General features: G+C 39.5%; 1 protein-coding gene, 3 long non-coding RNA genes and 1 other non-coding gene across 15 annotated transcripts; 2 read left to right on the top strand and 3 right to left on the bottom strand.

Moving 5' to 3' along the window:
* Nucleotides 1–39,497: 39,497 nt before the first annotated feature.
* Nucleotides 39,498–89,603, bottom strand: LOC124971998 (uncharacterized). Of its 2 annotated transcripts, XR_007106422.1 has the most exons (6): nucleotides 89,446–89,603; nucleotides 52,958–53,360; nucleotides 46,111–46,268; nucleotides 44,358–45,054; nucleotides 42,089–42,220; nucleotides 39,498–41,686 (listed from the first exon to the last, which is right to left on the bottom strand). It is a non-coding gene; the product is annotated as an uncharacterized LOC124971998 (long non-coding RNA). The 2 variants fall into 2 exon arrangements; XR_007106423.1 differs by lacking the exon at nucleotides 44,358–45,054.
* Trnap-ugg (transfer RNA proline (anticodon UGG)) lies at nucleotides 52,588–52,661 on the bottom strand. Its single transcript has one exon. It is a non-coding gene; the product is annotated as a tRNA-Pro (tRNA).
* A 15,849-nt stretch (nucleotides 89,604–105,452) lies between the features above and the next one.
* Nucleotides 105,453–118,187, bottom strand: Nr2f2 (nuclear receptor subfamily 2 group F member 2). 3 transcript variants are annotated; one of them, XM_047534618.1, is made up of 3 exons: nucleotides 117,505–118,187; nucleotides 109,216–109,743; nucleotides 105,453–106,477 (listed from the first exon to the last, which is right to left on the bottom strand). In XM_047534618.1, exons 1-3 carry the CDS (start codon nucleotides 117,545–117,547, stop codon nucleotides 106,203–106,205), a joined length of 846 nt encoding a protein of 281 aa, XP_047390574.1. In that variant the 5' UTR covers nucleotides 117,548–118,187; the 3' UTR covers nucleotides 105,453–106,202. The 3 variants fall into 3 exon arrangements, with proteins under 3 accessions (XP_047390574.1, XP_047390567.1, XP_047390582.1); XM_047534611.1 differs by lacking the exon at nucleotides 117,505–118,187 and adding an exon at nucleotides 111,283–113,201; XM_047534626.1 differs by lacking the exon at nucleotides 117,505–118,187 and adding an exon at nucleotides 111,209–111,308.
* Nucleotides 116,766–138,063, top strand: LOC124971008 (uncharacterized). Its single transcript, XR_007106267.1, has 3 exons — nucleotides 116,766–116,898; nucleotides 126,411–126,491; nucleotides 137,921–138,063. It is a non-coding gene; the product is annotated as an uncharacterized LOC124971008 (long non-coding RNA).
* A 2,285-nt stretch (nucleotides 138,064–140,348) lies between these two features.
* Nucleotides 140,349–219,842, top strand: LOC124971000 (uncharacterized). Of its 8 annotated transcripts, XR_007106263.1 has the most exons (14): nucleotides 140,349–140,415; nucleotides 154,412–154,517; nucleotides 154,636–154,726; nucleotides 156,976–157,101; nucleotides 159,961–160,094; nucleotides 163,187–163,295; nucleotides 165,174–165,305; nucleotides 204,602–204,701; nucleotides 212,410–212,535; nucleotides 212,886–213,074; nucleotides 214,593–214,667; nucleotides 215,097–215,213; nucleotides 215,434–215,655; nucleotides 218,555–219,842. It is a non-coding gene; the product is annotated as an uncharacterized LOC124971000 (long non-coding RNA). The 8 variants fall into 8 exon arrangements; XR_007106264.1 differs by having other exon boundaries at nucleotides 212,920–213,074; nucleotides 214,521–215,213; XR_007106256.1 differs by lacking the exon at nucleotides 214,593–214,667.
* Nucleotides 219,843–288,358: the final 68,516 nt, after the last annotated feature.

Genomic DNA, 288,358 nt, shown 5'->3' with positions numbered 1-288,358 from the left:
AGCAGAAAGCATCCCTCAGAGAAATGAGTCTGGGCTTTGAACTAGAGGTAGGTCTGAGTTATCTCGGGCACATCCCTTAAACTCTCTTAATCTTCATATTGCATTTAGTAGAGATATTATCACTGTCGTGAGACTATTGACAGATTATTGAGATGATAGATTTAAAACTGGAGGCTTAGTAAATGATTGTATTTCCATGGTACTCGTCTGTGTGAATAGAGACGTGCCTGTGTTGTGATTAATCCAAGGAAGGTGTCTAGGCTTCATAAAATAGAGTGAGAGTTGAGAAACAGTTTCTGGAAGTTTATTAACACATGAAACCCTTCGTTAAATCTACACTAGGTAATATTAACTTTTAATTAATTAAAAACCTGACTGTGTATTTATAAGGCCTCACAGTTTGATTAATGGAAATAGATTAGAAGGCGATGTTTTGTCATACTAAAGGTGCATTCGATTGCACAATCAGAGAGAGAGCAAATGACATGGGACACCATCTAAACAAAAATCAGCAGCTACTAATGAGGCTTGTTAGTGATGCTAATCTATGTAAATGTTATTAATTGAGAACATCTATCTTTTATCTCCAACATTTGGTAATCAGGCAATTAAAAAACAATGACATTCCCGGTGGTTGTTCTTCCTGTTTTTTTTTTTTTTTTTTTTTTTTTTTTTTTTTTTTTTTTTTTTTTAAGTGATCAAAGAGTTTAAAATAAGGAAAAAGAAAGTCCCTTATCAAGAGGTAGGCCTTGCCTTGGGCTACTAGGCCTCATTAAAGGCAGAAAATCTCTGTTGATCACCAATTAACCTGATTTGTAGGAACTCTGATAAAGACCTTGAACAACAGGAGTTTTCTTACTTGGGTAAATGACACAGTTTGTTGACAAAAATAAAAGCAACTTATGGGAAAAAAAAGAAAGAAAAGAAGACTGTAAAGGATTCTTCGGAAATGAAAAGTCAGTCCTACAAACAGGGCATGAGCTCTAGGAGAGAGGAAGTTGTGCCCCTCTTGTGGCCTAATGCCCACAGCAAGGAGACCAGTCGCACCTTAAGTCAGGTGGAAACAACCAAAATATGCCTTTCTGGTCATCTTGTCAAATTGCCTGACTTGGGAGCTGATTGTTCAGTTTTCAAAATAGTTAATTTTCCAATCTAACTTAGTTTTAAATTACAGTGAACAACTTAAATTTTTCTATACGTGAAGGTATAGTTAATAGTATAAATAGCATTTAAGACAGCAATCGAAAGAGTCATTGTCATGTACTATAGAGCATGTACATTGCTGAGCACTTGACAATGCATTATTCCTATTCATCTTCATAATAACCCCATGGCATGCATAGCATTCCAGAGGTAGATAGATGAATGTTTTTCTCAGCTTTTACGCTGCTGTGACTAAAAGACCCATCCAGCAAAAATGTAGAGGAGGAAAAGTTTATTTTGGGGGCTCAAGGTAAGGCAAAACATCATGGTGGAAGAGTATGGCAGAGGGAAGCAGCTCACATGGTGATCAGGAAGCACAGAGAGAGACTCCACTCTCCAGACACAAAATATGTACCCCATAGCCACACCCCCAATGAACCACTTCCTCCAGCCACACCCCACCTGCCTCCAGTTACCACTCAGTTAAACCCACCAGGGATTAATTCACTCATTAGGTTAAGGCTATAACCCAAACATTTCTCCTTCAAACCTTCTTGCATTGTCTTACATGTGACCTTTCAGGGAACACCACATCTAAACCATAAAAATAAGTGATAGATAGATAGATACATTATAAATAAATGATAGATAGATACTTCTGTATTTGGCACCTCACTCAAAAGGTTAATAATTCACCAAATACACTTTTAAACTGCTTATTTAAGCAGCTCTTACCTGGTTCTTCCTTTCTCTTTTTTCAAGTTCTTCAAGGTCTTTAAGAAATATGTAACTATATAAAGTAAAATTCCGCTAATGAACTGTGAATTTTTCAGTTGGGTGGTCAACATACAATGTAAATTCTCATCAAAAGTGTCAGTCTTCCAAAGACTCTGGGTAAAGCAGCCAAAGCATGGGGCAGCAATTTCAAATGTAGGCTATATAAATCTCTAAGAGATAAAAAATGATGGCGAAGTCATCGGTATGGTTTTATAGGTAAATATGTGAGAAGAAGGTATTTTTGGCTCCTTTTTCTTCCCCTCATGTGTCTCAGCTAGGGACATCTCCATCCTACAAAGTGGTTCTAAGTAGCCCAACATGGGTCAAACATCAAGCAGCACAAGCAATACCCTCTCTAGTCTTGAAAGTGACACATTAGCTTATTACCACCCACTGAAGAAACATCGTAAAAAGGAACATTTCATTAGGACACCCAGAATCTCTATTTGCACCCCATCTTACATTAATTCTTATTGCATTACAGCTGTTGGTGGTTGTTAACTTCAAATCAGTATAAATTTGAATATATTGCCATTTTCAAATATCATTTTTAAAATATGAAATTTCCATGAATTAAAAATATATAAAATACCTGGTATAGAATATTGGTTTTTTTTTTTTTTGCATTTGATGGCCAAGGATAAAAATCATAAGAATGAAAATGAATGAAAGACAAAAGTAGCTTCTTTGCAAACTGGACTCTATGAAATCAACTCTGATTTTATTTCTATAACTTGATGATTTAAACAAAAGATTTAAGTGCAAGATTGATTTCCTAAAGTCTTAGTAACTTTAGTTACTTAGTACACTGCAATGTCTGTGTAGGGCCAGGATACAGAGAAAAAGTCTCTTGTCTCTTAATTAGGAACTTTGTCTGGGAGCAGAGGTTCATGGGAACTGAACCTATGGCCTTGTGCAAGTTTGACAAGTACTCTACTATTGAGCTACATCCCCCATCCCATGAATTTGTTTATCTGACCTGACACATTCTGAATGCTGGATATAATTCATTACAGAGTATTTCTGAAGATTATAAAGTGATGACTTGTAAACTTTGGTGTACAAAAAAATCCCCTAGGAACTTGCTAAAACTTAATTAATCTAATGTGAGTCCCCTGAATTTTAATAGACATCTCCTTACACACACACATACATACCCCTAGGCATAGCCCCCACCAGTGATTCTGTTACATGTAATCCAAAACAGTAAGAAAGCTTTTGGTTTTGGTTTCAGTTTGTAAAATATATATGTGTGTGTGTGTGTGTGTGTGTGTGTGTGTGTGTGTGTGTGTATACACATACATTCATATATATTGATTGTTTAGTATGTGTAATGGAAGATTTTTGGAGGCTACTTTTATCTATGGGACAATTAGAAAATTAACTTAAAATGGGAGATTTGGTTACCCATTAAAAATTGCATTCAGAAGCTAGAAAAATTCATCTCAGGAGATCTGAATTCATGTTAAATAACAGTTTGGTTCTTGCATTCCTTCTGACAAATTTTTCAAAGGAATTAATCACATTAGCCCCAAATCTAGGGTATTGGATTCTATTTCCATTTTAAGGACTTACTGAGAGATTCTAAGAAGCATGCAAAAAGAATGGGAAGACAGTTGATTTATTGATTAATGATTCAGGGGAACCACCAAGTGACCAAGATAGTGTGCAAAGAATACAAATGACATCCTTTTTGTTTTGTTTTAACCTTCTTCTATTTGGTCAACTCCATGTGGGTTATGTGAGAAGGGTCCCCTGGCAACTGCTCAGTGATTCTGGTTTCCCTCAAGGTCAGCAATACCTGGTGGCAGGAGTCAGTCGAGGTTGGTGGGAAGATCTCACACTGGGATGACGGAAAGGGTGTGTGGAGTCACCATAATCAAGAAAGTGTTCTCTGATAGGCTGAAGCAAGCAGAGCTTAGAAGAAGAGAGAGAGAGGGAATAACAAGTGTTGTTCGGTGAAGATGATTCTGACAGCCACAAAGGGAACAGGAAGGGGAGAGATTAAAAGTGACATAAAAAGGGATTGCCTGGCTAAAGGTCTTGAAACCAATAGGTAATAATTTGAATATGACCCAGAAGCTAATGGGAAGTCATTTGAGGGTCTTGAGAAAGGGAGAATGGAAACAACAGGCATAAAAGGTTATCTAGCTGCAGAAGATTGGGCCAAACCGAGAGATGAGAGGCCAAGGACTAAAGAAGGCTGGTGAGGAACCCCAGATCACAGGGATGGCCTACAGCAGATGGGGACTTGGTGATACAACAAGGAAGCAGAACCAGGCAGGTTAAGTGGCTTGTCCAGGGCCCCGTTGCTAGCTGTGTGGTTTGTTTATTGGTATTTTGTATATATTTATTTTATATCCTATCTTATTCTTATCATAAGCATTAATGCATAGTTTGCATGTTGTGTATATCTACTCCAAAATGTTTTACCAAAGAGGCCATAAGTCAAAGTTCAATCAAATCAAAATTTCCAGAGGCAGACGTCAGGCTTCAATATGTTTTTAAAACTGCTCAAATAATGCTAGTGAGCTGCGAGGGTTGAAAACATTTTTCAAACCCTAGCAGAGAGAACATAAGCTTTCTTGTCCCAGAGATGCTCAGCGCCAATGACAAGATTAGAGGCAGTTTCCTTCTAGCTGAAGCCAAGCAGCACAAGCACCAGGCAGTCTTCCTTTCCTGCTGAAAAAAAGAATAAGTACCCATTTTTAGTAACAGCACTTCTTCTAGAAAGTAAATTCAATCCAACAAGAAGTGTGTCATCTTTCTATAAAAAATTTTGTGAAACAGTCACTAGCATCAACTACAGTTTTAAAAAATCAGCACAACTGTCTAATGCCTGAGTCCACAACATTAATGTGCAATGCCAGACATTAGGAATGGTACTTTAAAAAAAAAATCTAACATTCTAGACAAATATGAGATGTTTGAACAAACTGCTAGCTGATCAGCTGATGCCGAATTGCCAACAATTCATGAAAATATTCTCAAACTAGAACTTATAAGGAAGAGAATTTTCAATTTTATTTAACCTGAGAACCGAATGCTTTATACACCACATAAGAGCAAGGAAAAGTTACTAATCTGTTGCCTGTATTTTAACAGGAAGGTGCCCCCCACCTTCCACCCCACCCCAAATTCATCAGGTCAACCCTGTTGAATTGAAAGCCAAAGGCTTTTTGTTCAGGGAAATGCAATATTTTTACCTGAATATGGTCCCATTCTTTCCAAAAGAAGTGTGGATACCTGGCTGAGAATAAAGTTGTGTGATTTATGAGGTAGAATCTTGGCTAATTAGAAATTTAACCAGAGCTGCCACCTGCTCAGGTCTCATTCCCAAGTTTGTGCTCCCCATACCACCTACCCCTGTCTACCTTCCAGTCCATGTTCCCCACTAGATGTTATGGTTGGAGAAAGGAAGGAAATTGGGAGAAAATCAGAGATGGCAAGATTTCAGAATAGTGTGGAAAAAAAAAATAAAAGACAGGTGGCCTGGGATGTGGAGGTTGCAAATTTACCTAACGCCACCACATAATTTTAAGAAAAAGTCAATGATCTGGATGCTTTGCATACTTGACACAAAACATTTGGTCACCTGGCTCATCTGGGTGACTGAGTTCTTTCTTTTTCATCTGAAATATTTGGCATTGCTTGGACACCACCAGGTATTAGTCATGGAGAGTGTGGCTAAGAAGATATCTAGAAAGAGGAAAGAGACATCCAGTGTCAGAATCTAATTAATATTACTAACATGGTAGAAAAGTTTAAATCCAAATAGGGGACCATCAGATTCAATGGAGAACAATAGAAAATATGCCACAAAGAACCCTAAAGGAGGAACAGAAGTAATCATGCCCACATGAAAGAGGGGCATGAATTAAAGCTACAGCAGCAGACCAGAGAACATGCCTCGCAATATGGCAAGATTGCTGTAGTTTGTATTAAGACGTCTTAATTATATGATTGATGTGGGCTTCAAAAGAAAATTCAGAAGCCACAGTGGCTCTGAGGCGTTGAGTGTTATCGAAAGGATAAAGACAGCTTCCCCAGAAGAAAACCACTCCAAGAGGAAACCTGGGAGGTTTGCATGGCAGAACTAATCAATAATGTCTTGGTTTTATCTATATTAAGTTTAATAAAATTTGATGACATCCATAATTGAAGATCACACACACAATTATGACAACATCAAAGGTATTCTGGAGCACATATTCAGACTGGGAAGTAAAGCAAATCAGAGTCTAAGTGTGTACAACACTGTACCCCATGAGAACATGGAGAACCCTAAGGATTCAGAGAGTGCCTTCCCCTCCTGTGTCTGCGAAAAGCTGGGCAAGTCCTCATCAGTGGTAACCAAGCGCCCTATCCTCTGGTCTCCCACCTTTCTCATCTTGGGATTTTAAAACAATTGGTAAAGAATCATGTTTCCAAAGTCTGTCCCAAAGTCTGCCAAACTGACAAAAATCTATAATGAACCAGTTTTCCTTTGGTCTTATTCCAAAGGAAACCAGATCATTTCCAAGGAGACTCAGCAAAAAAGAAAGGGAGAACCTGGTAAAATTTCTACCTAGTCCTTTGCAGAAAAGGGGATGAGGGCTTCCTTGTCAAATTTCACATGTGGTTCTGCAGAACAAAAGAAGAAAATGAGACCTGCAATTACCTCAGCCTTAAGGGCTCAGTGCAAATCGCTTTAATCCCCCGGACTTTGTACCACTGTCATATTTTATTTTCTTTTCAACAGGTGTACAAATTGTTTGGACTGGAGCTGAAAAATAGCAATTCAGACCCTCTGGGCTGAGCACAAGCAGAGTCTTTCATCTGCTTAACTGCTGTTGGTCATCTGGAATTTTCTTCAAGAAAAAGGAATTATTTGATTCACTGTGATTTTTTTTAATCAGATTGGCAGCAGAAAAATTATTATGACTGCCCTCACAAAAGTGATCCAATAGGTGAGCATTCCCTGATTTTATATCAGAAAGGGAAAGCAACTGTTGTTAGCTTTAATTCAGTTCTAACAATTCAGCTGAAGAAAGTAATTAACTTCACAACAGTCTTTTAGTGCCATTTTGTACTTGAGAAGCTCTTATAAGCAGGATGACTTATGTGCTAAGTAACACTGCACATTCTGGAAGTTGGGTTGTTTCGTTTTGTTCTCTGCTTTACTTTTAAAGAGTAAGAAAGTATTACTTCATGTACATATAAGACTGCATGACTAATGTGATCCTACAATATATACAATCAGAAAAATGAGAAATGAGAAATTATATTCCATTTATGTATGATTTAGCGAAGTGCATAAATGCATTCTACTATCATGTATAACTGATTACAACAAATTTTTAAAAATTAAAAAAAAACACACATTTTTAAAACATAGGAAGGAGCCCAGAAGAGGATCAGGGAGGAGAGGGGAGGAAAAGGAGAGGTATGGGTGATGAAATTGACCAATGCCTATTTTGTACAGGTACAAATATGTCACAATGAATCTTACTGTTATTTACCATTATAATGCATTATTAAAAATATTCTTAAAGGTAACAAGTTGCAGAACCCTCAAAAGTAAGATAACAAACTAAGAAATAACTATGCTTCTAAAAATAATCATTTTCCTAAAACTTTAAAAAATTTTTAGCTCATAAATTAATGCAGAGGAGAATTTTTGGGGCAAAAATAAAGAAATTTTTTTTTCCAAGAAATTTTTTTCTTTTATTTAGAAGACCAGGACTCCAGAGTAGGAGTCCTGCTCCTACTCCTCAAAGCTGCATTGTTTTTGTCATACAGCACAACCTTTAATTAAAGAAATCAAGACATCATCATAACCCAAACACTCTCCCCTGGCATTTTATACAGCTATTTAATAGAAATTTCCTGAGATTATTTAGGCACAACGGACCCTCTCCCAGTTCCACAGGGGTAAAAACACTGGCTCAGTTCAGGTCCTCAAAAAAATAGAAACCAAGATGGGACTCGCCACACAAGAGATTTGACCAATTGTAAAGTCTAGGTCTACTTTGGCAGAAGTAGTTCAGATCCTGAAAAGATGGCTACCAACTGAATTGTCACTTCACTGAGAAGAATTCAGCTCACTTTCCAGGGAAGAAGTCGTGTGCACATTGCATTTCCTTGCTGTGTCTGGGGACGCTATATGTTGAACTCACTGGAGCCTCCATCCCCAGTGAAGAGCAATATTATTAGCTCTGATTGACCAGGTCTGACGGTAAGAGAGTGAGAGTTAGTGCTACATGAATTACAGAGTGTGTATCAAGATGAAAATAAAAGCTGCAATGTGCAGACAGGAGGGGTGAAGGGTCCATTGAAAATCAGAGAGATTAGCAACTCATCACATTATTTGTGGGTTATCAGGAGACAGAGGTAATGAAAGTGAGACCTATATCCTTGATCAATAAGAGTTTGACTGCATTTTGAGTTCATTTTCCCCTGCCGAGAGAGAGACAGCAGGCTTACTATTGATCACCGTGTTAATCCATAACCAGACTGGGCCTTAGCCTGGTGGAGCAGGCAGGAAAAATAAGATAATAAGCAGGAACTCTTGATCTTTTATTATGGTGTGCTGGATAAAGAGAGTGTGGGGTTCAAGGTGGAATACTTTATAGTTAACCCTTACATTCCCTCTTAATTTGGAATGCATGAGAATTGCAGTCCACCTTAGTCTGACTTCTTTTTGACCTTATTTTGTCTGCTTCCTAACTAAAGGGTATCAAGAACCCTTTTTAAATACTGGAGGCAGATAGTAAATTGGTCAAGGGAAATTCACAATGATAGTAGCCAAAAGCAAAGGAAAAACCCCCTCCAAATTTTACTTGTGAAAGTCAAAGGAGATTAAGCACTAATTATATCTGGTTTTGTGTTTTGTCATGATATTGTAGAGTCACTGAATCTCAGACTCTTTACATACATGAGTTGTCAATATTGTCACTCTATTGTTTCAATAGTGAGCACTACTGTTTAGTTTGCAGTTACACAAATTAGAAAAATAGAAAAAGATATTTGGAGTTCTGTTGCAATGACTCTGTGGTCACATCAGTCTTTGGGATTACTGAAGCAGGCATTACTGCTGATCTTGGACCATCTTTCTTTTCTTTCAAAACCTCTGAAGTTACTATTTGTGTAAGTCAGCTTTTTGTCACTGTGACCAAAATACCTGACCTAAACAACTTAGAGGAAGAAAAGTTTATTTTGGTTCATGGGTTCAGAGGTTGCCCATGGTTGACTGACTCCATTGCTCTGGGCCCAGGATGAGGCAGAACATCATGGCAGAAGGTGTGATGAAGAAAAGCTGCTCAGCTCATGGCAGCCAGGAGGCAGAGAGATGGGGAAGGGGCTGAAGGGAAAATGGACCCTTCCTGGGCATGCTTCCAGTGATCCAGATCTTCCGGCCACAACCTACCTGCCTGCAATTACCACTCGGTTAATCCATTCAAAGTAGGATGGACTGATTAGCTTATAGTTCTCACAATCCAATCATTTACCTCTGAACATTGCTGCATCAACACAGGTGCTTTAAGGGGACACCTCACATCCAAACAAAAATACAACATTGCTCTAACCTAAGCTCCAACTATAATTTAGATATTTTCTGATCATCATCCTTATGCATAAAATTCTGCCTCTTTCTCTGTAACTGAACACTTATAGTACTTTTTGCTGAAATTTAGATTAATCCAACCCCAATCGAATGAATCCATATGATGCCCTTATGGAAAATGTAACCACTCGGGGCAAATACGGCCAAAAAAGCAACCAGACAGGCATTCAGCCTTCTCTCCTCTCCACTCTCGCAGATACCACTGTGCCCCCACCCTAAACAGTGCCCTTGATGTCTGTACAAATACAAAGAGAGCAGGTTAACACTTTGAATTTACAGGTTGGTTGTACGTGACAGACACAGTTTAATTTTCACTATATGTCCTTGTCCCAGCTCAACTGTTTCTCATTTGGATGGTTCTGTGCTTTTCCAACTGAGTTTCCATCTTTTTCTTCAGGATGCTCATCCTTCCACCCAACATGCATCCATTAGTAAATGGCAACTTCTGTTGCCCTAGAGTTAGGTGTTTCAGAACAAAAGGAGAAAGGATTTTGTGTAAAAGTGAGTGTGTCTATATGTGAGAAAGTGCAGAAATACCATCTGAAGTATTCTGCTTTGAAAATGTAATACTTAAGTTACTCTCATTGGAAGAATTGGAGGATCCATATGGAAGGGTTGGGAATACACCTTAGTGATAGAACACCTGCCTGGCATGCATGAAGCCCTGAATTCTAACCCCAGCCCTGGAAAAAATAAATATGTATATATATATAAGGAAAAGACAGACTTAAATATAAACTATTTTAATTAAATGTTTTAAGTGATCCATATAAACACAGAAAGTGTACATATTTATGGGTTACCATGGAATGTTTTTATCTATGTATAAATTGGGTTAAACAATCTCATCAAACATTTATCAAGAAAGCATTCGAAATTCCTTTCCTCTAGTGTTTTGAGATTATACTACATAAGTACTCTCTGTAGGTACCCTACTACACAATAACACACTAGAACTTCTTACTCCTGACTGCAACTTAATACCCATTGATCACCCCAGTTTGTCATTAAATGATAATTTTTAATATAAAATACTTTATAGTGAAATGCCTTATGATTATTTAGTACTTTATCATTGCATAACCAGGGAAGTTAAACAACCTGAACAAGTTCATGTGATTACTACGTGGGGAAACTGGGCCCCAACCCAAAGTTTCTGAAGCTGGAAATAATCAGTTTTGTTCATGAGAATGAGGCTTTAAAAAGGCTGAAATGGGATAGACTCATTCTCAGAAATAGATAACTCTGACTTTGAACCACCATGCCCCAGGCAGAGGAAAATTAAGTAAGAACCTCTAACTTGGGTAAGACATTCAAAGTTCTCATAACTTCCGTATCCAGCCTGAGTGGGCTTGTCTGTATTCACTTACATTTTGCATGAAGCGAAGATTGGTGAGGAAAGAGGACTTCTCTCTATTTTACAATGACACAGTCAGTCTTTAGATACCTGGAATCTCAAGAATCAAGTCAGTCAAGTTATGCAGTATCATTTGGTGATGCTGAGATAGAACAAATGATTGTAGAGTCAATTTGGCATAACAAATGCTGTCACATGAGCTGGGTTGGCTCAGAACTAGTCATGAGGCCTTGGGTAACTTCTCTAAGCATTCATGATCCACATGATCATTTATACTTTTCAGTTGTCTCCTGCAGAAAATGATCACAGCCGCCCTATCAATGCTGTGCATAACTTGGGTACTGATTCTTGTTCTTGGCAACACAGTATTCAAATAGAAGACTGCCACCAAAAGAAGAAAATGAAGTTCATTATCTGGTTCAATGGGAAGTTTCTATGCTATCTTGCATTTAGGTGACTCTTAAGAAATCAAGAGTAATTTAGGTAGATATCAGGAAAAAAATGTTTACAAAAGTGGAGGAAAACTTGTAATGACTTTAAGAAAATGTTCATTTCCAATTTAATAAAACTCAGGATCTTATTTAAAATGAAAAAAATGTTTAAAGATTTCTATGGTTTGAATGTTGGTGTCCCTCCAAATTCATGTTGAAAATTCCCAATGCAATAGAATTAAGATGTTCATCCTTTGGGGAAGAGATTAAGTCATAAGGGTTCTCTCCTTATGAATGGGATTAGTGCCCTTACAAAAGAGCTTCAGATCACTGTCTGGCCCTTTTCTCCATCTGCTATGTGAACATACAGCATTGAATACCTCTGGAGAACCAGCAACAAGGCACCATCTTGGAGCAGCAAGTAAGCCCTCTCAAGACCTCCAACACCTTGAGAACTGAGAGAAATAAATTTTTATTGTTTATAAGTTACCTAGTCTGTGATATGTTGTTATAGCAGCAAGAACAGAGTAAGATTGATTTAGAAAGTGAGAGAAGGAAATCCTCTCCTAAACAACATTTTCTTGATTATGAAAAGAGATTCCTCATGGAAAAATATGACAAACATGAAAACATATAAAGAACAAAATATTCATAAAGCATCGTTGACATGTTGTAGCATAAACTCAGTTTTTGTCCTATGCTCCTATACATACGGAGATTCCTAACAAAATTGGAAACATATTCTAAGTATTATTTAAGTTGATTTTTTTCATTTGAGGTGTATGATGTGTATGACACGTATGATTATCTCTCCAAAAACTATCTCTCCTTTTCCAAACATGGAAAAGGGACCTTTTGAAATGTAGTCTCTTCTTCCTTACATTAAATTCAAAAATCTATTTTCCCTACTTATAGGAGTGCATGTTAATGGGTCAAATTCTATAAGACATAGAAGATTAATTTTCACATAGCATCATTCAGTAATTACAGCATTTTTTAAAGTATCACAGAAATTATAATTTCCAAGTTTTGCTTTCATCTGGAAATGAAGTGATTTGGGAAATAAGAAATAACACTGTAAGTCCTTATGCTAGAAATATTTTCCTATGGCCAATGAAGTGATTGGTACTGTAAGCTATACCTCAGGGTCTCATAAGACTCTCTTATCCACCCCATGTAAATATACAGGAATGTACATAAATATATAAAATAATTCTTTCAATCAACTTTCTGGCTTCTCTTTTTAACTTGGATTTTTTTTCAGGAGATAAAAGTACCTGATTTCCAGTGCCTAATTTTTCTTGTTGTTCTTCCTATACCTGTCCAAAAAAGAGTCTAAAGATTGATAAAAATGTTGAATCTCACATTTTTCCTGGCACACTGTTCACCTGTTGAAGGCACTCTTCTCCACAAGATTCCACCATGCTATAATAAAAAGAGGCTTTAGTCCACTGAGGTGGTTAGCAAATGTGTACTTTCAAAAGCAACATGGGAATCCTAAGGTATTTTTCAGGTTTAAATCAATGAATGTATCTCCATGTGACTTGATAATTTTCTCTCTATAGTCCAGAATAACTTGAATGCAGGCAGAAGTCTGTGTAAGAGGTTACAAGAAAGCAGGTAAGGCTCTTGCCATGAATTTTCTCCCTTGGAAATATTATTACCAATCACTGTGCTAGGCATTTTAAACTGATTCTTTCTAATCCTTTAAACAACTCTTCATTGTAGGCAATATTACCTCCATTCAGTGGATAAGAAAACAAAATCGAAGAACCTGGAAAATCTAATTAAAATACATGTCATCCAAGGAGCAGAACAATTTGCTGTCTATTCTTTTACTGAGAATGCTCGAATAGCACCCAAAGATAAGAAAGTCTCTTGCTTAGGGTGACAGGAGAGAGAATGGCAGTCTGGAAAGGATACTTTCTGGTCTTCATGGACAATTTTCACTTAATTGTACTCAAGAATAGAGGTGCAGTGGAAGTCTTCCATCTCCACTGGTAGATGCCTTGGCATTCAAGTACTAGCTAGTACCTCGGCATTTCACGGCAGTTTAATTGGATATTCTCTATCCACTCTTTCTGCTACCCCCCAAATTCTGGAAACTCTAAACCATTCCACAAATATATTTGTCACCAAAAGTACTCTTAGTTCTCTGTCTCTGTGACAAAATACCTGAGTGAACCAACTTAAAGGAAGAAAGATATTCTGTCTCATGGTTTCAGAGGTTTCAGTCAATGATCCCTTGACATTTTTGCCCTTGGGCCTGTGAGGAGATAGCACATTACGGTGGAGAAAAACCTTTTCACCACATGGTGGCCAGAAACACACAGAGAGGAAGGGCCTGGTGTCCCAATATCTCCTCCAAGGGCACACCCCTGCTGACCGCATTTCCTCCTGATAGCCCAACCTCCCAAAGGTTCTGCCCCCTCCGGAGAGTGACAAAACCCTGTAACCAAACCCTTAGCTTATGGGCCTTTGGAGGACATTCCACATCCAAATGATAACAAAGTCTGATGATCACTTTAACTACTAGGAGAACCACATGAAGTCTATGCCACATGATATTCCAAACACTGAAATACCTTTGGAGAAGGCACCATTATACCTCAGCTCATAAGGGCAGTGTTGTTGAGTCTGACATTCATTATTCAGTAGAGGAGTTGGTATTATTTCTGAGGTCATATTTTTTGTTACAGAATTCCCAATTCTCATTTTACTTGGTTCCAAAATCCAGTACAGCAACTCAATTCCATTGATTTTGCAAATTTATACACCATGTTCACAGGAGAGAAAGCAAGCAAGAAAGGACTCTTCTATTGTTCAAATGCATGACACAATCCAAAAGATACACTCCAGGGCTATGAAAGTATAATTCTGTTATTCATTAAAAGTTTTATACTACTGATTTTAGAGATTCAAGAATTCCTCTGAGTTCTGTAAATAAGAAAGTAGAAAAGGGGAAATAGAACATAAACTGAGAAGTTTATATACTCTTCAAATGCTTTTGTTTTTCTACTAACAAAACACTATTTGAAAATGTTTTGAACATGAAATAGTTTATTGTTCAATATTGTGGTTGAACAATAAACTATTTATAATTATAGTACAATAAAAACTTAACATTGGGAAAATGAAAAGTCATCCTAGACTCTTAAACAACATGAGCACACATATCTTTCACTCACTTTCCTAACCCAGCTTACACGATGATCAGAAAACAGAGAAAGAGAGAGAGAGAGAGAGAGAGAGAGAGAGAGAGAGAGAGAGAAAGACTAAGCTCAGCTCATAAACTATATATCCCAAAGGCATGCCCCTAGGGACCCAGCTCCTCCAGTCACACATGGTAAGAGAGGATTTTTGTTTTTCTCATTCAGGAGCCTATCAGGACCAGGAGAATGGTAAGACATTTGGAGCTGGAAGACTGGTAACTAAAATAGCAGATCCCAAAAGACTAATCATAAACCAAGCATGGGGGAAGCTATGAACCAATATGTGTTACATGAAAGACATTGTTTTCAGCAGCTTTTACGCTGCTATGACCAAAAGACCTAACAAGAACAATTAGAGGAGAAAAAGTTCACTTGGGGGCTCATGGGTTCAGAGGTCTCAGTCCATAGATAGCCAGTACCATTCTTCTGGGGTCCAGGTGAGGCTGAATAACATGGTGGAAGAGTGTGGTGAAGGAAAGCAGCTTACACGATGATCAGAAAACAGAGAGAGAGAGAGAAAGACTAAGCTCAGCTCATAAACTATATATCCCAAAGGCATGCCCCCAGGGACCCAGCTCCTCCAGTCACACCCTACCTACCTTTCAGTTATCACTCAGTTAATTCTTATCAGGGGATTAATTCACTGATTGGGTTAAGGCTTTCACAACCCACTCATTTCACCTCTAAGCCTTCTTGCATTGCCTCTCACAACAACTTTTAGGGGACACCTAATAAATAAATCATGGCATGATCCAAGAGTACCAGGTTGTAAAGGGGATGGAGGACAGGACACTAAAATAAGGAAAATTGTTTTAAAACTTTATGATTTAGTCTAATTTCTAGATCTTCTCCCTAGTTCACATACATAGACAAGAAACATTCCAACTTCTCCCTAGAAAGAAAGGACTGGAAGGGTCACAGCCATATCAGTTATCTAGTTTATGGGAAGAAGAAAGAAAACTCAGAGGATGAAGGTCCAAGGTTTTAAGGTCCAAGCATGGAAGCAGCATATATTACCTCTGGTCCCACTCATTATTCACATGGGCATATCTATTTGCAAAAGATCCTTGGAAAATTGAGTTTCCTGCTATGTGTGTGGGCAGCCATATACAAAACTTGCTTGTCATAAAAGGGGAGATGAATTTTGATCACATTTTGAGACCAATACCAGAAACAATAAATTGTTACAGTGAATTTGAGAATATTACATCAATTAAAGAGACTAGTTGCGCCTTAGATATACAATTCCACAGCAGAGTCTAGTGTGAACACAGAGGGTGTCACAGCAAACTAAGCCCCCCTAATCCCCAGTTATCCACGAAATGCCACCTTGGAAAGGAAAAAAAAGGAAAGGAAAATTCAAAAGACTGTGTATTGTCCCAATAGAGAGAAAATTTCCCATAGTTTAAAACAGGCAAGTCTATAATACAATAAAGCAGAGGTTGACAGTTCAAGTTCCCCCTCCCCCAAACTTACCACCACCCCTGCCCTCTTATGAAGACATCGGATCAGATATCAGGAAATAGAAGGGTTGCATTTCCTGTGCACAGCTATGGTGAGTATGTATCAAAATCAATCTCCATTTGTGACCATTTAGTATGCTTCCAATTTACTACTGTTTTAAACAATACTAGGAAGAATATCCGTGTGCTCATGCATCTGTGTGTCTGTGTATGTGTTTCAGTGCACTGGTCAGATTTTTTTCCTGTGGTTAACATCCCACTAATGACACCTCTATACTAAAGGGAACGTGCTTTGTAAGGTCTAGGATGTTCCTTCCTGATCTCCTCCAGAAGAGCTACACTGATTTATAATTCTACTACTATGAACTAGAGAACCAAAACCTTCACAGTCCCAGTATTAGAAAGCTCTTCCACATTTTCTAGAATTTTCTTATGCTAAAGTTGTCCAGAAAATAAGTTTTATTTCTGTTACTTATCAAACACATGGAATAGGGTCTAAAGTAAGCAAATGAGTGGGGAATTGTTTAGATCAATAATAAGTAACAATTCATTTCTAATCATTTAATAAGAAATTCTCTTAGCTGCCATAGAGGAAATACAAAACTGAAACCCAGAAACACTATACTTAACCACTTACGGCTGCAGATAGCTCTGTGACATTGACATTTCACTCAGCCTCTCTGGGCTTCAAGTTCTTTGTCCTTACAAAACAGAAGATAGCATTAAATTTATTAAGTGCTTTTGCCATAAGGTATCAGAAACCTTAATGTGTTTTATTAATTTTCATTTGACCAAATATACTATCCTAAAGATTGAGCCATGCATGATTGAAAAACAAAAAAACTCAGAGAATAAAAGTTTCATTTTCTTCTTGTCCACTAAATAATCTTGACTAAAATCCACATTATAATCATGCCCCCATGGAAGATAGCCAACGCTGGCCTTAAAATTCAGATGGATGACTGTAGCTAATGTAAAATTTTCAGCATCATTTCACTTTAATTCAAACTTCAAAATTCAACAAAACATTTATTGTGCCAGGAGCTATTCCATGTGGAGCATATAAAACAGTGGACCCTGTCCCTAAAGAAGCGACAGCATGTTTAAATCATTTTCTCACAGTAGGTTTTCAGTACAGACCAACAGTTTCTACTTAAAATAATGGGCACATATACTAAGACCACCAAATGCTAAAATTAAATTACGAATTTTCCAGTCCCTCTGGAAATCAAGATTCACTTTAGGAGGGATACTTGCACTGTTTTTTAACCATTTAATATATTTTGTTTACTATTATAAATCAAACTGATTTTAAGGATTTAATATGGGTGTGGTGTGTATAAAATGTACAAAACGTCCTATTATAACACTATACCAATTTTAGTATAGGTCTTGTTAAAATTAACTATTTATACATTTTTAATGCTTGAGTCAGATTTTCAAAATTAATAGAAATATGATTGACATCAGAACAGCAACATGTTATAAAATATAATTACTTAATTCTTAAAACAAACTCCCTATAATTAACTAATACATTTCATAATAAGCAATATGTATTAAGTTATAGTCCCTGCACTTAGTCATTTAATCATAAAGTAAAGCATATTTTCATTTAAACAAATGAAATAATATGAAATATTATTAATTCAATATGTGGTTGGAACTAAGAATAAATATTACGGATAAAAATTATCTATTTCCACAATCTGTGTAATTAGGAAACAGGGTTTATGATGAAAATGCGTAATTATTACATAGAGCTGTTGTGGTTTGGTTCCTTAGTTTGAATGCTGGCTCTGCCACTTCTAGCTATGATGTGCAACTTAACCTCTCCAAGTTAATTCCTTCAATGGTAAAATAAGGATAATAGCAGCCATTTCATCAGGTTATTGTAAGAATTAAATATGATAACACTCCCATAAGCTTTGACACCTGGAAAATCCTAAGTACAATTGGTTACCCAGGCCAATTTGCAAATGGATCATTTGATATTAAATTAAAATTCTGTGATATCCTTTAACCAATCTAGTTCATCTCTGATTGGTAAGGAAATATAATAACAAAAGCAGGAGTATTGTTATTTTGGTAAAAGTCTTAGAGTCCGATCTTCAGCTAATTACCCCTTTCTGTCCAAAAGGATCAGGATATGGTTTTTCAAAGTTTCTGTCAATCCCACTTGGCAACTACTTCAGCAAATTGGTTCTGATATCTGTGAGCTCACACTTCCAAATGAGGAACTTTTATAGATGAGTCCTTTGAGAGGAGACAAAAAGACCAAAATTACTCTGGCTAATATAAAGTAAAGAAATCTGTTAGCAGAACATTAAGAATATAGGATGGTTTCAGGAAGCTGGAGAATGTGACTTGCGACCCTTGCACCCCAGCTCTCTGGGGTGGCCATGGATACATGAGGACACCTCAATATAGAATCACTTGATCAGAGTCACCCTCTGGGTAGGATGGAGTCTCACCCCTCGCTCCATCTGTTTGCAAGACTTAGGACATGTGCCCACACCTCTCTGCACAGGGGCAGAGAAAAGAAATTTCCCCGTTGGACCAATATGTTCTGAAGGACACATCTGATACCAGTCTGAGAACACTGCACAGATGGGTGCTTTGAGAAGTGGGAACAGATTCTGAAGAATCTCAGAAGATGGGTTTGTCACAGTCAAATCCAAGTGCTATAGTTTAGATCTTCAGTATGACCCAAAGGCCCATGAATTGGAAGTTTGGTCCCAACCCATGGTGCTATTGGGAGGCAGTGGAATCTTTAAGATGTGGGACCTACTGGGAAGTCTTTAGGTCTCTGGAGGTGTGTTCTTGAAAGGGATGGAGGGACCCTGGTCCCTATCTCTCCCTCTTTCACTTCTTGCCACACAGTGAGCAATTTTATTCTACTGCCATGGTATACTATCTCTCCCAAAGCAAAAATCAACCAATCACAGACTGAACCTCAAAGACTATGAGACAAATTAAGTTTTTTCTCTTTATAAGGTGATTCTCTCAAGTATTTATTTAGTCAGGGAAATTGACTAACACTCCATGAAATTTCATGAAGCTTAAATGTAATTTCACTAATGTCACTGGAGAAAGTACCAAAGTAAGTTCCCCCTCGGAGATCTTCAGCAATCACAATACTTCCAAGGATTCACATTAGAGGAGGGTACCAAAATTCAGAAGATGATTATAAACTAATAGAATTATGGTAATTTTTTAGAATTAAATAATACCATGTCATTGAAGTGGTATTATTTATGAAACACAGCATACCCTGGAATGTAAAATGGTACTTCTCATACTTTACATGTCTTTAGGAAAAGTAGACATATTTACTTACATGCAATCAAATTACAGATAAGACATTCTTTTCCTCAACCCATGTTCCCCTCTCTACTAGCTCTCTTCCCTTTTAACCATATACCATTTTAATTATAGCAAAAGTATTTTAAGTCATTCAAAGAATGCATACCCTTAGTGGTATGCTAAATACACACACACACACATATATACACATGTCTATATTATAAAAGTATTTATAAAGTGTTCCCTTCCAGGTTTAATTGTCAATGTTCAGGGTGTTGCAAAGAGGAGAGCCTAAGAATAGAAAATTCATTCTAATGAGGTTTGTCTCTGGAGCAGCAATCAAGTAATGTTCTGATATTAGTATTAGGACTAGTTTGGTTGCATCTGTTAAATTTACAGTGCTTAACTTTTCAATGCCAAGACTGTCAAATTTCCAGGAAATGTTTTATTCACTCAGTGTCCTTTGTCTGAAAAATGAAGCTATCACTGAAATATTTCCAAGGAAATCCCAATAGAGATCTTTATAGACAGAGAGGTAATTGCATAGATGGAATGAATTGACTCTAAGACTTTGTACATGTAGAAAGGCAAATAATAGTCCAATGATACTGAAGTCAACAGATCTAGGGGCTGAAAGGTAAAAGCTACAGAGTAACTGTTATGATTAACAGTAAAAGTAAAAAAAAAGTCAAGAAATTTTAGGAGAGGAAAACCACTTAAGTTATATCCTTTCAAGAAAGATCCAAAACTATGTATTTACTAAATGTTAGAGTCTACATGATACTAAAATGCTTTAAACAGAGAAAAAGAAGACTATACTTTTTCTTAATCATATATTTTGATATGCAAGATTTTTTAAATTTTGAAGTATAATTATTTTTATAGTTGATTTTTTAAACTCTTTATGTTCTGTCAGAGAAATCTTTGCATGTTCTATGTTCTTAAAGATGCTGTCCTTTTGGCTCTGGCAATGTATAAATTTTGCTTTTATTTTAGACCCATGATCTATTGGAATTGAGATTTGTATATGGGGTAACCTGCATGCCACATTTTTATTTGACTACCCAATAACCATTTATGGAAAAAAAAATAGCTCCTTTGGGTCACTGAATTAATTTGGGCCCCTGAATTGTTTTGGTGCCCTTGTTGAAAACTGATCATATATGTGTGGGTCTATTTCTACATTCTATTTGTTTCATAGGTTCATCTGTCTAGTCTTACCATGTCTAATCATTCTATTTTATTTCTCTGTATTTTCATAAACATTTTAGACTCGACATGTCAATTTTCTTTTAAAAAATTAGGTAGACCTACTATATCAGCCCTAAACTGTCTAATCCTAGACTTTCCCATGAGGGAGAAATGAAATGTTTCTTGGTTAAGCTACTTCCATTTTGAATCTCTTTTACTGAACACCAAACATAATCGTAACTGATACCAGCTCTGATTAGCTCTAATGGACCAATTGTCGAGTCGTGGATGACTGCCATGGCCAGGTAAGCATGAGAAAGCAGCTCCACTGGAGCTACAGAACTGACTGTGGGGAGAAGCTGCCTCCCCAGGAAAATCAGGGCACTAGAGGTCAAAAATGTTAAAAGGATGCTGGTAAGTACATACACACATACCTACCACCTCACCAACCTAACCCCCAAACCAACCAGAATGGAGGCTTTGCTTGCCTTCTTTTGTGTTGAATGCTGTTTTGAAAAAAAAAAAACAAAAAAACAAAAAATACTCGTTTGGTTTAAAATGTGCTTCTAGCTATCTACATACTCACACTCTGAAATACAAGCAATGGCACCTGAAGCAAAATATACGAAAGGGACAGAACCACACCATGACCCCAGAAATCTCAGAGGATGAAATGCTGAAAAGTTCAGGAAGCAACTCAGCTCTCAGAGAAGCCAATCTTTTGAGCATGAACTGTTACACCTGCCAAATAAGGGGGCCTCAAAAGGTACTTTGCTTTTTTGCTTGTTTTTTATTGTATTTCTACTAGTCAAACAACAAGGTCAAACAAAAAGGGGAAGGAACATATTTTCTGATTAAGGGTACAAGATTGGGAACTATTGGAAACAACCTTTGCTTAAAAAAGCAAAGGTTGGGCCTGGCGTGGTGAAACATGCCTGTAATCCTACAGGCTCAGGAGTCTGAGGCAGAAGGATCACAAGTTCAAGGCCAGACTCAGCAAAAAATGAGGTGCTGAGTGACTCAGTGAGACTCTGTCTCTAAATACAATACAAATAGGGTTGGGGGGCTCAGTGGTCAAGTGCCCCTGAGTACCCGGGGAACATGCAAAAGGAAAAAAAAAAAAAAAAAAGCGAAGATTTGTGGAATGGCCTATGCCAAATGATTTCTGAAAAACCAAGTGAAGTTATGAAACATGAATGTGACAGATCTGCAAAGCTAAACCCAGGCCAATCTCCCTATTAATGCCTGATGACTCTGCATGAGCGTTATAATTGGAATGTGATGTTGTGAGATGACTCAAGTGATCCAGTTGGCAGAAGAATTAAATTCCTTGGAAATGCCTTCCATCCTGGGCTGAACTCTCTGCTCCAAACTGGTTGGCTAATCTTCACAGTGTGCAGCTACAGAATGAGTAAGTGAATCAGCTCCATCCTGTGAGTCTCACAGCCTCTCTGGAAGCTGCTTGGCTACATCTCAGAAGGATGCTTGGCGCTGGTGTTCTGAGGATTACAATTACCCCTGTTTCTCATTTACCCATCTCTGATTCCATCACATCACAGTCTGATTAATGCTTTCCCCGTGCTAGAGCCAGAAAAGATCTTAGAGATGGATGGGACACCAACCCTTGTTTTCAGATAAGAAAACTGTGTAGTAGGCTGGCTGGACATTTTTAAAGTGGAAGATAATTTCCTTACTCTTGAGCAAGAAAACTTCTTGTTTTCTTGTTTTGTATTTGTCTTCTTTCCTTCCCAGGAATCCTTGCCCCTTCTACCCCATTAGTGGGATGAAACCCAGGGTCTTACGCAATGCTAAATATATGCTCTACCACTGAGCTACATTTCCAGCCACCCAAGCCTCTTTTTGTTTCTCCTGCTGAAATCATCTATCTTCATGCCCTTTTTATGTTGCAACCAGAAGAATGTATTGACTCTAAACAAATGAAATTGGAAGACCAACTGGAAGAACTTTGAGTTTTAAAGTATATGAAGAATGATGATCTTACATTGACTTAGAGCAATTAATCTAAAGCATTATCATCAACTGATGGTACTATTTTAATTTAGAACCTGTTCGTAGTGCTATGTCAGAGAGTACTTGATGGAATTAAACAAACGAGAACACTGACTTCAGATTTACAATACCATGTAGGTCACTTAGGTCAATAGCAATGTGTATCCCTAGTTGTCACCCCTGTGCTCTCTCCACCCTTCAGAAGCAGGTAGATCTGTGAGCTCCATGGTAACCATCTCAGATAGTCACAACCCCAAGGGGTTACCTGGACTAGGAGACCAGGTCAGGACTCATTTGGGAAATGAGGCAGCTTCGTCTACTTTTGCTACCTCTCTGCCTTTACCTGGCACGTATCAACAATGTAACACAGTGCTCTTATAGCCTGCCCTTTCTTTACAAATTGAGTCAAGTTTCTAAAAAACAGTAGAATAGGGGTTTATCAAATACCATTCTGTATTCAATCTTCCTTTCCTCCCTGTTTATTTTTTAATTTTATTTACACCTAATTTATTTTATTCAACAATATAATTTTCATGTTTATCACTCAATCTGAATCCTTATGGAGCTAGGTATGGTGTATATTGTGTTATATTTTATTAACTAATAGAATTAATGTGTGTGCATATAAATTAGGAGGTAACCCAGAAAGAACATAAGCTTTGGAATCAAACCATCCTGCTTTCAATCTGTTCTTCTACTCAGTTCCCATGAGATCTAGGATGAGATATTTCACCTCTCAGAGGTTCAGTTTCTTCACCTGTTTTTGGAATGAGAATGTGTCTACCTAGGACAAGGTTGTCATCACCTGGGACCAAGTAATCACCTGTAATGTATCATTAGCTATATTTATTTATGAAACAGATTATCTGCAAAGAATTTAGGGATGATTCTATCTTCTCAATCAGACTGAGCATTTTCTTCCAAGTCAACAAGGCTGAATTCCACAATATCAACACTTCGCTGCTTCCCTAATGCAGCTTTTTTCTAATGAAAAAATACAAACTGTATTCATCCCTAAAGTGTCATACTGATTCAGGGAGGAAAAGAAAGGAAGAGCAGGAGGAGGAGGAAGAAGAGGGAGAGGAGGAGATACCCCCTGAATGTATTCTTAGGTGGATACCTAGAATTATCGAGTCAACAAGAGCAGTGCAGTGATGAACTCCCTACTTGCATGTTCACCAGTCAATGGTGGTCCCAGCATTAACTGGGAACTTGTAAAAAGTACAAATCAGCATCTCCTGCTGTGTAGCCCAGAAGTCTATGATTCAAAACTCTCCAGGTGATTCTATGCACACACAAGTTTGAGAAGCAATGCTGAGAGTATTAATGCCAGAAGATGCCATTAGCCATTATTAGTCATTTTATTCAAGCAATGACCACCGGCTAGATCTAGGCTCTGATATTAGTCATTTGGAATTATAAAATGGCTTTTTATTTTTTGGTTCTGGGAATTGAAACCAGGGGCATTTTACCACTTAGCTACATCCCCAGCATTTTTATATTTTAATTTGAGATGGGGTCTCCCTGAGGGCCTTGCTAAATTGCTGAAGCTGACCTTGATGTTGTGATCCTCCTGCCTCAGCCTCCTGAGTCACTGAGATTACAGACATGTACCACCATACCTGGCATGAAGTGCTTTTTTAAATGACTGCTTTCACATTTTGAAAAAATTAAATTTCTAGATTATCCTGCAAAACCAAAGACTATGGCAAAACTAAACTTCTTCCACAGGGCCACATTTAAATGGAAATAAAAAGCAGTGTCCTTTTTAGAACAGTCCTGTACTCTCCAGTTTGCCATGGTCCCTGCCAGTACCAATTACACCACACCTGTTCCATTACCCATGTTTAGTCCCTGTCAGACTGCTGTGGACATTTGATTTGGTCACTCCTGATCTACTCCAACTCTTCCACCCCTATTCAGAAAAGTAAACTTAGGATCCAAGAGTTTAAACAAATTTAGCCAGCAAATTAGGAATGGAAAAATATATTATATAATTGGTAGCTATTATTACAATATCATTTGAAAAAGGGAGAACTAATTTGGACCAGGATGCCTGTTTTGTGATACTTCCTACACTATAGTTGTTTTTTTCCCCCCCATCACTGTCCTCAATGTTTATTTTCATCCTCTCCTATCAATCAGAATGTTATTTGAAAAAGAGAGACAGTGTGATTTGCTGAGTTTCACAGGGGACAATCAAACACAAACAAATAATTTTGCTTTCACTGTGACTAGATCTCATCTTGGTATTCCACAGCCAAGGTGTCTCATTTCTAACAAATACCAGAAATTATACTTGTAAATGGCATGCTTGTGTTTGTGAAAGAAGACATTTCTCAGGTGCTTGTAATACAGATATTTAAAGTTTTCCAGGTGGTTCCATTTTATGCAACCGGGTTTGGAAAACAGTTATTTGCACAACTATGGTATAATCTAATTATCCATTCTCTGCCACCCTCACAAATGATATGATCATCTCTTTCAATGTTTTCAAACTGATTGAATTATAAGAAAGTTCTTCCTCATATTGAGTGGAGATCTACTACTGACAATACCTGTCTTCCTCTATTTCCCTTTGAAAGCCTTTTAGGACATTCTATAAATCCTCACTCAGTTGTCTCTCAACTGTTCTTTAAATGACTTGATTTACAAACTGCAATCCATTACAGTCATCATCCTCAGGATATAATAATGAGATTTGTCCTATATGGAAGCTACATTCTGAGTCAAGCACAGAACTAAGAACTTTGTATCACTTCTTTTGTATCTTCAACAAGACTGAGAAGTGGATTCTATTGTTTTATTAATTAATTGGGACTGAGGTAGTCACACTAGTAAAAGCTATAGTGGCCAAATCTGGGCACAACATTTTTTAAAAGTAGAAGTCTCTGGACTAGACCACTTAATTTCCAGGAGTAAAGTTAAGAAACACTATTTATGTATGATTCATCAAAATGCATCTACTGTCATGTATAACTAATTAGAACAAATTTAAAAAGAGAAAAAAAAGTTAGGAAACAAATCTTTTCTTAATTTGCTTAAGACCCAACCTTATATCTGGTTTCTTTTCTCTTCTTTTTTGGTACATTGTAATCAGACATAACAGTGGGACCAACCTCATATCACACTGGCTGAAAAATGAATCTTAAAAGGTGCAAGAAATAACCTGTCAAAGGTCAATGCTTCGTCCATCATATGCACCCACTGTAAATGTGGGGTGTTGGTAGGTTAGCTTGTCAGGTTACTAAACATAAGCAAGAGCTCTAACAGAACATGGAACAACAGCTGAGAATTCACTTGTGAGGAGTCTTTGAGAGGGGTTGGGTGACAGAGCTCATGAGTTTGAACTATGAAAATGTGGGCTGTATATAGAAATATGAGAGAAAGAGAAGGGGGATATCCTGGATTGTTGGTTGGGCTGGGTTGGGTTTTTAGTGGCACACAATAATTGTACACATTTATGGAGTAGAGTGTGCTTTATCAGTAGTTGTATTCAATATGCATGGTTTGATGTGGTTTTTACTAGTTGCTCTTCTCTCTCCTCCCTGTATTACTCATTCATATTCCATTTCCAGATAATAATAAAAATTTAATTTAGAAAGGAATTTTGACCTCTAATGCCAATGCATATCTCCAAAAATAAAGGATAAGAACTTCAAGGTTGGGTTGGGTTGTGGCTCAGTGGTATAGTGCTTGCCTAGCATGTTTGAGGCATTGTATTCGGTCTCCAGCAGCACATAGAAAACTAAATAAACAAAATAATGGTATTGTGTCCATATATAACTAATGGTACCCAGGAATGGGACATATTAGGAAAACTTTTGCATCCCCCCTATGAAGTGGAACATATCTTTATTGATACAGTTATATAGAGAGAAATATAATTATATAATATATAATATAATTATTTTTTTATTTCTAGAGATCCAAGTGATTAAATCTATCCATACATAGTCATATAGATATATAATAGAGTTTCTGCAAAGACCTGAAGATTTTTTTCAAGGTACTGCACCTTTTAGTACAATAATTTTACTTTAAATACATTCATAAGATATGACTTTAACACTCTTTAAGAGAACTTAACCAAGTGTGTTAAACATTTACACTATATGGTAGGTACTGTCTGTGTCAACGTCTATCAAAGTGCTAGTCATTTTACATAATGCTCAAAAGAAAATTGTCTGAAGTTCTAATTTATGTTTTTATGTTTAAATGACTGATGCTAATTGATTTCTTTTTCATTAAAAGGTAGTCTCACTAACAAAACAAAGTCAGCTTGTAATCACTTGATATAGTTCATGTTTTGCTACCCTACCAATATTAAATTAATTCATCTTCTAATAAAAATAATTCCTAATGTTGAGAAAATATGGATAAGTAGAGAGAAGCTTTATTAAGATCATCAGTATTAAAAACTAAATCCTTTTTTCTCATTAAAGAAGATACAGTCAATTTAATTAATGCACATTAATCCCTAGTTGACATTAAATTCATCTAAAAATCTACACTCATAGATTATTAACACCAAGGCATAAGAAATGTTTTAAATGATTAATATATAGAAGAAACATTTCTAGAGATTCAAGTGATTATATCCTTAAGAAATCTATAGATGAACTAATCATTGGGGATCATTTCTTTAGTTTATTGAATACTTTTAATTTAGAAAAAACTTAGAAAAGTATCTTTTCTAGGAAACAAATTAGAAAATTTTACTAAAATTTTGATTTATAGTTGATATTTCCTTTTAATTAACTTGAAGCATAAAGTCTTAAAGTTGAGCACCGTATTATCTTTAAACTTATTGAAATTCTTATTTTGAAAGAAGGCTGTAATTTGTGAAAATTTCTGATTTTTTATTTTTTTTACTTTTCCTAGAAAAGGGAACTTTTTATAAAGCAATGTATAGTTTGCCCCCAGAATTTTTTAAATCATTCTAGACTGTAAAGTGGTTTCATTTTAAAATATGTTTATGCATGAACTTATTTTAATTGGAATTTTAGAACATACTCACCTCAAACTATAAGTATATGCCAGGAGGCATGTATTTTTATTCTGCTTTACCAATCTGTTTTCACGCTATAGGTCACTCTACAAAACATATCATCATGTATTTTCACACTAATTTCAAGTTGTATTTTCATTCCAATAAGTGCAGATCAGCCTTGTAAAAGTTTAACTTCAATTCATGAGCTCATTTAGAGGAGTCTCATATCTTCCACCGGGGCCACAGGAGCCAAGCAAAACAACTGTCTTTCCAATGTACACAAGCCTAAAGAACTTACCTTTCATATTAATAACAACAAGAAATAAACTTGCATTTTTTTCTGCTATTAAATTTAATGATAAGCTCTAGAGCTAATTAATTTAATAGACTACAAAATACCAATTTTCTTTATTTACCTTTTTTTGTCTTGATAAACATTAGTGTGCTTGAATGGACACCTCTATTTTCCTTGGAGTTTTAAAACTTCCTTTCATGTGTGTGAAAAATGGCTAAATATGTCAGGGTTTATCAAACAGAGCCTTGCTTTTTTGGCTGGTCCTTTTCGCCTTATCTAACAAACACATTACCCTCTCCATCAAAATATGGCAGAACAAACACTGCAGTGAGCCTGCACACATAACCAGAGCTACCTTTATACAGTCTCAAGACTCTTTAAACTCAGCCAGAAAGCTGATTAGGTCCCAGATCTTTGGGCATTATCTTATTTTTGATAGTTGTGCTATGAAAAGGCAATAAAGAAAAATCTGTCTAATAGAAAGGCAAGTTAAAGTGTCTGCTTACTTTGGGGCTGTACTTAAAAGGAAGGGGGAAGAAAAGAACTGTGTAAACTAGTTTAACTACTTGCTAAATCTCAAAAGGAGCAATGTTTTTAAAAGAATTTCTATGTGAGTTAAAGGAAAACGGTGATATTTCCTTAAATCTCAGCAATTCACATTCAGGAAATAACAGGTCACAGTGGTTTACCTACCTTTCTGGGGATAGTCTAAATCTTTGTTCAGTACCTTTTAGACAACTTTGAAACTCTTATTGCCCAGAATAAGAGAAAGTCAAAGATTCATTTGAGGTCTATAGAGCAATTGTGGAAAGTCGTAATTGGAAGGGTTTGTATATTTCTAGCAAGTTACTTTTACTCTCATCTAAAAGAGTAAATTAAGGAAAAAGTGAGACAATGTCTAACCCTGAAACTGAGTTTAAACATCTAAAAGCCATTTTTTCATATCAAATAGAGCAACAACCAATGACATTTAAGAGGAAATATCTTATCAGCTATGTAAGTCCATGCCTGGTTTACAGGATCTTAACCTCACAAAGTCCAATTTCTCAGGACTTCACCTGTTTTTGGTGTATATGCAGAGTGGAAACAAACTCTAATGACACTGAGCACACTGAAAAGAGAAATAAGTACGATAGGGAACACTGTCAAGAGAAGGGGGTGTGGTTCAAAGTTCAAGGTTAATGGTAACACATGTCAGAAAATACAAGCTCCTCTCTGGTTTTGTTTGCATCAGTTAGTAGGAGGAGGGACATAAAATGAATGAAATTATGTCACTTGCAGGAAAATGGATGGAACTGGAAAAACATCATATTAAGCAAAATAAGTCAGACTCAGAAACTCGAGGGTTAGATGTTTTCTCTCAGCATATAGAAACTAAAGAGAAAAGGAGGGTATAGGAAAGGGGATCTTATGAAAACAGAGGGGAGACCAATAGGGCAAGGAAGAAGATTGAGGGAGGGAGAAGGGAAGGGCAAGAGGAAGTACTGAAGAATTAGGCTGATTAAATTATGATATGTACATATGCAAATATGCCAAAATGAAACCCACTAGTCTATGTAATTATTATGCACCAATAAATTTTTCAAGAAATGAAAACTATTCTGTGATCTAACTGTAACAAAAACAAGTCTATGTTGGATGGTCCCAAGAAAATGAGAGGGTACTGTTAGCCACCTTTCAAACACCAGTTTCACTTCAGTTCAGATCTCAAGTCACTGTTGAAAGTGTTAGGAGACCAGCTCAAAAACAATAAGAAAGATATTCCATAGTCAAGGTAACAGTGTTATCATTTTTAATTGAAACTGATTTTCTCTTAATTCCTAAACTCAACAGATGGATAGGGGAAAAAATCAAATCCCAAATAGTTTTATTATTTCAATCAATTCATTTCACATCAAGATTGTAAATTTTTAGTAAGCATTATGACATATCATTAGGATATATCCCTATTAAAATTAAAATTAAAATTAAGTAACCTGATAAAGTATAGTGTGTGGCTCATATAAAATGCATATCCCAAAAGGATGCTTTTAAGAAATGATGTGGGCTGGGGAGATAGCTCAGTTGGTAGAGTGCTTGCCTTGCAAGCACAAGGCCCTGGGTTCAATCCCCAGCACCACAAAAAAAAAAAAAGAAAGAAATGATGTATACCTGCATCCTTGAACATACAGTAGCAAGTGACACAGCTGTTTGAATTGAGGAGGGGATGTCTTGGTAGAGTTAGCCTGTGATTTGGTGTACAAACATTCTGGTAGCATTCCTGTCAATTCCTGGAGCTACATTTTAGTTCTGTGTTTACATATAAGGCTGCTTAGTGTAGCTGGGACTTGAGGACAAAAGAAGGACAGTGATCCAGTGATTGATTACTTTGCCCCTTGAGAAACTTCAGCACAGTGCAAATTTTCAAGTTTTGGAGTCCAGTCACAACATTGTAGGTGACCATGACAAAAACACTGTTTTTCAACAGTGATATTAATAAGACATTAGTGCAAATTATGCCTATAAATAATAGCTGGTGAATGACTGAAAATTATCGAGTGCCAGGCTCTGCTTTAGAAGTTTCACATCAGTTAGCTCACATAATCCTTACAGTAACCTCTGATGGATGTACTATTATTATTTCACTAGATGAAGAAACTCGGGGACAGAGAAATTAAGCAGCTTGCCCAGGGCTGCACAGCTAGGAAGTAGCCACACTTCAAAGAAGTTAATTTGTATGTGCACATATGTATGAGCATGCTTTAAATATTTTCAAAGTATCCCCTTGAAAATAAATAGGACCCCATTCCATTTATTTGACTCCCTAGGAAACACATGAAATTATTTCCTTCATTATTATAGACAATGTACCTAGTATTCTATTAAAGAAACCTGGTAGTGGATGGTTTTAGATTTATTCCCAATTCAAAGCAATGATTTCTAAAACATTTTAGAAAATGATTACAAATGGATTCACATGGTTTCTCAGAAGTTCTTTAGCTTATGTGGTTAAAATGTGCAGAATTTGTTTGCCATGAACAAATTGTTCTATCTTTCACCTTGTTTGGTCTGTCTTTATGCTCCTGGCTGCCATGAGGTCATGGGTAAATATGTCCTTTGCCAGCCTGCCCTTTCTCTTTTTCTCTGGACACTGTGTCTGTACTTACTTCCTTTAATAGCTGTTTTTTCAGCAAAAAGATGCATCTCCTGGAGTTTTGCAAATATTCTTCTTTTTCTCATTGAACATCATCTAAAGATAAATAGCAACATCTAGGGATAAAAAGAGTTGCTGAACATGATATTATCAGCAAAGAAGGAATGCCATTGGGATCTCCCATACCTGCCCCAAATATAAGACAATAAAAGAAAGACTTCAGTACTTTTGCAAATAAGGGACATTAATAAGGACTATACTAAGTGGAATGAGGAAAGTGTATCACACTTGACTGATATCTTTATCATCATTTAAAGGTACATAATCAAATCAAAAGTAACACTTTGGGGAATAATACACAGAATGAGAAAGAAAATTTTAATGTTCAATGTTGTCATTATCTGCCATCACTAGGTATATTAAAAAAAAATAATAACTTTTCCCCAAATATTAACCAAAGAATTGAAGGAGGAAAACTGTTTTAGACATATTGACTCACGTGGGCAATTATGCACTAAACCTTTTTAAATGCTATGAAGTCTCACCCTTGACTGCAGCATTTTATACCCATGCAAGTAACCAATTTGGTATGATCTTCCTATCTAACTTAAAACAACAGAGTAAAACTTTGATGGGCAAAGAGATTCATACTGGTGCTAAGATGGCCTTTTCAGGTTTCAGGGATCTTTAAAAGACAAAAACAAAAACACCAAGCACAATAAACAGCATTTCTTTCCAAGGAAATCAGCATATGTTTAGAATTTGCTTTTGTACACATGTCACACACACACACACACACACACACACACACACACACACTTACCAGCCAGAATAAGAGTAATCCAAGAAAATACACAGAAAAATGTGTCCCACTTTTATCATGACAAAAACAATCATTGAATAAATGCACATTAGTTAGTATATACATACACATGCACACACACACACCCATGCACACACACACATATGTTCTATTGGTGTTAGGAAAAAAGATTGTCAAAAAACCTCCTTCTGAGCTGGAGCTACAGCCCAGTGGTAGACTCATTGCCTCACATGCCTGAAGCTCCATGTTTGATCCTAGCACCATAAAAAGAAAAAAAAAAAAAAAAAAAAAAGAAAGAAAGAAAAGGAAAAAAAAGGAAAGAAGGAAGGAAGAGAGAGGTGGGGTGGGGAGAAAAGAGAAACTTTTTTAAGAAATATAATATAAAATAATTATTGACTGGCAAGGTACTAGGTAATGCTATTTTCAGGTCGCAACTTTTACAATCACTGGGGTGTGCCCAGACGGTTGAGATTATTTACTTGAAAATACATAAATATTGTGAATGTTTACTCTGCACACTAAAGAGTTTGTCACCTGTAAAAATAAAAATCATTCTTCACCCTAGAAGGTAAGTAGTGGAAACAAAAATTCAGTTTGCTACCTAAAGACTTTTTGAACTAAGTCCACAAAACACTCAGAAGAATATCACAAAAGAGTAGTATTTTGTCTGCCTTTCTACTGCTTCCACACCTCAAGCCTGTTACTGACAGTGGATGATAGAAGCCCACATTTTTTTACATTGTCGTCAACATTTCTCCACTTCCATGCCACCCCCCAACTAAGAAAATGTTGATTCAGTCACAGATTAAAAATGAATCATCTGATCACTTTGCTGGAAATTAGGGTGAATAAAGTTTTACATGCCCTGTAATCATTAATTATAAAAACTGAACACTTTCCAGAGGCATTTAAACTATTTGGGGGTTGCAGGTAGAGAAACGTTTGTTGGCGCTAGTTATTCATTGAAATCTCTTACAGGATTTTTTTTTTTTTTTAACCTAGTCTGTGATGCAGAACCCGCTGTGCTAAATTATGAACCAAAGGCTTTGGGGTGGGAACAATCAATCAAAATACCTGGGGTAGTGTGTAATGTGCATGCTCTTGTCAGCATGAACAGGCTGCCCCTGAACACAGTCCCCCAGCAGGTTAAATAAATATGATACTATAGACAAACCGACAGGATCACACGGCTGCATCAATCAGCTGTTGATAAAATACAATCTTCCTTTAATACACGCTGAGAAAGTTATTTAACACTTACAAAACCTATATCCATTTCTTGTCCTTTTTCCCCCCTTAGTCTTCTAGGAAAGTGTAACTCTTTTAAAGGGCAAGGTGAAGAAGTTGCAACATCCTGGGGGGAAAGAAGTGGATTTAATGGCGCCAAAGAAAGAGTGAGGCACAACTATTAAACTGGTGGGTGTACAAATGAAAGCGGTTAGGGGTGAAGGAACTGGCCAGACCGTCGGAGAGAATGCAAATCACACCTAAACATTTCAACGGATCTGGAAAACGTGAATACCTTGTTGAAACAATTCCTGCCGCGAAACCCCTGGTGCATTTCAATTCCGTTTTTATTTCAGTTTATTTCGGCTCTGCTGTTTGCGTGCAGTGTAGCAAATGAGGGAACTACTGTACTCTGGATTAATTTGGAGGAAAAAAAATAACTGGGCAGGAAATAATTTAAAGGGGAGCTCCCTGTGATTTAAGAGAAAAGTGACCCGGTGGAGTTAGTGGTTAAATGAAAATGGTAGATGACTTCACACCAGTGAAACTTCGGTAGAGACTTGCCCTGATGTTAGCGTCTGTGTGCCCTGTGACTTAAGGAAAGCTCTTCTCCATGATTAAAAACTCCACTCTCCCCACTTGCAAACAGGCAAAAAAATGAAAGGGGTTGGTGCCGGGATCATCTTGAGTGCGGGCCCAGGCTGAGAACTTATTTAAGTCGATTTTGACTTTAACTTCCGTTCGCGGCAGGCGTCTCCAACTCGCTCACCTTGCTCACCCAGGGCTCCCCGCCTCTGCCACACGCGGACCTGCGACACCCAGCGCCCTGACCAGGTGGGGAGCGGCCGAACGCCAGGGAGGACCTGGGACGTCCAGAATGGGAAAGCCCCCAAATGTTGACAGCCTATCTCTTAACAAGTGAAGATTAGCGTCCCATCTAAAACTAAGTTCTCATAAGTGCCGTCAGTACAACATAAATACTGGGAGTGAGGAAAGGCGTCGCCTGCCACTCAAATACCGATCTTTCCCAGCCTGTTGAAATAACTCGTCAGGGCAGCTCGAAGTGTTGACGGCCACGTTTGTCAGCGCGTCTTGCCTCCCAGGACCTTCCTTGGCGGCGACCTAGGCTCAGAACTCACCCAGTCTGGGCGCCCGGGCCCCAGTTAGCCCTGCTCCTCCCAGAGTCTACTGCGTACCCTCCCCTCGGGGGTCCCAGAAGATTCACTCCAGGGAAGAGGCTGAGCTGGCGGTCCCAGGGCCTAGGTTCCGAATGTCTACAGATCACTACAAATAAGCTGTCCCCGCGTCTCAAGCTTTCCCGGGAGGCCGGTGCCTGCGGGGGCAGTTTGCAACCCAGCACAGCACCGGGGCGGGGGGAAGGAAGGTGGTGGCAGCTGGCGCCAAATCTCTGTCCAGACTGCCCGCAGTCCCCTCCCACATGCCCTACCCAACACTATGCCCAATTCTGAGGCGGATCCTTTGGGCAGAAGGTGGGGAGGGATCGAGGTGAGGGTGGGAGGTTAGAATCTGACTTTCCTAATAACGCTTTCAAGCCCAGAAATTCGCCTAGGGTTGATTGACACACGCGTTTAGGGTTCTCCCCTCCTCCACCCCGGTACGACCCACCCCCCCCTACTGTAGCGGGGGTCCAGGCTACGGAGACTTGGGGAGGCACTTGGAACCCTTGGAACCTTTATGGAGACTTTGCCCTTTCAAGAGCTCTTTACCTGAAACTGACACCCGCAAGCACTCTCCGGGGGCCTGTTGGGCAGATGGAGTGGCAGGGCCAGGCGGGGCCTGTTGGCGAGACACGGGGACATTTGTCATGGGTGACCCGGCGCCTCGGCTTCAGAGCCCACGCCGGTGCGGGGAGGCCCGTGCTAATGTAATAAAGCAAGAGCGACAAGAGGAAAGGCCTCTCTCGCCCCGGGGCCGCCACATGCTCACTCCGTTTTACTGTCAGGGCTGGTCGAGGCTGTGGCTTCATTTCATATTCCATTAATATTTACAGCAGCTATTGAATTTCCCATTACAAAGTTCACCATACACACTGCTAATATGAAATTTTAATAGTATTGTGCACATTATGAAAAGTCCCACCATTAAAAGGGGAGGAGGGAGGATCCTAGGGAGAAGTTGCCCTGGGAAGTTACTTGCCACTGAACATTTGAAAGGCCCCTAAGTCGAAAAATGTATTCATTTGCAACTATTATCATAAAGATGTGAAACAGTGGGCATTTTATCAATATTGAAATCAAAACAGAGGGAAGAAATGGAGTGGTTAAAAGGAGGCTTGCTAAATGAGTTTTTAAAGTTGTGTATGTGATGCCTTCCCCTCACAGAAAATGTTTCTATTCCTCTACTTCGCTGATGTGAGGAGTAAGGATCCAGAAGGGGGAAAAAAATCCAGGTTATATTGGGTTCTGGCTGCCAACAGTTATGGGTGGAGGCTTCTGGAACTACAAGAGGGCAGGCAGGCATGTGGCAAAGGAGAAAGCCCCTTCTCTCTGGCCAGTGGTTCCCTCCAGTCAGCTCTCCACTCACTTCCAGCATCATACCCCAAAAGTTCCCTAAGCTGAAAACGTAAAGGTGACCTCAAGGGAATGAACTTGATCAAGAACTATGAAAATCACCTATTCTCTTTCTCTCTCTCTCTCTCTCTCTCTCTCTCTCTCTCTCTCTCTCTCTCTGATTTTCAAATTTTCAGAATTGGCACATTATGGGTCAAGCGGTTTGCCTAGGGGAAAGGTTATCCTGGGGAATGTGGTTCCTATTTTGTGTGATGTACAACCCAATAGAGAAGTACAGATGCTAACCTGGAGCAAGAAGAGAAAGGAGAGAGAGAGAGAGAAAGAATTTGGCCTGGACATTTGGAAGTACTCCTGCCCAAAGCCCAGCCCCAAAAGTGCTCCAGAAGGTGACAAGCTCAGTAGCATGGGGTAGGGCCATTCTGAGAGATTGGATCTGGTTTCTCTCATCAAACCTCTCAAGGCTACTTTGTGGAGCCCAGGGGTTAGATGTATGGTGCTTCCAGCTCCAGTTCCAAGCTCACCTTCCAACATTAATGCACAGCCTAGAACCTGTAGGCAAAATGTAACTTCATTTCATATTGAAATGCACTCCCATCTTCTTGTCCTGTCTGAGGATGATCAGAGACCCTTCCACAGCAGGTGCCCAAGTGCCATCAGCTCAACGAAGTGTGTTTGGCCTTCCCATTTTAACTATGAGAACATGCAGTTTCATGGGAGAATCAGTGTTCCCAGGCTTCTCTGTTTTTGCACTTAACCTTGTCCTACAGTGGGTAGATAAGATACTTTATTTCGTTTGGGGAACAGGATATATTGTGATTTGTGTAGTCTGCACCAAGCTTCCTTACCCCTTCCCACCCGCCCTCACACCATCCCCTCCTCACACTCTTCAGGGTGTAAATTAATGACGGTACTTCGAGCACCACTGCGGTATCTTAATAAGCTTCTACTTCCGCAATGAGAGGGCAATTTCTGAATCTTTAGGTTACTTTTCAGCTAAAGGAAAATGACAGTGCCAGAAGGTAAAGATGGGTGACATTTCCACAGGAAGATCTGGTGTTGATTTTTTCCCCTGAGTTTTAAAAATTATTACTATTATTACTCCCCCCCCCATTTTCTTTGTGTGGTATTTTTTTTTTCGTTAAAGCTCCTAAATGTGTCATGCTTTGTCACATCCTCTGTGTGTGTTTTTAGAGAACATTTGAATAAAAGGCTCGATGCCAGGTATTGGTGACACAGGGGGTGGAATTTTCAGCCGTTCCACAAAGAGTTGGCCGCCTCTATTTGCATAAGGTCAGAGTAGTGCTTCTGATAGAACTTTACCAGCATCTCTGTCTCTTAGCAACACTCTTGCACTCTTGGTCTCTGCATTAAATTGACTGGTCCCTTCCTTTTCTTCCTTTCATTGGGAGGCTTACAATAAAATGTCACCCTTCCAACCTGTGCCTGTCACCCAGTAGGTCATCTGTATCTCCCCCTCCTCCCTCCCCTTCCTCTCTCCACCTCCTCCCCTTTCTCTCCAGCTCCAATTAGACGATGAGATTATTCACTTGGTGGATTCCCAAAACTGTTTCATTTTATGGTGTTAATTAATATTAATACCATTTCTCCCTTTGTTATTAATAAAAAGCCCTCGTAAACAGAGGCAAGATAAGGAGCAAATTGCCAGCACCTGCCAAACAATGGGCCTAGAGAGGGGAAATAAGGCGAGTGGAGATAGAGGGGGCAGGGTTTAGGTCAGTCTCTCCACCCATTTAGTTGCTGTGGGGTTGAGCACAGCATGGAAGCCCTCGAAGTGCTTAGAATATGCCAGGCAGCCCTCTTGGCTCTGGGATGGGAACTGGTGACAGGATCCAGATGCTGATAGGTAGTGTTAATGGAGGGTCACGTTTGGACAATAGTATCCATCACTTGCCTCCTGGCTCTTCTGTCAGATGGAGTCATTTCTGACTACTCCATCACTCAGATTTAGGATAGATTCAATTATTACCTTCACCTTGGCAACAGGATATACAAATCTGCACCCAAGGGACTAAACAATAATAATAGTTCTTACTACTATTTTATTGTGCCTTTCTTTCTTGTTCATTTTAAAAGAAGAAACCCCTAAGCTTTCAATGCATTCCTTCCTATTTTATTCCATCAACAGCTGCCCAGTTACTCAACCCCCTCAAACACACTGGATAATGGCTGCTTAATTAGCACCAAAAACTTTTGTCTAAATGTCTGAATGATTATTGCTGATTTTCATAATCTCATCAGTTGTGCAAATTAAATCATCTTTGGATATTCTCTAAAATTTTGCAAGAGTCTAACTTAAGAAGTGTCTGTGGGCTTGCTTTCAGAGTATACATAGAATGTTTCTGCCCTTTTGAGAAGTGTTTGCAACTGAGCAAAAGCAGGAGTTGTATCAAAAAGGAAAGGGGGTAGGAGAAGAATCCTTTATATGATTCTTGTTAATAAAGTCAAGAAATAATTTAAGTCATAATAAAGAAATTTAAAGTCCTAACCAGTTCTGCCTGAAAGAAGTGGGAATAAGGGGTAGTAATGAATGTGATTTTAATCTGTTTCTTCTTTCTTCTTGGACAGAGAAACTGACTCCGTTCTTGAAGGAGTGGTTCGTTAAACATATTACTCAGTCCCTAGAGTGTCACAGACTGTAAGGTAAAGAACCCTGATTTTCCCTGATATTTTTCACGAACTCTGTGTTCTCCTCTTTTCTTCCTAGCTTACACACCCTGTAATTCTTGCAATGTATTGTCAGATGAATTTGCAGGTAATGGGGTCTGAGAAAAGCAACCAGGGTTAAAAGTCAACTAGCTCCTCTTTAATAATTCACGTGTCATATTTCTTCCACTATGTCAAGTTTGCTAAAGAAGATGGACAGGGGCTGACAGGCAGCCACTTGAGTTTATTATTCCAAGCTTCAGAGTGGAGGAAAACCGTAAAAAGGGATGCCCCCTACTCTTCTCCCAAAGGGGCTAGAGCAGCCCACACCTTCCTCAGAATGCCTAGTTCCCTCTGTCTTGCATTGTCTTCCAGCCCATCTCCAAGCTATCTAGAAAATTTGCAGATTGGGGTGCAAAAAAGAAAAATTTCTAGGGACTTTACCTATTTTCATTTGCCCCTCCTTACAAATTTGTCTACTTTCCCCTCTACTCATTATCTTTCTTCTTATACACTTCCAAGTGGCGATTCTGTTCATATTTTTGGTCACAATACAGAACACTTCAGCCAGAGCAATTTCACTTAGAGGAGATGGTTCTTATTTTAACTTTCTTGTAGATGACCTTTCTTCTTTGTGCAACTGTTTTTCAATGGTACAGCTGTTGACAGTTTCGCATATATTCAACATAAATCTCTCTAGTCTTTCTTTTTTGGAAGGGTGTGGGGGAATGTTTGAGACGTGTGATTTTATTTTAATTTTTTTTCAATAATTTGCTGTTTCTGGAAAGAGATGGAGACACCGTGTAGACAGGATAAAACCTTTTAAAAAATCAAGGAAATTTTAAGCATATTTGAGTTTGATTCTCGAGTATAAATTGATATATTGCCAGATTCCAGAGAGGTAGAGAGAAGAAAAAGAAAAATAGAGTTTTACCTGTTAAGACTTTGTGCAAATGCAGAAATGAGTATTATTCTTTAACTGGTTAACATTTTTCTATTGCTTGTGTCACCACCCCTCAGATTTTTAAGGCTCCCAGTTTACACCCACCAAGCCCAGGGAGTAATTTCGTTTACAAATTCATTCTCCAACTCTTTCCAAGAGCAAATTGTTAAAGGATGGTTTTCTGTCATGAAGGTTAATTTTTCCATGTGCTACTTACTTAATGAAAAATAATCTATAGTTCAGCAAACTTTTTTCCTAATTAGTGGCAAGTAGAGAGTTGTTTGAAGAACATCTACTTTGCATTTTTTAAATTCTGGAATATTTTAAGCAAAAAACACACACATACAAATAAGTTGATCTTTTAAGAAACTGTTTTTATCTTCAAGGTACAGTTCTCACTAATAGCACATCACGACAGATAAAAAAGCATCTCCCATCCCATTCATTTTGTAACTTCAATGCTATAGATTTCTTTTTTTCTCTTTTCTGGGAATCTTTTCCACTCACTTAGTTTTAAGGCTTTTTAATTTTAAGTTTTTGAAGCAGTTGCTCTGCATACAACGAGTACTCAGCGCATGTTTTTCAGACTAAGTTGTTGTAATACGAACTTTTTCAACTTCCGTCACAAATTTGAGATGGAGGTCTGTTTATAGTTCTGACTTAAACTGTTGTGAGAAGATGTAACTAAGAGTTCCAGAAGGAGAACAAATGATTATGGTTTATAAAGATCAGGTACACTGACAGGAGGAGAACAAATACTTGAGAAAAATTATAATTTAAAATTAGGTCAGGTTGAGAAAACAAAGTAGTGGCACCAGTTGGTTAAGATGAGGAGGGGAGGGCATAAAGTGTGTCCAAGATTCTCACTTCAAGAAATAGCCTATTTGAAACCGGTGTTTTAAATGTTTTGAATTTAACTCATTTACACCAGCACATAGAGCTTGAGCAACTTTTTAAATACCTGTGTGAACCCAGCCCTCCCTCAGTGAATGAGAAACCAGTTATAGACAACAAGACTGCTCACATTTTATTTGCATAGATTTTTTTAAGGGAACTGGGAGAAGAATCTGGAGTTTATTTTTCAGCATTTGCAAAGTGCTGGCAGAAAAGTTTACAGTGTCTGGCTTGGATTGAGCTAAAAACTTTCAAGAAAACGAAGTTTGTAGGGAGGCCTGCTTGGGCAACTGTTTTCTCATGTTTGGTGTTATGGGAATGGTCAATAAACATATCCCACCTTTTACAATAAAAAGTTGCTCCACATTCTTTCCACTAGCATTTCTCCAGATAACTGTCCTCTCCAACTAAGCTGGTATCCTCTGGCCAACCCAATAACACAAGTTCCACTTCTGGTTGGGATGCTGATTTTGTGTTCTGTACAGTATCCTCCACCCCACTCTGTTAAGGGCAGGACAAGGTTCTGCAGATCTGGGCATTCCGGTACCCAGAGCTGTTCTGTACTGGTGATAGGTGATGAAAAGCATTTGAAAAATGACCAGAGGAAAAGGAGGACATATTCCCCACCTAAAATCAGCTGGTCAGTGCCACAGCTAAGACTGTAGTGCTAACTTAGCAGACCATGCAAAAAGAACCTTACTAAAATATGTTTCCGTAGTAATTTCATTTTCTCCTGTCTTAAGTAGATGAGAGGGAACCCCAGAGGAAAAGAAGCAAAACTATTCGTCTATTGGAAGTCTGTATGGGGCAGGACGTTGAGTGGAGTACACTATGTACGCTGAAATCCTTACAGAGGACCTCAAAGAAACAGAGCCTGGGAGATACAAGTGTAGATTTCCTGCCGACTTATAACCTAGAACACAATGTAGCAAATTTGAGCAGACGCGTGGGCCAGAATTTTCTGGGATGATCAGTTGCAGTAGTGGCTTCTGAAGAGGCGGAGGGGTCCTCCAGAGTTAGCTGCAGGCCGCCCTCAGATGATGGGCACAGCTCCCAGCCCCGCGGCCCTCTCCCTCCGGCCGCGCGCGACGCTGCGCGGCTCCCACCCGGCCCCAGTCCGCAGATTGTATCTCGAGTCCTGCTAACACCTATCATTTGAAGCCATCTTCGGTCTGTCTTCCAAACATCTCGAGCATTTTTTATTCCACTCGCCGCTCCTTCTTATTGAGTTCTCCGTGTCTCTCTGCAACTTGTCATAACCTGTAATAAAATGCCCTTTCTGTCGGGAGTTAAAGTCCAGAGGGCAGCGGTTCTATTTTCAACTGACAGCGGAGAAAAGGAGCCGCAGCGGCCTCTCTTTTGTCTGCCTCGGGTTTAACTCCTGCGGGGCCGACTGGGGAGATCGTGTCCTGCGCGGGTCACCTCAATCCGCACGCTCCGAAGTCGCAGGTGCCGGGAGCCCACCACCCCAAAATCGCCCGCAGCAGAGCCGCAATCGCTGCTCCCAGGGCCCCGCCGGGATCGCTGCCAGGGGAGCTGCGGCTGTAGGAGAAAGTTCTGGGTCTCTGAAGCTGCAAACACACGTGCTGCTAAAGCGCGGTCCTCAAAATGAGAGAAGCCCGTTCGAAATTTACTTTTGGCGGCGAGTGTGCGGGCGGGGTGGGGTGGAGACTGAGCAGGGGAAGGTCTTGACCAAGAACAGAACCAGGTGGGGAAAAGGGTCACTTAGGTCAACACCCGGGAGCATTTTGCAGGGTTAGTTATTAAACTGTTTCAAACTATTTCCTTAATTAGTCAAACCCATCCTGTAATTCTTTCCATAAGCCTGAAATCACACCAGGAAGATTTATTTGCTATTTTCTGTCCAACACATTTACTACTGATGCTAATGATGCTCTCATCTCACTTAGGTGGGGAGGGAGAAACTGTTGGGTTAGGTACCCCCAGAAAGGAGCCATGAGTTGGGTGGGGTGTCCCGCAAGTCTTCTGGACCAGGTGTCCTCCTAAGCTTGACCTCTGGCTTCACATCCCCCTCCCCCGTTAATATTTAGAAGAAGGACCCCCCTACACACCTCCACTTTCTTCTTACCTGATCACCCCCACTCAGACAAGTCACTTTAGAATGCCCTAAGTTTGTAGATGGGTGACAGCGAATCTCCCATTTTTTCACGTGTTTTTCACGTGTTGTGACAGAAAGGAAGAGTCATGGTTGTGATGTTACCTGATGGAGAAGAAGAATTAGGAAGACAGGTTAGGGAGGGCAGGAGCAGGGAAAGGAGAAACACTGTCCATGCCTTCCAGCATCCTTTTATGTCCTTCAGGTTTGTTTTAGAAAGGAGGTGGGGCAGCCCCTTGTGGAGTAGCTGTCAAGATGTCTGCTCCCTGACCCTTAAGTCTCCAAATCTAAACCCAGAACTCTTCTTCCTGGTTCCCAAAATGCAAAAGGGGGCTATGAGATTGTTCTCATCCAGCTATGGAAACAGAAGCAGCCTATCCTTTCCTTACTCCCTGACCTGCCACTCTGCCTTCTCAGGAGTGGACCCAGGAGATGAATATTGTCTTTGGACAGAGTTCCTGATTCCTTCCTCCTGAGCCTTCACCCACCATTGCTCGTTTCTCTCAATTCACACACTCTGCTAATTTCTTTCTGCACTGAGAAGCTAGTGAAAACTTAATACTTTGAAAACCTAAGCCACATTCTATTCTCTAAAGGAAACCTGAAGAAATTGCCCAGATGAACTCTGCAGATGATTTCCTTCTGCGTGGTGGGAAAACACTGTCATAAACTGTGATAAGAAAGGGAAAGTAGAAAGAGGCAACTTGAGAGTAGGGCTTATTTGATATTCTTCTGCACAGAAGGATGCTGTGTTCAGGTATTTTTTAAAGGCATTTATGTCTTCTGCATCAAAAAAAAAAAAAAACTCTAGTGGGATGCTGTTGGGAAATATTTAATATCTAGGAAAACTTATGGAACAGAGGCTTTTTTATCCCCCAAAGGAAAAAAACAAGGAGGAAATTAGAAGAAATATAGACAAATAAACTTGCATTGTTCATTGCTGCCCTATTTCTCTTTTTGCTTTATTTTTCAAGGTTGATCAGTGGGTCTGAAGCAAGGTTGTTGATGTGAAAAAAAGGTGTTTGCCATCAGTTCTTTGGGTACTGCTGACTTTATGAAGGTGATTATTTCTGTTCCCTTTAATCTCTGAAAAAGGCCAGAGTCTTTTTCCCCTGTGAGTCCTACTTTCGTAGAAACCATGTTCATTTAAAAAACTGGTCAGAAATAGTCAGGACATATTTGAGGCTACTGATGATGATAGTCTCATTCTCCCCAGTTGGCTCACAGATTCTATTCAAAATGAAGCTATTTGGAGACATGTAAAAGCCAGTAAATTTCCTGGTGCACAAAAGAAAATGGTGCATTATGCCCACTGCCTATTTCCACTCAAAAGTGAATAATGCCCCAGTTACCACCAGGCCTGACTTGATTTATCTTGGTTAATAGGATTAACATGTCAGCCTCTCTCAAGAATTTCCAAATGCATATCCGGAGTGTCACTGACTCTCTGGTGTCTTTTTTCCTCTCTGATGGGCATAATGACGCACCTACAAGCAGAGGGCCTTTGTCCAGTGGGAGCAGGCAGATTATCTGTCTCCAGTGAAATAAGGCGTGTTGCAGCCACCTTTGCCAAGATTCAAAGCCAGAACCCAGTCACTATAAAATAATCGTGTCACTACCTCACCAGTACACTGTCCATGTTTCATTTATATTTTGACTGTAATTGAATGGTTGAAAAGCAAAAATGTAGACAAATTCCAGCTGTATTGAGATCTGTTTCTTCCTCCACTACCTCGGCCCATCATTAGATACTTTCCCTCTCTGCGCAGGAGGTCAGAGTGTATAAATATAAATTGCATTTTGCATTACTTCTAGATGAGTGAAGCTGTCAAAGCAATAATATGAGCTTTCAGTTCCACATTCTACCACTTCTTTCCCATTTTTTGGCCAGGAGGTCATGTGCAAATTGAACGTGACAACCCAGAAGACATGTCCAACAGACTCGTATTGTTACTCAGCTCAGCTGCCTGGCTCATAACAACATTAAACCCACATTAGTCCCCAGCCTCCGCCAGGCAGGAGCTCCTAAACACAGACCCAGGCTTCTCAGAAAGTTCACTTCAATGATAGCATTTCATCTGGAAGTAGTAGGCAGCACTGACCTAGAATATTTTTCACCCAAGATTCATGAGGATATCATATCATAAAGACCAGGGCAGTATATGAAAAGACAAAGAACAAGGAACAAGACGAGGTGTCAAAGAGTCTTCTAAAACACACACATGCTAGGTAGGGTACTTACTTCTGTGTGAAATTGTGCACATTTTCCAGAATCTAACAGTGGTTGGAAATAATTTTCATTGTTTTTCCAACAATGAAGATATCATTCAGGAAGCCACCTGAAAATATGGGTTGACCTTCTTCTCTTACTAGCACGTTCTTCATAGCATTGTTTTGGAATTCCAATTGCATAACAAAAACAAAGCTTAGCAGCTTATTATCACCATCATTGAATTGTGACCTTCATCAAACTACATTGTGGTGAAAAGATCAGAAACTTTCATCAATTTTAAGGAAGCCGAATGGCTTGGAGGAGTGGTAATTGTCCGTGTGACCATTCATGTCTTGCCCAGATTGCAGTTAACAGAGACCTGTTGTTCGCTGACAGGGTGTTTGATGGTTTCTAGGAATTGAATGGCTGTTTTCATTCCTGTTCCAAATGGACAGGTGTCTACATCAGAATTGGCAACCTGGTTGGCAGACTCAGAGTAGCCAACCAGCAAATTGTTTATGGAGAGTAAACTCGCCTCCCTCCCATGATGACTGTGCACAAGTGTGAGGGCTGGCAGTGGGGAGAGAGGAGGAATGAAGATGCTGGAGGCACAGAGATTGATACAGGTCCATGAAGCATAAAGGGACTGGAGCCCTTTGGTTCCAAATGGTGCCATATGCAACTCCGCCTCTCCTGGAGCTCATCTTGTGTTTAACCACCTTGTGTTCTAAGTGCACAAATAAAAGTCCATGAAAGTTACTTAATCCTCGTTAAGATGTTCATACCAATCTTAACAAATAAAATTAATTGAGTCAAAAGCTTTTACATTTTGTTAAATTAGCAATATTTCCATATATCTTTACTTTCTCAAAAAATGTGTCCTAATTTTCATCCCCTTGAGTGATCTGAATGAGCTTAAATAGTGAATGTGAAGAAGTGGCAACTACAGGGATCACACCTAGGAATACCTAATTCAAAGTAGGAAGTATACCTCTTGTCCTCAGTGGCTAATGTCACATTTTAACACATAACACCTAAGAGTGACCATCAGATATATAAAAGTTTTGATGTCTCCTTTCACTTTTATATATAATCTTTGCAATTCAATTATTCATGCTGATTTTTACTTCCTGGATGTCATTATGAATGAATGTATATACATATGCTTAAGAAAAAAATAACTGTTTTAAAAGGATCTGATGTCCTTTTATTGTCTAACCTTTGCTTTCATAAGGATTAAAGATGTTTTAAGTTTCGAAAAAATGATAATAATAATGACAATGAGATTTAAGCAGTCACTGCTATGAACATTGGAACAGTTTACACTTAATTTTGGACAAATTTATTTGGATGTCTCTAGTTGTTAAGAATTTTTAGGTGATGTGCATGTTTGAACATATCACAATGAATTCCACCTTTATGTTTAGCTATAATGCCCCCAATTTAAATAAATAAATACATTTTTTAAATAGTCAAAAAGGGTAAAGAATGTTTAGTCTTCCAAAGTTTTAAATTTTCAAGTTTCCAGTCACAGGAAATCTTATCTTTTCTTTGTCTTTCTTGTCTCATCTTAATAAAATAATTTGTGCACACCTGACACTTTTTAGTTTACTTTTACTCCACTCCATTGCTCCATTACCAGAAATTGTAACAATGAAGATCAGAGGCTTTAGAGCCAAACTAACTGTTACACCTCTGCATGATGCATTTAGACCTTGGAGAGATAATTTAACTCTAGACCTCAGTTTCTTCATCTGTGGGATGGAATATTAATAGACCTTACTTTAAAGACTTGTTTGAGGATTCTTGAAATAGCATACTCTCCATGTTCCAGGAACTGGTTACCTTCTCAATCAGAGTTAAGAACCATTAATGCTGCTGCTGCTGCTGATGACAATGATGATGATGGTGTAACTTCTGTGTTACTGTCTTCATCTTCATCTGTTAAACAGAAAAACAATACCCAATGGGTTGTAGAAAATGTTGAAGTTAGGAAAAGTGTATAAAGCATTTGGCATAGTAGCTGAACCAGGAAAGCCTTCAGTAAATGGGAAGTGGGTTTGTAGAAAGTAGTATGGTATTCACTTTGGGAAGGAAATTTATTCTTCAAAGTGTCCCATGTGGTAGTTCTTCATGTTTGGATCTAGAGGTTTAGTTGATAGAGGATAGCATGATTGAAGCCAAAGTTGAAAATGATGCCCAGTTAGCTTCCTTAGTACTGAGATCACAACTCATTCCTCACCTGATCATGAATTCATACCACTGTGTGTTGGTGAGAAATCTTAAGAAAAGCGAGTGGGGGTGAGTAGATCAAATTCACCACTACCCTTGAAGAAAATACATGAAATAGAATTCAATATTTGCATTACACTGGTTAAAAGATGTGCCATGGAATCCTAAGAAGATACTTGGAAGTGTACTGTATTAGAAGTAGGGAGTTGGAGTATATCATTTATTCCTGACATTAATTTTCTTCTAGAAATAGGATCAAAACTTTCTGGAGTCTGCATTTAAGGGTATACCGTGGCACAATTTAAAGATTCATCCTGAAGGATTCCTGAAACCAGGAATCTCCCACCTGCAGAGAGATCTATGCAGCTATGAAAGCTTACTCTGCCTGGGAAGGGACCAACCGTCAAGTTTCCCTGGGAACTTTATATTGAGCCAATAAGTCAATTTTACTGAGGTCTTTAGGGGTTATCCATATAATCTAAATAAAATTTTAAGTTGAGAATTGAGTGGTAAATTGCCTTGTGTATCAGAATTCATGGTTATAATCTTCTATAGTTTAGATAAGTGCACTTCAAAGGCCTGTATGCTAAAGACTTGCTTACTAATCTGTGGTGCTATAAGAAGGTGGTGGAACCTTTAAGAAGTGGAACCTAATGGAAGGAAATTATGTCACTGGGGACACATCCTTGAAGACTGTATTAGGATCCCAGTCCCCTTCCTGCCCCCCTCCTTCCTGGTTATCATGAGGTATATAGGACTCCTCCACAACACTCTCACCATGATATGCTGCCTCTTCACAGCCCCTAAGTAACAGGGCAAAGTGACCGTGAACTGAAATCTCTGAAACCATGAGCCAAAATAAATCTTTCCTCTTTTTAAGTTGATTTTCTTGGGTATTCATTTTAGCAGCAAAAAGCTAACTAATATATAAACTCCATCTTGGGAAAGAAAAAAAGACCTTGGGTAACACACTACGATTCTTGCCCTGGCTGATTCTTTGATTCTGTATTTTAAAAATCAAACATTTGGGCTGGGGATATAACTCAGTTGGTAGAGTGCCTGCCTCACATGCACAAGGCCCTGGGTTCAATCTCCAGCACCAAAAAAAAAAAAAAAAAAAAAAAAAAATCAAACATTCATTAACTGATTAAATAGAAAAACAAGTTGATCAGATAGCTCCCTATTGCTTCAAATTTAGTGCATGTGTGTTTCAACTGAATCAACACTGCCCAGTAATACTTAAAATCTCTAAAGTCTTCCATTCTGCTAGAAAGCCAAAAGAAATTGAGTTTGCTCCATTCTTTCTAAACCTAACTATCTCATTCTGTAAGAGTAAATTGAATTATGTGAAAATTAAAATCTAGGCAAAGAGAAGAAACTGCTCTACCCAGTCACCATTGAAGAGCCACACAGCCAAGTGCTTGGCATTTGCCTGTCATCTGCTTTTCTGACCATAGGGAGCAACCCAAATGACAGGCACACAGATGGATGCCTTGTATGATTAATGGTGTCTACCAGCCCTGGTGGTGAGGATGCGGAAGTGGTGACAGATATGGGCTAGACCCTTTTTGGCTTAGTGTTCCTTCCAAGGTTTGAAGTGGAAAAGAATCAGAGAAAAATCCAGTCCCATTCTTTGCTAGAAAATCTGAACTTATCCTTTTTTCTTTTTTGAGACTTCCTTGCCAAGACCAAACCTTTAACAGGAAGCCATACAAGCCTCCTAAGTGGCCCATCAAAATTACATTTGCTCTCTCTCCCTCCCTCCTCCTCTTCCTTTCTTTCTTTGTTCTTTCCTCTCTCCCTTTCTTTGTAATTTTATGGGTCCTTAAGTTCTTTTTTCCCCTTCTACCAACATTGTCTCTCCTTGATGACCTCAGAATACAAACTGGACCACCAGAATGAGCACTCTGCAGAGTCTCTGAGGACAGCAAATTAAAATACATGATGCTGAGAAGGGCAGAGCAGGCAGCAGGGAGACCTGTAAGAAACCCAACTCTTTGAGTATGTCTGGCCTCTTCCTAACCAAGGGAGTCATTCTCGAGCATGGTGCTCTTAGTGTGTCAAGGACATGGGAGACCAAGATTTCATCATTAAAAATGGGTCAAACATGAGATCATAGCCTCAGGATCATATCCAAAGTTGACCTTTCTTTCTTTTTTGACTTCTTGTTTTGTTTTGGTGCTGGGAATGGAACCCAATGTCTCACAACAACTGAACAAGTGTTCCACTATTGAGCTACAACCCCACACTGATGGCTTCTAAATTTTTAATCAATTTTGCTATGTAATATAGATATTTAAATGTGTTTTTAAGTTAATTTGTTTCTAATAGGTAGTAGAAACATGTGAAACAGAAAGAAGTAAAAAAACATTCTTCTCATACTAACTCCTAGGAGCCCTTCCCACCTAAGTTCACCCTTTTTAGAAAATTTGTTAGGGCTAGGGATACAGCTTAGTGGTAGAACATATATTTAGCATGTGCAAAGTATAAGAGTTCAATCCTCACTACAGTAATAAATAATTTTAAAATTAATTCATATTTTCTGAGCAGTTTTAGGTTGATAGAAAATTTGAGTGGAAATTACAAGGTTCCCATCTAGTTCCTCACTAGTTTTTCCTACTATGAACATTTTACACTACCCATGATATACTTGTTACAATATTGATACATTATTATTAATGAAAGTGTATAGTTCACATTAACATTTTGACTATGGTATAATGATATATATCCACCACTACACATAGACAGTTCTTCTACCTTGCTAAAAATTCTCTGTGCTCTCCCATTTATTTATTCTTGTCTCCTTCAAAACAATGGAAAATATTGTCTTTTTGCTGTCCCCATAGTTCTGCCTTTTTGAAAATGTCATCACTGGAATACAGTAAGTAGTATTTTTAGAGTAACTTCTTTCACTTAGCAGTATGTGTTTAAAACTCTTTTTATTTGTGAATAATACTGTATTGTCTCAACATACTATGATTTGTTTATCAATTCACCCACTGAAGAATGTCTTGATTACTTCCAAGTTTGGGAAGTTCAGAATAAAATTACTAAAAACATTCACATACAGGTTTTTTGTGGACATAAGTTTTCACCTCATTCAACCAGAGAGCATAATTGCTGGATCATACAGCTAGAGTATGTTTAGTTTTATTTTTGAAACTGCCAAACTGTCTTCCTACCCCTTTTTTGTGGTTTTAATGAACGTATTAGCACAATAGGTACTTAACAAAGTTGGAGACCCAAGCCTGCCAATGGCTCCTGGTGAACAACAAGATAATAGCAACATCCATCTGGAAAACCACGAGGTCACTTAAGAGGTTTAGACCTGATCAGGCTGCAGGGGTTCTTTCCTAGCCTTGCAGTTGACTTGCTTTGTGACCTCTGGCAAATTATTCAACCTCTCTATGCTTTAGTTTCCTTAACTACAATTAAGTTTGGTAATATCCAGACATGAGAGTTCCAAGAATTAACTGATGTATCCCACGCACATCTTGACAGAACTCTTGGTACAAGTAAGTCCTTGACAAATGTTAGCCATTTTTATATCTTATTGCACAAACTAGCATCTTTTTCCACAATTCCTAAATTCTTTAGGAATGAATTGGTATTACAGTGCATTCAGAAGCACTAAAGACAATAATAATTTTATACACTATGAAATCTGTTGAGAAAAAAAATGCCTATCAGCTAAAATAAGAGTAAAGGAGAACTAGGAAAGAAACCTTACAAAATAGAATTGCTTCCTTCTCTGAGGTCTTGGTCCATGAAATAAAGTTCCTCCCTCTACTTTCAACCCTGGCCCTGGGTTCTTATTAATGCCTTGCTGGCTCACAATCCTCTGGAGTAAGTCCTGAATTATGAAATACCCTCTCTCTGGTGGCCTGCCAAAGCCTGCTCCGCAAGCACCCAGGCTAACTGGCATCCTCACATGTGAGCAGACTCCTCACCCGAGGGCCTGACTAATGCTTATGTTTTGTCCTTTTCTCAGACAACTCCACAGGCAGGTGGGAGGAGGGTCATATTGAGCAATTCATGTATTAATATTTTTTAAATTTCCTTGGGCAGTTCTTACAAGATGACATAATGATATGTGCTAACAATGAAAAAGAAATGCACTGTAGCTAAACCTTCTTTGTTTTGGGTTTATTTTGGAAATGAATAAACAACAACAAAATTCTCTCCTGTGAATTCTTAATTAATGATCTATGGCTCCCCACAACAACAACATACCAGTGGGGATGGAAACACTTGAGTATTTCTAACAGCTGATTTGCCTTCGTGATATCAGATAACGAGTTTTCCTGTTTTAACTACATGTGCAGGGTTTAAGTGTCATGAGGTCAGAGCATATGGAATTTTTGTTAAACTAAGAGTAAACAATGAAACCCAATAAGTTATGCAGGGCAGATGGCTTCAAGGCAGGCACTCACTAATATGAGTTGTACCCACATTAATAAAGCATGACACTAAAGGCATATTTAGATCAAAATATTTCTAAATAACTGGAAATCTAAGATATGCAGGTTGGGGATGTAACTCAGTGGTAGAATGTTTGCCTAGCATTTGTAAGATCCTGGTCTGATGCCTAGCACCACCAAAATATTTAAAAATTTTAAAAATAGCTGGGTACTGTAGTGCATGTCTGTATTCCCAGCAATTTGGGAGACTGAGGCAGAAGGTTTGCAAGTTTGAGCAAACTAGTGAGACTCTATCTTAAATAAAAAATAAAAAGAACTTGGGATATAGTTCAGTCATAAAGTATCCCTGGGTTTGATCCCCAGCACCAAAATAATAATAATAATAATAATAGTAATAGTAATAATAATAATAATTTTAAAATATTGCTGCAGAGATTGGAATCCTGCCTGGAAATTACAGACAAGTTAGGTTTGAAATTTTGAACCAGAGGGAATGTGTTTCTGCTGTATTCTCCCAAATGGATGGCTAAAGCCAAGTTTTAGGCAGAGGGCAGGGGATCAGAGTGAGCAGTCTGTCTTATGTATCCCCTTCACAATATCCACAGTAGTTCCTGATATAGCTTAGTAGAGAGTTATGTGGGAAAATAATAGGAAGAACAAAAAAGACAAGGAAAGAATGGATCCAAATATCTTCCACTCTAAATTTGCTTTGCATGCTCTGGGGCCCAGGGAAGTCTCTCTGCTTTTTTATAACTTTTTGTGCTATACTGTCCAGCCTCGTGAATGTAATGATTAAAAGCACAGAATCCAAAATCAGATATTTAATTTGGAGTTCTGGCTCTATAACTCTGAGAAGTTCTTTCCTAAACTTCAGTTTCTTAAGTTTAAAATAGAAATAATGATAAAAACATATCTCCTTGACCTACTATAAAGTTTACATAAAATAATAGTGCTTAGCACAGTCCCTGATACACAGTGGCTTCTCAGTCTAGTTCTTTATTGCATTATTCTTGTCATCATTGCTATTCTGAGTGGACTACTCCCATAATGGAATATTTTTCTATCTGAAATGGGAAAGGGTTAATAGTAGGGTTCAGGCATAGACACTGGAGGTGGGTATTTCAGCATCCTTTGATGACACCAGCTGTGCTGGGTCAGCCATTTAATTCAGTTCTGAGGAACTTCTCTGCAGGAGACTCAGTGGTGAGTTCTGGGGATTGTGTAAGAATAGAGGGGAGCACGATGTTACCCCTGCCTGACAAGCACCTTCCCTGCACAGGAAGATTCCACAAACATAGCTGTCCAGTTAGAATTGCTATCACAGAAAGTGCCTTCAAATTAAATATCCCCTCAAAATAAAAATTGGCCTTTTTAATCTGAATGAACACATATATTATTTGAACCTTTGACCTCTTCAATACATAGTAGTTTAATAATTTCAGTTTAAAAATTTTAAAAATATTATCTGAAAGCTACTTTAAAATATGTCTAAGTGGAAGTGTTTTTGTCCTACATACACCTTGAAGAAGACTACTCCAAATATGTAAGCCTCAAGGATGAGACATGACTGAATATTGTTTGTCCCTCTCTTTTTTTTTTTTTTTTTGGGGTGCTGGGGTTCGAACCCAGGGCCTTGTGCTTCCAAGGCAAGCACTCTACCGACTGAGCTATCTCCCCAGCTGTTTGTCCCTCTCCATCCAAAATATTTGTGAACCACCACATAGACATGATTGACATGACTATTTAATAACCTGGCATATCCTCTTCAACATTTTTCTTTCTTTCATTTCTTCCTGCCTTCCTTCCTTCCTCTTTCCTTCCTTCCTTCCTTCCTTCCTTCCTTCCTTCCTTCCTTCCTTCCTTCCTTTCTTCCTTCCTTCCTTCCTTCCTTCCCTCCTTCCTTCCTTTCTTTCTTTTTTGTTAATAAAAAGGTGTTGAAGGTTTAGGGATATAACCCAGAGGTAGAATACTTACCTAGCATATGTGAGGACCTGGAATTGATGCACAGCACCACAAAACAAATTAAAAAGCATTAAGGTAAAAAATTGGGGGATAGTCTGTGACTACAGTGACTTCCCCAACCAAGCTTCAGAATATATTCCTACATTTACAAAAGAGAATCCATATCTTCAATGTCTTTATTATAGAGGCTCAGCAGAGAGGCTCAATTAAAATAGACAAATCTATAGTTAAATGTTCTAAATCAGAAAGTTGAATGAATTCAACAAGATTTAGACAGATTTGAGAGATGGGTGTGGGCCCAAAGTGCTTTCTTTGGACAGTCAGGCACAGCTATGCCCAGTTCTGCAGAGTCCTTTTCCAGCAAATTTTCTTTTTTCCTTCTTGAAGCCAAATGTCCTGTGGTCTGCTTTCAACCCTGGAAATATAGTGAAGGATGAGTGGGAGCATCAAAGCTTTTATTTCCAAGTACAATATGAGCCATACAATTATCTTTCTGCACCAATGGGATATGTACAGAGGGAAAATAACCCCAACCTTTAATTTCCTCTCATTGTTAACAGTGACTGTTCCCCTTGGTGGGAAATCCAAAACTGCCTGATTTTTATGATTTTTATGGATTTAACTACAAAAGAAAACAGAAAGAAAGAAAGAAAGAAAGAAAGAAAGAAAGAAAGAAAGAAAGAAAGAAAGAAAGGAGAAAGCTAGTTTAATTTGACAACTAGTATTAAAGGAATTAAGTACCTGAAAAGGTATTTTCAGTGGTATCTCTAAGTTAATATTCAATGCTGAGAAAAGGACCCTTAAAGAGAAATCTCTGTGCACCTATGGTAAGACTTTTTGCCAATTTACAAACACAGTAGCCTCCATGGCACCCAGCTAACCTTCCTGGAATGACTATGTCATTAATTCAGATCCCTGATTAGGAAAGAGGAGATAGGGATGCCCATATTTCATATATTCTTTTTTTTGTTGTTTGTGTGTTTTGTTTTTTGGGTTTTTTTTTTTTTTTTGCTGGTGGAAAATAATGAACAATTATTTGTTTTAAAGAAACATTTTAAATACACAAAGCGTTACTTTTTAAAAATTATTTATTAATTTTTTATTTTTTACAGACTGCATTTTGACTCATTGTACACAAGTGGGGTACATGATTTTGTCTCTATGGTTGTACACGATGTAGAGTCATACCATTCGTGTAATCAAAATGTACCTTGTACATGCTAGACAAGTACTAAACCACTGAGCTATACCTCCAGCCCACCCAAAGTGCAAACTATTCCCATTAGTTTTATTTTTAAAGGAAAAAAAAATGAATATTCCAAGTCATGGTGACCTTGCAAGAGGGATTTCTACCTAGATCAATGCCTCCAGCACTAGTGGACTTCTTTCAGCTCCTCCTCTACGAGATCCTAATTTCCCTGGTCCATTTACAAGCATCCTTTTTGTGTGAGTTTCAATATCATCTCTCCCCCTCAACTAAGATGAGTGCTCCCTATCTGTGCTCTCAGGTTCCTCTAGGATGATTCCTGGTACAATTGATTTTCATCTGCCTGACCCTGCAATGTGAGTTTAAGACCAGGTTTGCCTTTGTCATTGCATCTGGTGCCTAGCCCGAGACATATATATGGTAGGTGCTTAGTAATATTTGATGAAAATAGAAGAGAAGGCAGAGAGGAAAGGAGAGAAGAAGGCAGAATACAGAAAGTGAAGAGAAAAGGAGGGGAAGAGAGAAGGTAGTGAGTAAGGGCAGAAAGAGAGATCACTGTGGAGCCACGGCTTATTTGTCTCAACCCTGCTCATGGCCTCACCTTTCTTCTTCTTTCCTCCTTCCCCATTTTTCTCCTCTTCACAGAAACTTCAAAATTAAAATGAAATTAAAACCATCCCTACTTCAGTATATACTTTCAATTTGATCTGCCTTTCTTTAAATTTTGGTTTGTTGTTTGGTGTGTACGTGCAGGTGTGTGTTGTGTGTGTGTGATTCTTCACCCTCACTCCACAAATTCAAATATATTTCAAACCCCAATTTACTCAACAAACATGAAATACCAGGTCTCTCTCATACATATCTCAATAAATAAATGGCAAAATGTTTTATTAAAGTACAATTTTTTATTTGTTTTGAAAATCTTACAAAAGTTTTTTGTAAGTCATCAAATAAGTTAACCTAAACACTGACATTGTAAAACTAACAAAAATAAGACACTAGAAATGAGATTATTTGGGTGTAAAACAAGAGGAGGCACATTTGGGGAAAATCTAAGGAAAATGTGATCTCTGGATTATTATTATTTTATTTTTGTTTAATTAACAACTAATGCTTGATTTAATAAAATGAATATATATTCTGCTTACTTTTTTAAAAAGAGTTTTATTCCCCTCCCCACGGAATGTAGAAATCAGAGCAAAGACATGCCAAAGCTCTTTTAGGGCTTTTGTTATTAGATAAAAACTATCCTAAGTAGGGGTGGAGCATGACAGCATGACCACTAGGCATGTACAAAGTCCTGGGTTTGATCCCCAGCAGCAACAACAACAACACACACACACACACACACACATACACACACAAAAATAAAATCCTAAGGTATGTAATACTGTAAAAGGGTAATATTGCACCGTATATAAGGAAGAACTAGATTAAAAATCTTTCAAAGGAAATTTTTATTGTATTAAATGAATTTCCCATTTTGGTACAGAGAAATCAAAAAGATAAAAAAGTAAGAGAAAGCTTAATACAATATAGCATTATGGGGAGATATAAGGTCATTTAGATTATTATATTCATCATTCACTTCCTCACCTTAAGAAATTTAGTGCAGGGATGGCTGAGTTCCAGAGTAGGAAAAAAAGTGAGTCCCATCTAGATTTGTTCATAATGGGAGATTTCAAAAGTTAGAATTACTAACTCTAGGCTGCAAAATAAGAGAGATTTACTTAGACATTAAAGATAGGTACTAGGCAGTAAAACTGATAGATCCTTATTCCATTGTCCCATAAGAGGCTGGGCCACTCAGAGAAGTTAATGCTAAGGAAATTTAAAGCAAGTTATAGGAAATACTTCTTCACCTGCTAGAATTCATGCTGAGGAATTTGCTGCCACAGGCAGTCATAAAATCAATCACTGAGTTGGATTTTTCCAAGGGGCAGGATAATGTATGACCCACTCTTCTGACTAGTTGGGGAGGAGAGAGGCAATCAATTCGAATGCGTCTAGGAGATCACAATTGATTACAAGTGGGGTCAGCAAAAGGATGTCCCCCACACTTGATCAGGATAATTAAAAAGTGTTTGGCGGTGCTCACAGGTCCAAGAAGGACAGTGAAAATAGGCTATGAAGATAAAATGACTTGATCCAATGTAACAAATTTTCATTTGATAGGAACAAAATATTAAACAACACAAAAAGTCAATACAAGGAACAAACATATGATGCACCTTAAATACTTTTATAGGGAGAAATTCTCCTTTTCAATATGAATACAACACAATGTTTTTTGTTTTTATTCTAATTCTCTGATCAGTATTCTTGGAGTATGTCTGACAATTCTGAAAACAGTTAACATGCATGGCAGCTTTTCTCCTAAAGGAGAGTAGAGTTAGTTGAAAAGGTGTGAGTACATTGCAAACATTAATAAAGCAGTGTTAAGTTTGAGGTTGTCATGTTGAATGTCAGTAATAAAGTCCTTTGATACAGTCATCACAGTTTAAATTATTTTAAGCTATTATCTCCCCCCACCTCTTTAATTTTTCTTTCTTTCTTGAAAATGTGATGTAGTTTCCAAGACCACTTTATGCTACTTCAGATACATCAAAAGCAATATTACATCTTTGGCACTCTAATTTATGAACTTCTGAAACAGAGACCAAAAAAATAAAAAATAAAAAAGGGGGCAAGTCAGACACAGTTACAGCCTGCATTTTTATTTGGGGACAGAAGAATGTCACATGATTTACTAAAAACAGAAGTTTTACTTTAAAAACTTATAGGACAAAATTAAATCCCAAGTAAGTCATGATAAAACCTTGTCTTTGAATTAAAAAAAAAAACTACATCTTACTAAAAAGGTAAAGAAAATGCACTGTTGTCACCTCTGAAGAAAAAGAAATATTACTAACTTTAAGAGACATTAACCTAATTTCATTATCCATGTTAAGAGAAAGTAAAAGTAAACATATAAATTGTCTGAATGCTCCTTTGTGGCTAATCACCAAAACTTGCAACAGTCATTGTAACTTTGGAGCTTAACAACGTCTTTATTTTAAAATGCAAGTTTTATTTAAACATTACCCTGTCCTTCCCCTAAAAAATAAATAAGTTGATGCCTTAAGTCTAATGTCAAGGGGTCTTCTAGAGTTGACGCTGAGAGCTCTGTAAGGCTTTGCACAATCAACTCATACCTGCTACAAACTGAGGTGGACATGCAACTTCTGGAGCCAGTCCTAGCTCTGCCCCTCATCAGCTGGGTTTCCCTGATGAACTCATCTCACTTCTTGTAAAGGAAGTTGTGAGTGTATTGCAAATATCAATATAGCAGTGTTAATTTTTGAGGTTGTCTCATTGAGTATCAGTAATAAAGTCCTTTGGTAAAGTTGTCACGATTTAAATTCAGACATTTTAAAGCTATTTTCTTATTGCCTATACGGTGTGATGGGTTCAAGTTTAAATCAACATAAAATAAGTTTAAAAACAACAACACTGTGCCTGGAGCATCATTAGTGCTCAGTCATTGCTTTTTTTTTTTTTTTACCTTCAGTCTCCAGAAAACCTTGGTGTTAGTGAGTACACTTGTGCCCCAGAAGGAGATCACTTCTGCTTTCACGGATTTGAGGGCAGGATTGGGGAAAGTTTTCATTGTTACACTTTCTCCTTATTCTGGCCCCTACCCTTTCTTCAGTCTCTTTCTTACAGGATTTCTCTCTGACCTCTGCACTCCACTAAGTCAGCTAACCATGCTCCCCGAAGCAGAATTTTCATCTCCTCTTCCTTAGACCTCAAATAATTGCCTCTTCCCTTCTCCCACCAAACCCTGACTTAGCTAAACTCACACTGATGGGTTGGTCCTTGGCTTAGATGTGACCATCTCTTAGAAGAACTAACAAAGTCTGAGTTAGGTGCTCCTTGTACGGAGCCCCACTGTACTTTCATCACCCTCTTTTATTGTTGACCTGCCTGTATCCACCAGTAGACTGCAAGCTATGTATGGCAAAAATTTGGTCTTGCTCTTTCAAAGAGCTCAATTCCTGATTCACTCACTTTTCAATGTCATGAATAGATTAAAAAACAACCACCACCACCAAAATCACCAAGAAAGGCTGCTCCTGCTCAAAACAGGCCTTTTGTTTTCATTCACACTTACTCTACAAAACCACCTCCTAATCAGGGTCCGCCCAACTGAAAGTGATGTTTTCCTATTATATTTAAAGCCAGTGTTACAGAAGAACTTGTTTTTGGAATTGTGGGAAAGCAACTAGTTAATCTTTCATGAAGCTAATACTGGGAAAAGCTATAATATGTTATAAATTGGGGAAAGTTGAAAACAAAAAAAAAGGGGGGGGAAATAATTTCCTTGGGCTTATTTAGCCTACAATGGAAGATTCAGATGAATTATGTGGTTTTTCTTTTTACATAAGTCTAAATTTAATTGTTCAAATTGTAGAATTTACACATATCTAGGAATATGCAAAATGGTCTTAATCTTACAATCATGTCAGTACACATAGCATGTACTTGGTTTGGTGGTGGATGGTCAGAATGGGGGTAAAAAGTAATTGGGAAGCCAGCATAGTGAGTTAAACAGCAGATTGAGGCAATTTGCCCTCCCATTTTACTCAAGCTCAAAAGATACAGTTCGTAGAGGCAGAAACATGTTATGATCCATATGAATGATTCGCCTCTTCATTTCTCTTTGGAAATGCAGGTTGAATTGGCGTTTGGAGATATCTGATGACAACAATAACAATAACTGGCATATTTAAGCAAGAGCAAGATTCAGAGCCCCTGCTAAGGGCTGTCCAGGCATTATTTCATTAAATCATTACAAGAACCCTATGAGGTGTGGAATTATTTAACAAGACAGAAGAGTAATACTTGAGGCTAAGTGATTAAGAAATTTGCTCAGGGTCACACAACTAACAATCAGCAGAGCTAGGCTTCAAGCCCTTGGTCATTCGATTCCAGAGTTTTTCCTGTTAGCTTCTAGCTAACACTGCTGCCCTCATCCAAACTCAGATAATGAGATGTAGTGAGAAAAACCCGAGGTCTAGATCTGAAGCTTGGCATTAATTACTGCTCATATCAGCTTGAGCAGGTCACCCCCATCTCTCCAGTTCTCTATTTCATCATCTATGCTATGAGAATAATAATATTATTCTATGCCCTTCCTGTCTTCCAAAGCTCCCGTGATAATCAAGTGAGATAGTTGACATGTAAGAAGTTAGGAAACAGGAATGTGCTACACAAATATCAGCTGATAAAGTTTATTTAAAAACAGTACCTTTGTGAAATTATATGAATTTGGTTGTTATTTAGGGAGCATTTTATGTGTGACAGTTGAAAATTAGTTCTATCCAAGCCAGATAACATACATAGTTTTAAATGACATTTTGCCCACATAAACAAATGGGTGTGGTTGGAGGAGGAAGTGACTGTTCCTTAACCATGCATTCCAGGCTTGAGGAAATAATAATTGACACCTACAGAAAAATAAGACATGAAGATAAGGCTTTCATTCTGAACATACTTGTGCTTATAACCATCACTGCTTGCAGATTAGGCAAAGATGAGTAATAAGGATTTCCTGGGAATTAAAAAGTGGCTTTCTTGAAAGGTGTGGTGAGGCATGCCTCTAATCCCAGTAGTTTTGGAGGTTGAAGCAAGAAGATCACGAGTTCAAAGTCAGCCTTAGCAACTTAATAAGACCCTGTCTCAAAATAAAACAAGGGAAAAAAAGGGTAGGGATGTGACTCAGTGGTTAAGTGCCCCTGAGTTCAATCCCCAGTATAAAAAAAAAATTAATACATAAAAAATAAAAGACTGGTTTTCTCTGAAGAGTAGGCCAGAATCTTCATATTTACTTATTTAGAGAGGACTGATCACTTACGAGATTATAAAATTTTGTTTTAGCTGGATGCACACCTGTAATCCCAGTGGCTCTGGAGGCTGAGGCAGGAGGATCACAAGTTCAAAGCCAGTCTCAGGAACAGTGAGGCACTAAGCAAATCAGAGAGATCCTGTCTCTAAATAAGATACAAAATAGGGCTTGGGATGTGACTCAGTGGTTGAGTACCCCTGAGTTCAATCCCCAGTACCCACAAAAATAAATAAATAGGTAAATAAAATAAAATTTTGTTTTATAGCCTACATATCTCCTCCTAAACTACTTTTCTATTAAGAATAAAATATGCAAAAGATATTATCTACTTCTATTACATGTGCAAGTCTCCGGGGAAATGTAATATTAAACAGAAGGTAACTTGAACAAATTAGAACTATCAGATTTTTCTACCTGTCCTTGCTTTTAGTAAAATATAACATTGTTGACTAAAATACTTTCTTTTTTCTCCTGCATTTATTTTGTTCCTGAGCATATAGTTGAATACTAGAATATATACATGAAATAGAATACATCCATTACCCCTCAGAATAATGCCTTAATTTTCTTTGAAGAAACATTCTCTTTTTTGATACTCGGTCTTTAAGAATTAAATGGGGCTAATTCTATTCATTGCCTGCAGTAGTTTGCAGGTGACATAAGTCTGGCCTCAAAATGACAAATGGTTTTTTCAGGTTTAGGCATGTCACCCAAACAAGAACTGTGGAAGATCATCCTGGCCTGTTGGTGCATTATAGGGAAAGAAACTAAACAAGTAAGATATGTGTTATGGTTTGGATGTGAGATTTCCCTCAAAAGTTCACATGTGAGACAATGCAGGAACGTTCAGAGAAGAAATGATTGGGTTGTAAGAGTCTTAACCCAATCAGTGAATTAATCCCTGGTGGGATTAATTAAAGTGGTAGGGTGTAGCTGGAGGAGATTGGAATTGGGGTGTGGCTTTGGGTTATATAATTTTTATTTGGAGACTGGAGTCTCTCTCTTTCTGCTTCCTGATGATGTAAGCTGCTTCCCTCTGCCAAGCTTTTCCCTCATGATGTTCTTCCTCACCTTGAGCCCTGAGGAATGGAGCCGACCTTCTATGAACTAAGATCTCTGAAACTGTGAGCCTTCAAATAAATCTTTCTTCCTCTATAATTGTGCTGGTCAACAGCGTTAAACAGTAAAACAATAGTTTCCTAATGGCTTCATTTGAACACTTATCTCTTCCTCTGGTTCTTTCCATTATGTTAGCTAATACATCCTCTTTTTAATTTTTTTTTATTTTTTTTATTCATTATACACAAATGGGGTGCAATTTTCATTTCTCTGGTTGTACATGAAGTAGAGTCACACTGTTTGTGTAATCATACATGTACATAGGATAATGATATTTGTCTCATTCTATTATCTTTCCTTCCCTCCACCCCCACCCCACCCCTCATTTCCCTTGACACAATCCATCCTTCCTCCATTCTTCCCTTACCGCCTCCCCCCATTATGTATCATCATCCACTTATCATAGAAATCATTTGACATTTGTTGTTTTGGGATTGACTTATTTCACTTAGCATGATATTCTCCAACTCCATTCATTTAACTGCAAATGCCATAATTTTATTCTTCTTTATGACTCAATAATATTCCATTATACCAATCTCTAGTGAGCTTCTGTGAAGTTTAAACTGAAGTCAAGTTTAGTAATCCAAGGAGATTTGGTTGTTGTGCAAAGTTTCTATGTATTACATATGTTATCTGTCAGAGCTACTGCAGCTTTTGGAGAATAGGAAATAGAAAACCTAAAGAGCTGAATTTACTCCTTTTCGTTTTCCTTCTCTGTTCATTATCCAAGAAATGTTAAGTACTAGTAACAGCAAATATACATAGAGTGACTGTAATCTTATAGCTACTCTTCTAATCCCACATTTTTGGTAAAAATTATTAATACCAGGTAAGGACATCAATAGGACAGAATTTTTGTAGTGTTTCAGAAGATATCCCAACACAGGAGATAAAAGTTGAGCCTCAATATAATGCCTTCCAGATGTCAACATGTATTGTTATCAACATAAGAATCTACAAAAATCTGGGTACTGTGACTCATACCTTTAATCCCAGCAATTCAGGAAGATTGCAAGTTCTAGGCCAGTCTCAGCAATATAGCAATACTCTCAGCAACTTAGCAAGACCCTGTCTTAAAATATAAAATAAAAAGAGCTTGGGATGAATCCCCAATTTAAAAAAAAAAAAATCTAAAAACAAGTATCTTAGATTAGGACTAAAATTATGCTCCTTATCCTGCCACTAAAAACCTGTTGAAGCTTGAAGAAAGCCATAAATTATTCCTTTCCCATAGAAAATCTGCAATCCCAGGAAAGAGGGAAGAACAAATGATTGGTTTGTGCTCTAACATTGTTGTTCAAAATCAAGTTTGAATTTTAATTCCAATGTCATCCCTTAACTGACTTTGTGAGCATGGGTATTTCATAACATTGCCCTGTGTGTCCATCAAATTGTCAGTGAACAATAAATCTGCTTATTTTACCTAAATTATGTATGGAGCAAATGAGAAAATAGTTTGGAAAAGTATTGAGAAGTTCAAGTTTGTAGGTATATGCAAGATATTGTTATTAGTAGTAGTAGTAGAAGTGTCAAAAATTCACATTTGTCTGATTAAGAGAGAAGACTTCCCTCTTCATTATATCAGAGGAAATCACATGACCTGAAAATCACAGTGAGGTCATAATTCCCAATTTATGCTTAATGCTTTATGCCACACATTCTATAGCTATGCAACATTTTTGTGTCATCAATTCCCATATAGGAAAGAGCAAAGGAAATAATAACTGGCATCAAAAAAGCTGTGTTCTAGACCTAACTCTGCCACTAGCTTACTTTATGACCTAGAACACCAATTTCCTTTAGCCCTCAGTTTTCTTATCTGCAAAATGAAGGGATTAAATTATGTAATGTGGTGGCCATCCCTGGCACTCAGCTATACCTAGCTCTCCTCTCCCTTCTAGGCACACAGAAGACTATATATTCAAATCACACATATTTATTCTTGACCAGGTAACTAATTCCAGACAAAAGGATATAAACAGAAAAGACATGTATCACTTCTGGATATTTCTTTGCCCAAGGGAGATTCTCAGTGTTCTTTTTCACAGCTGGAACCACAGAGGACACTGCTAATATAAGATGGTCCATATTTTTACTAATAATGGAGGGAGTTACTACAGTGGATGAAAGTAGAAGAATATGGCAGTGAGGAAGGTAAATTTATAGAAGGAAAGAAAGAAAGAAGTGCAGTTTGACTCATGCAGCTTCAAATATGGTTAAGGTCCCTGTTGAAGCAGCTCAGTAATGAACAAGAAAATCACTTCTTCATTTGACCATTTCTCTAGAAAACTCTCCAGTGTTTTGGCTGAATCATTTCTACAATGGCCCAAGTAGCTCAAACCTTAGAAGTGCAGCTGAGAGACACATAGAGATACATAGTTTCTTTCAAGGCAAAAGGAGTCTGAAATGGCATCTTAAGAGAGAGCAATCAATAAGCAGAGGCACAGATGGAAAGACCAGTGGATCATGAACATTCAGCAACTTCTCAGGAGAACAGCCCTAATGAGTGTCATTGTTTACATGTTACACTTATTACCCCTCACCATTCTTTTCATGGGGAAGATGGGAAGTCTAAGAACATTCTAATCATCTTCTTGTCTCTAGATTTGCAGAAAATCCCACCATCCTGCACATGATTAAAGGAGAGGTGCGTGTGAGCAGGAGAGAGGTCTAACTGTGGTATGCATGAAAGCTCATCATAAAAAAGGAGCTAATATGGAGATTCTTCACAAAACTTGGAATGGAACCACCATTTGACCCAGCTATCCCACTCTTTGGTTTATGCCTAAAGGACTTTTTAAAATCAGCATACTACAGTGACGTGGCCATATCAATGTTTATTGCGGCTTAATTCACAATAGTTGAACTATGGAACCAACCTAGGTGCCCTTCAACAGATGAATAGATAAAGAAAATGTGGTACATATACACAATGGAATATTACTCAGTCTTAAAGAAGGATGAAATTATGGCATTTGCCAGTAAATGGATGGAGTTGGAGAATATCATGCTAGGCAAAATAAGCCAATCCCAAAAACCAAAGGCCAAATGCTTTCTCTGATATGTGGATGCTAATTCAAAATAGTGGCAGGTTGGGGGTGGGGGTGCCAGTAGGGAAGAACAAAGTTACTTTAGATTACATAGAGGAGAGTGATGGGAGGGGTGGGGACACGGGGATAGGAAGGATAATAGAATGAAACATATTATTACCTTATGTATGTATATGACTGCATGAATGATGTGATTCTACAACATATACGATCAGAAAAAGGAGAAATTTTACCCCATTTATGTATGATATATCAAAGTATATAACATGCACTCTGCTGTCACGTATAACTAAAACAAAAAAAGTTTTTAAAAAACGAGTTAACAACTGTTAAAGTGTTTACTGCATGCTAACCAATAACCTGAACCTTTTACATACCTGTCCTTATTTAAAATCTCTAGATTTATATTTATTTGCTTAATGTACAGATGGAGAAAATGAGGCTCAAAAGGATTAAATGAATGTTTTAATGTTTAAGGTTGGTAAATGGAAGAGGTTGGACTTTAACACAGATTACCTGACCCCAAAATCCAACTTCAAACACACTGCACATCACAGAAAGTATGAACGAGCTACACTTGTCCCAAATTGTTCCTGTGACTATTGAATACCTTGAGTTATTTATACACCTTAGGTCAATGATTGGTCTCATTCTCACCTTTGAATATCTTCAGTATGTCAATAATAATAGTGACTTCTCTCTTCTCATTTATACTTTATCTTTCTTGGTTATCTGCATCTATCTAACCCAATATATGGATTTTCCCCTTTATAGGCAAAGAGTCCTGCAGAGATTCAATAGATATTTTGTAAAAGCTTGGCAGATGCTCAACTGAAAAGAATGAGAGGTACACTGACAAGTAGCACCAGCAATAAGTGTTTGTTGAATGATTGAACTTTTAATAATTAAAGAGATCTATCCCATAAAACTCTTCTACTTTAAAAGAGGCTACTTGAATAGAGAAAGGTATGGAAGAACATAAATCAAACTTTTCATTTGTGCATCTTAATTCATGAATTCAACAAATATTTATTAAGTGCCTTTTGTAGTCAATACTGGACACTGTATTAGTTCCTCCAAAGTGTTGTACTGGTAATCTATTGCTGTATAAAAAAAAAAAAAAAAAACAGAAAAAAAAAAAAAGTAACCAAAAAATGGCACATTAAAACAAGGGACATTTATTATGTCAGTTTCTGAAAGTCAAAAATGTGAAAACAACTATCCTGGGTGGTTTCAGTTATGGTCTGTCATGAAGTTGCAGAAAGATGTTGGGTGGAGCTGAAATCGTCTTAAGACTTGACCAGGGCTAAGGGTTCCAGCACGCAGGTCACTGTCACAGTTGGTAGGCCTCCCTCATCCCCTCACTGGACTTCAGGTTCTGGTCATATGGGCCTTCCTATAAAACTTCCAGAGTCCATGATTCAAGTGAGAGAGGCCCAAAAGCATGCCCCAAGTCAGAGGACACAAGTATCATGTGTTCTTTTACTCCAAAGTATCACAGTGTCACCTCCAAGAATTTGACTTCACTTCTTGAGGAGAGGACTATTAAAACTTCTTGAATATTGTTTAAAAAGTATGAAAGGGGATGATTAGAAAGAATAATTGTTAAGTTTTCCTTCATCTACATTTTTATATTCTGACTTATTACTATTGACACATGTTATTCTGTTACTTAATTTTCTATTAATAGATAATATATATATATATATAGTCATATGCTGGGAATAAGAAGACAGACAGATGAACTGGAATCAGAGGTAATCCTCTTCCTTTCTCAGCCTTCTCATGAGACAGTAAGAAGACATTAATCTTCCATGAAGATATTTGTTATCTTTAGATAATAACAAATATTTCCAGTCACATGCCAAGGTATTGCATAAACAAAAAGTTCTAGTCAGACTGGGTACCTTGTAGCTCAGAGAGTGGAAGAAACTTGAGATGACACAGAAACTTAAGGTCATCAGGGAACTTAGAAACTGACACACAAATGTGTTTCCCAATGAATTGTAATGTTCCAATTTATTAACTTTTAATGGTCTGACTGTATTTTGACCTGTCGAACTGTTTAGTAGATTCAAATTTTCACCATTGTCCTTCACATCATATAATGAATTCTGAAGCAGAATTTCCATCTGTCAGTTTAGAGAATGCAGCATCTCATCTCTGCATTGAAATCAAGTTCCCCTCACCTTTCAACAGCCCAAGTACCACTTCATCATCAGCAATGTGGAAAGCCACAAATCAATTAAACTTACCTTGCATTTATGAGTACCCATGAATTGCACTTACAATGGTTTTACAAAAAGGGATGGCAGTGCAGGGTCCTCAACAAAGACATGCAAGTCAGGTAATAGCACATTTGGGGTTGTGATACTTTTCCTCTTTGTCCTGTCTATGACTTATGCAGAGTTCTTCATTTCCCACCCCCCTCAGGCTCACTGCCACATCAACATCACTATATTCCTTGTTGCTTTATTTAAATCTAAGAAGAAAACCACATGCAGGTTTCTGAAGAGCTGCATGTGGCTAAGACAGCCTCAGGTTGGAATGCAGCCCTGTAATCCCCTCACAGGGGTGGAGAGGGAACAACTCCAGAGAGGGTTCCAAATGCACACCAATGCCCCTTCAAGCTAAATTTTGCATTTCGTTTTCTACTTTAAAATCTCTATTGGCTGCACATCTGAGAAGGCTTAAGAACATAATTTATTCCATATAAGGTTTCCAGTAATTTATGCTCACTAAATTGGCAACATAGGAAGAATTTTTTTCATTGACTACCATAGAAGATTATTAAAGGCCATCTTGCACCAGTAAAGACTACTCAAGAAGTCCCACTGTATACATGAGGAAATTTCCTAGCATCCTGGGTTAAAAAAAAAAGTTCATCTTTTGAATTTGTACATTTATAGTATCAGTTTTTAGATAATTGTCCCTGCACACAAAATCCTTCTCTAGATAGTCTAACTCAGAGATAGACTTCATCTTTTTCGGTCCCTCTCTCCCAAACTAAGTAAATACAAGGAAATCTTATTTCTATAACTCATTTTACTTCTGTATTTTTTCCCAATTTCAGATTTATGCCAAGATAATACCTGACTGCCCTGCAATGCTTGCTTTCTTGACAGGTAAATATTAACTATTTGTTTTCGGCTTTAGCTTTCTCACCAAGAGACAGAATTAGAACCAGTCCCTTCAGTGTTTTGTCTTTGGCTATAAAAGACAGGATATATGCACAAGGCCAAAACTATGGTTACAAAGTAGAAACTGTGTTCCATTATTTAGATAGAAAGTCTGAAACATCTAGATATTTATAGTTTCTACTCAATTATTAATCAATTTTTCATTTTCTTCCCAGTTTGTTTTTGCATCCAGTAAATGTAATCATGGGTTCAATCATATTGTTTGTAATTATTCCATAATGAAATCATAGATCTTCCTTCCTTATTATTTTTTAAGAATGTTTGTACTGAAAATATTAATCTTATACATTTGTTATGATAACTATTTATATATTTCTAGGTTTAACCATTTGTGAATGAACATAATTCCCTGAGGTGGTAGAGGGAATTATATTGGCTTCTGTATTCAGTCACTTTTTGTCACTACAACAAATACCTGAGATAATCGACATATAAAAGGGAAGTTTATGTTAGCTAACAATTTTGGAGGCTCCAGTTCATGATCAGTTGACCCTGTTGCTTTGGGCCTGGATGGAGGCAGCAAGCACATCAAGGCAGGAATGCATGGGAGAGCAAAACCTCAAGATAGGGAAGCAAAAGGGAGCCAGAGGGGGCTGAGGGTTAACACTCCACTTCAAGGGCACACCCTGAATGACCTAAAGGCACACCCTGAATGACCTAAAGACTAGGCCCTATCTCTTAAAGGGGTCAGCACAAGAAAGAGTAGCTAAAACATTAAGGTATAATTCTGCAGGAGCTTATCATGTTTTTATTTCATTTAGTCCCGTAACATGTGGGTGTTTGGGGGACATTCAAGATACAAACTGTAGAAGGGTCACATCAGAATCACTAAGGTTGGTCTACATTTTATAGTCTACACAGTACCAGCAAAATGTCAAAAAGTGGGCAGTTGACCTAAAGCTGGATTTTCTTTTTCATTTGTGTCATCCAGTCCCATCTGAATCTCTTGTAAATGGGCTCTTTGGAATCACATTATAATATTGATAACAACAATTTGATTCTCTCCTTATCAGTGGAGGCCCACAGTCTTCAAAATTTGCCTGTCTTTGAGTCTTGTGTTGGTGGTTAGATATTTAACCAGTAACTCAACTGCCTGGATTCCAAGACACAGGCTGGTGTTTCCAACATGATTATCAGGGCTAACATGGCCTTTTCAACTCAAAGCAAACAAAAGCTATAAACTTCTTTACTGAAAATTCTGAATGCTCCCTAAAGCTGTGAACACTGGTAAACATGTTCAAAAAATGTATTCTATTTCACCTTTGAAGTCCTTGCAATATGAATTCTTAAAAGAGAATTCACAAGAGAGATAAGGTGGTAGGAGGAATTTTTTTAAAGGAAGAATATATTTAGAAAAGAAGAATGAGAAGAAGGCTTGCTACTAAGCCAGTGGGAATTTGAAATTTCTCCAAGCCAGGGAGCCAGTAGAGTAGCTAAAACATAAGGTATAATTCAGGGGGAGCTGATCATGTTTTGATTTCATTTAATGCTTTTCTTCCTGCTTGTTTCCAAGATCTAATTGGTGCCTATGTTGGAAAATGTTAACACAAAGCAGCATTATAACAAGGGCATCACAACATCTGAGGTGAACCCCTCCTCCTGTATGACTCTCACCCTCTCCCTGGGAAAGTGATTGTAAGACCCTAGCTTTTAAGAGTCCAGGTTATTACTATTACCCAAGACATTCAACAATTGTATGAAACCATGGGCCAAAGAAGATATTATCTTCATAATGCACCCTTTAGTCCAACTAAGAAAGTATCTTGGCAAATGCTCAGGCTGTACCTAAATGACTAATATACAAAACAACAAAAAATCGCTGGGCATGGTGGTACATGCCTGTAATCCTAGCAGCTCAGGGGGCTGGAACAGAAGGATCACAAGTTCAATGCCAGTCTCAGCAATTAAGCGAGGCTATAAGCAACATGGTGAGACCCTGTCTCAAAATAAAATATAAAAAGGGGCTGGGGATGTGACTCAGTGGTTAAGCACCCCTGGGTTTATTCCCTGGTACAAAAAACAAAATGTAGGCACAAAGTTAAGTTTTAGCCCTGCAAGATTTTATCATGGCTCTGAATGATTGAAAGGCCAAAATAGTTTGTTGAGCCATGCTGAGGAGACAAGAAGTGACTAAGCAAAAAAACTAGCAGTATTGACTTGAAGCCTATTAGATAGTGTTTTTCACAGTTGGCACTTTTGAACTTCTTGGAAGTGACTGTCTAAAGTCTGCAATGAGCCCACAGTTTAATAACTTGTGTTTGGGTTCTTTGTACCAGGTAGGTCCCACCATAAATAAGAACTATTTGACAATGACTACACAATCATAATTAAAAACCCCAAAAGATATTTAGATGCTCTAACAATTATTAATACAAATTTAAAATCTGTATCTTTTATTATAACTATTAACACATATTAATTATACAAATTAATGGGTTTCACTGTGGTATTTTCATTATACGCATAAAACCTGTATTCTTAAACTTGCATCATTCATTCATTCATTCGAAATGCACGGAGCTTTAATTATGAGCCTGGCACAGGGCCAGAGGCTGGGAACATAAGTGAATCTGTCAGAGTCCCAGCCTCTGAGGATCTTCCAGCCCTGAGGGAGAGACAGACCCATAGAGAACTAACCAAAACAGTGTGTTTCATCTGTTCTGGTAGAGGCACAAGCACTGAAGAGGAAGCCAAAGGTACAGATACTTTTTGGCACATGTGCATAGTTAACAATTCATTCTGGCATGAGTACTTTTTGGCCACTGTTCTCCATGTACTAATCTCTTCTGATAGTTCCACAATCTTCTCTACTTTTCTGTGTGTGTCTCTACCTCAAACCTTCTGGTAAATTCTCAGAACATGATGAGCTGAATTTATCCACCTTAGAAGGAAGTATAAATATGACTAAAAAATACCAACTCCACCTTCTTGGAAACCATTACAAAACCACTTTTCTCCCCAACCTCCAACCCCTGAAAATGAAAGGGAGGAAAAGACACACTCTAATGAAGAACTGTGTGGGACTCTACAACTTCTATACACAAACCCTAGCAATCCAGTGAACAATGACCTTGATTGTCTCCCAGAGGAAAAAAGGACATAGTCTGACCTCCTCTACCTTTGCTCTGTGCTTCCCACCAAATTCCTCTTTCTCTCTCTCTCTCTCCTTCACCCTGTTCCTGACCTTTTTCTGCCTACCTCTACTCCACAACTTCTGAGTCCCAAAACAGAATCACCTCTTCTATGAAGTTTTTCCCAGCAGTTTTTCATGGCAGAAGGAACCATTCTCTCTTTCCAAAGAGTTTCCAAAGCTCTTGGTATCAGGGATCAGAGAGTATTATATTGCCATGTTTTCTTACCTCTCCCTCACTAACCTAAAAACCTTTCAAGGGCAGAGATTATGACATTAATCTTTGTATTCACAGGTGCCTTGTACTATGCTGGATACCTCCTACCATTCAATAAGTACATGTGAAATAAATGCACAAATGAGAATTTTCCATGGGAAACAAGAAAGTAATTGTTCTTACTCTCCTATAAGATTTCTGCATTCTCCTTGTTACACACTCAGACCCACAATTCCAATCACATCCCCACTCCTCCAAATACCCATGACTCATTTGCCAGGTGGAGAAACTCTAAATTTAGAATAGGCCTAAAGTATAATCAGGTAGCCACTCTTGACCTTGACTTTTAATATTCCTGTAGGACAGGCTGGTCTAGGCTGACCATATTCAGCAAAACGTGTAATACACATGGGTGGGCTCCACCCCACAAGTTAAAGATTTAAATACTATCTCTCATTTTGTTGTTTTGAATCAAATAAAATAATGACTAGGTACACTGATTTTTCTCTCACTATGGCCTTAGAAATGCTAGCTTAGCTTCATGGAGAGATAACTTTAGCTTGTATCCAGTCAAAATATTTAATCCTGAATCACAGTTTACTTTGCTGTAGATTCTCCATTGTGTTTGGTTGAACATGTACTTTCAGTTTGCTGACAGTGATCCCACTGACCAGTCAAAGAGTACAAGCAGAGAAAGGTGGAGCTGTCCTAATGTGGTGAACCAAGATGCAAAATCTTGGCCTGAATCAATGGGCCCTGGTAGAACCAGCCTGAGCTAGATTCTCAGAGGTTGACGTCCTAGCATGTGTTTATCAAGGATTCTTTCCCAGCATGGTTTGTATGTGCAATTGCACCCTGCCCATGAAGAATAGTCAAAGACCTCTCTCACAGAGGAGAAAATGACCCCAAGCAGGTGGCAAAAGCAGGAAATAATCCCAGGCACCCTGAGACTGGGGACACAGTCTGAGGCTCCAGAGGCTGAAGCAGGAGAATTGTGCATTCACAGCCAGTCTCAGCAACAGTAAAGCACTAAGCAATTCAGACCCTGTCTCTAAATAAAATATAAAATAGGGCTAGGGATGTAGCTCAGTGGTCGAATGCCCTGAGTTCAATCCCTGGTACCTCCCCCAAAAAAATAATTAAATAAACTCAGGCACCCTTCCAAATATTTGTGCAGACCCACACTGTGGTTGTGGTTATAGCCAAGGTAAGACAAACATTTGAATCTCCTAAGAAAGTGGCAATTTTGGAGACAAATTTACAAAAATGGGAAATTGATATAATTCGACTGGGAGTGGAAGTACAGCTATCTTTATGTTCCTCACCCTTCCAGTCACGTATCTCCACACACACACACACACACACAATATATATATATTATATATAAATATATGTATAATATATGTATATGCATATATATGTATAATATATATATATGTATTATATATATGTATATTTTAAACAAGGAATGTCTTTGTACATAGTCTTCCAAAAGTCTAACAAAAATGGCACATTTTGTGATAGTGATTTTATGATTTGTGTGGTCAGAGGACATTGGTTTAAACCTTGCCTCTGCCACAGACCAGCTGTATTTGACCTCAGGCTTCACTGCCTGCATCAATAAAATGGAAATAATACTATTAATTATGACATGTACTATTGCAAGAGTTAAGTTAAAATGACAATTACATGAAGTAGGAACATACCTGAATCACATTGCTAAGAGGTTGTTCAGATAAAAGACAATGAGTTATAGTATGTGTCTTAATCTTAGAAATGATGAGATAAAGATGAAATTATTCTAATCTCCACTTTCTTCCTATTGCTTTTCCTGGGTGTACACAACCCCCACAGGCTATCTATGTTCATTATTTGATTTATATCTATTGAAGGAGGGTTTTTTTTTAAGTTCACAAGTATGGACCTGCATAGGTTAAGAAACCATGAAAAAGTTGAAAAAAATATAAACAAAGAAAGTGAAAGAAAAAATTTAGGTGAAACATTCCTCACGTCAATTTGGTGGACTAATTAATGGTTTTCTGTCATTGCTACTTACATATCTGCATATTCTGTTGCAGCTACCTTCAAATTATTATCTGCATTCATAGCTTAAAAAAAAAGTCAGTTTAAAATTCTTTAACTCCTCCTTGAAACTACTGTGAAAGAAAGTGAATATAGATTAAAAGGGAAAATTGGGAAGATTCCCTCTCTGTCATTTGTTCCTCCATTAATACTTGCAGAGAAGCCCCTCTGATAACATAAATGAACAGCTCTGTGTCCCAACCTGAGAACATTTTTCTGGGGGCCCCATGCAGAGATTGGGATTAGTTAGGACAAGGGAAATTCAAGTGTCTGTCTCCATAACTGGGAGCATGTTGGGGTGCTTGAAATGTGACCATTTGTTTTGATGTTGCAAATTGAACTGTTTACTGTCCCCTAATCTGCATCCATCTCCCAGGAATAATACACTCCAGAGTTGCCCCATATTGTAAGTCCTTTCCTTTCTTTTTTCTTCTTCTCCTCTTACAAATACAAGGGCTCTCTTACTAGGTTCTCAAAAAGGAATAATTATCTTGCATTTTTTTTTTTTTTTTTTTTTTAGCAAAGATACAGAGCACAATAAGCACCCCTAGTTCATCTCTAAAATATGGAAAGAACAGGGTCACACTGACCCAGCTCTGAAAGCAGCAGGCTGTGCCACGGAAGGGGATTCCTTGCCCTCCTGCCCGCTGCCTCTGAGCGGAGCAGTCAAGACGCTGGAGACAGCCAGGAATCCCCTGGCTAGCTCCCTACAGGCTAGGAAAGCTCCCGAGGGTTAGAAAAGCTAACCGATTTCTCTCCTGAGTCTAGTCTGGGACTGGAGCTGGCTGCCAAAGGAGGCAGCCTGATTTCTTCTAGGCCTGGCTCGTTCCTAGGTGTTAGGCTTGGGGGATTTCTTCGCCTCCCTGAGCTGTTTACCCAGCAGCAAAAAGGAGACAAGAGTAGTACTTATGTTGTACGGTGTTGTGAGGCTGTAAAGAGATAACGCAGGTATGAGGCCCCTGGCTGCGTGCAGGTCTCTTGGCTCATGTCTGTTTTCCTTGTTTCTGTTTTTCTCTATTTCTTCTTCAAAAGAATGTTTGTACATTGACAATCGACTTTGTTAACGAAGGTTAATACGTGGCGAAAATCGCCGCAGAGCCGAATCTAGAAATGAAAAGTCACAAATGCAAGGGCTCAGATTCCGTTTGGAATCCTGGGGGCCGGGGAAGGGTCGCAAAACAGAGCGGTTCAGTGAGGCGAGACCAGAGCTGGCAAACTCAAGTCCAGCCTTGGCTGCGGTTTCGGGTGCGGGAGATGTGGGGGAGGGGGGCGTGTGACAGATTAACAAGACTCGCCACTGTCTTGCTGTTGACCCCGGACGCAGAGAATGAGGCTTTGCACTGGACTCCTTCACTAGCTCTGAATTCCATTCTACCTCGGGTGCCTCCTTGCACTCGCTAAGATATCAAGAGAGGCAAGCACGGGCCTGTCCCGTCTGGGGATGCCGAGGTGCAAATAGAAGTTTCTGGGGTTCCCCGCAGAGAAAATTGGGTCCAGATGCTTTTGAGAGGGACCTACTTTTCTCCGGTCCTCAGCAGAACCTTGAAGCAATCTACGCCCACCACCGCTTTTTGTCAAGACTGACCGGGTTTCCCCAGTACTGCAGTTATTGTGGTCTTCTCCAACTCCACCTCCAATTGGTTCTCTGCCACAGGAAGCTTCTGGGGACTAGGAGGGAATCCTTCCCCACTCATTTCCCGCGCACTTAAGAAAGAAATCAAACTTTATTCGCAAAAATCGTAGATGTAGGAGACTGCGGGAGAATGCAGCAGGACTCACTCGCGTCGTCAGATGTCTCCAAGATAAACGGGCTTTTCGTTTCTAAGACTTTACACCTAGTAAGCACCGAAGGAAGCCGAAGTTCTCCCAGGAAAAGAGAAGTTCAAATGGAGTCACGTTGGAGTGTTGTGGGTGCCAAAAACCACCTCCCTGCCTAATTCCTATTCTTCTTTTCATCCGCTCCCGTGGGATACACACACACACACACACCACACACACACACACATGTTTGGTGAACTCCAAGTGACAGTCATAAAGTTTCCGGACCTGACAGCGAAAGACCAAACCTCACACTGGTTTCTTTCTCCCCAAAACGTCTTGCTTCTCCCCTGTTCTGCCCTTGGGTATCAGTCCCAAACTACTTTCCAGCCACCTTTTTTCCTGCCGCACCTCTGGGGGTCGTTAGTGAGGTGAAAGTCTCAAGTTCTCTCGTTAATCTGCGGGAGCAACTGAAAATGCCCAAGACAGTGTGTATCCACCAAGCTCAGACAGCTCTTCACGGCCAGGGGTAGTGAAGCTCACTAGCCTCAACTAATTACTTTTCCTTGGAGTCTCTTTAAATTAGCTAAAGGAACCCGATTTGGGGAAGTTAGGTGGAGCGATCACCCCTTCCTTAGACACCCGGACACTTCTTTTAATGTACTGAGCTTCTGGTGACTGTGCCAGAGACAGCGCTGACAGCCGGGAGATCGTGACTGTCCTGAAGATCATCTGAGTCTATGGTTTGCTCTCTACATCTAGAAAACTCTGGAAACTTCACAAGAGGGACCAATAAGGAATAAGAAAAGGCATAGAAAAGGCAAGGCGTCAAACTATGGGGCCCTCTGGGAGATAACAGAGACCCGAGGAAGGGTGCAAAAGTTGAACAAGCATTGGAGAGGCCCTTGATGAAGACCAGAAGTTGTGACTGGGAAACTGAGGCGGTATATCCTATTGGCTTCCATGTTCTTCCTCCGCCGGCAAAATGGAAACCCCAGTCTGCGGAGGTGGATACGGAGTAGTGTGGTGAGCGGTGAGCGCGCGCGTGAAGTCATCTCAGCAGTGCGCCCCAACCTCTGTTCCTGAAGTTTTAGGGCAGGAATTTTTCTCATTTCCTTAGGCGAATACATTTCCTAAGGGGCGCCAAGGCTGGCGAAAGGAGGCGGATAGGGTGGCGCTGTACAACCACGACGGCAGGAGCAACTCCAGAAATAAAATGGAAAAGCGAAGGCAAAGGCACTGGCGGCCAGGATTTACTTCCTGGCAAAATGTTGATTTACCCTATCTCTGCAATTCCAGGCCCTACCCCATCTCTCATTCAGGTTCATTCACTTGGTGTTCTGACTCCTATGAGGTTGCCAGCATCCCCAGAGTATCAGCAAAACCAGGGACATTCACTGCCCAGCATGAATTCACCTGGGACCAGGTTTCTCGGGCTCCACCCGGGGCCTACCGAGCCGTGTGCCTATCCCCTTGGGGCAGCTCTGCCTGGTGGAGGCCGGTGACGCCAGGAGGAGCACAAGCAAGCACAACTTTTCTGAAACGAACGCATTGCTGTCCCCCTGAAAGGTGTTATAACAGCAATTCAATTACAGTAAATGGCGCGCAACGTCTTCGCAGCTGGAAAGTCGGTAACTAGCTGGAAGAACCGATGTAAAGGAATCCGGCTAGACTCGCATTACTTTTATTTTCCTCTCTTCTTCTGATTCCTTTTCTGTTTTTTCTTCTCTCTGTATTAATTGTAGGTGGACTACGGGTTAATTAACTACAAAGAGCTTAGTCTATCTAGACAGAAACACACTGAGAAATTGGCAAAAGATCCTAAAAATTGCACATGGCGCCAAAAAGATCGCCCGAAGTTTCTCACGTTCCCTTCCTTGCCTCCAAGGAACAGAGGCAAAGTTGTGCTAGGTGGTCATCTGGCTGTGCTCATGGCCAACTGCCCATTTCTGCACTTAAGATTTTGGAGCCTCGTATCAGGAGATGGTGCCCACTAGATCCCACGTGGCCTGGTCTGCAGGCATCCAGGGAAAGATCATATGTTTCTGACATTCTTCCACTCTGAGGTCATTGGAAGTACCTGACACATTTGACGCTGGAGTCCTGACTCATACATGTCATGCTAAACTTTAAATAGCTTCCACAAAATTAACATCAACAAAAAACTAAGCAAGGTAGGAGGAGAGGAGCTGCTTACTTTTCAGAGCACTTGATAGGTTAAAATCGACAGGGAGGACTGAAGAAGTGGAGATCCGCTCCCGCTTTGGTAATCATTTAAATAAAGGTAAAATTAACATTCGTTCCTTTGAAGTTAAAGTGATGATGGCTTGAAAGGGGATTTTATTTAGTGGGTGTCATATCAAAAGAAGTAGAAGAAAGGCGTTGCCTCGCCTGGAGTTTTTCACTTCATGATATTTTTTAATACATAATTTTAGAAAAGGCCAAATGGCCAGACGGTGTCCTAGCATGTTTTCGCCTCTCTGCAGGACAGACCACTTTCTAAGGTGGCAGGAGGTTTCCAAACGCTGGAAACGTTCAATTTTCTGCTATGGGGATAATGGAGCTGGAAGATGCTTTGGGAGTTTCCTTTCTTATCTGGCATTCAACTAGGCCCCTGGATGTTTTTGGTGGTTGACCCCGGCAGAGGGCAGCGGTTGGGATGGGGCCTGGCCCAGACTGCTCAGCCTCCAGCCGGGCTAGTTCCCCACCTGAGCTCAAAGTAATCCCGGCTACCGGTTGCGCCCTGCCCCCGCAGCCAGCTTGTTGAGAGGCGGTGAGCAGATACTACAGGAGTGTTCTCCGGGTTTCCTGATTTCCGACCACCATACAAAAGAGTGAGGAAGCCAGGTTGGAATTTGGCCCCTGATAGGAAGGGAGCATGCTGCTTTGTTAAGCGCGCTCTCTGCCTCAAACGCACGGAGGGAGCTCTAGCTCTTGCCCGACCCGAGGCGTTTGGGTTCTTTTCAGCTTTGTTTGCTTTAAAATCTAGAAATTTAGAGGTGCCCGTTTCATCCCAAGCTCTGAGAAAACCCTGACCTCCTGTTTGCAATCCTTCGCTGAATCCTGTCCGTCCCCGCCCCCCGCGTGCCTGCCCCTAGAAAGGAGAGACGAGAGAAATGTAGCTCGCTCGTATGTCGTCCTAGGGCTGACCACGGTTAGGAGAGGAAAACCTGTAACTATCACCGGAGGTCTCCTGCAGCCTGAGATGTAGGGTTGCTGCCCTTTTCCCCGCCCCTGGAGTTCCTTGTTAAGAATTTGAGCGGACATCCTTCCAAGTTGCGTAGGTCTCACCTCCCTGGCCCGAGAAAACTCCTGTTTTATGGGCAAAGTATGCAACCCTCAAAACCGTTTCATGAGGTGGGTTTTGTTGTTGTTGTTGTTGTTTGTTTTAATTAAGGCTCCTGCCAGCTCTGCATTCTGCAAAGGGAATTACCCTTAGACCTCCTTCATTTCATCAGAGGATACTTGACTCTCTCTAGCCTGAGATCTGGTGCACTCGGCCAGCCCACTGTAAAGTGGACCTCAGCGCAAAGCAAGCTGGCGGTTCGGTCTCCCCGCTGGGGTTAGGTCGCTTCTCAGTCTCAGAGGCGACACAGTCCCCATTGGCCAAAGAGCCTCACTATCTTTACACACTCACTTGCTTTTACGCGCCAGTGCTTTTTCTCTCCCAGCGCTTGTCCTGGACGCCAGGTCCGGCCCCATCATATTCACTGCATAAAACCTCGCTTTTAAAGCGCAGTTGGGGTCTCCTCCTTCTTAGACTACTAAGAAAGAGCAAGATTGAGAACCCTGTAGGTGGCCCTTCTACAAAGTCTCCCTTCATTTGTTTCTCTACTCGAGTATTTTAAAGTTATACCGTGGATTGCTCTCTATTCCTTTACTGTGGATATGGAAGAAAAAAAAAAAAAAATTGGAGAAACTCAATCAAAGGGCAGCTACAGCCCTGAAACCATCTAAACCCTGTCTCCAAAACTTCCAGGGGGAGATGTTCCCTGGTTAGAATTGGTAACTTGGTTGTCCAAGAAGGTTCTGGATGTGGGAATTGAGGGGCACTCACACTCTACTTTTCTCCTCCACTACTATTCATCAAAACCTGGGCACCAGGGGCTCAGTTCTCTTCTGCCTAGCAGCAGTATCTGGGGCCTGTCCAACCTGCCAGGTTGCCTATGGTTTGCCTCTGCACCCCAAGCTGGGGGTGGTCTCAGAGCCTGCCCAGGGTAGAAGAAACCAGTCAATAAAGATTTGGACTTAGAAAATTAGTCCAACCAATTCTTATACTTTTTTTTAAATTTCTGCCCACCTGTGAAGCAATGCACATTAATAATGAGTTAAGTCAATTAAAAAGGAGAAAATTTTTGTACAGGCCTTCTCTTCGTCCTCTGTGAGGTTCCTCTTAGAGATCTCTGAATATATCCACTTAAGGGAAATCCTTAGGAATTCTACTTCTGCTAATTTTGGCTTTAGAGCTAATGAAACTAAATTATAATTCAGATTATTTCCAAAAATATCTTATTCCTTTGTTTAAAATAGCAAAAATATAAAACTGGAAGAGTGATGCTAAATTAGTTCTTTCCTCCTGCTCTTCCTAAAGTTTGTTGAACCAAATGCAATTAATTTTAAATGAGTATTGATTTAGCATATTTGCCATTACTTCTGGGTGTTCCCAAGATTGTCTGTTTTATCCCCCTGGCTGTCAAGCCAGCTTCTTTGCATCTTCTCAGTCTGGCTCATTTCAGAGTTCCTTAGTTTGATCTATTCTCACAGAAACCCTCTCCTAAGGTCCTTTAATTCTCCCCCATGGTTCAATCAAAGAACTTATTTTTCTGTCTTTTGTTTGAACCAGAAAGTGGTGACTTGTTGGACAAGGGGATCAAAATTTAAGTGAGAATTTACTCCCCTGGAATAAGTCAGGTTTAGGGATTAAAGAGGTCATGTGCTCAACATATGTTCATGTAACCATTTTTATACATCTAAATATGCATACAGTTGACAGTAGCAAGAAATTGGGATGAATTTTCAATGTAATACTAAATTATAAGCTGAATGAAAAATCATCTTAAACTGGATAAATGAAGAAGAGAGCCAAACCTAACTGTCTAGGAATAGATTAATAACTATGAAATCAAAAAACTCTTTGAGCTTCCTATACTTGCTAGAAATGAATTGTCTCCTCCCCCCCCCCCTGCCTTTTTTTTGGGGGGTGGATAAGATCCTAAATTCCTTTTGACTGAAAGGAAGTTATAAGACAAGATGCAATTTTCTCTTTCTTTTCTGAAAACTCTGTCATCCAAAGGATCACAGCCATGTCAGGGTATCCGTCTTAGAGAGAAAGAGAGAGAGAGAGAGAGAGAGAGAGAGAGAGAGAGAGAGAGAAAGGGAGGGAGAGAGAGGAGAGAGAGAGGAGACAGAGAACATTAGTGAGAGAAGACCTGCAGCCTGTGGCCATCTTTGCATCAAAATTTTCCAGACCTCTATTTTTGATTGTGATCCCACTGATCTGAGTTTGAAATGCGAGCGCAGTGAAGCCCCTAAGCCTTCAATCGTGTGAAATTTTCAAAAGATCTCTAGAAGCAATCTCAGGCTGCCTGACCCCTGACAGGCACCGATCTCTTTATTCCTCTCTCTGCCAGCACTTCATTTGTTGGAATATCTTTCAGATTTGCACCTCCGGATGACAAACCCGAGTGTTTATTATGTGTACATGAATCGGAAATCTTCAAGTCCGCACAAAAGCACCATCTTAAACATAATATTTAATTTCCCAGTCTAAGTGCCTGCTTCTTTATTTGCTTTTCATTAGCTTAAATATTTTTTCCAGGTCTCCCCTGTGTCACTTTGATATTTAGATGATTCTCTCTTTTAATCATCATTTCCCCCTTGAAAAATCCCCTGTTGCCATCGTCTGCGGGGCTGGCACAGCAACGTCACTGCGCTGCGGTCAGTGAGGACTCATAACCCAACACATAGCAACTCAGTCTGTGGGGGGCATGTCTCCGGGAGTGGTGGGGACCAGTGGGGTGCCAGAAAACACTCGCTTTTTAGCTAGCGGCCAGTGCTGAGTGCGGACCAGTGACGACCCTCCTATCTCATTCCACCTTTTTCCTCCAGGCATTTTAAATTCTTTTTATTATTTGTTAAAAACAAAACCAAATCTCAGGTGTCTTTGCGAAGGTGCTTCTGTAGCTTTAGCTGCTCGGAGTATGCTCCTCCCACCGCTGTCGTCTCTGAGCGTGAGCGTCGGGTTTAGCCTTTCCACCCAAATCAGTTCCTTACTCCTCCCTGTCCCAGGATTCCTGGGAACTTGAGGGCACTAGAGGGAAAGGGAATGGGGGCATTTCTTGAGAGAGGGCCCCTTCATTAAAATTCCCTCTACTAAGTAATTCTTTCAAGACATTAAAGCATTGCCCAAGTCTTTCCAAACTCAGCCCCTCACAGGGGACTTTAGCGCCCAATGGGACACCCAGGTGGACTGAGTTCAGACAGAGACATCCTACTCCTCCCCTGAAAATCCCAGAGGTGAATTGTTATTCTCAGGCACAGTCCCAGGTCGGGAGGTGGTACACTGAAGCCTGAACCCCACCCCCACAGTGTTTGGTAGGGCTGTGTTGCTATGATTAACTTATTAAACCCCCTCGTAATTATTTTAATTTGACTGGAAAAATACTTTAGGTGGCGTTGGGATGTGTTTGTATTTATCCCCCCCCCCCATAAAACCTGTGTTAAAACAAATGTTACTTTTCTCTCTCTGTACATAGACCCTCCCTTTTTGAAATAGACCGCAGGGACTGCCATTAGATCGAATGGCAAGTCTTTATGGAAAGTGTTTTGCATAATTACATACCAAAGCCAGAACAGTCACCTCCACATTTTATGGGTCACAAACCATCAACAATTGCCACATTATTGTCCACGAAACCTTAGTCCCTTCATTGATGGAGCGGACTCCACTGCCTAGTCTAGAACGGGAGAGGATGGAAATTTCTTCTAATAAGAACCCGAGAAGATTATGTCCCCACTGACAACGTGTTTACATATAGTTATAAAGTTCAGAGGACCGACAGCGAGAGGAAAGGAAATCGGACTAGGCCTGATTAAGCGCGTTCATCGGTCTAATATAGATAGTGCATCAAAAGGAGCTGGCTGAATACCTCTCCCCTTTTCAGATTCGACCCCTTTTCTACCTTTGTGATGCAGTAATTAAGATATTCTTATTTAGACAGACAGCTCCTCTGGTAACTGAATAATATTAGCTCCTTTGATGTCAAACTTTTGACAGTTATCACACCAGCACCGGGCAATTTAGCACAAATACCCTCCTTAAAAAGAGAGAGAGAGAGAGAGAGAGAGAGAGAGAGAGAGAGAGAGAGAGAGAGAGAGAGAGAGAGAGAGAGAGAGAAAACCCCATCGGCTTTGAAGAAATCTAATAAGTGTGATCCTTATCACCAAATGATCTAAATTGCCGCCGACAGGCCGCCCAGCTATAAATTACATTCGGCTGTACATAATGAAGCCAAATTTGAGTTTTAGTTCATTGAGGCAATACTGGTGGAAAATAGGGTGGAAACCCCAGAATTGTAGTTTCCCCATTCTGGACCCCAGCGTAGCTACCCAGAGCGGGAGAAAACACCCACAATCTGCGTGGTCAGGGCAGGGATCTGGCAGAGGTGGGGACAGTGAGGGCAGAATCCATCGCCTTTGCCCTAGCTCGGGGGAATAGAGCAGGACCGGCCACCTATTCCCGGGATGAGATGTCGTCGCTGTTGCTTTCCGAGCTTGGTCGCCAAATTTGGGATTTGCCAGATGGCAGGATTATCTTCGCGTCTGTTATATTATGTGTTTGTGATGGGTGGGGTGGGAGAATAGAGAGCAAAGACAAGGAAGTCCAGAGAGCTCTAGTTCCTTTAAAATGCACGCATGTTCATTCTTTGCCCACTGCCGGGCTGTCGCCGCCTGGACCCTCACCAGAGCCTTTGGCATCTCGGAGCGGCTTCGCGGCAGGCAGTAGGCGGAGTCCCAGCCACCCCTGCCCCTTGGTGCCAGCCCCCTGCCAGTATCTTTAGACCTGAGGCCCAGTGCCCAGATGCGAGAAGCTACAACGGGGGTAGGGGGAAGGGTGAGAGAGCTTCTCCCAGGGGTAGGAGAGTTGGAACGGAAGGGGGCCAAGAGGGCGAGTTAGGAGGGATGGGACTGTGACGGTGACACCTGGAAGGCATTGTGCTTGCGAACGACACCTGTCAATCTTAGCTCTGAGGTCCAGGGGCCAGGGGCCGGGAGGCCGCGGGTCTCCGCGGTGATGTCATCTCAGAGTCTCTTCCTGGAGGGTGGGAAGGGGTGGGAGGGGTACAGAGCCCACAGGCTAAGAGAAGGGTGGGGGAGGAAAAGAGAAAATAAACAGAAGTCGCTCTCGCTCGCAGCATCCTTTGCTAGCAATTTTCATGGAAATCAATAATCCAACTTTAATGTTATTTCTAAGTTGATTGACCGCCTTGCCTTTTCACTGAGGGAGGAGGGATAGGGTTATAGCATCCCATCTCACACCCCACACTATCATTAGGGAATTCCTGTTATCCCAAAGCCCTGCGGTGACCACCGTTCTTCCAGACCCAACTCCTCTCTTTTTTTAGCGGTTATTTCAAGCACAGACTCTAGGTTTAAGGAGGAAAACACTTGGGGATGAGTTTTGAAAGTCTTCCGATATTGCAAGGGGAAAGGGGGAGTTAATTAATGCTGGGCTTGCTCAACTAGTGGGAGAGCTGGCCTCCGCGTGGGTGGGCGGGCCGGGTCGAGCGTGGGGATACGCGCAGTGCGGGAGGCGTGTGATCTAGACGACCCTGCTAGGAGGCCAGGGCTGGGAGGAGGTGAACTGCAGTGGCTTGGGCGGTTGTTGCTAAAGTGCCCCAAGGAGTCTCCGGATGGTCCTAGGGAAATTCTGATCTCCCACCTACTGAGCCCCCACCCCCACCCCACCGTGCGCTGTGGAGCTCTCATTCTTTTCGGCCCGAGCTAATTAGCAGCCTGCCAGCGGCCTGATTTATGGAAACGCTCGGGCGGGCGGAGACGCGCAGCTAGCTGAGACCCGGCTGCCTCGGGGCGGAGTGGAGGAGGAGTCTCCACTGGCCACCTCCGAAGAGTTTCCCTCCTCCCGGCAAGAAAATGGAAGTTGCTGGTCTACCACCACCACACTGGCCGATTCAGATCCTCGGCTGCTTCAGCTGGCGCGCGGGGTATCCCAGCTGCTGTCGGGGAGGGCAGGGGTCAGTGCCAAGCGGTAGCCTATTGTCCACCGCTAAGACCCACAGGTTCCTGCTCCTGTTGACCCCGAAGACGGGCCAAGCTCGGACAGAGTTGGAGCCTCAAATTCCCGGGGCTGGGCTTCTCCCTTCCGGCACCCAGATGCCCAAAGAAGGGAACTCGGACCTGAAGTGGTGTGCTGCCATAGGTCTGTTAGCAGACCCCCTGGCTCCCGGGAGGCATCACAGGCTAGGGTGCAGCCAAACGGAATCAAAAGCTCAGCATGCCAGGGAGAAGTGGGCTAACGTCTCCGGAAAGGGCGTGGTCCTCTCCACTTTTTTCCCCTGGGTCTCATCCTCTAAGGGATCCTCTATGTCCGAGCTTTCAGCCGTCTGGGAAATTTGGGCTAGGGGAGTGTGGGCCAGCTCTTCAGTCACCCTGCATTTACCCAAGGACAGCTATGGGTCGCCAAGGGAGAGGGGGTAGAGGAGTACCCCTTTTCCCAGTTAACCCCAGAAGGGAGGATGGAGAGGGAAGAGGAGAGGACTCTGCAGACGCTGCTCAGCAAAACCTGTTGCTGGTACTCAAGCTGCCTCGTTCCACTCGGGGAGAATGTTGTTAGCCAGCGTTTCTCCAAGACGCAAGAGAGGCACATGAGATGAACATCAGGGGAAGTGTTAAGACTAGCAGACACAGAAGGACATAACTGGGAGTGTAATGGATGGGTGGGTGGGATAGAAGTCATTGGAAACCGGACTTTTCCCCACCACAAACCTTACTATGACTGAAATAGTTATGGACAACAGCAGACCTGGAAATAAGCTTACCTATTATACCTATTTTAAGCAGTGGCAAACCCCTGAGATATCCAGGAATATGCGTAAAGTTTACTATAAAACAACACATCAGACAGCCTTTTTCAAAAGTGATTTTTTTGGTTCCCTGTCTGGGACAGATGCAGAATCTAGACCCTTCTCCAAGACCTGCATATACCTGCCCAATTTCCCTGCAGCCACCGACACCCCCCCCCCCCAAGCCTTCCTTGCAGAGTTTTCTCCTGGAAGATGGAAGTCATTCAATGTCACCTAAAACCCCATACCCACTCCCAGAACCTGGAGAAATTTGGTCTTCTCCCCACTCCCATCCCTAGCAATACTGCTACCACCAAGTCCAAAGAGTTAGTAAGATAATTCAGGGAGTCATGCAGGCACTGACCCTTCATCAAGGACTGCAGAGTTGGACTGAGCTCCCAGCTATTATAGTGTGAGTTCGGTCTCAATTCCCAGCTGTGATTAGGGTTGAGGTCACCTGCCCAGACACACTGCAGTGGCCCCAACCAGTGGCTGACATCTAAACAGACATGGAAGCACACACACCAAAATGTCACCTTTTGGTAGCCGAGTCCCAGGCCTACTGGTCACTGGAGGACCATGCTCTAGAGATTCAAGCCACCCCAGTGGTGCTGTTAGGCCAATTCAAAGGCCAGTGGTCCACACAGCAGCAAATGCTGGCAGTTAGGTGCCAAAATAACATTCTTTATTCATCTTTTTCAAAGCTGATTTATAGCAATCGACAGGTTAAAGTCTCATCTGAGTTCATTACTTTTAAAAGCTGTCTATTTCACAACTGTCACTTTTCACCACTTAGTTCAAATAAATACTTGAAGAAATGAATAGAAAGAGACTTTTAGATCATATTTATACTTATTGGTCACCACATTAATATTCCTAATGACCTGACCCTCTGAGTTTCTGTAGTCTCCTATATTGGGCTGAAAATTCCTCCAGTTAGGCTATAAAACTTCCGGGAAGGTGAGGTGGCCGGAAATATTGGTTAAAAGACCTGCAGCTGTCTACAAACCTGAGACCTAAGACCTGTGTGGGTCAAGCAAAACTTCCGTGCAACTGGAAGGGCCCATACTTTATACCCAAGGCCACTGGGAGGGGGACAGCTCAGGGATCTGGGGATTCTTATGGAACAGATACTGAAAGCAGGATCCCAAAGTAACAACCCAACCACCTGCATTGCTGCTGTTTTGACAAGCCTTGCTGCAAAACCACGAGGAAATTAAGGATGATGGAAATAATGTTCATTACAACTATTACTATTATCATTACTATTATTATTTCTATCTTTGTTTCAAAAATGGATTTAAAGGATCCCCACAACCACAGATTAGTAGTGCAAAGTGAGAGGCATTTCCTCCAGGTCATCTTTGATTTAGAGGCTGTGAGACAGACACCAGGAAAGGCAGAAGTTATGTAGAAACAAAATCCCATGGTTTGGAGTCCATTCAATAAATCAAAGTAGTTTCGTCGTCAATTTTACTGCCATTTACTCAATGCTGACTTTTCTAAGACTGAGAATTCTCTCTCTCTCTCTCTCTCTCTCTCTCTCTCTCTCTCTCTCTCTCACACACACACACACACACACACACAACCGACTTTCACAAATGAAAGGGAGAATAGAAAAAAATAACGAAAGAAAAGAGAAAAGGAAGGAAAATTACAGAAAAGGAAAGAAAAAGGAAGGAAAAGGAAATGCAAGAAAACAAAGGGAAAGGAGAACAGGCAGGAGAGCTGCTTATTTTGGGAGACAGACATCGTGCGCACAAGATTTTCTTCCTTTATTTTCCATTTAAAAAAAAGAAAAGAAAAGAAAACAAAAAAATTTTGAAGTTCCCTGAGTCAGACTGGATGGGTGATGCGCGACATTATCCTCGTGTTTCAGATCGGCATCCCGGGGTTGGGCGGAGGCTGACTCCGGCCCTTAGGGGCCGCAGCCATAGTCGCAAACGCAGCCGCTGCGGTGCTGTCGGCGGAGCTTGGGTACTAACGGATGATCGAACTTTACAGATTCCTCCAGAGCAGCGGCGCCCAGAGGATGCCGCGTCCTCTGTCCCGCCGTGTTCCCCTCTGCCATCAGCCTCTCTCGGTAGTAACCTCGGGTCTTCTACTCTGAGGGCCTCTCGGCCTAAGCGGGACCGAGTACTCCCGATCTCTACCACGAGGTTTCAGAACCCCTGCGTTAAAAGTTGCTCGGTGGCGGCCGCTTTACTGCGGGGAAATTGCAGAGTCGCTCGGCAGAGGAAACCCGAGCGCGCTGCAGTACCCTGGAGCGCCACCTCGCTTCGGAAACTGGAATTACGTGGTCAAGCCTTCCTAACCTCCTTCAGACCAACTTGAACGTCACTCAGACTTTTTCCGTAATTAAAACCCTAAGAGAATCCAAAATCCACAGGTCTTCTATCCACTGGTTAAAAACCATTATCTGTGAGCGATATGCATATAGTGACTGCATTGGAATGAAAGAAAATAACCGAAGAAAAAATATACAAATACAATCTCATCAAATCCAAGGTGGTCACCCAAACAGTGAAGCTGCTTTCGTAGAAAGAAAAAATAAGCGATACGTGTTCTCTAGGAGGCCACCAGTTCGACTGTCGTGTATGGAGTCATTTAGTTGTGGCCAATGCAAATATTTCCCATGAGACAAGTGCCTATGAAGTCATCGTCTCCCAATTATGATTTCCACGGAAATCCATTCATTCATTCTGGTGAGTCGGGCATCAGAGGAGCTTTGCTATACCAGTCGCCAGCCCATTGAAATCTTATTTTTCTCACTTTTGTACTTTGCTTATAGAATAACCACAAAATGCAGTCCTCAATATGTCCACCTATCAGTCAGTGAAAGTAGCAATGGCAAGAATTACAAATTACACAGCATTTCTCCTCAAGATGACACTGGACATTTGGCTCTATTTTTCCCCTTAGTAACTTAAGATGTTTGCCCCACTCTTAAACTCTTCCACAGGATTATAAAATACAGAAATTTTAATTTACTTACATGGTTTCATAAGTCTTTGTTTCAATTTACTTTCAAAAGTGTACCATCCCAGAGATAGGGGTAATAATAAAAATACATTTCACATACCAAATACAGTTTTTAAAGCAGAGCATCTCTATTATGATCCAGTGAGAACTGATGGAGGTTCTTTGTTTTGGAAAAGTACAGAAACTTATCTGTTAAAATATTGATTACAAGTTTAATATATTTTTAAAAGGAGCTTAAGGGACTCTATACATAAAATGCTAACTACACTGGAAAATATGGTATGGAGGTAGTGTGTATGTATTGTTGCACAAGTCCCTTATTTCCCTGCTTGAGCAAACTTAAGGTGGAGACACTTTCTTGAGACTTTACACCCTGAGTTGGCAGGGTATGCCCGCAAGGGCAAGGCAGGGGATGGAGCGAGTGCCCTTTATCCCTGTAACCAGCCAGCGCTCCTCATTGCAGATTAGAGGGCTCTCAGAGCTCCCGCTCAGAAATTACAGTGCTGCAACCAGGAAAATAGCCAGGTTAGCTTTCTGGCTGGCTTGTCCCTTTTCCATCAAGCCAGGAAAGATTCCTGAGAGACCACACAAGAGAGGCCCCAATTTCCTAGCAGGACTTGAAGGCACATCCCTCATGCCAGCGCACTGAGAAAAGGGTGACCAGAGCCCTGAAAGTTCTGCAGCTTTCTGGGAGAGTGTGCTAACTTGGGGGAAACTAACTGTTGAGAGATCTGGGAGCGAAGAGACAATTCCAGAGAGGATCCAGAGGCCCACTGAGGGATGAGAGTGAAGGGAAGGGATAAAAGCATTGGAGAGGAGATTGTAGAAAATGATATGCTTGAATCTACATGCTCACAGTTTGGAGAAGAGTTTTCTAAACTGAAAGATGTTTAACTCCCCCTCCCCCACTCTCATTTTTCTTTTACCTCTTCCTTTTTTCACATTCAGGTCTTCTGTGCTGCCTCCCCCACCCCCCAGATTGAATAACGCCTGGAGATGAAAAATGATTTTTATTGCTATTACACTTCCTACCACAAGATGCAGTGCAAGACGGCAGAGTTTGTATTACAACTATGTCACAATGTTTCACTGATGCAAAACATGTAGCCAGAGGGTGTTGCTAATGACTCCTGGATTAGAGTGAGATTGAGACCCGGAGAAGGAGAAAGAAAGAATGGGAGACAGAGGAAGGGAGGAGAGAGAATTTCATTAGAGGACGAGGAAATCGTCACATAATTGGATCTTATATTCTAATCAAGATATATCCAGATTTCAAGGTTCTCTCCATGATTGAGAGTAACCTAGAGAGAAACCATTATCCTTTTAAACACTAAAAAGGTTTGTTTTTTTTTTTTTTTTTTTTTTTTGCATGTTAATAACTAATAATTATGTTTACAACCAGTTAAGTGAGGAACTCGCCTTTGGAAAGAAGCAAACTTTGGAAAACGCTTAATATTAGGTTAAAGGCTTTTCCAGGAGCCAAGGCCTTTTGGAGGCAGGTGGGGGACGGGTAATCACCAAAGGGTGTACCGAGTGCAGGGTGGCCAGCAGAAGCTCAAAGCTAGCGCCCACAGAAGTGCACACAAATGTACCAATGCCTGTGGTTACTTGGTGGGGGCCCAGGGGGCCCCATAGGGACCGCGGTGGAGCCCCGAAGCGTAGCCAGACGCGAGGTTCGGACTCTGCCCGATTTGGGCGAAAATGCCCCTCCGGGCTCGGAACTCCCCAGTGCCCTCCCCAGGGACCAGCTACTCAGGGAAGAGTGAGGTTTTGCGGTTCCTACCGTGACCTAGGCGGGTCCCACCGCCCTGCAGTCCGCTTCTGCACCCCGGGACACAACGAAGAGGGCATTCCCTCGGGGCTGCGGCCCTTTGAACCCGGCGAGCCCTTGGCTCCCTCCCGGTCGCGCGGAGCTCGCTCGGGGCCCGGCCGCAGAGCCGAGTGCGGGTGGCGGGTGGGGTTGAAGGGGACTGGGGGAGGGGGAGGAGTGGAGGGGCGGGGGCGGGAGCCCGGCGTTAAGCCTGGAAGCCTGGCTGTTTACCCAAACGATTTTCCTTTCAGGTCCGAGACGCCAATGAGACAAGATCAAACTCCCCTCCTAACAGTGTGTGCGTGTGTGTATGTGTGTGTGTGAATGTGTCCTCTTCCAAAAGCAGGGCTTTGTGAATGCGGGCACCAGGCGCCGCCTGGGAGGGACCAGAGGCCGACCCGGGCACCAGCGCCTCCTCCCGGGGCCTGGGAGAAGCCAGGCGGAGGGCGCGGGGTCTGAGCGCATTGAGAAAAGGAGCCCCAGGCGCTCAATGGTCTGGACACAGAAGCAAACCACAGGGACACAGGCTGCGAAGAGCTAAGGGCCGCGTCCCCAAAGACCGAGTTGAGGAGACACATGATCGTGTGTGGGAGGGGGAGAATAATATGAATCGCATCCTTCTTCCAGGCTTTTAATTTCCGATCCTTCCAAAGCTTAAATCTAGCTCCTTGGGCCACTGATTTCTTCCTGACTCCCTCGCTCCAGATCTATTAACTGCAAATTAGGCCAGCGTTTTGGCGATTACGGTACAATGCAGGCTGTGCTGTTAGACCTGCGTCAGGGTTCTTCGCACCGCAAAATGGTTAGAAATAAAGAGGGGATGGATAGTCTTTATTAACTAGATATTTGTCGTTTTTAAACGGGCTCAGACCCAAGAATATCCGTCAGATTGAAGGAGAGTAGTGGAGAGAGAAGTGGAGAGTGGGGTCAAGTCTGAGCAGCACAAAGCAGGTGACTGTCGTCCTGGCAGTGGCTCCTGTAGCTGCTCCAAGGGCTGAAATGTCGTTTACAAAATAATAACAACATTACTACTAGTATTATTGATAATAAAAGAATCGGAAAGTAGAGTTAAATTTATTTACTACGGCCAAAAAATCTGGTTATATTGCTGCTATAACTATATTTGCTATCTCCCTCAACCTCCCACCCAGGCCAATTAAAGGCTTACCTAAAGAAATGCTCATGGAAGGAAAGAGGGTCATTCCAATGCTTCTGACTCAGTCTCTATTGCTCCTCCTGCCTCAGCCTGCTCTTGAGTGTCCCCATCTTTCCTGAACATAAATATATCTCACTGAAGGATTCCTCCCTTAAAAAAAAAAAAAAAAAAAAAAAAAAAAAAAAAAAAAAAAAAGACTGATGGACCATCATCCCTCTTCCCAGGCTTTTCTTTATAAAGCCTGGGAAGCCTTCTTTTTAAAAGGTCCCTCATCTGATGCTGACCTGGACAGGGCACATTACAGATCTCTGAGTCTTCTGCTCTGGTGGTCCAGGTCTGGACAAACACCTGAGGGAGGAACTGTAGAGGCTGAGGTTTTCTCCCATCATGTCAAGGATGGAGCACTGTTGGATCAAGGGCTCAGAGGGGGAAGAGGCAGCTGATGGGCCCCTGGTACTAGTTTGAGGGCTGTTCCAGGATCTTAGTTAGGCAATGGTTGGTCTGGGACAGATGATCCCGGGGTTGGGGAGGGCACTCTTAGAGGAAAAAGATGTGCCTAATAATGGTAAAAACAACAGCTAATGTTTATTGAGTGCTTACTACATGCCAGTCACTGTGTCCATATTCCTCAGAGTATCCAAACCTAAGGACAAACAATTGTGGCCAAAGCCTGGGTGACCAGACGAGGGTAAGCAAGCAGCCAGGTAAGTGGAGTTGCATGGCTGGAGGTCAAGGTTTCTGCTCCTCAGTGCACTCCAGGGCCCAGGGCAGTAGGGTGGTGTAGTCATCCATCAGCCATGCAGAAAGGACCTCCCCACTTGACCTCGGTGCCTCCTGACAGCCTCTGGCCTGGAAAAGGGAAGCCAACGAGTTCTATTCATGTTCGTTCTTCTTCGCGCTGGAATCCTGAGAAGAAAGTGGATTGGGCCGTGAGGGCCGCGGAGGCCAGGCCTCGGCAGGTGCGGAGCCTCCTGCTTGACTAGCAGAGGTCAGGACCACAGGCAGACCCAGGGCTCAGCGTCCTACTCCTCCTCCCGCCCAGGTCGCGGCGACACGGTTTCAAAGAGGTTCGCCTCCCTCGGGTGCCAGGGGGCGCTTGTCTGACTCCGGCCCCTCACTAGCCATGGACGGAACCTCAGGCGTTCGGCGCCTGGTGCGAGTCTAGGGCACCGGCAAGACGCGGCCCAGACCCCCTATGGCCGCACTCAGGCCGCACTCGATGCCCCACCCTGTCGGGTATTCCAGCCTCCATTCCCAAGCGGATAGAACGGGAGTTTTGCTCTGTTCTCTGCCTGACTTTCCCATTCCCCTAAATCAGGGGTCTGAGACTCTGTGGTAACTGAGTGCGGTGCCCGGCGAGAGTGGGAAAAGCAGGTGCTGCGCCCCGAAGAAAAAGGCCTCCGCTCTGGGGATCCTTCGGGCCTAGCCGCTGCTCCTTTCGCACTCTCCTCCTCCTATGCAGAAGAGACACCAGTAGGTGGAAGCTTAGATATAGGGAGGCTGAAGCAGCGAACTTTTATTGATCGCCGAAAATAGGGCATAGGCACGACCGGGTTCCAGAAATATACAATCGGGCCCCCAGCACTCTTCTCCAGAATCCAGCCATCCATCCGCCCATAAAGGGACACATTGTTTCTGAGTTTATTCTTTCTCATCTTATTGCAAATCACCTGGCAGTTAGGAAACGCTGACCCCTGATACCGACCTGCAGACGTTCCTCCTTTCCTTAAAAACGTCCCTGTCTTTCCTTCTTCTCCCTAGACCCCAGGGAGAATTCACTGGTTTTAACATTAAAAAAAGAAAAAGAAAAAAAAAAACAAAACTTTAAACTCTCTCTAGGTGTGAAATGCAGTAGAAACTTGCGGAGGCTCTCAGCTTCCTACACTCACTCCAGCTGCACCTGGAAAGTCAGTTCTGCGAAGAAATGGTCTTTTTCTGCAGTCTAAGATTTACCTATCACAAGTAACAACAGTGGTGGGAGAAATAACCCCAGCTTGAGAATATTGATAGATGATAGTAGCGATATTCACAATCGATCCTTTAATAGGCAGACGTCATAAATCATGTTCAACGTCCTGGCAGCACAGTACTTCACTTAATAATATAATTAAGATGAAAACTCCAGGGATATTGGAGGCAGCGGGTATTGATAGCTTCAAAAATTGCATTCTGGATATGATGGTGGAAAGCGGCAGGAATACCCCCTTCCCAAAAGATGAGGTCTTCCTGATGTCTCTTTCTAACCCTTTTGGCCCTGCTCTCCCCCACCACACACACCTTTTTTTCCTCACAAGTAATACTGACTTTGGATGAGTAGGTCAGCTTCCTCTCCCCACCCCAAAATAGAGGTTAAAAAGAAACAGGATTTGAGTATGATATGTTTCTTGGACTTGGGACTCCTTTAAAATCTTATCCCTTCAGTCATGAATATGGAGTTTTAAAAAATGTTCATTAGCCCTAACAAATGTTTGTTCTTTCAGTACACTTAGACTGCTCAATTAAGTTTTCAAAATTACATATAAATCACCGAACACAGGAAGCTGTGCCAGTCCCCTGTAACCCTGGAACTGGGAACAGCCCGAGTTGGTCTCCCACTTCCCTGTCAAAGTCATGAACCTCAGGATAGAAACCAAAATTTCACTTGAAGAGTAAAACCGGGGAACAGGATTCCATTCAGGGTGAGAGCCTGCTCTTGGTATCTGGAGTAGAGCTGATTGTAAGTGCAACTGAAATTATTTCAAAGACTGGAATATTAATCAAATTAATCAGAGCTGACAAATGAGAAATATCTGAAAGTCAGTGGTAATTTACAACTTTGTTATTAGTTAAGAATTGTCTGCCTTGTAACAGTAATTAATAATGCTTAGAGAGGAACCATTTGGAAATCCCCCTCCTATTCTTTTCATTTTCCTCTGTCTCTTAAGGAAGGAAAGAGAGAAAGGAAGCAAATGAGTGATCAGTAGAAACAGGAAAAAGAGTTGTTTGTAGAGAGAACAAAACGAGAAAATATAAAAGAAAGGGGAAAAAAGATTAACCCCATGGAAGGCCACAAGGAAATAAAGAAATGCAGGAGGAGGGGTAGTAAATCAGAAAATGAATTCTGTAACCATACGCCATGAGCAAGCTGGCTAAAGGTTGAATTTCAAATGGCCCAGAAACCCCATCAAAATGAACAGTGCTACTAAAATATCTCAAGAGTAGCTCAGCTCTGAATCCAGGCAGAGCTCAGGGCATTGTCTGTTTTGTTGTTGTTAACAATGTATTTCTTTAGAGCCCAGGAGCAGACGTGTGCAGGCTCTTTCCCAAATTCCATCCCTGGAGACCAGACTGGCTTTCATGTTTCTGGTGTCAACTCCCTTGGTTATAGACAATCCCCCAACCACACACCCGTCTTACATTGATTATTAGATTGTTTCAGCCCCACCTAAACTGCATACCAAAATAATGACTTGTTGAAAAGCTATAAATCATTTCAGCATCTAAGTTTGGAAAACAATTTCATTCAAATGGCTTGCTGTGGAAAAAACAACAACAACAACAACAAAACTCCCAACATTCTGCTTGCTGAACTACTTCACAGAACTTTTATCAGATGAGAAAAAATTTCAGGTTGTTTAAAAAAAATAAGATGAAGGAGGGGGCAAAAACTAACTTTGGTAAACTTTATCTGGTCATTATTATAAGCCCCAGTTTTGTCTCATGGAGCCCAGACTGGGTTGACAAAAGGTAGCTAGAGATTGAGATTTATTGGTCTCTAAATGAAAAGATTCATTTGATATAAGAGGTTAACTCAAAGTTCCTACACCGTGACTAGCTTTGGTAAATGCCTCTATGGAGTCAGCACAAAAGCAATTTCAAAGAAATCTTTAAAATGTGCAGATATAGACACACAAACACACTTGCTCACTTAAGCTACAAATGAAATTCTCCTTTATCATTTCTTTGGTCACTACAAACCTCCAGCATCTTTCTGGGTGGCTGGGATTTTATGTTCCCTATCCCTCAGACTTTTCCATTTTGTACCTTGGCTTTTACTGCCTCCATTGAAAGAACAGGGCTAAGAGGAAGCAAGCAAAAAGGGAGAAGTGAACAAATTCAGATAAAGCAGAATACATTTGTAAATGAAGCACATGAAAGGGGAGAAAGAGATATGGATGGGAGAAAGGGCTCTAAAATAAAAATAAGCAAATTGGTAAGAAATTGATGAAATGGTTTTCAGTGATGAGAGCCTCTGGATCCAATAGGAATCTGACAGAATGGAAGGTTTTGATGAGGGGATGGGAGTGTGTAGGGGGTGGGGGAGAATATGCCAGGGACAGTGAGAGGGGCGTTGGGAGAAAACAACAGCCAGGACCAGAGATCCTGTGCAAGGAGCAGACCATGGAGATGCTAATGAGGGAAAATTAACCTTCGGGTTGGGTCTGTGACACCGGCTCTCCACTGAATGTCTGACCCAGGGGCTGCCAGCAGCTTCCCTCTGCACCAGAGAAATGAGATAATCGCCTTGAAACCCACTAGCCTTGATACAAACAAGCTCCAAACCACGGTTGTGGTGTGTAGACAGCAGATCCTTCCAAAGAAAAGAGAAACGAAAAGCAACCAGAGCCACAAACAGGTACAGAGAAAACCTGTACATTTTGGGACTTTTGTTCTAACCCAGAGACAGACTCCAACTGGCACATTAAAGGGAGGGAGGTGCAGGACCTGGGAAATAAGAAATATCTTCATCTCTCCTGCTCCAGTCTGTCACCAAAGGCTAGGATAACTGGGATTTGGTGAGGCCACACAAGGGATAAATGGATTTTATCTCCAGGAACATGGCCACAGGGCCAGAAGAATATTGCTTAGCTATAGAAAATAGAGTGGGTATGTGGAGTGGGGTGGAGCAGAGACCAGAAGAGGACACGCAAAAACACTAGCAAAAAATACATTCAAAGGGAAATTCTTTAAAGTGGTTCCCTGTACAACACACACACACACACACACACACACACACACACACACACATTAATAAACAAGCAAGCCAACAATCAAACACACATCAAAAACACATTTGCCATTCTTGTCCTACGGAAAGGGGGTTTGGAATGATTGTAGGGTTCTGGTAAGGACCCATCTCTGTCAGCATTTTGACGGAAACCTTCAAGTCCCGGATGCAGAAAGGACCGGGAAGCTGCGAAGCAGGAGAGGGCTCTCTGTAGAAAGCTAAGGGGTCGTGTTTCCAAGTAGAGACATCAGCAAACCGCAATCTTAGTGACAATGACAGCACAAAATTATGTTTAATGTTGGAAGAAGGAAAGGGGAAATATAAAATTAGCGCAGAGAAAATGTTTCCCAGACCTTCCTCACAATTAGGGCAGCAGCATATGGATAGGCACAACTGCGGGGGTCCATGAAGGGGAGGCTGTGACTGACCCCGGGCACCACACTGGGTGAGGAAAAGGCCCCTCCCTCCCCAGGAGCCCTCTCTCTCCTGGAGGAACAGGAAAGCTTCTTGAGGAAAATTAATGGTACTCAAACCAATCACTTTACTTGGTTAGGCTCCTTTTTGGGAGAAAGGTTGTTCTAGTCTTCCCAGCCTGGTGGAGATGACAGTTCAACCACCGACCTGCTTAGTCCCAAAGCCACAGGGCTTTTTAATTAGTGATGAGGCTGACCGAGTCTGGCTGACAGAGAAGAAAATGGGGGTTGGGGTGTTTGAAAGAGCAGACCCAAACCCCTCCTCTCTTCTTTCAAGAGCCTCGGGAGCTGTAGGCAGAAGATGCTGAGGGGAAATAAGAATAAATTAGCTGCCCCTCTTTGGAACTTGCTATCAGTCCTTCCTCCTCAGTCACACAGTTGGGCAGCACCCGACAGCCTTCCCAAGAGGTACTCAGGTATTGATATGCTCACTTCAGTACCAGACCTGGGCCAAAGGCATGCAAACAGTGGTCAGTCAAGGGTACTGACCCAGAGAGGGTCAGGGAGGTGGGAATAGTAGAATTTTCAATTTTCTCTGGTGGAAGAAGCAATTTTTGTTCAATTTGGGAGATTATTCCCTAAACTGCTTATTTATAAACAGAGGAGGGTGGGGGAAGGGAAGGATTGCCTTTTTGTTGTGGTTATAAAGAATATAATTTTGCCTTTTTCTGGAAATCACTATTATGGTTTCTCCTCATAGTGTCAAGCAAGGGGATGGGGGATAGAGTGGTGAATGAAAATTCATTTTAATGAATTTAATACAAAATTTAAAATAAATTTATTTAAAAAACCAAATCAGGTATGTAAAAGTGGATGAGAAACTGCAGTAAAAGAGAAAGAAAAAAATCCGATATTTAAAGGCGAGTTTGTAGAGAAGAATCAGGGAGGGAAAACTGGGGGTGGGAGACAACTGCCATTAGCTACGTGGAGGCTACACAACCTTAGAAAAAAATGGGGGGAACAGTTATACCCAGGGGTTGTAGTTTTACTCTTTGATTTTAGCAACAAGTATCAAAAGATCTAAACTAATTGATTGCCAAGTTCCTTGGCCCTTCTCCAAAGAGCAATATAGATTTAATTGTATGTTGCTTAAAACTCCATTTCTCCAACAGTGTGAAGCATGTAATAAAAGTCATAAACCGTATCGGAGATTTTCCCCCACAAGCATAAATACTCAACTGACACTTGGAAATCTTAGCTAATACTCCTAATGGGTTAAAAAAAAAAAAAAAAAGGCATGAGAGGGGTAGCCACATAATAAAATCTAAACTGTTAATCCATTTTAACTCATTCAAAAGAACCTGTGGTTGCGGGTGGGTGTTTTGCAGAGGAGGGGTCGTGGTGAGAAGACCCCACATCAGACACCTGACTTGTTCAAATGCGGTCCATCTAAACCACATTTCCCTTAAGGAAAGAAATTCTGTCCTTCAAAAAGACACCAGAAATGCCTCCACCAGAGAGAACGGATCTGAAAGTTGCAGTCGAATTGCCTGGCTAAGCTCTCTCCGGCCAAGAGACTGCGAAACAACTCCGCGGCCGTCACTCTCTGCCCGCCTCAACCCAGCTTCCCCCAGGGAGAGAGGGGGCTGGAGACGCGGCAAGAGCACTACTAAGCAGCACCGCGAAATACGTCCTCTGCCCCTCCCAGTCAGCTCCCTCCCCCCAACACACACATTGTCCTCGGTTATCCCTGACCACCAGCGGCTGTTCGCCTTTCCAAAATCAGCCGCGGCACCCCCTCCGCCAAAGAAATCGCCGAGAAGGGAAGAGTCCTCGCCACGCCTGTGATTTGGTCCGGGATCAACCGCTACAGCCAAGTTCGCGGTCGCCATCAAGCTGGCGGTTGCGCGCGTCGCGGGCCGTGCCCTGTCGTGGCCACGCCGGCCGGCTGCAGGCGGAGATCTGTAAAAATCCACGTGAGCTGCCCCCTCCTCCTTCTGCCCGCGGCCCCTGACATTGCAGCATTGAAGCCGGCCCGGAGGTCCCCGAGGTCTCTGAGTGTGACAGTACTCAACATAGCGGGTAGATGGCACAATTTTCTAACATTTAGAGAGAGGAACCCACGCTGGGAGCAATAAGTCCATTTAAAAGCCCTTTATTTAAGAGGAACAAAGATAACTGACAAGCGAAGTACAGAGACATCTCAATGAAATTTTCAAAGAAGAAAGAGAAATCAGAGGCCAAAGCAAATGCGAACTGGGCTTGATGGAACAGGCCAGCACTTTACTCCTCCTCGGGGGAAAAAAAAAAAAAGAGAGAGAGAGAGAGAAAGATAAGACAAAAAGAAAGGGATGGTGGTCAATGGGTTGTGCGTGTTAACGATCACAGTCCAAAACTAAATTCTGAAAAATCCACAGCCAGAGTAACTTTAAAATGACCGGGTGGGCTCGGGCAGGGGTAGTTGGGGGAGAAGCCAACTCAGTTGGGTGGGAAAAGATTTGAAAGTTTTGCTCCCATCTTGGAGGTTGCTCCCCAATCTTTGATAAAAGCCGCCTCTGCTTTGGCTTGGTGAAATGCAGGGAACAGAGAAGGATGGGCACGCAAGGCCCCGACTCTAGGCACACCCAGGTTCTCGGAGGTAAAGGAAATAAGACGCCCCTGTCCTAGAGGTGTCTTCCTTAGAATAATGCGCAGTGCTGGCCGCAGCCTATTGGGGAATCCAGGCCTTAAGATTTGGTAAAAGCCAGGACTTAAATGTCCGCTTGAAGACTCACTAACAATCAATAACTCTTCAAAAACAAGAAGGGCGTGATGCCCACCAGTTATGTATCCGGGTAAAGCCACGGCAGTCTATACTGAACCATGTCTCTGGCACCACAACCACCGGCTCCCTAACTCCAAACCAAATGGTAGGTCCCTCACACCCTCCGGAGTGATAAAAATCACAGGCCGAGAGAAGGAGGCAAAGGTTGGGGGAGAGGCCAAGAGATGGAGGAGACCTCCCCTTTGGTCCTCCCGGCCAGGTCAGTCGTTGGCCCAACTTCGGAAAGGGGCGCGGAGGCTAGCGCCTGCAGGAGGTCAAATGATTGTATTTGGGTGGGTGCTCGCCGACATATTTGCTTAGTAAACCTCCCTCGCTGTGCTGAAGGCGAATCCCCGTTGATAAATCCATCATTACCGTTCGGATTCAGGGAGGCAGCCGCGCCACTAAATTCATCTTACATTTGTAGCGCTTTAATAGACATTTATTAAATGCTTTTAGAGAGAGGCATGGGGCGCGTGATTACATCCTAGTTATAGACAGAACATAAAGACCCACGTTAACACCCATTTGTAGGAAGGAAAGAAGAGATGGGGAGGAGGCGGTAAGGCAGAGGGATGAAACAAGGAAAGATAGGGCGGGCTGGGGCACACAGCCTGGGCGTTATTAGCAAGCGCTGCCTGGTGGGAGCAAGGCGAGAGCCGCGGGAAGTCTCAGGCTATGGAGAAAAGTACCCGTTCCCCTCTCAGTTCTAGGGTTTATCTTCCTTTGCCCACCTCAACTCCAGCGGGGGAGGGGGCTTGTATTCTTTCTGCGAAAGTACAAGGCACGCTGGCACTGCCTCCACTGTCCCTTTCTGTCCCAATCCCTACTTCTCCTTTACTTCAGGTCTTTCCAACTGAGAATTTTTGGAGACAACTAGGGAAAAAAACAGAAGGGAGCCCCCGCACTTCCTTCGAGATCCCAAGAAAGCATCATCTCCACCGCACTCTACAAATGGATAGCTACAGAGCTAGGCCAGGCGTTCTGCAGCATAAGGTACAAGCTCAGGCCATGGGGCAGAGAAGCCCCGCTGGCTCTGAAGGGTCATTGGCCTGGCAAGCTCTGCCAGAAGATCCATCTTCTGCGTGGCGCAAGGGCAGAACCAGGTCATCTTTCCTACTATCTGCCTTGGGAACTTTCCCTGGACTTGTCTGTGCCCCTGCATCTCATGCTTTGGAAGCTAGGCCTGAGGGCTCACTGGGCCTCCAAAGAGCATACCGCCTTCCTGAGAGTCCCAAGGGCCTCACCTACAGGCCCAATCCCTTCCTGGCTCTGCCAGCTCGGTGCGTCCTCTCCGCTCGCCCTATCTCCCTATCTCCCCTGGTACTCAGCCACCCACCCGGGCCCGGACAGAGGCCGGCTGGACTCCGGGCCCTAGCTGGCTCTTGGTAAGGAACACTTCCGCTATCTCAAAGTTGCCATAAGAAAATAAATACAAGTGACATTGTACTGGGCCAAAGCTCATTAGTTCGTTGTCCAGGCCTAATAAAGGAACAGAAGCGCAAATTATAGAGTTCAGCTTCAACACACGCTCTGTCACCCGAGATCAGCGTACCGCGAGCCTGATTCCAATTGCTCCGAACTTGCTGCGCAGTTCGCCCCCACCCCTCCTCGCAAGCAGGAGGTTGGTTGGAAAAATATAGTTCCAAAGGGGGCAATGATCAAGCTTTTCCTCTCGGAAGCCTGCGCCACCTCATTTCCCATCAGTAATCCCAATAAAATTAACGTAGTGGCTGCAATTGAAAAGAGGAGGGCCCGCGACACTCCTGAAATAACACACTCTCCCCCAGCAAAAGGTAAAAAGCAAAACGGCCCTTTGTTCAGCTAATTAACGAAGGCCCAACTCCGAAAGCAGATGTGTTTGCTTAGCTAATCACAAGCATGTTTCTTTCAAGGAACGTCATTTCAAGGGGGCCACTGGGGGTATTGAAGAGGGGGAACACCACCCCCTTAGGCCCTATCTGCCTGGGGGTCTCTGGCCCCAGTCTAAGATCCAGAGGCTAAACTAAGCAGCTCTTCTCTCACACCTTTCTTCCTATCGTCCCTACCCTACAGGCCCAACAGGGAGGAACCTCGGCCCTAGCCTGAAGGCCAGACCTGCAAGACGCCAAGGAGAGAGAGAGAGAGAGAGAGAGAGAGAGAGAGAGAGAGAGAGAGAGAGAGAGAGAGAGAAAGTTTTAATGACACAGATGCCATATGAAATGAGGCAGTTTTACAATTCACTTGGAATAGGACGCTAACTTATTACAAGTGTGTTATCAGAAGGACGATAAGATTTATAACTCCACGAATCAGCTTTGCACCTTAATGACAATGGATGTTAAGGAGAGGAAATCTCTTCCCTATTAGAGATGAGTCTCTTCCTCGATTTCGGGCATTTACAGATGCATCCAGGAGGACATATACCAAGCCCTTTGTGTCACCGTATCAAGGATTCTCCCTTTCCTTTTTGATCAGGTCTCCTTGTTGGGTGAGCATCTCGACCATTTTTTAATGTGAGCATGGCAGAGTAAAAAGAGGAGGCAAAGGAGATAGAATAGGAGGTGGAGATGGAGGTGGGGCGATGAACGGTTCTCAATCCTCCAGTTAATGCAGCAAAACTATTTCCCCATCTTTCTTTACTATACAAAAGATAGCTTTCCCCTAAACCAACACAGTAAGCAAACTTTAAAAAACTGGGGTCCTATTACAAACCAACGCCCAGCACTAACTGCTTTAAAATTACTGCATAATTAGATTTAGTTGAATTTCACCATTAATTAGGCAGCCGCACTGCAGGGAGCCTTTGAAATCTGAGAAAATGGGAAAAAATCATCTGAAGCACGTTTTTTAAACCCAACTTCAATAAATCTTGACGAGGCCTGGAATTCAGAGAGTACCTCGCTCCCCTCCCAGGCGGCTGAGAGATAGGGTCCTTTCAGACCCGGGTAGGGCTGGAATTGATCGTAAGGGGCAATTCCCTCTTTGGCCGAGAGCGGGGCTCGGTCCCAATCTACTACCTCTGAAGAGGTCCTTGGAAGACTGTCTCTGGGAGGTCAGGTCCTGTCCCACTGACGCCTTTGAACGCTCACAAACCTATTTGAGAAAGAGGATTCTCCGCTACAGACGCGCCCCTGCCAGAGGCGCAGTCCATGCGGGCTCATGAATTTCTTGGGCCTGAGACCACCCTCCCGGAACCAGCCTCTGATTCCTGTAGGCTATCACTCTCCAGTTAAACCTCCTCCTGGAAAGCTACCTTCCCTATAACTTTGACATGCAAGCAGCAAGTTCTGCCCACGTCCGGCGGGGTTCGCAGCCCACCCCCGCCCCCTAGCTGGGCTCCGGCCCGCGCAAACCCAGGCGCAGACCTTGCATTAATGAGCGCGAGAACTGACGGAGGTCTGTAAATACTGGCTTCTCCCCCTCCCCCTATACCATTCAAATATTTAAGATCATTTGTAGATACAGAGTTTATTTTTCTAGTTTGGTTCTTGAAGAAAGAGGAGACATGAAATCAAATCTCCTGAATAGAAGGCATGGGGGAGGCAAAAAAGAGAGGGAGGGTTCTCCTTTACCAATATTTTCCCTAGGAATTCTGTTGCTTTAATTACAGAATAATCGAGGACCTCACTCGCTTGCCAGCAAGACTTTAAAAGAGGATTTTCTGCCTGCAGAAGGAATGGCCTTTACCGCCCCCCCCCCCCTTTTTTTTTCTTTCTTTTTGGTAACCAATGTGTTTTCTATTACCCGGCCCTGCCGTGCCTGGCAGCCCGGCGCTCGCGGTGCAATGGGAGACGCCATGTTGGCTCAGCTCATAGGACCAAGTCAAAAGCGAGCTTCAAGGCAGAGTTTCACACGCTCCAGCTCTCCCTGACCGCCCCCCGCCCCCGCCCCCTGCCTGTCGCCGCTTAATGCACATCCCAGGAGTGCAGCTCCGCGCGCCCGGCACCCCGGACTTTCCCCGGGCGCTGACGGAATTCTGCCGCACGTAAGTGGGGGCGGGGGCGGGGGCTGGGGGGCCGGCACTTTCCCGCAGCTGCTGCCAACTCCAGGCCCCCGGCCCTGCAGCCGGCCGGATGCTAACCCAGCCGTCTCTGCGGAACCAGCCCCGGACGTTGCTCGCTAACTTTCAACCCCAGTCCCTGGCGACCCACGGAAGGCGAATCGTGAAAGGCCAAGGCAGGGCGACCGCGAGCCGAGCGAACAGGCTAGAATGCCCCCCTGCTCAGTCTTTCCCCAGGTTTGTTTGAAAGTGGCAACAAGCAGCGATCGCCCCTCTCTCTCCTCGGACTATTGTTGCATTTCGCGTCTAACTGGGTTCTCTCACACCCCCGAGCGCCAAGAGGAGGAGGGGGAGCGGGATTGGAGAAAGAAATAAAGCGAGCTCAGATCAGATGAAGGAAGGGAAAAAAAAAAAAAAAAAAAAAAAAACCAGCAAGGAAAAAGAGACACTTAAAGGGAAAGAGTCGCCATGTTTAGCAGCTTTTTTTTTTTTAAGATCTCGTCAATTTCACACAGAACGCACTCGCTGGGTCCCAGCCCTCGTCTTTTGTCCAATTCAGTCGCAGCAAAGATCTTTTGTTCTAACTCAGCGTGAAAAGAAAAACTTTCTTTAAATGCAATAAACTTAAACCGAACTCAAGACTCTAAACAGATCCTCCTCCAGCCACTCTAAACATATACAAGGGGTTTTGTTTTAACCGGTTGAAAAATTTTGAGTCCTGTTTTTCTGCCTCGCAGACTCCAAGCTTATTGCTGAAACTTAATTTCAACATCTAGAACACATGCTTAAAGCATAATAAAACAGGGACTGTCTTTTGCTTTGAAAATCATAAATTATAATTTAATGCCAATAATAATTTACAACAAATGGCTGTTTACAATAAACTAACACAAAACAAACAAGGAAAAGGGCCTGCGTTTTACTTATTAAAGAAACTTCACACACTCACAGGGATAGCACTTGCAAGAGGAGAAAATAAACAACAACCGACAAAACCTCCATCTAAAAGTCAGAGATACTGTGCCTTAAGAACATACTCATATTTATATATGTATATATCTACAGAAAGAAGCTGAGGGTCTGATGGAGAAATCTGCTCAAATGCACAAATCAGACAGATTTTTCTGGTCTGCATGTATTGACTAGAACTGAGTATTAAAGTTTAATAGACTTTACAAAATGATCTCTTTTCTTTAACCTCCTTTACCAGTCCCCAACCCCAATTTTAAAATTAAACCACAACATGGTAAAGGATATTGAAGGAGGGCATTTGGAAAGTCTCAATAAGAACAAATTGCAAGCTCCCAGCACTAAGCTTTTTCCAAACCAGGAAAAGAGAAAGGGGGAGGGGGGGCTGAAACAAATAGTTACTACTTCCAAATCAGTACACCCTGTAAAGTTTTCTTCCTTCTTTCTTTCTCTTCTTTTTCTTAATTTGACTTCTAAGGACAAAGGATTCCAAGAGCAGTACAGATTTGTGTCTACACAATCTGAAATGTCCAAATGTCGATATGTACATAACCCACTGGAAAAGATTCCCTTGACCTGTGGTCATGCTCTCACAGACTGAAGGTAAAGGGGGAGGGGAGAGGCAGCCCAACTGCAAGTTATCATATATACATTAAAAACAGACCCTTCAGTACTATAAGCTATACCACTGAATTTGAAATCCTCTCAACAACCACACTAGATGAGAACCACAGAATATTTTTTAAAAATCACACCTACTTAAGGAAAAACTCATTGCAAACAACTGTCCTATTTACAATGCTGTGATTAGGTTGCTTGAACGATCTTTTGCATAACTGTCAGAAATGTACAAAAGAGTATTTTTTTCTGATCATAAAATAGATACTGATCTCAAGATTTCTAATACTTTTCACAATACCTTCCCTAAGCAGGCACTTAAGTGTGACAAATATAAGGGCCTTTTTTTTTTTTTCCTGGAAAATCCATTTTTAATTAAAAGGAGGATTAGGTGAATGAAGGTGGCTTACTATATCAGTGTGGCACTTCCTAAACCATAGATAAACCATTAACTTTAGCTCCCCCCCAACACCCAAATTAAACAGGCAAATACACTAGTCCACCTTTGAATAAACTGAGGGGAGTAAATAAATGGAGCCCCCCAGCCGGCTCAGCAAAAGCTCACAGGGGCTCTGCTCGATGGAAAGACAGTGAGTGGGGACAGCCAAACAGGTTTCAGATATCAAATAATATTTTAATTTCTGAATACTTTCAATTTTCCTTGGAATATAACACACAAAGACTCGACCAAACAGTTCAGTTATTATAACTTTTACAGTATACAGAAATGTTGCACTTAAAAAAAACCTTCAGTTTTTTTAAAACACAAACTGTAAACTCTAAGATACTGAATCAATCACGTTACCTATAAGTGCCAACAGTGTTATTTTGTCATGCTGATTTCAATGGTATTTTTTAAAAAGGGAAAATATCAACAATTATAATACAAAGGGCTTGCAAATATACAAACAGATATAGGTTTTTCATAACAATTCAAGAACTAAGCGGGGACCCAATTCAAATTACAAAAGTTCACTTTTTATTCAAAACCTCAGTACGTGTCTTGGACACATTCCTTGGCTGCCAATAAATTCCACAGTTCATTCTCTTTCTTAAAATATTCTTAAAAAGCTAGGTTTGTCTTGGTGTCTTTTTTTTTGGGGGGGGGTAGGGGAAGTTAAGTGTTGTATGTGGTTCCTCCAGTTCTCTAATTAGAGTGCTCAACTTCACCTAAAATTTTTGGTCACCACTTGTAAGTGCGTTTCCATCATCTTTAAGTTGCCTTTTAAAGTTTTATGTCTTCCTATGATATTTTCATGGACTCAGTTTTAATTCTTGCAGAACATATATTTTAATGATACACAGTTTTTAAGAAGCCAAGATTATATCAAAACTTATTATAGAACCACAGAATAAACTGGTTTGGAACCAGAAAAGTACAAAAAAGAACAGCTAGAGGTACATAGACACAGGACAATTAATAATTTGGAAAAAAAAAAAGACTTACTTTCTCCATTCTGCTAATTTTCTCCCAATCTCCTTAAATGCACTTTTAGCAATATTTTTCAAAATTTTACCAAAAAAAGAAAAAGACTAATTTCCTTTTTATACAAAAATGATAAGTAGCAAGTTGTTCTGACCAACACAGGAGTTTTTTAATGCATTCTGTAAAAGTTCATTTGACAGTCTTTTTTTTTTTTTTTGAAATTCACAGTCCATTAAATTCTTCCCCTCTCTTCTTTTAGCAAACTTGTAACATCCTTTTATATCCTTTCTTAACAGAAGGAAATTTTAAGCAAACAAACCAGTCTTTTGCCTTTTCTTTCACTGTTTCACTCCCCCTTCTTATTTGATTTATTTATTTATTGAATTGCCATATACGGCCAGTTAAAACTGCTGCCGGACAGTAACATATCCCGGATGAGGGTTTCGATGGGGGTTTTACCTACCAAACGGACGAAAAACAATTGCTCTATGACTGAGGAGGAGACCGTGCGGAGGGAAGGGAGGCGAAGCAAAAGCTTTCCGAATCGCGTTGGCTGGTTGGGGTACTGGCTCCTAACATATTCTTCCAAAGCACACTGGGACTTTTCCTGCAAGCTTTCCACATGGGCTACATCAGAGAGACCACAGGCATCTGGAAGAAAGTTTAAAAAAAAGAAGAAGAAGAAGAAGAAAAAGAAGAAGAATTCAGTCATCAGATGAAGAGGTTTGAAATGGGTCACATGAGGTGTGTGTACAGTGTTCTGTCAAGCTGCCCCTACAGGAGTTGGAGCAAATGCCTATACACTGAAAACTGGGGAGGTGGGGGAATATATATGTATGTATGTGTGTGTGTGGGGGGAGAAAGCATGAGATGGTCTCAAAGTGTTTGCTTTAAAATAAAACACACTTCAGTGTGCTATATAGTCTTTCACTGCCTCAGACCTCAGGCTGGGTCACTGGGAGGCCCAAGTAAAACATATTGGGTATGTGTGGCCCCAGTCAGTACACAGACAAACAGACAAAACCAAAACTGCCAGCACTCCTCCCCCTCGTCCTCTGTAAATAATAGTTTGGCTTATAATTATATAGTGGGGGGGGGGCAACAACCCGGCCCAGCCTCAAGTAATGGCGGCCACGACCCAGCCTCAGATTCTCCCCAAAGAGGGCGACTCATTTTTCTCCAGTCTTTGAAACTGATTTAAGTGGCCCTTTAAAACTGATCTTGTCAGTTTAGCCTATTGAAGGGCAGCCATGCAAACTGTGATCTCTCTGTTCATTTGAGCTGTTTCTTTTCCCCCCTTTTCTTCTCTCTCCTTTTTTCCCCCACCCCCCTTTATTTTTTAAAAATCCAGGTCCCTCCAAGAAGCACCCCCTCCCTGTTATCTTCAGGAAAACACTTTTCTTTTTCTGATACGTGAAAATACAATAAGTGCCTTTGAAATGAGAGGCTTCTTGGTGAAGGCAGTTCAGGTTGTGACCTGACCTTTTGGGGCTCCCCAGACAAGACTGGGGTTAACACATGCATATTGTGAATCATTAAAACAGATATTGGAAAACAGCCGCCACCACCTCCACCACTAGAACCAGAACATATGCAACCTCTTCAAATATGTGTCTAGGACTCTGTATGTCCACAGAATGCCTAGGTGTCTGTGGTCAGGAATTAAAAGCTGTTTGCCTAGGACTCCTTCTCTCTGCATCACATCAGTACTGTGTGTCTCCCTCTGAATCAGATAACAGGAACCTTTATCTCTTTGTGAGGCAATTTGCATTCTCCACACAGGCCTCCACATTTTGCAAATAGTAATAAATTAAACTGTTACGACAGTATCAGGCATTTCTTCCCCTGAAAGACCAAGGGTAAGGCGAAGAACTAACAATGGTACCAAGAAATTAACAACCACTCCCACCTTCTGAGAACATGGGATGGGTGTCAGGGTGTAGGAAATGGGTGAAGGTGGCCCTGGGATTGGGGACTATCCTGCCTGGTCATTTGCATCAGGTAAATGTTCTAGATCTGACAGGCTCCTGAGAAAAATTAATCCAGATCCTAGCCTCTGTATTCAGCTCTTCCCTGCCCAGATGCTGCCCTCTAATTGAACAACTAAGGACTTCCAAAGGCAGGATTTGGGGTGGCTGTGGGGGAGACTTTATGTGAAAGACAGCAATGTATAAAAGACAGTTGAGACTGGAGAACTTTCAATAGATTCTGCTAATGACTTAGTTCCCCAGACTTTCAAACAATAAGGATCTCCTTTTTGTTTGCCACATAAACTGCACATCTTTTCTAGTTCCCAAATTACAAGCTTAAAAAACTGTAGTGGGTGATGAAGTTCCAAGCCCTGCAACGTCCAGGTTTCCTTATTCTTAGTTGGGAACCCCTTTCCCCTCTCATTCATGACAAAGGGATCAGCTGACAACTTAGTACAAGAATGTGAAGGGAGGGGGTAATTTCCACCCACCTGGGTATGGTGAACTCAGCCTGGAGGCAGCCAAAAGGCTCAGGTGTGGCCCGAAATGGAAAGCCAGACACTTTCAAAAATCATTTGGCCTCAAGAGTTAATTAATATCAGATCTATTACTCACACAGGTTAAACTACATGCAAACTAATTAGATTTCATAATGCAGTCAATGATGGTTTTATATCATCAGTAACATTCATATCCAGCTCAAGTTGGCATATACTTGGGGTTGTTTGAAATTGCCTTAAGTGTTTGCTTGGACTGGGGAAACAAGTGGCCAGATACTTCAACCCCCTGCAGACTTTATGGAGTTATGATGGTCCCTTTCCTTCTCTTACCCCTTACTGACAGCTCTTTCATCTTCTCCTGGCAGCCTGCATTATTTTAATGAAAATGATTTTTGAAAATTGCTGCCCTCAGGTTGAATTTGCCTGAAACTCAAACTCCTACTGAGTTAGCAGGCAAACTTTTCCCCTGCAGGGGAAAACTTTCCCCTGCAGGATGATGCCATCTCTGCTCCAGTGCCCAGGGGCATCTCCTAGAGGTCCAGCTAGGGTGCTAGAGAAAGCCAGGGGCTTAAGGAGATTCCTTGAGGGTGAAACAGCCCAGAAGGCCTAGCTCAGGGAGGAAAGGGAGGGAGTGCATTCTAGTTTGGTCACCGCAGGAGGGGAATAGGCCTGAGAGGGTACCCTGTAGCCCATTTGGGGACACTATCTGAGGAATCCTGTGTGCAACCCAACCTTCTCCCCTGGCCAAACCAGGCCTTGTGATGCCCCAAAGTTACACAAAGTTCCCACTTCAAGTTGCAGTCCACAGTTTGGTCTTTCAAGGGGGGAGGGTGTGCCTGCCCTGGTAACTCCCAACTTCTCTAGGCCCTAATTCTGCACTGGAACTTTCTAGGCATGAGAGGACAGGGCTCCTTCCTACCTGAGGTGAACAGGACTATGGCCTTGAGGCAGCTGTACTCGGCGGAATCAACATGCAGCGCCTTGAGCTTCTCCACTTGCTCTTGGAAGATCCGTATGTGGTCCATAAAGGCGACCACCCGGTCGGCGGACATGGGCGAAGCGTGGAGGCCAGCAGCGGCCAGAAGTGGGGCTACGTGGAGGGGCATGGAGCACTGCGCTGCATTCAACACGAACAGCTCGCTCCAGGTGAGGCGAAGCAGGGCCACCTGGTCCGTGATCTGCAGGTCAGGGAAGAAGGGGATGTTCCGGGCCCACTCGACGGCGCTGAAGAGCATCCGAGCGGCCAGTTCGCAAATGTTCTCGATGCCCATGATGTTGTTAGGTTGCATGCACTGGCTGCCGAAGCGCGACGTGGGATAGGGTTCGGCGCGCAGCAGCAGAGAAATATATCCGGACAGGTAGGAGTGGCAGTTGAGGGGGTCCCCGTTGGTCAGTGCGAACTGCCCGTGGGTCGGCTGGGTGGGCGGCATCCTGCCCCTCTGCACCGCTGCGGGGAGGAAAGGAGACACTCCGCAGTTAATTACCAGCCTGGGTACCCTGGCAGGATCTGCCCCAACCCAACCCCCAAGTACCCCAGACCCCTAGTAGCGCAAGAACCAGGAAGGCCTCCCATAATCCTGGGAGTCGCCGGGGCTCCCAGCAACAGTCCTCTCAAATCATCACCCAGGCAAGTCCTGAAGGTCAGAGCTTCACACTTGCATCCGAGGCCCGCTCGGGCTGATCTGCCTAGCACCCGGAATTGGTCACTTTGCCTGGGGTCCCTGGCGCTGTGGGCGGGATGTAGCATTCTGGGGGCATCTTTCTTCTTTACTGCTAAACAGCTGATATTTCTTATTGATTGGAGGAGAGGGAGCGGGAGGGGCGAGTCTAGGGGGAGGGTGAGACGCTTTTGCAAAAGGCACAAGGGTTTTTACCCCAGACGGCCTGTTGCCACCTCGGATCCACTCTCCCCAAACCTTGCAGCCCCAGTCCCAGCCCCAGCCCCAGCCCGGCGGGGAAACCCGGTAACAGACAAGCAATGTGTGGAGGTCTGGCGTTCGTCTAATCAGTATACTCCAGAAAGAGACCGAGGGAGAGGGCGGAGAGAGAGGCCGACTAAGGCAAGAGGAAGCCGGGGAGAGTCAGGGAGCTGGCTGCGGGCGCCGGCGGAACCCAGGCAGGGCCCGTGAGGGCCTGGGAAAGGCGGCGAGGCTCGGGCTCGGGCTGTTATCTGACTCCGGACCGGGAGAGTCGCTCTCGCAGAAACACAAAGAAACCCCGGCGCTGGCTCGTCCCAACCCAGAGCCCGCGCCCCGCACGGAGCGCGCCATTGGCAGAGCACTGCTCGCGGCGCTTGGCGAATTTTATATCACAAAGACCCAACTCGCGCAGAGCGAAAGCAGCCGCCTAAGGTCCCTCGACCACCCCTTCCTACTCCCTACAGCGTTCTCCGCATTTCAAAAGTGAAAGGAAAAAAAGAAAATAGCTATATCCTTTTTTTTTTCTTTTAGCAGAATGTTAATTCACGGAGGGTCACATGAGCGCTGCCCGGGCAGCAGCGTTAATACGGCGAAGTGCATAAAATTGCCATTTGTAATTTGAACCTCCTGTACAAAAGTACAATCTCAGGTTTTTTTTTTTTTTTTGAGAGGGTGGGGGCTAGGGAGAGGGGTGGGGAGGAGGGACATATGTTGAACATGCAGGAAAACAAGGGGACTCAGATAGAGGGAAAGAGGGAGAGATCAGGCTTTAAAACAACAAACAACACTCCATCCCTTTTAGAAGGGTGAACTCGAATGAACTCTCAATCAATGCATAGGAAATGAAAACAGCGCGAAGAGAAAGAAGGAAATCAGTCTGCCAAAGCATGCGGATTTAGGGGTCTGGGTTCCAGTGCAGAACTCGCTTCTAGTATATAAAACCCCTTTCGACTGCAATACGAAGAGAAGAGCTTGGGGCTTCTGTGTCCTTACCCAGAGCAGACTAGTCAAACGCACCCAAGGCCCCGGGACCCCGGGTGAAGGAGGGAGAAATGAGAGGCCGATACCTTCCCGTCTCATGCCCACTTTGAGGCACTTTTTGAGGCGGCAGTACTGGCACTGGTTGCGGTGGTGCTGGTCGATGGGACAGTTCCGGTTGGCGCGGCACGTGTAGCTCAGGTTCCTCCGCACGCTGCGCTTGAAGAAGCTCTTGCAGCCCTCGCACGTGAACTGGCCGTAGTGCTTGCCGCTCGACTTGTCCCCGCACACCACGCACTCAATGTGCTGCTGCTGTTGCTGTTTGTCGCCGCCCGGGCCACCAGGGCCGCCCTGGCCCCCAGCCGCTGTCTGAGCCGGTGTACTGGCCGGGCCCCCTTGGCCAGGCGTCTGTGGCGTGTGCGGGGCGCCAGGCGGCGGGCCGGGCACGGGCGGCGCCTGCGAGGCCTGGCTGCCCTGGGAGCCGGGCACCTCGTCCTGGGGGTCGCGCCACGTGCTGACTACCATTGCCATATCTATGGGGGCCGAGTCCGGACTTCCTGCTCCCCTGGCTGCGGGCGGCGGCGGGGCGGCGGCGGCTCCCGGGTCTCGGGCTCCGGCGCGCCGCCTTTTGTGTGTGCGAGGGTGCGAGAGGGCGCGGGAGGGCGCCCCGGGTGGCTCAGGGCTAGTTGATTGAGGTTGGTTAGTTTTTCCTTTTTTGTTTTTGCTTTTGCAAAGTTTTGTCGATTGCTTGTCTGGCCCGGTGTGTTTGTTTTGTTTGTTTCCCTCGGCTCAGCTTTGTTGGTTTCGGGGGTTTCCGTCGGGAGGGGAGGGGAAGGGGACAGGGGAGAGCGAGTGGGAGCAGAACGTGGAGAGAGAGGGAGGGGAGGGAGAGCTGCAAGTCGATTGTCTGGCTTCAAGACAGAAGTAGGAGGCAAAAAAAAAAAAAAAAAAAATCTCTCCAAAGATCTCGCTCTCTCTCACTCTCTCCCTCCCTCTCTCGTTCACTCTCTCGCTCTCAGATCTGGTGTGCAGCCGAGGAGTTGGAGGAGGAGGAGGAGGAGAAGGAGGAGGAGGAGGAGGAGGAGGAGGAGGAGGAGGAGGAAAAGGAGGAGGAGGAGGAGGAGAGGCGACTGTCCGGGGGCCAAGTCCAGGGCAGCCCACAGTCAGCCATTCAGGAAAGCCATCGAAATCTGGAGGACTAGGAGAGCGGAGGCGCCGGGTGCGGGCGCGCCCAGGGAGCCAGGCAGGCCGGGGCGGAGGCCGGCGGCCCGCTGAGTGGCCAGAGCACTGCCCGGGTCCGGGGGAATCAGCATGAAAGTGGTCCGCGTCGGGCGCTGAGCGGCGTCGTCCTGGCGCTGGGCCGCCGCGGCCGCCTGCCCTGGGCGTCCGGCGCGCGCCTCGCTTGCTCCGGTGGCCGCTGCTCGCAGTCGCTTGGTGGAGGCCGCTCTCCGCTCCCTGAGGGCCGCCCGGGCCGCTGCCGCCGCCGGAGCCGCCGCCGAAGCCTCCGGGTCGGGCCCGGAGCCGCCGCGTCTAGCGCCGCCGCCGCCGGTGAAGTCGCTGCTGCCGCTGCTGCCGCCGCCGGAGCCGCTGCTGCTGCTGCTGCTGCTGCTGCCGCCGCCGCCTCACACACATAGGGAAAGAGTCAACTCGCCGGCGGCAGGGGAGAAATGATAAAAGAGAGAAAGGAGGGCAGATCACCACCTAGAAGCACATCCTTCGTGCGCAGAGGGGGGAGAAAAAGACGGAGAGAAAGAATGAAAGAGGGGAAAAAAGGCAGTACGGCAACCGGAGAAAGGAGGCAACTCGGGGAGAGGAGGAGGAGGAGAAGAAAACACACGCGCGCACGCACACACACACCGCGGAGAGAAAAGAACAGAGAATCAAAGTGATCAAATATGCTAAAAAGGGGGGCGCGGGAGGGAATGCGATTTATAGGCGCCGGGGCTGGCAGAAGTGGCTTCTCCGCGATCAGCTCACTGAGCTCTCTATATAGTGAACTTTGACACGACTGCTGCAACTTAGCGCACGTTGCCATGGCGACGGCGCGCCTTATAAGGCAGCAGCTGGGGTTGGCCTGGCCAGGCGCGCGCGCGCCGCCCCCTTGCCGTCATTGGCCGGAGCGCAGCGGCCCCGCCATGGCGGCCGTGGGCGCAGCCCGGTCCTAGCGCGAGCGGCGTCGCGATCGCTGCGCTAGGCGCGCGGGCGATGAAGGGGGGCGGGGACCGGGTGGCCGCGCCGCCCCTGCAGCCGAGCGGGGGATGGGACCGCGCCGGCCCTGGGAGCTCGGCCCCCGCTCTCCCCGCACCTCGCACCCTAGGTTTCCGCCCCGGCGAGGAGACGAGCGCGGCGCGCACACACAACGCCTCTTAAAGGCTCCGCGAGAGGCTTTGGATGGAATCGAGGACTTGCCTCTATCAACTTGGCGATGCCACGAAATCCGCCGCTTGCGCACTGCTCGGAACTCCTTGCGCATCTTGGTGCCCACAATGCCAAAGAAAAGGGAAAAGTTCCCGGGTTTCATTGCAGAGGGGAAGGGTGTGGAAGTGGAAAGGTGCCACAAACTGAGCTTGCAGTCATATTCCAAACGAAATATTTTGCCAAATCCGGGTGATGGTAACCCCTTCTCTTAATCAACTCTGGTCGTTTGCTAGGTTTAGTAGCTCATTTTTGTTTGTTGGGGGGGGGGGGCATTCAATGTCCGTCTTTTCTTTGTAGGGTTAACATTTCATGGGTTTGTGGCCTGACATTTTAATTGCTCAAATAAAGCATCTCTGATGCTAAGAAGCAGAAGTAGACTTCATCTCATTGTCATAACGCAACTAAAATAAATTTTCCTCAACTTTATTTTTTCTCGTTGATTTTAGCTAACTCACAAGCCAACATCCTGCCACACGCCCAGGCTTGGTAAGAGGGAAAAGACCATTCTGCCCGCTGATGGACAGGCAGAGGCATCCGCTCAACCTTCCCTGTGCACACCCTCTCTACACACATGTAAGCGCACATGTATCAGATGCACATTTGTCAATGTACACAGACAAAGACTTCCGCGACTATGCTTCTAGGTTATAGAACAGTTGAGTACGGACTTCATTGTTCTTCAAGTTCCTTTTAGTCATTCTTAAGGTCATTAAAACACACCCAGAAATTCTGCCCCAAATTGGAAATACCAGTAGAACTCACAAGAACCACACACAAGCCTTATTCTACTTCAAGAGAATCACTGCCAAAGAGAACAACTTCATAGCTTATGCCATCCTACCCAATGTTGCTAAAATAATTGACACGTTGTGTCTTTGAATTCCAGGGTGTTTGGTTTTAAACATCATATATGTAGAATCACCACCTCAGACCACATACTCACTCCATTGCTGTTTGAATATGACCAGTCAGTGAATTGTGATTAGTTCATATTTATACAAGAGAATTGTATTTCCATCAGAGACACTTTGCACAAAGAAAAACTGGAAACCTGTAAGCCAAACGGGTTTAGGAACAATTACAATATTTTACACAAAAGATGCTAAGCTCCAGGGGGAAAATGAATGCCATAAGAGAAAACTGATGACTTACGAAAAGCACCCTTGATAGCTCAAAAAACCGAGAGATAAAATATTTTTAAAAATAAACCATACATGTAATTGACATATCTAGACTGCACTTTGTGTCAGTTTCTTTTATACATATTGACAAAATTCGAGGCAAGGACTAAGTGCAGATGTGAACAGAAAGGGACTGCTTTTCAGGGAATGAAAATTTCTCTTTAATCTACAACCTTGAAAACCTTTAGCTTTGTCTTTCTTCGCTGAAATCACATATTTCACTAAAGTTTCAGGTGCTGGCATTAATTAAATATTTAAGAAATAACAACTTATAATGGTCACTGAACTATCATAAATGTGGTATGTAAAAGACTGCCACAGAGTAAAACCAGGCTCAGAATATCAGGCTGATTAGAGACACAATATAACTTTCTCCTAAAGAGCATAAGAAAGATGGAAAAGAAATTATTTCAGAGGGAAAGGTTTGGGGATTTCTTTCCCTTTTCAACTTCTATGATTTGAGGAATTGCCTAATGCTCTAAGTGTCAGAAGTTTAGGGGGCAAGCTTAGCCTTACATACAGTGGAGCTGGGGTTGAGATGGGAAAGCTAATGTCTATTCCCATCTCAATTTAATAGAAGGTAAAAATAATTGATTATAGGGAAATTTTAATCTTGTCTCTTGAGTATGGACACTTCCATAGCAAGATCAGTTTTTACACACATGAAATGGTGATTTCGAGGAGGAAGAGCTTCATTTAGAGATTTTTTTGGGGGGAATTTAGAGACTCTGATGGCCTTATATTAAAAATGAAGAATTTCCCAACTATCTCTCCTACAGAATTGGAGCCTGTTACACATATGAACACAGGGTTACCATGAAGTCAAAGGAGTTTCACTGTATATTTAAGACTCATTTAGTTATGGAAATGCTGTTTAGAAGGGGGGAAATTGTATGAATTGTAGTTAATTTCATTGCATGGAAGAAGACATAGCCAGCTAAGGGGAAAAGGGATGTGGAAATTTTAAAATGCCTTCTTCAGAGATGCTCATTTGCTTGAACTCTAAGATCAAGAAGTTCTCAGATTAAAAGATAAATATCAATATATTATTATTGTATTTTTAAAATCCAGAGTAGTCTTTTATTGCAAATGTAAATTTATTTTAATGAGAGGAATGGCAAGCTTTAATTTGACTGGTGAAAGTTGGAAAAACATTTGTCTTAATCTGAAAAAAAAAAAAACAAAAAACAAAACCCAAACATCCAGGAATATGATTTTCTTGTAGAAAATGACCGGATGGTCTGTAATTCTTTACAGATTAAATCACAATATGAATACAGACCCCAGCACATGTGGAGTTTAACTCTGAACTCAGTAGAAACCAGTTCCGTCCACCAGGATTCATTGAATTTCTCCTTTCCCTCAATCTAGTCCGTGTGTGTTTTTCTCTTCCACCACACTGGAGCTCCATGAATAGGGAAAGGGGCTTCCATTGTGTCCCTCTGAACTTCCAAGTCAATGCAATTTTTAACCACTGGCTTGTGGTACTTTGAAAATCACCAGGGGCTGTCAGAGTTGGGTCCTCTGAAAAATTTACAGTGCTAAATCAGAGCATATGCTGGGAGGGAAAAAAATTGCTTAAGATTGGAGCAAGTACAGTATCTGTCTGCCCCCTAGTGTAAGAGTCCTCTCTGCCTAAAATTCAACTTTAAAAGAAAAGGAGCTCTTAAAGGGAAACGACTTGGGGCTCACGTAGGCATAGGAGAATGAAACTTCTGTACATTTTAATCTGAATAATTCTTCAGGATTTAAAATTAATTGGTTCTGGCTTGGTTGGACTGTACTCGGATCTCGCCGCCTCTGCATTTCCCGAGTCACTGGTGAAGAGGTGATGATTTTTTTTTTTTTTTTAAACTGGGTTTATGTGCGTCCCCCTCACCCCCTCCTCTCTTTTTTTTTTTTTTTTTTTTTTTTTTTTTTTTTTTTTTCTTTCTCTGTCTCTGTCGTCTCTCTCGCTGGCTTTTTAAAAATGAGGAACCATTCCCCGAACGTTTTGGACAGAGCACAGAATTGCTTCTTAAGTCAGCCCAGCGCGGTTGCAATAGACAGCAAAAAGGTAAACGTTTGCCTGAAATCCGCACGCCAGCTCCACCACCCCGCCCGATGGTGAGTACCCTTCTCCTTGCGATTCTCCTCCTAGCTTAACCGAGCGCTCTCCTTCCCGAACCGCGGCCGAGGGCCACCGGCAGGGCTTTCCATCCTCCCTCCCTGCCTGCCTGGCTGTCAGTAGCACAAGGTTGCAAAATGAAGCGCAGAAGCAAATCGAACAGTAAATTCTGATACTTAGTGCGAGCCTAGCAGCTCCTTTGATAGAAAACCGAGTCGTCTGCTGTTTGGAAAACCAGGCTCCTAGGACTGGTTTTCAGTTTGCTCTATAGAAGGAAATGAGTTTGAGAAGATAGGAGGAGATGGAAGGCACCGCAGTCTTTATGCTTTGGTATAGTCATATTTTGGCAGCTTTGCAATTGTATTTTCCCCCTCTCCCCCTTCCATCACTTCTTCTACCACACACATGTAATAAAATATGGCAATGCACTGAATTGACTCTGTTCCCCCTTCCCCAAACCCCTTTAACCACAGTCCTAGGCATTTCACACACATTAGCAAACGATTTTCTGAAAAGCCCCAAGTCATCCCCAACCCCACACAGCACAAGGAGAAAAGTGAGAAAGGAGAGAAAGAGGAAAAAAAAAATACTGTAAGTAAACATACCAAAACCATATTTGCCTTGTTCAAGGTCCCAAACCGCTTGCATCTTCCTTCTAAACTGGAATAACTCTCCTTTAGTTTGGCGGGTGAAATAAACGCTTTGTTGGCCCCCTGAAAAGATGTGTCTTTGATAATTAAAGAGAATCTCCTCCTCGGTGTTTATCTAAGCGATTGTGCAAACTGATAAAAAGTAGGCACTAGCCTGCAGGGAAAAAGAGGAAAGGTGAAGGGAGAGATCTTCCACCTCAAGGAAGTGCTTCCCCATGTATTAGGCGCCCTCAGCCTTGGAAAACCCTGCACACTAACTTTAGAGAGACAAGGTTTCAGGGAGCTTTGTACATAACTGCTGAGGAATGCAAGCCTCGCCTTTAAGAAAAAAAACCCCAAACCGTAGGTAGGAGATGTCTGGAGTGATCCTTGTCTCTCATCTCATTCCTTAGAAGGAAGAGTGCGTTGTTACACCTTGTTTGGGGCTGGAAAGACGAGACTTTAAAAACACCCGTCCAATTGAAAAAAATCTCCCAACTTAATGAGTTTAGTCGGAGGCTGGAGCAAACGGTTCAGTCTTAGCAGAAAACCGCCAACAACTATAGGCGATATTGCAAAGCAAGACGACCGGAGGCACAGCCAAATTCCACTGTTTGGGGTCGAGAGGGATGGAGGCTAATCCTAAAGCAAGTTGGGAAAAAAATAGAGGTGGGAGAGGAGGGGGAAAAAGCAGCAGCCTCGGAGACTGGCAGGCAGGCTTCTCACCCTGGATCAAAGATAGAACTTGAAACAGGAGGGCAACATTTTCCTAGGAATCTGCTGGAATCCTCATTTTCTACTTTTAACTCAAGTCCCCCCAAGTGATTTTTCCCTCTCCCCTGTGGATCAGTGCCTCCCTCCCCTTTCTGGTGCCCATTCTAGAACTTTCCTGAAGAGGAAATTATTTCTTTTGGGGGGAGGGGTTCCCCATTTCATGCCTTCATATAATGAATGCTTAATTCACCCCTCCCTTTATCACTCCCCAAGATGAATAAAGGAAGTAGGAATACAATAACTAGCAAAAATTTAGGATAAACTAGACTGCCTCTTGCAGTTTAATACAGTTTTAACTAATGGATTTTTTTTGTTTTGTTTTGTTTTAAGAGAAGAATAATGGGGAAACACAGATATTTTATTTTAGGAAACTGTTATGGTAAGATGTATGTCAGACTTGACAAATGGAACTAACGCTCTTGGGCTGCTTCTTGTCCTTGTCTTAAACAGGAATTAAGTTAAACACAGTGCTGAATGTTAATTACATGTTTACTGGCTAATGAAAATTACAAATGGTTTTGCCACCTCAAACAATGATGAAAACTCTGAAGACACTGTAATTATATACTTTGAGGGAAATAACTCAGAATATTGATCATAAGAAGTGTAAATCTTTTTAAAACTATTCATTAATACCATAAATATGGGCTACAGAAGTTTTTCCTTGCGGTTTGTCTCATCAGTTATACTGAGTGGATGGATGGTGAAGCTCCTCTGGGGAGGTGGTGAACTCATTCTCTTACTAGAAGGAGGCCACTTGTGTAACTCAGGGGTGCCCCCTCCCTTTCGTCCTGCCCCCTTCAACCCTAGCTGAAGGTCGAAGGATCGTTGAACCTGGAAGCCCGGCCCAGGGCAGGTGAAGTGATCACAGTCGGGCCTCTTTCCTACACTACTCTTTTCTCCTCTTCTCCCCCCTTCTTTTTTTTTTTTTTTTTTTTGCCAGGTCTGATCGATGGCTGCCTTCCCCAGCCTGGGTGCCTGTGGGATAATCTGGCATTCCAGTTTCCTAATGGAGGACCAATTAGACTGGGCACTCACTGCAACCTAGAGATGCAGCCCTGACAACTTAAGTTCCTCCTTCAGATGTGGCTAGGGCAGGTCATTGCAAATGAAGAAAAAGGAAAAAAATTGGGGATGGAGGTGGCTATTGGGTATGGTGGGTCATGCGACTGAAGCAGAACTGGTTTCCTTGGGTTTAGGAGTAATATTTTTTGTTGTCGTTTTCTTTTAACTTTGGCCAGAGTTGTAGCACTGGTAGCCACCCTAGTCTTGGCCAGGGGGGAGGTCAAAGGTGAGGGCTGTGCTAACCCTAAAAGCCTGGCCTGGCTGGTCAGAAGGCCAAGTCGGTAGTGGAATCAAGATTGTTAGCCTGACTGACTCTTCAGATGGGGTATCTGTGAAACCAGCATGCAGGGACACAGCACTGAGTCCAGATTTAAAGTGAAATATTGAAGAATTTTTAAAAAGTGCCCTAGGCTTGTGGAACTGGAGTCCTCTTTTCCCCGGAGAATTCCCAAGGCGCTGGTCTTTGTCTTAGAAGGAATGGAGTTTCTGAATGGTGTGAAAGGGACAGAGAGGGTCGCTTCAAATCGATTTTACTTGTCCTTTCTGTCTTTTCGGATCAACGCCCTTCAATGGACACAGAGGTGCTCTTTCAACCAAAAACTTGTGCTACATTTTCTGCCTGTATTGGTGCTAAATACAATAAGCATTGGGCAGATTTTTTTCCTTGCTCTCCAAAGCAGGAAAGCACCCTAATTAAATTGTTTTATATAGACAGTCAAGACGGACCAATTAAGTATGCATTAGTATGAAGATATAGTCTACAGATAAGGCGGTTTAGAAAACCATGTGTAGGACAAAGACGAGGGCACCAGTGCCTGGGAGGGGTGTGTGGACACAGCAAGGTCGAGCACCTTCCTTTTGGGCCTCAGGGGAGTTGCAAAGGTCCAGGTTCCAGGTGAGCGGGCAGGCCGGCTAACAGGTGGGCACCAGCGTTAGAGACTTTCAGGCCCGTGCCTCCAGCCCAAGAATTGTGGAGCCCGAGGGGTTGGTCTTCTTCACCCACTACTTGGGCAAGGTAGTAGTTCGAGGTGGAAGTGGCCGGTCTCCATGGACACGGTGAGACCTTGGCGGTGCTCCACTCCAGGTCGGGCCCATTTTCTGGTGTCCTAGGTCCAGGGTGTGGCTTTGGAATAATGAACAAGGCCAAGGGAACACTGACACTGACACTGCCATAGTCGTGTAGCCAAGATCGGGGCAAGAGGTACCCTCCCAATATCTCCAAGCTGAGAGCTTCTTCGCTTCTAAGGAAAGAGGATTATCTCGGAGAGGAAAAGTAAAGTTCCCATCCGACGCCACCCGGCTCGAGGGGCGTCGAGGACCAGACTATGGAGTGGATGAAAGGCCGCTAAAGGATAGCGAAGAAAGGGACTCCTGTTCAGAAAATGTTGCTCTGGGTTTCTCCACATGCTCTCCGCTCTCGGAGGTGTGGGCGGGCCGAGAGCATCTTACCCAAAGGAGCCGACCCTCGTACCAGAGGCTGGGCCTCCCTGCTTCGCAGGGCAGAACTGTGATAGGTGGTCTCCGAACCTCGGGGGCGCGAGCGCAGCGCATTGCTTCAAGAAAGGTCCGCGGGGCTCACAGCGCCCTTGGTAGCCGGAAGAGAAGGGAGGGGGCGAGAATTAGAGTCTGGGGAAGTGGCTGAATGTCAAAAGTAAAAAGGTTGAAAAGCCAATTTTCCAGGCGCGCTTTGGCCCCCCCTGTGCGGGTTGCATAGGCCGTAAATCAGCGGCCGGTAGCGAGGGCGGGAGGAGCCCCATCCGCGGGCTTGGTGCTGCCCCGCCCGGACCGTGCACACCTCCCGGTGGGCCCGGAATCGATCCAAAGCCTAGCTGAGGATGTCACCGCACTAAATATTTACTGATCACACACAAATAGCCGGGGCTCGAACGATTTTCCTCTGTGAGGAGAGCGCGGAGAGAAGGGTAAATCATTTTATTAGTGTGGATAAAGCCCAGAGCACACTCCGGGCTGGAGTGTTTTAAGATGTGTCTTCAACGGGATGAAAAGAGTTAGGGAAATCGATACGGAGTGATTAGAAGCCCCCGGGGTGACGAAGGGGGACGAGGCTTTCAGGGATTTGGCGGGGCTGGGAGCGGGGTTGCAAGTCTCCAGGGGGGCGGTCCGACCACCGCCAGGGAGTTCCTGGGCTCAGGCCTCGGTCCTTCTCTCGACGGGAGATGCGAGGGCGCAGCAAGCGACAGGAACCTGCAGCCACCGGGCTTCGAGGGGCAGGCACCGTGGGAGGGCTGCTGGGCCGCCGCGGGGTCGAGTGCTTGGGAGCCTCGGACTCCACGCCGCCAGTGGCTGTGGCCAGGTGGAAGCAAGCGAGGCAGGGACGCGGGCACAATTCGCCACACGCAGTGTCTCCATGCAGCTTCAGGTTGCAAAGGTGTAGCCTAAAAGAGTTGCTTTCTCCCCCTGGCATTTTGGGGACTCCCCCCGGCTGCGACCTGAGACTTCCCGAACTTTCTCTTTGATAAATCTCTGCCCCTTTGGTATTTCTAAAGAGGGTTCAGTGGCTCAGCCCCTAAAACTGCTTTTCCACCCACCCACCCGGAGTTCCCGCTGGATGGCGGAACCCGCTGGGGACTGCAGAGCGAGTGGATTTCAGGTTCGTTGGCCATGGGCAGGTGGGACGAAGTCTGAGGCCGGGGAAGAAATCAGGAGGCAGGGTGACATACATCATGAAGCCCCAGGACGGCTCCTTTCTCTCTTGAGCAGGAAACCAGCTTTTGAGGGTACAAGGCCACACCCCAGTGGATGGGAATCAATCTTGGACACCGACGCTGGGTTCAGCTAGCCAAAGTGGCGGGTGTGTAAAGACTTACAGAACTTGCTAGAGTTCGCAAGGCTTTGGCGGTGGGGCCGAGATTTGCTGGGAAGGAGAGAAAAACCTTCCTTCCCAAACTCAAGCAGCAGAGTCCTGGCGCGAAAATGACTTTTCACTTCTTGAAGTGCGAGTCTTTCTCGCTACTGTGAACAAATCTTGAGGTTCGAGAAACAGCTGCAAATAATCAAGAAGGCACTAATTTCTGGGGGAAAGAAGGGGCGGAAGGCGGGGAAAGAGAAGAATCATTTTCGTTTCTTCTTTTCCCGCTCTTAATCTTTTCTCCAAAATCCACCCTTCCTGAAGAAACTGATAGCTACCTGTATGTGTGTACGTGTGAATGTATTGAGAAACGTTCATTCCCCACCCCATTGCTTTATTTTCTTGGCAGCTTGAAGGAGTCAGTTCAGACTGCCCTGCTTGGCTCTTCGGTGCAACAGGAAATAGAGCTGCAGATCCAATTAACCGTTTTCCAGAAAGGATGTGTGTGTGTGTGTGTGTGTGTGTGTGTGTGTGTGTGAATCTTAATGGATTGGAGTGTTGTGTTCAGGTGTGAGACGCTTAGTGCCTCGAATTCCTTCCTCAGTAATCCTCTGATTTCTGTGTTGGAAGCTCGCAAGTACCGCTGACCTGGAGTGGTGTCAGAAGCCGGGTCTCCATTAACCCTTGTTGGTCTTGGCGGGAGCGAAGGTTAACTACACTAAGCAACCAAAAGGGGTTGTAGAAAAAGGAAGCAAGTAAGTTAGTAAGGGAAGGAGGAAGGGAGAAAAATAAGGAATGATGGACGGAGGGAAAGAAGGAAGGATAAATACACATGTTACAATGATTTCAGAGCCCTAGTACTTCTCTGGTCCTACCCCACCTCCACCCTTCTAAGCCAACGGAGTTCCCACTCAAAAGAGACAACAGTCTCATCCATCAACACAGTACATTCCATGAAAATGAACTTCAGGGAGTAAGAAAATAGAATGTAGTGAAAATTTTCTTCTACTTAACTGAGTATCCAGTTCACTTTACAATTCGACTAATAAGTATATAACTGATTATTGTGTGAGGGAATTTAAAAAACAAAAACCCCCAAACCCCAACATGCAGTTTACTTTCTTTCATCAAAGTAAAAGCTAATTCATAATCTTGTCAGTAGCCAAATTAGAGTCATAAAATCTAGATGAGATTAGAAATATGCATTCTGCTGACTTCAAACCTGGTGGCATTTTAATGGGTTGTAATATGATAGTCATGTGCATGAGGTGTGTACACTTAAGTGTATATATATTCTTGTGGTATTAGAAGTTACTTGATGGATTAAAGGTTCATATACTCAAATACTAGATAGAGGCTGTCACTGGTGTACATTCTGGATGTCTGGCAGAAGGCAGTGCAAGAGTTTTGAATGAGCTCCTTGGAATCACTATTGTTGAAACAGAAGGTGAAGGAACTTAGTAATGGTAAAACTATTGTGGCTTGCAAAGTCATAGAAAGACACTTAAAAAGCAAAAACATCAGATTTACAGTTTGGTAGATTTGGCAGGGTGTTTAAACAAAAGTTGAGCATCTTTTACCTAACATATTGATTTTTAAAATCAGGTGTATGCTATTCTTTTTTTTTTTAACTTTTCAATGGATTGAAGAACTAAAGGAGAATAGGTTAGAGATGGTGGCATGTGGGGGGGCTTTGCCCAGTTAAGCACATCTGATATGGGTTATACATACTTTTAATATTAATGTTAATATTATATTCTAAGATAAATCTTGCTGAGAAAGTTCAGAAGACATTTAAAGCCATGTGGACATCAGTGTGTATTTAAAAGTGGGCAAAGTAAGGAACAATGATCTGATTCTATATTTTTCACTTTCTCAAGAGTCTAGTAATGAAATATTTAAAATGACAGTTAATTTTTGGCATGTCAAAAAAAAAAAAGCATTAGTCAAATGGTATCAAGTGCCAGTCACTTAAATGTGAAGGTGTTAGGCGCATATCCAGATAAATTAATATTGTTAATTAGCTGCATCAGTGTTCTTCAAGAAAATACAAGCAGAACAACAAATGGGGATTTATTTGATTGACTTTCCTTTAACCACAAACTCAAGGTGAATTTCAAAAGGAGAAATATGATTTAAGGAGTAATTTCTATTCAGTTGAGTTTTAGGTTTCTTTTAAAATAAAAAAGCCAGTTTCAATATAAAGCATATAACTTGAAAATAAGTAGATGACCAGAGACAGACACACATATCATAGGTACCACCACTTAATAAAGAAACATTATGCATGAATTTATAATCTCATTTCTCTTCTTAGAAAGGTTGATTTCTTGAAATGCTAAAAGTACATCTTAAAAATAAAGAACCGTGCAAAATTAAGTGGAAGTTGTTTAACATCATGTTCAGTTTCTTGACCATAGGAAATATTAACTTGAGAGTTTACAAAGTGTATTGTTTGAAGAAAATTTACATTATACTTTTAATTTTGAATATAGGGTATTATCTATTATAATTTATTATAAATTAATCAATCTTTTTCAAGAGTTTTCTGTGTACCCAACTATTGCAAATTGATTGAGATGATGCCACTTTAAGTAGTTAAAGCAAAACTGAAATCATTAAAGGAGGGTAATATTGACTTCAGTGACAAATGTCACATAGGGTATTTCTTGACAGGATCCCAGGACATCACATCTCAAAGAGAAGTTAAAATATTAAGGAACCCTATTTCTTTGCAGAATGTATGTTAATAACTTATTTACTTATTGCCAGTGATATGTTGCAGTTTTCCATTTTGCATACACTTTGTTGCCACGTGACTAACCAATTAAAAGTATTGTGAAATATAAAGCAGTAAGGGGTTTTAAAAAGTAGTTTTTCTTCCTGACCTCCTGAATGATGAAGACTTAACTAATTTACACATTGATTTTCTTTCTTGTGATTTTGGTTAATTTAATGACTCTTAAAGTCATGTACGATGTTGCAGAAGTCTGCGTTGTATATACATTGAAAATAACTTTGAAGGCATCAGATCTGTTTAAGGAAGTGCAATTGAATGTTCAGTTACTGAAGAGATACTATTTCAATCCCAGGTTCTATTAAAAACAAACATCTAAACCTGTTCTTCTTTCCTAACAAGTCTTAAATTTGCAACTGGCATGACTTTAGATGAATAGTTAATATAAGAGCCTTTAACTCTCCTTTCCTATTTGCCCTGGAAATGTCTTTAATTCGTTTTCTAAGCTTATGTACTTTAAAAAGTATTAGTCAGTGTACGAGAATTATCCGCCCCCTTTTAAAAGCCAGTGAATAAAAATTCTAATTATAGAAAAGAGGTGTGATGTTTATTCTGAAGTTTCAGTAACATACAAAGTTTTCTTAGTAAATTAGAAAACAACTATCCCAGACAAATTAAAATAGGGCAGCTGTTAGGTATGGTTTTTTATTCATATCCTTCTGCCCTGTTGCCATTGGTACTAAAGTATTTGAATTTGTCTTAATACACTGTCTATTTTTAACAGCGAATTTTTGAAATATACCAAAAAAATCCAAATTGTATTGCCTGTATAGCTGAATACATTATTAAATTGAAAAGTAATATTTACTTTTGTGTTCAAATTTGTGTGTCCAGGCAATAATGAGGTGATTTTGTGCAAAGTGAATCACCCTTAACAAACAAAAACAAAACCATTGCTTCTATTAGTTAAAGAGAAAAAAAGTTCTCTGGATTAGTATGTTGAAGAAATAGGCACATTGTTTTTGCACTTGAACTCTGGATAAGGTTTTATTACATCTCTGCTATCTACCAAGATGGAACACTTCTTTATATATATATAATTTTTGAATTTTTAAATCAAGTCCTATCAACACATGATTGTAGGTTTTTTGAAGTAAAGGGAGATTTGAAAAATAAACCTTCAAAATAAAAGACAGAGATAAGTGGCAGGGCATGATGACTTACCTTAGATTTAGAGATGTTACAAAAGTCATCTTTTTAAAATAACAATGTCATGCTTTTTCTTCAAGTACAAAATGAGATGATAATGGGAGGGGGAAAAAAAAAAACCTTCCCTCTCACTCTTTCCCACTCAAACAACACAAGCAAAACAAAATAAAACCCAACTCCCAATTCCCCAGAAGAAGCCCCTTACCACTTTGGAAAAGTTTCTGTTTAAGTGTGGGTCCTGACAAGGCTCCCAGTTGGTCAAATTTTTTTTTTTTTTTTACTCAACAGGCAATGGATAGACTGTAGTTAGCAGCCAAGAGAAAGAGGCCTGACATTGGGAGCTCAACTCCAGAGACCTGCCACTTAGAGGTAAATTTGGGAAAGCAACTGTTGAATGTTAACCTTTCTTTTCTGAAGAGGGTTTGCAGAGACAGGACACTGAGAGCTGATATAGTCAATTTTTTCCTTTCTGAGGCATTTCTAACTTTTATGATTTCCCCCCACTCCTTTTACTATCTGTCTTTGTGCCTCCAGGGCCAGTGAAAGAGCAGGGCAGATTCTAGATTGCTTTCAGAGTTTGCCTTCTCTGATGATGGATTACCATGTCAATTTAAACGGCATAGGATTAATTTGTTTCAATGATTTCTCTTTAGGCTGAATGCCAGCCGTTTTTCTATCTCTCCCCTTGCTCTTCAGAACACAACAACAACCAAAAAAAAAAAAAAAAAAAAAAAAAAAAGGCTGCTTTCCATATTCTAAGTTGAGAGAGGAAGAGTAATAGAAATAAACACATTAGGTGTAACGTTGCAACAGAGTTATAGGTTTGAGTGTTTTTATCTGTGCCTAAGAAGCTGAAACATACAGCCAGTCACATTAAAATGAAATTGGACTCAACATTTATTCAATAAATACTTGTGTTGTAGATAATCCAGTGCTGACTGCTTTTGACATATAAGAACTTAATTTGTCTTGGATAACAAGTTATTAATATGGTACATTTAAACTTGCTACCTACAATAAGGTTATTGAGATCTGTAAAAAACCCAAATGATCATTGTGAAAAATAGTTTGGGTGAGGGAGGAAGTATTTTTTAAGACTGCACAGCTTTATCTCATATATATATCATCCACACACACTATCATCACACAGAGGCACAAGTGCATGTATGGGGTTGGCCCCCACTCCAGATCACATATGACAAAAAATTCAGTGATGCAGATGTATCTAACCTTCCTAAAACGAAAATGTGTCACAGAGTTTTCTCTTTTGAATTATTTCTGATATGCACAGGAAAAGTGCTGTTCTACTATTATGCATGTTCTACTGTTATGCTGAATCTACTTTCTTTACAAGACCAACCCCATTTTGAGGTTGAAAATAGCACCAAAATGCAGGGAGGTGCAATCTGAAATCAAACACCCCCCCATATTTTTCACCTAAAGTTGCAGCCAGCCAGTTCATGTTGCTGATAGAATAAAGGCAATTTACGTGAAATAATTTATCTCTAAAGTAATTGCTTTATTTTCTTCTTTAAAGGGAGGTCATCCAGTGAATACCAAAAGATAGAAGAGGGATTTCATCCTATGGACCAAATATGATGGGAAAAAGCAGTTATTTGAACACTGGGCTTCTTTTTTACCACCCTCTTCTAATTGCTTCTCTCTGCTCCAACATTCTCCTACACTAAAATTAAGCATTATAGTTCAGAATAACAAATTGCATTTGTATTATGAATACAAATAGATTTTGTACCTTTCCCCTCTTTCTTAGTCCTCTCAATGCATAGGCAGGCTTTATTTGTGTAATTTTACTTTCTAAGAACATACACAATGAGAAGCCAATCAATGACTGTCAGAACCCAAATCTATGCAATTTTAATTTGTGAAAAAGTTGTTGGTTACTAACCTTAGAGAGATTATGCATCTCTAAGAAACCAAATCTTTGAGAGCTCTCCCTGGGAAATGATGTTACACATGAGCAGAAAATCCAGGCAAGAAAGGCTAATTGAATGAAGAGAGAGAATTAGGTTAAAAAATAGAGTACAATCTAGTATCACATTTTCACTAGTGTAACTTGAAATGAAGGTGTCTTCAAGTCACCAGTGATGCCAGAGTGTTTAGATGTTGGCCACAGATGGGAACACCTATTGAAATGTGTCTGAAGAAGATTAATAGGGCTTGTCACTGTTGGGAAAGCACTGCTTTGCTGTAAATTTCTACCAGCACAAGATGAATTACCGATGAATGCTCACTTATCAACCCCATCACTATCGTTCGACACTAAATCAAATTGAGAAGTTATCTGCAATCAGAAAATTTCTTTTTAAAATAGACATACACCTTTAGGCCCCAACTCTTTAATAATCCCATGCACAAAACAATTCCCCATCCCACAATACTTTTTTAGCTTAATTGGAATTATTCTCAATAATGAATATAGCATTAAGTTCATAAATGGACAGCTGAGCAAAAAGCAGTTTGGCAGTATTTTAACCAGAGTATGAAGATTTCTTGGGGGTCATCATTTAATACTTCATAAAACATGTTCTTTTACTTTTAGATTTTTCTTTCCCTTATTGGGAAGGCAAAATAAGAAAAAAGTGGGGGTGCCATTTAAAATCCTGAAACCTAATAGCTGGTTCGATGTTCTCTGTTAAAATTATAAGAATAGCAAGTTTTATATAGAGAACAGTAGAATAGGATTAAATAAATGACAGTGACAATGAAGAACATGCACTTTAAAAAAAATGTTATAAGCGAGTGTCAGGGATTGACACCAGCACCTCCAGTATAGTAGGCATGCAGTCTGTGACTGAACTTGATCTCAACCCCTTTTGTACCTCATTTTTAAATTGACTTACTTAAGAAGCAAAGCACAGTCATCTCTTTTTATTTTCTGCTAACCAACTGTAAGCATCCAACCCAGGGATAATCACATTTTAATAAAATCATCAACTCTTACATTTTTAAGTGCTCTGCTTCTTTAAAAAGTGTCTCATGCCAGACTCATTTGATTTCTATTGAAGTCCCATTCAAGTAGATATTCTTAATTCCTATGTTGCTGCTGAGTAAACTGAGGCTCAGAGTTATTTGAAGTCAGAAAACTAACAGAAGCACAATTTGAAACTATGTCTTCTGAGTTCCTTTTAGGATTTTTTTTGCTCCAAGTCATTATGTAAATATAATTATGAATATGAAGAAGGAAATGATGAAGATGATGCTTACTGCAGCTAACACTTAGTATATGTCAGAATTATGGTCAGCATTTACATATTGTTTTATTTCATCTCTATACCAATTATTTTAGATAGATAATGCTATTATTTCTTTCATCTAAGGGAAAAAAAATGAAAACAAAACAAAATGATGCTTACAGAGATTGAGGACTTACCTAAAATTCTTATTGCTAGGAAGTTGGGATGTGTTATTTAAATCCAGGAAGTCTGAATGCAAAGGCACTGCTCTATCCTATGTTCCTGTCTTCAATTTGAAGGAACATTGAACTATACTGGATGATCGCAAGAAGTCTCACTTATTTTTCAGAATATAAATATTTCTCAGATTCTGAGGCAGTGTGTTATCACCCTCACTGGACCCTGATTCGGAAATAAAGAGAGCTGAGTTTATTCTTTCTTTTTAAATTAATTAATTAATTAATTAATTAATTGTCATTGTTGCAGTGCTGTGTGTGGAGCCCAAGTCCTTAGGCATACTACTCAAGGGCTCCGCCACTGAACTACAACCTAGTCCTGCGACCTGGCTTTAAATTCTGGCTTAGTTCCTGAGTAGGTGATCTCACCCTCATTGGTGGTCTTTCCCCTCATCACTAAATTGGGGTGATTGGACCTTATGAATCTTTGTACATTGTTTTTGGGTACTTCTCTCCCTCATGATCTCTAAGAGGAAAGAAAGGAAGAACAGAAAGGAATAACTATCTCTGAAGTGTTTGGAGACATTGACATTCAGATCTTGGAGAGAGTGTGCCTCCCATTCCTCAGAGACCAGCGCTGAGGACCTCAGCATTAAAATAAGTCTCTTATTTTCTTTCTCTTGCCTCCAGAGAGCACTGAATACAGTCACCCCTTCATATCAGATGGAGATCAGTTCCAGGACCCCTATTAAATATCTATCAGAGGATGCTCAAGTCCATTATATACAAAGGTGTCATATTTATATATAACCTAGTATATCCTCCTGTTTACTTTAAATTATCTCTAGACTACTCAATGTACTTAATACTATGTAAATAACTGTTGAACTTTATTGTCTAGAGAACAATTACAATGGAAAAAGTTTGTTTGTGTCAGTATGAACACAATTTTTTTTTTCCCTCATTGATACAGAAGCTGACTGTACCTGAAACAATGGAGGTTCTCTAAAAAATCATACAGTTTAAGACTTGATTTTCCAAATAAAAGCAAGAAGATAAACCTGAGGTCTGTGGAGGTTAGGGGACTTACTCAGGGTCATCCAACTAATTGGTGATACAATTGAAATTTAATGCTATTCTCTTGGTCCCCAAAAGAGGAATTCCCACCCCTGCAAAGCAAAAACAAAAACAAAAAACCCTCTCCTCTACATATACTCCTTGTTCAGCAAAAACATACTTTCCATCAGCTGGTCATGTCCCTGTTATAACTATTTCTCTATTTTATGATGTGATTCTTTGTGTGGGTTATTATTAGCTATAATATGAAATTTTTCTGTCTCACAATCATTTTTCATAAAACCTATTAAGCTAACCAGCCAAACAGTGGAAACTGCAATGAAGAATCACACTATAATAAGAATATTCTGTAATCTCCATTAGGTCACAATAATACTCCAATCTGTATTTATTACAATCCTCCTCTGATACTTCCATAACCCAAATTACTAGATTTATATTCTCTAATGGTTCCCCAGTGGGAAAAACTGTTTTTTATCTTCCTTTTCCTGTCCCAAATCATCCTTCCAGATACATTGCCCGCTTTGGGAACCCCCGTCTGTGTTTAATCAGAAGTTGCAAGACAAAATGTGCATTATTAAGAAATATAAATATTTTCAGAAGCAATCAAAGGGATGAAAGATTGATTCAGCATGTAGATTGAACCTAATTTGAAGCAGCTTTGTTCTAATGAGAGCTACTGGGACACAAAGTTAGGAGCTGTCATGGCCACCAGTTGGAATTTTCAATACTTTGGAATAACCTGTCAAGATTCCTTTGGCTAGATATGCTGAAACTTTTTAGTCTCTGGCCTAATCCGCCTTCCTTGCCATGCTTAGGGACTTGTAATAGTCAGCTTTGAGAAATTATGACTAATTCCTTCTCTTTGGAGTTTAGATCATCAAGTACCTCCCTTTTCACAACTCGGAACTTGGCTTAGCATTAACTTTCATAAGAACATTTTGGCCTGGAGGCATCTGTATTACAATTTCTTTCTTGGCTTAATAAAAGGTATCACATTATCTACCTGGTCAATCTCTATTGGCTTTCAAAATAGAGACATGGAAAAACCTAATAAGCCTCATTAGTATATCTGCTTTAAAAACAACAGGCTGCCTCATTTAGCATATTGCTTTGAAATGTCCCAGCAGAGCTGGGTGGTCATTGCTTGAATACAGGTATTGCTAATTTGGGATCTTTGTTAGTCTGGTAGCTCTGGAAAAAAAAAAAAAAAAAGCCTAATGTGTAGGTGGAATTTTAATACACAAAGGATTAAACCCTGATTGTTGTATTTTGTTTTTGTTTTCTTTCTGTCTTTCCTTTAATCCCACTTTTTGTCCGCATGGCCATGTGTGAGAGATGGCTTGATTTTCTTGATATGGTTCACCCATCCACAGCTGGAATTCCAAAGAGGACTGAAAATGTCTTTAAAATCAACACAACTCAGGGAGCCTGAGAGAACAAGTTTTCCTTTGTTGTATGGTATAGTATTATTTGCTGTAGGTTTTTTGATATACATTCTAAATTAGGCCTGCAAAGGCATGCTTCATCTTTAATTCATCACTCTCAGCTGAAAGAGATTAGCAATGTCTAGCACGCACCCCTCGTATGGTGCTGACCTCATCAAGTATGGCCTGAAATTAATTAGCCTCATTCATTCCAAATGGAAAAGGATAATGGAGCAGCATTTTAGAGATGACCATCACAAATTGTATGCAGCATATTTAAAAGGCCCCTATTTTCAAACCATGTAGATTAAAATTCTTTCCAGGGCTTACAATATGCCTGAGTTATCAAGGACCCAGACCAGAGCCCAGTCAGGTTTCATGCATGTGTGTATGCTTGCGTGCATATGCATGCAGAGTTGTATGTGTTGCATGAGTATCAGGGGCTGGGTATAGATATGTCCATTATTTAGCTGGCTGGTTTTCTAGGATGATACCTGGAATATTTGACCAACAAAAATCTGTTGTTTGATATTGTTTTAAATGATTCTGTAGTGGAATACATTAAGGGGACTTTTTTATTTTTTGCAGTTAAATGGAAAATGCCAGCACAAACTTTGCTGTTTTTCAGTAATATGCTATTCAGTCACTAATTTAGAAACAGAAAAGCTTCTTAAAGAAATACTCAACTTTCTATTTTGAGTTATTTTTGAAACTTTTTATGCCTTTTCCCCATTCCCTACTGTTTGATCATAAGTTAGATTACAGAATCCCTTAAATTTACCATCTTGCTAAGATTGCTGGTTTTTCTCTTTTGGGAATTGCGTAAGGGAGGTCAAAATTTTGAATATCAAAACTGCTTTCTTTTCGAGCCAACAAAATCTTGACTGGGGTTCTTTGGGATTCTCAAAGATGTTGTAAAGTTTATTTTTATGAGCAGCAGTTTGGGGACTACAAATGGAAGAAGAAAAAAAAAACATGACTTTTTTTGTGTGTGTTTGCAGCTTTTAATTTTTTTCATCAGTATGAAAAGTGCCCAATGAATGAAAAGGTATCAATAATATTTGGGGGGAATTTTATATTGTGCACATTTTTCTTTTTTCTTTTTCAGTAATGGGGATTGAACTCATGGGCATTTGAGCTCTGAGTTACTAAAAGGGGCTAAGGATGCCTTTTTATTTATGTAATTTTATTTTAAGACAGGATCTCACTGATTTTGCACAGGCTGGTCTTGAACTTGTAATCCTCCTGTCTCAGACTCTCAAGTGGCTGGGTTTACAGAAGTGGGCCACCACACGTGGCTTATAGGTACTTTTCTTAAGAAAAAAATCTCAGAATAACTTTGTTTCATTAAATTAAAAGTGGATATTCCGAGTAATTTAACTGCAAAGCTTTCATTTAACTTTTGAAGGGAAAAATGCATTTTAGGCAAATAATCTTTTCAGAGCTCATTTATATAAGTTTCATAAATGTTATTTATGATTATTTTATCTTATAATAACATAGAAACTGCTAGTAAATTTCTCATATATCTGCAAACATTAATATTTAGAAATTTCTCTAAGCTCACTTTTGCCTGATCGTCTCATCCCAGAAGGCCCTTTTATCTAATGGGCAGTTATCAGTTATATGTACAAGATCATCAATCATGAACTGTGAACCTATCATTTTGATATAAAAGATTCATCCTTAAATCTTCCCAAACCTCTAGCATATAATTTGAGGAAACTAGGTAGCTTAGGACTTCTGACTTCTGGGGGATAAAATGCAAAACTGGGGAAAGCTTATATTATGTACATTGGATTTTAAAGTCACAGTTTAACTGAGACTTTAAAGTACATGTCACCAAAGACATGATATTCTTCTAATAATAAATATGAAATTATATTTATTATTGAGACAAAGGAATACAGGCATTCTATAATACTGCAATTTGTTTAGAGACTGAACAGCCTGTCTCAATTTTTACTTAATATTTCTTGTCAACTGAAGTAAAAATAGCAGAAAAACTGTAAATATAAGGATTAAGTTGTATAAAATTTGAGTTCATTCACATGAAAAACTTAGAGTAAAACTCAGATGAACTTACCCAATTTCATTTGGTATCCACCTGAAGCTATAAATCTTTGGTTGGCATTTGAAAGTAGAAAAGGTTCACTAAAATTCAAACCAGGTTTTCCTAAAACCTAAACTACACTCACTAACTTTGGGATAAACTATAGTTCCATTTTAGGTTCATAATAAAACATTAATCCTATTTTAGCTAATGATGAATGGATGATGGGTTAGGGGAGAGGGTACTAGAAGATATTTTTTAGAATTGTTTTGTAATATTTTATTTCATATTTCCTGTCATATTCTGTAGTAGGGAAGAACAGTACAATGAAACATTTTCAGTGATGTGTGTGGAAAGATGACAACATACAAGAGACTCAGAGTGGGGAAACTGACAGTCTTTGAATTGCCAAATATGCATTATTTCTTTTAAAGAAGAACATGATGAAGCATGATGAACTAATATTTATAAGGTGTTTAGTATTCTTGGGCACTCTTCTAAGTGCTTTACATGTATTTACTTAGTTTCCTATAGCAGTACCAGGCAAACACTATTATTTCTATTCTGCGGATGAGGAACACCAAGCAGAGGTAAATTGCATAACTTGCCCAAAGTTACACTGCTTGTAGAGTGATTTGACTCCCAGGACAACTGGTTTTGGAGTCTCCACCCTTATGTCCACTGTTACATTGCTTCTCAAGGGAAAATAACAGTTACTGTGTTCTTTGGAAAATGAACTGCTACAAACTATGAATGGGAGGGATGTCTTCCCTTTTTTGATTTTTGAGGGCAGTGGTAAACTTATGGGGGAAAGCCAATCTTCTTATCTTAGAAGTAGGAAGGGAGTTGGTTTCCCAAACCTCCACTTAGAAAACTACATTATAAGTAAAATGCCTTAGTGTGTAAGACAGAGAGAAACTAAGTGAAATTTAAAGAAAATACAGAAATGACAGGGTGAGAAATTGACTTGGAAGGAAAGACTGAAAGAACTAAATAGATAGAATTTGGCTAAGCAGTAGTTACTAGAGAACTAGACTGCATGCTAGAAATATTTAGAAGAAAAATGAGGGCCTACATATGTCAGTAGGGAGGTTAGAAAGAAGCAAAAAAGAAAAGTCTAAGAGCAAATTAAATTTGAAGAGTCTGTAATTGTCTTGAGAGACCCACAAAAAAAGTCATATTTTATTTGAATAGTGAAAAGCCATATCCAGAAATTTTATGGGAAAAGAAAATTTCATTCCCTGTCTTGTGTAGGTTGAAGCAGAAATATGTTAAAAATATGTTTTAGGACTGTGGGTGTAGTTCAGTGGTAGAGTATTCAACTAGAGTGCATGAGGCCTTGGGTTTCATCCCCAGTACCATTAAAAAAAAAAAAGGGTTTAAAACTGCTTTGCATAGATGGGCATGGTTTGGATGTGCCTGTAATTCCAGTAACTCGGGAGACTGAGACAGGAAAATAGCAAGTTCATGGCCAGCCTCAGCAACTTAGCAAGGCCCTAAGCAACTTAGTGAGACCGGTCCCAAAAGAAAATAAAAGAAAGAGAGCTGGGGTTGTGGCTCAGTGGTCAGTCCCTCTGGGTTCAATCCCTAGTACCAAAAAAAAAAAACAAAACAAAAACAAAAAGAAAAACTTTGCATAATAATACATGGAATGCCCCCATATTCTTTATGTTTATTATCTCATTTAATCCTCATGATACATTTGTAAGGCATATATATTATTATCTCTACCTTACAGATATGGAAACAAGAATCAGAGAGAGTATATTACCTGCCCAGGATTAGAAAGTCAGAATCCCTCGAAGTCCTCCCCAAGCCTGTTCTCCTCCCAGAACAGCACTCTGTTCACTCCCACACAACATCCCCACAATTGTGCTCAGAAGGTGATGTTGCAAAACATCATCTGGTTTTAGTCCAAATTCATTATGATGCATTACCTTGAAGGAATGTACTGATAAGAACACATTATGCTAGAACGAGACATAGCCCTGCTTCTGAAATCTGGTTGACATCCTCTCGGAGGTGACCCAGTCTGCTCAGCTTGTTCAGAAACTGCATGTTGATTAAACACATGGCAGTTGGCTTGGATGTGGGACCAAATGAGAGATGGATACACATAAGAAAATGAAGAGGAACTCTCAAAGGAGGCCTTGAGCGTCCTGTGTCTACAGGCCCCCAAATGAAATCACCTGGCTGTTTATAGGAATCCTAGTGCTGATGAAAAGACTGAATTAACACTGCAAACTGTTCCCTGCCAATAAAGAAAAGTTCCAGATTCTTTAAAAAGTATGTAAAGCATCGATCTGTAAAGTGGCAACAGCATTTGGGACCAATTACCCAGATTAGGAGGCAACAATGGTCTGTTTACACTTTGTAGCCCAGAGCCCTTTGGCTGTGGTCCACAAGCTGGGGATTGTAAATTACAGGAATTTCAGCCCAACATTGACTTCTCTTTTGACCTGTGTGTCTGAGTACAGAGAAAAGCAGGTGAAAAAGTCCTGTTGTGACTTGCCTGAGAAATGTCAATGAATAGGGAACTGAACATTGTCTTTCAGGTAAAACACTTAACACATAGACCCTCTGTAAAGGAGGCCTGGGTTTTATCACTCAGAGGAGTCTGGCTGACTACAAAATGTGTCAGGAATAGTTTTTCAGGTTGCTGTTTCTCAAAAATGATTTTTGCAAGGGAAATTAGGAAATGAAGGCTGCCTGTCATCTTTTGCTTACGTACCATGCCCCTTCAATTTAACTCCCTTTTCCAACACATTGTGTTTTTGTCAGTAACAAATGGTAATGACATTATTATCACGTGATCTGTTTTGGTGAGAATGAGTAACTTAGGTGTGGTAAATACAGATATTGTGAGCAAAAAGGGGCATCTAGAGCATTTGGACAGAACTCACAAGTTTGAATTGTTTGAAACCGAGATAAAGATTTCTCCCTCTACTTAGGAGGAACAGCCTTCATTTTTCATAACTCTGGTAATTCTAGAACTTTTTGAAAGTACTCCTCTTTCTTTAACGTAATCCTGATGTGAATGAAGGCTTTGACCTTGCAGGAGTTGGGGGGCAGGGGTGAATATCCACAGAGATCAAGAAGCAAGAAGAAATGGGAAAAGTAGTCATTCTTGAAGAGTAAGTTGCCAAATGCAGCAGTGTGGAAAAGACAGGTTATCATTTTACCTGTGGCCATAATGGCATGTGTTCAGAGTTTAAAAATTCAGCCACACCAAATACCACCATTAGACCATCAAATTGGAAATAACAACAGTCAGGGACTGAATTCTTGCTTTTCAAGTTTTGTCACTTGGACAGTCATTTAGATGAGAACAGGATCGAGGCTGTGATAGTGTAGTAACGTGGGAATCTCAGAGCAGGAAAGCATTTCAGTTTTCAGCAAATCATCCTGGATGTACTTAGTCTTCTAAGGCAACTCCTAGATGATGCCATTCCAGATCCTTCATGTCAACATATCTTACTGGTAAAAACTGGTCAGAAAGCCAACTGTGTTCAACTTTGGATTTTTCTGACTCCAGTTCATCTGAAAATTTTATCATTTTCTGCAATGTCAGAGCTTCCTGACATTTACAATTAAGTCACAAATTAACTTAGAAATGATAGTAAGCTCTCAGCTAAATGATATAGTGGCCACAGGGGACCAGACCAATTTTCTAGAATAAGGTTAGGACTGAGTTGCTCTGTAACAATACTAAGGTTGGTTAGCAGAAGCAGTCATTCAAAGATGAGCAGGAATTTAGGTGTGAGAGGACAGACATTGTCTCAGGGACTGGCTGGGTACTTGGCACTCTGACATTTCTTCACCTAATAAAACAGAGATAATCCATTTACATTTTTTTATTTTTAAATTCAAGGCTCCATTATGAAATCAAGAAGACATGGAATTCTACCTCTGGAAGGAGATTTGAGCATTGATCCAACTTCTTGCTGAACTGGGGGCTCTGGAGATGGACAGATGACTGTAGATGAAGACTGAGAAATTTCAGGAGTTGCATATTTAAGGCAGGTAACATGTGTGACTATCTGGGCAAAACCCACCAGTTTGCTCAGGGTCATCTAGAGAAATGGAGGGGAAGGGTTCAGTCTCCCCAAGCTGCTGGTGTAGGAGAGCTTTGTTTACAGATAGCTTTGTTCCTCAAATGGAAGCCAAAATCCACATCTCTGGAATATCAATCCATCAGATCAAATTCTATTCTTAGAGGCCATACAATTGAATCTTGTCCCTTTATCTTGTGATAGACCTCCAAATACTCAGTCATACTCCTCAATCCACTGCTACTGTTTTACTGGTGAGATTTCCAGTTCCCCATATAACTCAGCAAGTTTTGCTTTCCTGAGTTAGCCTTGGCTTTCCAGAATCTTTTAAGAACCCTCTTGAAATAAATAAAATACACAGAAGTTCTGTGAGCAGCATGGACAGTATCTGTTTGCTACGTCCTGTTATTGGTCTTAAAGAGAGTCCTCCATCAGTGAAGAGTTCTGTACCCCGGAGTCAGACCTCAATCATCTGGGGCTTTTACAGTGGATTTAATGCATTTAAGAATGTCTCATGTTTATCCCCATTAAATTTCATTTTGCTTTGGCTTTTGGTAGCTTTTAGAATCTCTCTCATGTTTTGTTGTTTTACAAATTGGCCAGCTTTTTTGAAAGTAGTTTTTCACAATTGTTGAACTAAATTTTGCAGATGTTGGGTTTCTAGAGTTTCTGGGATCTTCCATGTCACCAGTGTTATGTTGAAAATAGTTGCATATTTATTTCTTCAATCAGCTCATAAGTAATGGTTAATGGAGGGGTCTCTGGAATGGGATTTGCTTGGGTTTAAATGCTGCACTTGACAATGTACAAGTTACATGACCTAGAACTTGTTTATTTATCTGTGCCTCAGTTTCTTCATCTGTAAAATGAAGATAATGTAATTACTACATGTAATTGTTTTAGTGGCTAAATGATGTAACATTTTTGTGGGGTGGGCGAGTACCAGTGATTGAACCCAGAGGCACATAACCACTGAGCCACAACCCCAGACCCTTTTATTTTTTTGTTTTGAGACAGGGTTTCACTAGGTTGCTGAGGCAGAGTTTGAACTTCTGATCCTCCTGCCTCAGCCTCCTGAGCTGCTGGGATTACAGGTGTGCACCACCATGCCTGAATGATTTAATATTTTTAAAGCACTTAAACTATTTTCTGGCATATGGCATGCATTATTTACTACAGAGATTAAATAAATTGAGGCAAGATTCTTAAGGGAGGGGACAATGTTGTTCATATTTGTATCTCTAGAGAGATACAGGGGCATTTGGTGCTAATATAATGAGAATATAGGTGGATGAGCTTCAACAGTGTTCTAAACACTGAATGTAAGCAGACAATATAATTAATACTATAGTTTCTAATGCTGATAGATTTTCAATATTATTATAACAGTGAAATCTTGAAGCCAGGCTCATGCCTGTTATCCCAGGAGTTCAGGAGGCTGAGGCAGGAAGATCTCAAGTGGAGGTCAGCCTAGGCAACTTAGTGAGACCCTGTATCAAAATTTAAAAACAGGGCTGGGGACATAGCTCAGTAGTAGAGCACCCCTGAATTTAATCCCCAGTACTGAAAAACAAAAAAAGAGAGAGAAATCAACCATAAAAAGAAGTCGTGTAGATTCAACGTCTTTCTGGTGGTTATTTTCCTGCTAACCTTTCTGTGTACAATAACATCCATAGTATCTTTATTGAGGCAACTCTACCATGCCTTCATTTAGCAGGGAAGACCAGAAAAATCATACACCCAAGTCCAATCTAAACTCGGAAGGGGAGAATCATGTTGATTAGTTCGTATTTTTTCCAGGCTGAGAGGAGATGACATGTATTTTTATCATGAAAAGGAGCTGTTCAGGAATGCTAGTGTTTCTTAGATATTAATTTCATGTAAAACTTTTGTAGATCTCCAGGTCAGAGGCAGACTCATTCAATAATATATGCTAAGAAGGAGATATTTTAAAACTTCATCCATTATGTGGAATAGGAGCCATGAAGCTGCTGACGTCAGAGTGGGTCTTGATTTATGTGCATAGCAACCTAAAGGCTCCCCTTGGTTCAGCTTCAGTGTGTCAAATCAAGTTCTCATCAGGTTGAAAATTTAAATCTTTCAGAGATACCTTTCTGCAGGCAAACTCTTTGAACCCCAGTCCATGCTAATTTAAACATGTTGAGTATTTTCTTCCTTCTGAATTAGTACAGTCACAAGCTCGAAGAATAAAATTCAACACTATTTTCTCCTTTGTGTGTGTTCAATAGGTACCCCAAGCAATTACCTACTGTGAGATGTGGGAGGAACCATTCTACAGGAGCATGGGCCACTGGTAACATGATATGTGGTTGTTGTGTGTGTAATGTGCTAATACTTTTGACAGCAACCATCTGAAAGGGGTGTAGCAAGTCATTTGAAATTTGTACACAGACTGCCCTATCCATTACACATTGCCCATATCATACCAATAATCTCCCAAGGCAGAGATGCTGTTACACTCATTGGGCCACAGGCTGCCGTGTGGATATGCACACAACTCCCACTGACTGTGCCACCGTGACACTTCAATGGGAGTTGTCAGCAGCATAAATTTAGCCCTGTACAGTCGCAACCACAGCGGGCTCAGCTAAACAGAGACCTGGCTGTGTGTTAAAAAGACTAAGAAAGAACAAAAAAGCTGCCAGTTTTCATAAGAAATCTTATCCCCAGAGGATTAAGAACTGTAGCCTGATACTCACCACACTCTTTATCCTTGTCCCACAACCTGCGGATCCCAGACTGGGACTTGGAAGCAGCGAACAGAGTGGGCATTAAAAAGAAAGATCTGCTACGGGGCATCAAACTGTGCTTTGCATACAACCTTATTATGTGAGGGGGAAAATTCCCCATAGAGGATCTTTAGAACATTTATTTATCAAAATTTAAAGGAACACCTTGGAACTGAACCCTTTTTTGAATATAGAAAATTTAAAACACATAAAACAGGGGCACAGAGGTGCTCAGCTTTTCAAAGTCACTCATCTATTCAATTTGAATCCCACAGTGTTATGGGTGTTCTAATATATAATACATGTGTTGTCATACTAACACAATCACGGTTATGATAGACCTTTTTTAGTGTTTTTCAGCATGTTTTCTAATGTAACTCTTTGGAGGTCCTTTTTGGGCCACTGGAACATCCCCAAATAATATCTTCTAAGTGACCATATGTCACTAACCTCAATCCCTGGTTGCAGTAAACCTCAGGAGTTAATCCTTTGTACTCTGGGTCCCAGTCCTTGCTGTTATAAACAGTGAATTCCATTTATTCATAATCAGTGGCCGTAGTAGTTTTGCAAGCAGAACCTGGGTTTGAATCTCTACTTTGTGCTACGATAACTGTGTGTCTTGGGAGTGTTGTGTAACATCTGTAAACCCTGTTGTCCCCATCAGTATCTTGAAGTTGACAAAAACTTCTTCATAGTGATGTTGTGAGGACAACATCAGAAGCAAATTGTAGAAGCATTTAGCATAACATGTACACTCCAACAAATGACTGCATGCCACTCCTACGATGTGTGGTACTTAGTAGGCACTCAATAAAAGCTTCCTTATTTTTTTTTCCCTACCATTAACTAGCAAGTTAATGCTCATGCAAACCTATGTATGTAAAGAAAAACACTGCTCTTAAGAGTAACTTAATGAAATATTATCTCCTCATGAATAAGAGATGACCACACATTTAATAGAACACATTTAAAGCTATACTCTTCCTTTGATTTTTGGTAGAGAACAAATAGGAATTATCTATTCAAAAGGAAAAAGACAAAGTAAAGAGTAAGCAGGGAACCAGATTAGTTATATTCAATCAGGTCTGATTAATGGCTATTCCCAGTGGCCATTTTAGCTGAGTTTAGAATCCCTGCCTTTCTGACTGTTGTGGGCAGTGGTTTTGGTGTCCATGAAGAAATCGAATGTGGGACTGGGGATGTAGCTCAATGGTGCAGCACTTGCCCTAGCATGTGTGAGACTCTAACTTCCATACCCACAACCAAAAGAAAAAATAAAGTTGAATGTAAAATTAATTCAAAGTTCACATAGACTTTCTCTCTCAGTTTGGCAAAGACCAAAAGTTAGGTGCAATTCTTTAAATGCTATGAAACTAGCAAATTTCATGATGATGAATTTACATATACATAATTATCTTAATTCAGACTTGTAATTTCATTATTTTTTTTCAACAGTGCACAATATGAGGACCCCAGTTTGAAGTCAGATTAATCATGAATTAAAAAATTGCATTACTACAAAAGATTTCCACTCATTCTAAAAAAGGTAGTCTAGGTCACATTCAAAAACTAATGTGTTCTTGAATATGAAAGTGTAATAGATTAATTTGAAAGGTATGAATAATTCAACATGCAATCATGTGTTACTTTTTACATATTTTCCCACATTAAAATGTTGCTTTATCATTGTTAAGTAAATGCCCATTGGTACATATAACTGAGTTACATATTTGGAACTCAAGTTTGGAGATCCAATGTGTGGTTTTTTTTTTTTTTTTTTTTTTTTAGAAGACTGAACTAAAGTTTAATAAAATTGAAAGAGCACATGTAGTTTGTGTGTGTGTGTATGTATATATGTTTGCCAGGAGTGGACTATTTTCAGGTCACAAAGTAATCTTCCTTGGTTTGAAGTTGCAGTTAAAAAATGTTGGAAGTAAAAAAATGACAACAATAAAAAATTGAACAGAATTCGTACAAAATGCAGGGACTTTGAAGATTGCATCTGAGCATTTGGTGATGGCAATGTAACCACTTCTGTATGTGTAATAAAATAAACAATAGAACAAGGCTTACTCCAAATACAACTTCAGGTGGTAAATCAAGTTCTAAATGGAAAATAAAATTGATGTACATATATCAAATTATATGTGTATCCAGGTAACTCTTATACATGTATGCAGGTATAAGACTCTGCATGTGATGAACTCTTTAAGTTCTTTTTGTTTTATCAAAGATAATATAAAAATAGTAAAATTCAAATCTGCCTTCTGCCTTCTAACCTCATGTCTTTCTGTGTAGACCTGGCCTCTCATGTTCTGCTAAATTTGTGGTTAGTGAATCTTGTCTAATCTAACTAAAATTCTTTTTAAAAACAAGGTACCCCCCTGCCCATCCACATTTTGCCTCAATTTTGCTTATCCCTCCAGTCTCCCATGCCTGTCAGATCATAGCATTGCCTCAGCTGCATCGAATTGATTTAGGACACTAAACATTTCCTCAAAAATTAAATTCCCCATGAAAACTTAGCAGGACCAATAATGGCATCAAAAAAGAGTTATGGGAAAAGTGCCAGAAGTTGTGTTAAAATGAAGGTTGATTCCTTTATATCAGGGAGGAGGGGAAAAGGGTCAGACAGAGAAGTGAAAGGAAAAGCAGGGCAGGAGGAGAGGCATGAAGGAGAGGAGGGACCGAAATTAGAACAAGAGGCTATGTTTATTAATAACCTTACTGACCCACAGGCCCCTGACACAAAATACATTAAGGATTCTTGGGACACTGTGGTCTGTCACTCACAGGAGGAGCAAATAAAATGGTGTTGGAAGCTGCAAACTTTCCGAGAACAGATGAAAAAGGAGAGGGGAAAAAAAAATGCCAGAATAAGGTGAAGGTTTAGACTCACAAGCTGAAGAGGTCTGGTGGCCTGGGCTCTCCTTTCGTCCCTTATAGCATCCTTTCCAGGCAGTTTGTCTTCCATTGACACACTTTTAACAAACTAGGATTTAAAAGCACAAGAGAATATTTTTATTTTCTTGGTTGTGAAAGGATATACATCCATGGCAGAACATAAGGAAATTATGGAAAAACATGATGAAGTGAATAGAAATTGCCTCTGAGCCTTACTGGTGGAGTGTAATTGTTGCTAATACTTTGAAACACATTTTAAAATCTTTTTCCTCTACTTTTTTTAAATACGCATATATTTGTTTGTTTGAAAAGGAGGAGTAGGTTTCTGATGTGTGGTCCACTGTTTTGAAAACTACTTTTCCCATTTGACAAGACAGAATTGATGATTTGCTCAAATTCTTAAAACTAATCTAAAACATGATTTTTATGTCACCAGTGATTCATTTAACCTCTTGTTAGATCACTATGTCTTTTGTAAAACCTTTGTGTGCATTTTGATTTCCTCTGGCTAAAATTATAAGTGAAAATCCTGGATCAAAACCTTTTTAATTTATCAATTTATTTATTTTTGGATACCTTTTGTAGGGTTGCCCTCCCAAGTATTGATGCCAATTTACATTGCTATTTGCACTGAATGAGAATGCTGATTTCAGGAAATATTAACTTTTTCCAAAATAAGGAATGAACCTTAGTGGCCTATTGACTGTGATTTTTTTTTTTTTTTTTTTTTTTTGGTTATTTGTGACATTCCCTTCACATTTTCTATTGGTCTTGTTTTGTGTATATGTAGTGTGTGTGCTTGTTTTTACTTTTATTTACTTAAGTTTGCCTCATGGTTCTATGGGGGTATTACCTGTTTTTCCACTAAATTATAAAAGTTTTCTTTATCTTAATTTTATTAACCCTTTCGCCATGATATGCTGCAAACATTTTATGTTTCATCATTTGTCATTTGGTTTTTAGTTGTTAATGCATTAAAATATGTTTATGAATTTAAGTACAAGATATTTTCTTTTATTCTTCCTACCTTTGCTTTTATGTTTAAAAAGTCTTTGCATATACCTGCATGAGATCAGTATTACAACCTATATTTTCTACTAGTGTTTTTGTGGCTCCTTTTAGTTTTAAAAGTATTTAAATCTCTCATTTCTCTGGAATTCTTTTTAGTCCATGTGCTAAAAATCTATTTAATGAAATCTCTTTTTATTGTATATTTGTATGTTATTGGATCCTTTTCGAGTTTTTATGTTTTACTTCATTATCTTTTTGTCTTCATCTCTTTTCCCCAAGTCCTTCTTTATAATTATAATTTAAGGAAATGTTTTCATAATCAGTAATGCAAGTTTTTCCTCATTCACATTAGTTATCTGGGTTATGTATCCCTGATTGTTATTTAAAAAGTCATCAAATTCCAAAACATTCATTAATGGGTGGAGATTTGAGGTCTTTTAATATTGAGTTTTCTCATGTAGAAATAAACTATTGCTTCTCATTTAATTTTTTGTATGACCTTCTGTAAAGTTAGTTTCTTCAGGTGATTTCTCACTATAGTCTTCATTTTATTCTGTGCTATTGGGTGTGCAATTTTCCTGTTACACTCTATGACAGTTTACTGACCAATTTATTTATACATTTTTGTTTCCTATTTGCTATTTGACTGATTTCCTATTCAAACAATTTTGACACTTTGGTTATTATTTTTACTTATAAATTTATGCATTCTTTTCAGTGGTAGGTATCAAACTCAGGGCTTTGCTCATGCTAAGTAAGTGCACTGCCACTGAGCAATTTGATTCTAGATATAGGCAGATAAGATTTGATTTTAGATACAGGCAGATAAGATTATTATTTGCAAATAATGATCTTTCTAGCCCCTTGCCAAAATTATATAATTTCTTTTTTTCTGTCTTATTGCAAAAGATGAGAACTTCCAAATCACTTAAGATATTCATCATTAGGAATGCTTCCTACATTTCAGTATTAAGTATGAAGGTCTGAATACATTGTATTTTTGATGAGCTCTGACTTTCATACATGTTTCTAGATTTAACTTTCAGCCTCCTTTCCTGAATTTCTTTTTCTTTTTTTTTTTGCTGAGCCTGTTGTGTGTCTCTCCCATCCTTCTGCCAAATCCTGAATAAGTCTTACTGTCATTTACTCAAGAGTGTTCACTCTGCGCAGACATCCCCTGCTTATACCCACTGATTCTTCTTTTGAAGTCTAAACACCCTTTGTTTACCGATAGTAGAACTCTCCTTTAATTCTCAAACATGTTAAAAACATGAACTGTTCTTGTTTTATTTTAATAAATCATATACAACTCATCAGACTATTTTCTGCCAACTTAAAAGTTAGTGTCTTGCCTAAGATTTTTTATTTTCCCATTTTAAGGAAATGCTAAAGTATTTTCTCACATAAAAATTATCATTTCATTTGAATTTGCTGACTTTTTGCCAGTGAGAAGTAAAAATAACCTGGGATTTTGCATATGCCTTGCAAAAAGGATTGGTTCCTTGGGTTAAAACAATTTGTGAAAAGAGACCGAAGGGAAAAATTAGCAACAGTTAGCAATAGTGCTGGGGTTGTGTAAGAGATATAGATTGATGAGTACTTTTGGGATAGGCCAGGCCTAATAAGGGTAAATCCTTGGAGATGTCATTGTATCACCCTGACACTCCATGTCTTCACCTCTAAATTGCAAGATAATGCAAAAATTAGAGACAACTTCTATAAAACATTTAATTAGACATCTATCACATTTAAGTCACCTGGTAGGTTCTACGTATGGGAAACTATTGAATCTATTTGGTTTGAAGGTAGGTGTATGTGCCATGCTTTAGATAACAAATGGAAAGCAAAGATACTCTCTATCATGACTTTCTACATAGAGCTAATCCCAAGCATACTCAAAAAGTTGCAGATTTAGTCAACAGCATGTGCTTTACTTGGGGTGTGGTTAAAGGGCTCCCAACTTCTGCCCAAGAGTGGGAACTCTGTCTTCTTTTCTCTCCTCTGGTGTGGTCTTGTTCTTGACTGCCCAGTTTCCTTGGACCCTGCCTCCTGTCCCATGCTAAATGGAGCAAGCCATGTTAAGGTTGAGATTATGTCTTCCTCTGAGGGAGACATTTGATAATGCAATAAATTGAATTGTTGTAGCCATGTGTGCCTGCATTTAAGAAACTTATAGCACTCCTTAGTTTTTCCAACTTGTTAGCCTAGGAAGCACTCCTATTACTACCAAACTTCAGTGTTAAGGAATCAGAATGAGAATTTTCTTCTATCATTCCAAAAAGGAAGATAGAGATCTGTATTTTTTTTTAATGTGGTGGGAGGTATCTGCTTTATTATTGTTTAAAATCAATTATCCTTTACTTCATATTTTTTTCCTGTTGTTTATTTTATCTGTCCTGCTTTCCCAGAGGGGTAGAATTAAGGCCCCCATTTGGTTTTTATTAGCGTAATCAGTTAATAGCTGTTCTATAATGCTTTACTTATTGTGTTAATTTTCTGTAGTTATGTCCAGAGGCAGCTTCCTGAAAGACCACATTAAAAAAAATAAAATAAAAGACCTAACTTACTTCTTTAATGGATTCAGTTACCATTTATAGTTTCAGCTAAGATTTTTGAATGCTATTGATCTATAAAGTCATGCTATTGATCTATAAAGTCATATATATGAACTATAACTAGTATTTTAAAATTCATCTGTGGTGAGTCTAAACATTTCATTAGCATCATGATGTGCTAATCCTAGTGTCTCAGGTAACTTTAGTTTATTACACCAATTCTTTGGATTTGCCCTGAGTATGTCAGGGTTGTTAGTGTGTGCTAGCATCATGTATTCTATCCTAGTCACTTCAGTTTTTCTATATGTTTAAATTCTGAGAACTGGGGACCATTGTCCACCATGTTGGGGATTTTAATGGAAATGTATCCTATGTGGACATTGGTATTCAAAGGACTAGTTCTCAAATTAAAATGGAGCTTCCAAACAGACCGTAGCGACAAAGTAACCTATGGATAACAAAGGAGATATTTGTGATAAATGTGATAGATGAGGCCAACAAGTTAGGTTGCATTCTGAATTTGATAAATGTACTAGAATGAAAAGAACTTGACTCTTAGGTCCACATCATGAGTTCTAGACCTTCCTCTAACATGAACTGACTTTCTGGGTCTCCATTTCCTCTTCAGCAAAATGAAGAATTGAGATGAAAGTTGTTAAGTTCTTCTCAGCCTTTGCTCTCTCTGAGATGTTCAGTCTGTGATTGCTTTGTGTAATGACTCACTGAGGGAGGAGCATTAGCAGGCATTGGATCAGGATTAGAATGGGTCTCATTCATGGAGTCTCTGGAGATGAGCATGGCACTTGATACAAAGTGGGACCTGTCAACACTGTATAGGTTGAGCATACCTTATTTGAAATGCTTAGGATGAGAATTGTTTTGGATTTCAGTTTTGTAATATTCGCATACACATAATGAAATATTTTGGGAGTGGGATCCAAATCTAAACATAAAGTTCATTTGTTTCATATGCACATTAGGCACATTATCATATACACATTATGCACATAGCCCGAAAGTAATCTTATGCAATATATTTAGTACATCTGCATTTAACTGTGACTTGTCACTTGAGGTGTGGAATTTTCTCCTTACTGCATCATGTCATTGTTCAAAAAATTATGGATTTGGGAGCAATTCAGATTTGATATTTTCAGATTAGGCATCTTAACCTGCAATAAATTGGTGTTGATGATGAAGCATAAGTAAAATTCCAGTTTGAGAACAATTATTCATAACAGCTATGAGAAAAAGTAGAGGCCTAGACCACAAATTGTTGGGACCAGCTGTGTGGTCCTGGGAAAATTACTGCACTTCTCTCAATATTTTTTCCTTCCCTCATCACTGAATGGTCCAGGGAAGACTCCCCAAGAAGCTTCTTACTAAGAAAAGTCAATGACCCTGTAAGAATTTCTGGCCATGTAAAGCAAATAAAAAGGTTCAGATGTTCTACCATCTCCAGTGCCCAGAGCAGGTAGAGCAAGTTATCAGTGATTTAATGCTCACTAGGAAGAAGTTCACAAGGTTATATGGGGATGGGCTGAAAAGAGGACAGGGGAACTGTATGCTAAAGTTTGGGGATTTTATGCAAAGAAGGAAATGAGTTCTCCTGAATTGCCTGTTATTAAGGAACAGAATGAATTAAATGCTGGTTTAAGCCAATTCAATGCTGAGCTCTAAGGTTCACCATCTGCTCTGGCTCTTTCCATATCCTACCCACAGTGATGACGTTCGACATCTTTCCCTTCAGGTAATGCCATCAGAGGAGATAATGGGTGGCAAAAGCATATTTGAAAGGAAAAGAGAAAGAGTTCACATACAATTCAATGGAAATATTTGAAGTCATTTCAAGGAGGAATCTGAGAATTAATTACAAAGTTTGAAAAGAAAGACTTTTAACTTTGATCTGGTTTTCTTCTGTAAAGCACTTTGGTACATAATTCTTGAAGTGCTAAGCCACAAATTCAATGTCTGGACCTGACTGCTTTCATTTGTGTCTTGGGGCTTCTCCTCCTCCAAAAAGAAAGTTAAAAATTTAGGATGATTTTTTTTCCAGAGAAATTAATGCATACATCATTAGTTGGTCAGCTCCCATAAAAATTACAGCAGCATAGAATAGCTCAGATTAAGTGCTAGATTTAAATCATGCAAAGGCCCACTTAATATCAGTACCTAATTAAGAAATCTGTAACATTGGTAGAGAAAAACACTATCAAGGTGTGACTGGAATTTTTCCTTTCAGTTGCTATTGGGGATTTTAATGGGAATGTATCCTACATGGACTTCAATAGTTATAGGACTAGTTCTCAAATTAAAATGGAGCTTCAAATCTGAGCATGGGGACAAACTAATTTACCTGAAAGGTAATAAAGGAAATTCTTACCTAAAAATAAATGTTATAGAGTGCCTCAATCTTAGATTACATTTCCCCTTAATTTTTTAAACCTGAAATTTTTCATGGTTCATATGTATGAACCTTGCTCCTTGAAGGTAGATGATGGCCATTATTCTTTCTTTTGCATGTCAGTGCCTAGGTTCCCACTAAATGTTTGTGAAATAGCAGAATATAAATATTTTGTTAGTTTTTAAGAGTTATTGCTAAGCATGGTGCTCTGTCATGACACATTTTCTCTCCAATAAGTAGATGGATGGGTCGCTTGTGCACCAATTAGGAAGCACTGCAAAATCAGGTTATAGGCTAAATTTGGTCAATGCTTGTTCATCCTTTAAAAATTGAGAAACTTCATTTCAATATAAATTTCTGGATTCCTTTGAAATTTCTGAAGTTGTGGCACAGTTTGATTCATGGTTCCCATTGGTAACAATTGACTGGGATCCAAGAGTTGCTATTCCCATTAAACAGGGCTCCTTTTCTGTCAGTCACCATTAATAAATGTGATTGGTTCCATGTTGGGTTGCATGTTGAAGTAGATGAATGGACTGAATCCCCTGCATAAGACTGCAGGCTGACTTCACTTTTTTATTTTCTAACTTTGTCTGTGGGATAGGCCCTGCTATAGTTTGTACCTGGGGTGTCCCCAAAGGTCCACTTGTTAAAGGATTTGTTGTCAACCTGTGGTGCTATTGGGAGGTGCTGGAACCTTTAAGAGGTGGGACCTAATGGAAGGAAGTTAGGTCATTGGGGGCATGCATCAAAGGTGATATTGAAACCCCCATCCTTTCTTTCTCTTTCCTTTGCTTCCCAGTCACCATGAACAATCCTCCTTCATGTGTTGCCACCATGATGTATGATGCTGGACCCAAAGCAACAGGACCAAGTGACCATGGACCAAAACCTTTGAAACCATGAGCCAAAATAAATCTTTCCTCCTTAAAAGCTGATTTTCTTAGCTATTTTGTGACACTAATGCAAAACTGAGTAACATAGGTCCTCAAGATTGGGTTACAGCATTTGGTATGCATTTCTACTGCTGTTGGATTTGAATGAGTTAAAGATCTAAGGGTGAGCTTAATTGTTTTCTCCAAGACTCACAAAAAAAGAAGGCAAGACTGCAAGTACTGGGCTTGGCGTGAATCTAGTGTGCATATTCCTAGTACTTCAATGTGGCTCCAGTGGGAATTGAGCAGGATCCAAGCACTAAATAACCCTAATGATATCGGGTAGGAGCTCATCAGGGAGCTGTTCAAGAGTTTGTCAGAGCATATTAAAATACAATACATTCACATAATCAGAAAAGGTTCATCAGTCCATCTGTCTATACATTCCTTTCTGATATTAAATTTATCCAGGGACTTTTGAAAATTACATCATCTACCCATACCCTCTTCTTTAGTGAATAAAAATCTGGACAGAATGGAAAGAAAATCAGAATAATGCACGTTGGTGTAAGTCCTGTAATTGAAATCATTATTGCTTAAAACACTGTTGCTTTAATCAGCTCTATCATAAATCAATGCTTTGCAACTAGTGAAGGTTTAAAATAAAGTGCTGTTAAACAAATTGGGCCTCTTAAAAGGCATGATGCAATTGGAGAGCCTCTGAAAATGAATAAAAAAGTGCTTTCTGAATGGATATGCTGGTTCTAGCATTTTATCTTCCACTTAATTTAAAAAAATATATTACCTGGTCCTTTCTTAGAAATTACATATTGGAGGTCTATAATGGCCAACACTTTAACCCATTAAAAAAAATTTACTCCCAGGAACAGTTAATATTTGACGTTTAATTGCTTTTTCTTGTTGGAGGAAAAAAATATGTTTCTTTCCTTCCTTTCTCAATTGACTTTCCAAAAATCACCTTCTGGGTTATAAAGATGAAGAAGAGTAATTGATTTCAAAAACTCAACGTACGTGGGTATGCATACACGTGTGTGTGTATGTAAATAATATCTCCAAAGTAGCAGGAGCTGCTTCTTCTCTCCCAGCAATTCTGCAATGTGGATGTTATGATTGCCATTTGATAGACCAGGTGACAGAGGTCTAAAGAGGTTACAGAGGAAGTCAGGGTCAAGAGTTTATTCCTTCACCAGGTTGTGTGCTTCTGGGTGTGCTTCACACCCAGGCATGGAGATGTTAATGAAACCATGACAGAACTTCATGTCCGTCATTCCCATCCTCAGGCAGCTAACTCTTTCAGCCTGTTTAGCCATTCCCAGATTCTGGGATTTAGCCTGTAATGTTATTCTATCTACAAATGTTGATGGGCAACTATGATTTGAGCCTTTAATGTGAGTCCTTTATTTAATGGAACTAGAAGAAGCAGTGGAACCATTCTTTATCTGTCATATTGACTTTGAAGAGATTTCTCTTCAGAGTTGTGTATGGATGACCAAGGAGGTTAGTCATCTTCACATTGGAACAATGCCTATATAGACTTCAGACAAAATTTCTGACTTCTTTTAAGAGAAAAAGGAGGTCAGCTGGAAATTGGTGTGGAAACAATGAGGAAAACCATTTGTTTGGTTGCCTGAAGTTAGAAAATTTCCATTTCAAGATTGTTGGCCTCTTCCCTTTCTAATGCAGCAAATTCACTATCAAAGGTCAAAGTGTTCTCTTGTTTTCTTTTTTTTTCCCTCTTCCCACAAAACCAGGTAGTATTTAGTCTCTTGAAAAGCTGTACAAACCAACTGCTCCTCTACAGATTATCCCTTTCAGAGCTCAGGTGATATGCCTCATTGGGTTACACCTCCCCAGACTTGTGGTCAGATGAGGCTGTGTCATTCTGCATTATTCTGTTTTGCGGGAAACTATTTATATGTTGGCTCCACCAGGTCCCATTTCCCCTGGGAATGGTTTTGCATGTACCATCTTCACAGTGGTCATTGAAGTTGAATCACTTGTCTTCATGGGACCAATGGACATCTGGCAGAAAACCAGAAAGTCGATCTTCCCCTCTGTGATTTCACTCAACTGGAAAACAAGTTTGCAACTGTGGAATAACATGTTTCTGAGATGTGGAGTGCAAATACTCCAAGAAAACTCTTGAAACTGACTGAATAGGGAATGGAAATATGCATTATTCACAAAATCCACCCCCCCGCCGAGTTCTAGAAAGAAAAAAGCTTAAATATGCCTTTTAAACATTTTTACCTTTTCTTTCTTTCATCCCTTTTTTCATTCCTTTTTGTCTTTTCCACTTCTTAAAATTTATGATTTAATAATAATTCTCATTTTTTTACCAAGGAGTGGTGAAATGGACACACTTATACTACCGTGATAGGATATATTGGGAAAAGTCTTTTGGAAACTATTCATAGTGCGCATCAATAGAGTCATGCAACATTCATGAGAACTGTAATGGTTCAGATGAGGTGTCCCCAAGAAGCTTATGTATAAGACAATGCAAAAAAGTTTAGAGATGAAATGATGAGTCATGAGAGCTTTAACCTAATCAGTGCATTAATCCATTAATACGGATCAACTGGGCAGTAACTTTAGGTGGATGGGAAGTAGCTAGAGGAGGTGGATCATCACCCAAAGTGTGACTTTCGGGTTTACATTTTGTCCCTGGTTTACATTTGTCTCTCTGCTTCTTGGTGCCATATGTTGATCTTCTTTCCTCCACTGTACTCTTCTGCCATGATATTCTGCCTAATGTTGGGCCCAGAGCTATGAAGTCAGCTGTCTATGGACTGAAACCTCTAAAACCACAAGCACAAATGAACTTTTTCTCCTATAATTGTTCTCACTGTGTCTTTTGATCACAGTGACAAAAAGATGGCTAAAACAAGAATGATTATAAGGAAACAGGAAGTGTACCTCTGATACTTAAACATTCATAATCAAAATGTGCATCATCATAATAATAGATAACATTTGCTTCCTTAACATGTAACAGGCTCTGAGTCAATGCTTTTAGGCATTGTCTCTAGGTTTAATCTGTACATGGGTTTTATCTTGTAAATATTATTATACTTCCATTTTACAGATGACAAAAGAGGCATGGGAGGATTAATTGGTTTATCTGAAGTCACATTGCTAGTGTGAGACATCAACCTCATCCTGCCTATATGGTTTTAACACTTAAAATAACTTGGAATTCCTTATAATATGTGGTTAATTTGAAGGGAAAAACATTAATAACAAAAAATTCAAGCTATACTCTATAAAAACCACATGAAAAAGTAAACAGGAAATCTTAGACCAAAAGGAAATAGGCTAATTTGTAAAAGCTTGTCTGTAACCAGGTAATAAAATGATTGGTAGCTATCTGAAGTAAATTAAATATTTCAAATCTTTCCTCTGGATGAGAATTCTACACTATATGAATGATCTTTAGCTAAGAGAATCTAATTGCTATTTTGCCAATTTAGAAAAGACCCAAAGAACAAATCTTACATGTAGGCCCAAATGACTGTGAGAGGATTTCATCTAGATTCATTGGGGAATTTCCTTTTGGAATAAGACCTAGACCAATGTTTCTTAACTTATTTTGTATGAAAATGTATCTGAAAATATTAATGGAATATGTGGTCTCTTTTTCAGTCCAGAAAAACATCTATATTAACATCTATATTATCCATCTTGCTGGATATATGTTGACTTTTATTCAAGGATCTTAGAAATTTTTTAGATTGATTGCTGGCTTGAGGGATTAAATTAAAATTTCCCTTTCTGTCTTGACTTGCAGACTGTTTTTTATAACAGCTTGGTGCATGTCCTTTTTTCTAATAATTCAAGCATGAACACACTTTCTTAGGAATGTTGTCAATATCTGGATGACTAACGATCATAAAGTAAGTAACTATAATGAATAATTTAGTTCAACATTTTCATTAATATGATACCATGTTATCATAGAACTTGTATCCAGATACTTGTCTAAAAACTGCCTTTTTTTGTTTTCCTTGTTAGGGTTAAAAAAAATGTATGGCATACATTACCAAGAATAAAAGGTCGCAACTGGCAGTATAATTGACCGTGTGACAGAGAGAAGATGAGCAAGGTAAGTAGACAGAATTATGAATACCAGTTTTCTTACCACTCCTATAAAGTTATATTTTTGTTAAACACATATTTATTAAATGCACAAGCATAAGGCAGAAAGTTAGATGGGCTCAAAAAATGAGTGAATGATGCTTTGGTATGATATGCTGGGATTTGGCAGTGCTCAGGCAGCCTCCAAGCACCATTGGCTGTGCTACTACTAAGATTATAGCAGGAGCATGATTTCATTCCATGAAATATTTTCATCAACTAGAAAAAGGGAATTATATTTAACATTTCTAAAATTGAAGATTTCTTAGGTCCTATTCAAGACCTGCAAGAGGGAGTGAGAAATATCATGTTTAGAGGTCACTGGGCCATCTACCCTAGGAACTTCCGTTTGGCAATGGTCTCTGCCTATGTTACAGAAGACAGCAAAAATATAAACTATCATGCATCTGACCAATTATGCAATGCTCCATCAACAGGGGGAAATTCCTTCCTCACTTCAGCTGGTGAACAGTTATGCCCTGGAGCCCAGGACGGACATGCCTTGTAACTTTTTAACCTAGTTAGTGTAACTGCCAGTATTATTCCCATTCATATAAATGTCTAATCCTTTTTTGAATCTTGCTAGACTATTTGCCTCAATAATATCCTGCGGCACTGAATTCCACAGGTAGATTATACGCTGCTTTAAAAAGTATTTCCTTTTCTTCATTTTAAATTTGTTGCCTTTTAACGTCACAAAATGACCCTTGCTCTTGTGTTAAGTGGCAGGAGATAAAGGCATTTCAAATTAAGCTTTAATTCTCCCAAGCATTCTCTTTGCTGTTATTAAAATCCTATCTTCCATAGAAATTTTCTATTGTAGCACTTGTAGTCTTGATTAAATGAGATTTTTTGAGTTAGTTTTTTCACTACTTTGGATACATTGGGCATGCCAGAAAAGAACCCTCCTTAATATTCAATGTCATTTATTGGACAAATATTTACTGAGCACCTACTTTTGAAGGAATTGTTTTAATTTTGGAGAGATGGCCTTAAGTAAGACTGGGTTCTAATTCAGAAGGACCTAATTTTCTAGAGGAGACAAGCAGTAAAATATTGAATAAATATTTGAATTGCCTGGTTTCAGATGGGATTAAGTACTATCAGCCCTCCACATTCATTGGTTTTGCATTCTCAGGATCAACCAAAACTTATTTCTTGTCATTACTATCTAAATAATACAATATAATAACTATTTATATAGCATTTACATTGTATTGGATTTTCTAAGTGATCTGGAGGTGATTTAAAGTATCTGGGAGGAAGAGGTGTATAGCTTAGAAGCATTTTACATAAGGGACTTGCACATACTCAGATTTTGATTTCCATAGGGTTCCTGGAACCAATCCCCCATGGATACTAAAGGAAAACTATACTGTGGGAAAATTTTAAAAGTTCCTGGGAAAGGATGTCAGAGGTCACTTTAGTTTACACCATCAGGAAGTGACTTTCTGAAAAAGGGACAGTTGAGACTGGTCACCGATAAGTCATCCCTCTGAAATATCTATGAAGGTGAGCAATGCTCAGTAGTAGTTGAGGCTCAATCATTTGTTGAGTGCCTGAATGAGTTGAGATTGAGAAGAAAAGTTTCAGAAACCATTCAGGTAGTGACTCAACAGGTCCAGGAGTAATGTATTTTGTACTCCTGTTGTAACTACAAAGATTATCAGAGTAGAAAAAGCAAGAGATTTAGTTAGTGAGACTCACACGTTTCAAGATCTGATCATGTTCCCCAGTAACCAGCTGTTTGACCTTGGACCAATCACCTAATTGCTCTCATGCAAAGTATTCTTCTTTATAAAAATGGGAGAGCAACTTCTTTTCCTCATGGGAATTGGGGAGGGTAATATTATGTGGAAGTTCTTTATAAGCTGCCAAATGGTGTGGAGATGTTGGTTCATCTTGCAGGAATCAGGTGTTTTCAGCACTCTGTACTTTGGTCTCTCATTCTTTCTTTTCTTCCTTATTTTTTGAATGTCCGATTACATACCAGCCTCTGCTCAAAGTCCACCAGTGGCATCCATAGTACTTAGCTTTCTGCCCCAGAGGTGGATTAAGCAGGGTAGATTTATCTTGCCCCATTCCTAAGGACTTTAAAATGGAATCAGATGGAGAAGTTGCTTGTTGATACCATGAACTGGATATGGATTTAAAATAATGATTGCTTTTGTTTTTACTTTTGTGTGTTTTTGTTTATTGCTTTGTCTTCTGGGCCAGATCAACCAAACTTCTCTGTATAAAGACAGAGTCCCAGCCTGAAGTTCAGAGAATCTTCCCAAAAATTCAGTACTGGTTGACATGATCTGATTCCCTGAGTTCAACTTCCCTCTATGCTCTAGCATGGTAGGTATATACCATTTTCTCACATTGCCTCTTGAAGTTATTCCTTTTAATTGCCCCTTACTTTTTTTTTTTTTTTTTCTGTTTAGGCAATTTAAAATAGAGGCATGTGCAGCTCTGCATAATAATGTGTTATAAAGGCATTTCAAGGAATAAATTATTAGGATTGTTTACATGCATGGTTCAAATTTACTGGCAAATTGCTTAGGTCTTGGTTTTATGATGTAGCTGCCAGTTAGGCTCCTTCTGAGTAAGGCTCTGAAATAGGAGAAGTTGCCCTTTGCTGTCCCTCACCAGTACTTCCTCTGCCTTGTTCCTGCCCTTTCAACACCTCCCTTCTTTCCCACCCCCAAATAACTCTGTGGAGCTGTCAGGCTTTTTGCACCTTAATGTGAAGACACTTTGTGGGTCCTCCCCAGACCTGTGCCCAACAAAGATGAGGTGTGCAAAGGAATAAATCTTCAATGGTATAATTTTAGATGCTGTGGTAACTGGGAAGGGCAGCTATTTTTGGCTGTGGGGCTTTCTCCTTGACCTGAGATGATACCGCTTTGCCTGCTGCAGCGTGGTCAGCCAACCCTGCTTGTGGTCCCTTTAGTGATTTGTCTACCATTCCTGGGGGTGGCTTATTTCTTTCTCCACTGAGCATTTCTCTGCTCATTTAGAGTTCTGTGTGCAAGCGAATGCATCTATTGATGTGTGCCCATTTTGGCTTGTCACTGTCTGATGACACTCCAAGGTAGTGGTCCAACATCCCTGGGAGCAAATAGAGGGAACTGATTCCCTCCCACAGAGGAAGCAGACTCCCTTCCACATAGGAGGTGGAGAAAAATTGCTGGTCCAGTTTCTGTGTATCCCTCAGCCTCCATGCTTTACCAGCTGCTCAGTGACGGTTGTATGAGTCACTACTTCTCTGAGCCAGGCAGGTCTCCAGGCCACAGCGTCAGAACCTTCCCACCTAGTCTGCCTCACTGAAAGTTGTGTGTTCACAGTGGCTCTTCTGACCACCCTGCTTGTTCTCTTCCCACTCAAGCTCCTGATGCAGCTGCTGTCTGCAGATCCCCTGTACTGCCTGGAAAGGGAATTTAGCACTGCTGCAGGACATGGGTGGAACTATGAGAAGATTTGAAGGGGGCCAAAACTAACAGTGCTTCCAGATGAGGGTGATATTAGAGCCAAGATCATCACTGGGGCAGGGTATCTTGTTCTTAGTTTTACAACCTAAAAAGTACACAGAAGATTCGAGGATCATTTGGGAAGGAGGGGGAAAAAAAAAACCAGGAAAATGGAACCAGTTTGGAAAAAAAAATAAAGACTTGAGTTTCTTTATGCCCAAATACAGAAAACAGAGGATTTTTTTTTTTTTTTTTTTTTTTTTTTTTTTTTTGGTGTGGAAAGAGAACAGGATCTCTGGATGATAGTTTTCTTCTCCATTTCCCATAGCTAACAATTCTAGATTTGGAGAGAGAGAGAGAGAGAGAGAGAGGGGGGGGGGGGGAGGGGGAGGGAGAGAGAGAGAGAGAGAGAGAGAGATTATGAGAAAGAAAGGGAATGAGACTGTAAGGAAAGTATGACCAAGGAACAGAAAATAGGGGAGGGTATGATTAAAAGGGAGAAAATGATGGAGATAATGTTGCCTTTCCATATCTGCTACAGAAATAAATTTAGTAGAAATTTATTTGGAACCAACCATGTCTGGTTCACTTATCTTTCTGCACAACAGATCACCCTGAAATTTATTAACTGAAAACTACAGCAATCTTTCTATCATTATCTGTACTGGTTCGGAGCGTTGACTGGGATCAACTGGGTGACTCTCACACAGTCTATGGAGTCTGATGGTGGTTGAGGCTGGAGCCATCTCTTAAGACTTCCTCCCTTGTGTGTCCTGTGGTTGATGCTGTTCTTTGCTGTGACCTCAGGTGGACAGCTGCAGGAATCATTGCACATGGTCTGAGCTTCCTCATAGCATCTCATACTTGCTCTTCTTACATGACTGCTCAGGGGTCTAAAGATGAGTGTTCCAAGAAAACAAGGTACAAGCTGAATCTTCCTTTTCACTCATATCTTCTACTGATCCCCAGTCACTGAGGTCAGCTCAGGCTCCAGGGTTGGGCACCAGTCTCTGGATTTAAAGAGTGTTAAAGAATTTGTGAATGTGACTTAAAACTGCTAAAATGTCCAATCACAGTGTCAGCTGCTTCCAACATCCAACTTCCAGGCCTTTCCATCTATTCGTAGCTATAAAATTTTACCAAAGATTCAGTGGAAGGTAATGAAATATCCATTTGCCAGGGGAGTGAGGTGATAGAAGTGTGCTTACCAAGCAGGGGTCAAGATGAACACTGTGTGCTCAGAGATCATAGGCAGAGTACATGTAAGAAGACTGGTTATCACTGGAGAGCACTGAAGGCCAGCAGGATGCAGTGACACGGTGGCCAACATCTTCTAACTCTGAAATGGGTTTGCCAGTTTTATTCAAGTCCATACATTTGTTCTCCATAACTTACATGCACTTTTCTCTTCTGCCTCACTTGGCTCCTACCAATTGCTCTTTCTTTTGACTGCAGTATTCTACTATGGTCCAAAAGCTCTTCTCCATCCTTCATGCCCCTGGGTCATGACTTTATCCTTTGGGGCATAAAGTCTCATCTCCTTCTCTGCTTATTTGCTGCTCCATTACCATCTTTCAGGTCACTGAACTTCTCTCTGCTTTTCTTGTCCGTTCCTCAGTTGGTTGCTTGAAACATGCCTTTTTATTTTGTTTTCTTCTTTTATGGCCACTGTCTCCTGCCTTTTAAATCATATCCTGTATTTGATGAGTCTTGCCTTTCTTCCCAACTCTGATCTGTCTTATCCTAGGAGCCTGTTGTGCAGCACAGAATGACAAGACATCAGGTCCTGCTGCACAGAATGTCTGGCACCTCTACCAGATACACATAGCCATCTTCCTGGGGTTGTGGAGAGGGGGCTTGCTCTAGGCCAAGGACTTTCAGGTGAGATTTGCTGTACCACTTCTCACCTTGCTTTGGTAAGCATTTTTTACATTCCATCATCACTAAAAATACTTTTCTCTTCATCTAGGCTTTTAGTCTCCAAATACCACCCACTGTGGAATTCACTTTTTAATCCTCATATAGGCTGGGTTTCTTTTCTTCTCCTAGTATAAAAGTGATAGGTATCCACTACAATAAATTTAGAATCCATAGAGAAGTAAAAATTAAACAAACATTATAGATAGAAAGATTGTTAATACCTTGATGTGGGGTCTTCTTTCCTCCCCTCCCTCATTACATTTATGCTTTTTATTTTTTTGGTACTGGGCATTGAACCCAGGGGTGCTTTATCACTGAGCTACATCCTCATCCCTTTTTATTTTTTATTTTGAGACAGGGTCTCACTAAATTGCTGAGTGTCTTGCTAAATTGCTGAAGCTGGGCTCTAACTTGTGATCCTCCTGCCTCAGACACCTGAGTCGCTGGGATTAAAGGCAAGCACCACTGCACCTGGTTGTATTTATGGTCTTTTAAAGACAAAAAATAGCATCCATTCAGATGGTCAGTACTTTCCTCCAAGCAAGTTGCTGCTTGTAGAACCAGTTCTACAGTGCTCTATTTCCTGGCACCAGCTGATTGGAATAGGGCTGGACATCTGGCCCCCAATGGACTGGTATCTGCTCTTTCCTTGAGAGTAAATCAGATGGCACCTGGGACTAGAGCTCTATCACATGGAGATGGGATTAGTATTTATACCTAGAAACCAAAAGCTTAACTGGAGAGGATTGTTTGTAAAAGATAAGTAGAGGAGACAGAAGCAGAGGTGGAGAGGGCAGAGTTACAGGGGAAGAGACTCCTTACATGCTGGTATCATTCCTGCAGTGACTGGTGTGGGATGCCTTGTTCCTCGATTCATATCTGTCTTCAATGGAACTTTGAGATTTCCAACTAACAATGCCTGTGCAAGATGAACTATTTGTCTAAATCTGCTTTTCTCACTGAATAACATATCATAATTTTTCTATATGTCATATATTCTCCCAGATTAGAATTTTGATGGGTGCATAGTGATTACTGTCAATATCCTGATATTTATGGGAGAATGCATTTAAGGGGTGAAAATTGAACTCTGTTAAATAGTACCAGATTCAAATGCCTTCCCTGGTCCTTGTTTGCTGTATGATTTGGACAAATCAAACACCCTATGACTTAGTTTCTTTGTCCATAAAATAGTATATAATGAATCTTAAAGTTCCAGCACATTATCTGTCACAAAATAAGGGTTCAGTAATGCCACCTGTCATTACTAATAATCATAAACCTGTTCTTTATTATTGCTCATATAACAACCCCACTAATATCTATGTGATTTAAATAGAACTGCAGTGAACATCCATACAGCTGAATATTTGTGTATGATTATTCCTTGAGCTAAATGCCTACAAGTTAAAATACTGGATCAAAGACTGTGAACATTAAAAAAAGGTTTAAAACAAGTTTTGTAATGCTATCTTTGATCTCTTCTAAATTTTCCACCATACCATCTTTTAGTATCTTCTTCGACACAGATTTGAAGACAATATTTTTCCTTTTGTGTCCCAGATGTAGTTTGTGCTCACCTTCCAACAAAATTTAAACACTGTCACATCTGACCTTTGAGTTGGGACTCATTCAAATTAGACCAGTTAGCAATTCACTTACATGCCAGGTGCAGATTTAGTTTGTGTATAGACAAGTCTTATAGATTAGGTTTACATTTTGAGAACTGACTCTTGTATTGAGGGCTTTGCAGTCATACCAGAAAGAGTACCGAATGGTTCTGAGGAAGTCAGATATTGACTAAGACTTACAATAGTATGACATTTTTTTCCTCCCTAGAAATTGGGACATCTGGAATATGAGCATTTTATTGTTTGACCTGCCAGGAATGACCTTCCACCTGTGGACCCTATCCTGGCTTCAAGTCTTGGAAAAATATATCATTATGGAATTTCATAAGATTTGTCTTTGAGCCACTTACAGTGCTGGGCACTTTGGGAAGAAAAAGATAATCCAACAGAGTCCTTTCCTCAAAGAGTGTACTGGGAAAATAGATATGTACATAATTATATAGCAAAGAAAAATTTGCTAGAATGCAAGTATGCACCTGTAAGAAAATTTCAGAATTAATGATTTCAAGAGCTGAGGTCTGCACAGTTAGCCATTTGGTCCCTGGGGATTTTGTTTTATTTGGTCCAAAGTTATAGATTTAATTTTTTAAAACATTTTCAACAATGAACCACTGGCAATTTTTAGGTAAAAATTCAAAATTCTGTCTTACCATTGAAAAATGGAAGATTTGGCAATACTGAGTCCTCATTGTGCCCTAGCAATAGTGAAGAAAGGCTGACCTTTTAACCAAGGAATAAGATTTCCTTTTTTTGCCACAGTCCCTACCTCTGCCTACTGTCTGGTGCTGCACTACTTCCCTTCTTTGTGCTGTTTGTGTTCCATGACTTAGAGAAAGGAGGCTCTTGTTTTTCACAGAGTATCAGAGAAAGCTCAGAAAAATTGGGTAGAGGGGAGACCTGCAGGGTGAGCAGGGATTTTCTGTGTTTATAGATGGGCAGTGAAGCACATAAGGCTGATAGAAAAGCATGTGCAGAGGTGTGGGACTTGAGCACAGAATGTCCTCTTGGACAGTGGCACCCACACAGGATGGCAAAAGTGTTTGGTATTTGAGGGAAGGAGTTTACAGAGAGAATTGGAGAAGTATATGTGAGTCCCAGCTCATGAGTAGCATGGCATGCCAAAATGAAATTTGGCCAGTAAGAACTAGATTGAATGATGGATAGGATGACAGCTAAAATAGTTTCTAACAGTGTCCTGCATCCATTCTGGGGCCATGCAAATCATGCTGTGTGCAGGACCTCACTAAATCCTCAGTCTAAGAACATGAGACATGTACTGTCACTGATGAGAAAGTTCAGGTAGGGGGAGATGGATTAAGTGACTTTCCCAAGGTCACAACCAGCAAATGATGAAGCTGGAAGTGGACCCCCAGCCTCATTACAGAATTTGCAACTTCATTGTTAGTGTGCTCTGTTTCTCAGATGGATCAGTGCTACAGAATGGTACTCTGGCAGAAAAGTTGGGGCTACATTGGAAATGAGTGCAGGAGGCTGAGAGAGCTGAACTGTTGGAGGTCACCGCCATGGTCACGTAAGAGAGCCAACAGTCCTCCACCAAGGAGGCCTTAGTACTAGCACTGAGGAGGGGTGAATGTGGGGAACATTGAGCATGGGATCCTCCTTTTTGGAGCCTGCCAGCCATGGAATTTTTTCTTCCTCCTTTGAATTCTCAGAGCTCCCTGTCTTTTCCCCAGGTCTTGCTTGTGCTGTTTGTGTCTTATCACATCTAGTATATTTTGAGTTCCTTAAGGGCAGGAGGAATTATTCTTTATTTGCCTTAATATATATTTTTTGCATTGCTGAGCACAATGCCTTGGTAAATGAATGAATTCCAAAATTATCTTTTTCAGATCATTTCTCCTTATGTATGCATTTTTTGAAGTTAGTGGCAACTTAAATACTCTGTCGTTTAAGATAGAATAATTTCCTTACACAATCTACTTGAAACTATTTGAAAATACAAGGAAAAGAAAGACTGAGAAGTTGTTATAAACAGCAAACCCTTTAAGAGTCAATGTCACATTTATTGCTATAAAATATTTTTCTCTCTCTGTTCGACATCTGGTTCCCATTACATACAGTATTGGGTACTTGAGTTCACCAGCCATTTTGCATACCAAACAGCACACACAGAAAATCTCCACCGACATCCACCAGTACACATTTACACCATGTAATTTTTACTTTACATTTACAGACAACCCTTCTGTAACCAACTTAATGCTTACCAATACATTTTTGAAGTTATGTTTTCATATTTACCTTAAGGACCAAATTGCCTACATCTGAGAAGCAAAGAACTACAAAACCCTGAAGCCTTTGCTTTCTGTCATTGTATGGCCCAACTATCTATAATCTAGCACTGAAGTCAATGAAACATCTCAATCTTAAGTCTATATTTCCTAGTTACATTGACCCAGAAATGAGAAACACAATATGGAATGTTTGCTAATGAGTCATGAATTTCATTATAATTGCTTCCACATTCAGGATAGCTCCCTTAAACCATCTAATCTTGACATATCCTGCCTCAATCCCATGTGTTGTAAATGATTTTGTTTTATTTCTTAGGTTACTGTTAAGGGCTTATTTTCTGGTTCATTTCTTTTTCTTAAAGAAAACCACACACTTGTGTGAACCCGTACACGCACTCAGACACTGTGCACACACAGGCCACTGTGGCTTTTGCCTCAATCTGTAGTTTTTAAAAATAAAATAATTATGAAACAAAAAAAGCTCTCATCATTTGGTTTGGAAGCAAAAATAAACACTGTGAAGAGAGTCGAAATATGGTCTAGTTTAAAGTCCTCATTCAGGTCTGTGAGAATTAAAGCCAGAATTGAGCAATGGCCCAGCAAACAGCAATCTGTCCCCTCCATGGACTTCAGAATCCATAATGGAATAGACAGACACAACCAGCATTCAGTACAGTAATAATGGAAAATTAAATACGACTTTTAAAAACTGCTCACATTATAAAGTGATCTATTAGCGTTATACGACTTCAGCACTTAAAGTGACTGATTCTAATTGCAAGATTTGGCCCACAGCAAGCATTAAAGAGCTGCAAGATCTTGAAGGCATTTTATCTCTTTTGGGATATTTTAAAGTGGGTTTTCTTTGGAGTCAAGCTTTATTTCTGCTGCACAAAAGATTGTGCAGGTGAAATCTCTCAGTTCAGATAGAACCAGAGGTTAATTATAACTTTTCCTCTTTGATTCCAAACTGTTTGTCCAACATCCAAACTGTTTTACTAAAGCATTCCTGCATGCATTTCCCCTGCCTCCCCATCTTTTTCACCGTGGGGGATTGAACCCCAGTCCTCGCACATGATAGGAAATCAGTCTATCACTGAGCTACAACCCCAGCTCTTCCTGTTTCTTTACTAAGTGATGCTCTGTCTTTACAGCTCATGGGTGTTGCCCTGAAGAAGTAAGGATGGATGCCCTTCCCTAGGGAGCATTTCCACTAAACAGAGAGGCACCCTTCTCCTGCACCTGTTACCACACTGTATCCTTCAGAACATCTTCTGGACACACCGGTGGGTCTCTAAGATAAAGCTGCCATGCCATAGCTTGGGCTGAACTTGTTTTACATAGGTTATCACACCACTAGGGAATCCTGAGCACATAAACATCTCAGATGTACCTACTACAGAGTTTTCATGTTCCAGAAAAAGAAGGAACTGGAGGCATGTCATACATCTTTGAATTTGACTTTGTTTATATTTACAGTTTTTTAAATTGTTTTCATCCTATTGACTATAGGAAGTTTATTAACTGGATGGTAGTTTAAATTGTAGCTCTTTATGTAAGAGAGTTCTTGTTGAATGTACATGGGCTCAAGCAGTTTTTACCTTGTTCTATACATATATGATATCTTGCTGTTGGTTTTTAGATCTCTCAGATAGTAGAAAAAAACTCATTGACTATGCTTTTTTTTGGTGTGATAATCCACGCTGTTATTCATGTAACCAACAGTGAAATCTTGGACATGTAATTTAAAATCTCCAGTAACACTTGTGGAGTGTGAACCTCGACTCTATTTTATTTTAATTTTTTATTTTTTGTGGTATTGAGGATCAAACCCAGGGCCTTATGCATTCTAGGCAAGTACTCTACCACTGAGTTACAGTCCTAGCCCATTTATTTATTTAAATAACTATTTATTTAAAACATCTCTTTATAAAATTGGCATTATTTTCAAAAGTACAACTCTAGGTTAAAAAAGAAGTTTGAAGGCATTCTGACTTCTTATAATATTTTGCTAACAGATCCCTGTAGCTTGTAGTTGCTTTCTTCCAAAGTGTAGAATTTGTAGAACAGCAGAAATGCTTGTTATTGACCAGCTAGGAAAAGAGAAGAAGAGATCATAGCTCTTGGTACATTGTTTATGGAAACAAGATTTGCCCATATGTTTGAATCAGGCAACTATAATGCATTATCTATCTATCTATCTATCAATCTATCTATCTACCTACTTACCTACCTATCATCTATCTATCTTTTACTCAATGCTGGAGATTGAACCAAGGGCCTCATGCATACTGGGCAAGCACTCTACCACTGAATTATATCCCCAGCCCTCTCCCACCAAACTTAATTTAATCATTTATTTATTTATTTTTGGTACCAGGTATTGAACCCATAGGTGCTGAACCACTAAGTCACATCTCTAGCACCTTTTTATATTTTATTTTGAGATGGGGGTCTTGCTAAGTTGCTTAGGGCCTCACTAAGTGGCTGAGGCTGGCTGTGAATTTGGGATCCTCCTGACTCAGCCTCCTAAGCCACTGAGGTTATAAGCATGTGCCATCATGCCTGGCTCCCACCATATTTTAGATGCCAACTCAGCCAGACAAAAGCAGTGTCTAGAATTAGGGTACATACCATTCCTATATGCAGTGTAATATGTGATTATATCATGTAATCATTATCATCTTTCTTAGATGTTCTAGGAGTATATATAAATAAAAACATAAATATAAAAATAAAAATGTGTTTGCTTAAAAAAATTACAATGTTTACTTTTAAAATAGTTTAAGACTCAGAAGAAGTTGTAAAAATAATTTGGAGAGTTCTCTTTGTTTTTGCTATCTAGTTTCCCTTGAAGATGGCATCTCACTTAATCATAGTACATTGTCAATGGTGGAAAATTGATTCAATACTGATGATTCAGTGAGACATCTTACTCAAATTTCAGTTTTTACATGCACTCTTTTCTAGGTGTGTAGTAACAGGTAGAAATGCATAAAATACCAGCAATTCTTTAATTTTGAGGTGCTGGACAGAGCTTTGCACATGTTAGGTAAGAACTGTCCCACTGAACTACATCCCCATCCCTGGTATAGCAGTCTTAAAGGAGTATCCTTCAACAATGAATTTTGATAGTATGCAAGATTCTTAGATGATGTGGTTTTATGCATCTTGTGGTTGACTAATGAGGAGGTAGAGCTGGTTGCATTAATGAAGTTCCTTTATACTTAATTGCTTTCTCTTTCCATTAATGAACTAATAAACTAATCAACCCTATATCAAGTGCCAACTGTGAGTCAACCCCTTTCATAAACTCAAGATACAAATGTGGAAACATGGACTCTGCTCTCAAAGAACTCATAGGAGGAGATTGAAAAAAGTTCACAATTACAATAGAACGTTGCATGCAATAGCACAAATGAAACAAGCCAACACCGTAAGCACCTAAATGTGCTCAGCACTGTACCAGGCATTAGGGGCAAAGTGGTGAATGAGAAGTGTGCTTTTTTTGTCTTGTGGAGTTCACTGTAAAGTGGAGGAGGCAAGCAATGACAACAGCACACTGACAGGGGGCTATGGTTCTGAGCGGGTGGGTCCTAATCAGATCAAGGGGTTTAGGAAAGTGACTCAACATGGTCAAGGTCAGCATCTCAAGATGTCAAGATCTAAAGATGCCATCTTTGTACCAAGTTCTCATTCCACTTCATAAGACCCTATGTAGGATCTTCTAGCACCTGCATTTTAGCAGGTGGCTTCCTATCACAAGAGCAGTCATTTGATCTGATTCGAAGACCCTTGATATCATACCTGGTAGCAGATCTTTCCCACTAGATGCTGGCAGACTTGGTGTTAGGCTCACAGAGGCCATGAGATGGAGAGGGAGTCTGCTTTCCATCAGTAAAGGAGATATGGTTCCCTTGAGTGTGGTATGCATATGTAGAGTACACCCAGGGTGTCATATTCCCTTGATTGTGGTTGGTAGCTGGTGATGGAGAAACTGCTGTATGTTTCTAGCCTAACAAATTGAGGATCTTTATACAAAACAGGATAACACCATTATTCTGTAGGTTTCTGAGATCTGATCTCATGTCTTTCCTGCTTTGAACTTTCAGTTGCTTTGCATTGGATTTAAAGTGGTTTCCAAAATTCCTACCTAAGGGTACAGACTACAAGGCCCCACCTGGTATGGCCTTGAACACTTATGTCCTTACCTCAGTTTCTTCACCTTCCATTCTATCATCAATTCCTGGTGGCTCTGTCATGCTGGCCTGTTTAAGTTTGCTTTAGCTTGCCAAACTATTTCCAGAAATACTTCACCCTTTCTCAATACCTTCATCTATAACCTCATTTGTCAGGGTTCTATTTCAAGATTTTCTGCATCGAATCACTTGCATATATCATCTCCACTATGTATCCTACTTTATCCTTAGTTATACTTTGTGCACCTATTAGAATATGCTGTTTTATATTCACTCATGTGATCATAGAATATTCATTTCCCCTATTAAACTGTAAGTTCCACGAGGGCAGGGATGATGTCTATTTTATGATTATCTTCTCAAGACTCAATAAGTATTAGCTGAATAAATTATTGAATGAATAGCAATGACATATACCCTTATTTTTTTTTCTCTGTAAGTGTAGATAATGCTACATTTGAGATTTAGAAGCATTTATATGCTGTATTGGGCTCATTCTTTTAGACTCATTTCTGGGGTTTTCTCTTTCTCAAGTTCAGACAGTCGTAGTTTCTTATGAGAAGTCATGGTTTATATGATTTTGTCTATTCCAGTGGCTTCTGTTTTGTATGTACGATTTGTTGTAGTTTTCACTTCAAGACCGCTCCAACAGGAGCAAACCATGAGTTTGGTGACCACCTCTGCCTGAAATGGTGGCCATTTCAAAGAGTATCCCAAAGCTTCTTTGCTAAGAGTTCTGAGCCTATTTTTTTTTTCCCCACACACAGTGGTATAGAGCTTGGGAGGCACCAGGGCAGACAGATCTGTACCTGCTGGAGAGAGTCTATATCTGTTGCATTCGAGATCCAAATTTGGTCTTCACTGGCTTCAAAGAGAGAGAGGCCATTACTAGGATGAAGGAGGCTCATTGTGGAGATAAATATCCCTATATTTGGAACAGGGAGAAGCGAATAAAAGTCAGGAACATGTCTGAAGAGAAGTGCTTTTGTGCTGCATCTACATTGGTGCTGAGGGTTGAGTGAGATAGAATATGTAGCATGAGGTGAGGCTGGGGCTGAGGAAGTGACATGAGCAAAGACCTGTAGATTTTTTGCTGAAAATACTCAACCAAATCTCTGGACATAAAAACTCATGTCTCTTAGGATATTCAATTCATGAACTATGAATAGAGTGGCCATCTCCTGGTCCCTCAAATTCGAATAATCTAGATAATGACTTCATGGCTGGGATGTACTCAGTCTATATTGTAATATGACAGATTTTCTACCTTATTTAGGTAGGTAAGTAAAGATACAGTGTGAATACCATGACTTTCTTACTATGTGTTTGTGTGTGAGTGTGTGTGTGTGTGTGTGTGTGTGTGTGTTTGTATTTAAATCATTTTGTTAATCTTTCCCAGATATAAATGAAGATCACAAGACTTATTTATGTGTGGAGCCATGAGATTCTGAAGAGCTCCTACGGGTGGTGGGTGTGCAGTCAGGGAAGAGGCAGCACCACATGCCATAGAGGGCTCAGCCTTTGAAAGCAAGGTCCTGGGCACAAGGTTCAGCTCTGCATTGTGTGTGACTTTGTGTAACTCATATAGCCTCTCCAACCCTCAGTTTCTCTCCACTCACTTTGGGGTAATAATAAAATTGGTTAGCTCATTGATCTGATAGGATTATTCACCTAAGGTAATTTATATGAAAGAAATTCAAGCATCATGAAAAGGGGGCATTAAAATTATAGAATCAATATACTCTTTAAGGATTTTATTTTTAATTGTCACCTAATAAGTATATATTCATAGTGCACCATGTGACATTTTGAAACATGAATACATTATGTAATGATCAAATCAGGGTTATTAATTTATCTATCACCTCAAGCATTTATTATTTCTTCAAGGTGAGAACATTCAAAATCCTTTTCTCTAGTCATTTTGAAATACACAAAGTATGATTGTTATTTATTGTCATTCTATAGAAGACTAGAACTTATTCCTTACTGTTAACTGTACCTTTTTGCCCACTGGCTAATTTCTTCCTATACCTCCTTCCCTAGCTTCTGGAAACCATTATACTACTCTCTACTGTTTTTTTTTTTTTTTTTCACCCCTAGCACAGGGAATTGAACCTAGTGTCTCACGTGCGATAGGGAAATACTCTAACAAGAAGCAACAACCCAAACCGTTTCTTTAAATTTTATTTTGAAATAGGTTCTTGCTAAGTTGTCTAAGATGGCCTTGAACGTTCCAACTTCCTTCCTCAGTCTCCTGAGAAGCCAGGACTATAGGCATCTGACCCTATAGCCAACTACTCTCTACTTTCATGACATCAATTTTTTAGGCATCATGTAGAAAAAGAACACTTTGAAAAAATGTGACACATGATGTAAATTGAGTGGAAAAGACCTTCTCAGGGTCTGGGGAGATAGGTAGAGTGTCAGGGTCTGGGGAGATAGGTAGAGTGCTTCCCTGGGTTCAGTCCCCAGTACTGCAAAAAAAAAAAAAAAAAAAAAAAAAGACCTTCTCAGTTTAATGTCATTTACAAGTTTACAATGCCATATTTCTACTATGACAATAGAGTGAGACATTAAAAATTTCTAAGAGCAATGACAACTTACTTTACTTATTATGTTGCAGGTTTATACTATAGAAGGTAGTTTAAAGCTATAGAGTTTAAAACCATGCCTCCAAGGTGAATATTGATAGAAAGTTTGAATTTTGGTAAGGAAGGTATAAACTATTTTCTGGTAGTTCTTTTTGGATTATATTTGTAAATTAGTTAGCATTAGAATCTCTTCCCAGAATATAGTAACAAACTTGCCTTAAAATATTTTATTTAATGTGACAATACCTTGAGTACCTGTGGGAAATGAGGGCTCATTTACATATAACCAAAGACTCTTAAAAATTAATATGAAGGGCTGGGGATATAGCTAAGTTGGTAGAGTGCTTGCCTTGCATGCACAAGGCCCTGGGTTCAACCACCAGTACCACAAAAAAACAAAGCAACAACAAAAAAACCCCAAATTAATATGAAAATATGACAAATCGAAAAGTGTACATGATCTGGGTGCAGTGATGTATACCTGCAATCCCAGTGACTCCAAAGGCTACGGCAGCAAATTCGAGGCCAGCCTTGGCAACTTGGGGAGAGCTTATCTGAAAATAAAATACAAGAAAAAACTGAGGTGTGACTCAGTGATGGAGTGCCCCTGGGTTCAATACCCAGTACCTGAAAAAATGTGCATCAAAGTCAGTATTAAAAATTTTAAGATCTTTTTGCATAAAAACAATTTTCTAAAAACTCAAATAGGATTTTTTCAGATAACACAAATTTAGAAAGCATTTGGTGGGTAAAACAAACTGGATTATTGATGACAGACAGGGAATTGAAATGTGGAATCAAAATAGTAATTAACATCTTCATAAGTAACCCATCATAAACCAATTTAGTCCAAGTTAGATTTTTATTAATAATTTTTTCCTTCTTTTTCTATTTTTTTCTACCTTGTCATTTGGGGCACATTTTTTTTCTCTAATTTCAAAATACTCATGAACAAAAAGGAAACAAATATTTAGGTATTACATATGAAGAACACAGATGGCTTTGGTAATGTATCAACTATAAGATTTGAAATCATTGTCTCTCTGGTCAAAACTTCAGTCAGTAGATACATATAGGATTCTAAAGAACATTTTCTTGCCATGAGAAACATGAGATCAAGTTCTTTGAGGTGGGAGGAATGATCTACTAAAAGATGAACAAATAACCATTGTGCAGGAAAAGATTCATCCACCCAAAGGGGAGGTTGAGTAGGTAATCCACAAACTAACTGGGGAGATGAAATACACAACATAGCTTGCTGGGCACAAAGTCAAGGCAGGACACTTTTCCAAAGAGCCCTGGTGCCCAAATGCTGGCAATTGTACTTTGTACCTCATCCATTCAGAGCAGCCCTCTTGACCAGACACCTCTTGAATATCAGAGTACGGCTCTTACCACTACCTGGGAAATTCATTTCCCTCTTCTTGAGTAGAGTCTTTTGCATGAAGGTTAGCCCACAGTTGGGGTTGCTTAACTCAAACTCAGAAAGCACATACTGCATCTTTAAGAAATAGTTTACTTGTGAATCAGTAAACGTACTAGACAAAGCAGCTATTACTTATGCATTCCTGCATACCCGGCAAGGTGAGAATAATAGAATAAACATCATATACTTCATTATGATATCGGTTTACACTTCCAGGGTACACAAAAAGAGGCCATTTCATCAAGCTAATTGCCTGAAAGTAAAAGAGAGAGAACTTTAGCTATTAGTCTATTATGGGGCTTTTTTCTTAATCACAAATAGGGGCCGTGTGTCCCTGGGGGGATGTGTATTCTAATTTACAATTGAACTACAGATCAGAGCAATCAATCTTGGGCAGCACTTTTACAGTGTAATTGCTGCAACATAACAAATAAAAAAAAAAAAAGAAAAGAAAAGAGGAAGAAGAAGAAGGCCTAAACTGAGCTTCAGCTTGAGGTAGAGATATTTCCAGGCACTAGCTCAGGGTGGGAGGGAGAGAAGAACCACCGCGGACATGAATATGCAATGAGGGCTCATTAGCGGCCTAGTGTTGCCATGACGAATGGCATTATCCCCGGCCTGGTGCTGCCTAAACATGAATTTTATAACGACCCATTTATCATGACTTGTCATGGGCTTCTGTACTGTGCTTTCTTCCAGCTCACACACCTTTCCCTATTATGGTGGTAGAAATCTTTCCTTTTATTATTATTGTTTCCTTTTGTATTGATTTCTGGCTCTTTGAAGCAAGTGTTCAAATAGGAGCAACATGCTAATGAGTGATTTGTGACTTTCAAAGTTGAAGAACTGAAACTTGATTATTCATTCCACCTTCATTATAGGCATATCATGGGGGGAGGTGGAGTTAGGCTAAACTTTGAGAAGAGTTTCCCCATGGTGAGCTTTGAACTGTAGCATTTTTACACTACAATTTTAAAAAAAATTGTAATGAACTAAATTATCTTCCCTTGGTTTGTTTATTCCCCTTTTCTAGACTTCACAAATCTTTCAATAACTTCAATGTACAACTCAAAAAGTTTTGATGTCTTTTCCAAAAATCTTAGAACTGTTACAAAAAAGTTTAAGATTACAATATCCAAAAGATTTTTAGTGGTTAGCATTTTCTAAGCACATGGGTTGATTTCTCACTTAGAAACCTTGTTATATTGTGGGGAGGAGGGTTGCCCAAAAGTTTGGTCTTTGGTGACACCTTACCCATAGTCAAAAAACTGAAGGCAGTCTCCCATGACAGATACCATGAGGCCTGTAGGGCTGCCACACAACTACTATTTGCAAAGCAAGAGTCTCTGCCATTGACCAGGAGGGAAGGAGTCCAGGAAAGTCAAGTCCACCAGTCAGTCAAGAATAGGGTCTTAGATTGGCAGAAGCACTCTATTGCAATCAGAGGAAAATCTGGGGCTTGATGATTATTCTATTTCCTTACAATAAAAAGAGCAGTACTAAAACTGGTTCTTGGATTCAAATAGGCAAAGCACTGAAGCACAAGTAAGTTAGAATCTGGTATTGTTTTGCCTCACCAGGGATAAGTCATTCCTTCATATAATTTATAAACAGTAAATAGCTTTCCAAGTCTCTTCAGTGTGGCTATCTCTCTTGTGAGCCCTTGGATTCCTAACAAGGACACTTTTACATAGAGATACTATTTTGTAACAATGTTTTATAAAATTAATGATAAAATGTTTTGTATATTAATAATAATTTTATTTTTATAAAGCATTTTGATTGTGCAGAGTTCTTTCATCAGATCCTTAGGTTATTATTTCCTTTTTTTCTTTATCCACTCCTAGGGATCAAACCCAGGGCTGTGTGAATGCTATCTAAGAGCTCTACCACTAAGCTACACCCCAGGCCCTATGTACATTTTAAAGAAGAGTAAATGGAGGCTCAGAGGTAAAGTGATTGGCTTAAGGCACACAGAAAATGAAAGTGCTGGGGCTCACCATTAAGCCTCTAGATCCCTAGGTCTGTACTTTAATGTACCCAAAGTCACAAAGCAGAAATTGTTCTTAAAATTTCAAGTTTAGTCATCTCTCAGGATCCATAGGGTCTTGATTCCAGAACCCCTAAGGATATCAAAATTTGTGGATGCCCAAGTCACTTGTATAAAAGAGTGTAGGATTTTCATATACCTACATATTTCCTCCTGTATACCTTAAATCATCTCACTGGGTATGGTGGCACACATCTATAATCCCAGTCACTTGGGTGACTGAGGCAGGAGGATCACCAGTTGACCAGCCTCAGCAACTTAGGGAGACCCTGTCTCAAAGCAAAAAAATGCAAAGGGCTGGGAATGTGGCTCAATGGTTAAGAACATAAAAATGCAGATATGAACCCTGGGTTCGATCCTCCCCACCCCCCAAAAAAAATCTCTGGAAGACTTATAATACCTAATACAATGTAAATATTAGGTAAATAATTGTTATACTGTATTGTTTAGAGAATAATAACAAGAAAAAGTCTGTACATGTTCTGTACATACACATTTTTTCCTGAATACTTTTGATCCATGGTTGATTGAATCTGCAGATGCAGAGCCCACGGATATGAAGGAACAACTGTAGTCTATTTTAGGATTTAGTAATGAGTGAATAGGTTGGGAAAGAAGCCTACTGAAAAGATGGTTGTCATTTACCCCTGAGAGCCTGTGACTCTGACGTGGCTTACTAGAATTGAAATTAGCACATGCATGTCAATTAAAAGTAAGTTGCCGATTCCTGTCATTTAAGTTGAAATTTTCCTTCATCATTTAAAAACGCAGATATGAAATGTTTTGATAAAGACTTGCGTACAGTTCTGGGTAGTATTCTTGTATTATAAGACTCTTTGGCATTACTTAAGTTCCTGAAGAATATATATCCTTGTTTTCTCTGTGAATGAATTAAATAGGATTTTTAGAAATGATTCTGTGAAGAAAGAGTTCAGATATTGGCAAATGACATTTTAAAACACTGTGATGACTGAACAGATAAAGGCTGTGTCTATATGACACCAAACATCTGGATGAAAAAGGAAAAATAGTAGTAAAAAACCTCAATGTTTTGTTTACTTGACACTTACACATCTGGAACTTTAAAAACATCTGGATTTTAACTCGTCCTCCCCTGCCCCGCCCCAGGTTTCATCTGGGTGTACAGAAAGTTGAGAAAGGAAACTCAGCATCATTATTAGAGAATTAGATAAAATTATTGCATTCAATTAATCTGAAAACACTAATTATTCTATTTAACATAATATATAATGAACAGAATTCCCCACCAGGCAAGTAGATAAAAAAAGATGCAATTAGATGATTTAAGAAAAAAAAAACTTGACTTAAAGCATATGTAAATCTTGGTCATAGTTTATGGACATTCATTTCTTTGAGCAAAAATCTGTTTTAAGTCTTCAGACAACCATCTTCTCTTTTCAGGAATAGTTTCTCCATGTATTATGAGGCTCTGTGTTTTGACAATAGTAAAATTTAGTAAACACTTAGTAACATATGAGTTACATCTAGTAATAGACATTTCCTTTGCCAAATGAGTTATCCGAACTGATAAAATCAGTGTAAACCCACTCTTGGCAGCCTTCTGACATGCCCAGGAATGAACCCCAAAGAGAAATCAAGAGAAACTGAACTTCAAAGACTTTGAGCAGTGAAAAGCACCTTATGTGATTGACATTGTGTGTGTGTGTGTGTGTGTGTGTGTGTGTGTGAGAGAGAGAGAGAGAGATCTCATCTAAAAAGTTATCATAATTATTGAACATTTCCTCTGTAGCCTATTCTCAATCCAATCAGTTATAATGAAAATAGTCTGCTTGCTTTTTATAGTCTCAAGTTTTCAAAATGATTAGTGCTTCCTTGAGATATCCCATTAATTGGACACACAACCCAGATGAAAAGGCTGAAGCCCAAGAGTATATGAAAAAACATAAGGTTGTTGCAATTTAAGTGCCTTCAAAAGATCTAATTTGATTTTTAAAAGCAATTCTGCAGATGTGAAAATTAAAGGCACGCAGAAACAAGATATAGTTTAATGACTGTGTAGGTTAAGAAACATTTAGAGGTTTTAGTAGCCTTACACCAAAAAAAAATTTTTTTTATTTAGCTGTTAGCTTGAAATGATTGGGTCCACAACACAATAGAAATTGCTGGATTTTATGGGCCACTATTTCCTTTATCAAATGCCCCATTCTCCCGCAACGTGTTTCTGAAGCAAGTTGGCATTTCTGTCTGCAGATTTTCAATCCCAGTGCCCGTCAATCAGATTTCAAATTCTAATAAAGTAAGTCTCTCCACTGGCTTGTCTTAGCTGTTTCATCTTTGAGCCCATCCCCCACGGCCCCCTCACAAATTGTACATTTATTCCCACTTAAAAAAAAGAGAAAATTTTTAAAAAGCCCTTTCCATTGGCTCTAATGACATATTCAGTCATTAATGAGTTAATAAAAATCTCAAAATCATCTGGGCTAGATAAGGAGGAAGAAAGAAAAGTATTGTACTATAATGACAGGCTTTCGGCTGCCCTCTGAGATGTCATGGGTCAGTCATGTTAAGAATGTGTGTGTCCAATCATCTGCTGATTTTTATCAGCAAGCCCTCCAGCAGGAGCCGACAAGAGCCAGTTTGGGAGTCACAATGAATAAACAATGGCTTTTTGGATTGTTGGGGGCTGTGTAATAGAGTGAGGGGTTTATATATACTAAAACATGATGACATTAGCAATCAATATACCAATTACTGGACAAGTTATTGCATGAGGCATTCACGTGCCTTCAGCCATCTAGCAGGGAAAGTCCTGGTGCGTAGAGGCAGACGGGTCTAAGATCTGAGGTCCTGATCTAAAAGCCAAGCCCAGTTTCTCTGGCTGAAGGACTTTAGACCTGGATGATCTGAATCACTTGAGGAATTTATTAAAAACACAGGTTCCTCTCCTTCCTGGTGATTCCATCTCAGGAGTCTGGGAGCAGGGCTTCTGGGGCTTGGTGATTTTAATAAAGGCTCCAGGTAATGTTGATCAGGCAGGTGGGGGAAGTGCTATACAATTGTGATTGACAGCCCAGTAGCCTCAGTATCAGTTGGGAGCTTGTGAGAAATGCAAATGCTCAGGCCCTTCCCGAACCTGTGTGAAGCAATCTGCAGGTGGTTCTGATGCACTTTGCAGTTTGACATTCAGGGTTGTAGAGTTTGACACTCAAGATTCTCACCATCTTTCTGACCCTTCATGGATAATTTGTTACTCTGGCTAGTTAGCAGGCTAAAGTTTGCAAATGATGTATTTAAATAATTAAATTAGGATAGATCCAAGATTATCTTCATAATCTTGTCATTTTCATTCATTTGTACACTGCTGGGTTTTCTTGAATGATCTTAATTACAAAAATGGAAAAATAAACATAGACTTTGTCTATTCTTTAAAACAGAAAAGAAGGGTAGATTTGAAAGTAATTTTTAAAGAAAAAAGAGGAATCCATAAGAAAAATCAAGCATTTATTTTGTGTGTGACTAATATTTGTCTGGGCATTCAATGCCATTTGAGAAGCCCATGGGCCTCCATATAGATGAGTAAGGTCAACTGTTTTTATTTTAAATTAGTCGTCTGCTCTAATCAGGAAAAGAGAATGACATGGTCCTCGGTTGACATAGCAGGAGAAGGCACACAGCATCAACTTCCTTGTAGCAGGGCTAGGGACTTCTTTTATTTTGGCCAAGAATCTTCCTGAAGGGGAGTTTGCTAATCTTTCACAAGAGGTGGACTAGTTTGCCAAATAAGCCCTATTTAAGTCCACATTTCACAGAGTATGTTTCAAAGAACAACCGGATGATTCTAAGCATTAATACAAAAACAACACAAAACAAAAGGTCCAGTGTCAAGTGAGAAACAGTAGGCTAAAGTGAGTTAGATAGAACTGTGTCCGGTGGGGTTACCCATGCACTGTGCATCTTCAGGAGAAGTCACTCAAAGAATTTGATCATCAAAACCTTTTTATAAAGGGTAATTTATAGAATTTGTGTCTCAGGATCAATTTTGAGGACTCACGTGTTCAAATATTTAAGATAGCCAATATCTATGTGTAGAAGTAAGTTCTATGTGTTTTATAGTAAAGAACCTTTGTATTATAATTTATTAAACCCTCTGTGTCTGGCATCAGGATTACTTATGTAGTGACTTGATGCCAATAAGAAGGTTCATGTAACCATCACCAAAGAGTTAAATAAGTTGTCTAACTGTTGATGGTCTGTTAAATTATCCCTGAGTTGTTGGCATATCTCCCAGAATAGGTACTCACTTAAAAAAAGGGGGAAAAAAAAGAAAGAAAAAACTTGGGTTTTACCGGTGAGATTACGTTGTATTTTCATATATGAAGGATAATTTCATCGTGATTCCTTACAAGTACCCAGAAACTACATGCAAAACCAGATGTGCCTCAGACTGGGCCTGATGTTAGAAAGTACTTTTGCCCTGCTTCATGGACAATATTGTTCTTGTCCTTTCTACCTCACTGGGTTCCAGGTGGCCATGGCTGTGGTAGTCATCTTTGTCCCTGTGCTGGCTATTTTTGAAGGTGATGGAGGTTGGGGGTGTATACTCGGGAGATCAGGTCAGTGGGGATTTTAAGCACATCACTCGTAAATTTTTTTCTCTTGAAGTTACTTCCAGAACTGTGCATTAATGCCAAATGTTAATTCTTGCTGAAGATGTGATGTCTTATAAATGTTATGAAAGAATATCATTTTTCGTGTAGAAGTGAAGGTATTTTTAAGGCCATGTTAAAAAAGGGGCAGGTTTCCCAAGTTACATCTGCAGGTCACCTGCTTGCCTATAAATTGCTTCTAGGCTCACTGCACCCCTTCCCCCATCGTTACACAATAGTTAGGAGGAATTCTCACTTGGGAGACAGAATGGAACATAACTGACATTTGAAAGACTTGTAAACATTAAAATCAAAACAAAACAAAATCCTAAAATAAAAAAAAATCCCACCCACCCCTGCTAATATTTGTCATCTTTCTACAAGTCCTAGGGGCCTATACAAGATGCAGAACTCATTAGGATGTGTCCTTAACTAAAAATAATAGAGTAGACTCAACTTTGGGAGGTCTAAACGGCTTTTTTTCATCTCCTTTGTAAATATATCCCTGTTGACACCACATGTGCTTCCCAGCTTTCCAGGCACAAGGCATTTGCATGAGGGGATTCGCTCTGCACCCTGTCAAAAAGGAGCACGAGTTCAGCACAGTGAACCGAGGTCTACCCAGCTCGTCTGGTTTGTTATGTAGTTGAATATTTCTCCCCTGTATATTCTTTGAAATGTTTTGAATTAAAATAGCTTACTCAAGGTCACTGAAGGCATATGGTCCTGCTCAAAACTTTAAACAAAACATTAGTTTTTACAACCTTTTGTAATTTGGTATTGTATACAACATGGTTATATGCAGAGTTTCTGTAATCTTTTCAGTGGGTGACAGAAATATGAGAAGCAAATTTATAAGCCATTTAGTGAAGCATTTAATCAATTTCATGCATAGGAAATAACTCCGATTGCTTGGCTTTATCAATCTTTCTCTCCAGTGGAACTGGAGTCAATGCGATCACCAAACACAGCCTGAGTGGGGGAGGGGGAGGAGGTGGGGAATGGGGAGGAGGTGGGGAAGGGTCAGGAGCCCTCTCCTGCATGCACATGGAAATGTCAGGGACTTCTGAAGTCTGCCTGACTCTGTTACCAGTGTCTATGAGCCTTCTGGAGGTTGTTAATGTATTTTAGAAAGAGAACATGGTCTAATGTTTAGAGGAAGTTTTCAAGGCCTTTTACTGTAAAGTTATTCATTAAACACCCTTTTCCCAGAGTGACTCTCACGTGCTCAGCCATGCAGATTATGTTCAACTTTAGGCTCCAAGAAGTAGTTTTTTAAAAATCTGTTTTAGTGCTTATTACTTTCAAACACATGAAAAAAGAAAATAACATGACTTCCATTAAAATACAACTGATGATTTAAGTAGTTGAAGCAATGACCGAAATAACTGAAGTTCTTAAAAACGCCATGATACAAATAGAGGTTTTTTTCAGAATATTTGAACTTTTAGGACTCATGTTTTGATTCCCTTTTGAATTGCTTGAAAGATTAATCCAGCTCATGGCAACAGAGTGGGTTAATATTTTCTTTGCTGTTGTGTGCTAAAATTCCTCCTATGACACTTTACCCCAAACACCATCAAGTTCTTAAGTGAATCAAGTCCTGAGGGAGCAAAAGCTGATCTTGCTGATAATCATTATCTGCTAAACTATATTAAAATTGCATTAGCTCTACCTTGTCCTCTAAAATTGGAACTGTTATAAAGGTACTGTAGACATAGCTTCTAATTTAGAAAATAATTTGCTTCCACTGATTTCCGAGCCCAGAAAAATATTTCACTGAATAAATTCCCATTCAGATTAGTTAGTACTGATTTTAAATCAGTTCCATTCATGGATCTCACCTCAGCCTGCTGATGTTTCACACTCTCTTTTAGAAATGACACATGCAAGGATTTTCCTGTGTTGGCAATTCAGTGGCATGCCATTTGATATTTATTTTACCACACTACTTAAGTTGTGGAGCCCCATGATTATACTGAACTAAGTTGCCTTGGTAATCCTGCATAAAATTGGCAGCTCTCAAGGAGACTGGCAGAAGGAAGTAGGGTGTTGGGTCAATCTGTCTCTATTTACCTACCTGTTACTTAACCATTTACTTCTCTGTTAGACCAGTGCCTCAGTGACTTTTTTGTAAGCAATCGTTTTGGAGGACAGATGTTTTTGTATAAGATCTGATAAGTCAGAAAATTCACTCCTCAGAATTAAGGAACTAAAAATTCTCAAAATTTGCAACACACAATCGCCACATAGTATTCTCATGATGTAATAATAATAGAGGATGACAGTAGGGTCCTCCTTGCCACTACTTCCAATTTCAGTTGCTTTATCCTCTTTCCTGATGTCAAAAGCGTGCACTTGCCAGTCAGTTTCCCATCTGAACAAATCTCTAAAACAAATATCATAATGCACATATCATAGTGCACCTGCTATTTTCATTCAGCAATGTCTTGGAAATTTTACCTTGTTAGCAGAAACAGGCATAATTCATTCTTTCTAAGTGCTTTAAGAGTTTTCTATGGAATGTTTAGATCAGTACTCCCCGAGTTATTTCAATATAATGTGCTCCTAGGGTTTTTACATCTTTTAGCTATTTGTAAATAGCATTGTAGTGAATACTTTCTTTTTTTTACATTCTTTAGTAATTTTCAAAGGCTCTTAGGTATAACACAAATAGTACTCGTATTTCTCTAGCATGAGTACTTAAAGTGAAATTGCAGATCATAAATATACATATTTTATGTTTTACTAATTACTTCCAAATAATGCAGAAGTTTTCATTTTAAATGGGAGCCATACCATAATTTCTGACACAAGTTTCCAACTCTTCTTAAATCTACACTTCAGTCTATCTACTCTCATTCTCTGTTAATAACTGCCTCTGCTTCTCCAAGAAGATGGAGGCCATCCTTGTGTATCCCTTCCCCTAGAGAAAGCTGGGTCAGGCAGCCTAACCACTGGGGCCTAGCCAGACATTTAGAAACTAGGCTGCTCAGAGCCATCAAGGTGACCACATTCAGAGACTGGGGAGCGTAAGGTCAAAAAAATAGAACAGAACAAAACAAAACTTATTCATCCTTTGAGCATGCCTCAATATACTGATGACGCCCATCCTTTGCAATCATAATATGAGAGTCTAAATTCAAATAATAGTTCCAGTCAGATTTATTTATTTTTATTATGTTCTCTTCTTAGGCTAGCTCTAATTGATATGATTGGACCAAGTATAATTAAATAAAGTTTAAGCAGATTCTAGGTACAGGATATGATTTTGATTATACTGTCTAAAACAATGTGACAATGTAGTCAAATTGCAGTTGTATCAAAACATTAAGCTACAGTTGAATCTTCTGCTCTAGGGCAGCCATCTAGTCATGGGGTGACCATGGAAGCCATGGCTTGTGGTAACTCAGGACTTTCAAGTGCTAGAGGCACCATATCCAGACTAATAACATATTTGGACTATGTTCTGTGTACTAATTCAGATATACAAATATTTTTTGAGTATATTAGTAGAACCTGTACCTTCAGCTATTTTTTTTTTTTTTTTAGTAGTGGACCTTGAACCCAAAGGTCTTTCCCACTGAGCTACACTTCCCTAATATTTATTTATTTTTTGAGACAGAGTCTCACTAAGTTAACCAGGCTGGTCTCAAACTTGTGGTCCATCTGCCTCAGCCTTCTGAGTTGCCAGATTCTAGGCAGGCACCACCACACCAGACTTGTCTTTTAGCTAATTTTTATTATAAAAGTTATTGGTTTTATACAGTTTTATGTAAACTTTCCTATCTGTCCCCCTTGCGACTCATGGTATAGACTTACAAATAGCTTAATGGAAGTTGGCAATGTAATGTGGCCATGGACCAAAATTCCTTTCTTTAAGGATAACTGTCAAATATGTGGGATTTAATCTCTAGAATCTCTAAAATTACTTTTAAAATTTATCTCTAATAATGAAAAATTAGAAGCCAACTACGTATCCAAGAGTTGTAGATTGATTACAAACATATAACCTATTAACATTGAAATATCATGTGGCTATTAAAATGCTATGAAATCTGTAACAATATTGAAGAAAGTTTTTGATGTAATCTTAAGGAATGTTAAAAGGCAAACTTGTATGAAAATAAATACTATGTATAAGTAGTATGAGCCTGACAGGGTGGCTGGTTTGGGAGTAATTTTCTTTAACTTTTATTTTATTGAGATAATAATGAGTAGATACTGAAATCGTGTGTTACACTTGCTGTATTGCTCCTGGATGCACAGTGAGACTTAGAAGAACTCCTTCTTTCCTAGTCTCAGAAAGGTAGCTGGAAGGTTCTCTTGAATTAGTACAGAACACACACTATTCTTGCAAACAATGACCCCCAAGTGGGCAAACTTAAAAACAGCCCAATTGCAAGTAAATGAACTTGTAAGAGGACCTGAGGCCTCAGCCAAAAGCAGAGCTCACTGAAGCTTCCCCCACTAGTGGTCAGGTGTCCTGAACTTGGTAGACTGATGATGTTAAAGGGAGCCCAGAAAATTAGCAGATGGGATTACCAGGTGCTTCACCTATCTTAGGCTGAATTTAGGGATATGGAAGTGGTGTTTCACTTACAAAGGTATTTTTGAAAGTGAATTTTGGAAACATTTGAAATACCTGATGGCCCATGAATTAGATATTGAGCCTCAACAGAACTGAGGAGACATTTACAATTGAATGGCTTGTCATATTTTATCAGGGGATGTGGAAATCTAGAACATTGAATGAGGAAGGAAGTTGGAGATGGAAAGAGGGCTCCTCAATTCCTCATTGGTACACCAAGTGTGGCTCCTGTTACACTACTTTCTTTCTAAGATGAATGAACGTATGGTAGGAGAGGGATGCTATAAATCAATCCTCTTTTATCTGTAAGGTATAAAGGAAATCTCATGGGGCTCTTATTGAAATGCAGTTTCTGATTTAGTAGGTCTGGAGTTGATTGAGTCTAAGAACACATTCCTGGAAGGTTCCCAGGTGATGCAGATGCTTCTGGGCCATGGGCTATATTTTGGGTAGCAAGGTTTTATACTTGGGCACAAAGTATTGTTTGTGCTTATTAAAAATCAGATTTCAGTGCTCTATGTCCAAAGTTTCTGATTGAATGAACGCAAGACTTTTTTTTTTTTTAAAGCATCCAGGGTAATTTTATTGCACAATCCCATAAGAAATCACAGAAATGAAAATTGCACAACTAGTTATGATATCATTTTTACACTTAATTTATAGAGTTAGTTATATTTGTCACTGATTGGATCTTTCCTCAGTCTTAGATAAAATTAATTAGTTCTACTTCTGTACTTCTTTGTCTTGTACACTTGCATCTTTCATTTTCTATCATTACATACCTTAATTCCTGTACCAAGTCCACTCCCTCATCAATACACCTTTAGTGAACTTTGTGGTCTTGGCTATTTTTTTTTAGTGGGATTAAGTGTTGACTTGTTCTGTATTTCTGACTTCAGGTTAATAGACATGGAAGTCCTTTGTCTACTTTGGTGAAGATCAAATAGGAAATGACTTGTTAATCAGTCACTTTAAGTTCTAGGCTATTCTTTGCTAAATTTGATGTAACCTTAGACAAGTCATCTGAAGTCTCTTGTTCTCTCTTACAACTAATAGCAAAGGAGTTTTAAAAAGTATGACGTGCTAAAAAATACTTGGAAGAGTTTTATTATTAGCAGTAGGAAAACACATTCTGTTTTTTCAATTAAAATCTTTTTTATTTTTACAGACTGCATTTTGATTCATTGTACACAAATGGGGTACAACTTTTCATTTCTATGGTTGTACATGATGTAGATTCATACCATTCATGTAATCATACATATACATAGGGTAATACTGTCTGTTTAATTCTACTATCTTTCTGTCCCCCACCCTCTCCCACCCCATTTTACTCTACACCATACAAAGTTCCTTCATCCTTCTCCCCCCCCCCAAGACTCCCCATCCTCATTATATATTGTCATGCACTTATCAGAGAAAACATTCGGCCTTTGATTTTTTGGGGCTTGGCCTATTTCACTTAGCATGATATTTTCCAACATCCATTCACCAGCAAATGCCATAATTTTATTCTTCTTTATGACTGAGTAATATTCCATTGTGTATATATACCACAGTTTCTTTATCCATTTGTCCATTGAAGGGCATCTAGGTTGGTTCCATAATCTAGCTATTGTGAATTGAGCTGCTATGAACAATGTTGTAGCTGCATCATGGTAGTATGTTGATTAAAACTCAGCTCAAAATGAATCAAGGATCTAGGAATTAGGCCGAGACCCTTCACCAAATAGAAGAAAAAGTAGGCCTGAATCTCCATCACCTTGGCTTAGGACAAGACTTCTTTAACAAGATCCCCATGGTGCAAGAAATAAAAGCAAGAGTCAATAAATGGGATAGATTCAAACTAAAAAGTTTTTTCTCAGCACAGGAAACAATTAATAATGTGAAAAGAGATTCTGCAGAGTGGGAGAAAATCTTTTCCACACACACTTCAGACAGAGCACTAATCTCCAAAGTTTATAAAGAACTTAAAAAACTTTACACCAAAAATACAAAGAACCCAATCAATAAATGGGCTTAGGAAATGGGCAGACACTTCACAGAAGAAAATATACGGGCTATCAACAAATATATGAAAAAGTGCTCATCATCCCTAGTAATTAGAGAAATGCAAATAAAAACACCCTAACATTTCATCTAACTCCAATTAGAATGGCTATCATCAAGAATACAAGCAACAATAGGTGTTGGTGAGGATGTGGGGGGAAAAGGTACACTCATACATTACTGGTAGAGTTGCAAACTGGTGCAGCCACTCTGGAAAGTAGTATGGAGATTCCTCAGAAAACTTGGAATGGACCCACCATTTGACCCAGCTATCCCACTCCTTGGTTTGTACCCAAAGGACTTAAAATCAGCATACTACAGTGATGCAAACACATTCTTTTTTAGTGAAAATAATATTCAAAATTAAATGAACATTAATTAGTTAATTAATATTATTAATTTTTGTATGGATTCTCCCATTAGCAATGTATCTTATAAATGTCTGCTAGAGGGCTCTAATATGTAAGCATTGTTCACTGGTCAATTATTTTCCACCTAATCCATATGCTAAATTTTTATTCTCCTGTATGATTCTAGTTGGAGATTGATCATACTTTTCCAGCCTTAGTTGCCCCTGAGGATGTGGGAATTTATAGCTTCTTGCTTGTACAAGGCCATTGTGAAAGCAGAGTTCCATTAGCACTCTTTATTTGTGCCTTGTTAAAACTACAGTGTTTCATACTTGTTTGGTTTTGTCTGGAGAAAGAAGTCAAAAGATTGCATGTTGACATTGCCTGTTACTTCTACCGTCACTTTATCCCATAGAGCTGTGAAATCAGCTTTCATATCATTCTTCTCCATTTGTGTATGCTTTGGATATTCTTTTCTATAGTAAACTTCAGAGAGAGGAAATATAGATAGCTTTTTTTTTTTTTTTTTAACTTAGTCTATATAGATAAAGACCTCTACTGGAAAAGTCCAACTGATAGCATTTAAATGTAAACCCTGAAGGTCCCAGATTAATGGACATTTGAACCAGAAAAACAACTGGAAATGGTGAAGGCAACTGAGATGTGGAGAGTTAGAAACATGGGATATGGAGTCAATGGCCTGGGCTCTTACTCTGGCTCTCTTGTCTTCTATCTGGGGACTTATGTAAGTTAGCTACCTCTCAAGCCTCAGCTTCCTTTTCTTTGCAAAGCGGGATAAAGGAGTCAGTTTTGCCAGAGTCTATACTTGGCAGGAGTAAAGACTTTTGTTCTTCTCACCAAAGTACTACAAATGTCTACAAATGCCTGTGTTCCTGGCACACAGTAGGTGCTCAGTTGATATTTGTTGAATGAGTAGAATGACTGAAAATATGTAAGTATTTCTCTATGCCCCTTAAATATTTCTTTACCTGCTTTCTATGGAAGTGCTATTTCAAAGGAATGTTCTTTTTGTTCTTTAATAGTAAGTAGCCCCATAATTTTGTTTACCAAGTTAGGGGGAAAAAAAAAAAACTAATGGCACTGTTAAAAATCTAAATACTTCTGTGGACTGCCACATCATCTCAAATGTTTATTGACTTGAAGTAGATGCAATGATTCAAAGCTTCAACCAAATTTAGTCTTATTTTTTCCTTTTACTGTTTGCAAAACAAGATATTTTATGGATGTAATTTATACACTGAATAGAAAAGGACTATTCCCAATATTATCTTTATCTTCTCAACATAAATAACAAACAACTCCAGTAATCAAAATTTACTACAATTGTTAATAGATTTTGGCAGAGTTTATATATTGTATGTGATGCTAACATAATGCTGACTTCCAGGGATAGGGGCCAGGATTTCTAGTTTGGCTTTGTTAAGCGGGGAAAAAATCCACTACTGTATTTGTAGTTTTTACTACATTCAAGAGATTAATTCCCGTAAATAAAATTGTTTATACCAGATTCTAATCAGAAAGTTGAAATTATCTGTGGCAATGTAACCACTAAAAACTTGTATACTATGAAAATATTTCAATAATTAATGCATGCTCCATCTAGAGTAATTGATAGTGAGGTCATAAATGTAATGGGCCATCTGTGTTTGATTTGTACATGAAAATGCTTAAAGGGATAGGCAGGTAATTTAAGCCTCATAGGCAAGGAAGATTTGTTCCAACTTCTCCAAGTAGCAGAGATGTTTATTACATTTTTCCTTCTTTTTTTCTTAAAGTCTTTTCCAGATCTTTTCTTGAGCTCTGTACTTATTGTTTCTTATTATAATGCAATAATCCCTTTTAGAGTTTTCAACTTACACATTGCTTGTAGTTATCCTCAAACAATAATACCTGGTTCTCTTAATCTTTTCAATGGTAACTTGAAAGCCAGATGTCAAATTAAAAAATATTAGAGGCTCACTTAATGCTATGATTTTATTTATTCTACTCAGTCCAATCACTTCAAAAATTAAGTTATTTATTTATTTTGCTTTCTGTTGATAATTAACCCACTCTGCTTGTATCTTTAATGAAGAGTAACATTAGCAACACAAATCTTAGTAAGAGTTTTGTTACTTAACCTATTGAGTGTGGACTAGAATCTTCTTATTACTGGATATAATATGGTAGTGGTAGACATCCAAGAAAGTTCTAGAATTTTCTATGTAATAAAACCAGAGATATCTGAATGATTCCCTGAAACACTGTTTCATAGGCAGACCCATAAACTTGGGTAAGAACACATACTCATCTGGAATTTACTGAGTATTTATCATCTTCTAGGCTCTATACAAGGCACTGAGGATGTAATGAATTAAACCAATAGGGTTCTTGTCCTCCTTGACCCTATGTTCTGGTAAATGCAGTTTCCTCCCTGTATATCTCATAGGTAGCATAATCTCTACAACTGGGAAATTAAATGAGCTATGTTCCCTGACATATCTCCCTCTAGACCTGGATCCCTTCCTGCTTTATTTGTTCAGGGAAAATGTACCACCATCCTTCTATTCAGTTTCCCAGGGCAAGGATCCGGGTTACCCTACTTGTCCCCTTCCTCTTTCCCCTTCATCAAAGTGATTCACAAGTTGTCAGGGCTAACTGCTCATTATTGCCCCTGTCTACATCCTTCTCTGCATCCCTCTGGTCACAGCCTTTAGGCCTAGTAAATTTATCCCCTGTTACACTGCAACAGCATCCAGTATCACTGACTTACCAATCTATTCCCCATATTTTGCCTGAGTGATATTTTAAACATTAAAATGCTGACAGGATTATGTCATTTCTCTGCAAAAAGTTCTTATTATAAGAATTCTACAATTGCCTTGGAAATAAAACCTAAACTTAACATGGCGTGTACATGAAAGACCTTTGATAACAGATCCTGGGCCTGACTTTACAATACCAATTCTTGCCTCATACCCTACTCTCTAGTTGTAAGGATATAAAAAAATGATATGGTGTTTGATACATACCTTGTAACTAGCCTTTTCCACTGAACATATTATTAAATATATCCTCATCACTGGACCTATTTAGGTTTACAAGCTTGAATAAGAAACTATTTTTTGTCAAAAAGTCATGTTGCATATTACAAATTTGCTCATATACTACTTTTAAAAATTCAAACATATAGACAACTGACAATAACGTATAAATGCATCAAGTTAGCAAACTCTTTTCTTAAAAAATTAGTTGTGTGTCTTGTAAACAGGTCAACTCAGTATTTAAGAGAAATAGGTAAAACAAAGTTTGAAAAGTGAGATGAAAATTTTAAAAGGATTTGGTATAATAGAATGAGACTGTACTTTGGAGACTAATTGCTAGACATTTGAGTCCCAGCCTTCTGCTGGAGATGGTCATAATTCTCCAAGCTCTAGACTGCAGGCGAGGACCTAGTGCTAAGCTTTGGCTCATTGAGTACACTTGGTACCCAATACATTAGCTGAAAGAGGAAGCAGCTCAGAACATAAGGACGGTAAATGTGGGTAGTGTTGGGGAGTGGAAAATGTAATGAAACATAAACTTTGATACCTGCTACCACTGCTGAGTTTCCCCATGGTCCAAACCAAACACCTGGCTTGCACAAACTAATAACTTGATCTTGCAAGCAAGACTACAGCTCCTTTAATGGGATTGTGTTAGGGGAGAGAAATCCAAAAGGCTAGGGCAAATGACTCTTGATCGAGGTAGATCAAAGAGAGAGATGGAAAGATGAACCTGAAAATAATGAGCTTTCTCAAAGATGTATCATTGAAGTACTATGAAGATATTTGGGTCCTAAAGTCATGATTTCTAAATTAAAATATCCATTAGATTAATAAAGCAATCAGTGTAATTCATGCTGATAATTGAATTAGAGATCTGGAAAATTAAATAAATGGAAACACGACATGCCATAAAGACAAAAAAACAAAAATAAAAATAGAAACACATGAGTGCAAAGAAATGAGATGAAGAGCACACATTTAGAAAACTTAACAGGCAAAAACTGAGTCCACCAGAATAAAAGAAGAAAAAGATGGAGACATGGTCATCAAATCCAAAGTGAAAGAACATTTCCCTGAACTGAAGATGTTAGTTTTGTAATCACAAGAACTGAGTCTAAGAGAATTAAGACAAAAGAAAAGAAATAAGCAAATTCAAGCAAAAGCATACAACTCCACATCCTCATTACATTCCTGAATATTTAGCATAGATGACCCGGTGGAGTTCTTCCTGGATGCCCATTAAGGACTGGGGCACTGTAATCCCCCACCTGTGTCTCTCCAATGACTCATTGTTGTGGGTATGCCACAGACTAATCCTTTTATTTCAATTTGTGAATTCAGCCCCAGCTCCCACAAAATCAGCTACTTCCCAGCTCAGCTCCTTTTTTTGGCCAGTCCTGCTTCTTCACTCCTCATAGGCATTATTTTCAAGATCGCTCCTCTGTATAATGCCTGCCCACAGATCCCCATCCCAGGGAACCTGATCAATGGCTCTAAATACCCAACCAAGAAAAATAAAAGGAATAAAAAATTCCACAATCCAAAAACTAGATCAAAGTACAAAACTTCCTCCCTAAACCTCTAAAGCTCACAATATTTTCTGATTCAGACTTTAGGTTAGTTAAATATATAGAAGATTGGACTCACGTTATGCTTGTCTATAATTGAAAGCTACAAGGCAGTGAAATTATGTGCATGGAGAAATGTCTACTGAAAGAGAAAGATGGTGAAATAAAATCTGTGAGAAAAGAGATCAAAGAAGCATCTGGTCAATAAAATATTATATAATTGGTTCAAAAAAAAAGACTATTTTGATGAGAACTCACAGTGTATATACTTTTCATATTGTATTCCTGCTGGAAATGCTAGGTAAAGTTTATAATTGGATATTTTTAACCTATGCTGATATTTAACAGGGAGTTATACTTTCATATGTCTTGAAATAATCCATCTATTAAATGCTTCCATCTTTTAGTTAATTTCTATTTTTTACATTTTGCTATTGCTATTCTTTGTTTCTCTTTCTTTCTTTCATTCTTTTTTCTTTCCTGACCTAGTTACTTTTCTCTTCAGTCTTTTATTCTTTCTTATAATCTGAGAAGTTTTTTTTATTTGCCCTCTCTAACTGTTCAAGTTATGGATATTTTACTCATCTTGCCAGTAGCATTATTAACTAATGCTTTCCTCCTATTGTGATGTCTGGTTTCCCTACTCCCTACATTCCTTACAACCCTCACAGCTCTTAATTCTGATAATAAAACTAAATAAAATGGATCTCTCAAGACCTAAAGAAATGGAACAAGGGGTCATGATAATGATGTAAGTGGGAATTTGTAATATTGCAAGGAATATGGATTATTAGTGAAACAGAAAGGTTGATATGTTGGAGTTAAGTTTTATAGTTTGCATTTCTGATCATAACTCAGTAAAACTAGGACTTGGCATAAGAAATTGACAAGGGATTTTTAAAATTAAGAAAAACTTTCTAAAACAATCCCCAGATCAAAGAGGAAAACCAAGTTACAAACAACCTAGACTAATAAAAATAAGAACGCTTCATATTATGTAAGAAATCCAAGCAGACTTTTTACACAGACAAAAATTACATCCTTAAATTATCTTTATAGTTGAAAAAAAAGATTTGAAAATAAGTTTTAAAATTCTCAAATCCAAAAGCAGCAAAATAATATAGGAATGTAGATGGAGGAAATTAATAAAGACAAAAGCTAAAACTAGGAAGCAAATATAAAAAGAAGTAGATAAAATCAGAATTAGTTTCTTTGAAAATTTTGATGAGCCAGATACAACTCTGTCAAGCCTGATTAGGGAGAGAGACAGTAAAATAAGTGCAGCATTAAAAATAAATATAACCATAGATATAGAGAAAATAGAAAAGTTTAAGGTTGGATATTACAGGCAACTATATAGAATTAAATGTGAAGTCCTACAACAATGGATGATTTCGTACTACAAATACAAACTCTTAAAATTATCTCAAGAATAAAGGAAAACATGAATAGGAAACATGAATAGATCAAGTACTGTAGAAGAGACTGGGAAGCAAAAGAACTGTCACTGAAAAGAGCCCTAGGTCAAGGTGGTTTTACAGATGACATAGTTTTTAAAAAAATCAACTCCAATGGTATATAAGTTCTACTTGAACACAAAAAGGGAAGATATTATAGTTATTTGGTGAATACAGTTTCTAAGGGCAGTACAGAATTTGAATATCAGTTTCAATAAATACAAACAGAATGCAGTTATGCCCTGCTTAATGACACCATGTTGGTGATGGGCTGCACATATGATGGTGTTCCCATGAAAGGATAATGGAGTTGATGATTCCTATGTCCCTGTGATACAGCTGTTCTTATGCTGTAGGGCAATGCACTACTCACATTTTGTGGTCATGCTGATATAAATAAAACTTTCCTGCTAATAGTTTGAAAGTGTAGGACATACTATTATGCACAGGACATAATGCTTGATATTGAAACTAAATGACTATGTTATTGGTTCATGTTTTTACTAGACTATACTTTTTGTCATTATTTTAGAGTGTACTACTACTATTTATAAAAATGTACTATATCCCTTGATTGTATGGAAGTCCATTTCACCTGATTGACCTGGACCATCTAGGTCTGTGTAAGTACACTCTCTGATGTTCACAGGACAGAATCACCTAGCAATGCATTTCTCAGAATATACCCTGTCCTTAAGCAATGAAACACTGTATTTGCGGATTAAACTCATCAGTGTATCAAAAGCATAGGGCATAGCTACTAGATAGGGTCTATTACCAGAATGCAAGAATGTATCTCAATCACTATGAATTTATACAAACTAGCTAATATATATAACTAATTGGGAAGTCTTTCAATTGGTTAGAATGGCATGATGGCAGTTAATTGATTCTTTGACTCTCATTTCTGGTAGCTAGTAAATTGTAGGTGAGGCAAAAGTAGAGGGTAGACATTGGGGTCAAAAGAGACAGAGTCCTTCAGCCTTAGGCAAATGCATTGGTTATTTGTGCTTATTTAATTTGTGGGATGCATGTTGAAGAGAGACAAATAAATAATTGTGACAAATAATTAAAGAGTGATAAATAAAGAATCTGTGATGAGTGCCTACTATGCTCAACACTCTTGGCTAGGTGTCCTGAATCCAATGATTTAATCAGAGCTGGGTGAATATGTGGAGCACTCATATTCATGCTCATGTCAATAGAATGCTTTCTAGCAACATTCATTGATTAAGGAACAAAAACCAACACATCATTTTAAAGGAACTTATGTAGGCATATGCATCAAACATGATTACTGAAATTGATTGCAAATGAACACTTCAAATACTGACAGAGTTCATTCATGAGACAAGAGGTAAAGCAATTTGGACTGATACATGAATTCAGTGATCTTGACATTGCTTTATAAGCACACTAGAATGGTTTTGCAGGTTGTAACTGAAGAGGCAAAATATCTACACTGACATCCACTCTCACCTGAATTTCTGAGGCTGCCCGAAGAGGGTACAAGTCTGCTGGTTATGCCATCTCTGAGCAGAGTATCTTACAAGCTCACAGTACCAGAGCAGATACTTCCTTTCTTAACCAGCACAGCTCTATCTGGACTTCCTTGGGATCTTGGGGAGATGAGTAGTTTACAAAAGGTAAGAGGAGACCTTTGGACCTCATTGTATCACAAAGCAGCCTCCATCTTCCTCTGAGGATACTGTGGTTCATTTTTCTTTGGTATAACCTGGGAGTTGTTTTCAAGTTTTCTTCCTTCTGTTTGCTTAGAGAAGGGAGATTCTCTGGTACAGTTATGGGGCCTTGAAAATTGAAGAAATGGAGCAGAGTAGATCTCTGGCTAAAAGATGTTGCTAAGAAAATTTAAACAAAGCAAACTGTGGACACCTCAGATGCAAGACTTTGTTATTTAACAAGTTAGAGTAATAGCTATAAGGTCAGTGACTGTAAGTCTATCCTATAAACAAGGATTATAAGATTTAAACAGTGGCTTTGCCTCACAACAGTGATGTCAGCAGCCAATGGCAACAGCTACCTTGACTTTCTGTTTCATCCTTAAAGTGACAGTACCCAGCTTTCCACTCTGCATCTATCATAAAGACACATTGATTTCCTTTCTGGAGAAACGCATATTTCTTTTCTCCTGCTAAAAAGATAAATCTGACAGATTTTAATCAAATGTAGTTGTTCACAACTACAGAAATGCCTAGAGCCCAGCATATAAAAATAAAAACAAAAATGCAACGTCTTCTAAAGAAGGAGTTTTTGTGGCCAGGTTTATTTGTAGACAACATGTGTATTTGTGCATGTGTGAACCTAGAAACACACTCATGCACATACATGCTCAAGCTACAGCGAGGCCTAAGACTTGGTTATTGTAATGTTCTCCATGATACTGTACTTGCATTCAGTGACAGCAGCAAATATGGCTTAATTAAAATTTCTGCTAAAACTGGATGCTCTGCATTCTTTGTTTAACCTGAGATTCTGTAATACTGGGGCTTGATCTTTAACATTAATTCTTTCCCAAGATGAAACTTGGCTTTCAGAGGAAGCATCATGTGGGATGTAACATCAAACATGAAGAATCATCAAGTCTCTTATCCAACAGGCTCTCATAACTGTGTTTTTGTTCCGTACTTGGCTGTGATTTGGCCAAGGGTGTTAGGAAGCACTTGCATTTATTTGATGTAGTGATTCTGAGTAGCGCTTGTTATTTTTTTCAACATGTCTAAGGAGAGCCAAGATGTTTTTCTTCTGAATTTAGATAGACATTTAAACTGATTTTTCTTAAGATGATATTAAAAATCTGTGGCAGAGAGACTTAAAATCAACAAGGCTTGAGGCTTTTTTACATCTCATTCATTGATGAGTTTGGTTCCTCTCATTTTAGGTTGTGCATGAGCTGATTTTTGATGGGACTTTGCAAAATATTCAATCCCTTTGCATGTTTTGTCTCCTCTTCTAGGTATAGGTATGACCAACTGCATTTTCATTAGAGTGCAGGATTGGATACCTCTTGTTCACACCTCATGTACAATTTCCTGCCCAGATAGCTCAGCACAAAATACCTTATTTCAGCTAATTTTTTGAGGTAAAAAAATAATTCTCATCATGATGGTAGTATTGCTATACTGTTTTAACTGAACATCAATCCAATCCTTCCTTCTGTAGTTCATCTTTTCAAAATAGAGTATTTTTTTCATTTTATCCTCATAATTTTGAATATTATGTTAAGATATGTGATTCAAGAAGAATCCTATGTTAGAAAAGTATTGTGAAGAAAGTTATCTTAATACATGGGTAGTGAATTAATACACATATGCATATATATAATTCATTTCAACAGGTAAGAACAGAGAATTCTTTTTTAAAAAATATGAGCCTAAAAAGTACAAACATTTTTTTGTGTGATAATATACCCTCTATGTGAATTGTTCTGCAGTGCATTATTGAGTTAATTTTGATAAAAATTTGATGTAAGAATGAACTCGCAACTGTAATATTTGTCCTTAGTATTCCATTTGGAGATATTTATTCTGAGAAGCAACAGGGTAGGATATGGGAAAGAGAACATAGTGTGGCCAAATCAGAAGTTACCTCCTCAAAACAGCATTAGAAGAGGTTTGTGTTTAAATTGTAAGAGGAATAAATTAACCTCTTCAAGTAAAAAGTAAACAAAGGAAGCCAATATGAGTGGGTGAGCTCATTCCCTTGAATATTATGGTATCCTTGTTTAATCCCAACCATGAAATTAGTGGTTAAAAAGTTATCTCAATTTTCATCTTTTTCTGGTGTTATTTGACAATTTAACCCAAAACCCAAGATGAGACAGATTGAGGAAATATATGATGCTTTCCTGAAAGAATATCTGTGGTGCTCCAAACTACAGCCACTAGAAGATATGAAGGAAAGCACAGAATATTACCCGGATCATGACTTACACATGCGGAACAGACAATAAAACCACCACACTCCCTATGCTCCCACAGAAAGTGCTCCCAGCTAGCTATAACTTTAGCAAGTATTTTGAAGCAATAGTTCCCAAAGTTACAGAGTTTTGCCTTATTTACAAAAGAAGCAATTCATTTTGTAGGACATTTCGAGCTGGCAAATGGCCAACAACAATTTTGACCAAAGCTGGGTGCAAAAGGTATTGCAAAACACAAAGCAAGAGAATATTTTGGAAAGATGGGAACAAAAAGAAAGATTATTCATCCTTCCATATGGCTTTTTAAAGCTATTTACAATTATGTACCGTTTATGGTAGTTTCTATAAAATTTTCTCCATTGAGAAGGCAGAAGACTGAATAAGTTTGTGAATGCATCACAAAGAAAGAGAAGGGATTCAGAGCCACAATGGAATTTAGCTGATTGTTTGAGAATTCGCAGTGTGATAATGACACTGTTAACCAGGAGAATGGAGAATGTGATCTCATTTGCTTTTCCAGAAAGGGATTTTTAAGAACTTAACTGAAAATTAAAGTTGCTAGTGACAGTGTGAAAAGTAAACAATAACAATCCTACCACAATTATGCATCTGATTGAAACAGGTACAATGTATCAGAAGTCTAAAACCCAGGGTTTCCTTCACTCTTTCATTCTTGGAAATGTGTTGGACAGAAAGGAAAAAGTATGGCATTTTGCAAGATGTATTTCCATACCTTTATGTAATGCAAAATTTAGATCATGCATCATGCCACCAATTCTTATCCTGTACATCTTATCACTAAACTCTAAAAAGATTGCTACTTGTTTGGAGGCTAAACATGATCCTTGGAGATTTCATAGTTCATCTCAGAGCAGACCAGTAAGGACTTTCTTACACAATTCCAACTAGGTTATGAGACATTTTTATTCATTGAATTATTTATAGACATTCACTGGCCATCTCATTCCTCCAACACTATCACCACTTGACAAAGTCCCATCTTCTGTCTTAAAGAAGATGAAATTTTCCTAACTTCTATTTTGGTGTTGGCTTTCCATTTGCTTTGGAAATAATCCTTGGGGCTCTTTCAAAATTCTTCATAGATTCCTAAAATTGGGAAGATAAATCATGGCATTTCCTAACTTTGGGCATAGAACAACTCTCAGTTTGGGCAATTAGCAGGTATTCAACCTCAGAGAGGTTACAAACACTTTTGGGACTTCATTTTCTCACATGGAAAATGGAAGAGCAATGCCTAGCTCACAGAGATGCATTAAAGCACCATTGTAGAAAGGAGTACTGAATGGTAGTGAACTAAAAACGTGGAAAGAAGCAGGAGAAATGACTTCACGTGACTTTTTGACTCCTCTCTGTATCATTCTTAACCTTTGCTTTCTGCTGATCTTATCCACAAGTCCTACAGACATGAATACTTGCCAGATTCTTGTGATTGCTTCTCATTTTTTTCTGACACACTCTCTGCTCATCTTGTTACTGATCATTCTGAGTTTGGAACCTTGGAACTTTAAGAAATTAAATCTTCTCCTAAGAAGAGTGACATCTATGGTACAAGAAGACACTCAGTATTTTAGTTCTATTTACTACAATACTGTCCCAAGGATCGGAAATAGCGCATCCTCTGTCCACAGCACCCAGGCTTCATCAGGATTAGTCACTTGTCTGACTCACTATGTAGCTAGTAATTCAGAGATAATCATGTTACCAAGATGCCATTTAATCTGTATTTGGCAAATCTCAAGTTTTCATCTTCATTAATTGAGCCATCAAAGTTTCTTTGGGCCTGACTGGTATTGGGCATAGCAGTGAGTCACCCTGGGGAGGGGAGGGTTTGCAGTTTGCATGGGAGTCTTTCATTGCCAGATGGCAGCTGTTAATCTTCTGGCTTCAGGGGTGTGAGGGGACTAAGCTTGCCTGGCTCCCAGCCAATGAGCCAATGGGGCTCACTGTCCCCTCTGATTATACAATGGTCTTGTAGCATGATCTGCTTTCTTCTGCCAGCAGATGTGAAGGCATGGGTTTTGGGGGGATGAATGCCTGTTGAAAGGAAGGAAAAGTTTTCTGGCTTTCTTACAAGAAGGATTCCTCACTGTGTGCCCTTGCACCCTCTAGTTCAGGTCATTGAATCATAAGTTTCCTGTGAATGGTAATGTGGTATAGCACAGGGATGTGAGCCAAAGATTTAGAGAAATTTGTCCTTGTATCCTGACTCAAGCTCTTAACTAGTATTTTAATCGTTTTCTGTTACTATCACAAAATAACTGAGGTTGGGCACTGATCAAGAAAAGAGGTTCATTTAGTTCACAGTTTGGGAGGTTGAAAGTCTGAACGGCATAGTGCCAGCTCTAGTGAAAGTCTTCTGGTTGCATCACCTCATGGCAGCTGGCATCATGGTAGTGCGATAGCTTTGTGGTACAGACCACATTGCCAGGCATGTATACTGGAGCAGGGCCAGTCTCAACCTCCCACTGTTTTTTTTTCAAATTTTTTTTAGATGTTGATAGACATTTATTTTTATATGGCGCTGAGAATGGAACTCAGTGCCTCACACATGCTAGGCAAGCACTCTAACACTGATCCACAACCCCAACCCACATCAACCTCCTACTCTTAAGAGTCTACCACCTCCCAACATTACCTCACTGAGGACCAAGCTCCCAACACTTCATTGTTCTTGAAAGTGTAGTATTTCATTCAAACCTTGGTTGACACACTCCAAACACATCCAAACCATGGGGATTAACTATGAGAAATAAAGCATATCATTTAACCTCTCCCAGCCTCAGATTCTCCCATTCACATGATATGAACTTGATTGTGTCACCAAACACCAAACAGGGACGCCAAAGGAAGACCAACTAAAGTCCAACATTTGACTCTGCCATTAGTGGGAGTAGAGCCCAGAGAAGCTTTCAGACAGAGTCCCCAAGGGGCTAGATGGAGATATTTACCCCAGTGTCAGTGTGGTCTTGGGGATTGTAGTGACAGAGCTACTTGATCACAGTGCTATTGCTTATGGTTGAGGGAAATGGAAGTGGGGAGGCCACAAAGGGTAATAATGAAATGAAGGTCCTGGACAGACAAATGATAGATAGCATGCAGAGTCGACTCACTGAGTATGACTTCTTCAATGTTCTAAAAGAAAAAGTTCAAGAAAACAGTACAGGAAAGGGGGAGAATCTAAATTATAGTAGTGCCATGGGGACTTCAGCATTGGGGCAGGAGGACAGGCACCTGTGTGATCTAGATTGTGCTTGTGCTCTCTCTCTCTCTCTCTCTCTCTCTCTCTCTCTAGGTGGGAAGAAATCTTAGGAAAAATGTGAGACTGGAATGAGGCAGAATGACCTGAGATACTCATTTGATCCTATCTGAACTCTCCATCTCTCAGGCTCCAGTCGCCTTAAGACACTTCTCTAATTTTCCCCAGTTCTCATTGTAGACCCAATTTTTGTGACTTGCTCACTGTGGAACTTTGAGAAGGTGTGGTGCTCATACCTGTTAGACCAGTTGAGAATTTCCTGGATTCCCAACCCTTTGGTCCTGCATACAAGTGCAGCCACTCTTGCAATCAATGAGACCTTTGTATATAGCAGGGCAGGACATTCCTGTGTGAGAAAGGACCACAGGGGAATTTCTGAAGTTTTCTAGAGTCTGAGAACAAAATGACAAGCGTGGAATGGGGCACACTTTGCAGTACCTTTTAATTTATGATTTTAGATCTGAGCATGGATTTATTGGAATGATAGGATCATCACCACTGATCATAAATTACCACCAAGTACAATGACGCAGAAAAAGAAATAATTTCCCTCTTGAATGACATCATTCATATGAATCTTGCCTTATTCAAATCTGGGTGTCCATTTCCTTTAAAGACAATGAATTAGGCAGGCAAAAATAAAGAACAATCTGAAGAGGAAGATGAAATTGCCTATTATTTGCTTCTGTTTTTTGGAAGTTAAATTCTTGAGATTACATTGAAGATGAAAATCAGTTGGACATCTCTGGGACAAGAGAGGCTATAATCATATTTCCACTTATCACCATCTTCTTCTTCCATGATTTTCTTCCATTCTACCTTTTCCTACTTATTGGTTGGTTCATCAAATGCCTAATTCATCAGAAGCCTGTGATGGTTTCAGAGATGTGTACATGATCCAGGCTATGACAATCGAAGACTTCTAGAAGATGCTGGTTGGGGATAGAAAGAAAAAAATTGTTCTCATTTTTAGAATAGTCACATATAATCCAATGGCTACAGGTGAAGGGAGCCTGAAAAAGCAGGAAGTCATTGAAGAGAAAAAGCAGAGGAGCAGGGAGCAGGAACAATATAGTGAGATAGACAAGAAGACCACCCAACTGCTTGTATCCAGCCATGCCTGAAACCCAAACTCTCTAGACTCTTTCCTTAAGGGAGCTAATCTATTTTTCCTTTTGGTGTTAGCAAGAGTGAGTTGCCTTTTTGGCACTCACAAACCAAAGATTTCTTAGTAATTTGCAAAACAAAGATGCCAAATATTACCACACTGGGGAACATGCACTCATTTATCAAATATTTAGTACCAGCTTACTTTCTGGCAGAATGAGCTCTTGTCTAGCAAAATCTTATGATTCATTTGAACTATTTCAAATGAAGAGATCGATTCTATGTGTTAGTTCAAGGATACTTGCTATATCATTGGGTATCTGAATAAGTTTGTATGAGAGTATGTGTGTGTACACGTGTGTGTGTACATGTGCTTTCACTTCAATAACTAAATAGTAACTTGACCATATGTTGAAGCATCTGGATCATATGCTGCAATGAGAAGGAAATTCATGAATTCTATGCCAACACTTTCATTTGTGAGTACATTTGCATGAGGGTATAAAGAACTTTAATCGCCTGAGCTAAAACTGGGGATGTGGCTCAGAGGTATAGTGCTTCCTTTACACACATGAGGCACTGGGTTCAATCCCCAGTACTGCCAAAAGAAAAAAAATGTAATGGCACTGTCTTATGTTCTGTGTGACTTGGGGAAATTTGCATAGTTTTTCTGTGCTTTCGGCTTTTATCTGTAAAGTAGACATAACAGTATCTATTTTGATCTGTTGGAAGTAATAAGCAAATACATGTAAGGTGCCTAGAATAGTGGCTGGCAGACAGTAAAATTGCTCAGTAAATAAGAGCTATTGCTATTATTTTTGCTGGTATTATTGCCATTATTATCATTATCATGAAGGAAACTTCACCAGTAGTTTGAATAACTTGCATGCACATGGTGCTTTATTTACCATTTACATAGTACTTTTACATTTACATGCATCATCCAATTAGTGATTCTACCATGCCACACAATATTCATTTCACATTTTGGCTACTTGAAAGTTAACAAGAGCAGTTATTTTTCCAAAGGCTTACATGATATTGGACAACATCTGCTGAATCCAGCCAGTATCACATCTGAGTGACTGGGAAACAGTCACATTTGTTTCTGTAGAAGATTTAAAAAAACAAAACAAAACAAAACAAAACAAAACAAAACAATATATATATATATTGGGGATAATGGGGAGTGAACCCAAGGGCACTTAATCTTAACTCTTTTAATCTTAATTCTTAACTCTTTTAAAATTTTTAAAATTTTAAGACAGGGTCTCATTAAGTTGCTGACGCTAGCCTCAAACTTGCAATCCTTCTACCTCAGTCTCCCAAGTTGCTGGGATTACAGGCATGTGCCACCATGTTTGACTGAAAAATATTTTTTCAGTCAAGTGTGGTCTGGTCTTGAATGTCTTTAATCAAGATTGGGGGTATAAATACTTAAAACTTTGGTTACAGCTGCTATACTTGTAAACAGACCTGATCATGGGAGATGAAATGTTATTTTGACAAGAATTTCTTTCTCTTCCATAACTTATCACTAGATATCAAAAAGAAAAGTCTGAAGCAAATTAATTTTTTATGTCATCGGTCATTTGAACACTTTTAAAGTTGGACCTCCTGGAAGACTTTGTGTGTTTCATGTTACTAACATAAACAGATTGTTGAACTGGACACATCTAAAGGTTTTCTTCATGGATTTTTTTTTTTTTTGCAAAGGCATACTTTCACGATGCTAAAATATGCACCCAAAGTAAGATTTTCTTTCTTTCTTTCCTTTTTTCCCACATGAGAAAATACTTTTGAATCAACAATTAAGATCATCAGTAATTTTAAGGGGAGGCTACACCTTTTTTCTTGCATAAATTTTTAAAATAAGGCAAATACTGGATTTACTAATTTAAAAAAGTTTGCTGGCAATGTATCCTTTAATTTTGGATCTGGTTGTCATTTTATACAACACATGAAAATATACCTTCTTTATTAATGGGTAATGGAACAAGGATGATGAAAAAGGAAACCCAAATTTAATTTTGCAGGTGTAAATTTTAATAATTTCTTGCATAACAAAACAAAAACAAACTAAAAGCATATTTAGAATATTTCTTCTTTGTCAGATCTACTGATAGAAGTTGGAAGAAGTATTTCCAAAATTTTCTCTTTTCTTTAGGTTACTATTCCTAAGTGACTTCTGGTTGCAACTTAAAAAAAGAAATCAAGAAGTGTTTCTCATCTTGTATAATTGATTGACTGATCTATTTCTCTCCTAGATCCTTTGATTTATGAAGTGTGCTTAGTTTTACGTTCTTTAAGGCAAATGACAAATTCTAGACTTACATATCGACTTCTAATTAAGGACATTGACATCAATCATTATACAAAGATGAATCACAATTTTTTGGTTTTATGAATATTGAATGCATTTAAAAAAGTGAAACCAAATTCTCCTAATGCTTAAACAATTGCACTAAACAAATGAATGCCCTTAGAAGTTGCATTAAAATACAGTACAGAATGGTAGTAGGCAGAAGAGGAGTGTTAGTTTTGGTGGCGAATCTCTTCAAAGAAAGGAGGCACAGGGAAAGTGAGCATCACATTATCAAGTGAACATTTCAGGTGTCTAACTGCCAGCATTCCAGAATCGATGCTCAAATTAAATTCAGACACCAAACATTATCCATAGAGTTCAGGTGGGTGCTCCACATTCAGTCCAATACTCTATACAGAGAAAGCTTCTTGATATTCCTAAGTCTCACTTAGCTGTGGGACACCTGAAATCAAACTAGCATAAACAAGTCTGAAGAGTCTCCCGTGGACAGCAGCAGGTTCTCCAGTGCTTGCTCTGGTCCCTGCCGTTGCTCTATGTGGGTTCCACTGTTCTCCACCATTGTTCCCATGTGAGGTCTGTGGTGGAGTGTGTGGGGCAGGTCCCTTTGTCTGTGTGTCCCACTTCATCACTTCTGCCTATAGTTGCTCAAATGTGGACTCGAGGCTCACAATGGCTTTCATCCAAACAGCCTCCAGGAGGAACATCCTGCAGTTACTGTCTTCATAGAGCTTCAGACTGATTTTTTGGCACTGCTGGGGAGAACCACAGCATCCTCTGCCATCCACCTGGCCGCACGTGTTCATGGAAGCCTGTGCTGCTCCACAGTCCTTTTTCAGGCCAAGCCCACGACAATGTTGACATAAACTCTTGCAAATAAATGTTTTGAGGGTAGCAGGGTAGCAGGGCATGGTTTGTAACCCCTAAGTCTGAGCACATTGCTTCATAACTCGTCCTATATTTCATTTTAATGGATCACTTTGGATGGTGACTTAAGCTTACAGTGATGTTTGGGTCTCAATAGGTTAAATAGATCCAGAAGTTTTTTTGTAAGCTTTTTTGTGTTTCTGACTGTATGGAATTCTTAAGAAATTTATTACCTATACATGATAGTGTAGATAGAGAAACCATCACACAAAGTGAAGAGGAATTTAAGAAAGTCTGTGAAAGACCAACATAAGCTTGCCATGATGGTTTTGGGGAATGGTTCTGATATTGAGAAGCGTGGGAGAATTCAGTAGTCAGTGACTTCTGCATGATATTTGCATGCAGAGAACTTTAAAAAGGTTACGTTTCTTTTCTCTGTTCATATTTACTTTGTGTTAAGGTTATAGGATCTCTTTGGCGATGTGGCTGATGCTATTTCTGCAAACTCAAAATCAGCGTTCAAGTGGAATAGGATGGAAATTTTGAGCTCCAGCAACAATAAATATATTTTATGTCCCTATAGCATTCAAGATCCACTATGTCTAAGAGTCAGTGAAAGTAGTTTTTACCTTGAACTCTGAAGTAAGAAAGATACTTTTGTTTAAAAATTTCAGAGATTTTGTCTTTGCACTTACTCCAAAGTCAAATGTAGATATAATCCACTTTAAGTGTTTTTGGCAAAATACCAAGTATGCCTGTTTTTTTGATAAGGGGAAAAAGCACAAAACTTTTTGTGAACACACATTTTACCTGTGTTAGAGATATAAACCTGCTGTCCATCCATCCTTTGATCCTGTGGACCTCTTAGATACAGTCCTGTACAGGAAGTAGGTGGTGTGTATGAAACCCAAGACATCTTTCTGATTCATGTTAATAATGTCTGATTCTGAGTTTATAGAGTATCACATAAAAGGACCCTGTTTATATATTCTTTATTCCTGTCTTCTCAAGATGTAGAACTTTATACAATGTTTTGAATAATATGGTCTGAGGGTATTCAAGATCGATCAAACAAAAATCATTTATTAGGTGTTTTACTGTGTTCTCTATAGGATTCCTTTACAAAGATGTTTGGCAATGGGACAACTGTGTGTGTGTGTCTCTCTTTTTTATCCATTTATCCATCCATCCATCTAGTCATGCAGCATGAAGGTATGTACTTTCCATGTGACTGTTTATGTTTCCCACTCACCATGGTTTGACGTGCTTTAAGACTGTAAGCTCCTTAAAGGGCAGGGCTAAGTGGCACTGCTGTTTTTGCTAACCCTGTAACACCTAGAGGAAGGTTGTCAAGAAAGAAAGCACCAGCTTATAATCACATCAGCCTTAGATTCCTGAAATGTCTGTCAGAGACCCACAGTCTGTATAATTAACTGCTTGGGTGGATTGGGTAGGTTTTAGTCATTGTCGTACAGATGCTGAATCTGAGCCTCAAAGAGAATGAGCGATTTACAATTCCCTCTTCATCTTTCACCCCATCCGTTTCCTGCATCCCGCAGCTGGACACTTTATGTTGAGAGGAAGCAGCGTTGTCACCCTGTAAGTCTGGCAGGGTGAAGTGCTGCTGACAGACGGTATGTTTGAATTCATGGGTCAGGTAAGCGACACTGGATAGAAGTCTTCCCACAGAGCACAGGACTTCTCCATCACCGCGGGTACCTTGCTTCTGGGACCAGAGGGTGTATCAAACTTCACTGAAGACAACAGAGAGCAAACCTCAGTGGGACTGACAATGAGGTTTCCAGATGGACAGCAGTGGATGTCAGGGTGCCTACAGCATGTTTCAATTTTTACCCTGGTTCAGCCCTAAAGTTGGTGGACCATCTTTGCCTAACTTTGACCTGATCCAGGGCATCGTAGACAGAATTCTCTCTCTGATAGGTGGGGCGTTGTATTGAAAAGGGACCAGCTATAACAAACTTGACTCACTGGACACATGCTATCTTTGTCTGACAACTCATAACAAAACTTTCCTGTCTCCAGGAGTCACAGTGGGAAACTTAACATTCACCTCAAGTCTTGCACATATTCTGGGATGGACACTGTAATGGTTTGGCTTGTCCTTGGCATTGTGCTGTGTACTGATACCCTCTCATCTGATTCAAGAAGCATTTTGTTGTGCACATACTACATGCCAAGTGATTGTGCAGACACTGGGAAGAGGGTGGAAACTGAGATAGGCACAATCCCAGCCCTTGAGGAATGAGGGCAGATCAGAAGGAGAGGAATGACCGTAGCATTAGTGTGTTGAAAGAATGGTCCTGTGGATCAAAAATACCTTTTTCAGAGGGTTAAACCTTCTGGAACTTTCTGGTTACCTTAGATTGCTCAAACTTCTTTGTGCTTTTACAGAGAGATTCTGGACTTGGTAGTTCTGAAATATTGTGAAAGCAACCTTGAAGAGGGGTGTAGCGGGTACTGTGATGAAATCTAGATACCCACCAAAGGAAGGTCTTACACTGGTACCTTCCTTAATTCAGATATTTTGTATCCTTTTTGGGGACATAACTTGCATCAAATATATGATCATCTATATTATATTAGTATAATACTAGTATGTGAACTTTTTGATCATGTTTAAAAGTGATCCAACTTCTTGGGATGCCAGGGCTAGAGGATGGCAAGTTCAAGGCCAGCCTGGGTAACTTAGTGAGAACCTGTCTCATAAAGAAAAATAAAAGGAGTTCAGAAGGTAGAGCACCCTTGGGTTCAATCTCCACTACTATAAAAAAAGAAGGGAAAAAAGGGATTTGTTTTATGCCTCAAATAGTTTTTTTATTATTGTTTTTATTTAGCTTTTAATTTTTTACAGACTGCATTTTGATTCATTGTACACAAATGGGGTACATAATTTCGTTTCTATGGTTGCGCACAATGTAGATTCATACCATTCGTGTAATCATACATGTACGTAGGATAATGATGTCTGTCTCATTCCACCATTTTTCATACCCTCCCCATTTCCTTCTACATATTCTAAAGTTCCCCCATTATTCTCTCATTCCCCACCCCCCAACCCCATCATATATCATTCTCCACTTATCAGGGAAACCATTTGGCCTTTTTTGGGCTTGGCTTAGTTTTTTAAAGTCTAAAATACATCCATGAGAGAAAAAACAAAACAAAACAACCCCCCCCCAAAAAAAAAAAAAACAGCTTTTAAAGCAAAATGAAGTCCAATTTGGCAGAGTCATTTACTTAAAGATGAGGGGGTCCATTTTAAATGCCCCATACCCGGTCGTCTCCATCAAGTATCTCCTTTTGTATAGCTATTTAACTCTTGGAATTCCTTTGCACCATTTTCAAACGTTCTCCAACTTAATTGCTATGCAATGTTATTAGGCAGACTTAGTGTTCAGCTACCTGCCAGGGATTAGTCCACATTCCTTTCAATAATGTGAGAGTAGGAAAATGAGCAACACCCTTGCAATTGACTCAAAAGAACATACTGGGAGAAAGAGATGGAATGTTCCATGTCCCACTAGTCTGGCAGCTTAGTTAGTGGCGATGAGACTGATACTGCAGAAGATAACCATAGCAAAGGAGGTGGAGATGACCGCACTGGTTAGTGGGTATTGAGTGTGTCAGGAAACTGGAAACCTGGTTTATATAACTTAATCTACAGACCACCCACTGAAGCAGATGCTAACGTGCTCATTTTACTGGGACAAAGCTGAGTCTTAGCATTCATGCCCAGCTTGCTGTAGATCACAGAATCAGTACTAGACAAACTGGGGTTTATACACAGGTTAAGCTAATTCTATACTCAGGCAGTGAGTTTCTGCGTGGGACTCTTTCAGACCTTCTTGCCAGAATTCCTTTGTAAGGGACAAGGTAAGTGTGATCAACTCTCTCCAATTCTATAATGATATACACAGAGCTATTATCACTTTAACATTATCCGTTAATGCACTGGAAACTTTCCTGGAGTGTCAAACAATTGCAAAAAGTACAATGTTGCATAAATGTCACAAACATTCAGCAGTGGATGATGTGGTCCATATTTGGGCAGGTGGCAGGATGCAGAAGGAAGAGCATGGGTGTGGGGCTGATCTGACCTTGGCTGGAGACATGGTCCCAAGCTAGCTGCTGAGTGAGCATGACCCATTGCTTTCTCTCCCCAGCTCCAGTTTCCTCACCTACAAACTGGGACTGTACCTATCTACCTTGAAGGAATGTTAGAATGATTGGATATCTCAAATCACAAAAGTTTGTGTAGTATAATAAAATTGCTAATTGCCTCCTACTCAATAAATGGTTGGAAAACTCCTTAGTAGTAACAGTGCTTTCACTTTCATTCTTATGAACCACCTGCCTGTGCCTACCATGCTTGTGGGATGAAACTAGCCCAGAGGCCCTGCCTGAACTGATCTCCCCACATCACCAGCCCCATCTCAACCCCTTTCCCTTTCATTCTTCACACAGACCAAATGTCACCCTTCAGCCCCAGGGCCTTTGAACATGTTTCTTTGGCTCAAAAATACCATTTCACCCTTGTATTGATTCTCTAATCTATGTCATCTCCGCATAAATTTCAGTGCCCCAGGGAGTCATCCTTGTAATCCCCAAATGTCAGACCTCCATCTTACATTTTCCCAGAGTGCCTTCCCATTCAGGAAACTCCTCCCAGTGGTAATTATGTATTTACTTCACATTAATTGTTTAACATCTGTCTCTATCACCAGCATGTAACCTCAAGAAGGGCAGGGACTGTGTCTGCCATAGCCATATCCCATCCACAGTTTCTGACTTGGGGCATAAATAACTGGCACTCTAAATAATCACTGAATGAATAAACTAAGACACAAGTTGACGAATAAAGAATTGCCTTATTTCAAAGAGTCCCCATTATATTTCCTTATGTTAGTTTGTTAAAAGAAGATCGTGTAATGGGATACAAGAAGGCATTTACCAAAGTCATAGGATTCTGTCCAAAGGCATGCCCCTTTCACTCCAATGAGAACAAAACTTCCCTGGGGCCATTCGTCACCTGTGGCACAGCAGCCTTGTGTCAGCCACGTCCACTCTAACCAAAGTGGTACACTGGATGAGAAAAAGATATCACCTCCCTGAAACAGATGCTTCATTTTATGATGGAAACTGAGAAGCCAGAGTCTGCAGGTGCCGGGCTGACACGTGCTCTGTGGAGAATCATTAGAGTCTCTTTAGAGAACCGGGTTTACTCTATGTTTAATCAGCCCCAGGCAGAAGAAATGGCTTCATTTCAGCTGATGAGAGCCAGATCACAAAAGCAAGATAGATGACCAATAGGGCTCATCACTGTAAGCATATTGTCTTGATTTGAAGGAAACCCGCGCTAATCAAGAGGGAAAGTGCGACTCGGCTAGCATTGACGATCAGTCAGTTTAACTCGCCAAATGCCTGTTAAGGAAAAGCTCCTGTTCGTTTTCTTAATTAATATTTTAAGGGAAGTGAGAACCATAAAACCCATTTGTCAATCACTTAAGAAGTTCTTCAGCGTGGAATTCAAACCACTTAAGGCAGGACTTTTTACACCTGAAGTCTGAATCTCCACCCATAAAAAGAATTGCAGCCAAGGAAGTCAGTAGCTCAGGAAGGGCCATCCATTCACTCTTGCTGCTTTTAATACATGTCCTGTTTGCTAGCTGATCTGGAAATAGCTAAAGATAGAGGATGTCATGTCTTGTGTGGGTCCTTGCTGAGCCTTTAGAGGTTCTCATTCTCAGTAGCTCAGTCCTCTACTTGGGTTCTCCTGCACCCCACCAGCTCATTTTGTTGAGGTGTATTATCAGCCTCCAAAACTTATTGATCATGTGTAACTGAAAATCTGTGCACTTTGGCTGATACCTCTCAGTGTCCCCTTCTCTCCAGCCCCTGGACCTTCTACTCTACTCCCTGCCCCTCTGCTTGCATTTGGTCTTCCCAAACTGTCCTTATGGAGCATTGAAGAATGGATATTCAGTTAGCTTCCCAATTGCCAAAAATTGCCAGGAAAAAAAAAAATTGGAAGCCTATGTGAGAGCAATAACATACCTGAACCCAGCATCCCTGCCAAACCCCTCTTATTTGAAGTAAAAGCAGATAATGAGTAGTTTGGGTACTTACAAACAAGTGGATGCTTTAAAGTCATTTGGTATGTGTCACAGCCATGTTTTCATTACATCCCCTGAGTATTAGCACAAAGAGCTTTAACAGCCCTCCCCATCCCAATGACTCTTTTCCAGATGTTCTGAAACAACATCAAGTGACCCAGTTTACCCCTGAGAGGTTTATAAAGGTGCATTTATGGAGCAACTGGCTGAGCGAGGCTGAGATATTTCCTTGGCAGCTTAGTTTCTAGATAATCTCCCTGAACACGGTATCGAATCTTACTTTACCTAAGGCACATTGAAGATGGTTCTCAGAAAACGATATGCTAAATGCTCCTAAAGTGAAGAAGAAACTTAAGAAGCTTAACCATGGATGTAGAAATATTATCATCAGCTATCGGAGTAATAGTATCCAGTCATTCCCCACCTACAGGCACAGGATGCAGTCTTAAGCAGATGAAGACAACCCTGTGGAAGTGTGGGGACTTAGAGTATTTAAATATCAGCAAGTCAAGGGGAAATACTTTGTTAGCATTAAACCTGAACACGTGTCATTCCCTCTTTGTGCTGAATAGGATGAAACCGAGAGAAACAGCAAAACTGAATATGCCCCAGAGGCATGCCAAAGTTTCACAAACTGCCTTTGGGAAGCAAAACCAAGGAAGCAAGAGAAGTCACCATTTGTGGATAGGGGATTGTTTTGCTCCTTTGCATGGGGTAGCAAATACCAGATTGATCCCTAGGATCAGAACTCAGTTCTTTGCTTGTGCAGTGGAGGTGAGCCATATCTCAAGAGGAAACAATACGTTATCTCATATCCAGTCAGATGAAAGGAATGACGCATTCCCACCAAATGTGGGCATCAGGAACGTGTCAAAATCTAGCAGGAAGGTGGGCAAAATCTTCCACAGCACATCAGCTATATGTAGATGATGTTCAGTGGAAGAAGTGCCCCCTGCCTAGTTCCCAAAGTAAGCAACATGCCAGAGCCTTGATGTGAAAAGTGCTTAATGTTCTACAGTATGTCAATCACCTAATGGCTTCTAGTGCAAAATGAACAACCTTCCTGGCATGACTTCCATTATGACTGGCATAGAACTCAAAGTGGTCATCCTGTTGAGGTACTTCACACATGAAAGGGAAAGGGAGCCCATGTGAAGCAGCTTCTGCCGAGCTCAGGCCACCTGCTGGTGACCTGAGGTGTAGAGACATTTAAGGGGGAGATGCCATTGTGCTGCCACACATCACCAACTAATGGATGACAGTCCTTTAACTGAATTCTGAAATAGATGGGCTTTCATCTCTTAGAAGGCTGGGAAGACTTGGTTAGAACAGCTGTGTGTGTCTAGCTCAAACTTTAGTAAAGAAGCACAACTCCAACTTCATGGTGACATAGATGCCCACTTGACAGAAGAGCAACTACTCTTCACTTTGGAAGTTCATGGTCTGTAACATTCAAGATTGAACATTTCAAGCTGATTGTCATTGCTGGTGCTTTTTTGATTACCACCACTGATCTGCTCATAGTTAGAAACATGAGTTAAATTATCCTTATCTTAACATCCTTAACCAGCAATGTTGTTATTGGTCATGAAATTAGCTGCTTCCTCTCATTTCAAATCCACTGACAGTTTTGGGTGGTTTGAGTTGAGTGGGTTGGACAAGAGGAAATAGGCGATTTCCTCTGCCTCTCATGGAGTTAATCTCTCATCCAGATACTGCTAAAGCATCTCTTTCAACAGCCATCTTATTCCCAGTTCAACAGCATAACTGCAAAGAATAAGTTTCTCCTTTAGAATGTTGCAACTCAAAGTCCAAATGATAGACGATTTCCCAGTCCTGAATAACACACTTAAACACTGATATTTCTTTCAACGATTTATCCTGGTTTGAACAAAGACGGTTCATTTCTCATTTAAGCATGAAGTCAGCATGTTATGCACAGGCAAACAAAAATATTTGGCACCCACTCTCATTTGGGGTGAAAAGAAGAATCTCGAAAGAATTTTATAACTAGAAATATTATTTTCTAGTGACTGCCATTTGACCTTGGGGGGCTTCTACCCTGTCTGCACAAATCTGTGTTCTTAAAAGTCCAGTTTAGGAAACTACATTCTCAGGTCAGCTGTTTCTTACCAATGATCTCTGGGTATTCTTGATTTGCTCTGGTAATCCCAATAAAGGGTGTCTCTGGTCCTTACTCTCTGTATCTCCTTGTTATGCATGTGTGTCTCTCGAATCAGACCTCACCAAATAGCTCCTTGGACTGCTCTTGTGGATAGACTGACCCCGAATCTGGAAAATATTCCCAGCTTCATCTGTCCCAACTAGTTTTTCTTTTGCCTAAGTAAAACATTTTTTTAGCTAGTGTGTTTTGCTTAGCATGTTACATCTTAACTGTTAATATGTCACTTCTATAGAAATATTTTCAAACATCTTCAGAAAGGAGTCCTTATAATTTATCCCAACAAAAATATACCTACGCCAGCACATGTGTTTCAAAAACACTTTTCTTTATAAAAGTTAGCCCATTTCTTCAGATCAATAAAAAGAGTTAGCTTCATAAAACTTTGTTCTCTATACAAGGACGAAGCATTGTAGTTTGTCACACGTACTTGAACCACAGAGACCCAAGGGACCACAACACCTTTAAGTACAGAAGTTATTTTTAGTAATCTTGCTACAAGTCTTCCAATTGGCAATTTTTGGGGAAAATGACCTCTGCTTCTCCTGGGGGTGCCTCTCAAGATAGCAGCAAGAATAAGAAGTGTTTGGTGCTTCTCTCCCAGACCTGGAGCCTGGACGGAGGGCACAGGTGCTCAGGAATCCTCCCCTGTGTGAAGCCGGCTGAGTTGAGAGAGGAGTCGCTGCTGTGCAGAGGATGTCTATCAACCCCTCTCCTCCACTGTGTGAAGGTAAGACTCATCTTAGTACAGTGTTATGAGAAAATTCATGCCTCTTCACAAAGAAACAGCTGTGTATTGCTACAGTTATTAACTTTGGAAAGACGTTAAAGGAAGGTATTTGCTTGATACAAGTCAGTTCAGCTAGAGTACCCTTCCCCTTCGGCTTTAACATTGTGGTGTCTCTTCCTTGTTCTCTAAGTGTTACCCTGTTTCTCTGATAAGACCGGGACACCAGGGCTGGTAATTTATGGCTCCCATTAAGAGGGTTGGCTAGATGTGTGGACAATATGTCAATAATTATTTCTGGTGGGGCTCTAACAGCATAGGAAGTGTCTCTGAAGAATGGCTTATTTTAACAGAAGACAGATCTGCCTGACCTGCATTTTATGACAGATGTCAAATACATCGAAGTGTGTTGTGAAGCAGATCACCCTATTGGCAAAGAAATGAAAGACCACCAGGAAGATGGATGGGAAGCTTTCCTCCAGGGATTTCTCGTCTCTTCATGTAGGTCTGGCAGTGAACCCTGAAGAAGGACTGGTGGGCAGGTGAGAGTGGGCACTTTGGAAGGAAGTCTGAACTCTTGCTTATTCATGAGGCTTGGAAGCAGAAGCCTCTGACCCCTAGAGGCTGGTGGGAAAGTTAAGGAGAGGGAGCACAGGGGGAACCAGGGCAAGAGAGCAGCATGGGAACCAGGGCAAAGCCAGCAAGGCCACCCTGAGAGACAGCGCTCCTCCTGCAGAGTTCCACTAGGCAACTCTTGGAGTTCCTCAGGGTGTGTTTGTTTTCCAACCTTCCTTCCTGACTTCAGCTCAACAAATATCTCTTGAGGGTACACCATGGGCCAAGCACTGTACTAGGCACTGGAGAATAACACAGGGCTCCTGCTCTAGCCCTGTTTTTTTTTTTTTTTTTTTTCCTCTTGCTAACTTCTCTTCACTGGAGGACAAAAGATGTTGGGGTCAGTTTTTTGCTGCTGGATAGTTTACAATTGGATGTGGTCACTTCTCTGAGCCTCATTTTCCTTCACTGGAAAAAGGGGCTTAGTACTCCTGCCTTGTAGGGCGGAGGGTGCTGAACACGACAGTGTTTTAACACATGGCTCATAGTAGGCATGAGAAGGGAAGGAACAGGAACCTATTTGCTCTGAGGGTGTCACCCACACAGCATTTCCAATGGTTCCTTCAGTATTGTTTACCTCCTGTAACAACTGTGGGAGCCAAGCACAAGAATGCAATGCGTAATATATGGGTCCGTCATGGGCTATATGTGAAACACTGGTTTCAGGAATTTATGAAGGAGCTTAAAGATTTCTATGGCCTAATGATGTGATAGTCATAGTAATGTCATAGGACAACACATGATTCACATGGTGGTGCTGCTGGTGTAAATTAACTTTCTGCATTTCTTCATATGAAAATTTACTACATACAATTAAGTATACTACATAATACTTGATATTGACAGGAAATTGTTATGTTCCTGGTTTATGCACTGACTATACTATACTTTTTATTATTATTTTAGAGTGTACTCTTACTTAGTGAAAAAATTGTTTACCATAAGCAGTCTTCTGTGTTAGGCAGAAATAGCCTCAGTCCTCTCATGTTTACCTCATCTCTTTTTTAAAAAATTTAAAAATTTTATTTGTTCTTGACAGTAGAATGTATTTTGGCAAATTATTCACCTCTACTCTTGACTGCATCAAGAAGTCACCTGCAGTGATCAACATAGATCATCTAGGTTTGTTTGAGTGCCTGCCATGGTGTTCACATAACACAACCACTAACAATGCAGTTCTCAGAATCCCCGTTGTTTAAGTATTGCACAACTATGATAATACTTGTTGAAATCAAGAAGGCAGAAATGGAGATGGGATAAAAGAATTGTCCTCTTTAGAAAGAAGCTACCCCAAAGTTGACTAGATACAGAAACTATAAAGGGTGATGTGATGACCACCTGTTTGCCTTTTCTCTGAAAATAATGCTTTTCAGGTTGTTTACAGCATCCTTCATTAAATTGATATTCCATTGCATTATAATCTCCGCATGTCCCTGTGCCCTCAGACTTGTGTCAAATGTGATTAGCAGAAAGTTGTTACCTGGAACAGATGGATTATAAAAAGGCTATCTTTCCTTCAGGTGGGTGTAGCCAGCACCAGGGTGTGACTTGGTGGGTGTTGTGCAGCTGTTCTTCAGCTGGGCCCTGGGTGCTGGGCATGATCTAGACACTGGTTTGTGGTGACCTCACTATGCTGGCATGTAACACAGAGCACAACTCAATGTCCACTCTCAGTAGTGTTTTCAGACTGTAACTTATTACAGTCACTCTTGTGCCACACGTGATGGCATTCTAATTTCAAAGAAGTCACTTTACTCATTGGAAACATAGTGGACAATCTGTGTGGAATATCCCCACACTGTATTTTTGGTCTTCTTAAAAGCTTTCTTCCTTTGAGTCAATCACACACAAAAAAAAGAATATAGCATTTCATTCTTTGTGTGTTGGATATAAACTACTAAGGGATTTTCATTTGGTTTGGTTATTCTATTTTATTTGTGTGTGAAAAGAGGAGACACCAGTCGGCCTTTGGACTATGGTTGGGAGAAAACATGGAGAAACGAAGGCAGCACAAACAACTAGAGGACATTCTATTCTTTACATCATGTGTGATTCCGCCAAATTAGGTAAGAGAGATGAAACAGTGAAACTGAAAAGAGTAATAGGGAAAGTAGTTATGGTATAGAATATGGTTGATTTAACTATTTTTCTTTCTGCCTATTCTTTTTTTTTTAATTTATTTGTTCGTTTTAGTTATATGTGACAGTAGAATGTATTTTGACATCTTATACATACATGGAGTATAACTTCTTTCTGCTTATTCTTTAATTTTTTTTTTTTTACCAGAGGAAAGTAAAATCCTTAATATATGAAGGAGCCATACAATCTCCTGTGTTGGACTTTTGTTCTGTGGTAGAATCATGAAGAGAAATCTGTAAAATGCAGATTCATTTGCTTGACTTTCCCCCTCTTGATGGACTGGGCATTTGACCATGACAACCTAGGGGAAAGGGGGATGGGATGCAAACTGTTCCAAGATCTGTTCCTCCAAACCAACTGCCAAAGTGGGTAAGTGCTTTTTCTAGGAAGCAGGGAGTACAGGTGTCCCTAGATGGAGAATGCAGGATCTGTTTGTGTGTTAAAAAAAAAAAAGAAGAAGAAGAAGAAAAAAAAAAAAAAAAAGGATAAAGTGTGAACTGGAGGAGAAATTGCAGCTGCCTTTAGTGGGAGCCTAGATTAGCTTTGTTCCTTTAAAAGAGGGAGGTGACTTGCTGCAGCATCTGTCTCTTGGGCTGGCTTGAAGTATCAAAGGAGAAATGATGCTCAGTTTGAATCTAGAAAATATAGAATCCATCACTGAGCAGAAGGAGGAGCACAGAGCTTTGAAACCACAAGTGTATTCTACAAATTCCTGTTTCTCTGCTTCATCCTGATTTTTTAGTCTCCCTTGTTCTTTTTATTCCCTCTTGAATTTGCAATAAATTCATTATCGACTCTTAAAGGAGAGAAGTTCTCAAGGGTTTAATTGAGATGTAATACACTACAAATAAAAAATGTTGGAGGGAGGGAGGAATTCACCACTGCTTTATTGAACTAAACGATATCTCAAATGTTTTCGTCCTTTTTGAAGAAAAATATGCCCCTCTCCTTCAGGAAGTTTGATGTCTCAGAGGCCTTTATTAACTTGATCTTTGGGAATAGTGTTTTAATTTTTTCCATAATCGTCATGCAAATGGATCATGACAATCTCTGGAAGGGCAAAGAAGTGAACCAATGGCCTCATTAACTCCAATGCTAGAGGGAATCATGTGTGTACAAGCTGGTGCCCTTACCCCACGGTGGCCCAGGCCTTCTTTGTGTAGGACTTGGTCTAGTTCCCAGAGGGAGATGTGGATCATTCCCTGCCTGACCTGTTTAAATTGCCTCTTGCATTTTTCTTTCTTACAAAATAAGGGAGGATAATTTGAAAGGTCCCAACCTTAGGACAGAAACGCCTGCATTCTGCTAGACTCCATGGCATCTGTAACTCTCCTATGATGGAACTGTGCACTGGGTGCATGTGTCCTATCCAGATCTTACCATAATGATATTGAGGTCTCAAATTGCTAAACTTTGGGCAGTAAATCGAGTCAGTCAGCATTAAAATGTATGACTCATTTGCATAATTCTGAATGCTATTCTGCTGAATGAGGAGAGGTTTTTTTTTAAAGCGGGCGTTTTAATTTTAATTTAGTGCAGAGAATGGCAGAGACAAATAGATCTGTCCAAAATATACTTAGTAACAGATTTTTGAGTTGGTTATTAGTTTTATGTAAGTGGTGCCTCTTTTTATTTTTATAAACTGTGAAATTCGGGAGGAAGCAGAATCACATGCAATATCCTTTTATTGATTGCCTGTCATGTGCCAAGCAAGGTGTTAAATGTTTTCAAATGCTGCCTCATCTATCCTCATCCTACAGACAAGGAAAAGGAGGTGTGAAGAGGTGAAATATCTTGCCCAGCTGGAAAATGGCAGAGCCATTTACAGTTCTGCCTTACTGTTAAAAATATTTCATGCAACTCCTGGAAAATTAAATTCTTTGGAGGTTTGTGTAGTTAAAGACTGTTTCTCGGTGGATCAGGTTCTACTATTCCATAGTAAGGAAGTTCCTACACCTCTTGGGACCATCGTTAAGTTTCTGAACAAAGACGGCCGTTGCATGGTGTCCAAAACCCTGCCTGGCACACACAAGTGCTTTCCACTGATAATGGACCAAAAAGTCTCTTATTTTGGGAAGGAAGACCATCTTCTCCTAGTGAGATAGATTCTTGAGGTGCACAAGAAGCTGTGGATGAGGAGGAATATCAAAACAGTCAGATGAACACAGTCTCTTGAAATACAGTAGGGACACATGTATGTCTCTGCTATGGTTTGCATATGGTTTCAGTGTTCCCCAGGATTTCATGTACTAAAATAATTCCCCCTCCATTGTGAGGAATTAAGAGGGTGTTGTTTAGAGGTGGAACTTTTGGAACACAATTGGGATTAGATAAAGTCACTAGGGTGCAACCCTTATGCTTCAGTCCTGGTGGTTTTATAGGAAGAGGGAGAGAGACCAGAAAGACACACAGAACAAACATGCTTCTTGGGATGCCCTGCACTACCTCAGGACTCTGCCAGCAAGAAGGCCATCACCAGAAGAGGCCCCTTGACCTTGCACCTGCAAACCATGAACCAAAATAAACTTATCTTCTTTATAAACTAGGCTGCATCAGGTATTTTGGTATAGTAATGAAAAACGGGCTCATTCAATCTGTGTTTGGAAATTTTTTTTTTTTTTCCAGTTACAGTGAGGGAACAGGTTGTGTGTTTTTAAAAAAAAAAATCATTTCTACCTCTCTGGAGAAATATTATAAACATATGCATTAACAACAACTGCTTCTGGGGTTTTGAATTAGAACACAGTGAAGTAACCCTCTATCAATATTTGTTGCGTGCTTCTACCTGCATCTGCTGTGTATTGTGCTAGGTGCTCCAGACACAGTGATGAGAGGGCACAATGGTCTTGTAGGAAAGGTTGGTGGAGGAACAAATGCCTTCAAAATCAGAAAGAGCCTCAAGGAGTGACTTGATGGAAGCTTTGGATAGCTTTGGAGCTGAGTCTTAAGGATTTTCATAGGAATTCTTCAGATTGAGAAATTGGGGAAAATGCACTATTTTGAAGAAACTGAATGTCTAACTTGATAAAACAAGAGCACATTATTGCCTTGGAACTAGCAATAAACATGGTATGATTGGTTTAGTAAGGTATTGCTCAATGGAGAAGGTTTTGAAGCTAAATAAAATGTGGGGAAAACTGGAATAGGCCAGTTATAATGAATCTTCCCTGTAGGCCTCCTCAGAACCTTTCATATATTATTCTGCATTGTAAATTTCCAAAAGTTTGCCCTAAACCTATTTGTCTTTCCCTTTTCACTGTGCACACAGAGTTCCATGAATCTCATGATGGAAAGTGCTGCATTAGGGTGGAGGCTTCTTTAAGAACATGGATGATTTCAGTTTCAGAAAGGTAACTTTGAGCACCTGGAGGAAGACTGCCAATGGTGACAGATGAGACCAAAGGCAACCTATAATGAGGACATTAAAATCTTCTGGGGAAGAGAAAGCAAGAGTTAGAATTAAGGCCGTGAAGATGGCAAGAAAGGATGGACTGGACAGAGTTGTGAGTGGTAGAATGGACACTCTACAATCCCAAGGAAGTTGAATGGTTAAAAAAGATTTAAAAGGGACTCTGAAGCTTCTAGTTAGGAAGCTTGGACAGTGAAGAGAAATGTTCGGTAGATGAGAAATTTAATTTCATTTGGGATATGTTATAATTGAGCTGTCTATAAGACATATAGTCAGAGCTGGTCAACTCCCATTCAACAACTGAAGATACTAATCTATAGGGCAGGGTATACATGAACATAACTTTATTTTTCTATGATGCTTCAGGTGACACTTTATCATCTTGCCAGTTCTCAGAGGTCATCATAATGAATATCAAGTGTTGCTTGACCATAAAAGTATAAAAGTGCAGATTGCAGAGAGCTGTGTTTAATAGAAAGTGAATATAAATGATTTATTAACTTACTCATTGAGCTATTAACATGTGCCTACCATAGCAATGGTACATGAGGAAAAGAGAAACACACACAAACAAACATAAAAAGGCAAAAATCCTTGCTCAATTTGCTTATTATCTTAAACTTATAGAACATATTGCAAATGGTCAGAATACCTGTGTTACAATTCAACCTTTTCCTTGCTATGTGACCTAAGGCAAATGACTGAACTTTTTAAAGCTTCAGTTTCTCATGTGCAAAATATTGTTTGTAGAATAGTATTTATAAATGATTGGTATCTTTGTTATCAGGGAGTGGTGAGGATTAGTTAGGGTTAAGACAAAAAAATTACTGCATTTTGAATGTATAAAATAAACTTCTTTGGGAAATAATGAATGCATTGTGATCTATTTAATAAATTTTACCATTACTTTATTTGATTTCCAGTTAAGCCAAATAATAATCTGCCTATTTGAATTGCAAAAATCAAGCTGGTTTGAATTAAAGAAGTGTGAAAAACTCTTCGGTTGGGAAAATACATAACACTTCCATCAATTAAAAATAGGTAAAACGTGTTAAAAATAATGAAAAGTTCATGTGTAATTGAACTGGCTTTTTTTCATGAGCCTATATTTTTATCAAGTTTCATGAAACAAAAATTGAATTGGTGCCCAATATGAAATCTGCGTTAATTGTTATTATTCCCATAAAGTTCACATGATTAAAAAAAGTTCTGCAGTTGTGCCAACTCTAAATGCACAGTACCTGCCTTTCATTTTCTCTGGATTTATTTTTGGTATTAAAGACCAATATTCACTTTGGCAAACAGAGCATTTGCTAAATTGAAAACTTCCTTAAAACACACTTGAAACTTTTGATATAGATTGCCAAAATCTCATGGTATTTTTGTTAATCTCACAAAACTTTCTTTGTTCTTTATGGCTTCGTCAAGAGTAAGACAGTTTCTCGACTTACCTCCAATCCCATCAAAATCTTAAATATCATTGTGCTAGAAGGCACTGCAATATTAATTAAAAATACAGTCTAATTATTTACCCTAGTTGGTTCATACAAACCTCTATAGTATAATCAGTGGACTCCCTTAAGGGGTTTCTCAGTATTTCAGAGTGAAGTGGGAACGTTTGCTACTGACTTACTCTTGGCTGGCGAGTGTAATTAAGTGTAACCTACAATTCACCTTTAGGTCACTAGATCAAATGGAACTTACCTGGGCAATGTCCAAAGGTATGTGCTGATATTGACTGAGTGCCGGTGGGTGGCAGACATAAATGAGAAGAACTTTTCATTTACCTCCAGGAGTCTCGGAGAACTTTCCTTGTGTTTCTGAGAGACAGAGGGAAAGCAGAGGGCAGCCAAATAGGTCATTCATTTTAGACGGACTCCAAGACAAGGCCCCCTAAGCCAAGCTTTAGAACAGCTCAGATGGCTGAAGGTGTTTGGTGACAATCTCTTCTCATGTCTGGCCTTAGCACTGACCTAGTATTGCTGGGCATGCCTGGGGCCGAATATTCAGGAGTGGCTGCTCTCTGGAAGCAAAGCAGAGATGAGCTTCCTGGTCCAGTATAGTGCTAAGGTTCTTTAAAATTCATGGGGTCAGCTGTGTAGCTCAGTGATCGCACAATTTCCTAGCATGTGCAAAGGCTGGGTTCCATCCCCAGCATTGCAAACAAAACAACACAGAACCTTATGTCTTTGGATAGTTGGTATAATGAGGGAGAAATTTCTTTCTGAAGGAGACTCAAAAGGTCTATAGGTGTCCCCCACAAACATGTTTTGAAGAGATTGACAAGAACAAAACTGACTTAAAGGCAGTTTTAGGACCTGACCCTGCCTTAAAATATAAGCCTGTGTCTGAAAGTCCCCTTCAATGTGCATCATGGGATTTGCTGACCTGAGAAGAAGTAAGTTCCACACAAACAACCCCATAAGAGAGAGTTTGAGCAATGGCAAACAGCGGTGAAAATAAAATTCCATGTGATTTTTAAATATTTAAATGTACTAGAACTCAGAGTGGCTGAACTGTATGATTATTGAGGGACATTGTGGGCTTTGTGAAGAAAAAGGTAATTTGGGCTAGATCTTTGGATACCTCGAGTGTTCTTTTGAAAAGCAGAAAGCCCACGGCACAATTTTACCTGCACAGCCAATTCCATAGCTGGCTGTCCCTCACTCCTCCACACCTCATTTCTGTTCCACTCTCCCCACTACTCGCATTCCTAGTGGTTACAGCAAGTATCTCCCTTCTTGGATACCTCATTGGACTGTAAGCTCCCTGGGTCCAGGGCATATCTGGTTTTGCTGACCTAGTCAATGAAATTGGCTTCTACAAGACTTTGTCCAGCCTCCTCATAGGCTTTCTGGATGCCTGGTTTCTCCCTACTGCCCATGTAGATGGGATTTCTAACAACCTTGGAAAATTGACTAGGGCACAAGAATTGCTGTGAAGATCAACCGGAGGAATGGAAACAGATCAAGAGATGATATTTTTCAGTTGAGTAGAATCTTACAGTTTTACAACTGAATTGTCTATTATCTGTTCTTGAGCTCCTTTGCAGAGTAACATAGTCCCCTCCACAGACTGGTCCCTGTTAGTCTACTCTGTTAATGCCCATAAGTTTTGCACAGCATAATTTCCAAAACCAGTGGCACTGAATGCCAGTTTAAAGAGATTTTAGGTGCCAGAAAAAAAGTAAAGGGGAGATAGAAGGAAGGCCCACTAGTCAAATAAATTTGTAAAACATATAATAACCTTGCTCTCATTGAGATTCATAGTGCAGCTAACCCCACCGAAAGCTCTGAGAAGTCCTGCAAGAATTTGTTTAAATTTTCAAGTGTGATAAATGCCACCCCCTCTTCTGCACATAATCCTGGTTGTCTTGTTAAACAGTTGGGGAAATCCTGCACAATCTAAACCCAAAACATTTGCAGGTTTGATCTACTTAACCACAAATGTACCTTTTGAATTTCTGTCATGGCTCTCTCTCTGCTGTTTCTCCCTTCAGGACAAATGATAATTAGTTTCTCTATCCTTCCAAGTTCTTCTAGCTCACATGACACCTCCTTCATGAAGTCTACTCTGATTATTCCAACTCAGATTGGTGATCCTTTTTTTCTCTAACTTTTAAGGCAATTTTTAGCTAGTTATTTGGGTATTTATTTAGTACTTTGTTGTTGTTTAGTTTAGTATTTATTTACTACTGTATTGCTATTGTTTTACCATTTATGTTTACAATGTTACAGTGATGAAATGAGCTTTTAAGTTTCTCAGAGGGATTGATGATTCTAACTTTCACCTTAGAAGACAGAGTCATGAAAGAACACAGCTTTAAAATAGAACAAATGGTTATTCAACTGGTTATAGCTGTATAACTTGGGTTAAGTTACTCAACCTCACTAAGCCTCAGTTTTCTCATCTGTTAAAAAGGGATAACAAGTTATCCACTTGATAAAGGTGTTGTGAAGATTAAATGAGTCTATACACAGTGTCTGAAATATTTAAACAATATGTGTATTTCAGCCGCTATTGTTATTATCATTACCACTCTACTAATATTACTATAAAATCTCCTTTTTGTTATGGTGATTATACATGCTTAATATTTAGGGTATCAAAATTCTGAGGATTCTGATCTTTTAGTATCTAAAGAAGCTGCCTTTCTTTCTGCAAAGGCAGAGAGAGATATCAGATGTATCACTTCCTGGAAAGGAATGGTCAACTTTTCATACCAAGGGCCATGACTGTGCCAGTCACCCTCCCTGAACTTTCTGCTTCATCCATATTGCAATAGTAAAAGCCATGAGTAAACCAGGAATTAATCCAAATGCATCCTGACCTCTGGATGCTGTGGCTTGCGTGGAAGGGGCATGATACCTATGGGGGCTGACTTGTCTGCCTGCTGTGTATAACCTGGATGTCAGGAGAAATGCAGCCACAAACTGGAAGAGAGCCAGATTTTTAGTTGCTTTAGGTTAGTTCTCCCTCTTGAATCCATGTGATTGTCTATGGTATGACAGTTCAGCAAAATATAAATTTTATATGAATTTTATATTTTATATAAGAAATATACATGTGAATCAAGAGAAAAATTACTGTTCATTCACTAAATGTTCATTGGGAGCCTAGAATGTGCTAGGCACAGTTACAATTGTTAAATAATAGTAAACAAAAGACAGACCTTCCTGTTACAATGATATTTAATTTTAATTGGAAAAGACAGAAAACAACCAAGGAATCAAATAAATACATCAAGTGGTGGTAAGTGCTAGGAGAAAATTAAAGTAGGTTATGGCCAATAAAGAGTTGGGAAGGTCAGGGAAGGTCTCTTGGATAAGATAACATTTAAGTAAAGGGACAAAGGGAATGCGGGAAGAATGTGGGGTATGGGTCACCTAATAGGCAAGAGAAGAAAACCAAGATAAAGGGAAAGAGTGACTTGACGCTCACTGAAGAAACATGCCAGATATTCCAGCCAATTCAGCATATTTTGTCTGTAAAAGAATTGGGAAGCCATTAGTGAGAGGCACCATATTTATGGTTTAAAAAGATCATTCTTTCAGTGTAGAGTGGGTTAACAGAATAAAGTAGGGGTGGAGAGATGAGTTGGGAGATATGGCAATTGCTTATGTAAGAGACGATACTAGCTTTGATTATAACAGGGTGATTCTTTGTTAGATTAGCTGAATAATTCTTATTGTGGAACTTTCTGTACACTGTAGGATGGTTAGGATCATCTCTGGACTCTCCCAAGGAGATGCCAGCAGCATCCTCTGTCTCCAGTTGTGACATTTCTAGATCAATGAGTATTGCTGACCTATATCGTTGGCAGAGATGGACAGAAGAGCTCATATTTGAACAATTAGGAAGTAGAAACAATGAGAGGTGGTGGGTGTGACAGAGGAGGCCAGGTGACTGCCTGGTTTTCTGCAGGAAAACCAAATCAGTGGTTCTGGAGAAGGAGCAGCCTTTCCGGGGAAGATGCTCATGTAGATCAGTCCTAGAAGTACATTTTTTGGTTAGCCCATGAGATCCAGTGGAGATTGGAGCAATGAGTTGAATTTTCAGTTCTAGAGTACAGAAGAAAGACTGCATGGGGAGACCGAATTTAAAATTAATGGCCCATGTAGGGTGACTGGGGCCATGGAAACTAATGAGATTGATTAAGGAGCTCCTTAACAGTGAGAAAAGAAAAAAGAAGGCTGAGGATAGTGCCATAATGAACCCAAAGATTCAAGACCTGAAGGAATAGCTAGCAAGGAGTCCAGAAGACACTCTGGAGCCCGCGATAGCCCGGATGTCAGAGAGCATGGTGACCAAATACAGGGGATCTGGAGTCCAGTGTCTTGGCTTTGAATCCTGATTCTACCACTGAAACTTATATGACTTTGACCGCTTTTCTTAGCCTTTCTAAGCATTGCATTGTTGCTGGGAGGGATCTGATGCAATGTTGTGTTTAAAATCTTAAGCGCAGTGCCTATGTTGTGGTTGGTGCTATACAAAATGGCAAATGTAGGAAGAGATATGGAGAGGCACATAGCTGTAGAGGTAAACAGAGATGGAGATATTCTGTAAACACGCTCAACTGGAAGCACTTGGCAGTGTTAACAGAAGGAGCAGAAGAATCTCATCTAGCATGCCTGAATAGGATCTGCTGTAACTCTACACAGCCCAAAGCCTGTCCTGCCCTTGGGTAATGTAATGAAAGGTGTGTTCCTCCCTTCGGGACAGGTGCTCGATTGATACAATTTAGAGGCTCAAATTCCAGAGCTTAATAGTTTGTTCTACATACAAGTTAGCCCAGCTCAGAACACCTGTGGACTAAGTTCTTTTGATGCACCAAAGCCTGTCTTTTATTAAGCTCTTTGCAAGCAGTCAAAATAAGACTGAACTTCCATGTGTTACTGCTGATCCACATGGACATGAGCCATGTGGGGACTGCACAGTAAGTGCTTAAAATAGCAAGTGAATCCTTGGGCTCTGGAAAATATGGTTATGTGATTAATGTAACCGGAGTTAGATATGAAATAAAATTAAATATTTTATATATATAGAAACTTGCCTACACACACATAAAATTCCCTATTAGTTGTACTTGAGGTTTAGCCATGTTGAATCGATAAAAAATGATTTAGAACGGATGGTCCTCAACAGCTGGTTGCGCTTTCAGTCTTCCATAAAGAAGTTAAAATTAATTTTAATATGTTGATGGTGCTTATTGATGATAATATTCATAATAAATATCCATTGGAAAAATTCTCTGGCACATCCATGTGACAGAGAGGTCAAGAATGTTAATGACGATCACCAGTACAAAACGCAATTCAGTCAATTACTTTAATTAAATCTAAAGCTACTTTATGTCTTCTCATTTATATAGTAAACTGATAGTGGGGAGAAGGGCATCATCTTCCTCTGGCTCATTCCAGAGTCTGAAGATGTGGTCTGTGATTATGTTTTAACATTTGTAGCTCTTACATCCTTGCAGAATATTTAAAGTAATTGTGGGTCTTACAAGTAACAAATGCTCCTTCTTTTATAAGGGGAAGAAGAAGCAGAGATTTCCCTTTAAATGTGCTTTTCTAGAAAGAGAACTTTCCATCTACAGACACTAATCTTGTATTTACAGACTGGGTTATATTGGCTAGAGCCAACATTCCAGTGCAAATGGTAGAAATGTCTACATTTTAGTGAATTCTTTTGCATTTCATTGTTTGGGATCAGAAGGAAAAGAAGACAGCTATTTGAATTTCTCAGTACTGTATAGGTACAAGTGTTTATAACTCAGTCATTATCACCATATAAAATGCTCTTTTGTTGATTGTACTGTCATATAAAACTTTATATGCTTTATGTATTTATGTTGTTAAACTTGGAGAACATAAAGGTGGGCATTTTAGAAAATAAATCTATCAATTAATTTAAGATTAATTCACTTTTTCAATAGATGGCTACTTAGTGCCTGTTATGTGCCGTATGTATATTGAGGGGACTTATATTCTAGTTTGAAGGAACTGAGGAAACAAATAAAAAAGTCAACTAAATAATAAGAGATAGTGGTAAAAACTGTGATAAAAAAAAAAAAAAACAGAATGATAGTAGATGTCCAGATTTTCCTGTTTTTCTCAGACTGTTCTGATTTTAGAATATACAATCTTACAATCTAGTCCCTGACATTGGGACAATTTGCTACCCAAATATAGATTGATATTTCTCTTCTGAAAATTTGAAATCCAGAATGTTCCAAAAATCAAAACTCTTTGAACACTAACGTGATACTAAAAGTGGAAATTTTCACATCTGATCCCATGTAATAGGTTACAGCAAAAATGCAGGCAAGCTAAAAATATTGCATAAAATTACCTTTGTCTATGTGGATAAGGTTGACCTAAAACAAATAAATTTTGTCTTTAGAATTTGGTTCCATCCCCAAGATATCCCATTAAGCATATGCAAATATTAGCAAATATGAAAAGAAAAATCTGAAATCTGAAACACTTCTCCTCCCAAGCACTCAGTCTGTAATGGGAAAAAGAATAACTGAGAACAGGGGTTCCTTTGGTGGTCAAAGACAGTCCTTCTAGGAAGGTGATATTTGAGTTAAGAGTGATGCAAAAGAGTTGCCTTCACTTATTCACATAACCATCAGAATGAGGCACATGTCCTACTGGAAATGTTTCCAAAAAAGAAATTCATGTTTTGAGAAGAATAAAATTATATAGACTATTTTCTGTGAGTCAGAAAATGTAAATATGTTATTTCTTTTTTTGTGTGTGTGTGTGTTTTTTTTATTTTTTTATTTTTTTACGTTTACATAGGGTAATGATGTTTCTTTTTTTTTCCCCTTCCCCCCCACCCCTCCCACCCTTTTCCCTTTATACAGTCCTTCTTTCCTTCATTCTTACCGCTCTCCTTAGCCTAACTCTAGACCTAACCCTAAACCTAATGCTAACCCCTCCCACCCCCATTATATGTCCTCATCTGCTTATCAGCGAGATCATTCGTCCTTTAGTTTTTTGAGATTGGCTTATCTCACTTAGCATGATATTCTCCAATTTCGACCATTTGCCTACAAATGCCATAATTTTATCATTCTTCATTGCGGAGTAATATTCCATTGTATAAATATGCCACAGTTTCTTTATCCATTCATCAACTGAAGGGCATCTAGGTTGGTTCCACAATCTGGCTATGGTGAATTGAGCAGCAATGAACATTGATGTGGCTGTATCTCTGTAGTATGCTGATTTTAAGTCCTTTGGGTATAGACCAAGGAGTGGGATAGCTGGGTCAAATGGTGTTTCCATTCCAAGCTTTCTGAGGAATCTCCACACTGCTTTCCAGAGTGGCTGCACTAATTTGCAACCCCACCAGCAATGTATGAGTGTTCCTTTTTCACCACATCCTTGCCAACACCTATTGTTGCTTGTGTTCTTGATAATCGCCATTCTAATTGGGGTGAGATGAAATCTTAGGGTAGTTTTGATTTGCATTTCCCTTATTACTAGGGATGTTGAACATTTTTTCATATATCTGTTGATTACTTGTACATCTTCTTCTGTGAAGTGTCTGTTCATTTCCTTAGCCCATTTGTTGATTGGATTATTTGTATTCTTCGTGTAGAGTTTTTTGAGTTCTTTATAGATTCTGGAAATTAGCACTCTATCTGAAGTATGGTTGGCAAAGATATTCTCCCACTCTGTAGGCTCTCTCTTCACATTTCTGATAGTTTCCTTTGCTGAGAGAAAGCTTTTTAGTTTGAATCTATCCCAGTTGTTGATTCTTGCTTTTATTTCTTGTGCTATGGGAGTCCTGTTAAGGAAGTCTGATCCTAAGCCAACAAGTTGAAGATTTGTACCTACTTTTTCTTCTATAAGATGCAGGGTCTCTGGTCTGATTCCAAGGTCCTTGATCCATTTTGAGTTGAGTTTTGTGTAGGGTGAGAGATAGGGGTTTAATTTCATTCTATTGCATATGGTTTTCCAGTTTTCCCAGCACCATTTGTTGAAGAGGCTGTCTTTTCTCCATTGCATATTTTTGGAACCTTTGTCTAGTATGAGAAAATTGTATTTATTTGGGTTTGTGTCCATGTCCTCTATTCTGTACCATTGATCTACCTGTCTATTTTGGTACCAATACCATGCCGTTTTTGTTATTATTGCTTTGTAGTAGAGTTGAAGATCTGGTATTGCAATACCCCCTGCTTCGCTCTTGCTACTGAGGATTGCTTTAGCTATTCCAGGTTTTTTATTCTTCCAGATGAATTTCATAATTGCTTGCTCTATTTCTGCAAGGTACATCATTGGGATTTTAATTGGAATTGCATTGAATCTGTATAGCACTTTAGGTAGTATAGCCATTTTGACAATATTAATTCTGCCTATCCAGGAACATGGGAGATCTTTCCATCTTCTAAGGTTTTCTTGAATTTCTTTCTTTAGTGTTCTGTAGTTCTCATTGTAGAGGTCTTTCACCTCTTTTGTGAGATTGATTCCCAAGTATTTTATTTTTTTCGATGCTATTGTGAATGGGGTAGTTTTCCTAATTTCTCTTTCTGAAGATTCATCACTTATGTATAAAAATGCATTGGATTTATGAGCATTGATCTTGTAACCTGCTACTTTACTGAATTCACTTATGAGTTCTAAAAGTTTTCTGGTGGAATTTCCAGGTTCCTCTAAATATATAATCATGTCATCAGCGAACAGGGATAGTTTGAGTTCTTCTTTTCCTATTCGTATCCCTTTAATTTCTTTGGTTTGTCTGATTGCTCTGGCTAGAGTCTCAAGGACGATGTTGAATAGAAGTGGTGAAAGAGGGCATCCCTGCCTTGTTCCAGTTTTTAGGGGGAACGCTTTCAGTTTTTCACCATTTAGAATGATATTAGCCATGGGCTTAGCGTAGATTGCCTTTATAATGTTTAGGAATGTTCCCACTACCCCAATTTTTCCTAGTGTTTTGAGCATGAAGGGATGCTGTATTTTATCGAATGCTTTTTCTGCATCTATTGAAATAATCATGTGATTCTTAACTTTAAGTCTGTTGATATGGTGAATGACATTTATTGATTTCCGAATGTTGAACCAACCTTGCATCCCTGGGATAAAACCCACTTGATCGTGGTGCACTATCTTTTTAATATATATTTGTATGCGATTTGCTAAAATTTTGTTGAGAATTTTTGCATCGATGTTCATTAAGGATATTGGTCTGAAATTTTCCTTCCTCGATGTGTCTCTGTCTGGTTTAGGTATCAGGGTGATATTGGCTTCATAGAACGAGTTTGGGAGGGTTCCCTCCTCTTCTATTTCATGGAATAGTTTGAGGAGTATTGGAATGAGCTCTTCTTTAAAGGTTTTGTAGAACTCGGCTGAGAACCCATCTGGTCCTGGACTTTTCTTTGTTGGTAGGCTTTTGATGACCTCTTCTATTTCATTGCTTGAAATTGGTTTATTTAGGTTGTGTATGTCCTCCTCGTTCAGTTTAGGTAATTCATATGTCTCTAGAAATTTGTTGATGTCTTCGAGGTTTTCTGTTTTGTTGGAGTATAGATTTTCGAAATAGCTTCTAATTATGTTTTGTATTTCACTCGTGTCTGTTGTGATGTTTCCTTGTTCATTCCGAATTTTAGTAATTTGAGTTTTCTCCCTCTTTCTCTTTGTTAGTGTGGCTAAGGGTTTATCAATTTTATTTATTTTTTCAAAGAACCAACTATTTATTTTGTTAATTTTTCCGATTGTTTCTTTTGTTTCGATTTCGTTGATTTCGGCTCTGATTTTAACTATTTCCTGTCTTCTACTACTTTTGGTATTGGTCTGCTCTTCTTTTTCTAGCGCTTTGAGCTGTAGTGTTAAGTCGTTTATTTGTTGATTTCTACTTCTTTTTTTGAATGCACCCCATGAAATAAATCTTCCTCTAAGTACTGCTTTCATAGTGTCCCAGAGATTTTGATATGATGTGTCTTTGTTCTCGTTTACTTCTAAGAATTTTTTATTTCCCTCCTGATGTCTTCTGTTATCCATTCATCGTATAATAGTGTATTATTTAGTCTCCAAGTATTGGAGAAGTTTCTGTTTTTTATTCTGTCATTTATTTCTAATTTCAATCCATTATGATCTGATAGAGTACAAGGTAGTATCTCTATCTTCTTGTATTTGCTAACAGTAGCTTTGTGGCATAAAATATGGTCTATTTTAGAGAAGGATCCATGTGCTGTTGAGAAGAAAGTGTATTCGTTCTTTGTTGGATGGTATATTCTATATATGTCTGTTAAGTCTAAATTGCTGATTGTGTTGTTGAGATCTATAGTTTCTTTATTCAATTTTTGTTTGGACGATCTATCCAGTGGTGAGAGAGGTGTGTTAAAATCGCCTAGTATGATTGTGTTGTGGTCTATTTGAATTCTGTAATTGAGAAGGATTTGTTTGACGTACATGGATGAGCCAATGTTCGGGGCATAGATATTTATGATTGTTATGTCTTGCTGATTTATGCTTCCCTTAAGCAGCATGTAATGGCCTTCTTTATCCCTTCTGACTAGTTTTGGTTTGAAGTCCACATTATCTGAGATGAGGATGGATACTCCAGCTTTTTTGCTGTGTCCGTGTGCATGGTATGTTTTTCCCCATCCTTTCACCTTTAGTCTATGGGTGTCTCTTTCTATGAGGTGAGTCTCTTGCAGGCAGCATATTGTTGGATTTTTCTTTTTAATCAAATCTGCCAGTCTGTGTCTTTTGATTGATGAATTCAGGCCATTAACATTCAGGGTTATTATTGTGATATGATTTGTATTCCCAGTCAATTGACTCATATTTGTTTTTGACATGATTTGGTTTCTCCTTTATTTGGCTATTCCTTTAGGCTAGCGCCTCCTGTTGCTGATTTGCATCATTGTTTTTCATCTCTTCCTCATGGAATATTTTGCTGAGAATGTTCTGTAATGCTGGCTTTCTTTTTGTAAATTCCTTTAGCTTTTGTTTATCATGGAAGGATCTTATTTCATCTTCAAATTTGAAGGTAAGTTTTGCTGGGTATAAGATTCTTGGTTGGCATCCGTTTTCTTTCAGGGCTTGGTAAATGTTGTTCCAGGCCCTTCTGGCTTTTAGGGTCTGGATTGAAAAATCTGCTGATATTCTTATTGGTTTCCCTCTGAATGTAATTTGATTCTTTTCTCTCGCGGCCTTTAAAATTCTGTCTTTATTTTGTATGTTAGGTATTTTCATAATAATGTGTCTTGGTGTGGGTCTGTTGTAATTTTGTATATTTGGAGTTCTATAAGCCTCTTGTATTTGGTTTTCCATTTCATTCTTCAGATTTGGGAAATTTTCTGTTATTATTTCATTGAATAGATTGTTCATTCCTTTGGTTTGTTTCTCTAAGCCTTCCTCAATCCCAATAATTCTTAAATTTGGCCTTTTCATGATATCCCATAATTCTTGTAGATTCTGTTCATGATTTCTTACCATCTTTTCTGTTTGGCCAACTTTGCTTTCGAGATTAAATAATTTGTCTTCAATGTCTGAGGTTCTGTCTTCCAGGTGCTCCATTCTATTGGTTATGCTTTCTATGGAGTTTTTAACTTGGTTTATTGTTTCCTTCATTTCAAGGATTTCAGTTTGGTTTTTTTTTCAGTATCTCTAACTCTTTATTGAAATGATCTCTTGCTTCCCGTATTTGGTCTTTTAACTGTTGATTGGTGCGATCATTTAATGCCTGCATTTGCTCTTTCATCTCCTCCTTCAATGCCTGCATTTGCTCTTTCATCTCCTCATTTGCTTCCCTGATCGTTTTAATTACGTACATTCTGAACTCCCTTTCTGACATTTCTTCTGCTGTGCTGTCATTGGGTTTTATTGATGTAGTATCTAGGTTTGTTTGGGACATTTTCTTCCCTTGTTTTCTCATATTGGTCAGTTGTCAGTGGGACCCTGAGATATTGCAGTTTTCCGCTATTGGCTTATAGTGTCCCAGTAGATTTCCAGTGTATCACCTCCCAGCCTTCTGTAGCCTGATGTCTTGGAGGAATCTGATAAAGCAGCGTATCCGAAGAAAACTGCCCCTAGCCCCCTACTGGTTCCACGATTTGGAACTGGCTCTGTGCTGAAATGCTCTCACTGTGGGCCTGCACCGTGCAGCTGGCCGTGTGGGAGGAGCTCACTGCCGGAGTGTGGAAGGCTACCTTGGGAAGACTCTAGCTGCCCTGCCCGGCTCCAATAAGCCACCTCTATCTGGGCCTGCCCCCCGGGCCGAGCTTTACCCAGTGGGCAGACTCACCCGTGGCTCTATTTCAGTCCGAGTCTCTCAATGCCTCCCCTTCTTAACTCCTGCGTTCTGGAGCGACAGGGGGTGCAGTCTCCCTCTAGGCCGCCATCTTGGATCGTCCCGAGAAGAGAGCCTGCAGTCGGAGTGGGCAGAGCCGCCTGAAGAGGTGTCTGGCTGCCCTGCCCTGATCCCAGAGGCTGTTTGCGGATCGAGGCTCTCCGTTGGTTCGGGGGCTTGTGGCTGGTTCTATGTAGAAAGTCTCTCACTGGGCGGTCAGCTCCGAGAGGCTAGCCTTGAACGGCACCTCCCACCGCAGGGGTCCAGACTACTTGGGGAAGTCTCTGGCTGCCCTGTCTGGACCCTGAATCTGCTTGCGTGCCAGAGTACGCTGAGCTGCACTGGCTCCGGGACTCGGAGCTTGTTCTGGTCAGAAAGGCTCTCACTAGCGGGCCAGTTCCGTTCCGAGAACCTGGAGAAGCTGGCTGTGTGGGCGGGGCCCACCGCCAGAGTGCGCAGGGCTGCCTGTGGATGACTCTAGCTGCCCTGCCCGGCTCCAATAAGCCACCTCTATCTGGGCCTGCCCCCCGGGCCGAGCTTTACCCAGTGGGCAGACTCACCCGTGGCTCTATTTCAGTCCGAGTCTCTCAATGCCTCCCCTTCTTAACTTCTGGGTTCTGGAGCGACAGGGGGTGCAGTCTCCCTCTAGGCCGCCATCTTGGATCCGTAAATATGTTATTTCATTTAATTCCTATAACCTCTAATGGTAGACATTATTATTCCCACTTTACATGAATATCTTCCAAAGAGACTAATAGAGAATGAGGGTAAGACACTAACATCCTGAATTCAAAGCTCACACCAGAAATACAGTGTGAATTTAAAGTATGTCCAGAAAGAAGAATCACTCCATCAAAGTCAAACTATTGAAAGACAAAGAGAATCTTGAAAGCAGCATGGAAATTATGGTATCCTCAGTAAGATTAACAACTAACTTCTTATTAGAAACCATGAAGGTCAAAAGTCAATGGTTCACATATTCAAAAGGATGAATGACACAGAATTCTACATCCTATGAAAATATCCTCAAAAATAAAAATAAAAAAATCACCTTCACACATATACATACACATACTGATTGTGACCCCAGATCTGTCCTCTAAGAAGTACTTAAGGGAGCCCTTCATGCTGAAATGAAAGGACCCAAGATGGTACCTGGGAAATGTAATCATATAAAAGATCGTTTAAATGGATTTTTTCTTGTAAATATTTTCCTTTCTTGTCTTATTTAACAATCAATTGAGTAAAGCAGAATTATAAAGCTGTGTCAATGGACTTATATTGTATAAATATATAGGTTATATGGAGATGATTTTACAAAGGATGGAGAGGAAATGAAGCTATATTGGAAAGAAGTTTTGACATACTATTAAAACTAAGTTAGTATTAATCCAAACTAGATTGCTATAATGTTAGGATATTGATTATAACACCCAGGGCAGTCACTGAGAAAATAACAACAACAACAACAACAACAAAATAGTAAAACAAACAGCAAAGTCATTAAAATAGTGTACTGCAAAATTTTTATTTACCACAAAAGAAGGAGTAATGTATAAGTAGAGAAACAGAAAAAGACATATAATATATAGAAAGCAAAGCAGCATATATATAGACCTGACTTTATCAGTAAGTACTTAATACAAATGTATTCATCACTTCAGTCAAAAGGTAGACACTGGCAAAGTGGATTAGCAAAAACATGATTCAACTCTATACAAAAGACAAACTTTAGATTCAAAGACAAAAACATGTTGAAAGTAGAAAGAAAAATGTACTAGGTAAGTAGTATCAAAAGAGTAAAAGTGACTCTATTTATTCAAATAAAATAGACTTTAAGACAAAAATGCTGCTAGAGATAATGAGGGAAATTTTATAATAAAGGGTCAACCCATCAGGAAGACAATATAGCTATACATGTAGATGTATCTAGACTGGAAAAGAAGAATTAAAACTCTATTTGTAGATGACATGATTTCATTCATGGAAAATCCCAAGGAATCCATTAAGAATTTATTAGAGCTAATTGGTATGTAAGTTTAGCAAAGTTGCAGAATGGAAGGTCAATGTACAAAAAATCAGTTCTATTTTTATATAACAGCAATGAACAAGGAGCTAAAAATGAAATTAAGAAACCAATTCCATTTTGCTGGGCATGGTGACACACAGGCCTATAATCCCAGCTACTCAGGAGACTGAGGCAGGAGGATCACAAGTTTGAGGTTACTCTTGGTAATTTAGTGAGTCCCTCAGCAACTTAGTAAGATCCTGTCTCAAAATAAAAAATAAAAAGGACTGGAGATGTGACTCAGTGATAAAGTACCCCTGAGTTCAATCCAATTCCCAGTAACTACCACTCCTTAAAAAAAAAAAAAAAAGAAAAAAAAGAAAAGAAAAGAAAAGAAAAAGAATATTCCATTTTAACAGCATCAAAAAGAATAAAATTTTATTATTTAGGAATAAATAAATTTAACAAGATAAGTGTAAGACTTATACATGAAAATCTATATCAGTATCACCAAAAGACCTAAAAAATTGAAAAGACATCTCTTATTTATTCATTGGATAACTTAGAAGCATTCAGATACCAATACTCGGCAAAATGATCTACTGATTCAATATAATTCCTTTCAAAATCTCTGCTGTTATTTTACTTGCATTAATCAACAACCTAGTTCTAAAAATTAAATGATAATACAAGAGACCAAGGATAGCCAAAACAAAGCAATCTTGAAAAAGAGTATTTCCCAATTTGAAAACTATAAAGGTATAGTGATCAGGACAATATGGTTTTGGAATAAAGATAAATATTTAGATCAATAGAATAGAATTGAGAATTCAGAAATAAACCCTCACATGTACAAGCAATTTTTGTTTCTGTTTTTGTGGTGCTGGGAATTGCATAGTCAATTGATTTTTGACAAGGCTGCCAAGGTGAGTCATGGAGGAAAGGCATCATCTCAAAATAGAAGGCGTGGGCATTGGATATCTGCTTGCAAAAGAATAGACCACCCCCAATCTCACACCATATCCTAAAAATCACCTCAAATGCTACTATATGCAAGAGTAAAACCATAAAACTGAATTAGACAATTGTTTCCTAGCTATAACACCAAAAGCAAGAGCACCAAAATAAATAAATAAATAAATTTGACTTTATTAAACTAATTAAAGCTTTCATATTTCAAAAACACCATCAAGAAAGTAAAACCACAATTGGCAGAATGGAAGGAATTATTTTCAAATCACATATTCAATGAGGAACTTGTATCTGGAGTATAAAAATTATTCTTAAAATTGAATGATAAGAGAACAAATTTTTCAATTAAGAATGAGCAAAGAATTTGAGTAAACATTTCTTTTTCCTGAAGAAAATACACAAAAGGCCTGTAAGTACATGAAAAGATGCTTGATATCATTAGTCTTTAGGAAAATGCAAAACAAAACCACAGATTCCATTGCACACACTCATTAGGGCACCTAAAATACAAAAAAAAAAAAAAGACTGACAATAACAAGTGCTGGTGAATATGTAGAAAAATTTGAACTCTCAGACATTGGGTTGATGGAATAGTAAAACACCACTTTAGAAGGCACTTTGGTAGGCTGGGGTTGTGACTCAATGGTACAGCACTTACCTAGCACACAAGGGGCACTGGGTTTGATCCCCAGCACCACATAAAAAAAACTAAATAAACAAAATAAAGGCATTTGTCCATCTACAAATAAATATGTTTTTGAAAAAAGAAAACAGTTTGGCAATTTCTCAAAATGTTAGACATAGCATTTCCATACTTAGGTATATACCCAGCAGAATGGAAACATGTTCACATAAAAACTTTTAGGAATCTTCTTAGCCACTTTATTCACATAGCCAAAAAGTGAAGCAATTTGAACATCCATCAACTGGTAACTGGATAAATAAAATGAAATACATACATTGTATGGATACCATTTGGCTTTAAAAGGAATGAAATACTGATAGATGATATAAGACAGATGAACCTTTAAAACATTGCAATAAGCAAAAGACACCAGACATCGAAGACCCTATATTGTATAATTCCATTTTTTTGAAATGTTCAGGACAAATTCATAGGGATACAAATTATATTTGTTCTTTTCATGAGTTGGGAGTAGAGAATAGGGAGTGACTGCTAATGGGCACAGGATTTCTTTTTGGGGCGATGAAAATGCTCTGAATGTAGATAATGGTGATGGTCATGCAGTTCTGACTTTATTAAAGCCACTGAATTGTACATTTAAAAGGGTATATTTTATGTATGTAAATTGTATCTCAATAATGCTGCCATAAAAGTACTAAAACACTTTGCAGGAAAAAGTCTGGTTAATTTTCAAAAGATAAAATTACCATGGCAGAGAATCAGAATTGCCTTCTCATACGATGTTTTCTCCTTCCTGTTTTAGGTGGTCAGAAGACCATTTCACTATCCTATATTTCCCAGTCATCTGTCCTTGCAGAGAGTTGTAGCCATTTGACTTAATTATGGCCTATAGTTTAAGAATTGAACTGTTATGTGAAGTTGCTCTTTTGTGGCCTTAAAGGAACGTTTCTGGCTCCCTTCCTCCTCTTGCCATTTTATGCAGGCTGAAACACACCCATGGGGTAATCAGTCATCTTTGAACAGGCTGTCCAGAGCAACACCCTAGGAGCTGGGTTGCTGGGCCATCTTGAGGAGCAGAGTCTTTGGAATCGTCAAATTCAGAGAGAAATCAGCTCTACCATATTGGTCATTTTTGTTTTTGCCACTTTTAAAGCAGTCCAACCAATCTTTTAATTTATAGAGTAACATCTTTGGACTCATGGTAAATTTTTTTAAAGAATTTTTTCTTTTTTTCCACAATCGATGCTCATACGGTTTCAAATGAACTACTCTGAACTACTGTACCAGAATTAAATAAACACAGTCCTTATCTCCTGGAACTTGAAAGTATAGTGGAGGTATTTGTCATATGCATAAACAGCTAATAGAAAATTCAAATAGTACTTTGTAAAAATATATTTGAAGTTATAGAGAGCAAAAGAGGGTTGGAAGGAGACTTGGAGAATGGGGGTGTGTCAGAAACCCCTACCTCCATCTGAAGGGTAGTAGAGAGCTTCAACAGGCGGGTGGGATATGAATTGGGGCGGGGGACAGGTTTGAATGCAATAGCCATTAGCCAAAGTTGGAATTTTGCAGAGTAAATAAAGAGAAAAATGTTTTGAGATTATGCTGAGCTCTTTGGGTTGACTGGTACTGCAGATGTTTAGATTGATGCTCAAGAAAGAAGTGCAACTCAGAAATGTGAATTTGGAAATCATTTGCAGAAAGATGGTAATTGATGGACTAGAAGAGGATAAAACTTAAAAATCACATAGAATTAGTTTCCTACTTAACTCCTTATGTACTTTTTATCTTTTTTTTAAAAAAAAGTTACTAATTTTATAAAATAAAATAATTTAAAATTATTTAAAATGTTAACAATTTTATAAATAAGAAAACAGTGGTAAAGAATTCACTTCATATATGTATTAGAAAACAATTCTATTTTATCAGGAGACAAAAACAGTATAAAATAAGAGCATGTAAAATGGATTGAGAAATTGTTACCTTCACCCTTGCAAATGTTTTTTCTAACTAGTTGACAACTAATTAGTTGAAAAAAAAATCATACTCTTTTTTCCAGTAATATTAACTTAGAATCATCTAAATGCCAACTTGGCACAATTTATAATTTTTAAAGTAAATTAGTTGTTTTCAAAAGTTTGTTATTTCAAAATAATTTTAGGGTTACAAAAAATTCAAAATAGTACAAAGAATTCCTATACACTCTTCACCAGGCTAGGTCTGTTAGCTTCTTGTATAACCATGATACTAAGAAATTAACTACCATTAAGTGTAATTCTATTAAATAAACTCCAGACTTTACTAGACTTCACCCATTTTTTTCCTTTTTTTTTTTTTTTGATTTTCAATTCCAGGATCTAATCCATGATCTAAAATTGCCCTTGATGTTTTAAAATTCTACTTTTTCAGATTTAGAAAATCTAGTAGTACAGAATGCCTTTCTAGTTCATCTGAAGTCAAGAAGACTGGAAGAGTAGTTGCAAAGTGCCCATTTGAGACTAGGGTTAGTCATTTATGAAAACTTAGGCTTATCAAGTGGATGGTCATGAGGATCAAACACAGAAATACTTGGAAAATTATTAGTACTGTACTCTAGTAAGATCACTTATTCATTCATCAGTCATTCTTAAAACATTTGTTATCACTGGCTGTATCTGAGATACTGCGTTAGGCACAGGGGCCATACAATAGCCTCCAGTCCTTGCTTACTGGCTGTTCTAGCCCTAGAAGACTGATCATTAAATATTTATTGAATGCCTATCACTGACCTTATGATATCAATTATCATCTTTCCATTAAAGTGAGCTCAGTGAATATTCCACTACAGACCTGAAAGAGTTAATGTGTTGCAACTGTCTCCCCCATGCCTGAGGAATTCTGCACAAAATCTGCCCAGACTGCCCATGCATTAGGCTCCAAGTATGTGTTTTCTTTTCCTCTCTGTTTATGTCTCTGTTTTCTGTAACGTCTTCTAAACTACAGCAGTATCTTCCAACTTTTCTGACAATGTTATAAATTTCATTAAGAAGATGAAGCCTTATGGGGCAATTAACTCCAAAAGTGGTACAAAGCAATAGCAAGGAGATACTGGCCTGTAGTACTTAGCACTTAGCTCTGAAATTGAGATAAGCCCTATCAACCCAGGGTTGTGTTTAATGTTCACTGCCGCTTCCATACCACAGCTACAACCCAGCGGTCACCGTGTTAACACTCCCCAATATCTATTACAATTAGTTTTTGATTAAGAGGCCTAACATGGCTTTTGAAGCTTTTTATGTTGTGTCAAATGGCTAGTGATGGAGTGAGGTGCCCAGACACCTCCCTGTAACAAAGCATATTGTAAAAGGTTTCAAGTGAACTATTTTATCATCCTAATGGAAACCAGATGACTCTAACTCCCCCCTTAATTTCAACTATTTACTGAAGAGTCCTTGTTTTGAATTACTGAAAGATTTATTCTTAAATAACTACCTCATGCATTAAGAATTGCTAATAAGAGAGCCATTGGAAATTTAGGAAAGCTTTTAAAGATGACTGAAGCAATTTTTCACAGGGGGGAGGTTTTATTTTATTCTTTCTTTAGATTTTTTAAAAAAAGCACGTCTTTGCCCTTTTCTGGTATTTAATTATTATTTTAATTATTGTTTATAGATCCTTTCTCTGTGGAGTTCTGCTTTTCTCTACTAAGGATTTGGTCAATAGTGTTGGCTGATTATTTGAGAAAGGGGTCATTGGTATTTTGTGAGGAAAGAGAAACCTCAGTTATATAAGATATTATCCTATGTGAATTAAAAATACATGTTATTCTTATAAAGGTTTAGATGAAACAAAATGTAATCATTTAAAAAATTATGCATTATAAAATATACTTATAAATTTAATGAAAAAGGTATATAAAATATGTCATAACTTGTGAATGTGAAACACTAAGAGTCTCTTTAAAGATATTTTAAGCATTTTAACTGATACATAATTGCATGTATTCATGGGTTATGGTGTAATATTTTGATACATGTATACAATGTACCATGATTAATCATAGTAATCGGTATATCCATCACCTAAAGCATTTATCATTTCTTTGTGTTGAGAGTATTCAAAATCATACTTCTATATTGAAATATACAATTAATTATTGCCAACCACAGTGCTATAGTTTGGATATTGAATGTTCCCAAAGGCCCATATGTTAAAGGCTTTGTTTTCAGGGTGGTACTATTGGGAGGGTCTGGAGCCTTTAGGAGGTGGGACCTAGTGGGAGGTCCTTAGGTCACTGGAATTGAAGGAATTGTGGCACTCTGCTCTCTTCCTCTTCCTTGTTTGCTTCCTGGCCCTGAAGTAAGCAGTTTGCTCTTTATAAGTTAATTATATGAGATATTTCATTATAGTGATGGAAAAGTGCCTAAAACATAGTTGTGCAACTGTGCTCTACAATGTTGCAAGTTATTTCTCTTATCTACCTCACCCTTGTACCCATTAGCCATCCTCTCTCCATCTACTCCAGTTTCCTCCTTCCCAGCCTATGGTAGCTAATATTCTTCTCTCTACTTCTACGAGATAAACCGTTTCAGATTCCACATGAATGACATCACATGATATTTGTCTTTCTGTGCCTACTTATTTCAGTCTTCTTGTTCCATCCAGGTTGCACAAATGACAGGATTTCATCCATTTGCCTGTTATGGACACCTTGGTTGATTCCTTATCTTGGTTATCATGAATAGTAAGTAAACCTTTTTTCCCTACCTCCCTTTTGTGTAAACTTACTTTTAAAAATAACTTTCTCTGTCCTTGGTTATCAGAGAGTTGGACTAGATACACTGAGTTGGTTCAACTCTAGAAGTCTTCAACTCTGAGATGTCAGATGTACTGGGGATTTATTAGCTTCCTGAGCACAGGGTCTTGTCATGGCAAGGCTGTGCAGTATGCTGGGTCAGAGAGTTGCCTCTGCCCATGATTAACTGTGTGTCTGTTGGCATCATACCTGATTTGTGAAACTCAGATTCTTTCTATGTAAACTAAGGACAATGATAGCTACTTCATATGTCTACAGGAAATCACTTATAAAATAAACAAAACCAGGCATATAGAGTACAGAGTAAGTGAGAGCCTCTTAATAGTTTCTCTCTCCTTCTTTTCCTCCATATTCTGTCTCATTTAGTGATGCCTAGCATAAGTGGCATGCATGAAAATACCATGATGTTTGTCTTGTCCACTGTAATAGTATAAACATTTAGTGAGCATTGCTATGTGGTGGCTATTGTGCTAGGTCTGAGAGTCCTGAGACTAGAGTCAGAGTCTCTGCTCACACACAAACTTAGTCAAAGACATTAAATGGAAAAATTTTATAAATTCTGGCAATCAGACATGAGCAGAGGAGGCATTATTGAGGGGGGTTGGCTACTCTCTCCAGACTCCAGTTGGAGCTTCACCCTCTACAGGTGACTCTTCTCATATATGATGACATGCATCATTTCAAGTAGTCTTCCCAGCAGTCTCATGTCTAGCAAGGTAAGTGTCATCATCCCTCATTTATAGGTGAGGAAGCTGAAGAACGGATTCATTACTATTTTTATTACTATTATTAAGAAGACCTGTTTGATATAAAGTTTGCTTTTAGAAATGTAGTCATAGTGAGCATGTGCAAAAGTTCAGAAGAAAGAAAAGCTAGATAGATTCATACCCTAATATTGTATTTAATTAGTTGCTTTTCTAAGCATTATTGCTTGGAGGCTCATTCGTGGTATTCAATTAGGCATTCATTAATGGGCTGTTTTCTAAGCACAGAGTACTATGGGTTGAAAATGGTTTGTCCCTTTCAAAACTCATGTGGAGGTTGGTATTCCCTGGTAGAGAATGGGACCTGGTGGGAAGTGATCAGGTCATGGAGTGGGAGCCCTCATGGACGCTTTAACACTTCTCTCTCAGTTTTGAGTTAGCCATCATTGGAGTTCATTCCCATTCTCTCCTCTGTATGTGCCCACTTGCCCTTCTGTTTTCTGCCCTGAATTGAAGCAGCACAGGTCCTTACCAGATGCACCTCCTGATCTTGGGTTTCCCAGCCTCCAGAAACCTGAGCCAAAATAAACCTGTGTTTTTATAAATCACTCAGTCTCAGAATTCTGTTATAGCAAGAGAAGGACTAAGACATACGGGTCAAAGAGGAAACTAGTAGCCTCTGCCTTCAATAAGGAATTCGAAGTCCTGTGGGGAAATGACATGTACATCATGATTGTGGTTCAGAGGGGCATATGAGCCCAGAGGTCAGCAGAGGGGCCTGAGGAAACAAGAGGCAGCCTCCCCACTTGGACACTTGGAGAGAGCATAGGTGAGGGGGTCCAGAAGAGGAAACGTGTACTCAGCTGAAGTTTATAGGAGCAATAAGGAGGAAGTTGCCTGGTCAAAATCGAGGGTGAGGGACTGCAGCTCAGTCATAGAGCATGTTATTCAGCATGCTAGAGGCCAGGGTCCACTCCCCAGCACACCCTGCCCTTGCCAAGAATGAATGAAGGTGATGTGGAGAAGGCGTTAGTGAAGAAATTTGAGGACAGATGGAAAAGCTGTCTCGTTGGACCTGCTGTCCATCATGAGAACAGCCACGTGGTGGAGAAGCAGCTATGGAGTAACAGGGAAGGACCAAAGCCTGTCATTCAGTAACAGTTCAGAAATAATGCCCATTCACCCTCCACCATTTGTGTATGTTAAATTGTGCCCCACGTTTAGCTAGTAAACAAGCCTCATGTCTTATTTCTTCCTAACCCCTCTCAAGCTCATCTCATTTGCTGCCTCTGTCTAGTCTGGTTTTATAGTCCACCTTAGCAGATGGTTAGAGGCTGTTATTAGTATAACCAACCTTAAATAATTTGATTTTCAGGTTGGGTACGTCACAATGTCTCCTGTGGGCTGGATAGTCAAACTACACATTTATTGTAAAAATTGGTTTCTTCACATTATATTTGAAAGCAGAGCTACTCACTCATCTGTAAGCCATTAGGTCACAAAGTGTCTCAGCTAAGTTTTATTCACACAGTTCTGAGGTTCAGTTGTAGGTCCTTGCAGATATTCCAGTTCTCTCTTAATTCTTTTGTCTTATTTCGATAGTTTTCTTTCTAAAACATCCCAATAGAAGACTATAGGAATGTATTTAAAGGAGAAGAGAAACTGTATAAGAAATTTTGAAGATATACTCAGACTCTCCTTTTCCTTGGCAATTTTTCAAGGCTTATGTTTTGTTTTTGTTTATTTTTAATTCAAGAAAGAGATTTAAATTGACTTGATGTGGCCTACGTTAGATGCATATTATTTGGTCCAAGCAGGGTTTCAATAGGTTGTGAACATCTGAAAGTCTAGAAAGTAGAGATTTCATGTAAGATCCAGCTTCCTTAAAAACATCTAAAGGTATGATGCCTCAGCTCCTAGGGTGACACTGTGTGGGGCTCAGGGACATTTATTCCCAGGTTCCCATAGTCCCTGGGGTACCCATTTTCCTCACCAAGTTTCCCTGGCTGGTCCTATGCCTTTGCCTTCATGTCTACAAATCTGGGTTTGACTTTCCCCAATAAAAAAACCTGAGGTGAATGCCAATCAGAATGGGCAAAATGTAATCGTCTCAGCTCAGCGGTATAGGGATCGTGATGAAATGAGAAGCTAATATTTTTAGAGAGACTGTGTAGGTTAGTGATCAATTATCTGAGGAATTCTTACAGAATTGCTTCATGTTAGGACAAGTGTAATTGATCAAAGTAATAGTTATCCAGAGGTTTTTCCTCCAATATCCCACTTATTTATTTATTTATTTTTGTCATGACTATCTCAAAACTGTTTTTGTTTGGTTTGGTTTAGTAAGAATATGAGAAATGTAAATATGGAAAAGTCAGTTCTCTACTCTCCAGTTACCAGAAATCACTTCTGAGTTTTTCTAGTTCCTCTCTGGAGTTTTCTTGTGGGCACCCACTTTCCTGAGCTTGGTTAAAAGTGCTGGTTTTCCCTGGTGTTAATTATTAATGTGACCTGTTTATGTGCCAGTTATCCGGCTAACCATTAATATCTGTTTACTCATTGATGACCTCTGCATTGTGTACCCAGCTCCTGGCTGTAAATGTCACCTTTCATTTATTTTTTTTTTTTCATATGCTCAGGAATTTCCTCCTATCTACTCAGTACCCAAAACAACTCCTTAAGAAGGTGAAATAATATCAAACAATACAAATGTAACCTTTATGTATGCAGAAAGAGAGACAAGCACTGTTGTTTTCAAAGAATTAATGCAAAACTTTCCTTTCTGTAATGAGCAAAAGATGTACGCAAATGGCAAATGCAAAGGATTCCTGGGGAGCAAGATTTAAAAAAAAAAAATTGAGAAGAATAAAAGTTCTTTTGCTCCTGGGTTTAGGTGGGGGAAAACAAGGAAGGTAGAGTTAGTCCTGGGGACTGGAACCCAGTTTTCTGTTTTCAGAATGTCAGTGTTAAGCACTTGCCCATTCAAGCAAGCCTGCAGGATTTATCTCTAGTTACCCAGTCAGTCTACATTAACCCCAACACTAGCAAGACATTTCCATTCCACACAGTTGTAATGGCTAAAACCGAGATTAAGCAGTGCAGCTGGATTAGGGCTGCAACTGGTGACCTTAATTTTACCCATCATTGGAGCCTGTGTATATTTGACTCTTCTTAATTGCATTTGCCTAATTTAAACAGACAATAACAGCCCAAGACATTTTTTTCACCCCCCTTCCCTAAATAATAAAAAAGGAAGAAGAGCTCTTTCTTAGAAATGAACCACAGGACAGTTTGCTGTGGCTGCTGCTTGGGTAGCAAAAGCAGTGTTTTTATTTTATTATTTTTCCTGCCCCATTAACATACCGACACAGGAAGGACCCATTGAAATATTATTATCTTTGCATAACAATACAATTTTAAAGTCTCACAGCGCTTCTTTAGTGAAATCTTTTAAAATATTAATATTATCCCAGCCATAAATAACCATTATGGCTTTCATAGAGATTAAAGTTTTGAGATATGCCCTAGGTGTACATTCACATTTTCTCGTTCATTGAGTTCTAACTTCAGTAAAATTAGTTTTTTTAGATAGAGCTCTGAACACTTGCTGTGACTGTCACTTCGTGTTGAATTTATCATATAGAATTTAAGGCGGAAGACTGGGGAGCAATCTGTCACAAACGATTGTATTCGTAATCTTTGAGGGTTGGGATGGGGCTGGGTAGTAGATAAGCATTCTAGAACTGCACTTGCCGCCTGTACCATTCATTCAGCCCCAGTCGCCTCTGTGGTGAGGGGATTTGCGTAGGTCGGTGTGTAATGTGTTTCCTTCAAGCCTGCCTCCATGGCTATGGCTGTGTCGCACTTCATGCACATAAATGCCTCTCAGGTTTTCTCCGCTAAATGATAACTCAGCTTGTCTTTCTCAGTGAATGCAGTAATAAATAAATATATGGGCTAGACGTGGGTTGTTCTGACTTAGGTAGATACTCTCATGTCCTAGAATAGACAAGTGGACTCAATCATCGTGCTAGCAAGAAAATACACACTTTCCAAGGAAACACAGGGACTGGGGTTTTATGCTAAGTTTATCATGAGATGAACTGAAAAGCAATCCAGAGTCAAGGTTGGCATTGCAAGCTTATTCAGTCTAGTGCATCTCGGGGCAGGGGGGGAGTCAAATTGCACATAATTTTCCCAAAAAAAAAAAAAAATGAACGTCTATTAGGGGAATTTGTAATGATGGGGAAGTAGAACAGTCAAGTTGCTTCTTGATCTCATTGAATGTGGTATATTTTGCTTTAGGGACTAAATATTTCCCAATACTGCTATTCTATGCTGTATTTTTTTCCCCCTCTGATGTGCCAAACAGGCTTTCTTCTCAACCTCTGGATTTTGGAAGTCAAGTACATATGTTTAATAGCTTGCAGATCTCTATCTGCATATCAGAATCAGAGGTTTTTGAACTTTGCCAATCAGAATCCCACATTTACATTTCCTTTTTATGTCACATGGTCAATGAGCTTAATTGACACATGAAAAATTTCCTTTACACATCTCATTCAAGGCAACACTGGAAATTTGGGTTTGTGGAATGCACTGACAGCCCTGAGCTCTCTTGGCTTCTCTTCTGCTGACTTGGTGCAGGGCCCAGAATGATGCAAGTTATGTGTAGCTCAGAATTCTCAAATTGACTGCCGGGGTAGTGTTTAGAGAGTGCTTGGGTCTAGCAGTCATTCCCATGGGGTGGAAAGGGAACAGGGGAGGCCCTAGCACTTGCCCCATGGTGAAGTAGAGGTTACTGCTGTTTTCAAAGGCTTGGACCATTAACTTCTGCAGGAAAACTGCCCTCATTCCCACCCTGCAGTATAGTTAGGGGGCCTTGCTCTGGGACCTTGTGGGATACTGCATTATTCCATTTGTAGCACTTATGCTATTGCACTGAGACATCCCTTCCTGTAGCTCTCATCCAACTAGACTCTGAATGGCTGGGCAGCTTAACTCCAGTGTCTGATATACAAAGATACACAATAATTTGCATTTCTCTAATTTCTAGAGATGTTGAACATTTTTTCATATATTTATTAATTGCCTGTATGTCTTCTTCTGTAAAGTGTCTGTCCAGTTCCTTGGCCCATTTATTGATTGGGTTCTTTGTATTTTTGGTGTAAAGTTTTGTAAGTTCTTTATAAATTTTGGAGATTAGTGCTCTGTCTGAACTGCGTGTGGAAATGATTTTCTCCCACTGATGATATCTAACGGGGCAGGGTGTAGGTGAGGGAAGAATGGAGGAACTTTAGATTTCATAGAGGGAAATGAAGGAGGGATACGAAAAATGGTGGAAAGAGACAGACATCATTACCCTGTGTAGATGTATGATTACACGAATGGTATGACTCTATATCGTGCACAACCATAGAAATGAAAAGATGCACCCCATTTGTGTACAATGAATCAAAATGAAGTCTGTAAAAATTCAAAAACAATTAAAAAAAAAGATACTCAATAAAGCAGCCAGGGAAGCTGGGCAGGCTGTAGGACTAAGCACAGGAAGACAATAATCATGATTGTAGCTCCTAATGATCACCCGGTCATTGAATGATTCTAACTGCTGTATTAGGTGATTCCTTTATCTCCACTTTAAAGATGAGTAAAGAAAGATTTAGCAGATCAGATGATGTTCACAGGGCAAGTTAAGAAGCCAGGGACTGAAGTAGAACTGGAATTCCAGGCCACCTCTGCTGGATTCTTTTTGTCCTCAACATACACACTTCTGTTTCACAATATTTCCCTTCTCAAAGCACACTTGAGTTGCAGTTACACACTTGAGTTGCAGTCTAGAAGGACTCCAGGCCTGGCTGCAGGTGTCTCTCTAGGGGTGCTCACTGTGCTTTTTATTTTCATTTTCAGTGTTTTTATTTTATTTTATGCCCATGCAGCATTTCATTCTTAACTTTTACAGTAAATTGATGCCTTCTTTCAGTCTGTCTGACTTCACCATGTGTGATCTTGGACAAGGTACTTCTGTGGAACTTTGTGTACACAGGATCTGGGTGGGCTGTCTTGAGGAGTCGCTCTTCTTATCCTTGCAGGGACCCTAGAACAGTGAACATCCTGAACAGGCAGCAGATGTTACTGTTATGATTTGCAATTTTACTCTTTCCTGTCTTCTGCTTTCCACTGTCCTGTCTGTATGAGCATCCCTATTCCCTGGCTCTGCTGCCCACATGTATGCTGGATGCTAGGAAAGTTTGGTGGAATGTTTGTTGAGTCTGGATGCCTGGGTTCAGGGCCAGTGGTCTGTACTCCCCTAAAAGTCTTCCCTGGGGGAAATAAGTCCCTGGTAGTGGTCTGGCCCTCTGGCTGCCACGCCTTTACCATCTATCTAAACCTCGCTCCCATTCTCCCTCCCTCTCTGTTCCTGCTTTCAAGGTCCATGAGTTTCTTTCCCCCTGCTGGCATTATCTACCCCCAGGGCCTAGGCTTTGGGGAAACAAAAGCCAGGTGTCTTGTCTTTGGTCTCTTAAAACAAACCTTTCCTGAGGCAGGGGCACAGAAAGGCCTGGCTTCCTTTGTAGAGCTGAGAGCCAGCAAACACTGAGATAAAAAACACAAATTAATATATCAGTAAATTATCCTGCCACACTGACATGCCCTCTAATCAGGAAGACAGAGAAGACATGGGAGCATGCCAGAGAAAAATCTGGAGGAGGAAGGAGGAGCCCCAGAGGCAGAGGCTGAGGGAGGGGCAGTCCTCGGATGCTTCAGAGGTTGAACTTTTCCCCTGAGGTTTTTCTGGGTGTGTGGGAAGCAGGAGCTCCTATCACTGCTGGGGAGACAGGAGGAGAGAGATGATGGCAAGAGATGGAGAATGTAGGTGTCAAAGAAAAAGAAGGAGGCGGAAGCAGAAAGGCAGATAGGGTCCTCTTGTTCTAAGGCTGCACACCTTTGCCTCTCCTGTACTCACTGCAACCTCCTTTGGTAGTGGTTGTGCTTACTATTGTCCCCATTTTAAACATGAGGAAACTGAGGAAATAAATGTTAAGTGGACTTCCTGAATTCCCTACACCTAGTAGATGATGGAGCCATGTTTTCAGCCTTACCGTTGGAGGCTCCTGTGAGGATCCCTACTGGCAAACCCACATTCTGATGAATATGGGGAACCTGGTAGAAGTGAGTGGAGAAGCACCAAATGCCTATTAGGACCAGAGATTAAGCATATAAAAGAGAATGAAGCTCTCCTCACAGAACTTCAATATGAACAAAGTTTTCTAATGAAGGAATGAAGCTGTCACATCCTAAAAATGATGAAGAGCTGGCACAACATGGCTTCAGTGGCTCCAGCCAACCCCACGAGATGTGGGTCAGGCTGAGAGTATGAGATGTGGAAACAGAAGTTCAGGGAAATGAAGCAACTCACTGAATAAGAGGTGGGGCTCAAGATTGAATGTAGTTCTACTGGCTGGAAACCAATAGTGACAACATGGTGGACATTCTCTGTCAAGAGGGCCCATAGCTTCAAGGGTTGGCCAGAGAAGGCAACTAAAGTGATCTTCCTTCACCCCATGCAGGCTTGTGGGTTCACTCCGGAAAAATGCATGTTGAAGATAAAGTGGCAGAGAGTGCATGGATTGGGAGACAATGGGGATTTTCAGGTGGCTTTCAGCATAAGCACTAGATTTGGCAAAACAAGAGAGGTAACTGGGATTCAAGATATGAAGTAAACATGCTAGAGGGAAATAAGAGCAGCAGAAATTGCAAAGCTGTGAGATGAAGAGGAAACGCAGGAAGGATTTAAAAATGTAATCCAGACAAAGAATGGTTGGCATTCAACTTGGAGAGGAAAGATATGGGAAGAGAAAGTTGGAAGTGAAAATTGAGGGGAAGGGAACACATGGATGATTGGGACATTATCCTCAGAAACTAGAAATATTGCCTGGAATTTGGACAAAACAAAGAGAATATAATGTTTGGGACAGGAAACATCTGTCTAAAAGAGGGTGTGGGAGATTGCAAAGAACCACATCTGCACCAGAAGATTCAGGAAGATTGATGAATATCATTATAATGGGAATAGTCAACAGTCTCTATAAGTTTAAGTTAGAATAAAATAAAAGAGTGGAATGGGAAAAGAAAGACCAAGAAAACCAATGTTCTAGAATTTACTAGAATCACAATAGGAATGTCAAAGAATTACCAGACCAATATTTTGATCTGAAAATAGTCCCTCCTCTTCTTTACTTTTAAGGACCATCTTTAGCATCTTGAGGAACTATAATTTTAGGAACAGTGTGTGCAAAATGCTATTGTGGTGGCTGTGTCAGTAGGCTTTCCATCACTGTGGCAAAATATTTGAGAAAATCAACTTAAAAGGAGTAGAGGATTATTTTGGGTCTTGGTTTCAGTATAGGCTTACTTTGTTGAATGACTCTGGGCCTGAGACAGTGTGCACATAATGGCAGCAGGATTATGTAGCAAAGAAAGACGACTTATCTTGTAGAGGCTGGGAAGTGAAGAGAAAGAGACACAAATGGGGCTGGGGTTCCAATATCCCCTTCTAGAGCATGCCTCCAATGATCTAACTTCCTCCCAGTAGGCCCCGCCTCCTACAATTCTTACTACCTTCCAATAGCACTGTAAGCCGGTAGCCAAGCCTTCAACACATGGGCTCTTGCAGGACATTTAAGGCCCACACTGTAACAGTGGAATTAAGGTGGGTACTTTTTTTACTCTTACATTCTATCCTCCCAAATTATAGTATAGTTGGGGTTTGGAATAATGACTACTAATTCTTTTGACTTGCTATTTTCACCATGTCTGTCTATATGCAATCTAATCTCTCTTAGGGTATAAACTGGAAAACCTGGCTTGTTAGAACTTTGCCTAATTAAGTGTGATAGGATTTTAAGTGTCGGCTTTAGACGCTCTTCCATGAGTAAATGCAGAAGTGTTGCACCCTGATGCTTTCACAGCTATTTTCACTGCTCTTGGGGTTTTTCTTGCTTCCTTCCTTGATTCTTAGCTTCCATTCAGAAAACTGAACTTTCCAGCTAATTGAACTCCAAATAGTTGAAGCATGATTCTGTTATTGCTACTAATAATATTGGCATTGCATAAAAGCAACAGAATCAGCCTGCAGATTATACATTGCAGAGACCCTTTAAAGAAACAGTTAATCCACAGATTAGGCTGCATATTTTGAGGACTTCTTCAAATTTTTATCATGCGCACACACTCATCTGATATTTGTAACAGTGGCAGGCACGTTGTGTGTCAAATGATAGCAAACCTTAGCATGAGAAATACATGACAAGCTCTGGTGAGGTTAAAAAGGCCTGGGATTCAGCTGTGATCAAACACATTCCTCGTCCTTCTACACATTCATGAGACAAGAGTGCAAACTCACTTTGTGGAATTTTATTGTTTTCCACAAGTGGATTTGGTGGAGGTATCTCAGCAGGGATGTTTCTGTGTCTTTCATCTTCTGCACTCTCTTATGATAAAATTTAAAATGGAGAGACAAAAGTTGTTTTTTTGCCATGGAGTTAGACTCTATGATAGAATATACTCCTATCTCTAGTCTCAGCATTTACACCCAAGATATCCCTTTGGATAAGTCTAAGGTAGGATGTCTCAGGATCTAATCAGTCACATTAAAAGAAAAGAAAAACTGACATGAAAACGGACAAGGGAATGGTCATTATTAACTCACTTTGTGCAGCATTTGGAGTAGTTTGCTTCATCCCCATCTCTTCTACTTCGTTATGAAGGTTCTTTTTGGAAGCAGCACCATTAGTTGAGAATCTCTACAATAATAGTGTAATATGTTATGAGCCCAGTTTTTAAAACAGTTTGAAGCATAATTGACATGTACAAACTACACATATTTAAAGCATGCAATTAAATAAGTTTTGACATAGGTATACCTGTGAAAATGTTGCCAGTTTCAAGATGGTAAAGATAGAAGATTTATTTTGACAAATTTTACTATGACAAAACTTAAACATAGAAGTTGAAAGAATTAGACAGTGAACTCATGTACCCCCACCTACTTTCCACAGTGAACATTTTACTCTTCTTACTTTATCACGAATCTTGCTGTCAATTGCTGTCCAGTCATTCAACCATCTTGATTTTTATCTGAAGCATTTCGATGTAAGTCACAGGCATTGATACATTTCAGCATGCTGATCATTAGCTAGATTATTTATTACTATTTATAGTTATTTATTTATGAATTTTTTTGAGACAGAGATAGTATGATATGTAAACCCTATGTGTTAACTTTGATGAATTTTGGCAAGTATATACAATATATCACCTAAACAATGATCAAAATCTGAGGTGTTTCTAAAATTTCAGGTGATTTCTTCATGCCCATCCCAGCCAACCATTCTTCCATTTTCTCAAAGATAACCATTATTCTGATATTTTTTTCACGGTAGATTTTTCTTATATATTTTACAATTTTGTAAAATAGAATCACGCAGCAAGGATACACTGTGCTAGGCTTTCTTGCTCAGCATATGGTTTGGAGATTCATTTTGTTGTTGTGAATCTATACTGTAGTTTCCTTTTTATTGCTCAGCAATATTCCACAGCATGAATGTAGCATTGAGTATTATTTTAAGAGGATAGAATATGTGTCATCAAAGAAGTACCAAGTAAGTTTACAGGTTGAAGAGATGATGACAGGATGGGAAGAATGAGATATTTTACCACAAAAAGGAGCACATTTAGTAAAGGACATGAGAACTACTCAACTACTTAAAGAAGGAGTTAGTAAATATTTTCCGTAATGAGTTAGAGAGTAAATGTTCAGATTTTGCTGTGCTACATAATCTTGGTTGCAATCACTGAAGTCTGACCTTGAAGTAAAGTGAAAGCAGCCATAGATAATATATAAATGAAGTATGAATGTGTTCCGATAAAACTTCATTTATGGACACTGAGATTTGAATTTCATATGATTCTCATGTGTCACAAAATATTCTCTTCTTTGGATTTTTTTTCTCCCAACCATTTGAAAATTTGATATCCATTCTTAGCTCACTGTCCATACAAAAACAGATGGTGGGCCAGATTTGGCCTATAAGCCATAGCTTGCCAATCTCTGATATAAAGGACTAGCAAACTGAAGAAGGAATAATTATTATTCTCTTTAAGGATAGTGGGCAACATGAAGACTCAAGGAGGCAACTTTTGCTCAGCAAACTGAAGATCTTTCAATTAATTAGGGTAGTGTTCAAATGAACTTTATTTCCTTATCCCTGTACTAGTATTGATAGCACAAGGTTAAAGGGGTAAGTTCCGGGTCTGGTCTGAATATAGTTCAATTCTCCAGCTTCTGTCTGTCTAGTGTGATATTGTGCTTGCAATTTAACTCCTTTGTGTTTCTATTGATTCATCTTTAAAATAAGAGTATAATCAAACCTACTTCCTGGAGGCATTTTCAAGATTCTCTAAGTTAGTGCATATAAAATCTTATGAACAGAGGTGATACGCAACCCATACTTAGTATGGTGCCTGGCACATGGTAAATGTAAAAGACATATTTATATCATTATCCTCTTCATTAATGTTATTGTTCTTATCACTGAGAGGTTGAACAGAAATGTATGTTAGTTTTCATCACTGTGACAAAATACCTTAGAACATCAACTTATTAGGAGGAAAAATTTATTTTGCCTCAAGGTTTCAGAAGTTTTCATCCATGATCACTTGGTCCTGTTGTCTTTAGTTTTATGGTAACATAAGTACATCATGGTGGGGAGCCCATGATGGAGCTAGAGAAAGAGAGATGAAGGGATTGAGGTTCCAAAATCACCTTCAAAGGCACATCTCCAATGACTTGAAGACTTCCCCACTAGGCCAGACCTCTTAAAGGTTGCACCACCTCCCATAGCACCAGGGGCTGGGGACTAAACCTTCAACCCAGGGGCCTTTGAGGAACACTTCAAATCCAAACTATAGCAGTATGTGTGAGAATTTGGTGGAAAGAATTCCTCTTCTCATGGACTGGAATAATAGCTGTACTTCAATGCTTTATTATTCCATCAGCATTATCTCTAAGTTATTGTATGATGTTTCAAACTGGTGACTGAACTGTTCATGAAATCTGAGAAGAAATATACTGTATTTCTACTCATTAACATTAGCACAGCCTACATCATAAGGTAAAGTATTCTGTTTCCACTTGATCTCTCTCCATCCCAGCTCTTGGACTGACCTCTGGGGTATCTTGGTAACTATTACACCTTATGTAGATGCTGCTAATTGTAATGTTGTTTCTTTCCTCCATATGAGAAAATGATAGGAGTTGGGATCTTTGATTTCAAAAGGGAAATGTGTCAGATTAAAAGCATTGAGCTGGGCATGGTTATACCCATGGGCTGCATTCACCTACTAGATGAATAACTGGATACCTTTGGGAGTGTTAGGCTGTTGTATCCAAGTGTCATGTGATGATGTGTGACCGGTGCTCCAAGCCTATGGTGATTGCCAGTGTGCATCATAAAGGAAGGAATTAAGGTAAGACTTGGGAAGATCTCCACTGTGCCTCCTCATCTCTCACTTATAACACTATGTTGTTGGCTTAGTCTCTGGCATTTGTTTGCCCGAGCCAGTTCATCTTTACTGGTGTTTTTAATTATGTCATCTTTTTCTCTGCTAGCTGACTAGAATGACAGTCATGGTATCTAGGCATGGTAAGCACAATATGAAGTCACAAAATAGCACTTGACCTGTGGGACTATTTATGGGGATATTTTCATTTTCCACAGGAGAAGCCAAGGCAAAGATATGATGGAACCTCATGCTTTTAGTCCAGTGCTCTTTTTATTACACCACATTAGTCTTTGTCTATAAACAGGATCTAATGTGAGTGTGTGTTGCAGAGGGTGACGAGAGGGCCAGGTGGATCTAAGCCCTGCCTTCATGACTAAAAGGTAGAGTTTTGACATTATTTCCAAATAGAAATATACAACTGGAATAAAACTCTCTATTCTGTTGCATATTTTCTGATAAAATTAGTAAATATCAGGTATTAAATGTGAGTCATTTTTAAACTGTACTTGGCGATATCTTTATGTTTTAATATTGCAATCTCAAAATGTGGCATTGGGAAGGAGGAAATACTGGGGAGTGATATTGGGCAAATTTTATTGTTACAGTGCATGCATGTATGAATGTATAACAATGAATCCCACCATTATGTATAATGCACCAGTAAAAATGTGGAAAGAAAAAGAATGTGTCATTGGCTTTAGCTTTTCTAAAATTCCCAAATGTCCCGTTGATAAGGAAGTGAAACCACAGTATGTAAGTGGATATTTAAACTCCCAGATATCCATGTGAACAGAGAATTCCAAGAAGTGCTGGTAGGAACACAGAGCAATATCAAGATAGATTTTGACTGACACTTTATTGGAAGTTAAAAATTGTGTCAACATAGAGACAAAGAAGGAATAAGAGAAAGAGATGTTAGCTAAGACGGAAGGAAGGCGATGGCGGAACTCTGCAATTCTGTGTTAATTCTTAGAAAGTAAGGTGGAGGGGGAAGTGCACAGCTGTTTGGTGAAGGCGAGGCTCTTTGCCTTTGGACAATAGAAATGAGAGTGTTCCTGTTCCCCCATCACTTAAGAAAGACTTTTCAAATGTCTCATGTGTTTTGAACCAAGATATGAATTGATTCTTACCATTTTTCAGTTTTTGACCCAAAGTTTGACTTTGCAAACTTGCCTTTAAGTTATGTCATGGCAGTTATTAATTTGTAGAATAAAGGGGATCATTTCCTAAATGACTTTCAGAACATTTTGGATTTCCTAAATATCGTTTTGAATGCAAATATGTGCTCTACATATTTAAAAAATGCTTTCTGAGAGCATAATGTAAAACAACACACTGACATGAGCTAAATCCACAATTGACCCAAATTCTTTAAAAAATATTCCATCTATAAAATTGGAAAACTATTTCACCTCTTTGTATAATGACTATGCTAATGCCTTACTCATTCATTTAAAAAAAAAAATCCTTGAATGAATCTGCTGCAAAAACAAGTTGAAGGTTTAAAACTTTTTTATTGCAGTGAAGGTTCCAAGATCACACATGTTCATTAGAGGTGTTCAGTGTGGGGTCACAGAAGGGTCTTAGATGTCTGTTTTTCCTTTCAGAGTCCTCTTTCCTTCATCCTCTTCAAAACACCCTTACGTAGACATAAATATTATGAGGTTTAAAAAAAGGAAAGGGGAAATAACTAAGAACAATGAGAGCTTTCTTTTATTATCCAGTAGTCATATGCATCTTAAATACCCATCATAATTAAGAGAAAAATGAAGCCAAATGTCTGATAAGAAGATGGACCACAAGGTAGAATAATATTCCATTTTGTCAAGACATAGGCAGGGAAAGGCCAGGGAGTGAAATAGCTGGTTTCCCACTGTGGAAGAAAGATGGCTTCAAAGTTACAGCCACGGTATTTGTTTAGAGTGGGGAGGATCAAGACTTTCTGGTATTTACAGCGAACAACAACAACCACCCAGCCTATCTTTTAGGAAAGGAATGCATGGTTAAATTGGCTCGGCTCGTCCTTAGCAACCTGAACTCAGAGGCCACATTTTTTCCTCTCTAAGAAGCAAGTGGGAACTTGAAAAGTATGTAGCATGTCGTGAAAAGGGAGCAGTGAACTTTGCCCAGGTCTGCAGCCAACTCTGAAATCTGAACCTTCAGAAGTTCCAGGACTGGTGCTTTCCCTCCCCCTCCTTCCTTTTTAATCCTGTGCATCTAGTGGTTTAGCAAACTCCTGGGCCTGCAAGCAGAGTCCGTCTCACTACTTAGAGAAAACCTGTTCTCTGATGTCATTAAAAGGAAGTACCAAACACAAAAGCAAAACATTAAACCCAACTTTATGATTATTATAGTCAGTCTAGTTTTATACAACTGAGGGACATGCCGAAAGATATAGATATATTTTTGCATTGGTTTTAAAGTTAGCTTTCAAAGTTTTAAGGTACAGCTATCAGTGGTGGCAAGATTTCCCTTACCTTTTTGGGGAGGGAGGAGAAATTACTAAAAGCCCAGCGCTGAGGCTGCTTTCTGCATGAATCTTTCCACAGCAGTTACTTGGTAACTGGAGCTGTGCTGGTCCTGAGATTCTTTCGCATAATTGAAGATTAATTTGATTCTCCAGATTGTTGAGGGTGGTTGACAGTGGGGGGCTGGGGTGGGTGGAAATAGATTATTCAAATCACAAAGAAGTAGGTGTGCCCTAAGTGACTGCTCCATTACTGCTCATAAATGTTTGCCTTCCCAAGTATTCATCAAACGCGGTGCTGCCAGATCGTGTGGGGCGGGAGGAGACTGCCCTGCCAACATTCAGACAGCAGGTGAACCTTAGAGAAACTTAAATATTTTGTAAAGAGAGTTATATGTAGTAATGGCTACTCCAGAGTCCATTAACGCTGAAACAAGCCGACTCAAGGGCTCTGGCTTTCTCAAGTGTCTAATGTAAACAATATGAAAGTCAATAGTGGGGGACATTCCAAGATAGTATTAACACGATTGATTTATTGATGGTTACACAATGGGAGGTTATCTTTTGTTAATTGACTCAGTAAATAAGCTCACAGGCGTCAGTGCTGGTGGAGGAGGCCACCAGTGGAGGGAAAGGTGAGGCACCTGGATTACAATTTTTTTCAAATTCAGCCCATCTTGGTAAATTCCAGACCACTTCCTCTGCCAAGCTCAAACACAGTTTAGCAATGTTAATTCTGCCCAGAACTTGCCATTTGTCCTCTATAAAGGGAAGGCTCAGAGTTTCTGTATTCCTGTCAAACACTATATATGTGAGTTTTTAAACTTGGGGAGGAAGAGGGGAAATCCATTAATTTGGTCAATTTACAAATATAGAAATAGTGGGGAAGGTGCATGCTCAGCCTGGGTGACTCTGAGCAGTGAGTGATTGAAACACATGGAAAATGCACTGTTGGCTGTGGACAGCACTTCTCCACACAGGCTACTATAATTTGGTAGTTCCTACTGGGAGAACAGAGGGAGAGAAAAGGAGAGAAAAATAAAACAACCTTTATAAATTCTGGATGATCCTTAGCATGACATCAGATGAAGTGGAACCTTCTGGATAGACATGCATCATTACGAGCTTCTCTAGAAAGATTTGTTTTCTGGACTTTTCCACCTTCATCAGGGAGAGTTTAAAAATTAAAAATTCTCACTGTTCATCCCTTTGTGTCTACCAGAATATTTGAGAAACGTCAACTTCTCTTTTCAAGCTGGCTTCCTCTGACCTCTTACGGCTCTTCTCATTTGACCTCAGCATTCTCCATGCTCTTTTCTTCCCTTTTCTCTTTCCTCTGCCAACTCTCCCAGACCTTTTCCAGCTACTGACTGTGTTCTCTGTAGGAGAGTGTCAACACCTTTGCCAATTCCGGTTCCCTCTCCACCTGTGAACTTGCAGTTGGCCATCACTTCACCCTATCCCTTCCTAATTTCTCTGTTTGTGCCTAATGTCCCTTCGCACCCCATTCTCCGCTTGTTTTGTCCCCAACCTTGGAGTCCACTTTACTTCTTCACTTCCTCTTCTTGTACATCCTATAAGTTCCCAAGCCCTACAGATTCTACTTCATTTATTTATAGTTCATAGGCTCTGTACTGTGCTTCCCAACTAAAATAAACAGGCCCACAGATTGGCACACTCTAAGTATGCAGTCAACATCTGTTGAATGAAGGAGTAGCCTCACCTTTAATCAGGTTGCTGCTCCAAAAATAATCCTATCTATCTTCATTCACTACTGTGTTCTTCTTCATGATACTCATTTCTGGTCACATCATTTTAAGGCTCTGAAAATTTCAGTAACCACTCTACTTCTGAATCCAGTGTAAATGGCTCTTTTATCCAATACAACCACAATTTATTTTTCTTGTGCTCTCCTCCACCAAAGGTCTAAGTATCCTATGCTCCATAAGAAGAACAGACAACCTCTGACTGAGGATGGTTTGACTTCTGATTTTTTTCAACTTCATGATGATGCCAAAGGGATCTTTCAGTAGAAAGTGTACTTGGAGTTTTGAAGTTTACTCTTCCCAGGCTAGCAGCATGTGGTGCGTGCTCTCTCATGGTGCCGAACAGTAGCAAGTCACAACTCTGTGGGCCATATAATCAGGAGGGGAAAGGAAACTCTACAGGAGCTATGGTGCCAGTGTTTTTTTTTTTTTTTGTTGTTGTTGTTGTTTGTTTGTTTTGATATATGTATTCAATAAATTGAGAGGTTAACATTTTATTATAAAATAGGCTTTGTATTAGATGATTTTGCTTAACTATAGGTTAAATCAATTTCTGAGTATGTATAAGGTAGGTGAGGCTAAGTGTTGAGTGTAAGGCTGAGTGTTAGGCTGAGTGTTAAGGTGAGGTTAAGTGTAGATTAGGTGTATTAAATGCATTTGCATTATTTTATTTTTGATTTACCTTGGGCTGATGGGGATGTAAACCCAGGAGCACCACCAAATTCTTTCTGTCTTTTGCTTCCATATCTTAGCTTATCATCATTTCTTCAACCAGAAATCTTATTCAACTATCTTTTAAATTTGATTTTGTACTGGCCTTTTAAGGTCCATTTCAAATCCTGCCCTATCCATGGAACTATTTTTGGTTCCATAGTTTTCTCAGCTAAGCTAGATGTTTTCTTATTCGTGGGGCATTTATTATATTCAGTCTGTTCTATAGCTATTTCTATAGTTGGTTTATTCTTTCCTGGAAGGAGATAAATACTTAGGAGACAGAAGCTAAATTTTCTTTTTTCTGTGCCCATTTTTATTTCTTTCTCATCATTACAAGATTTTTACTTTCTCTTTTATTGCATATTGATGTTCGGCATTGTGTATGTGTGGTTCCCTATTCGCAAGCCCACTTAGCTCTTTTGGTCTTGAAGTACACATTTATTAATCTTTATTTTAAAGTAATCTCCAGGATGAACCAAAGGATGGAAGGAAAATTCCTTCAGTTTGGATCCATGTAACTCACTGAATTTACCCAGCTTTGTGCCCCCCTCCCCCGTTCCCTTTAATATCTAGGAATTAGTTACACTACAGTTCCACTGCACACAGAGTTGTTTGCAACTCGAGATGCAAACTTCAACACTGTGGACAACTTTTTAAAAGCATGTGATCATCCGGGGAACAAGGGCATTCCTGTTTCCTCTTCTCAATAACAATTAAGACATCAGATTAATAGAATCTTTACATTTTTGAATGATGCTTGCAGAATAGTTTTTGTTTGCTTTAACACAAAGGAATACTGTCTGAACTGAACCCTAAAGGTCACCCAAGAAATAAGAAAGAGAAAGCTTATGAATCTGTGTGTGCTGGTAGATTTTTGGAGAATGGCAGTGTGTTCTGGCTTTGGAGCTATTTGGTATGGGAGTACTCTGTGATTTACTCTCCAGAGGCATTTCCTGGTCAAGGAATCTCCTGTCTTGAATGGGCATGCCATTAGGAGAGGAAAGGAAATTGGGGGTGGAGCAGGAGAGAAAGGCTTCTCAGTTCACATTCTAGCATTCACTTAATAAGTGTAATGTTCTTGCTAATGGGATTTAACCACAATACCTGTCCCTAACCTTGTCACCAAAAAGGTAGTCTACATGCCCCTTTTTTCAATACAGTCTGCCTGGTAACTGTGCAGATGTCTGTTCTCCCAATTTTGAAGTGGTAATCCTAGAATTATCTTGGCTCAGAAATAAATGAAGAACTCGTGTACAGGACTCAAATTTCCCTACTGGGGTTGTAACTGAAACAAGGATTAAGTGCCAGTATACAAAACCTCTCAAGCAATGGACAACATGTCAATTGCTGAACATTCTACCATAGAAGGCCCTCAGTTCTTCTCTTGTATAAAGCTGGAGATCAAGTTTTGGTGGGGAGCAAAATGAAAGGCAATTTAGCTCCTTTAAAGCATTGCTAGTTGGGAAGGACAGAGCTATATTTAGCTTCGTGCTTGTCTCTCCAGGAAGCTAGAACAAGTAGGCAATTAAATGGTGAATGGTGTGTATGTAAGGTGGTGTTCAGAGGAGGCCGGTGGGGAGGAGACAATCAGGCCTTAGAAAAGAGTCTGTTCAGGACAAAAATTTTTGAAACAGTTGCATGCAAGTAAAACTGCCTATTGACTGACTGACCAACCTGTTGCATATATTCATTTTGATGTGACACAGAGTCCCGATGACTTTAAGTTAGTTAATCACTCACCCCCAGGCCTCTATTTAGATGGTAGTAATAAACTATTGTCATTTTTATCGAGTATAAGTTATAGTTTCACTTCCATTATGTCATTTGATTTTGATAACTGTGTTCTGAGAAGCAGATAACAAGAGGATTTTGCCTAAGATTACATACCTGCTAAGTGACTGAAATAGATTTGAGTCTAGTTCTCTTTCTGACATTTTTTTAGTTACTTCTGTACTCTGCCTCCCTACTACTCCTGGCTGCCCAGAAATTGTATGATTTTACATTCATGCACTGTGACCTTCTGGAGAAAGGCTTGAAATTCACACACACACACACACGCACACACACACACACACACACACACACGTACACATGCATTCACTACATACATACACATAAACATACATAAGCGTACATCAATCTACATTTAAGTCTACTTTTTAAGTGAAGTAGTATCCCTAAAAAAGGAAATAATGAAGCTGGGTGTACTGGTGCATATCTGTATTCTCAGTTACTCAGTAGATTCAGGCAGGGGGATCACAAGTTCAAAGTCAGACTTGGCAACTTAGAAGACTTTGTCTCAAAAGTCAAGAACAATAAATAAACAAATAAAAAAGGGTTAAGTTTGTAACTCAGTGGTGGAGTGTCCTTGGTTTAACCTTTAGTACTATGAGGAAAAAAAGAAAAAGGAAAGAAAGAAAAAAGAAAAGAAATAAGGGACTCTTATTCACATTTTAATTTTTATTCAGATTTCCTGGAACTATAACTTATACTTGTCTATTTAAAAAAATTCCCTTTCCCTTCTTTTATACATTATGATCCCTGGAAATTGTCTGTGCTTAGGTCCAAGATGTGGGATCATGGGGGAGGGCAGAGATCAGCAAGATAGAAAAGTACCATAAAAAAGAAAGCAAATAGTTCTTGTTGTTCATTTTTCTTTAATTTTGTTTGGCAAAACTAAGGGGTGTTCAAGTTGGCATCTTTGCATTTAAACCCTGGGCACACTAGGTATGTGGCAGTCAATGACTCCAGATAGAAACTGCAAATTTGTAGGAAGGCAAAGGATTTGACCTAAACATAAAATTCTTCTTCTAAGAATGGAGGTTGAAATCTCCAGACATTTCAGGGCAAAGTGATTTTCCCTTTACATACTTCTCCTCTTATTGAGATAAGTGGGAATCAAAGATTGCATTTTTTGAAAGAGTAATTAACATTCTTTCTGAGAAATAAAAAACTATATAATTAAGTACATTTTCTTAAATGATTGTTATGGTTTGGATGTGAGGTGTCCCCCCAAAGTTCACATGTGAGACAATGTAAGAAGATTTGGAGGAGAAATGATTGGGTTAGTGCCTTAACCTAATCAGTGAATTAATCCCTGATGGGATTAACTGAGTGGCAAATGGAGGCAGGTGGGGTGTGGCTGGAGGAAGTAGTTCATTGTGGGCGTGGCTATGGGGTACATATTTTGTATATGGTGAGTGGAGTCTCTCACTTCTCTCTCTCTCCCTTCCTTTCCCTCTCCCTCCCTCCCTCTTTCCCTTTCTCCCTCTCCCTCTCTTTCAACTTCTTGATCATCCTGTGAACTGCTTCCCTTTCCACCATGATGTCCTGCCTCACCTTGAACCCTGAGGAATGGAGCCTGCTGCCTATGGATTAAGACCTCTGAAAACGTGAGCCCTTAAATAAACTTTTCCTCAGGTCTTTTAGTCACGGTAGTGAAAAAGCTGACTAGAACAGATATAATCATTTATTTAATGCCTTATATGAAGCAAGGATTTCATAATTGTTTGAAAATCAAATTTAGAAATAAACATTCATAGATGGAGGACCTGTCAAGGCTTTTCTCAAATTAGACAAAGAGATACTTCCAATCTTATTGAACCTCTTTGGACAAGATCATCTCTCAGGGCCTGCTGAGCTCTGATAGACTATGAATCAAGAACAAGCAAATTTCCTTTCATTTTTAAGCCCATTCCTTGAGGGATAAGGACAAAATGGTCAAAGATACAAAAATCAGCTGTTGAGCCCAGATGTAATTGTAGATATAAAACAGAATCTCCTCCTTCCAGATCAAAGAGAGTGAGTTCTTAGATCTGCTCAAGTTTGAAGTAGGTGAAGAGGAGGATGAATACCCAGCATCAGAAATCATGGTGAATATAAAAAGCTAGGCTTATTACCGAGACCAGGGAAGCAATTCTCAAGGTCTGGTCCTGCTGCCAGTTACCTGGGATTATTTAATTACAGGCAACTCATGATTACCTGTGGAGATAGATGGAGTGGAAAACTCAAGCAATGGGTGTTGCAAAATCATAACAATTGACTTGGGGATATTTTGTATGCTTTTCCCCCTTAGAAATTTGCCTTCCTAATTATGTTTTCCTTAGTCCAATATTAAAAATTAGTTGGTTTCCCCAGAGCAGTTTTGAAGTTAAACTGTGGAGGGAGTTGGTTCTGGAGCATGCCAATTGGAATATGGAGGATAAAACGTTTTCCAGCACTAAGGTGGCAAAAAAAAAAAAAAAAAAAAAAAAAAAATCACAAAGTTATTTTAGTCTTAAAGGAAAGCATAATCTTGAGTGCTTTACCAGCCTTCCCATACTGCCTGAAAGGCTGTAAACATTTGTAATGATTACGCAAATGAGACTATTTTTACTTAGATGTGTGTGTTTTCACCTGAGATGGTTGTGTTCTCAGCCTCACCCCTCTTGGCAGCTGTAGCAAGTAATAAAGGAAATCTCTCATATTTAAGCACAGTACCCAGAAGATTATGGGGTCAGAAATTCTTTTTGAGTAAATAAAAAGTAATATTGCTTAGGAAAGATCTCAGATAGTAGCATGGAAGCAATAGATTAGGCTAGATTTAAAATGTTAGAGCTAGTCTTGGAATCTTGGGTTCTAAAGCTATAAAGTTGTTGTCATGGAGGTTCTTGACTGAACTTGTCCGTCCTCTCTTCCTCCCTCCCTTCCTTCCTCCCTCCCTCCCTCCCTCCCTTTCCTCCTTCCTTCTTCCTTTCCCTCCTTCCTCTCTGTCTCCCTCCTTCACTTCCTTTTCACATCTTTTCCTTTTTCTAAATTTAAATTATTTTATATGATGTTCCTTCAGTATATACAAACTCAAAAGGAAGTCAATACTCCTTAAGCTATGGCTCTTTTATAACTATAAATCCAAAACAAATTTACAGACTGAGTTCAAACAAAGTGACAAACTTAACATTCAAATTGACAACATTGACTGACTGTGTTGCATGATGGTTTGCTAGCATCAAATTGCCACTGGTGGCACAAAAGTACTGTCCTGACTGGTAGGCTGAGGATGCTTTGATTTTAGCATGCCTATCCATCCCTGTGATGTTAAGATAATTCTAACACAGGACTGCAAAGCGTTGGTCCACATAGTGTGACATCATTTGACCTTCACTTAGTGTGAATTCATAATTCATTTACTATGGTGGGCTCAGGTTTTGTGAGATTTGATGAGTATATAATTTTGAGGACTATTTTTAATTAAAACATTAAAGATTGTGAAAACAGAATTGGTAGAGATCTTCTGGGGACATAGGAAGGAATCTGTGGACAGAAGTACTGAAGAACAGGCTTCCTTAGCTTCCTAATAAATTTATCTGGTTCATGGATCAAGCTCTTCTCCACTTTTTTCTTATTACAATAAAAACGTATGACCCAGCAACAATGAGTAGTAGCATTTTTTTTTCATTTTAGGGACATAACTTCAAATTATTTATTAGTACTTTTATAAAGATGATTTTTCAAAGAAAACAGGAAATTAAATATTTTCATGAACACAGATTGTTGAGAAACATTTTTATATCAATATCTTTTTTTTTTTTTTTCATGATAGATTCCTAGGAGGAGATCTGGGGAAAAAATTTAGGACTCTTGTCATATACTTTGCTACATTGGATTTACAGAGGTCAAAATCTGGAGTGGGAATAGAGAGGTTAGCAACTCATTGGAACATCTTTCCCCAGCCTGTCTAACGTCTTATTGTTTGATCCTGGCCATAGTTGCTGGGAATACACAGTCCCTGGATCGGGATCTTGTCTGGCTCCTGGCCTAATGACAAAGTTGTAAGGACCTGTGGCTAGGTAGGACCAAAGTGAACCTCAGGCCAATATTTCTCTAAGAGCCAGAGGGACAAACAGAATGCAGAGGTCAGAATCTGCCTGGGGGACAACATCTCAGAGTACAGTGCTTACAATCAGGTGTGTTGTAAGTCAGAGCTGGGAGGCAAACAGCAGGCACAGGGGATATTGAAGGTCAGGCAGGCAACAGAAACCAGGGTCAGGAAGCATTCAGAGCTATGATATCAGTTGGCAGGGCAGGGCAGATATAAATATCACCATCAAGCAAGATGCATTCTTTGGGACCCAAGGTCTTTCTGCCTCCCTTTCCTGGTAGGGATCACATCTAACAAGACTGTTCTTGGACTCACTGATACTGGTTCTGAAACCGTGTATGAAGACAGGAAATAAGTGTTGCTCTCCCAAGTAAAGGAGAGTCTGAAGTTATTTTTATCAAAGTACATTGAGAATAAAGTAGGATAATCAAAATCTAACCTGCTCTCGGGCTGTTTTCCATCTGAGACAGGAGCATTCTTCCAAGAGGGTCTCTGAGGTGTAGGCTTCAAGATACGGATTCTGATTGGAGCCTAGTTCTCAGAAAATGTTTATCTTGGAACAGTTTGAGGCTTGCCATCAAAGATACCTAACTTTCTAAATCCCTACCTTATGGGGTTATTGTGAATTTCAAGTGAGATTATACATTATGTTCAATCGTGTATGTAGATATATGCTTTTTAAATGGTGAAGAATCACCTTATACCAGGTTATTAGAGTCCCACTCTTTTCATTGGAGATGCTGATTTTTATCCTGCCTGAAAATTTTTTTCAACTGAAATTTTCTCTCACCTGATAAACACCTTTATTTTTTCCCTCTCTGTTTTGTGGCAACAAATGATTCCGTTGGAAATTTTATGAGAAGAAATGTTTTCAGGCAAGGGAGGGTTTCTCCAATTTAAGAGATTTTTTTTTTTTTTTTCCTAAAACCCAGAGTTGTTAAAGCTACTAGGGAAACCTCTTTGTCTAATCAATCAGGTCTTTAATATAATACACTTAACTGATGCTTGGGTAGAATACAAATTCCCAGTCACATGAGGCCTTATCATTTAAAATACTAGAACAGAATTAGCCATTCTGTTTTGGTAAGATGATAGTTGTGGACTCATTCATTTTTCTAGAAATATTTGGAGGATTTGAAAGCTTAAGAAGTAAACAGGTTGTTTTGTTCAGGGAAACCTTCTCTGAAAGAGTTAGCAGGGTTCATCTGATGACATTAGCTTTGCCAGTAATTTCCATGATGTCAAGGGCATACTGGAGATTAAAGGGGGATTAAGACCTACTTGCACAGTCAAAGCATCAGAGTAAATTGACTTGACTTGGCAGGCGGCACCTCAGGTTGGCACCTTTTCACCACCCAATCATATACAATCCAGGTTTGTGGTGTTAGTGGGGCTATTTTCACAGAGGCCAAGAAATGCTAAGCGGGCAAGGTGGGAGGTGGAAGAGGCTGTGAGGGAGGGGTAGGCTCCCAGGAGAATATTCCAGATCTACCTGCCCAGGAGGATCAAGACATTAAGGAAAAACAAGTTTTCCATTCTTTTTTTTTTATAATGTTTTTATTAAAATGAGTTTAATTTTCTGTTTACATCCTTTTCTACACCCAGGTTTTCCAGATATGCCTTTCTCTTAAAACCTTTAAAATCCCTCATGTTATCAACTCTTCAGCAAAAGAAGTCCAGTTTGCCCAGGAACTTCACTGAATAAAGATGAGTTTACATTTTAAAACGGAAACAGCTGGATGGCCCAAGTCAGGCAGGGAGGCAGCTCTTGTTTCATTAGCCAAGGGAAACTCTAGGGCCCAGAGAGAACAACTGGGCTGGCGGCCATGGCGGGGAGAAGAAAAGGAAACACACCATCATAAAGAACTAATCATGAAAAATGGAAAGTGAGAAAGAGCCAAGAACAACAAGCAATAAATAGATTTGGAAGGGGGAAAAGGACCAAGAGGAATGTGAAGCTGTGCTCGGGAAAGGGGCAGAAAGATCATGTGTGTTTCATTGGGAAAAAAATCAATAATTCTGAAAATTATTAAAAAGTCCTACAGAAATGTTTCAAGATTACTCTTCAGACCCAGGTTTCAATTCTTTATGTCATTTCAGAGTCTGTTTCAGTGAATAGAAAAAAAAAAAAAAAAAAAAAAAAAACCTAAATGGAACTAGAGGGAGAAATTTAATGTAAAATGTGCCAGAGTGGTTGGTTTCATTCTCTTTGCTTTTTAAAAACATTTAATTTCAGGCTGATGATGGGGAAAGTTTGGCTCTAGAGGTTCAAAGACTACATCCCAATGGATAGATCAGGGTTTTCTAAGAGCATTTTGTATAATTCTACCTTTAATTAGAAATGTTGTCTACATTTTTTAGCAGTGCAGTAATTATCTAATGTCCAATCTGTTTGTTCCATTTGTGGTGAGGAGGTGATGGTTCAGGACTACCAAGTATACCTCTAAATATTTTCACATGAAATTAGCATGGATTTAAGGAAGACCTAAGAAGAAAACCAGATCCTAGTCTGTCATTCATCTTGAAATCTATTTAACATAATAAAATTTATGAATAACACCAATAGTCCAGGTCATCCTAGAAAGAAGGGCTTTTAAAAAATTACTTGAAGTTTTATATCAGTTATAGATAATACCTTACCAATAAGATGGTGCTGACCTTTCATTGAGGAGGGAATGCTTTTTAGCTTTTTTTTTTTTAATTAGTTTTTAATAGCAGCATTTGTTTAAGGAGGGAAAAAAATGCTTGGTGATGCCTTCTGGAATGTACATTAATCTTGTTAATGACAACACAGTTCATGGTTGGCAGAACAAGACTTTCAAATGAACTTTTTTTTTTTTTGGTAGTTATGCTTGAGAAATAAAGCCAGCATACTAAAGATACATGAAAAGTACATGAAGACAGGATACAGGATTTCCTATGATTTTATGTTGTTTTAATTAGGAAGCATATTGGCAACAAAAGCTAACATGTGTTAGGATGTTTAGTTGTAGCCAAATAAATGTTTTCTATTACAACTCCGAATTCCATGCCTAGTCGGAAACCATGCTGTTCTGCTCATGGCTTATAGAATCCCTGTACAAGTCATCTCAAGGCCCAATTTTCTGTTGGCTCACAAAGCAAAACTACTTTTCCCACATGTTTTCCTGAAGGGTCATCAACAACTCCAGGTGGAAGTCAAAGATTGGAAGAGGATGACCTCTGATCTTGGAACTTCAGTACTTGGTGATAATGAGTGGTCCTTAAATCGGCACACTCAATTTGAACCTGGAGTAGGAAGTGCGAGTCAACAAGCCAAGGCAGCATCCTCTCTGCTGTGTTTATTTTTGTCTTGGTGGAGGAGAAGTCAAGGGAAGAAGAGAGAAAAATCTAGCCAAAAAAATTATGAGGTAAGCTGAGAAATAAATACTAATGTACACAAGTCACCATGTACAAATATATTCATTTACAGCATTATTTGCAGGAGTGAAAAGTTGGAAATGAGCTAAATATTCACCACAAGGAATGAATAAACATATTGCAACATGGAGACTCAAGAACATTGAAAAGGAAGGAGTGGGACTATTTGTAATATTGTTTGTAACATTGTTAAAGACTATTTGTATCAAGGCTAGCTTTTAATAATGTTGCCCAAGGGAAAGTAATTATTTCAAAAAACATGATGCATTGTGATGTCACTATGTCATTTGATTAAAAAAAAACAATAAAACAAGGGTATGTATTTTCTAGAGTGTATGTAAGAATTTCCCATAAATTCTGGAAAGCAATGTATCTAAAATTATTTCATCTCTGAGAAGGTAGAGAGGGATCCAAGATGGATGATAAGGCCAAAGAGAATCTTATATCTTTAATAGTACATGCTTTTAAAGAGAAAACATTTATTTTCTACTTCTAAAGTTAAAATTAATTAAAAAAAAACAAAGTGAATGGTGCCCAGTGCAGTGGTACACACCTGCAATCCCAGCTGCCAGGAAGGCTAAGACAGGAGGATCCTGAGTTCAAAGCAGCCTCAGCAACAGTGAGGTGCTAAGAAACTCAGTGAGACCCTGTCTTTAAATAAAATACAAAATAGGGCCTGGGATGTAGCTCAGTGGTTGAGTGCCCCTGAGTTCAATTCCCGGTACAGCAACAACTAAAAAAAAAAAAAAAAGAAAAAGAAAAAAGGAAGAAGAAGAATTAAAAAAAAAAAAAAATGTGAATGGTGATAAGGTTGTTGCCTAGAATTCAATACCAAAGCACTGTCTCTGTTCTTGGACTCAGACTGCAAACTGACTCTATCATATCTGCCATGCATTTAAGGATATTGGTGCATAGATCATTTTATCTGTGTCTTAGAAATCTTAAAGAAAAAAGACTTTCTATCCATGTCTTTTTCACTGCTGGGTCACAGAAATTGTGCAGTCTCGTATGCACAGCTGCAATGACACAGGAGCTCCTCTTGGCTGGAAACCACTCTCATCTTTTAAGACCAGTAAATTGATAAAATTTAGGTTTTAATGCAATGTTTAAATGGGTTGTCCATTCTCCATGCCGTTAACCACATTGCTCTTCAACTCTTTCTCTCTTTGGAGTCTATATATTCCCTTACCTCAGTCAGATTTTTGCTCCAATGTTCCCTTTCAGCTTTCCCTCATCTCTCTATCACTTATTTTCCTCTTCTCATATTCATTCATTCATTTCCCCTTCTTTCAAGACATGCATTTCTAGAGGAAGGGATTTTCCCCCTATTCCTGTGCCTCAGTACCTAGGACTGTGCAAGGAACACATAGGGTGCTCAATAAGTAATTAATTCACTAAGTTATCAGCATCAGGTGTTATTTCTTACACATCCATCTGAAATATTCTCAAAGTCTTGGGTAATTTAATAATTTCTCTGCATTTTATATGTAAAATGCCTGTTATTCTTAATAAGATGCACCCATACATCTCAATGGCCTTTTCCTTTGCTTTATCCCACTCAGCTTATGGGTCCCCCCAAAAATTTAATAAAGTGAGAATGTGCAATGGCATTTGAGTATCAAAAGGTGATTTTTTTCTATATTCTTAAAAGAAGTCTTTATTTTTTTTTCTTTTAACCTATATATCAGATCTTTTGTAAGCCATGAAAGGAACTAACTTTGAAAAGAAAAACTGTCATCTCCAAAGCATTAAAATCTCTATAAAATTGTGTAAACTAATTATGAGGTTAAGTAAAATCACTGGACTACATCAGGACCATCTTATGTGAAGATGGGAAGACATATAGTAATTCTCTAAGACTCACTCTTGGAAGATTCCATAATGGACAGGATGAAGTCATTGTAATAGTCTCACTTAGTTTTGGTCCTGAGACTTACAAAGAGAATATTGGTGGCAGATCACAGCACAAAAGAGATGCCTGTTAATTTCACATGATAGGCCTTTCTAGGTCTTGAGCTCAGAGGAATGCAGATGGAGATTATACACTCATGTATTCTGCTCAGTTTTTAAGTTCTGCTCAAATTTTAAGTTTGGATACAAACTTAAAACCTACTCAAATATTTCTTCTCACTTCTTTCCATCAAAGGAAGTAGAAAATATTTTGCTTATAGTATTTTTTATTTTAGGTTATTTAGATGTTTTTGTGTCAAAAGACTTTATATTCCCTTGGATTACTAAAAAACACTGTATTATAAGATGGCATGTTGATAATCCAGGGTAATTCATAGCAATTCGGTCAACTCAATGGAATATAACTTCACTAGAGATAGAAGTTGATTTCCTCATACTCTGTTATGGTTATTTCCACCCTGGCTCAGGACTGTGATTTATGAAGAGTGATGAGTTCTAGGTCTTAACCTCAGGGTTAGTCCACAAGGAGTAAAATTGAGAGGTCACATTAGCATATATTTGTCCAAATGGATTCTGCATTAAAAATTGAGGTCGTCCCCTGTTCCAATTAATGTGGAGGGAAATTTCTGAGCTGGTTCCGTTCTTTCTTCTGTCTGAGTCTGCCATTGCCTGGTTGACCTGTGTGTCCCTTTGGAATTGATAATGAGGTTCAGGAGTGAGGTACAGCCCTCACTAAGCATGTCACCCCTATTTAGCACCTTTTTCAGGATGGCAGCCACTATTGTTTTATTATGTCCCTGATCAGCTGTCACTATTCATAAAGTAATCACTGCCATTAACACATCGCGCCTCAAGCCATCTGCTGCAGCATGGCACACACCAAGCTGTTGGTTGCAAGCAAAGCAGGTGTCACCTAAGAATGGCAGTACCCTGTAAAGGTGGGAGGTTATCATGGTGAAAGAGGATATGTCTTGTCAAATAATTCTATTTTTGAGGTTTTATAGTACAATAGGCAATGGTATTTCTTGCCCAACTTGAAGAAGGCTAAAATGAAACATTATTTCAGATATTTTATTTTCAATATTGGTCAGTTATGGAGACAAAAATGTCATCTTGATTGTGAATGGACTGGACAATTACATTAAATTTGCTGTAAAGTTTAAAGCATTCTTTCAAAAACCTTCTGATCCATTGAATCGTCATCTGACAAACCTTTACTGAGCATGTACTTAGTGTTACTGCCATCTGGCTCTACCTGTCAAAATGTAAAATTGCTACTTAAAAATCATCAAGTAATGCACAGGGTGGAGACTCTCAATACCCACTACATTGCTGACCGTTGTTCTGTCCCTAACATCACACTCAATCTTGGACAATTTTAACGTTACTATTGCTTTCCAAGTTGATTGGACTTTATGTTGAAAATGAATTTGAATTGGAAAATATGACTTAATACATTTGTTAAGATTGTATATGTCACATTGGATAATCAGTTATTCCTACCACCTTCATTATGAAGGGGATTTATAATTATACAACTGAGGGAGGAGTCAAAAATTTAACTGAGGATTTGAAGTGTTGTTAGAAAGTGAAATACGTGATCATGCTTGGATCCAAGTAGTCTTCCAGCCTCTTTTCCTCCTGAACATACAGAACTGCATTTCTAGTTAACTTTGGAAAATTGACCAATTTGAGAATGCCGTTACCCCATCCTTAAAGCAAAAGAGAGAAATATAAAAATGTAACTAGTGTAGCTAATTCTGCCCTCCTCTACATTCCATGAGTTTCACTTTTTTCCTGGGAGTGAGAAGGGTTGGATGAAAGTTTGGATCTGCCAGGCACTCAGTTCTTAGCAATACTCCCACCCTTCTGCTCCTGGGGCGAGTAGACAGATGTGTGAATTGTGGCTCTCTGCACCAAAATGCACATCCCATGTGCTGGTTGTGTTAAGGGTCTTTAAGGGCAAAGTTGACTTTATGTTTTAGAATCTAAGCTCTACAGCGCTATGTGAATTAATTAAAAACTAAATTACAGAAGGTTACACAATCCCCAAATCTATATCCATCTTCTATATCAGGATTTATCATTTGCTTTTGAATTTGGCATCCTTTGAAAGACATGTGAAGTCTCAAACTCACTTCCCAAACTTGAAGTTTTGTAGAACTATCTGTTGTAACCAAAATGATATGATCAGGATTTATTTTTGTAGTTTAAGAAACATACTGTTTTATTTTGAAATCTATAAACTCTCTCTCTCTCTCTCTCTCTCTCTCTCTCTCTCTCTCTCTCTCCCCCCCCCCCCCCACACACACACACACACACACACAGTATGTGCTTTTCAAAAGGGGTCCTCCTTTCTATTGGAGATTATGATACCCTTTAAGCTCTTCAGTCTTCCCCAGCCCCCAGTCATGCCCTGAGAATCTTGGATGTAAGTTTCAAACGGGAAATAGAAAAGTTTTACTATAGAACAGGCACTCTATTAATCAAAAATAACCTTAGGGTCATTTTAAATTTAAGAATGAAATTTAAGAATCTGAAATTTGTGATTCTGAGATACAAGGGAGGAATCAGGATGAATAGGAGTATTATTTCTGATGCTTGATGCCCCTTTCTGAAGTGTGGTACATCTGTGATTATTGTCTATTTTGATAACTTCATATCTTATTATCAAAAAATGAGTTTTAAAGTTTTGCTCATCCAAAATCATCTTCTGTGTCCTCCCCTTATTAAATTTTTTCCACTTTTTTATTGGTACAGATTACAGATGTACATAATGATGGGATTTGTTGTTACATATTCATACATGTACACAATATAACTATAATTTGGCCAGTATCACTCCCCAGCACATCTCACCTGCTTGTCCCTGTCCTCAATTCTACTGATTTCCCTTTGATTTTCATGAGACACCACCACTCAACACACACCTTTTTTTTTTTTTTTTTTTTTTTTTTTTCCTTTTTCCTCTCTAACTTCTACATATGTAAGAAAACATATGATTGGGACTTTCTGAGTTTGGGTTATTTTGCTTAACATAATGGTCTCAAGTTTCATCCATTTTCCTGCAAAAGACATAATTTCATTTTTCTTTATGACTGAATAAAACTCCATTGTGTATATACACCACATTTTCTTTTTCCATTCATCCACTGATGGACACCTAGGTTGGTTCCGTAGTTTGGTCGATGTGGGTACGCATATATAGTATGATGACTTTAATTCTTTCTTTTTTTTTTAAACTCAACTTTTTTATTTTTTTATTTTTTGTAGTTGTAGACTAACAGCATGCCTTTGTTTATTTTTATGTGGTGCTAGGGGTCAAACCCAGTGCCTCACACATGCTAGGCAAGCACTCTGCCAATGGAGCTACAGTCCCCAGCCCCATTAATTCTTTAGGATAAATACTGAGTTGTGGTATAGTCGGTCGTATGGTGGTTCCATACTTAGTCTTTTGAGGAAACTTCACACTGAGTTCCATGGTGTTTTCTAGTTTACAATCACACCAACAGTGTGAGTCTTCCATTTTTCTCTACATCCTCTCTAGCATATATTAATTGTATTCTTGATGAGTTCCATTCTGACTGGTATGAGATGAAATTTCAGTGTAGTTTTGATTTGTATTTCCCTAATTGCTAATGATGCTGAATATTTTTTCATTTATTTGTTGGCTATTTGTATTTATTCTGTGAAGTGTTTATTAATTCATTTGCCCATTTATTAATTGGGCTTTTTTTTTTTGGTGTTGAGTTTTCTAGATATTGATTCTCTGTCAGAAGAGTAGCTACAGATTTTCTCCCATTCTCTAGGTTCTCTATTCACATTCTTCATTGCTTTCGTTGGCTGTGCAGAAGCTTCCTAATTTGATGCCATCCCATTTATTAATTCTTGGCATTATTTTCTGAGTTTAGGAGTCCTATTGAGAAAATCATTGCCTGGGTCTATATGCTGAAACATTAACCTTACTTTTTCTTCTAGGAGTTGCATTGTTTCTTGGCCTCACCTTACTATCGACCTATCTTTTTTTTTCCTTCAGTTCTGGGAATTGAATCCAGGGCTGCTCTACTGCTGAGCTAAATCCCCATCCCTTTTTGATTCTTATTTTGAGCAGGTCTTGCTAAGTTGCCCAGGCTAGCCACAAACTTGCAATCCTCTGACCTCAGTCTCCCAAGTCTCTGGGATATTGGGTGTGTATCATTGGACCCAGCTAATGACTTATTTATATTTATTTAATTTTCTTTCTTTCTTTCTTTCTTTCTTTCTTTCTTTCTTTCTTTCTTTCTTTCTAACTTACGGGGCATGGGAAATGGAGAGAAGAAGGGGAAGAAAGGGAGAGGAAGCATACAAATAGAAAATATTGTATAGAACTGCTGGGCTATTTTTTTATGAAAAAATGAAATTTGAGACCTCAGAGACTGAAATTAATTTGCAAGAGACTCATCACTTTATTAGAAAAAGAACCAGAGTATATCTGCTTTTCTGTCAGAGACTTAGTAAACATCCATTGGTTTGGCTTGTCATTCATTTTTATATTTAGGAGGGAATTCCCAAATTTCCCTTTGGGGAGCCATCCCCGCTTGGTCTTAGTCTACTCCCTAACCCCTTTTAGTCCCATCCCAGGCAGTGGATAAAGTCTAAGCTCAGCCTCTCAGTGTCTCTCTCTTGGGAAGCTGAATTTTGAGTGTAAAGACACAAAAACAGAAATGTCTGAAACTAATTGTTCTCATGACAGCACCCTGAAGAGGTTGCTTATTAATTCCTACTACCTGGACCCTGAAGCTCTCAGGTTCTCACCTCTGTCCTACTATCACTTGAGTGCCCAGATTTTTTTGGTTCTATGAGCTACTCTGTAGCCTCCAGTAATTTTCTTTTTCTTTGCTTAATTTAGTCAGAGTCTAACTGATAGACAAAGGGGCCGATAAAAAATGCAAACACAGGAGGGATATCAATAGATGGCTGAGCTTAGATTCCTACAGAACATTTTCTCATTGAACACATATTTTGCAAGCAAAATGCTAGGCACCAGACACTGTTTGGGGAGCCAGATTTGGCAACAAACAAAAGCAAATATTGAAAATAATAGTGGTTCTACTATGACCAAAACATCGGATAAGAACAACGTAGAGGAAGAAAAGTTTATTTGGGTATCACAGTTTGAGAGGTCTTAGTCCATAGATGGCCAATTCCACTCCTTTGGGCTTAGGGTGAGGCAGAACCTCATGGGGGAAGGGCATGGTGGAGGAAAGCAGCTGGAGACATGGCACCAGGAAGGGGAGGGAGAGGGAGGAAGGGAGGGAAGAGGGTAGAGGGAGAGAGGGAGGAAGGGAGAGCTACTCTGCTCAACAAGGATACAATATAACTCCCAAAGGCATGCTCCCATTGACCCACCTCCTCCAGCCACACCATACCTGCCTACAGTTACCACTCAGTTAATCCCTATCAGGGGATTAATTTACTGATTGGGTTAAGGATCTCACAACACAATTATTTCACCTCTAAGCCTTCTTGCATTTGTCTCATACATGAGCTTTTGGGGAACATCTAATATATAAACTATAACAAATGCTTAAGATAATTTTTCATATGATCCTCTGTAATAATTTCTAATAGATATTTTACAAAAATAATAAGAACCTTAACAATAATGTGGGCGTACCTTTTAGAAAAGTTTTTTTTTCCCGTGAAAAGCAAGTAGAGTGTTGATTTAAATTTCTCAATGATCAGAGTGTTAAAGTAATATGTTTTGAAAAGAGCCATCTATAAAACATATCCATATAAACAACAAAACTTGTAAATGTGTAATGGGCAAAAAAATAAAACTATTGAAATAATGCATTTTCTTCATACCAACTCTATCCATTAATTTTTTACAGTTTTCTAGCATGTAACATTACCCTTCATAAAAATGATATTTTAAAATGAGATGGAGTTGGTAAAAGAAACAACGGGTAGTTAATGGAAGGAGGATTGCAAAACCGTGCTCTGCTGGAAGAGGGAGAAGGGAAAATAGAATTCATCTGGGCTTTCTCTGAGCCACACAGTCCATGGTCCATAACCTTTAAAGGGGTGAGCAATGCTCAGAGCCAAGGATTTTTATATCTTTATTTTGGTTATTTGTTTCTTTTCTCTAAAGAAATCAAGCACAAGCTATTTGAAATAATGAAACTCACTTCAATATAATAACTTCATAAGCAGAGTTGTGAATCTTGCATGTATTAAACATTTTAAAATTCTTCATAGGTTCTCGGATGTTTATATTCTCTCTAAATACAACACTGTGGTGTTTTTGCATGATGAATCTTGATGCAGTCAGGAGAACATGAATTTCCACTCCTTGGATCAGAGCTTTAGCCCTGATTCTGCTACATTCCTGCAGCCATGTGATCTTTGGCAATTGTATGACTGATATTTGAGTACAGAGAGGTTACAATTCTTAGCAAGTAGTAGGTACTTATTCTCTTCCCCCACCTCCATTCTTGATTCTGGTAATCCTTCCAATTAAGAGAGAACAACTTACTTATAATTAGTAGTAGTTGTAGAATTATTAAAAGTCCCACCTAATATAAGGGAGAGCATTAGAAGGAAGGTGATAGGAAAGGAGAGGGAGGGTCAGGAAGGGTAGATATGATCAAGGTATGTTATATGCATGTACACATGTGCCACAATGAAAGCCATCATTCTGTATAATTAATATATACTAATGAAAAAAATTGCACTTGGAATTCACTGATATATTAAAACTAAGGGGAAAAAAACAGACATGATTTCAAGTCCTAAAAAAACAGTTTAAATTTTTATACCTGTGTTAAAATGTGAATCCATGCTATTGCATAATTTTAGAAATGGACATCATTTGGGATATCAATGTTTTATTTTTCCATTTATTCAATTAATATGGAGTACCTATTCAATGTGTGGTTCTGTGCTAGGCATTTGATTGCAAAGATAATTCTGATCCTGAACTTCAAGGAGCTGGAGTCCAGGGTGAAGCTCACATGCACAGCATCATATGCAGAAAGAGCACAGAGTAGGGGAATCTCCTTGAGCAGAGCATGGTGGAAAGTGACAGAGGATGCTTTCTAGGGGAGGAGGTGGTAGTCGGAATTGATACTATCTATGCAGACTAGAAGGGGAGACTGGAGTGAGTGATATGACATTTCAGTCAGAGAGGGGCAGGAATATCATAGGCAAGAGAGGTGAACCCACATGTTGTGTGGATGAGGGTGTGTGTGTGTGTTTAAGGGACTACTAGCAATTAGTGCCATGGTGCACACAGCTAGAAGGTAGGTATAATGAGAGTGATGCTATTGGAATGGCAAATGTACACCTGATCATGACCAAGTTGGTTAAGGTTTACGTAGGAGAACCAAAGGAAGCATGGCTGAGTAGAAATAACTTTGCTGAACCCTGTGAGAATAGCAGGTAGGGTGGTGAAGCCCATGCTGTGGTCTGTGGCACACAGATAGACTTTAAATGTTTGAACAAGGTCAACTGCAATGGCACAAAGAACAGTGGGAAGTACTGGGTGCTTGGTCGCCAGTACTATTGGTGCCCAATACTTGGTCCCCATGATTCTATTGATTCTCTTCAGGAGGTAGGACAGAGTGGAAGGAAGTTAGGTCTTTGGGGGTGTGCACTTGAAGGGGATATTGTGGCCCTGGACCCCTTCTTTCTCACTCTTTACTTCCTGGCTTTCCTGAGGTGAGCTGACTCCTGTGCCACACACTCCTGCCAGAATGTACTGTGCCTCCACAACCCCACAGCTACAGGGAGGAGCAACCATGGACAGAAATAAGAGCCAATATGAGTCATTTCTCCTTATAAGTTGATTATCTCAGCTATTTTGTCATAGTAACAAAATCTGCCTAATATCATAGCCCTGAGATTGTGGACTAGTAATTTTAGTTGTGCAGACTTCCTTTTTCTCATGGAGATAATAAGTAGATTTGACAAATAATCTTTAAGTTAACAAAATTAATTCATTATAGATCACTAAACGTCTTTCTTCTTCCCCATTTATATGTTTGCTTTGACAAAAATGTTTCCCACACTGTGTTTAAGTTTTACCTTCCTTTATATTTGAGGCTTTTGTATTTGATACTACAAAGGGTTTTCCTCTTACAAATATTCTTAGCTCTTTCTTGTCAGTTATGCTTACAACTCTTTGGTTTAGTGAATAATCTAAAAACATTTATTTTTCCAATATTAAAATGCACCCTTTGGAAACAAATATCAGCTTTTAACCAGAGCTTCCCTAGGAGCAGTATAAACTCACAAATCTTCACCTCCCTTCCCTCCTGGGTAAACTGCTTAATCCAAACAGCAAGCCACTTGTAGAGCAGAAAGTTATGATATGAAAGAATGTGCTAAAAGTACAACAATGTGTTTTTCAAAGTAGCACACATACCAAAAAATGTATTGACTTAGTATACTTAATGGCTTTCAAAGAGCAATTAGACTCAACTGGGTGAATATTATGTGCATTATAATACACACAATGTATGCCAAAATGGGCATTTGTTCTGTAAATATAATGGGACACACTAATTTATCTTTGAATTTTTCACTCCTTTTTGCCAAGTTACTTTCTTAGCTCCTTTTAAAGCAAAGACTCGCATTTTCCCAAAGTTGAGGTGTTTGCCCTCTTTCAAAGTTCAAGGAATAATCGAGTGCATTTATCTGTTGTTGAGTGGTCCAAGTGAGGGCCATTCTACCAAGCTGAGACTTGCTAGAGTTTTCTTATTGACAAAGTATAAAAAACATAAGGAAATTATTGTAAAATGTCTACAGGTCAGAATAGTTGCTTGAAGAAACAAAACAATAAAATCTCCTCCATCAATTATGGTTTGAGGAACTGTAATTTGACAAACTCAATGTTTAGATGGGGAGTCTGTCCAGTTGCTCTCCATTACCAGAGGAATCAGAAGTGAAGGGATTAATAATTACTGACATTTTTTTTTCAACAAGCAGTTTTATTGCAGAAATGGGAGTTGAACCGGAACACTCACAATCAGAATGAAAGGGCAGGCAGGCAGGTCTGGAAAACTCACTATTGTATGTGAAAAGAGAAAGTTTTCATGGATTTTAGAAAGGCCAAAGAAAAGGGCTTAGTTTATCTTTGAGAATGTAGTTTAATTTAGATTTTTAAGGACAAGTTACAAAACATTCAAAATCCACATATAATTCTCTGGAGAAATGGAACAATGCCTCCATTTGATAATGGAAAGGAAAGCTTTATCTTTGACAATACCTTATGCAGTGTTTATAAGACATAGGTCTCTAGCTGATTTTGCAAGAAGTCACTGTGCAGTTTAATGTGTTGACTTTAATTTCTAAAGAATTGTGTTGTTTACCTGACTCTCTTAGAAGCTATTATAGTACCTTGAACAATGACAGTGAAAGGGTACCAATCAACCTGTGTGCCCCTTCTGAAAATTTTCAGATTCATACCTGGAGACTCCCACTAACAGAGCATCATTCATGGGTGGCATGCTGTAGTAGAAAGTTCACTGGACTTGGGAATGAGAAAATCAAGTTCTAAGTCACAGCTGTTTCACTTAATAAAAAAAAAAAAAAAAAAAAAAAAAAAAAAAAAAAAAAAAAGGGCCCTGGGGAAATATCTCATTCACAAACATAACTTAAAACAAAATCATCTGATGAGATCTATGCTCCATGTACACACATATACCTGGATCATACTCCTGAGATTCTGGTTCAATAGGTTAGTGATTAGTTATTATTGTTTAAAGAAGTTGGGGTCCATAACCACTGATGAATCCATCAAATTCTAATGTCCTCATTTGTGAACTAGGAATAGCATTCCCTATCCATCATGCAGGATTATTATGAAGATTAAATACAATGATGAACTCATGGTACATGCTCAATACACAAAGGAGATTCCTTTATTTTTTCTCCTAGTTGGACCTGGTTGTTCTAGGTCAGGACTCTCCAAAGTAGATTCTAAGGAACAGTAGCCCCATGGAATGCTCTATGGAAAAGATGCACACTGATCAACCATACTAGGCACACTATATATTATGCTCCTTTCCAGACTGTAAATGGGGCCATTAGAACCTTAAATTTTCTGAAAGTGCTAGAAGATAATGACCTGGCTACATCTGTAGCATCAGTGTTTGTTGTTAACTTTTTTTTTTTTTTTTTTTACAATTGGTAAATACTAATTAATGTTCAATGGGACATACATTAAGGAACACTTTTTTTCTATGACATCTAATGATCTGCCTTTTTATAATCTCTCTCAGGGAATTTACTGCTTATTTTGGTCTGATTAAGACCCAGCCTTTGTGATCATCCTAAACCATACCTGCTCTTTTTCTGAACTGCTAGTTTAAATGGACTCTCATTTTAGAAATGATTCTATTTAACTACCATAGTTTTTACTTTAACTGCCTGAGCTTATGATAGTAGAACACAAATGATCTAGAAAGGAATTAAACCATAAATTTAGAAATAAAATTAATAACTAAACAGTAGAAATTCACAAGTCCATGGTTGTTAAAATAAAGGAAAGACAATTACATTTTGAGAGATCATACCTCAGCCAGTAGATTAGGTAAAATTAGAAATGCAAGTTATGCTTAGAGCGAAATTAATCCAATAGTCAAAACTAAACTTGGTGGAAATTTATAAAGATGCATTAAAAGTAAATAAAATGGGTGTTGGAGAATTGCCCTATTGCCTTTAAATCAATAATTTAAAAACTTTTGGCAAACAGAATATGGTTGTGTAAGTTTTTGTCTAACATCATTTACCTGGTCTGTACTCTTAGACTAAGTAGAATATTTACATTCTAATACATATTCCTGGGAATGGCAAAGTGTATCTCTGACTGAGTTGTATTTGTAAAAGAATCACCTACTCATTCAATGCAAGATACACCTGCATGAACTCATGGTCTTTGGAAGGACAAGTGGACAACGTGAGGATGGATGGATGCAAGGTGTAAAGTTTGAAGTCAGGTCAGGCAGGGTTTGCAGTAAGAATTTGCTCCAGATAACTACTCAAAAAAATAAGCTTTTTTTTTTTTTTTTTTGCAAGCATCTTGCTTTTGCAGGTTTGGTATGAAAATCTCAGAAGAACAGCTTTGCCTGTGAGCTTTCCGATATTTCCACTCTGGTCCTGGCCAGAAACACTGTGAGAACACCCTTTCATTTGGTATTTGAGCCCTTATGCCTCTGTTCCTGGCTGCAGACCAAAGGGAACAAACGCAACTGAATATTTCAGAACCTCAAAATAGTAAACCAAAAATGGTTTGCTCTGCTTTTGGTTCTAAAAATGATTGACCTGAGTGCCTTGTTCCAAACGATCTGTGTGATCCATCTCTAGTGTAGATTACTGGATTTTAGAAACCTTTGGAGAACATTTTTAAAAATAGACAACTGAAAGCAAAGAAAATAATCAAAATTATTATGATACAGTTATTCATCACTACTCAGAGACTAGATTTTATGAGCATGCTTTATGTTCCTGTGTAAAGTGCTTTGAGGAAGAAAGGGATTAGAATTTAGAATGGGATATCTGGGCTTGAATGTGGACTTGGTCTAATACTGACTGACTAGGGAATATTTCTGAGGTTCAGTCTCCCATGGATAGTATTAATAAGAAAAATAAAAAGTAAACATGCCCATTTTAATTGGGTCACCCTGAAGAGCAAGGTATTTTAAAGAATACTTTTTAAATTATTATGCCCAGGATAATATGAGTGCAATGAATTACAGTGACTGAGGTTTGTTGCTATTGAACCTATCTTGACTCAAATCTGTGCTCCTCTGCTTTTTAACTCTGTGACTTGTGCCTATCACTAAAAATATTGACAATTTTCTTACCTGTGGAATGGGAATAAGGTTGGGAGACATAAACAAAATAATGTATGAAAAATATTTGGCACAAAGTTAATGATGGAAAAATTACTGGCTATTAAGTATATAAAATGATAATAATGAGTACTTTATCATATACTAATAATTCTAGGTGCCAGTTAAAATACAGAAAGAACATCCAAGAACCCTCTGAACCCTTCTTCCATAAAGTTGCATACTCTTCAGAATCTTATTGGGTGAATTGACACAGGAGTAGTATCAGCATCAGTCCAGGGCAGCTTAATTGATCAGATCCAATACATGACTTGGACTCAACATAAGTTTCTATAGAGGAATAAGTGGAAAACTTTTGCTTGACTAATACCAGGCATGAAGCAATTCTGATCTTGGCAATATTTAGCATTCAAATTTCATCACTGAGGAGAGAAAGGTGAAAAGGTATAAGCACATGCAAAGGCCATAATAAAATTGTTATGGAATTAGAACATTAAACCCATGGTCTCTTAATTCCAATATAATAGTATATTGTTTTTAAGAATACTCAATTAAAGATAGGATATTATTTCTCTCAAAAACAAATATTCACTGCCAAATATGTGACTGGCCCAAAATATGACTGGCAGATTATGTTATATTCCCTACACATATTAAATTCTGGAGTTTAGTAGATATTAGAGTTGATTAAATATTAAAATGTCATATTCTTCATCCAATGAACAATTTTTTAAATCTGTACTGCAGAAATGACTAACCTGCTGCCCCTATAAGGTATTAGTTATGTGGTATTGCCTCTTCTTCCCTTCATAGTTCAATTTCTTGAGAGAATATTCTTTTTTTCATTTTCTGTTTGTTCTATTTAGTTATACATGACAGCAGAATGCATTTGGATTCATTGTAAACAAATGAAGTACAACTTTCATTTATCTGGTTGTACATGATATAGAGTCACACTGTTTGTGTGATCATACATGTACATAGGGTAATGATTCTCTTTGACAACTCTTCTTTATAGATTTTTGAATCCCTAGCTCACTCTACCCCTGGGACTAAGGCTGTGATCTTCATGGACACATCTGACTTCCCAAAGGCCATATCCAATGACAGTTTGTGAATGAATCCTGCTCCTTTGCCATTTTCCATCATTGACTATCTTGAAATCCCCTTACTTTCCTTCTGAGGCACTTTTATTATTTTCTTCCCAATGTTGGTGAATCTTTTTTCTATTGTCTTAAGGTGTTGCTCAGAATTCTGTCCTCTGTCATTTTCTCTTTGCCTGATACTTTATCTTTAAGCAGGCTCATCCATTCTTGCTCTCCAGTTATCTTCTCTGCTCACAGGTTTGGGCCACCATAATGTTTCTCCTGAGTTTCTTATCTCCACCTGGATGTCCTCAAGCTCAGTACATAAAGCAGAAGCTCATCAATTGTCTCTGTAAGTCAACTCTCCATTTCTTCCCCTTTGTTTCAGCCATTTTATTTGTATATGGGAATAAACTCTTCCTGGTGCTAATACCTCAAAACTCCAGCATTATCTTGGTCCCAATGCTCTTGTTTGACCTCCAGGAAACTCCCAAGTTTAGTTGTAAGCCTTGTCAATTTTATCTTACCACGTCTTCCACCACTTACACACTAGATAGGCTGATGGGAGGGTTTGACAGACTCTCAGTGATGCTCATTCTTAAGATAGTTGCTGGAACTCCAATCACTGCTTCTGCACTTCAGACAGAAAGGAGGGAGATCACAGGAACAAAGGGCATCTGCCACCCTTCAAGGGGAGCTTTCCTGAACCTGCCACCCTAAAATCTTTGCTTATAACATTGAATTGTGCTGCACCTTATCAACCAGGGAGGCAGAGAAACGAACTTTGAAAACTCTGGACACAGTGCTGCTCCAATAAATTAGAGTTCTATTGATAAGGAAGAATGGGGAAAATGATACAAGGTAGCTAATCAACAGTGTCTACAAACCTGTTCTTACTTCCCTATGTTTCCTTAAAGTAAACTTCCACTGAGTTTTGTAGGATGAAAGAGATTTCCAGTCTTTCCCACCATCATCATCTTATGTCACAGTCTCACCCTCCTTTTTTGATTAGATCATAGCAGAACCATAGGTGTGTCCCTATTCATCAATCTATTCATTCAACAATAAAGTATTTATCATGGGCACTGTTCTGCTTACTAGGAATGTCAAAACCATGACCTTTGCTCAGATTTGACATTACATGTTGTATACATGTCTTAAATTATTACACGGTACCTGGCAAACATGTACAATTATTATGTATCAATTCAAAATAAATAAATAAAAAGCTCTGACCTTTGTCTTCAGGAGCTTACAGTTCCATTGGAGAGAACAAGATGGCATCCCCTGATTCTAGTGTTACTTAAAAGGTGACATAATAGAGTTGGGTGAAAGGAATTGTAGAAGCAGAGAGAAAATCCTGAGTAACTCAATGGGGAATGGCTGAGAGGACTTTTTGGAGGAGCTGATGTTGTCAGCAGTTTTGTGCATTACCAGGAGTTTCTTAGGCTACCTCAGAGAGAAATAATACATTTTCTGTGTTTGTAAGCTGCTACCAGTGAAAAACAAAGTGGTTATATACTTGACCTCACTCTGAATTTAATTTTTTAAGAAAGTAATCATAAGCAAAGGCAATTTAAAATATAACATTATAGGGCTCAGTATTGATAAATGAGGGGAAAACGGGTTCTTAAAGAGTGTACCACTCACTTACCATGCCCTGAAATTAACTGAAAACTCATTTGTCAAAGGTGTACTTACCCTACAGAGAATTCTTCCAATTAACATCAAAAGCGATCATTCTTAACCTCTCATGCATTAAGAAAATCTTGTCAGCACCCAATGTTCTGTTCATAATCAATGAAGCCCTTTATGTATGGTATTTCAAATTTATCACTTTGTATATACTAAAATGAATGAATTAATAAGTGAATCTGCTGTAGGTCCCGTAGCCAGATTTATGTGTTGTCTCCTGGTTCTCCTGGGATTTTCCTTTGGTCTTTGAGACATTTCACTCTGCAGTTTCTCATAGTTTGGGATATTTATTGATAGCTACTGACAGCATGTGTTGGTACTCATAGAACAACAATAGCTATATCAGAAAAGTGCTTTTTTGGGGGGATTAGCTATGTTTTGAAAATGTCAGTCATATCACTATCAAGTTATGCTAAGCAGGTAATACAAGGGTTGTGTTACATCAGTTTTAACAATAATGCACTGTTATAAAAAGCATGCATCAAGGTGCATTAAGTAATACTTTATGCTGTGGAGTTTATGGGAAGATTTATATTCATAAACTTTTGAAGTAAAATAGTGCAACATTCTTGGTGGCCATTATCCTGATAAGCTATTAGTACAGATTAGGATATGTCTCTAAAATATGATGCCTTATTTCACTCAAGAATCTACCTATAGATATGATTAAAAATTTAGAATTGTAGGTAACACTTGAGGTAGAAGGAGGGCCATCAGAGTATCAAATAAATTCCAGAATACCCAGGAGCTAGAATGTTATGTAGTCAACAAAATTTGTGTCTTGAAATAATTTTTGATTCCATGGAAAAGACAGTTGAAGTAAGGCCTCAACCCTAGATATGGGGATACATATCATAAATGCATACATACATATCTTTCAAATGATTTATATCAGAACATTAACAATGCTCTAAGTTTATTATTTTTAGAATTCTCTACATTGAGAATTGTGAGTTTCATAATCAGGAATAAAAAAGGAAATCTTCAAAGAAAAATTAAACAAGGGTCATGTAGTAGAAGATGAAGGACTATTATTATTCTTCATGCAGTAGAAGTAGGATTATTTATCGACCTTTTTCATATGTATGCAGCCTACACCGAAAATTCTGACTCACATCTAGTGTGAGGTCAACTTCACTAAGAGGCTCAATTGAGATTCCAGTGGGGGTGGGTGCTTCAGTCTCTGAGCATGACTCCCTGCCACCCCTCAGCACCCTGTCCTCTACACTGCTAAAAATATTTCTTTCCAAGCCCAGGTATTGTGATGTTATTCCCTCTCTTGAAGCATCATTAAGCCTTCTTGATGGTTCACAGACTAGACTCACAAGGCCTCTACTTGCTCCAGCTCTTGGTCTTCAGTCTGATTCCCCTCAGGTCTCCTCATCTTCCTACACTCCAACCCAACAGGCAGCTGTTTACCTTAATAATCCTTCAGCTTGCCCACCCCACCACTTTATCCTCATTTTCTGCTTTGTCCTACTTATTCTTCAAAGTTCTGCTCACATTTCCAGAATGTTCATTCTGAGTTAATATTTCCCCCATTATTCTCTTTGCACTTTATTAATCTTTTTTTTCATACATTTATCAGGATTTTATTTGTGTAATGGTTACTTCTGTCTTTCTGTTCTTGTATTGATTTTTAATACCCCAAATAATCTCATCTTTGGTGATCTTTCCAGGTGGTTCTCAATTGTTAGGATACATGACAGTCATCCAAGGGTTTGATAAAATGGAAGTTTTGGATTCCATAATTAATGTGTCTGGTGTAGTGCACCTGGGGTAGGCATGAGGATGTGCATTTCTTTTTTTTTTTTTTTTTTTTTTTTGGTACCAGGGATTGAACCCAGGGGTACTTAACCACTGAGCCATATCCCCAGCCTTTTTAATATTTTAATATTTTTTATTTAGAGACAGATAGCACTTAAGTTTCTTAGGCCCTCTCTAAGTTGCTTAGGGCCTTGCTAAGTTGCTGAGGCTGGCTTTGAACTTGTGATCATCCTGCCTCAGCCTCCCAAGTCACTGGGATTACAGGCATGCACCACTGTGCCACCTGAGAATGTGCATTTCTGACAAGTTTCCAGGTAATGCTGTGTCTGGCATGTGGACCAAACTTTAAAAATCACTGCTTTTCCAAAAATGAGGAGAAATGAACAAGTACAAAAAAGTGTCCACCTTGCTGTGGTAGATAGAACCCAGAAGGTAAAAAGCATGAGATTTAGTCAAATACCTGGGTTTAGATTCCAATTCTACAACTTGACACTCAAACAAATTACTTAACCCTTCTGAATCTCCATTTTCTTGCCAGACATTGGGGACATTATTAACTTTAAGGTCTATCCTCAAAGTTATGTGAGATCATGTGTGTAAAGTGACAGATAAGTGGTGGCTACTCTAATAAGAGTACATTAATACACAATACATGAATACACAATAACTTTATACAATAGATTTTTGCCCCATTGACATCACCATATATCAGAATGTCTTTTAACTAAAGAAGATTTTCATTGTGGTGGGTACAAGAATAATTTCTATTTTATTTTAAGAGGCTGTAAGAATTAAGAAATCAAGCACATCAAAGTAATGATTAAAGAAGGTGCTAGCATCTTAAAAAAATTCAACTTATATAAAGTTGCTGAAGCAAAATGTCATCTTACAATGCTTTGCTACTTCATGGCTTTAGTAGTTTCAGGAGCATTATAAAACGTAGTTCAATTTTCTTTATTGTTGCTTTTCTTGGGGGGGTAAAAGTATTTTTTATTATAGATTTTATGATAAATAACTTGGCTTCAACAGCACTTTTGAATTTTCTAGACATTAAAACAATAGAGAAAGACCATTTTATAAATTGAAAATTCACATGTGTGAACACTAAATGCTGGGATTTGATTTCTTTGTTTCTATAGAAACAAAAGAAAATTGAGATTAAAATAAGCTAAAATGGAATTATGTTTTATGAAACAGATAAAGGAGCTTATTTTACTTGTTTCCAGTGCAGTGTGGTAAAATAAAATTTTTATTTAAAACCCAAGCTGTCTGTGGGCACTTCTGCCTTCTAAGGAAAAGTTCCCATGGAGCAGGGGGAGGGGGTGGCTGGCATTGTGGTGCTTGGCAAGGTTCATATCAATAGAAAATCCAATCTCTTTGCTTTTTCCTTACAATTAAAGAAATTGCTGGTGATGATTTGGAGGGATGGGGAAAAGATGAAGAGTCTCTTAAATGCAAAATCCCATGCTATCCTCTCTGTGTTGTTCCAATAGTGAGATAGTTTAGCAGAGACGTTAATGTGAATCTGTGTTTGGTAGTTAAAGATAGGCTTGCAGCAGAATAGGTCAAAGAACCAACATTTTCTGTAACAATGTGAGGGATGGTGAAGCATGAGATGATCCCTAGGGAAAGAGGAGGCAAGTTCTTGTAAGAAGTCTAGC

The sequence above is a fragment of the Sciurus carolinensis genome, chromosome 2, assembly GCF_902686445.1.
Source record: "Sciurus carolinensis chromosome 2, mSciCar1.2, whole genome shotgun sequence".
In the NCBI taxonomy this organism is placed as follows: domain Eukaryota; kingdom Metazoa; phylum Chordata; class Mammalia; order Rodentia; family Sciuridae; genus Sciurus; species Sciurus carolinensis.
The sequence above is the reverse complement of the archived record's forward strand: the minus strand, read 5'-3'. Positions and strand labels throughout refer to the sequence as shown.

What these genes read in the sequence shown, in the direction of transcription:
- Nr2f2 (XM_047534611.1), bottom strand. Translation starts at nt 111,724, where the DNA reads ATGGCAATGGTAGTCAGCACGTGGCGCGACCCCCAGGACGAGGTGCCC. An exon ending in AGTGGGCATGAGACGGGAAG is followed by an intron (nt 109,744 to 111,282) that starts GTATCGGCCTCT and finishes TCCTCCCCGCAG; the next exon opens with CGGTGCAGAGGGGCAGGATG. An exon ending in CATAGTCCTGTTCACCTCAG is followed by an intron (nt 106,478 to 109,215) that starts GTAGGAAGGAGC and finishes ACTTTCTTCCAG; the next exon opens with ATGCCTGTGGTCTCTCTGAT.